This window comes from Nelusetta ayraudi, unplaced genomic scaffold, assembly GCF_046127955.1.
Source record: "Nelusetta ayraudi isolate G7.1 ecotype Tasmania unplaced genomic scaffold, CSIRO-AGI_Nayr_v1 ptg000071l, whole genome shotgun sequence".
Taxonomy (NCBI): domain Eukaryota; kingdom Metazoa; phylum Chordata; class Actinopteri; order Tetraodontiformes; family Monacanthidae; genus Nelusetta; species Nelusetta ayraudi.
In genome coordinates this window covers 2,594,048-2,797,500 of record NW_027466121.1, presented here as the reverse complement: position 1 = coordinate 2,797,500, position 203,453 = coordinate 2,594,048, and the positions used below count along the sequence as shown (strand labels likewise).

General features: G+C 43.3%; 7 protein-coding genes and 1 long non-coding RNA gene across 14 annotated transcripts in view; 5 read left to right on the top strand and 3 right to left on the bottom strand.

Moving 5' to 3' along the window:
• Window positions 1–5,620, top strand: part of zcchc14 (zinc finger, CCHC domain containing 14) — a 22,336-nt gene extending 16,716 nt beyond the window's left edge. For 2 of the 3 annotated variants that reach the window (XM_076042716.1, XM_076042718.1), the window contains 5 exons: window positions 98–195; window positions 1,903–1,976; window positions 2,118–2,270; window positions 2,420–4,024; window positions 4,732–5,620. In XM_076042716.1, coding sequence (XP_075898831.1) covers window positions 98–195; window positions 1,903–1,976; window positions 2,118–2,270; window positions 2,420–4,024; window positions 4,732–4,787 — 1,986 coding nt within the window. In that variant the 3' untranslated portion in view covers window positions 4,788–5,620. The remainder of the gene's footprint in view (window positions 1–97; window positions 196–1,902; window positions 1,977–2,117; window positions 2,271–2,419; window positions 4,025–4,731) is intronic. The other variant, XM_076042717.1, reaches the window with a different exon arrangement.
• A 1,642-nt stretch (window positions 5,621–7,262) lies between these two features.
• On the bottom strand, window positions 7,263–13,498 carry map1lc3b (microtubule-associated protein 1 light chain 3 beta). Its single transcript, XM_076042631.1, has 4 exons — window positions 13,065–13,498; window positions 10,896–10,951; window positions 9,156–9,262; window positions 7,263–8,955 (listed from the first exon to the last, which is right to left on the bottom strand). The coding sequence occupies exons 1-4, from the start codon at window positions 13,102–13,104 to the stop codon at window positions 8,778–8,780; spliced, it is 381 nt and encodes a 126-aa protein (XP_075898746.1). The 5' UTR covers window positions 13,105–13,498; the 3' UTR covers window positions 7,263–8,777.
• Window positions 13,499–24,039: 10,541 nt separating this feature from the next.
• On the bottom strand, window positions 24,040–32,093 carry det1 (DET1 partner of COP1 E3 ubiquitin ligase). Its single transcript, XM_076042707.1, has 9 exons — window positions 31,737–32,093; window positions 30,765–31,070; window positions 30,312–30,578; window positions 29,437–29,649; window positions 28,486–28,709; window positions 27,787–27,916; window positions 26,720–26,910; window positions 25,831–26,022; window positions 24,040–24,998 (listed from the first exon to the last, which is right to left on the bottom strand). Exons 2-9 carry the CDS (start codon window positions 31,011–31,013, stop codon window positions 24,809–24,811), a joined length of 1,656 nt encoding a protein of 551 aa, XP_075898822.1. The 5' UTR covers window positions 31,014–31,070; window positions 31,737–32,093; the 3' UTR covers window positions 24,040–24,808.
• Window positions 32,094–77,190: 45,097 nt separating this feature from the next.
• Window positions 77,191–103,226, bottom strand: ranbp10 (RAN binding protein 10). The gene is made up of 15 exons (XM_076042705.1): window positions 103,028–103,226; window positions 94,969–95,080; window positions 93,676–93,728; window positions 88,002–88,169; window positions 87,843–87,865; window positions 86,326–86,510; window positions 85,410–85,522; window positions 84,474–84,582; window positions 83,715–83,863; window positions 82,770–82,986; window positions 82,215–82,354; window positions 81,962–82,113; window positions 80,996–81,107; window positions 80,304–80,445; window positions 77,191–79,621 (listed from the first exon to the last, which is right to left on the bottom strand). The coding sequence occupies exons 1-14, from the start codon at window positions 103,224–103,226 to the stop codon at window positions 80,315–80,317; spliced, it is 1,863 nt and encodes a 620-aa protein (XP_075898820.1). The 3' UTR covers window positions 77,191–79,621; window positions 80,304–80,314.
• Window positions 103,227–108,778: 5,552 nt separating this feature from the next.
• Window positions 108,779–110,082, top strand: LOC142899216 (uncharacterized). Its single transcript, XR_012928706.1, has 3 exons — window positions 108,779–108,993; window positions 109,660–109,788; window positions 109,873–110,082. It is a non-coding gene; the product is annotated as an uncharacterized LOC142899216 (long non-coding RNA).
• Window positions 110,083–110,793: 711 nt separating this feature from the next.
• nutf2 (nuclear transport factor 2) lies at window positions 110,794–116,369 on the top strand. Of its 3 annotated transcripts, XM_076042702.1 has the most exons (6): window positions 110,794–111,157; window positions 111,701–111,793; window positions 112,398–112,520; window positions 113,989–114,060; window positions 114,251–114,349; window positions 115,319–116,369. In XM_076042702.1, exons 3-6 carry the CDS (start codon window positions 112,419–112,421, stop codon window positions 115,430–115,432), a joined length of 387 nt encoding a protein of 128 aa, XP_075898817.1. In that variant the 5' UTR covers window positions 110,794–111,157; window positions 111,701–111,793; window positions 112,398–112,418; the 3' UTR covers window positions 115,433–116,369. The 3 variants fall into 3 exon arrangements, with proteins under 3 accessions (XP_075898817.1, XP_075898816.1, XP_075898818.1); XM_076042701.1 differs by lacking the exon at window positions 111,701–111,793 and having other exon boundaries at window positions 110,796–111,157; XM_076042703.1 differs by lacking the exons at window positions 110,794–111,157; window positions 111,701–111,793 and adding an exon at window positions 111,212–111,450.
• Window positions 116,370–118,528: 2,159 nt separating this feature from the next.
• edc4 (enhancer of mRNA decapping 4) lies at window positions 118,529–139,655 on the top strand. Of its 3 annotated transcripts, XM_076042699.1 has the most exons (31): window positions 118,529–118,611; window positions 118,732–118,789; window positions 119,804–119,966; window positions 121,190–121,301; window positions 121,633–121,732; window positions 121,962–122,148; window positions 122,420–122,567; window positions 122,783–122,887; window positions 123,069–123,181; window positions 123,368–123,451; window positions 123,542–123,637; window positions 123,818–123,917; window positions 124,123–124,303; window positions 124,423–124,489; window positions 125,116–125,207; window positions 125,377–125,558; window positions 125,794–125,873; window positions 126,253–126,391; window positions 126,483–126,778; window positions 127,357–127,575; window positions 128,020–128,121; window positions 128,203–128,346; window positions 128,665–128,701; window positions 128,832–128,979; window positions 129,247–129,390; window positions 130,229–130,344; window positions 130,442–130,607; window positions 132,396–132,582; window positions 134,502–134,721; window positions 134,902–135,065; window positions 137,826–139,655. In XM_076042699.1, exons 3-31 carry the CDS (start codon window positions 119,830–119,832, stop codon window positions 138,007–138,009), a joined length of 4,050 nt encoding a protein of 1,349 aa, XP_075898814.1. In that variant the 5' UTR covers window positions 118,529–118,611; window positions 118,732–118,789; window positions 119,804–119,829; the 3' UTR covers window positions 138,010–139,655. The 3 variants fall into 3 exon arrangements, with proteins under 3 accessions (XP_075898814.1, XP_075898813.1, XP_075898815.1); XM_076042698.1 differs by having other exon boundaries at window positions 118,578–118,789; XM_076042700.1 differs by lacking the exons at window positions 118,529–118,611; window positions 118,732–118,789 and adding an exon at window positions 118,889–118,910.
• A 2,533-nt stretch (window positions 139,656–142,188) lies between these two features.
• nrn1la (neuritin 1-like a) lies at window positions 142,189–200,059 on the top strand. The gene is made up of 3 exons (XM_076042752.1): window positions 142,189–142,553; window positions 185,739–185,883; window positions 199,170–200,059. The coding sequence occupies exons 1-3, from the start codon at window positions 142,496–142,498 to the stop codon at window positions 199,480–199,482; spliced, it is 516 nt and encodes a 171-aa protein (XP_075898867.1). The 5' UTR covers window positions 142,189–142,495; the 3' UTR covers window positions 199,483–200,059.
• The last annotated feature ends 3,394 nt before the right edge of the window (window positions 200,060–203,453 follow it).

Genomic DNA, 203,453 nt, shown 5'->3' with positions numbered 1-203,453 from the left:
TTGTCGGGCGGTCACCTGGCCAGCCGAGCGCTTGGCGCTCTGCCATTCGACGTTCGCTCAGCCGCTCGTTCTGAACCTGTTCCCTTATCCAATGCAGTTTTTAGCGCTGACGGAGGAGGACCTGAACAAGTACGACTTGACCCAAGGAGCCAAGAAGAAGCTCAAGACTCAGCTGGAGCTGCAGAAGTCAGTGGAGTAAGCCGCAACAGCCCCCTCGCCCCCAGTTCACAGCAAAAGCGTCTGCGGCGCGGAAATCGCTCCATACCCTCTCACACCAAGCGCGTTTCCAAGCCGTGGCGTCGAGCGCGGCCGCGGCTCGATCGGTTCACGTGAGGATTGCAAAATCCAGTGACAGCTCAGGCCCCGAAGGAATAAAATTGTTTTAAAATAAAAGATGAGAAAATTCTACTCTAAAATTGCAAAGCATCATCATCATAAAAAAAAAGAGTATTTAAATGGTCAAATTGTCTGACTCATGCTAAAATGCACAACAAATTAAATTGCAGTGCAACAAGTATTCACCGGTCCTTCAGTTGTGGCTCAATTCCATCCGACAAAACAAAAGTTCCCCCTTTGTTTCTTTTTTTCTTTTGCAGAGGTTTCTGCCTGCTGCTCCACTCTGTCTGAGTCACATCCACAGAATTTGTCCTTCGTAGCCAACAGTGGCTTAGTGTGCGTCCTCCACGTGTTCACAGTCTGCCAGGACATCTGGGGACAGTCATGAGCATAGCATTTGGGCTGATGGCGCACATAATTACCCCCCCCCCCCCACACCCACCCCCCCAACCTCCTCTTCAAGTCAAATATAAGTTACAGCCAACGTCTGGTTTTGATCGTTCTAACAATGTGGAAGCCTAAAATGTCGGGGACCCTGCACTCATTTTGCATTTTGTCAGTGAGACTCAGTGAAAAGTCATTGTTGGATGCGGTGTTGACTTCTCCTCACCGTTGATCTGCTCGCACGCCTCCATTGAAGCGATGCCTCACGCACAGATCGTTGTAGTCGTGGTCGCGCACAAACTGTGTCCCATTAAACAGTGACAAAGCAAACTGATGATGGCGTCAATGGTTAACCGGTCGTAGGTGGCTACACAGATAAGGTGTGCTAATGAGGAGATAACCAACAGCGAGGCGTGCAAGGGCACAAAAACAGGAAAGTGCAAGAAAATGCATCCGCATGTTCTTCCCGTCAAGCTCCTCTTCCTGTCTTTTGATCTTTTAATCTTGATGTTTTTGGAGCGATGTTGAGTAGGTTTCCATTGGGTAGGTGAGAAATACCTCCATCTGTGTCCTGAAGAGGACGTGCTAAAAAAAAAAAAAGAAAAAAAAAAAAAGAAAAAGAGTAAAGTCTCTGCTTTAATTTTCCGGGAGACAGATAAGACTTGCGTGAGAGCAGATTTTACCCATGACCGCTTTCCTTGGGCTGATGCTCCCCCTGGTGGTCAAAGTGGCAAAACGGCTGTCTGTGAATCCTTGCCCGCACCTGGAGCTGTCGACCATAGACGTGATCGGTCTGATCGCGGTTTATAGCGGCGGTTTTCCGGGGGGGGTGGGGTGGGGGTCGCGAGGGGTTCGCTAGGGAGGCCGCAATAAATTAAGAAAGTGAGAACATATGAGGCAGGCATACATTAAGTATGGCTTCACACAGCCATACAGCAAAATAGCCATGATAATGAACATGTCGGTTGATGGTATTCTTATTCAAAACAAACGTAATCATTTTAAAATAGCAAACAAAAGTAACGGGAAAACATAAAGTTGATGTTTGTTTGTTTTTCTTTCTTCACCTTGGGAATCTAGAACATGCACTGAGACCTTTCTGTGTGTGTGTGTGTGTGTGTGTGTGTGTGTGTGTGTGTGTGTGTGTGTGTGTGTGTGTGTGTGTGTGTGTGTGTGTGTCAGCAGGGAGATGAAGTTGGAGAAGCGTCCCTTCACTGGCATTGCCAGGGTGACGCCTTCCAGTCACACCGCTGCAGGTAGTGAGTCGGCTCAGCCGAAGCTCTCAAAAGCCTGATGGGGTTTCACTCACACAAACTGCCGTTTGTCTGTTCAGATGCAGACGCAAACAGAGGGCTGCGAACATTGCCCTGATTTTCTTTTTTTGAAATATGGTGCAGGAGAGCTCCGAGTGGAGGTGGACTCTGTTCAGCACCACCATCCCATCTGCACAGACAGCAGCTCGTCCTCAGGCTACTCCAGCTCTTCATGCTCCCCCCGAACTCCACTGTGCTGCAGTGCCGCGCTGGACCGGACCAGAGACAGTCACAGGCGTGAGTGCACTCACACACGCACACACTTACACGCACACACACTAACCATCCCAGAGTATATATATATATACATATATATATATGGCCATAAATTCTCTGGTTATCCCAAGTTCCTATTTCAGAATCATGACACCTTGTGTGTGTTCAAGGTGTCCCGCAGGATGCGTCCGGAGGCGGCCTGGAGAAGGAGCGCTCCTGCCTCCTGGTGCTGAACTCCGGCTGCCCCCCAGGCTCCGGCCGGCCCACCGCCCAGGTCCTCCCTGTCCAGACGGATCCACTGCCTCCTCCTCCTCCTCCCCCTCCTCCTCCTCCTCCTCCCCTCCCTCCGTCCTGCTCCTTCGGCCTCCCGCAGCCCCCCTACCACCCGCAGGCCGCCTACCACCCGCAGACCCTCCTCTCGCCCGCCTCCAACCCGGCTCGCATCCTGGCCTCCCCGCGTAAGCCCCGCCCCCCGCCACTGAGCGCGGGGGTGGGGCTGGGGCTGGGGGTGGGGGTGGGGGTGCGGCCGGAGACCGTCTACCCCGCGCTTGGCCTGGATGGCCCCTCCCCCCTGCAGGAGGCCGCCGCCCGCCGGGGCCCGGTGGTGGAGACCAGCTCGGCCACCACCTCCACCTCCAACAGCCTGCACCACGTCTCCCAGCCTCCCCTCCACTTCCACCTCTCCTCCTCCTCCTCCTGCTCCTCCCCCCCCTCCTCCTCCTCCTCCAACAGCCTGCACCACGTCTCCCAGCCTCCCCTCCACTTCCACCTCTCCTCCTCCTCCTGTTCCTCTCCCCCCTCCTCCTCCTCCTCCAACAGCCTGCACCACGTCTCCCAGCCTCCCCTCCACTTCCACCTCTCCTCCTCCTCCTGTTCCTCTCCCTCGTCCTCCTCCTCCAACAGCCTGCACCACGTCTCCCAGCCTCCCCTCCACTTCCACCTCTCCTCCTCCTCCTGTTCCTCTCCCTCGTCCTCCTCCTCCAACAGCCTCCACCACGTCTCCCAGCCTCCCCTCCACTTCCACCTCTCCTCCTCCTCCTGTTCCTCCCCCTCCTCCTGCTCCAACAGCCTGCACCACGTCTCCCAGCCGCCCCTCCACTTCCCCCTCTCCTCCTCCTCATCTTCCACTTCCTCCTCACCCCCCTCCCCACCGGGTTACTACTCCTGCCTGCCCGCTCCTTCCTCTACCTTCTCCTCCTCCTCCTCCAAACCTGGCTCCGGCAGCGGCGTCCCCGTGGCCGCCGTGTCGGGCAACACCTACCGCCCTCCCCCTCCCTCCCCCTCGCCCTCCTCCCCCGCCGGGACCCCGCTGGACCAGGGTCCCGGCCCGGCCCCGTCGCCGTGCGTCTGCAGCACCTGCGGCTGCCGGGTGAACTGCGGCACCTACGGGCCGCTTCCTGGTTACGCTGCGGCGGCGGGCTACCTGCAGTCGCTGTCGGCCGGCCCCTCCCTCTTCACCCTCGGCCCCCTGCTCCACCTCAGCCCCCTCCTGGCACCGTCCGGCGCCGCAGCAGCAGCAGCAGCCGCTGCTGCAGGCTCGGCGGCCGCCGCGCCCTTCCCGTACCCGCTGATGGTGCCTCCGCCCCTCTACCGCCACGGCCCCGCCGCGCACGAGCAGCAGAGCTACGCCTTCTACCAGCCCCACGGCATCATGGGAAATGGAGGCCAGAGGCGGGGCGTCACCGCGGGCGGGAACGTGTCCTGCTACAACTGCGGCGCCAACGGACACCGGGCGGAGGAGTGCAAACAGCCGTCCATGGATTCAACGCAGCAAGGTGAGGGGGTGGGGTTTCAAATTTTCTTTGTGTGTGTGTGTGTGTGTGTGTGTGTGGTGTTGTATTGTGTGGAATTTTATTTTGCAAAAAGTAATTTATCTTCGCATCATAAAATATAGAAATATATTGTTTAATGCACTTGTTAGTTTGATCAAATATATACAATTTATTTGTATGATCAAGTAAATTGATCATGCAAATATCAATTGTATGATCAATTATATTGATCATGTTATAGAGAACACATCAAAAATCCATTATTTCATGGTTGATATGTCTAAATATAAATCTAATGTTATTATAATGTATCAAATATGTTACATAATATTGAATCATAAGTATGGAAACATTTAAGTACTCAAACAAAATGGATCCATTCATATTCATATGCATGATGTCTCATCACACATATGAGACATCATGCAAAGGTGATCAATTTGTTCAAACTGGAAAAGAAGAAAGAAAAAGAAAAAAAATCCATGAAAAATAAATGTGTTAATTATTAGGTTTCATAGTTACAACAAGTATTACTTTTCAACACAATTCCCCATTTTTCACTCGTACATCTGGAGTTTTTACTCACGTTGCTTCTTCTAATTTATTCATGAGCCCAAGTCTACAAATCTTCATTACCCAAATGTGAGTGAGAACTTCGAACTTCAACACAGGAACTCTGTCTCCTCCTTGTCCGCCCCCCTCCCCCCCAGGAACATTTCGACTCAAGTACACTCCGCACTCTGACAGCAAGGACTCGGGGGACTGACCCACAAGGGGCGCTGGTTGGACCTGAACACCTGACACAGCCTTACCTCATGATACTACTTCATGCTCGCGGTTAGCAGCAGTGTCGTCCCAACAGCTCTCCGTCCACAAGTCAGAAGGAGATTGTGAGACAACTGAGCTTTTCCTGCCGATGACGACGTGACCGCAGATATTTTACAAACCTGCCACTGAGAATTTGTGATAATTCTTTTTAAAAAAACAAAAAAAAAAACAACAACAACAACCAAAGTATTCTGAGACACCGCCGCTCAGTGCCTTTTGTTTTTTCTTTGTGTTTCTTTTTTTTTCTGCTTGACGATATACTGCCTATCAAGAAAAACTGCATCAGTGGACAAACATTTCATTCAACTCGTGCACGCATCACTGGCGGTTTTTACCTCCAGTCGCAGCTCGTTCTGTTCCTTCAATCGGTACATTATATTCTCTGTTCTATTTTTTACAGTACTTGCAAGAGCACAGTACAATACTGGAGTAACCTGAAAATGTAATTACTGAAAGTTGTCACCACCAGCGCTGTTCTGTGGCTGGCCCAGTGAACGTTAACAGATGGGACAATGTAAATTGTTATGTAACTTTGTTGTAATGTGTAGGATGATAAGGGAACGCATTCAGCTTCTGTGTTTTGTGTGTGTGCATTAATACGTTTGCTCTTACGACAGTTTCTGTGCGTGTAAATGTTCTTGTGGTTTGTTTTTAGCCAGTTTTAGACTGGATCCTGTTTGCTTTTTTGCATTAACAAAATATTTTCTGGACACTTAAAGTGAGAAAAGTGATCTAATCTTTGCCTCTTTCTTAAGTGCATCCATTCATTTTCTCACAGTTGTCATTCTCAAGCCAGAAACCATTATTTTTAATAGTGGAATTATTTAAAAAAAAAATGTTATTAAAGTTTTTTTTGACTCATGACAAACCTTTAAGCGTCTGTATCACTCACATGCACAACAAGTTTCTTTGTTTTACAATGAATCTGATTCTAAATGTAAGTTTCCTTTGAACTGGTTGCAAGCAATTCCAGTTTGCCAAGATGATGGACTAAAGTTCCCCGCTCATTTGCATGACACCCTTTTGGATTCATACTTAAGATTTCTCTGAACAATGACCAGACAGTAGATGTGACCTCTTGGATGTTCCCTTTAAGTTTACATGCAGGCGTCTGTTGCATGGCAGTACATTCAAAGGACGTCTCAATTCATGGCATGATATAAATACAATTTCCAGTGTTTAGATTTAGATGCATTAAGGGTTAGGGTTGGGGTTGGAGGTAGGGTTGAAGTTGGGGTTGGAGTTAGGGTTGGGGTTGGAGGTAGACTCTTGCTTTTTCATCAGGGGCCCTCAAGACACACCCACGTCAAATCTGGGGCTTCTAGCACATGAGGAAGCATCAGTGTCGTTTGAGAAACTCAAATCCAGATTACTCATTTTAACAAAGGAAAAATGTGAGTCTGAAATATTTACATTTTCAGATTAACTAGTGTGAGGTTATAGATGCGAAGTCACCATTATCTTTCAGCCAACAATAAAGCTTCTTTTAAAAAATGATGATTGCTTTATGCTTGTTTTTTTCTTTTCGTTTTTAGTCAACTTCCTGTCAGTTCTTTACAGTTGCTACATCTCTCTCATACGTCGGCGTTGTTGCTCTTTGATTGGCTCAAAGTAGCATTATGACTTTCCATCCATCCCCTAGTTTCACTTCAATACCCGCTACTTCCTGAGCTCAGGGTCCCAGCTGTCATATAGGGCAAAGAGCAGTGCGACACCCAGGACAAGTCGCCACAAAAAGACAAACAACCATTCACACTCACATTCACAACTACGGGCAATTTAGTTTCCAATTCACCTCACATGCATGTTTTTGGACAGCGGAAGGAAGCCGGAGAACCTGGAGAGAACCCACACAGACACAGGGAGAACATGCAAACTCCACTCAGAAAGGTCCCTGACCCAGGATTGAACTCACAACCTTCTTGCCGCGAGGCAGCAGCGCTGACCACTGCGCCACCGCGTCGCCCTGGTTGCCATAGCTCCTAACTAGGGGATGCACCAAACCACATTTTTAAAGTAGAGTACGAGTTCTTGCATTTCAGTACTCAGCGATACCGAGTACTTAATAAAGCCATTACACATTATAGAATTACTTTTATTACTATAATTATTTTGAATAACAGCATGTTTTTTTTTCTAGAACATGGGAAGAGTGCTGGACCCATTAACCCAGTGTGTGCATCTAAATGACTTTGTTTTTAGGTGAGGGGGTCATGACCTCCCCCTCCAAATATATTATTATGGCAACGCTCAGGGTCAAAAGGAGGAGCTTCTGCACTGAAGTACATCAGATTATAAAAATACATTTGTGGCAAATGAGTAAATGACCAATGTGCATGAACACCTCGTCATGACACTGCAAACATGTAGGATGTCGTGGTCCACCAAGCAAGAATAAACTTTACAACCATGGTTATATATCTTTTTTTTTTTAACTCCTTTTATTGTTTACAAAATATCGACAGAAATGCATACAAGGAAGGTGTGTGATATTGCTGTAGGTGGATATGTGTGTCTGCGAAGCAGGAGGGGCAGGTAGAAAACACAGCACTGAAAGAAAAACGCTCCACCTCTCTGTAACACACAGTGGCTTTCACAAGTTAGAAAAAAACAAAACAAAAAAAAAAAAAAAAGATGTCAACGCTGTCCCGTAAAAAAAAAAAATGAACACGGTGAGGACGAGAGACATGTACAACAGAATTTTTTTTAAAAAAAGAAAAGAACAAAACAAAACACACATACACACTCAATAAAAATAAATTGATAAAACACTGCCATATAAAAGCGACTTAACAATCCCTTGAGAAGATACTGAGAAGGTCGAGGACAGGTGTGATGGGACATGAAGAGCGGAGGACCGTCTAAAGCTCCCGCTCCTCATCGACCACTGAAAGAAACACAATTGACCTGCGCTCGTACATGCAATCAGAAAACAAGCCTACTGTTACATAGTGTCCAAATTCAACTTGGTCATACTCTCCCGCCCTCCCAACCCAACCCTTTTTTTTTGTCAATCATCAAAGCTAATAGTAAGTCAACACTATCTGTACACCAGTGCAAAATTCTGCACTCTACAATCATCTGTTCCAATAGCAAAATCTGTTTCCTAACATCTCTTATGTTATAGTTAAGAGGTTCAGGCTACAAGGGAAAGGGGGTTGGAAGGTAAAAAAAAAAACAACAAAAAAAAAAACAACATAAGCGGGACAACTGAAGGAAAACGACAGCAGAGCAGAGGTGCTCTCCTCAACGGGGACCTCGGCTGAACTTTTAAATAGAGAAAGAGATAGAAAAACTCAAAGATTCTGTCGCACAAACATCAGTTTCTTTTGACCTTTCCAGTGGAAGAAAGAATAAAACCACTCGAAAGCGCTTCCCCCTGGTTTCCAAACGCCTTTTCAAAATGAAGGTTGGCTTTGTTCCTCAGCAGACGTACGCGAGCGAACTCGGGGAGCTGCGGAGCAATGCCACCCTTTTTTAACTTCCGCATCCTCGCCTTAAACTCTACACAAAGACGTGAACATCGACAAAGCCGAGAAGATGCAGGAACACCGCGGGGGGGATGGGACAGAAAGGTGTGCTGTCAACCGGGTCGACGGACGATAGCAGCAGACGCACTAAGACACACCTGGCCTCTTTCGCACCGCTCCGCTAGAACTCGAGAAAACTGTAGTGGCGCTAAGAGGAGAGCGTGGTGCCGCTACAGTCGCTCCCCGGTAGCGCGGAGAACGTGGACCAATTCAAGCGAGGGGGAGGATCGTCGTACGCCGTTGAAAACGCACTCAGCAGTTTGTAGTTTTTACCTTCTTACAGTCGGAACTAGAGACGGGGGATGGGTGGGTGTGGGGGAGGGGAGGACGACACAGGAGGAGGGGGGAAAGTAAAAACTCAAAACTACTGATTGTCCCAGATCGGGGGTGGTGGCAGCTCAGTGTTCGGCCAGGGGTGCGCCGAAGGTCTCCTGGGAGGCGTAGACCATGTAGAGGAAACCGTCGTTGTCCTGCTCGCGCTCGTACACCTCCGAGATCACGGCCGACACCGAGACCATGCTGTGGCCGTTGACCAGCAGGAAGAAGGCCTGGTTGGAGTTGAGCTGAAGGCGCCTCCTGGTGGGGGAGAAGGGGAAAAGACATTTTTGATTTTCAATAGATATTACACATCCCACAATGTTTTTTTTTTCCTCCTATGAGGTGGGTCACCAAAAACGCTCCGTCCATCTGCTACTGCTGCTGCTGCTGCTGCTCCGGCCCCCTCGGTCAAATATTAGAACCCACCAGTCAAAAAGCTTGCCCGCCCCTCCCCTCACCTGATGATCTTGATGAGTTCACTCATGTTAACGTGGTCCGGCACCAGGAACTTGGTCTTGTCCAGAATGGGGAGCTGCTTTTCTCCCATGTATCGCTCGATGATAACCTACAGTGGTGGTGGTGGGGTGGGGAGGAGGGGACACACAAAGAGATCAAGCTGACTTGGGTGTAGCAAAATAAAGGGCTGGGCTTCCTGTGAATGAATGGAAATGCAGCGAGATGAATAAAAAGCCAGGGGTGAAAACGAGGCTTTTGTCTGGGGCTTAAATATTCAAATTTGTGAAACAATTGTTCCGCCCGCCTCCCTGTGTGAGACTTTCACCGAAAAGGCTGCTTTCAATGGTCAGCGGTGAGACTGAACGGGCAGCGGTGCCGCATATTAGATTAGAATGAAAGAGGAGCAACACCCGATGCATTTACATGTCTTAGTTCTTTGTTAACTCCGCCAGCTCTGATTCAGGTGCAGAATCACTGAGGTGGACGCAGATGATTCACACCGTTTCTCAAACAAGTCTCAGTATCAACACTTGAGAAACTGAGACGCGTCGACTCTTACACTTGTGTTCCGCCATCTTTGATACTAGGCAGACTGTGGCAACCCGACTGCAAGGCTCTGGGCTGGAGATCCCTGAGGGGACTTTTAATATAAAGTAGAATTATTGGTTTAAAAAAAAAAAAAATTCACTTCCACATTCCCTTTCTTCCCCTCCAGAACACATGTTCTTCTTTAATTTGCGACTCCAGTGACACGCAGAGCCCCGTAAACATCCCAGGAAACTGAGCCCAGCGTGCAGTTTCCTATGTGACTGCACTTATGCAAAATATCAGATCACAAATGTTCAACAGCTTCCGGTAAAAAGGAGCGAGGCTTTTGTGAATACATTTCCCCGCCTGGATCCCACGATGCTTTGCATTACCAGGTTTGCTTTAGCAACGCAGTATTTACAGGCCAAGTTTGAGAACAGTAATGCGCTGCCTGAGGAAATGAGCTTAGGCCAGCTTACTTTCATGCTACTTTTTTTCTTCTTTTATCCGTCCTTGATATTGGAGTGAAAAAGGTGGAGAAAAGTGCATCACTGCATGTAAGAAATGACATCACTTTACAGTGCTGCTTTACAGTGCTGCTTTACAGTGAGTCATGGCCTGTCCTGGTTTCTGCTTCCTCAGGGAGCTCCACTGCGGCTGTCTGCACGGAGTCACATTACAGTGACACAGCACATCAGCCCCCGGTCGCAACACTCGACCACGTTACGACCCCCGGAGAGCACAAGGGAGACACACACACACACACACACACACACACACACACACACACACACACACACACACACACACACTGGAGAGCTTCTTAATAAGGGGGCAGCAGATGGAGGCCTGGGTTGGAGACTCTCTCTGAGTGATAACACCAGCAGGTGACACATGAGGTTTCGCTCCCATTTACTGGTGGTTGCCAGGTGCTACTGGACAATGAACAGATGCCGCCACATCCAAAAACAGCCAAGCGCCGTCTCGGGTGCTTTCGAGGAATTATACATTAACGCATTTGATATAAGGACCAGGAAACAACGACTCTAGACGGTTTTGTTAGCCATTCTGTGGTTTAGAGTAGAAGCAGGAAGCGGTGGCCTCCAACTTCCTACGCACACATGTCTGCACATTACAATAATACATTTCTATCATAGGAGCCCCTTGTTCTTGTCTCAGAGGGGTGTTTGCTGTTTTGAAAGCAGGGAACTCACCGGTATCTTGTTGGGGTGCTGCTGTCTGATCAGTCTCACATCTTCTACTCTCTGTTCTGTAAGGACGGAAAACAGAATGGAGTTAACAGAGATGTTCTGAACAGGTCGGGTACTCATGGAACATACTCATTGTAAGATTCTGGAAGAGTGATATCAAGGCTTCATAGAATTATGATCACAGAACGTTGGAAAACACAACGCACAAGCTTCAGAGTTCAGAAATGGTGGAAAATATAACGGTTTTCAAAGTCTGGCTTATTTATACCTTGAAACCGGTAATTTATGCATTACATACATTTATTTTTTTCTTCCTATTCATTGAAACGTGAATCATAATGGGCTTTACTAATAAGTTAGGACAGACTGGTGCACTGCTCGTTTGCTTCCACCTATGCCTGCTTATACTTTGCCTCCCACTTGCAGTTAGCCGACTGGGTAGAAGTGTCCTCCTTCCCAAGTGTGGCCTGGGTAAAAAAAAATTCACGGCAAGAACGCAACAACACTCAGTGTTTGTCAGTTTAAAAAACAGACAAACGTTTATCGCTCCGAGGAGGCCATTTCCGCTGTAAAAACCAGAGGAGTGGAGAGCCCCCGTCCTATTTTCTCAGGTCAATCACGATGAGCTAAGAGGCCACAAACAGGGAAGCTCTGTCTCTCATGACTAGGCCCAACGACAAACAGCCTCTTAGTCATCCAATTTCAAATCAAATGAAAAAAAAAAAAAAAAAAGCGGAAGCGGCCCTGTCTAGAAAAACATGTGGATTTCTGGTCTGTCATAAAAACAGAATTATCCATTTATTGCCCAACCCAGCAGGGATCTTCCCTTCGCTATGACCAACACACAGAGCGAGTAGCACTTGTGGTCAGCAGTAGCACACTCACTGGGGTCGACAAATTCACACAAGCTGGACAACAGTGACTTGTGTTGATGATGAGGATTCAATCAATACACATAAAAAAAACAAAAAACAACAACAACACGTGGCTTAGAAATACCTAGTCAACAGTGTTAAACACTTGGCAACAGTGTTAAACACTTGGCAACCGCTGCTTGTTCCTCGACCAATGTTTATACACGAGGCAGATTAGCCGACAGATTCTCAAAAATCGTTCTATTTGTGCCCCCCCCCCAAAAAAAATTGGCTGAGGCACGTTCTCAAACACACGTGACAAATGTTTCTGTCTGCAGGCCGACCCTCACGTGCGCCGGTTGGCTCGGTTTCGACCAATCGGCGTGAAGTTGAACCGGAAGTCGGTTACTTTTAGCTTAAGCTCGGGTCGGAGGAGAGAGGGAGAGAGAGAGAGAGAAAAAAAAACACAACAAAGCAACACGGTCCTTCGATCGAAGAAGTGAAATACAATACTGGCATTTATACAAGTACATATATATGAGTGAGTTACAAACTTAACGACTGGAATGTCCGAAGCAGCATTTTGGTTTTGCCGTCAGACAAGTCGTTTTAAAACTAACGTGCCTGATACAAAACAAGCGAAACTGTAATCTAACGAAGCCGCGGCCTAAACGTTCCAACCAAAACCGAAATTAAAAAAAAGAGGCCGACTGTGCACTTTTATTTTTCCAGACGTCACCTGAAGCTGTTCCTTCTTTGTAACGAACCCACTCATCCTGACCAGCGTCCCATCCCCCAATCCTGCAGCTCTTTCTCTCTGCCCTGCATTTCGACACCACTTTGTTGTTTTTTTTTCTCTCACACAAACTGTCCGGCTCAACAAACACACAAATATTCAGCAATTGCACCGATTCTTATCCGTCGTGCATCTAAATATGCGTCTAATTCGTTTCGCGAGTGTTTTGTATGTTTAAGACGAGTAAAGGCAGCATACAATATGCTTAGTTTTTATCTACAGTACCTCGACGATGTTGAGTATAAAACATCTACTGTGAGCCCAGGGCTTTAAAACGTTACATTTAAATCCCAACCCCCAAGTTAAACGGATAAAAGACACGACGCATTTGTCGAACCAGGATCACAACAAACAATTGTGTCGGGCCTGTGTACGTTGCCGTCGTTGAGACGCTGGGTATTAAATAAATAAATAAAAAAAACACGGGCAACTGGTAATTCCGTAATCGTTTAAAGTGCCAAGAGAAAAACATTCGTGTGAGTAAAACGACGATTAAAAAAAAACAAAAAAACAAACACGTACCGTATGTCCTCCTTTGTTTGAAGGATTTTTCCGAAGGCATATTGCGTCAAGTGATAACAGCAGGCGAGGGGGGCAAAAACAGCTGAGCAAAGCCGCGTCGAGGTAAACAAAAATAGAAACCCAAAAGCAAACAAACAACCACCGAGGACGCCTTTGTGGCCTAGATGCTGCTAACTCGTAGCTAAAGTAACCGGCCGAGGAGATGTTCCGTGACGATGCTTTGGTGTCGTCGTTTCCTTTAGCGACGCTGGCTGGCCGTGTTTCTGTTTTTATCCGGGACGAGCAGGAGCAGCGCAAAACAAACTGGTCAGCTGATGCGTGACGTCAGCGCCACTTTGCATTTGCCGCTCTCCCTCCTGTAGTTTTCCCTCAGCACCAACAATTAAATGTCGGATTGTCTTCGGGGAGGGGGAAAAAAAACCGTTGTACCAAGTTGTAACAACACGTTGGTGTTGTTTGCCGGGAGAAATAACCCCCAGGCCGAAGTGGACCGCGGCCACGTCTTTATCAAAGCACTTAAAAGCACATTATAGAATGCCTTTATTGTCTTTTTGTCTGTAACATGAATTGGGAAATTCAAAGAATTCAAAGTGTTGTTCCTTTAAGGTCCAGTTTAAAAGCATGCGTTCATGCCTCAACATGTTTTGGAATGAGCAACAATATGATTTTTTTTTTTCGCCTTAAAAGTGTAGTTGGAATTTTGTAATTTCTTTTAATTGTAAACTTGTGTTGCAGCTTAGGCGTTTCAATGGGAGATAATTGAGCTGCGCACATCTGGCCAGATTTTAAAGTGGTCTGTGGCACCTAATACAGTAACAACAAGGCACAAACCAGTCGAAAAAATGTAATTTTTTCGACTGGTCAATGGGTTCTAAAATTTGACAGAGGAGCAGGAGTGTTTTGGTGACCCACTTCATATTAAAATATTAAAATATAAAATATTAATGGGATATGTAGAAACATGTGCTTTACTGTCACGAGAAAATGAACAAAAGCGTTCCAACAAAATATGTGTTTGAGGCCCTACGGTATTTATGTCTTTATTAAAACAACTCTTAAAACACGGGGAAAATGGATGAAATACAGTTATTTTATGACTTACTCACTATTAATATAATTTCTTCAAGTTTGGTGGGCCAGATTTAAAAGCTTAGCGGGCCACATATGCCCGCTAAGTCTACTGCCTGCAGTAGACTAAGCTGTGATGTATAATGCCAATAGTATTATGTGGAAAGGTGTTGCCTAAAATGAAACAAATAAAAAAGAATAATGAATCTGCTGAAGTTCAGGAAGACCTTAGGAAGAATAGCAGCTTCCTTACAAAAGCTAATGTGAACATTCAGAAACAGGCAAACAAGAAAGTGTTCCATTGTCCCACAATGAGGGCGTGTGGGGGCTGTAATTACTCAAAAGCTTTGAAACTTTTGTAATGGAGGTAAAAACTAAAAGACAATAAGACAGTGATTAAAACAATGAGATAAATGATGACAAATGTGCATGGAAGGGTTTCAAAATCATGCATGGTGCATACAATTCAACAACACAGCAATAAGAAGTCAACATATGCAACACGTGTCAAATGAGCAAAGCTCGGATAAAAAGCACTTCTCGCATCAGACCAGTCACCAGACATTTTCCCCAGAGTTTTCGTTTGAGGAAATCAAAACTGCCTGGGTGAAACATGGGTGCAGTGAACTGTGACCTCACGGCAAGAAGGTTGCAGTTTCAATTCCGAATCTTGGGCCCTTTCCTTGTGGAGTTTGCATGTTCTCGCTTCGCCTGCGGTGGTTCTCTGTTACTCAGACTTCCTTATGCCCTAAAAACATACATGTTAGGTCATTTGGCAACTGCTAACTGTGAATTGGTGCAAATGATTGTTTGTTGTCTTGTGGCTGTGTAATAAACAGCTGAAAGTAACACCGTCTTCGACCCAAGAAGCGGGATGGTCCAGACTGCTGGGACCTTAGCAACCCCTGCAGCCTAGAGTGCGATGGATGGATGGATGTATGGATGGATACTGAAACCAATTGTAATTCAAAGACGAAGTGAGAATGGAAAACTTGTGCAACCTGCTTTGTGAGGGTTTGGTTTTGCATTCCAAAGATTTTGTTGTTGTGGTTGTGTACCAAGCAACTTTCACTCTTTGTTCTGCACTGTTGCACATTTGTTATGATAAAGTTATTGCTGCAATACATTAATCTCATTTTATGGAAAAGTGGAATTGGACAATTGCTTTTAGGGGAATTTTTGCTCTTCCTTCTGGGCTGGAGGGATATGTTTTGGTGGCAACTGTCAACTGACCCTGATCAAGTCCACAAGCCAGAATCTGTGCTCAGAGTTGCTCTCTCCATTTCTATTTTATTTTCAAGGTCTTTTTTTTCTTCTTTTAATTTATTACTATTTCTGGTATCCAGACTGATTATACACCTTCAAGTTTTTGAGGTGAGGAAGCTAAACTTTTTAGCTTCTTGGAAGTCTCATATTGTGCATGTCAATACTATTCCGGCAACAGCACGTGTCTCAAAGTGTGTCAGGGGAATTCCCAGACTTGACAAATCCCGCTGCTGCTGATTGTGCTTGTTGTAAGCATGTGCTAAAATATGAAGTTCTGAAAATGGGCCGTTTGTGATGTTATACTGATACAGTACATATGTAAGGTTAATGACAATACTCAAACCCTGCTGGCCATTGCGTTTTTAGAATCCCCCTTCCTTACATGTGGAGGGTATGAAAAACAACAGTGGTAGAACTAGAAAAAACATTCAAATTTATCCGTAGCCCTGCAATAAACTTGTCCAGGGTGTGAACACCATGTGAGCTGTGAAAGGCTCCAGCCCGTCTATGACCTTGAGGGCAGGATAATCCGTGACAGAAACTGGATGGCTGAATGAGAACGAAGCAAACTCAATATTTAAAATTAAATGAATTATTTAAATTAGGGATAGAAGCATATTACCCTGTCTGACTTCTTGGTGCCATTTGTAATTCACGGGGAGTCAGCAGCAGTTCTCTTTCTGTCCACCAGGTGGAGAACTCTGATCACCTGTTGCTGCTCACCGAGCGAGAGAGAGAAGCGATGTGGAGAGCAGAGATGCGCCGTGCAGGCGCTCCGTGGAACTTCACGCGTGTGCTTCGTACAGAAGAAGCAGAACCTTCAGGTCGCTCTGAGGCACACCTGGATTTGCCCTCTCTTCCTGGTAAAGCGCCTGCTGGAATAGTCAGATAAAAATAAATAAATAATGCCATGCTTGCGGTACAAAGGTCGGGCCTGTTTCCCTCTTTCATGCAGATTGAGAACGCTTGCATCACCGCCTTACACGCTAAACACACAATGACCTCATTTTCCGCGCGCACAGTAAGTGTTACTGTGTGTTTTTTGTGAGCACAAAGGACCTCCCATTGCGTTGTAATTTCTTTCGGGGGGGGGGGGGGGGGGTAAGGGAAGTGCAGCCCTGCTGTAAGCCTCCCTGCACACTTCCACCTTAACCCCCCTTGGCTGCTGCTCAGTCAGGTGTGTGTGTGTGTGTGTGTGTGTGTGTGTGCACTTGTCGGATTTGCGCCACCAACTGTGTGTGGCTGTTTGTGTAAATGGTGTGAAGCCACCAGTCAGAGACAGCCGCCGCGCAGTCCTCTGATAACGCACCGTATTTAAGCGTGTGTGACACTGTTGTGTCTGAGCACACACCTCCGAGTCCAGGGACCACGCTGCTGCACAATCAAATATTTGCTGCCAATATTTAGAGCGTCTCTTTTCCTTCTCATTGTCCCCTCCACCCCCACGTCCCCACCCGGCCTGCTCCCTGCACTCATTAGGTGGAGGCGCCGTGATCTCGCCGCGCTCGCCGGGAGGCTCTAAAGGCCGCAGAGTCGGCCTGAGTCAGTTGTAAAGACGGCGGAGGTGTTAATCCACGGGATATGAAATGTTGACACTGTTACTGCGTTGTTATATTACAGGGGAGCACCAATACCGGGGTGGTCGATAATAATAACAGGCGAGGGATATGAGGGGCAAAGGTGGAGGTCGGCGTGGTTGCCGCGAGCGCGCCTGCCGCGTGTCCGTCAATGCATATGAGGAGAAGTGCACATGGCAAGGACGAGATGATCTTCAAATGAGATGCTTTGCGGCGTCAGAATAACAGCAAAAAGGCACCGGCAATTGCAAGGTGCACCGTTGGTAGCAGCATTTTTTTTTTTTTTAAGGAAGCACTAACCACGAAAGACGCTGCCAGGCGAGCTTCCTTAAAAAAAATTTGAAGCAATGGACCTTTAAATCACACGTCCAACAGGCCAGCATTGTTTTTCTTTGTGGTTGTGATCAGACCCCGCAAGGCCTCGCTTTTGAGTGTCCTGGTTATTTTGAATATCAAGACACAAAAAAAATAGTAATTGTTTTGTGCAGAATCATCGACAGAAAATCAAATTTTGTCACACAACAAGATTTCATCTTTAGATATGAAAGGGACAGTACGTGTGTGTTAAAAAAAAGAAAAGAAAAAAACAAGGTCAAGAAGATAAATGAGAGAAATAAGAGGCACAAGTAAAAGAAGGATGTTGGTTCAGTCGTTCTCACTGAACTAATTCAAAGTGTGTCGTCGAGTAATTTTCAGAGAGGCAGCAAAAGATGAGTAGCTGTAAAGTGTCCGCGATAAAGCCAAAGCAAAGAGCGAGTGCAAACAATGCCAGCAACAGGAGCGGTGAGATCTCGAAACTGTTTGATTATGGTTTATTTCAAATAACAATGAAGTGAGGCTTCTCTGTATTAACAATAAAACGGGCTTTTCTGATATCCACCTGCAGTAGTTTGTGGGTACAAAGCTGTCTCCAGTCTTGTTTAGGTTGTAAGTGGAAATGACCAGGAGCAGACGACTGCAATGTTAATCTGGTTGTGTGTCTATATTATAACTTGCTCTTTGTCCACGAACGGTTTTGTGAGGACATAGGAGGACAAGTCCGTGGTCACCAGAAGGAAAAATATCATATCGCAGAGCCGCGGCGAAGAACAGGAAATCTCCTGCCTCGCCTTCACTGATTGTGCTTGTTGTAAGTAGGTGCTAAAATAAGTACGTTTGGAAAATGAGCCATTTGCGGTGCTGTAATGCAAGGTTAGTGACAACACCCCCCTGCAGGCACCTCTTGCATCTACCATGTTTTCTTTTATTTTGTCATTATTATTCCCCTCGCGGAAGGTACGAAAATCAGCGGTTGAAGCAAGAAGCTGAAATCAAGCAGTTCTGGAGCAGGCTGAGAAATGTGGCCTGCTGGGTTTTTGGTTTTTTTTGTTTTTTCTGAAGAAAAGGCTCTGCGGACATTTTGGAGTCTAAATCAAGCGCAGGGTGAAGTGCAATGATGGCGATGCTGCGATTTCAAAAAACACAGTAAGAACCGCCGTGGTTGAAGAGGAAGACTTTTTTTCTTTTACTTTAAGTCAGTGGTGGAGTCTACGTGATACAAGGGTATACGCCGTGTCACCACTAGAAAAAGTCCCAAATTACCGTACATCCACTAAAAAATTCTCAAAGATGCGTATCAGTCTGTTCATATTCATATTAATAATAATCATATTAATGCTTTAGTGCCGCTTCAGAAAATGTGTTTGTTTGCACTCGATTGCTGAAACTTTACTTTTTTTTTTTTTTTTTTTAAGTAAGTGTTCATTATTCATTCATTTTATCTTTAACAAATGAGTCATGTGATTGCTTTCTGTGTGTTCATTAAAGTCCAGCTGTGAATGACTGTAATGTAACTGTAATTTTGGCTCACGTTCATGTCCTCTCCACCTCCGCTCACGCTCATTTATCCTACACCCGGTCAAATCCAAATGTTTGCTACGACTGGAGCCGCGTTGGACTGCTTTTGTGGAAACGCTTTAAGGAAGTCACCGATGTGCCGTCGACACTGTCACATGTTTTAAAGTCATTTGATATTGAACATTTTTAGAGAGGGAAGGAAGTAATCCTGCCTGAACACTGGTTTATAAGTCAGCCCTCAGCACGAAGAAGAAAGATTTTCTGCTTTGAGTGATCGAGGTTCAAGATACTCAGATACTATGAGGTTGAAAGAGTAAAAAAAAAGAAAGAAAGGCTAAAGACTAAAAACCTGAGTGTAAAGTGGAATTGGGGGCACCATCGGGGAGTTTATAGAAATATTTTAGGCAAATAACGGGTTGTAAAGCAGAGATTCAGTCTGCTTACAGCTGTAGGAAAAGGCGCTGAGCCATTCCTGGGGCACATTTGCGGAAAGATGAACGTAATATTTTGAGGAGCTTCTGAACCTGAGCAAAACGCTGAAGAGGAAGCAGAGTCAGAGGGAAATGTTGCCTTTAGCGCGCCAGTTTTAAAGCTGCCCGGTCTAAAGAAGCGGGCCGCAAACAAGACGGTGAAGATGCTTTCTTCTTTAAAACTCTTTCAAATAATCAATTTAACGTAACTGATGATTTGTTCCGCCATTGAAAGCGTTATTCAAACGTTGAGACCAAAGCAATTGCAGCCGTTTCAGCATTCATACGCTGATAAAATATGCTGGCCCATAGTAAAAGCAGTTCTTTAACCATCTTTCTATTTTTTTCAATTAATAACTTCCTACTCAGTGTTGAGGTGTCCTCTGCGTATACTTACGTATTAAATATACTGTACTCAGTACGTTTATACCGTCACCCAGAGGTTTTTGTGCCGCACATGTCCACTTCCTCTCGCACCAGGGCGCACAGACACAGCGACGGGCACAGGTGTGCAGAGGATTCTATCAAAACCTTGGGAAATTAGACGGCGGCTCCAGTTATTATGCCGTTTCCCTGAGAGCGGGGCGAAGAAATAATCAGGAATTCCAAACTTGAGGCAAATTCTAAATCTCCTCTTCGTTCCAAAAAGGAAAAAAAAAACCAAAAAACGTGCGAGCGGTTTACAGAGCAGATTCATTAGTCCCCCGGGAAAAAAAAACACACACACACACACACACAAAAGCGCGTGCGTGGAGGAAGAAGCTGCAACAGGAAACACTTTGTTGATCGTGGCCTTTTCTGGATTACTTCGGTTGCACTGTTGCCAAGACAACAGCTATTAGAAAAGACTAGGTTACCAAGCAGAGTGCAGTTATGTTTCTGTAGCAACCAAGGTTACAGGGAGGGCTGTGGGTTTACGCGATTCTCGCTGAAACAGTCATTGTCACTGTAGTGTATGGCTCCGAGGAGCCGCTGGGTTCATGTAGTAGCACGTTGGCTGCGTTTCGCGGTGGGGGAGGCGTTCCGACCTCCAGCACGTCTGGAGTTGCTGTCCGCACAGAGCAACTGCGTCAGTGTCAAAGGGAAATTGTGAGGAAAGAAAAAAAGCAGGGCGTGTACGCGTATTTATACACACACACACACACATACTGTATTTATGTATAAGATATATATATATATAGATACTACGGAGAAGTCATATCGTATCGTTTTTAATTTTCAGTATCGGAAAAAATATCGATATATCGATATTTTTGACAACACTAACACACATATCGCCACCCTTTACCTTTTCATGGGTAAAGTAATATGCTATAGTAACAGTAATGTATAGTAATAGTTCCGCATGTAGTGTATTTTTGCCTGCAATGAATTTCAGGTGGGTTGATACTGATTAAAATGTGATATTGGGAAATGCAGTTTTATCTTCTGCATGCTTATGAACACAACATACTGTAACATTATGAACATAACCTCTCCTGGCCCGTCATGTGTACGTGCAGGCTGCAACACGCACATCGATGTTCACGGATGCTCGCTTGACATCTTTCGGTTTGCGCCGACCACAGTTGTGTTGAGAAGGTGCGGCGCTGTCACTGGGTCTGGTGACGCGATCACCTGTTTCAGATGAGGCTGTCAGAGGGACAGTGGACGAGAACTTGAAGAGGGAAACACTGCGTTCACACAAATAAAATCAGAGAAAAGCTATTCCCCAGCTTTCTAAGTGTACACTCTTTTTGAAGCAATATATGGAGATGTGGTTTTTAGAAAGTACGCAGTACATGTCTGCACACGCACACACACACACACACACACACACACACATGCACAGCTCATATCCCTTTGCTTATCAAGAAGGTAAGGGCGGCCATTTTCTGCAAAACGAACATTAGAATTATTCACTGCGGCTGCAAAACACAGTTATAGCAATGACACAAATGCATACAAATCCAACTTGAACTCATACATACAGATTCATACAGGTTGACCTGATACACAAGAGGACGCCACTGACAGCACCGCTAGTGCATCCTCTTTAGAAAAGAGTAAAATATGTATTCTCTCTCTCTCTCTCTCTCTCTCTCTCTCTCTCTCTCTCTCTTAGAAAATAATAAAATATGTATTCTCTCGCTCACTCTCTCTCTCTCTCTGCTTGACGTGGGGAACAACATACGGCCTCTTACGCCTCGGCCCGTCTCCTGCATGCTGCGTGCACTTCCTGTCATTGGTTAATCATCACAGCGTGACGCAGTGGCAACACCGGCGAGCGCAAACACACCATAATGACCGCGGCAACAAACTGTGACTTCCTCACAGCCATCCGACGCAGCGCTTGTTGCGCTTACGTAAAAAAATAAAAATAAAAAAGAGAAAAGAGAAAAGAAAAAAAAAGAAAAGATGCGGCCGCCAGGGGGCTGCGTAACAACAGCGGCCCCGGGGTCTCTGTCCTCCTTTTAACCTGGGATTTTCTTCCACTCTTTCATCCTGCCTTTATCTTTCCATCTGAAAATATGGCCCAACCTTCGCCTAAAAGCCCTGCTCCGCTCGCTCGCTCGCTCCTCTCTGGACACACGGCGAGCAGCTCCGCTGGCTGGCTGCAGTGTGTAACCAGAGGCCAGGAGGACACTTAATCCCTCAGCACCTGCTCTCCCATATTACTATGACCTCGCCCAGCTGCCCGTGTGTGTGTGTGTGTGTGTGTGTGTGTGTGTGTGCATATATATATATATATATATATATATATATATATATATATATATATATATATATATATATATATATATATATATGGACACATACTTCTGATTTAATGGTTTTTTTTTTTCATTTTCATTGTATTATTGACTATTTACATTGTAGATTGTCACTCAAGGCATCAAAACTCTGTAGGAACACATATGGAAAATGTATTCAACAAAAAAGTGTTAAATAACTCAAACAACTTTTCTATTTTAGATGATCTAGCTAGAATAACCACCCTCCATTTATAAAATATATAACATAACCCATTTATTTAGTTTTTTTTTTTTCTTTTGCCACGTTAATCCACAGATTTTGGTCATATATTTAATGTCTTCAGTGTGTGTCTGCTGTGTAGAAAGTAGTAAAGATAAAGAAGAAACAGGTGTGTCTAAATGTTTGACTGGGAGTGTAAAACTTGGACAAAGTCCCCCCCCAAAAATACAAAAAAACACAACCGAAACCTTCTCTGCCAGAGCAGCCTTTGCTCAGCCTCAGACTGTGAAACAGATGGAGCCGCCACAGAACGGAAACATCCCGTGCCTGCGCGCCACCGAGGAGCAGACTGCAAGGATCAGTAGTCACATTAAACACGGTGACACTTGTATCGTGTCGGAATTCCATATGTGGCGCAAACCAGCGTCACCGTCATTACAGGTTCATTAACCGGCTCTGGATACTGAGATATGCCGAGAGCATTTTTATTTTATTTTATTTTATTTTATTTTTGCAAGATTCACCATCTGTGCAGAAGGTTTACATGTTTTATTTGCGAAACGCGAGAGCAAGGTGCTTATTTTTAATGAAGATGAAATGTCGGCGCCGACGCGGCTGCACCAACAGGTTTGCAGGTTTGGCTCAGTAAATACAAAGTGCACCGTCGTTCAAAAGTTTGGGGTCGCCGACTCATTTCTGCATTGAACTCCGTCACGAGCAGCTTCACGAAATCATCTACTGGGGCGCTCTCAGAACACTACGAGAGCACGACGATCAGTGAGGATGTGCTGAACACATATGGGATGGCTTTGATAGTTTTTGCCTTGAAGGTGTAACTGAATGTGATTTTAGAGAATGAAGATCAAGTGTGCAATATGTGGCCATCATTACAGACGCTGAATGCTTCAAAATTGGCCCAAAAGCAATAATGTACATTTTCTATTGCAATGAAACCATAAAATAGTCAACAAAGCGTCATGGTTTATATTTAAGGCTCTTTAAAACTACTTTTAGTGAGTTCGCTCACAATTTTTGCACTTGGAATTCACGCAACCACTTTTAATTAGACATTGGAAACGGTTTTCATTAAACACTAAAACGTTCCCATACTTGCTAAGCACATCTTGACTGATTTCCGTGCGCTCATAATGATCACGGTGCATTCAAGATCATTATTTCATCAAACTGCTTATAATGGAGTCAAATGCAGAAAATGAGCTTGACCCCAAATGGCAGCGTACGTCACTAGCTGCGTTTCCATTACCACTAGAATTGCGCCAAACCCAAATATCGCGATAAAAAAACATGGTCATGGAAAAACCTAAACTTCGGAAAACCTCTCAAATATCGCTGGAAGGTTTTTGCACTCTCATGAGGTGTTTTTCAGACGCATCGATTTAGCGGTACATCGCAAAAGTCTCATGCAAACGTTATTTTCACATTTACACGCCAGTGAACGTGACGTACGGGGGTCACGTGACCATTTCACTTCAAATGAAAATGGCGCGTTACGTTTAGACGGAGGAGGAGACAAAACTTTTTTTTTTTTTTTTTACAAGTAATCAAAGAGAAAAATACAACAACCATTCTTGACAGCAAACAAACGCAAAGGTAATTCTTGTAAAATCTCGTCCCAATTTTACGAGAATTCGCACCATTCAATGGAAACGCCTGCAAATCGCAATTGGACTTTCTTGAAATTTTAGAAATATTGCTTTTATTTTGTGAAAAACTGTCAAGGAAACGCTGCTAGTGAGACTCCCCAGTTCCCTCTGAGACACTTAAAGGAAACACAGAGAATCATAAAAGTTAGACAATTTTATTTGCATAAAATATATACAAGTTGGGATATGCAGAGTTTAAAAAAAAAAAAAAGAGTAAAAACTGCATTTTATATATATATATATAAATATATATAAAAACAACCTCTCGCTGGCGTTCACATGAGGGGAAAAGAAAGTTTGCTTGCCAGCTGGTCGTGGATCAACTGAGCGTGAGCGAGGCTTTCAGTGCCGGGTTGAAGGAAAAAAGAGAGAGAGAGAGGGAGAAGAAGAAAAATGAAAAACACACTTGTGCTTCTTTCTTTACAGTTGGAGCTACCTGCAGCTCCCACCTCTGTGGCACATCAATCACCCTCTCCCCTGTCCCCATTTACACTTCTCCCGGCCTCTCCTCCCCACAGCTTCCTCTTTGTTCCACGAGGGGGAGGAGGGGGGAGAGAGGCGGGGAGGGGGGTGTGTGTGTGTGGTGGAGGGAGTGGGGGACGAGGGGGTGGGGAGGGCGGTGGGCGCAAACCAAAAGGCGGAATTGCTGCCTTCCAGCGGCGGGGGCGGAGCCGCGGCGACCACCGTGTGATGAGGGGAATAAAAGAAAAAGCAACGCTGATTTTTTTTTTTTCCTCCTCTTCTCATTTTCATCACAGGGAGAATGTGAAAACTGGAGGCCTGATATATATATATATATATATATTTTTTCCTTAAAGAAAAGGGCGACGGCCCCCGGCTCAAAGAACAAACACTTCATCAAGCGGCGGTGGCGTCCGACTGCAGCCTCCTGATTGGAGCGTGATCGCTCAGGCGCACACGTGCCTCATGTGGAAGTTGACCACGTACTCGGCGTTGGTCCTCTGCACGGAGATGGCGAAGGGTTCGAACGGGTGGAAGGTGAAGGCCACCAGGCGCCTCACCGCGTGGTTGACGGGCCGCCCCAGCAGGCCCGCCTGGATCTTGAACTTGAGCAGGCCCGAGTCGCGCGCGTAGAACCTGGCGAGGCGCACGGGAAGGTAAGAGTTTAAAACGTTTTCGGGCCGCGGCGGCCGCGCCGCTTTCTAGAAAATGGCAGCGGAGGTTGCGCGAGTCAAAGCGTTGGGAGCATTCAGGAGCGAGCAGGATGAAATGTGTAAAACTAAAGATCTTATTCCCAACACACTGACCGAACAAACGCTTCTCATTTGTTGCTTTGCCTCTCAACCATTTGTAGAGCCGTCACAAGATGAAGAAGATTATTAGTACACTGCACTTGGGGACACTGCACTGTTCTTGCACGTTTTTTTTTTTTTTTTTTAAATCTATTTCAAATATACTTATCTTGATATCTCACTGTATTTGAACATTCTTAAAACACTTGAAGCACCTTGTATTTCGCTGTATGCTCTCGTACAATGACAATAAAAGCTATTGTATGTGTGTGTGTGTGTGTGTGTGGTCCCATGTATGTTTGTATGTATATATATATATATATATATATATATATATGTATATATATATATATATACACACACACACACACACACACACATATATATATATATACACACACACACATACACACATATATATATATATACACACACACACATATATATATATATATATATATATATATATATATATATATATATATATATGTGTGTGTGTATATGTATAAATATACATATATACACATTTATAAATACATACATATATATATATATATATACATACATACAAACAAACATATATGTGCGCGCACACACACACACACACACACACACACACACACACACACACACACACACACACACACACACACACACACACACACACACACACACACCTGATGGGGTGGTCTCCGCAGGTCTTGGGCCTCTCCATCACCGACACCCACTTGTCGTCGTAGCTGAAGAGGGAGAGGTCGAGGTAGGGGCTGCTGCTGTACGACTGGGCGCTGATGGGCAGCTGGCCCAGCAGGCGGCGCACCGCCTCCGTGTGCCCGCCGTACTTGGCGTTCACGATGGTGTCTTTGAACCTGGGGGACAACGAGACCACGTTGCGAGACCACGTCACACCCCGAGTTCTCTCACCCCCCCCACTCCTACCAACACCCCTCCCCCACCCGCCCAGCGATCGCTCCCCGCTGAAACCTGATTGGCCGAGCGGCGTTGGTCAGCCTCTAATTTCTCTCCTCTTTTCCAGACATCAATTTTCACCTTTTCTACAATCCCATTACGAGCTCTCCACCCGACTCTAACCATCTCTGACGCTCTCCTCCGTGCTGAACCCCCCCACCCAACCCCACCCACCACCTCTCTACTTTACTTTTCCTCAGTGGATTTTCTCACCTACGCCGGCGAACAATAATAATAATAATAAAAAAATAAAAACCTGCCAAATTCAATCACAGCTGCTCCAGCCACACTGGCCGTCTTCCTGTCCTCTCTTTTATATCCAGATTAAGTCCTGAAACTCCTTCCTTCCTTCCTCACCTCGGGGCGATTGCTGTTGTTCTGCTTCTACTTCCCCCAACCACAAGCCTTCCAAATCCTCCCCTGACATTTGGCTGTCCGACACACGCCGTACTTCTACATTTCATTATGAAAGGAGACCTCCAGATCTCAGCTCGCCGAGGAAAAAAAAAAAAGTTCAGTTTCTAAAGTCGACAAGCGGTATTTCAGTTCAATAATGGGTCTGTCTTTCTCTCTCCCCCCCGTCCTCCTCGTTCGTACCTCCTCTGGACCTGCCGAGCGTAGTTGTTGGACGAGGCCGAGCAGGGGAACTGGACCGCCTGGCTGTGCAGCGTGGCGTTTCGGAACAGGTCGCAGAAGTTCTCAAAGAGCTCCAGCAGCTGGTCCGAGGTGTTCTCGAAGACGGCCAGCACCTCCGTGGACACCATGTTGTACACGACAAAGAAGGACGGCTGCGGGAGAGGAAGGACGGAGGCGCGTGGTAACCAAGGAGAACTGCTGCTTACTGCTGCTTGCTGTTTTTACACCATGTTTCACTAATGTTGCATTTCAATCTTGTTTTATAATTGCGCATTCTCTGTAATTTTGTGTTTCAACTGTGTTTTACTGCTTTTATTATGTTTTACTTTAACTTATTTGATTGAATACACTTTGTGAGCGTACTAGAGTAGATTTTTCACTATCTGTACTTTACACGAGTATTTCTTTTTCTGACGGCTTTTTACTTTTACTCTTCACATTTGCGCTGTGCTTTCTACTTCTTACATTGGAAAAACACGCTTGTTAACATTTGTGTTTAAAAGACGCAAAGTCCGATTTTATATTTCATTGCAGTTGTTGCTGCTTGAAGTGGAGCTATTTGAACTTTTGTACACCAACGTGTCGTTTATTATAAAAGTGGATCATATTTCAGAGGGAGATTATTCTAAAGTACTCAGTCGCTTTGGCGTCACTGCTTAGTATCAGTACAGAGAAAAAGAAAAATGCAGACAAAACATCAGTAATTGTTGTCAAAAGTGTCAATATCCAACAATGACTGACTGGCTGTAACTATTATCGATTACAGTTTGGTTCTGCTGCAGTTGAAAAATAAAAGAATATACAATAGTGAGAGGAGCAAAGCTGCTACAAATGATCCGGATGTTCATTGAGACCTCCGCTCAGTTCAGTCCAGACTGAGGAGAATCTGAGGGAGACGCACGTCCTTGGAAACCAGCGAGCGGAATGCCTGTCATGCGGCTCAAACAACAAAAGACGCGAGGAGGAGGAGAGGGCAACAAGAGAGAGCGCGCGCGCGCGCGCACACACACGCGCGCAGACACACACACCTGCGAGGGGTCTGTGACTCGTAGCGTGACCACGTCCTCGCTGGTGTATTTAATGAAGAGGTGATGCTCGTCCAGCAGCTGCATCTTCCACATGCGCAGCCTCCTCAGCTGGTCGAAGAACTGGAAGAATCTGCCGAGAGGAGGAACCAAGAGTGGCGTGAACTGGAGGGAATACCAATCAGCCGAGCGAGAAAAGGCGAGGCGAGGCCGGAAGATGCGTCCGGGCGAAGAGGGAGCGACTGTTTTTGAGAAAAATGGCAGGAACAATTTGAATCAACTCGTTTCAAAGTTTTAATTCCCAAAAACAACCACTGTTGGAGCTGTTTGTCATTTTTGTAAAATTTCATTCTTTGGTTTTGTTTGGGTTGATTAATATACCTTTAGTTTGATCATAATATTTTGCATTGTTTGAGTTAAATATGATAAACTGCTGAAATTTTTAAATATCAGCAATCCAAGTCCCTTGGAAAAGAGGTTTTTAATCTCAATGGGATTTTCCCCGTTAAAATACAAAAAAAAATGTAAATACTTCTCACTTCTGGGCTGAAATGACTCCACACTAACCAGTAACCACAGTCAGTTTACAGTCAACGTGATGAAGTGAGTAAAAACATGCAAAACATCTCATTCACATTGGGATTTAAAGGTGTTGCAGTCAACAGGGAAACCAACGAGCGTGTGTCTCTCTGTGCAGCGTACCTCCTCTTGGCGGTGGCGCTGCCATCCTGCTCCGCCCTCCTCCACAGGTAGACCAGCAGCCTGTGCTTGAGGGAGTTGATGGTCTTGTCGGTGTAGAGGCGAGGGAAGCCCGGCTGGCTCTCGGCTTGGGCCTCGGTGTAAACCGCTGAGAGAGTCAGCAGGTCGTCCTCGTAACAGAAGCGGCCGATGGTCCTCACGTCCAGGAAGGTTCCCTCCGGAGTGACCTGCCCAAGGGGGGGGGGGGGGGGGGGGGCGCACGGAAGACGGAGGCAGAATATTGTTTGAAGCGTTAATGTCAAATGTGTTTCGCAGGAATGGAGCAGATTTTTTACAAAGCCAAAACAGGAAAAATTAAAATAAATAAACACTACCAGTCAAAAGTTTAGACATGCAATACAAAAGCTGTTTGAGTTATTTTACACTTTCATTGTTTCCTACATAATTCCATGTGTGTTCATACGCAGTTTTGATGCCTTCAGTGAGAAACTGCAACGTCAATGGTCATGAGAATGAAAGAAAAGACATTGAATTCGTCAGGGTGTGTCCAAACTATTGACTGGTGGTGTGGATCACATAAATGACAATTATGTTGTATGAAATCAACTGGAGGTGAGAGGATCCAATAGAAAGATCTGACTGGAGATACAATAGTTTCAAGTGAGATTTAGTCAAATGAACATTTAATCAAGGACTAAAGTCAGTAAATATACTAAATATACTAACGCGCACAGAAAGACAATTTGGAATTGAATCAGGACATCAAGAATCGGAATGTAATGGAATCGTGAGACTCACAAAGATTCACATCCCTAAGTGAGAAATCAATATTATTCTGTACTGCAACTAAATTACAAATACTTCACAGTTGAAAACCAGAGAACCAAATACCAAAGAACAACAAAAGTGGTGAAACGACTCCCAAGGTTTGTACTTCAGTGCGAACTCGCCCACCTGAAAGACGTGTATGGTTTGCTGCTGGACGGACAGCACTGCCAGGATGTTCCTGTACAGGTAGAGTCCTTGGTTGTGTGACAAGATGATCTTGTCGCATTTAAACGACCTCGTGTCACACAGCCGCCCAGAGTGGAGGTCAATAATGTGGAGAGAGTAGTCCTCCAGAGGAGAGCGCGGGTTGGGGGTCACAGACTCATTGTTTCGATACACCTGGAGAGTCCATGCAAACATAGGCAGGAGGGGGAAAGAACTTCAGAGTATTATTATTCTATACAAAAAAATGAATGTGTTCAGCAAGTTGAAGATTGGACGTACTATATGTACACACCACCGTTCCAAAGTTTGGGGTCCCCGACTCATTTCTGCATTGAACTCCATTATAACCACATTCATGAAATAATCAACTGAAGCGCTCAAAGAACATTACTAGTGCTTGGAAATCAGTGAGGAACACATATGGGATGGCTTTGACAGTCGTTGCCTTGAATGTCTAACTGAATGTGATTTTAGAGAATGAACATCAAGTGTGCAATTTGCTGCCATCACTCCAGAAGTTGAATGCTTTAAAATTGCTGATAAATGTAAACATTTCTAAAACAAAGCTTTGTATTACAATCACACTTAGTTGTGGGTGTTAAACCATAAAAGAGGGGGGAAAAAAAGAGCATCATGGTTTATATTTTAGGCTCCTTAAACCAGACAACCTTTAGTACTAGCACACCTTGACTGATTTCCATGCACTCATAATGATCACAGTGCATTCAAGTTTTTTTTTTTTTTTTTTTATATATATCATAAAACTGGTTATGATAGAGGTCAGTGACCCGAGACGTTTGAACGGTCGCGTACTTCAAACTGCACCGCGTTGTCACCTCAAAGAAGTAAGGCGGCGGCTCCTCTGGGACGTACACAGCCGAGCCCACGATGACATAGCGGCAGTCGTCCGTGAAGAGCGAGCACTCGCGGTTGAGGTGTTCTCCGTTTGAGGCCACGTTGGTGACGTGGAGCAAAGAGAAGAAGCGCTCAAAGAGTCGCCCTCGGATGTTGAGGGAGCGCTGGTCGTTGGCCGTCAGAAGGGTCTCGCCCTCTTGTCCTCTGAGCAGGTCCTGAGCCGCCTGGCAGCCTTGGTATTCATAGATCTGCGGGGTTGGAACATGACGTTCGTCAGCTCTCTTCAGCGTGGTAGAGTTCAGGCAAAAACTCTCCGACGCTTCTTCTACTACTTTTCAATTCACACAGTATAAGCCGTACGCGGTACCGTGACAGGCCATTAACAGAATGGACAATGATCAAAGGAAAATGGACGATGATCTGCTCGGTCTCACCTCAAGGGAAGTCTGGTCAGAAGAGAAAGCGATGAAGCAGCGGCCGTCTGGCGAGAACTTTCTCAGGAAGCAGGGCGGCTTCTCCACGTTGACCACGGTGAAGTTGGGGAAAAGGTTCTGGTGGAAGCAGCGAACTCTGTACCAGTGCGCCCCGGGTCGGCCCGAGCAGATCCGCCGCCTCTCCAGACGGTGAACCACGTTCTGATTCTGGATCCGTCTGGGCTTGAGTGTCGGGGTGTCGTCATCCATCGCCGCGATTACAGACGGTGACGGTGGTTGGCGAACGGCTGCATTCCAGACACAATGCTGTAATCAAGAGAGGAGGGAGGAAAGTGGTGCAAACTGGTGTTAGGGTTTGCAATTCGACTTGAAAGCTTTGAAAACCTCATTCTGCAAAGGCTAGAAATACAAAATACAAAAGTTTACGTCAGATTATGGCAGCACTTTGAATAAATTGCGTACAAATTAGGTCTCAATCATCATTCCTTCAAACAAGACTCGTTCACATTTCAACAGGGCGAGCGTCTTTTATTTTTCTGAATGACAGTTGGCAACACTACTTCAGTGGGGGGAAATGTAGTGAAAGGTGGGAACTTAATAACACAACTAGTTCAATCGTGATGAATTCCGTAAGTAGCGTTTACAGGCAGCTGATTGAAATTTCTCGAAAACTGTTAACAGATTTTAACTTTCGAATCTCTATTTCCCAATACAAATCAAGACAGGGAGACGTTCATTATTGCATTAGTCAAACAAAGCCAGTTATGCATATCCTCCTTTGCAGCGCTGAGTAGATATTCAGGTTAAACAAAAACTACACACGTACATCCAAAGACTGTACATCACAACTGCAATGCGTTGATTTACTGCGCCCATAATTTATCGGGTGTAAAAAAAAAAAACAATTATTATTATTTTTATTTTATTATTTTTTTAAAGGCAAGCGATAGATTCTAGTAAAGTGTTACTCACTCGTTGTTTTTTAAAAGGCAAAGCAGCCCTTTACTGGAACGCTTTCTGGCTCCTTGGAGTTCTGTCAGCCGAAGTGCGTTAGCAAGAGCTCAGAGAAGTTCCACTGTCAACGGCTGGCGGTTAGCTATCGGCTACTAGCTTCGAACCTCCAGTACATTTAAAACGTCAAGCAAACTTTATTTCATAAAAACGTCTGAGTCCGGCCTTGTTTTCTCTTGGTGTCCGACTTCCCCGGGGATGTTTTAAAGCCGAGGAGCTGTTACCTGTCGCTGGAAGCAGTCAATATTTTGTTGTGCGACATGGAGAAAAACGCAGAAGAAGACGACAAACGCGTTGCTAGGAAGTGTCGCTCTGAGCTGGTTTAAAACAGCGCCAGCGTAACGGTGTTGGCGAAAGACGGCATTACAACCATTTATAAGAAGCCACAGTTTTTCGTGCCGATCAGTCATCAAAATGACATTGAGCGATGTTGTACAGATAGATAAGATTAATAGAAAATGTTTCGCATAGTCTAGGTTTTTGTAGCGTCCTTATCTTCTATATAGACGTCTGTCATTTAGTTTTGCTTATTAAAGATAAACAATTATCCAAGAGTAAGTAAGTAAGAAGAAGAAGGAGACGTGGAAGAAGAGGAAGAATATGAACAAGAATAATAACAATAATAAAAAACGAGTACATAGAATTTTAAAATAAATCAGCGTCAAATTTATAATTCTGTCACCACAAAATATTTTGAATTTTATTTACAGACAACAAAGAAAGGAAGTAAATCACACCGTCACAACATTTACTAAGTTACAGAATGAAAGTCCTTACATTATGATATTGGTGAATTATTTTATGTAAAGAAAATAAATAAAAAATCTCACTCTACTGACTGCTACTTGCTTGCCTTGCACTCCATTTTATCTCTACTATGCCAACTCTGATCAAATGTCGTTAGTCGTGTCAACCTGGCAACCAGTAGAACATAATATAATATTGCCACGAGAGTGACCCGGAGGTCCACATGCTGTTCACACCACCTTTAATGAAACACATTTGAAATACACATATTTCTCGGAAACTTCAAATGCAACTTTAAACGAACTGCACTTTGAACTGAGCCTCACTCTGAAGGAGGCCCTGCATTAGCAGAGTATACATCATGCTGATTCGGCCAACTTGCCAATTTGCTGAGCAGTAGGTGGGTTTGCAAGGTTGTACAAGAGCAAAAAAAATAATACTAATCACTTTCTCTGACCTGTCCAAGGTAAAAAACCACAGACTTGTTGCTACTTTACACTGAAACTGTCTGTTTAGTCACCTGCATTTTATTTTAATGACTTGTTTATAACAGCACGCAGCACACGTGAACCCAGAGTGACCTGCTTTTTGTTCCAGATAATGACAGATAATTAAATTATAATTATCCCTTTTCTTATGAGGCACGTTATTACAGATTGAGAATAGCATGAGAAAAAGACGGAGATGAATGCTCATGGTGCATTGGTCTTGGAAGACCGCTAATGGTTCTTTGTGCAATTGTCCCTGACCAAAGAGTCTGGCTTAAATGTTGTAATTTTCCATAAAAGCACATATAGTGGGTATGAAAGCCGTCTCGAAAAGAAAAATGAAAAAAAAAAAAAAAAAAAAAGGCGAACAGATGGAAAGATGTGAAATTATCCACTTTAAAAATCTAATGGCATTTTCCTTTTCAACTATGCCTGATTAAACCTGTGCTTCAAGACGCCAGTGCATGTGTCTGCCTTGACCAAAAGTTGCCGCGACTGCGTTTAAAGCGGTGCCTGCAATTTTGCGTGCGGAGCCTCAACCTGAACTGTGCATTTTTATGGACACATACATGCATTCCGTCTCTTTGTTTCCCACAGTATAATCGTGCAACAGCTTCCTGAGGGAGAACTTCAGAGCAGAAACTTTCCTATCCACTGTTATTTTCTCATAAACTTCGAACCTCGCAGGGCCTTCGCCTCAGCTTTTACCCGATGTTATACTTTTATATTTTTCTTCCAGAAACAGCCAGGCAATAGACACAGGTGCCTATTTAGGATTATTTTTTCATCCGTCTGTGCTTTTTACAGCCCAAAGTGGCCCAGTCTTTTTGAGCTTGCCATCTTTCTCTGGGTGAAACAGGGCAGAAATGCTGCTTTTAACAGCCTGCTCTCTATGGACGCCATCACCCTTCGCCAAATGGACTTTCTAGAAGCGACAGTTGCACTCAATTGTCTGCACAGTCGTCGGGATACACAATAAAGCACCGCCACAGGTGCAAAAGTTGTTGGTTGTTTTTTTTTTCGCCCGGTATGTTTTAAAATTTTCAGGAGGAGAGCAACTCATTTTTAGCCAGTTTAAGGAAAAAAAATAATAATGGGGCTAGTTGAGTTACCAACACCATTATGAATGAGAAAAGTAAGTTCTTTGATGTGACAAAACTATAGAAAAGGCACTTAGAAAAAGGTTACTGAAAGCATGGCGAGAAAATAGCAATCCATTGTCTAAGCATTTCCTCCATCTTTTCCCGCTCAGACAGTTGCGTTTGGCATTTAACGAGAGCTTTTAACTTCCCGGTCCAGCCTAATTTCAGAGCGCAACAGGACATTTTAACACTGTAACTTTTCAATCCGGGTGCAGCAGTGAACTTTTCGTGAACTTTCTTGCTACAGAGGATGCTTTCTGTTTTTTGTGTGTGTGTGTTTTTTCTTTGTTTTTTTTTTTAGCGTTAAATTATAGTGATCGCAAATGCATTATGGCAAACCACTGCTGCACGGTGTTCCTTCAGCACGGCAAGCGCGGAGCAGCACAGCAGACGGACGCAGCCATACGTTGAGATGGGAAGGTAAATTGAAGAGGTTGGTTTTTAATGTCACATGAGGAAATGCATGTGCAGTTTAAAAGCAAATAAGAAAAAAAAAATCAGACAAAGCTATACAAACTAAAGCAAATACTACTCATTGTTGCTACTGATGTGATTAATTTATATTTGATGTGACTGAACAGGATGGTGAATTAGTGATAGAAATGAATGCAAACTGCATTTTATAAGCCGTGATGGGAAATAATCACGATCATATAGTTCTCTCATTTTTTTTTTTGTAAGTTTTTGCAGTGGAAATTTTACAACCGAGGCCTGTTTAAAACCAACAACATTACAGTACGTGTATTTCACATTCAAATTCTTTATTTTTTTTAAAAAAGGGACAAAGTACATTAATCAACATTTCCTTAAGAAAGTAAATGTACCCGAGTTAGCTGTAGGCTAATTTCTATCGGTAGTCCTTTTACGCAGTGTTAATCGACACTTCAATAAATTACACAATAGACATAGACAAGAAGATAGCGTGAAAACGGATAGACAGATTCAGTAAAAGAAGATTTGCCAGTCTGTCCTCTTTTCATTTACAAGTAGAACAAGTACGTATATTATATATTAATGGAAGTTCTCATGCTTTGCGGAAACAGTTCTCGTTTTTCTTCGTCTTTGTTTTTTTGGGGGGGGAATTTTTTTTCTCACAACAGTATAAAAACATTGACTGTGTTTATTAAATAAAGGCACTTGGGCCTCTTCTCCTTTTAAAGCACAAAAGCTGCTCAGGATAAACACAAAACAGAGGAGTGACACATCGACCAACATATTATAATTGTATCTTGTTGAGGAGGATTTAAAAAAAGATGTGAACTTGAGTGAAGAAAATAAAATCTTGTTAAGACAGTGCTGTGAAACACTATGTGACCTTTCCTTTGTTTCAGACATCATCTGCTGTTTCACACGTTAGAACCGTCAAATTTGAAAGACTCTGTGGACGACTGATCTGTTGATGAATGAGAGTCCACTTTTCAATAAGGATACTTGAATATTTTTGTTTTTATCTCCTTCAATCCTTAACACTGGAAAAACGTGTTACTGATTATGTGTCTAACGAGACTTTCTGCTCAGATAATTGGATTTGAAAGCATTCGCATATGTGAAAAGAACTTTTATGTATACTGACAACATGTATTGCAGTTTCCAAAAGGAATACGCATGCATACTGCAGCTTTTTCTATTTCTTTTAAATAAATTCCTCCTGATTTCTCTCTCGTCAGTTTTTAATCAGCGCGTGCAATCAGTGCAATCGATTCCAAATTACATTTACACGACATGGACATATTGTAATGCATAATCTTTAATTATATTGAAATATAACATGAAATACACTATCTACTATCTACTTATGTGTTGCATAATATCTTGCCTACATTATGAGTAGTACTTAATGTTAGTGTTAGAATTAGTGGGAGTAGTAAAGGTAACAATATGAAAATTTGAAAATATGAAAACGTGCTTGAAGCAGAATGACACGACGCCCCCGAACGCTACAGTGGTGTGACTTTAGTTACACAAAAAAGAGAAAAAATACATTCTGTGTGAGTGATAATGTGCAAAATATACCTGAAGAACAGAAACAGGATGTGTGTGTGTGGGGGTGGTGGGGGTGCAACAATAGGACACAGAGGAACAATGTCAAACATACACATACATTTCATATACCATCTGCATTGAATAAGACACTCTCAATTCAATGGAATTATTGTACGCACTAATACATAAAACATCTCACGATCAGCCTGCGGTCGCTCGGCCGAGGGGAGTGTGAGTGAAATGTAAATGCAAAACAATGAAAGACTCTTCGCCTGACCTGCAGCCACAGTTTTGGGGGAAAAAAAACCACACACACACAAAAAAACAGAGGAAGCTACATTTGAAAATGATTTGTTTTCTGCCGAGACCTTTGATACCACTCGGAATATATTTATCCTCAGATGGTGGATGAAGTGGTGGAGGCGCAGGCCAAGTGTGACAACAGTATGAATGAGAGACCAGAGAGGGATGTTACTTGGACATTTTATGGAAATGCGTGTGTGTGTGTATGTGTGTGTTTTTTTTGTTGTTTTTTTTGTAGCCTGTGAGCCTTCCCACACAAATCAAAACTCATTTAGGCCAACAAGGGAAAAGGGACATAGGTTACACACACACACACACACACACACACACACACACACACACACACACACATGCCAGACATTGAATAATATCAAGAGGGAAATGAAACGCTACTGCTAACTAGTTAATAAAGACAGCATATGGATGTGATCTGTGGCGGCCAGGTAAAGCCTGATTAGTTTTTACATTAACGCAACTCTGGCGTTCAGTGCGACCAACTCCAATTATTTCTTTTGGCTGGAAATTTTTTTTTAAACAAAAACAACAGGTCGGCCCTGTGAAGCTTCCTCCTGTTCTTGCTTGGCGCGTAATTGACTACGCAGGAATCCTCCTGTTAAATGTTCCACGTTTTCAATTTTGATTTTTACTTCAAGAGCGCCGTCGTTTTACACCGACGGGGTATTTGTTGGGATTTGAGGAGGGAAGGATGGAAGGATGGTCGGGTGGATGGATGGATGGATGGATGGATGGATGGGAGGGAAATGAAACATGTTGCCCTTATTTGTCACGGTGAGTGAGTGCATTTTTACATCTAACTGTATTTTCACACTCTTATGTAGACAATACGAGTAGTCAGTGATTTTTTTTGTGTGCGCGTTGGTTCTGCTTTCCAATCAGAGGACCTTATAGAATGGAAAATAGGACCATTATGTAAATAAGCGCATTCATGCGTGCACACGCGCGTGTATGTCCAGCGGCTTCAGGGCTATAAACAAGCAGCAAAAAATTTAGGCAAACGGTCATTTGCTCTTTTGTGATCAGGCCTTGGACAGTTGGCTTTTTTCTTTCTCTTTTTCTTTTTCGGTCTTTTGTTTTTTCCCTTCCACGGGGTCAAGCCCTCCCCCTCACTTACGTTAGCCGCAAGAGACGAGAGGCCAGGGACACAATTATTTTGCCATTTTTCCACCAAAGAAAAATAGACCTCCGAGCTGAAAGGAAGAGCTTAGAAAGAGGTCACCTAACTTGCCTCACTAGCCTCTCATGTTCAAATTTTCAGTGGGAAGCGAATGGCCTTGGTGGGGGACTGAGCGGCTGTACACATTACAGCCGAGTCTCAACAGCTAGAGCCGAGGCAGCCCTGTCATTTCTGCCATTTGAAAGTGTGAGCTGAAAAGCAGAGTGATGGGCACTTTTCTGTTATTATTCTGTTGGCAGAGTGCTGGCTGAAGGAAACAGCCCGGCTTTAAGAACACGTCCATCACTCGCTCGGCAGTATTTGGAAATGGTATTTGTAAAGTAACTCTGTCATGTTGTATCGTTGACTTTTGAAAGGCGAGAGCGGCTGCACATGTTGCCGTACGTATAATGCCCCCCTCCTACAGCCTCCCTGCGGGCGGGCTATGGCTTCAGAGGGTGCAAATTGTCAGGTTATGGCGATGATTTCAGTCGAAAACTTTTAAAACCCCACCAGCTCCGGTGCCCTGACAAAAAAATGAATCATATAAATTTGATGTATTTTTTTTTGGCTTTTCATTAAAAATGAACCAAAATCATTGACAGTAGCAGAGATGTGAAGCAAAGATGTTTAAATATTTCATTGCAAGGATTGAAATATGATGCAGTGCTTGGTAAAGCACTCGTTTTATTTTATCAACATCAACAGCATCAAAACTGTGGTTGATTCATCCCAGAGCCCAAGCTGGGAAAATTTTCCCTCTTGGATTCGAACGTGAAATTGGAACAGCACCAATGATAATATCAACAACGGCTTGATTCTGTTCTGCTGGAGTGTATTTTAATTATTAGCTTTGTTGTAATAATAGCAGCACGAGAGTGACCCATTTCTGTTTCTAACCAAGACAATAAAATTGCAGTGAGTGTGCCAATGGTAATCAGGGTAGATGACACCAAGTGTGACGTGGCCCAGGAGCGTCTTTTAATCATATCCCGACAACAGCTGAGCTCTTTAGTAAACAGGAAAGGAGGAGGGAGGAAAAAAGACATTCAAGGATTCGGTGACTATGAAAAAAGTCTATTAATATCTTCACACCGTTTCTATTATCATAATCTGTGCTAATTGTTGAAACATGTTGCATCACTTGGTGTTATATTGACGTCGGCTCGGTGCCTTTTTATCCCTTTGCGCGGAAAAAAAAACAAGGGGTTGGAGTCTCGGGCCCGTGTTGATTAAAAGCAATCAGCGTTCGCTCAATCACTTCATCAGTGCGCTTTGCCATTACACAGGTGCTGCCGGCGACGCCTCCCGACTAAAAACGTCGAGGCATTTCGACGTTTGCGCGGAAACAACAAATGGCCTCCTCGTGTTATTACTGTAATAGCGCGTGCTTTTTAGGGGGGAGGGGCAAAATTATTTACCAACTACGAAAGGAGGGAGGGTGGGGGTATGAGAGAGCAGATGTGACGGCGCGCCACTTTAATCAATACAAATATTTATGACATACACTACCATTCAAAAGTTTGGACTCACCTTCTCATGCAATCATTTTTTTTTTTCATCTTTACAACTTTCCACACTGCAGATAGACACTGAAAACATCAAATATATGAACAAGATATATGTCATTATGCAGCAAAGAAAAACACGTTGAATAACTCTAAATATGCTTTTAACGAAAGGTGGCTATTTTGAAGAATTTAAATATGAAATGTGTTTGTGTTATTTGACACTTTTACTGTTTCCCGCATAATTCCGTGTGTGTTCATGTGTCGTTTTGATGCCTTCGGTGAGAAACTGCAATGTCAATAGTCATGGGAGTGAAAGAAAAGACATGGAATTCATAGGATGTGTCCAAACCTTTGACTGGTAGTGCAGAACCATTACCATACGGGAATATGCATCCTGCTTTATTTTGGCCAGATACCTTAAACAAAAATCTTGCTGCTGTTCCACCACCGTCCGTTGTCTCCCTTCCCTCGGGCCCCTCCCTCTTGTTTTTTCAGCGCCGCCGCACTGTGAGCAGGTAAATGAGTTCTTAGTGGGTATTAACTAAGACCGCTGGTGGTTATCTGATCAGACCAGGTCACATGGAACAAAGACCTTCTTGCCTCCTCTGCCTCCAGCCACCTGCACTGCTCCCCCCCCCCCCCACGCAAATGAGCTTCAACCCCCCCCCCCCACCCCCCCTACACACACACACACACACCACCACCACTCCCTCCCCTCACCGTGAGCGCGTGCACGTGCGTCCGAGCACGTGACCGAATCCTCGTCTGCGTATGTTTGTCTATGCATCTATGCACCTTTGCTCTCCGTGCATGTGTGTGCGTGTGTGTGTGTGGAAAGGGGGGTAAAGGGGGGGGGGGGGCACGGGCAGATGCTCCTTCTCAGTGAACACAATGAATTACTTATAGGTCGTTAAGCCAAACACGGCTCCACTTGCCGCTGGTTTACCCAACACTGATAGGGCCCATCTGCCGAGGCGGCTCTGCCGCCGCCGCCGCCACAGCCGCCGCTCTTTACAGCAGAGACGTAACCACGGGCTTATCTGCGAGGGGCGGGGCCACGCTGCTGATTTAAAAACATCAGCATGTCTGAAATTGTCTCTGCACGCTTTTATTTCCTTTTTTTTTTTTTTATTTGTGTGTGTTGAACCACATTAACGTCCGCGCCGCGCGCAGGTATCTATTGCGACGGTTGTTGAAACAAAAAGGCTTTTTCTTTGGTGTGGGGTGGGGGGGCTGGGGGAGCAGGGAGGGGGTAAATAAATAAAAGGTATTGGCGCGTGGGCTACGGCGCAAATAGTTTTAATTATGGGGTTAAAAGTGTGAGTAAAAAAAGCAAAGCAAATCATTTCGGCTGTTCAATTCGGGGCCTCGGCACAGCAGATTGATTCTCATTTTAGTTTGGCATTGTTTTTTTGTCTCTCCTCCGGATCCCCTTTCTGACACGAACCATTAACATTTATCCACACTAGGAGGAAACAGAGGGAGCGTCCTTTTAGGTTTGACGAAGCTGGGAATCAAACCCAGGACCCCCACCAGCCCCCACAGTCTCTCTAGCTCTGTGCAACTGTCACACCAAAAGTGGAAAGTTGGCTGAAAACGATGATTTAAGACAAGTGTTGGGTAGCTCTGGGTTTGGAGGAACAGCGTCAGCTCACTGTTTTCTTTGTCGCAATTCTACCGTAGGCCACCACATCATTGAGGAGAAGGTAAGGAGTAACGTTGCAAGTACAGTATCCTTTCATGTTTACCGGTCAACATGGGCGTAGCGGACGCAGGGTACGTCCGCTGCGGCCATTCTTCAACCATTCTTCACCATTTTGCAATTATTTTCACTTCAGTTTGAACTCACGATAGCTGTGCACAACCCGAAATGAGCTTGACAAATGTCAGAATCATCAATTGGAAAAGGCTTTAGTGCCAAACGTATACCCAGATAGCAAAATATATGAATTCAACATTGAATTTTGTTCATAAAGGTTGATTTTTGGTGAAGGTTGGGGATGGTTGGGGTTGGTCGATGGTGGATCAACATTGAATTGACGCAAATTTCACTATTGAAATACCAACATTGAATCAATGTTGATTCCAGCAACCTGCACATACATCTGTACATCAGATTAAGCAGTGCAGCACAGCAGAATACTATGTTACTCTATATCATTCTATGTACAAATTATTTCAAACGAAATATCATCTTGCAGCAACACACTGGCTTCCTATCGTGATGTGGTATTAAATGAAAGTGTAAAATGCATACCATAGTGCCAAAATATAACTGAATTAATAACATATAACAATATAGTTACTATTAAAGAGAACAGGCTTAATTTTTTGTGTTTGTCTGGGTGGATGGAGTGATGTGTGTGGGAGGGTTGTTAGCCTAATCCACTTAGTATAATTTCATAGACAACACAGAAAATGGCATGAAATGTGAGGGTGAGAATGACAATTCATTTCCACCCAGCGCTTTCCATACCTTCGCCCTCCGTTCATTAACAGGCTCTGTTGGCGCTGTAGCAGGCGGCTGTCACAGCCAGCTTGTCTGCCTTTCTCAGCCATCTAGTCGCCCATCGTCTACTGTAGCACTCTTGTGTGTGTGTGTGTGTGTGTGTGTGTGTGTGTGTGTGTGTGTGTTTTTTTAAATGTGCTTGATCACAGAAGCACATCCAGGCAAGGAATATTAGACAAGATTTAAGTCTTCTAAAATATGTTTTCCCTCTGACATTCACCTCACCACTGGTGCCTTCTGGTTCAGATGAAGTGCTGCAGACACTGAAGGCCGATGAAGGAGCTCAGGGGAACCTTGAATTGCTATTTTGAAAGCAATTTGCTATGCTATTTTGAAATGCATTTTTTTGATCATTCAAAACCAAATCTAGCTGCCATTCGATGATGATTACACATGCAGACGTTTATGAGCGAGAACAAAAGTCGTGTGACGCCCCTTAGTTTTCTGTAATTGCCTCAGTCTGCTGTCAGCTCTGATTTCAGCAGTGCAGAGAGTCGCGAAACACCGGGCGGGAGGGAGAGGGGAAGCCCGGGGGAACTAATGTTTTCACGTCGGAACTTTTCCCACGGTGGAACAATTAACAAAAAGTGTTCAGTGGGTTGTACCTAAGAAAAACGCTGCTCAGGTACACAGGATGGACAAATATTTGACTGGGACAAAAAGAAGAATTCAGGAGTCCGGCGGTGGCCACTGTTCTTTGTTGTTGGCCACTTTTGGCTGTAGAATCGTTCCGAAAAAAAAACTATTTTGTCACCATTTTGGCTTTTGGGGGGGGGGAGCATGAAAAATTTTCCTTCCTCCAAGGAGGGGCGTTAAAGAGAAAGTTTGAGAACCACTGCCCTAATGCCATGCAAGTCTATGGGGTGAAAAGCCAACTTTGTCCTAGAGACATGGGACCACTTGCAGGTTCATCGGGATCCCTCAAGACACAGCCACGTCAAATTTGGGGCTTCTAGGAGGGCATGAAAAGTTTTCTTCCTCCAAGGTCGGGTGTGACAGAGAAAATTTGGGAACCACTGATCTAATTGAACCTTCTGTGCTGTTACTGTCATCTGTCCTCCTTGCACTGTGTCTCTCCATTTGGTCGAATGGTGTTTGATAAATGATTCCAGCATTTAAAATTCTCTTTTCCTACAGTTGCCAGCCAGTGAGCCATCTTGATGGCCAAAAATATCAAACAACCTTGCTGATATCTTTTCTTCAGAGTTAGTGTATAGCATGATGTACCACCATTCTGCTAATAAAACTCCAACAACAGTCTTGCTGCCCCCAAGTCTTCCCACTGTTTGATACTGTACTTGTCTTCTGTGCGGCCCATTTTAAAGCACAAAAGCTGTCATGATGAAAACGGCGGTAAACTGTGGCTGCTGACATGATGCCAGCTGGTGAAATAAGGCACAGTGAGAAGTCGATCGATTAGAAATTCCTCAGCACTGCAGCACCCCACTGCAAAAGTTCCTTGTGCATCCACCTAACGTTTCGCCCGAGAGCGAAAAGCAAACCTGAAAACCCGAAATGTGAAGTAGGACTTGAAATGAACCTTCTAGTTTACATTTCAGGAAAATGAAAAAAAACAACTGCTGTGCGTGTGGGCGTGGTTGTCTGTTTGTGTGGCCTCAAGCGTAGGAGTCGTGGGCACCTGACGGTAGCGTGCACGTGTGGTTCAGAGCGCGTCGTGCCGTCTACCTTGAATATTTGGAATGGTTGCCATGCTTACAGGACAGCCGGTGTTAACTCTGGAGACAGAATTATAGATTTAGAAGGTCTCTCCCTCGGCAATGGTGTTTGGCTCTACTTCAGTCAAAGTGAGCTGTAAGTGAAATGCCTGTCACATTGGACTCTGAAAGGAGCAGCCTCGGTGAATAATAGGCGTGTTTCCGCAGGAGCTTTCGGTGGTGCGGCGCGCTAAACATTCTTGCGAATGCTACAGCTGGAGTGATATTTCTTGTGTGGGTGTGTCACTTGTAAGTTTGTGGGGATGTAGTTCGACAAACAAGCATTCTGCTTCTATTTATTGTAATGCAATAGATAGAAAAACAAACCGACAGACAAACACGCCAGACATCCAACTAATTTTGGGTGTTAATTTGTCTGGACGGCATCTCGATGTACCATCATGTGATATCAAACACAGTTTATGGAAAAACCATAGTGGTTCATTATTTAGATAACTTGATTACATCATATCGTTTGCATGTTAATATTTATGTATCTATTCATATACTTTAATGCTTTTCTGTAAAAAAATAAATAAATCTTTCCTTCATTTCACGGTGGCTAAATGGAGCTGTTTTCCATCCATCCATCTGTCATCTATCCATCCATCCATCCATCCATCCAAAACCAGTCATGCTGCAGTTACGTTGGGGGATGTTTGCTATTTTTGCAGGCCAGGAATTGAACCTCCAACATTCTTGCTGTTGGGTGACAGGAATAACTATCATGCTGTGCTCAGTTTTGTTTATCGTTTGTTTTTTTTTTTATGTGTATTTTGCCATCCTAGATTTCTACATTGCCACAATAGCAGAAGAAAAGTGTTGAATTTTGAATGAAATTTTCAGATAGCATTTTTTATTTTTAAATAAAACCTATTTTGGTCTTTGTCATTGTGTGAGACTTGCAGCTGCACATGCCAAGGACAGCATGAGAGTTGTCGGCTATTATCTCTCTTTGTGTCGTCTCTGCCCAAAGACATGGAACTGCTGGAGGACCAATTGGATTATGGTAGCATGAGAGCTGCATTGGATCATGACAGAGGAGTCCATTAATCTGTTATTTTCCAAATTATCTTTTCCAAAGGCTTGGGGTAGGTTAACTACACAACTTAACGTGAACACGCAAAAAGATTCAGAGACGAGAGGTTCTGCCACCTCACACTGACACACCTGCTGACCTGATCTGAACATGCTGATATGAACTGATGCCAGAATGGACCCACAAACATCTTTAAGTGATTTCATGCTTCACCTTTATGTCTCACTTTTTCTATCCATTTTATCTTATTGTTTTTACACTGCTCCCACCCATCCGGGGCCAATTATGATATGCAGACTTTGCAATCTTTGGAATCCCAAGACTTCAATTATAACATACAGTCAATGCCTGTGAGCGATGACTTCCTGGAGTTTCTACTGCCCACCTGGCATTTCACTGCGTCCTGCCTAGAAACAGTAGGCTTGCGTCAAAAAAAAAAAAGAGAGATACATTTAATGAGCCTAACAAATGCCGCTTGGTGGATCTTGTTACCTCCAGGCAGTCTGCTTCCAGCGCTCGTTCAAAGCACCACTAGCTGGCTTCCAATATTATGATTAACCATAAACAGACATTACAGTCAAGTACTTTAAATCCACGCAGATTTCCATAAATTCTGCTGCGCGTCTTTGTCTTGAGAGGTACGATTAATTTTGTACATGGATTGCGCCTCAGTCAGCTGAAAAGGATTTTAAACGGAGCATCTCTGCACAAAAGAGGGAGAGATGAACAGAGGATTCATTTGAGTCCGCTGAAAGACTAATAGAAAAAAAAAAGGTGCGTACATCCGTGTTTGTGCTCGCATGCGCGGGTGTGCACGTGCGTGTGAGCGCGCGCGGACCCATTTCAAAGGGCGACACAAAACCCACAGAAAACAACAACAACAGGCATAAAAAAAATAAAAAAAAACGAGCTCTCTACAAGCACAATTGCATTCCTCTCAAAGGTTTCTGAGCGTGGAACATTAGAAAGTACAATAACCCACGGAACACACAATGGCCTTCCAAATTGCTCATTTGTGCCTGAAAATACAAACTCCTCTCCAATGTTTCTGTCATCGCTCTGCCGGCGAGACATGCGATGACGGATTATGCATAGCTGTCATCCGAGGAGCGAGCGCAGTTCAAAATTGAGTGTAACATCCTTGTTGCGTTCTTTTTATTAGCTCCACATTTACTGGCCCGCTCACAGTAGGGAACGCAATGAAATGGCAGTGAGAGACACAGTGCACGCATTTTTAATGTTTACATGTTAGACTCTTAAGGCAAATACTTACTAAGTCCACGTGGTGGCTTATTAATGTGTTTTGCCAAAATGCATAATAATAAAAAAATGTATTAATATTTAGCTGTTTATGTTGGAAAATTCTGGATGTGTTTGAGGACGCAGTGGGCTGCAGAAGCCTCCTTGTAACCCTGCATTATTAAATATGTGAATCTAGCTTTGATTGTGTTGATTGATGACTCCCTGTCATGATGTAAAGTTTAACATTAAGTTCAAGTACTTTATTAATGTCCCAAGAGGGCAATTTGAGTTATAGCAGGCAGTGGTTTGAAGTGTTAAATATACAAACAGTGGAGAGGAAAAAAAGAAAGCAAGAGAATTTGTATCTGTCTGATGTGGTCCAAGGGACACACAAGCGAAGGACAGATGGCAACAGCAACAGCCCAGGTTGAGCCTCAATTTTTCCCCGTTATCTCATTTTACCCATCCCTTACTTCTCGCTTTTATTTTCTTTTTGCAAACTTCTCAGTTCAAAAATATTACCATCTCTGAAAGCTTTGCACTTCCTATGAGGAAGTGATTTGAGGGAATTCGATGTCCCTTAGACACCTGCTGAGGAGACCGAGGTCCTTCAGGGTCAGCAGGGACCTTCTCCGGACCTTCTATGACACAGACAGGGACAGGAAGAAAACAGGACAGGTGGGGGAGAGCCACCTCCATCCTGGATTGTCCACTGGACTCCATCCAGGAGGTGGCTGACAGAAGGATGTTGGCCAAGCTGACATCCGCCATGGATAACACCCACCACCTGCACCAGACTGTGGAGAGCCTGAGCAGCTCCTTCAGCTCAAGACGGCTGCACCCTCAGTGCAAGGCGGAGCTGCTACCGCAGGTCATTGCTGCCTACAGCCATCGGGCTGTATAACTGCACTCAGTAAACTCATCTTCTCACACACTTACATTTTATAAAAATGCAATAAAACATGAACATGTCAATATTATGTACATCATTAGTAAAATAATCCAACTGTCAATATTATGTGAATGTCTTGTGAATATCTTGTTTTTGATCATCATTTGTTCCCTGTTAGCCTATAATTATTTCATTTTATTTCTATTTTACTTATTTCTTTTAATCAATATAATCTTCTTTATTTTCTTTTATATTGTTGCTGTAATTATGCAAATTTCCCCAATGTGGCATGAATAAAGGTTTCTTCTTCTACTACTTTTTCTTCTTCTTCTAAAAAACATGCCTTTTTTTTTTTTCCAAAATATAGCAATTATGGCTCCTGGTTTATTTTGGGAGGGAACCCTTGGATCACTTCCTGTTTTTGTTTTGTTTTGAATGAAGCTATCTTTTCGTACTTCTCTCTATTGGAAGACTGCTGATGCTGATGATGTTTTCTATATTCACTGACAACAAAAACCCATATACATTTTTTTTTCACTTTACGGTAAAAAAAAATAAGGTATTATTTAAATGCATTATCCATAACTACACTCTAAAAGCTTGTATTGGAATTGTTGATATGGCCAGGTACGCATTGCTAAAGGCATTTATTATTACAGGGAAACCCTTTCATTTTAACTCATTACGTGTCAATGTTATGTCAGTGTTAAACAAATTGCTATGATAGAGCTGTACTCTAATATGTCTATTCTCATCTACCGCTGCATCATTCTCTGCTGTCTTCCGTCTGTGAGCTTCCAGGGCCAACAAAAGCTGAAAGCTCACAGTCCCGAAACATGTTGAAGCAGAAAGCAGATGGAAAAACAAACAAACAAACAAAACAAAACACAACAACAGAGAAAACTACAATCCTGCAGTCACGTCAGTAATTAAAATGCAAACCGCGCAGTCTGCTGCGGGCCTCATATCGGGACTAAGCACTCACCTGCAGTCCGGATGTGTTGCTCTGAGACTGAGGTTGAGGGTAAAACATGAGGAAATGTTTTATTCGCCTGTTCACCAAAGCAAAGCACTGATTTTCCTCCTTTTCTCCTCATGCATCATGTTTTGTCTTCAAAGTGAAGAAATTTATGTGGGATCAACCGACTGAGGGACACGCACACATGCACACGCACACACACACGTGTTTCAGGGTTAGTTTCCCCCCCCCCCCCCCCTTTCACCCCCTTTTCTTCCTCTCATGGAGCAATAATGCTGATAGTTTTCGCCTATAGTTCAGATGGAGAGGGGGGTCTGAGTGGCTGTGGGGTGACGTCAGGCCTCATCAAGCTGGCAGACCTCCTATTGGAGCAGTGGAGCCTATTTAAAGGCGCAGGCAACGGCAGACCGGAGGCTCATCCTCCTCCGGCTCATCAACCGCGGTGGCGGCGGCGGCGCATCGACGCATCGGCGGCGGCGGATCCGGAACCGAGCCCGGCCAGGTGGGGCTGGCTTCTCCCCTTAAAGCAAAGACGGCCAGACAACGAGGGAGGGTTCGCGGAGGGGTGCGCATGTCTCTGTCTGTCTGTCTGTCCGTCTGGCGGTGCGTAAAAGGGGGCGCGCTCTTTTAAACAGTGGTTCTGGAAAAATAATAATAATTAAAAAAAAAAAAAAAAAGAAAATCTACTCTAACCTTCTCTGTCTCCTTCCTGATTTAGACGGAACCGTGTTTCGAAAGAAGACGAAGAAAGAGGGGGAAGAGGAAGAGCACGCGGGGCGCCCTGTGCCGGCCGAGCTGCGGAGATCAACAGGTAAGTGAACGCGGCAGCGATCTTTATTTCCATCATCCAACTCCGCAGAGTTTTTCACTCTCGCCAGTATCGACCCCGAGCCGTCGGTGGCCCCAATTAACAGTAATGACCGCGTAATTAGATTGAAAAGCGGGTCCATCACCGGGACACCGCTGTCCCCTGAAGTCAGAGTCGCCCCGTGCTCATTCAGCCCCGACCGTCTCCTTTTCCCTTAATGTTAAACGACAAGGGACGGTCGGATCGGAATTGACTGTAGTTTGGCCGATCAAAGACGACCAGAGAGGGAGGAAGGGAGGGACGGAGCACCTATTTTCTTTATTTTAATTGTTATTATTTTGTTCAGAGTGTAATATAGTTCCAGAATAAAGGACTACCTGTACCGGTACGACTGTGTTTCGACTGTGAAAATACTTTCAATTTGAATTCCCGAATGGTTAGAGGTTTGGCCAAAAATAGAATTACATTTTATAAACAAAAAACAGAAAGAAAAAATGTTTTCGGGGGTAGAAATTGAGTTGGGATACAGCGGACGGAGGCGTTGATTGCGGGTAGGATAGACGATTTCAGCACCAGCTGGAAGGACAGCTCCCCAACATGTGGCAACATCCATCCCTCCCTCCGTCCATCCATCCATCCCTCCATCCTCCCATAGCGGAGGAAACTTAAAGCTGAAACACACGAATAAGGCAACAAAAGCCGAAAAAAACTTGTTAGTGAGATAGATAGATAGATAGATAGATAGATAGATAGATACTTTATTAATCCCGTAGGAAATTCAGTTCATCTGCTGCTTCACAGTCGCACATACTTCATAAGACAGTATAGAGAGAGAGAGAACGTTTGTCTAAGGGAACCGAACCCCTGGGTGTGTAACTTATCTACCAGTTGGGCAAATAAGAGATAGGAAGAGGGGGTGGGGGGTGGGGGGAGAGAGAGAGAGAGAGAGAGAGAGAGAGAGAGAGAGAGAGAGAGAGAGAGAGTCCCCTGGAAGAAAGAAAAAAGGAACCGCAGGAGGCGAGCGGTGACAGCAGGCAACGTGCGAAGGGGGGGGCCAAGATGTATCACGCACATTATTCATCTTTGCGCCCCCCCCCCCCCAGAAAAAAAAAATATTCCGAGCGAAGTTGAAACGCCTCAGGACGTGTCGGTCGGTGACAGGCAGCCTCCCGCCTCCCTGGCACGGTCTGAAGTGTCAAAATAAGAGCTGGAGCGCAGCCAGGATTTCCCATTTACACCCCCCCCCCCCGCCCCCCCCCCAAAAAAAACCCAATCCGTTGCACGTACATGCACGCACACACACGCACACACACACACACGCACACACACACACACACACACCCACACATCCTCACATTAGCATGGCAGGGGTGGTGGTGGTGGTGGTGGTGGGTTAATGAAATCTGTGGCTCACACATGGATACAGAGGCTGCGCACACCCACGTACACGCGAGCACCAAACGAGCACCAAATGGTGTGACACGGCACACGCAATCTGCAGGGGTGGGGGGGCAGAGGAAAAAAATTCAGCGCTAACAGGTGTTCAAACAGGCCGCTCGCTACGTTCTTCCAATTATTGCAATTAGATGCTGCCTGGTTACCGCGCTACATAATGCAGCACAACCCGATGGTGGTGGTGCTGGAGGAGGAGGAGGAGGAGGAGAGCGCGCGCGTGTGTGCGCGTGAGAGATAGAGAGAGATGGGGGGAGGGGAAGAGAGGAGGAGAGGATGGGGGAGACAGACAGAAATAGAGGGAAAACAGCAGGAAGTCGGAATAAGCGGGAGGGGGGGGGGGAGCAGCGAGCTTTCAACGATGTTGTGATTGCTGCCGAGAATTATACACTATTGAATGAACGCGCTGTGAATGCACAACTAATTCCGTTTTTTTTTTGTTTTTTTTTTTTGCCCTGAGTCATTATCAGTCTGAGCAGATTGGGGAGAAACGGCAGGCAGGCGGATTCTGTTTTTTTCCGCCTCGCCGTTTGAGATAAATAAAAAAGAAGAAGAAGAAAGCGCGCGCGCGCACACACACACACACACACACGCACACAAAAGAAAAACGCAGCCTCCCTCGGCGCAGGCGAGTGATCGTCGCGTCGCGGAGAAACCAGCTGTTGTTGCTGCTTGTGTGTGTGTGTGTGTGTGTGTGTGTGTGTGTGTGTGTGTGTGTGTGTGTGTGTGTTTGCAGACGACGTGCGCGGACGCATAAAGATTGGGCACGGGGCCGTGAAAACGAAGGGAAACTTTCGTCCGGCAATAAAAGCATGACATTTACGTGCAGGCACAGCGTGTTTGCTCCTCCTCGACCGAAGGACCCCCAGCCGCACTTCCGCTTCTCGTTTTCAGAACTTTTCTCACATAAACGACTGGGTTTTTGTGTGTGTCTTATTCAGTTGTTTGTTTGTTTTTCGGGTTTTTTGGGTGGGGGGTGTGGCAGTGGTACTTTTTTTTTTGTTCGTTTTTTCTTTTTCGATGGAGCTGTCACACTTTAACAGAGGTCAAAGTTCAGCCGTATCAGCGAGGGGGGAGGGGGGTAGACAGAGAGATAACAGGGTGCCGTAAAGGTAGACGGCAAAGACTGACATCTGAGCGGCGTTATCGCCTCGCCTGTGTGTGCGAGGGTGTGTGTGTGCGCGCGCGCGCTTGAGAGAGAAGGTGAGCACGTGCGCACGTTAAGCGGGAGATGTTTGTGGCAGCTGTCGGCCTTGTTTGAGCAGCGAATCGCAATCAGTGGCAACGCCAGCCGAGCGTGTGGTTGTGACAGTGCAGTCGGCCCCCCCTACCCCTCCCACCACATACACACACACTCTTTTACCATTCCTACAAATTAGAGCAGTGTTTTTCAACCGTTTTTTGAGCCACATTTTTCATGTTGAAAAAAAATCCCATGACACACCAACCAAAAATATCGTAAAACGAGACTTTTCAGTCTAAAAATGACAATATAGTTTCTTCATTTATTTCTACTCACTCAGTGTGAAACCTGTTTAGATGCTCACAAAGCTGATATCCAGGGAGGAAAATATGCTCACGTTCCTTTTCAAACACAGTAACTTGCATGTTATTATTTATTTTCGACCAATTAAGTGAAATTAGATCATTTTTCAAAGCACAATAAAACCCTGAGCATCCAGCTCTCCGCCTCCCCTCTTGCTGCCCCCCCCAAAAAAATAAATAAATAAATACATAAATAAAATAAAATAAAAAACCACCCACCTGGCATTGCATCAGTTCCAGCGAGGCAGGATCTGGATTGATTCTCCATCCTGCCGGCAGAGTTGTCACAGCTTTTGGGTCTCTCTCTCTTTTTCTTTAGTCAAAACTTCAAAAAAAAGTGCCTTTTGTCACGCCGCGAAAACACGGCGTCCCTGTTCTTTCAACGCGGCCCTCCTCCGGTACGTCGAGGAAGAAAACATCCATTTCCTCGGCTCGCTCGGCTACATACCTGCGATAAGAGTGCGAGGCGCCGTGCAGATGAGCGAATCAGCAGGGGCGCATTGCACATTGGATGCAGTAAAACTAAAGAAAAAATACTAAAAACAAATATTTCAAAACCATTTGTAACGGGTTTTAATATACTTACGTGATTTTAAAATGACATCAATGGCGTTTACACATGAACATTTGAAAAAATGTATTTTTAAATCACTGTCTGTTGTTAAAAAATTTTTTTTTGAAATATTGCAATTTTGTGGAAATGTATTCACATTTCTGTTTTTCCAAAAAAATTCCATCCTCCTCAGCACTATTTCCCAAAAGCCAGAGTACATTTAAAAATCCAAACACAATCCACCATGACAAAGTAATGAACAAATACAAAGGGACTAAAGGAATAATTTGCAAGAGGGAAGGGAACACAGGTGAGAACAATCAAGGGCAGGACTGACAACGAGGCACAGGTGTTGAAATCAAGGTGCGACAAAAAAGGCGGGAAATTCAGAAACAGGAAGTAAAGCACAGAAAACACAAGGAGACGAGACGATCAAAATAAAATAGGAACAGGGAAATCAACAGATCATGGCAGGTAGCAGGAGTGGTGGTAGTGGTTTGTACGAGTGGGGGAGGTTGAAAAAATATCAAGGAGGGTGACTGATCATGATGGTAAAAGCAAAGTTAAGCTTTTCACCAGGGAAGATGACTATCAAAGTGAATATCCACAAATAATTTCCTTTCATTCCTTTCTGTGAGATCTAAAACAAATAGCAAACCCTTTGATGTCAATCTTGTGTTGAAGCCCAAATCTGAAGAGAAAAGCCTGGTTTTTATTCCCAGACGAGTTGTTTGATAGACAGACTCTTTTCTTTATTGTAAAACTGAGGTTTTGACAACACTGTATATACATTGACATTTTTCACATTTAGACACTCATGGTGGGGTCAATGGCAGCTATAGGGGAAGTGCCATATTCTTTTGGACCTGAATGTAACAGAACATTTGTTAGTCTCATTGGAAGTCAACCAACCCAACCTTTTTCCCAGCCAAGAATGGCTGAATGGAAAAATAGATGAATGTAGCTGCAAGAAAATTCTACATTGGTATAGGGAGGAATGTGTAAGGCTTCTTGGAAATGTCACGCTGTGCACGTCACAGCGTGACGTGAGTCCTTACACCATATAGGTCATCCATTTTATCATAATCATAGGCTTGAGTAGGGACAAGCTCCCCGTAGCTTGATTACATGACATGCTTAAAATCGAACATGTTGTTTAGGCGAATATCACCGTTTGTTGCTCTTCATTGGATAGATAGATCGATAGATAGATTGATAGATAGACAGATAGATAGATAGATAGATAGATAGATAGATAGATAGATGTTATCCCACCCACTTTCAACCATTTTACCAAAGGATTTGCTTCAAAATAAGATTAGATGCTGCAGTGGAGTGGATCCACAGGTGTCACACCCCACTGAGGACTCTATGTGGACTGTCACTGTGGAACGAAAGCAAACAGCTCCTGGTAGCTGCTGCTGCACTGAGTCTAATTTGAGATTGATTTAGTTTTGTGAATTTGATGGTCAGAGGGTCTTTCTGTGCTTTGTTGCAGTTGCATTTGAAACCTTGGCAACGCTTCCTATGTAAACATTCATTTAAGTGCAGTTCCTGGACCAACAGGTGATCAAACATTCTTGAAAATCATCACCCATGAAAACATTAAGAAAGAAAAAAAAAACGCTTGACGGCTGGCTAATCATGTCCTCTGGTGAGTCTGCACTGCTCTATAACCTGTTACGGCCGCACCGAGTCTCTTACCAAATGACATTTGTCAAAGTCACAATCATGAGTGTCTTTTATTTCTATTTAATCCCCCCGTGCCCCTCCCACCTCTCAGCATGTTTAGAAAAACGCGCTCTTTGAAAAACGGAACAGGACGCTCAGCCTTTGTGACACGCAGGTTGTGAGTCACGATCGGGTTTGCGGAACAGAAGATGAGGCTTTCTGCTTTCTGACAGACAGACTGAGAAAAACATGTGAGCTGTCAGACCCCAGCCACCCCACCTCCCCATCACCACCCCTACCCCTCCACCAAACAATGGCAAGAAAAAAGGATTTGTTTCAATAGCGGCTACAAGCGACTGTCGGAAATAATAGAAAACAACACAGACTCATGCAAATGAGGGATCACAACTTGAAAAGTGGAAGGCCCCCAGACAAAGATCTTGCGTGGCTCGCATGAGTGGCGAGACGCCGCGGTGTGCGCGCATCTTAGCGTTGTGTTGTAGAAAAAGATTAAACAAACAAACAAAAAAAAAACGCGCTAAAGCCCTCTTATTACCTTACTAGCACATAGGCCAGCTAGACATATTTTCATTTTATGGCTGTAGAATTGTCAAAAAATGTGCAATAAGTGAGAAAAGAACATTTTTTTTCTCAAGTTCATGTTATAGGAACTCTGAAATGACAAGAACCAGGAAATTGAAATAAAGAAATTGAACTTTTAACTATTTTTCATATGCACAAAAAATTTGGAAGTCATTGACTTTAAGCTCTGAAGGAGGCGCTCTTCATGGATTTGTTTTGTTCCCCCCCCCCCGCCTTTTCCAATATCTCAAAAAGGGACGCTGGCAATATCTTGCACGCCCATCTAGAAAACACCCTCCTTTCAGTTATAATGGTTTATCCAGCGTGCTTACAAGCGTTTTTTTTTTTTCCTTCTCCTGGATAACAACACGTAGGGAAAATATAATTAAAGATCTGCTGATTAAGCTCCTCGGAGGTTGGGGGGGGTACTAAAAAAAACAACAACAACGATTTTACCGGTGTGATCGGTGCGATTATCGTAATAATAAAAAGAGAACGCTCTGCGAATTGATTTATATGTCTTCATTGTTGTCGGCTGAAAACAGCGTCACACGAAAGGCCGCACAGGTGTGTGTGTGTGCGCGTGTGTGTGGGTGCGCGCCAACAGCAGAGGCTGCGGCTTCATTTACATTTCAATGCGGAACGAAGCCGCACTTATAGTTTCGCACCTCTTTAATTGGCAACTATTTCTGAGCAGGAGGGCGAAGGAAGGGAAGGGAAGGGTCTCGTCGCTGCGCATCGCCTCTCACTCTCGCACACTCTCACACTCTCTGCACACTTTGGCTGTGCAAGAGCTGCGCCGTTTTGTTCTTTTTTTTTTCCGTTTCTTACGTGAAGGACTTACTGCCGTTGACGACAAACGTTGGTTTTCCGCGCTCGCAAGGTCGCCGGGAGAGGCGGAACGCTCCCTCGTCCACCCACCTGCGCACTCTGAGGAGCTGTCAGCTGTCGGCCATCTGCCTCTTCCATTTCCACTCTACGTGTGCGAATGTGTATGTTTATACAGAGTCAACCGAAAATAATGCATTCACACATCAGGAAAAGAAAAACTTGTGTAAATATTTCTACACCACATGTATTCAGACGTGACGAGATTGATACAAGTTACCTTTGTAGGCCTCTACAATCGCAAGAGGCGCTCCAAGTGGTGGCTTCCACACGTGCATGTGTACGGTGAACTACTGCTTGGGTGACGTTCGTTACCGCAACACTTGTTGATGCTACATTCACGAGGGTAACGCCATCTGTTGGGAAAACATCGTACAACAGTACGCAGTGTTATCGTGATTTGATCGAACTTTGATCGAAGAGGTCGCTAAATGAATCAAAGTACTGAAACATGATTGGCCATTCTTCGAGGTGCCGATGAATCTATGATTTGATCGAACTTTGAAAGAGGTATCTATATGTATAGAAGTACTATTATAATAAATACAAATTTACAATATTTATGTCAATTTTTCTTTTCCTGATGTGTGTATACATTATTTTGGCTGGCTCTGTATATATATCTATATACACATAAAGACATATATGTATATATAGATATTCCCCATGTGTGCAGGCCGTTCCAAGCCTGCCTGCTTGGTGTGAGATGCTGCGAGGTGCCGACGTCGCAGCCCCTCGTTACGCCTGCGATGTTGTCGCGTTTGTGCCATTTCGGCTCCTTTTGTGTTGTGTTCCTCCGATTGCACGCTGCGTCTTCCTCTCGTCCATCGTGGGTCCGTACACCGTGCTGACTGTGGAATCCGTGCTTCTTCTTTTTTTCCATGCCCCCCCCCCCCCCCCCCCCCGCCCTCCCTTCCGTGCCCTTGTGTGTTTCTGTATACGTACGTGTATTTATAATCCAAGGCCATTCACTAGCGCCACATGGATCCATCCCATATCCTGGTCGCCATGGTTACCGAGGCCACTTATCACAGAGGGTCCCAGCAGATCAAACAGGTGTGCATCCTGACGACGTCTCTCCCCCACCATGGTTGCTAGGAACCTTTGTTCGACATAACGCACAGGTGCTTGTCGCAGACAGAGAGAAAACCAGCAGGGCTGCAAAAAACATTGTCCTGATGTCCCAGTCTGAACTGGTGTGTGTGTGCGTGCTTGCGTGTGTATGCGCGCGCGTGTGTGTTATTGCACTCATTTTTTGTGGGTCATCACCACATCAAGCTCGGTTTAGAGTTTTTATCGACTGAAACGTAGTTTAAAACCACTAAAGGTTTTTTTTTGGTGACATTTATCTATATCATGAAGAGAAACGCACAGGAATCGATGGCCTTCGTACAAATGAATCCACATATAGTTTGGCTTAAAGGACAAATTGACTGTGCCACATGACTCACCTCCTCGACTCTGTGACACTAAGCGAGAGGCAATCAAGTGAAATTGATTAACTTAAAAAATAAAAGCAATCCAATTATGGATTTGCAAACATTTGGGTATCCAATTTACACAAACAAAATAAATCCAAATAATGGTCAAGTTGTTTTAAATCAAATGGCTTTCTCTGGTTATTTATTAAATAAGAGAAAAAAAAAACATTCCAAGTCTCTACTGGAGAGGCAAACAAGACTGATTCCTCACATTCAGACAATGATCACATACTTTAAATCCTACTGAGTGTCTCAGCTGCATTTTTTCCTGCGTGGACTCGTCCCTCGCTTGGTCACAGCAACAACTTTTTACAAGAACTGTACAATAGAGACAGTGAACTTGATTAACAGGTGTGGATAAAGACGCAGATGGCCTCATTACCTTCATGGGGTGCACTGAAATCACCTTGAAGCCACTGGAACTTTAGCATTTTTTCAAAAATGTTTATTTGATTTATCTTAAATATTTAAACCCATTCAATTAAATACCAGGTGAGACATTTTGGGTTGAGTACTCGTCAGTCTGGCCACATTCCAGCTCACTGCCAGCCCTTCGCTCAGGATGGGTACGATAGCAATATCTCAGATATCTCCCACATATTGTCTCCTGGTGTCCAGCAGCTTCCTATTTCTAATTAAATTCCATGCACTTTGAGCTGGCAAATCACTCACGGACAAGAGTTCACCTCAGGAGATGTAACGTATTTAATTAAAGGGCAAATCTGGAGGTAGTCTGGTTTAGTGAGAGCGGACCGACTGTACTGATGGATTATCCACAGTGAGGTTCTGAGCCTGACCAGAGACGGCCACCCTTCACCATCGGGCTCCAGCCGGCTTCAGCTTTTTGAAAATGCTAAGATATGTTGTCCTTTCGGCCTTTTGGCATTTAAACAAAGCTGGCGTTTTCACTAGCTGCCTTTCCATTACCCCTAGAATTGCGCAAAACCTAAATATCGCAATAAGAAACTGGTCATGGAAACACCTTAGCTTTCAAAAACTTCTCAGATTTCACAAAAAGGTTTTCATGCTCTTATGAGGTGGTTTTTCGATAGAGGTACATCGCAAAAGTGTCATGGAAACACTTTTCTTTCGCATTTACACGTCAGCGGACGTGACGTACGGGGTCACGTGACCAGTTTACTTCAACTAAAAATGTTTGGACGGAGGAGGAGACGGAATATTTTTTACAAGTAATCAAAGAGAAAAATACAACAACCTTTCTTGACAGGAAACAAACGAAAATGAACGATTGCAAACTTAATTCTCGTAAAAAATTTCGTCCCGTGAGATTTTACGAGAATTAAGGCTTATGCGCTTCAAACCATTCAATGGAAACGCCTGCAAATCGCAATCGTACTTTGTCGAAATTTTAGAAATATCGCTTTTATTTTGCGAAAAAGCAGTTACCGAAACCGTACACGCTCTCCGGGGGGGGGGGCCGAAGCGTAACAAGGGAGGAGAATAGAAAGGAACTTTCTCCCGACGACACTCCTCCTTAACTTCCTCCTCCCTCACCTCCAGTCTCGCCTGCAGACTTGGCGCGGCGGCGGCGGCGCTACCGTCGTCACCATTTCAACACCTCCCCACTCCCCCCCCGCCCCCGCGCTTCCACCGTATCCCTCCTAATCAACCTGAAAGGACAAACATAAGCTACCCACAACAAATGTTTTTCTCCCTTAACCGCTCCCCCACCCCCACCCCTGTCCCCACCTGGAGATTAACAGATCCAAACCTGACATTTAAGTGCATCCTCCCCCCCCCCAACTTCTAATATTCAGGAGATAATTAATATTGACAGGCAGCGCCGGGGTCTCGCTCAGTCAGCCGTGTGCCGGAGCGTTCACGTAAATCCATGTTGACAAGTGGGTTTGTTCTCTGTTTTGTTTTGGGTTTTTTTTTACATCAGGAGAAGCCTTTTTCCTTCCCACCTGCTCGCAAGGTTTCACTTACGCACGCACATTTGCTGCCGCGCAGAAGGCCCATGATCGCGCTTTTGTTCGTTAAGGCCGCGTTCCCCCAGGTGCTCACAGGAAGTCATCTGCGACGCCGCCCCCCCCCCCCGCTTTCCCCCACTCCTCCCACCTCCCCTTCCAACCCCTCGTCACCCTGCCCAACTTACACCTTCTCTTCCATACGTCTCTCTGTTCCACCTTTCTCCCGGCGTCGTCGCACCTCTCCGCCTTCCTCTCACTTCACCCGCTCCCTCCGCCCGCCACCTTGCACCCCACCCCTCACCCTTCCTCTATCAATAAGGCACCTCGGAGATTGAGGGGGGTGGGGGGGGGGGGGTACTAAAAAAAACAACAACAGCAATTTTACCAGGGGGGTTTGTTGCGATTATCGTAATAATAAAAGGAGAACGCTCTGCAAATTGATTTATATGTCTTCATTGTTGTCCACCATCCCCCACCTCGCCCCCCCATCACCTCCTCCTCCTCTACCCGCCGGCGCAACCCGACAAACCTCGCCCTCCCCCTGAGAACCGCCCCTCTCCTCCTCCGCCTCCTTCCCCACCATCACCTAACCCAGGGGGTGGGCAAACTTTCTGACTGCTGGGGCTACAATGGGTTCATCACCACATCAAGTGCGGTTTAGAGTTTTGTATCGACTGAAAGATCGATTAAAACCATTAAATTAGAAATTAGAAGTTTCCCCACTGTGGGACTAATAAAGGAAAATCTTATCTTATCTTAAAGGGATTTTTTTTTTTTCATGAGATTTATTCATAACATGAAGAGAAACGCACAGGAATCGATGGCCTTCATATAAATGAATCCACATATAGTTCGGCTTAAAGGATACGTTGTTGTTTGGTGAGCCACCTAATAGGAGAAAAAACATATATCATCAGACATGTAGAAAATATATTATTTAATATCAATTGAAAATGAACTAAAGCATTACAACAAAATATCATTCTCTGAAGCCCGACGGTATTTATCTCTTAATTGAAATGACTCTGAAACTGCTGGGAAAAAAATGGGTAAAATACAGCTATTTTTTCACTTACTTACTATTAATATAATTTCTCCAAGTTCGGCAGGCCGGATTAAAAAGCGCCACAGGCCGCAAACAGCCCTCGGACCGTAGTTTGCCCATGCCTGACCTAACCCCTCCTCGCAGGGTGCTACGACCCCCACGTCGCCGTCTTGCTTCAGCCGCCCCCTCCCTCTACCAACCCCCCCTACCCCCCGTGGCGAACCTGCGGGTCCGCGGCCGTCATGTTCAGGATGCTCCCTCAGTCAGAGGTCAGCGCTCCGGCTGTTTTTCTCCCTTCTCCCCCCTCGGCAATTCTCAGGAACATGACTGGATATCACAGCGTTTCATTTACCCTCCAGTAGGTTGCCCCTACCCCCACCCCTCCCCCGAGGGTTAAAGATTTATTTATGAATGTCTTTTTTTCCTCTTTTTTGGTATGGATACATTTGTATTCCCAGGTAATTTTGAGGTCGGCCTCCCTTTTTCTTGTATTTGCGTTTTTGCCTCCCTCCAAAGGGCCACGGAGCATTTTCAGGCACAAACGCACAAGCTTTTCCCCTCGTAAATAACGCAAATCCTTGCAATTATGCAGGGGGAAAAGAACACTGACAACAAGCAACGACAACACAACCAGCCACCGCTGCCGTTGCTACCCTCGCACAAAGATTTAGACGTTAATTCTGCGTGCGGTGCGGTGCGGTGCAGTGCGGTGCGGTGCGGTGCGGTGACATTAACAATGTGGTGATTATCCTCCCTGCAGCCGTGTCCCTGAAGGGAATAAACATATGTTTCTTGTTGTCGGCGCACTAAGTATATTCAATTAAGAAATTCCACAGCTGAGAGCAAGTTTGTGAATTCTTCACAGGGGGGGAAACATCGCAATTGTGTTCAAATTAGTGCCAGCGCCGGCAGCGGGCCAGAGCTATAAAGTAGACACGACACTCATGTGACTTATCCGCATTTACTTGTATTGCCCAGGATGGTGTCACACAAAATCCCTTGATTTAGACCAGGCGTGGGCAAACTGCGGCCCGGGGGCCGTATACGGCACGTTAAAGCTTTTAAATGCGGGCCGCAAAACAAAAATAAATTCCATTAATAGGAAGTAAGTCATAAAACAGTTGTATTCAATCCATTTTTTCAGTGTTTTAATCATTGTCATTTCAATAAAGAGCTAAATACCATGGGGCTTCAAACACACTGATTTTGTTGTCATGCTTTTGTTCATTTTCAATTGACATTAAACCACATGTTTTCTACTGATCCCATGATATATTTTTTTTCTCCTATGAGGTGGGTCACCAAAATACTCCATCCATCTGCTCCTGCTCCGGCCCCCTCTGTCAGATTTTAGAACCCATTGTGGCCCCACCAGTCAAATAGTTAGCCCACCCGTGGCTTAGATGTAATTGTAATTTTCCCTATTCATGCACAGTTGCCCCCACTGGACGTTTCCTTTTCTCTCACTCATGCTTATAATCAGGGCAATTTTATTTAAATGAATTTGGAATTTGCTCTCTTGTTGTTGTTTTTTTAGACATATGTGGGCACCAACTATTATGTGTTTGTTTTTTTAATTTAAAAAAAAAGATAATTCCAGCTACACAACTTGCTCCTAAAATTCAGCAAGTCTGGCATGGAGGCGCTGCTGTCGTGGGCTGATTGCCAAAGAAGTCTTTGCCACTTCTGTCACTGCCACTTAATTGATTTATTTTAAGTCCAAGTAATAGGTCTGTGTTGTTGTCTTAGTTTTAAAAAAAAAAGAAGAAGGCTCAAACGCTTTCTCAGTCTTTGCATTGCCGTGTCATCCCGTCTATTTTTTTAAATCATACATTTTTTTCCCCCTTTGTTGTGCTTGATTGTAGGCAACAGCAGTCGTCTTGACACGTGCAGAATCCGAGAACCTCAGCACGTTCTACAGGTGCCACGTGCGTGTGCCGGCTTCACACATGAAGGCAAGTGAAGAAAAAAAAGGCATTTCCTGGAACCACATCCATGCGATTCTACCTACTTTCAAAAACACAGATCTGTGCATGAAAAACTGATCACGACAGGCGCGCCGCTCTCACCCTGCGAGCTTCACACAGGGAATTAAGTGAGTAAGAGAAAATGAAGCGTGAAGTGATGATGCTTATGGGGGAGAAAAGGTTTTTCCTTTTCACTTCATTTTACACCGCTAATTAATTTGTGAGCAAATCCAACCACAGTTTGCGGTTGTGAAGAGATGCTATCATTTGTTATTTTTGTCCTGAGAGGCACCTGTGGCGAGTGGGGGAGGGGGGAGGGACGAGCAACCTAATTGCGGAAGCCACTAATTTGACATCCATTTATTAAAGCACACGTTGTTTTTTTTTTTTTCTTAGAAATTAATTGCAATATATATTATCTTCAGAATTGCAAATTCTTAATGTATGCTGGCGGCCGGAGGACAGAGAGATCTGTTCGGTGCCAGAGCGAATAATGAAAATGTGTCATCTTGGATGATGGAGGCAGACACATACTGCTCTTCAGAGAATTCCATTTTCTAATTCTCTGACAGACGCAGAGGGGGAGCAGAACACATGTACCTCCCCCTCACATACACCAATTACCGCAATGAGCAAATGAAAGGTTGTGTCCCATCAGGGCCGCCGTAGGGGGTAGAGAGACAGAGAGAGATAGAGAGAGGGTGGGGAGGGGGTGTGGCGAGGGGAGGGGGAGTTATACATAATTGCCCCTGAGCACGCACACACACACACACACACACACACACACACGTGCACAGACATTAATGTGCAGGCACACACACACACACACACACACACACACACACACACACACACACACACACATTACCCAAAATCATCATCTGCTGCCCGGTTGTTGATAATTGTGAGTTGTCTGTTTAGTGTTGCAGCAGATTGGCTCTCCATGTTATTATTGTTGTTATTATCATTATCATTATTATTATTACTGTTATATTTTTTAACTCCATCTCACGCTCTACATTGTGCCCCCATTTTTGTGTCCCACTCTTCTTCATCAGCTACCACCATCCTCAGAGACAGTTTCACTAGCTCGCTTCACACAGGGGCAGGCAAAAAGCAGCAGCACCAACAGGTCAGACGAGGAACTGCCCGGAGGTACGAAAGAGGATTAGGGCCACAAGAAGAGAAAAAAATACTGCAGGAAGGAGATTTTTATTTGAGTTTTCATTTCGAGTTTAAAGTTGAAATTTTGTGAATGAAGTCCATATTTTCGTCGCAAAATTTTTCATGAAATTTCATCTTTTTTTACGTCAACTTTTTTTCTTGAAATTTCAACTTTAATCTCAAAATTTCAACTTTATTCTCGAACTGGAAACTTAAAAAAAAAAATTCTCTTCATTTTTTTTCTCTTCTTGTGGCCCTAATCCTCTTCCGCACAGAGGAACTCGTTATAAAAGGGAAGAAAAAAAATATTTGCATACTCCGACAGAAAATAGCCTATGTTGGACTAATTCATCTCTTCATGTATTAACTCTCTATAGGTTAACGCAAAAATTAAAGACAAACTGCCCTTTTCTCTTTTTATTTTTTTTTTAGCTGCAATTCCAGTTCTCGACTCCCGCTGGAAACGAAATGCAGTCAGCTCAATTAAACCTCAATTCATTCTGTGCAGCGCGCAGCTGCTCGCCGCGTCTCTCTCTGCTGGCGTCCCTAAAAGCCAGCAGTAAAATCTGCGAGCCCGTGAAGCCCTCCTGACTGCTTGTTCTCACCGCGGCCGGCTGCAGCTCTGCGGCGACTCGGCGGGCTAATTGAAGTCAACCACAGGGCAACGGCTAATGATCGGCCTGTAGCGACCCTTGATGGCCTGTCATCTTCCTGTCTGCAGCCCCGCGTGGTATTTAGAGACATCCTGGAGGGTCGGAGAAAATGAGGGGACGAGAGAGAGAGGAAGAGAGAGAGGGAGAAACAGAGAGAAAAAAAATGTAGAAGAGCAGCAGATGTGGACGTGGCGTGGAGAAAGACCAAAAGACCAAGAGGGGGCGCAGGTGGTGGTGGGGTGAGGGATGGTGGGGGAGCAAGAGGGGCGGGCAGGGCGGTAGGGGTGGGGGTTGAAGAAACGATCCGGATGATGAAGTGACCGCCACGCTGCGCGGAGAAGTAGCCACATCCGGCTCACTGTTCACTTTCCACCCGGTGACCATTACGCCTCCCTGGGAGCTCCCCCCGCTGCTCCAAATTCGCAAAGAAAAAAGTTGATGCGGAGAGGTGGAGCGAGAGGTGGGAGGACAGGAACTGTGGATGAGGTGAGAAAGGCGGGGAGGGTAAGCGACATTTTGTCTCCTCAACGGAAAAGTCTCTTGAAGACAATCGCCCGGAGTTTGTCTATTCCGGGCTTCCAGGTAACATTTGGGTTTATCATACAGGGGTTGTGATTGATTATTGAGATGCCGTACAATTTGCTTGTGCTTTAAAACCTGTGGAGGTTGGAGAATACCGTGTGTACCACCTGGTTGGAGCGCAGATCTCGCAGAAAAACAGACCACTGCTTTCTTTCAAAATTCCATCTGGAGATTCTGGAAATGTGCATCACTTTATCTATTGTCGTCTACCATCTCACAAAAAGAATCACTGAAGGAATCAACTGCAAGTATTAATGAATATATTTATCTATACTTATATACATTAATATACATGCAAATTTCATATCACTTAATATATTGATAAACCGACATTCGTGGCAAATTGAGACACTATGTCCGATCCCACCCATCCCGATATTTTTGAAAATGTCTAACCATGTTAAAGGTCATATCCATAGAAACCAGAAGCACTGATTAAATCATACGTTCCTCTGCGAACACAAAATACCCAAAGAAAATCATTACCACTGGTGCGCCCATCCTCATGTTCATTGTTTGATCTGCTTACAATCCATACGAAGTGTAACGATTTCCATCGGATACAATAGGAAATCAAAACGATTTTCCCTTCCTTTCTTTCTTCCTTCCTTCCTTCCTTCCTCCCTTCCTTCCTTCCTTCCTTCAGTGAAGGAATTACGTCTCGCTTGCCGGCCTTGACAACCTAATTGAACATTAGTCTAATATAGAACATTAGCGGCTGAGAAATGAAAGCCCTGCCGTCCTTGAGCCGTCTGTCAGCTTCATGGCGAACACTCCAGTGTTCACCCAGCGAGTCCTCTCCGGCTCTGAGTGAAAGGACCTCATCCTGAAGTGAAGAGCATAATTTAGCCTGCTCTAATGACACAGACTATTCAACGGACGCAGCATAATTGTTACACCAGAGCCGGGTGGGGAATAATAGTCCCAAACTCTCCCCCTCCAAGCAGGGGGTGCAGGGCTCACTGTACTGCTGTATCGCTCTAAAGTCCTTCAAGAGAGGCTACGATAACTAGGTTCCCCAAGTTATGCGAACTACGAGGAGCCCATTATTTCTTAATATGCTTTTTTTCTTTTTTTCAACCTGACATTTTTTCTTTTTTTTTTTTTTGACGCGGGAAGGGAACGCTCGCTGCTAATTCCTAATGTGTCATTCTGCGCGGGTGGCTCCCAGGGCTGTAAAGGTCCAGTGTGTAATTTTTTTTAAAGGAAGCCAGCCTGACAGCACATTTTGTATTCAGGGCTTCCTTCAAAAAAAAAAAAAGAAAGAAAAAAATGTAAATAGAAATCTTATGGCTCTTTTTTATCTGCAACCCTCTGATTTAAATTTCAACAGCAACCTTTTCCCACAGGCTAATAATACATTTTTAAAAAAATGAATTAACAACAATAAACCCATTAAGTAATAATGAAATCCTTCAACAAACATCCTGTCCTGATTGATGCGCCAAAATACCCGCAGAGCATTCTGGGAGTTGTAGTATTAGCGATAACGGTAGCTTCTATCTTCCTTTAGAAGATCACAGGGTGGTGTTGTGTGACGCGTTTGTATCAGCTGGTATCACAGAGGTGTAACCTTAAAAAATAGTGGTGCAAGATTGCAGCTATTGCAGCTATATCTATATACATATATATATAGATATATAGATATATAGATATATAAATACATATACATATGAGAACCATTCTAGGGGTAGGAAAACCAAATTACTTTCACTGCGAGTATACACTTTCATTAATGTATTTATGGAGAGGTATGCTAAGCTTTTACCGATATAAAAATCACAAACCAAGCCAAACGTTACGCACTGGACCTTTAACCAGGCGGCACCTTCCTCACGCGGCCGTTTCCCAGCGATCCTCATCTAAATGCGCCGAACTCGGCGGCGCTCACACTGGACATTAATGAGCGGCGAGACGTGCGCACACTCCTCTCCGGGCAGGGGGAAGAAAAGGCAGACTGAGTGGAGGGCAGCGCCGGTCTAATGAACTCACGGCTCCGTGTTCCCTGTCACTCCTCTGCTCAGTACTGTGACCCAGGACAATGCGACCGCATTGTTTGGCCCTCACCATTGTGCCCACGGAGAATCAATGGCGCCTGTAACTTAAACTTGGTGGCGGTGCGGCGGGCGACAGCAGCCGTCCGTCGCTAGCGATATTTCTTTTTCTCTCCTCTGACAGCGGCCTTTTGACGGAGACTTTGTGTGGGGGAGACTTGGCTGCGGCGTGAAAAAGGCTGCACGAGTTCACCGCAAGATTGTCCAGGTTTGTATTGAGGCTGTGGGAAGGGCCAGTCAGGGTGGGTGGGTGTGTGTATGTGTGTGTGTCTGTGTCTGTGTGTGTGTGTGTGTGTGTGTGTGTGTGTGTGTGTGTGTGTGTGTGTGTGTTCCAATAAATGTGACAGTCATCAATCCCCTTTGCACAGGTGTCAGGATTTACAGTTAGTTAGACTAACACGACATGTGACGTGAGATGGGAAGTAACTGAGTACAAATACTTCAGTACTGCACTTAAGTAGATTTTTTTTTAAGGTATCTGTACTTTACTGGAGTATTTATTTTTCAGACGACTTTTCTACTCCTTACTGTACATGGAAAAAGCACACTCATTACTTTTCTTTTTAAAAGATACAAATTCAGTTTAAAGTAATTCACTTATTATTCTTTTTTTATATGTTATTGCTTGAAGTGGAGCTGTTTGAACTTCGCTCTTTTGAAACTTGATACTTGTTCAGTCACTGATCAGTAAATTTTCAGTACAGAGAAAACTAAACATGCAGAAAATACCATTGATTATAGCCATTAAAAGTGTAAACTTCCACTAATTGCTCACCGGTCATCACGATGACTGATTACAGTTTGGTTGTGCTGCAGTTAAACAAGAAAAATGAAAAACTTTGAAGAGCAGTGCAGATTTCCACCTGACTTGCAAAGGCCCCCTTAATGCAAAGCAGTCGTCATCAGGCGTCTGGGTGCGGCGAGTGGAAGAGCAGAGACTCAGCTAGTTAGCTCACAGACTGTGAAAATCAATGAAAGGAGGGAAGTCAGTCATCTATACTTGATGTCAATTTGACTTGACGTTTCCCACCTTTTCTTTTTAGTCTCGAGCAATCCAAAAGTGATGCAGTTTTACATTAATGTACGCGGACAGGACGCCTCACATCAATTAATCTACTTTGACGACCTATGAAATAACAAAAACGTACCTTTCTTTCTCTCCTTCCCTCTCTCTGTGTTTGTGTGTATTTCATTTTATTTTTTTCATACATGTAGCTTTTAGACATACTCTGAGTCAGTCTTCCTAATGGGCTTTGGACTGAGACATGATTGCTGCATGTAGTGCTTTAACCCCAAGCAGGACCTAAAAGACTCGAGGGAGCCGAGGACCCCGAATGCACCATTCTGTGTGCAGATGAATAGAAACCTATTAAGGAGGGTATTGAAGAGCGTGTGTGTGTGTGTGTGTGTGTGTGTGTGTGTGTGCGCCCGTTCTTTCAAATTTGTAAGAGCTCTTATACCCCAGCAGTAAAACAGCAGCACTCCGCGACCTGCCGGTCATTTCATCTACTTCCAAATGTCATCGTGTCACAGGATCAGCTGGGTCCCTACCGGGGTTCGTGTGTGTGTGTGTGTGTGTGTGTGCGTGTGTGTGCGTGCGTGCGTGTGCGTGCGTGTGTACGCTCATAATTGACCGGGCAAACATAAAAGGGGAAGAGGAAGAAGAGGAAGAAGAAGAAACAGGGCGACAACAACAACAAAAAGACAAACACAAAAAAATTGTAACTTCAAAGCTCACTTGTGCGGAGTTTTTCCTCTGCGTGACAGCGAAATCCATTGGGCTAATCGGGCAAAGATCGCCGAGAAGAAGCGACTCGTCACTCTGGACCTCAGCAGAAGCGGCGGAGCGGAACGCCGCACATGACGGACAGACGCCCGAGACCCCCCATCTCTGATTGTGTCGCGACGATATTTGTTTTTCTCCTGGAGGACAAGTGACGATTCAGGTGGCGAAGCTGTGTGTGTGTGTGTGTGTGTGTGTGTGTGTGTGTGCGTGCGTGTCGCCGGGGTCATTTATCTGCTATTAAAGATTAATAGAAATAGAAAAACGTCGACGAGGTCAGCGGGGCCGCAGCCCGCCAATATGAACAGGAAATGGGCGGGAGTGGAGGGAGCGGGCGGGGTGGGGGAGGGGAGGGAGCGCCGTAGGTGGCCCCGCGGCTAAACAGGCCATTATCATTCATTTTACAGGATGTTTGTCATTCACAACACAGCCCGAGCCCCGCAAATAGCGCTGTAGAGATGTCTGACGTGAATAACAGGCAATTGCTGAGCGTGGAAAACAGTTATCGCTTCATTCGTGCGCATTTGGACTTCTTTTTTTTCTCTTGTTTTCCTCTGATTTCCTCCACCCCATTTGCTCAAATCTATTTTTCCTTTAATATCTGTCCCTTATTCTCATGTCCTTGAGTTTACTCTCTTAGATTTTCCCTTTCTTATTCATTTTTTTCAAATATTATTTGACCATGCGCCAATCTTTCCTCAGTTTCTCTTGTGTTGTTCATCACCTTCCTTTCCCTCACCTGACAATGAAGTCTGTTGGCAAATGACCCATCCTTTTTCTTTTTACTTTGTGCCCACCTGCTGTTTTCTATCCCTGCATCTTTTCCCCTCTTGCCTTATTTGTCTACATATTTCTTTTTTCCATCATGTTACCAAGTTTATTTTCTTATATTTACCAACTTCTTTTTTCCCCCTCCCTTAAGGGCCCACATCATCACCAGCATGAATTGCTGAATTACTAATTAGTTATTTTTTAAATAATCTAATAATAATAAATACTGCAGAGAATGAGCACTCCGTTTTCATTCTAGCTGATCATTTGATGTATGCTCAACATGTGTGGAATTAGACAAAAGCAAATTGGAGACAACAAACTGGCTGAGGGAAGATGAATCGTTGGCCTCTGTGACATCACAAAGGGTTCATTTGCAGGACTCTATGGTTTAACATACCGATTCTGAGAAGCAACACACCCAAAAGATTGTTCTTTTCTCACTTCGTATCATCATTCGAAAATATATATATGTACATATATATATATATATATATATATATATATATATATATATATATATATATATATATATATATATATATATATATATGTATATATATATATATATATATATATATATATATATATATATATATATATATATTAGTAAAGTGAATTTGCTATCACACAGCCCCTTCAATGACATGTTTTCCTCTCCAGTCTGTCTCTCACCTTCTGTCTCCCCCCCCCCTCTGCTGTCCTCCTCCTTATCCTGCAGAGATCCGCCTTTATTGGCAGAGCTTTCCAGCCCCCAATACCTGGAGATTAAACTTGTCCTTTAACTCATGTGATATTACAGAACATCCCCCGTCACATCTGATCTCCTTTTTTCCGTGCGTGTATACGCACGTCGGGGCCGCTAGCTTCCTGCACTCGTTGCCGCATTATTACCAGCTCCGGGTGGCGTGGATGAATTCATCAAGCTCGCTGTCTCTCCCACAGCGGCACGTTTTACTTGTGCTGGCACGTGTGTGTGTGTGTGTGTGTGTGTGTGTGTGTGTGTGTGTGTGTGTGTGTGTGCGCTTCAAAACGTGGAAATCCAAAGTGCCTAAATGTCCCTTTTCACGTTTTCTTCAAGCTCTGGAATTCAATAAATAGCTCGGACCAAAGTGTTAATTTGATCCAGTGTGTTTTGGTGTTGTTTTGTAATGCATTATGACTTCTTCTTCTTCTTCTTCTTCTTCTCCTTCTTTATAAATGCAGGTTCCCGCTATCCGTCTATGTCCCTGGTGATTTGTGTGTGGCCTCTTCAGACTCAGACGGCCGCTGCTGTCAGACGATCACCAGCGCTGCGTGTGGAGACGACCAGAGCAGCGTGACGCGCTGTGGAAGACTAGTGATTTTGTTGTTGCAAATCTAAATTCCTGACAACAAGTCACAGTCTACCTCAGCGAGTGACGCCTCCAACCTTCCCATCTCTGTCTGTTTCACTTTTTTTTTTTAGGGGGTGTTGTTCAAATGTCTGTATTGTGCTTCCAGATTCGGATTCCATCGCTGACAACGTGAGCGACGCGGCCACAAAGCAAACGTGCGCAAAGAGCGGAATTACTTGCTGACCAGAAACTGACTTTGCTCATTTGTTGTGGCCGGTCGAAACAAACTGTACGCTATCTGGAAAACATGACCGCTGACCTTTGAAGAAGAGCAGTTTACTTCACAATCACACATGTTATTTTTGTGTACGTTATTGAGTTTGAGGAAAAGATTATTTCTCTCTCTAATGGACAGAATGAAACGGCTTTAAAAAGAAGTTCATTTCCAGAACACAGCAGTCATCTTTTGTTCTTCTGCACGCTCAAGCGTTCCTTTTTCCACCATTAAACACTTTTCTTTGGCCACTTTGCCCAGTTAACAATGAAGTCCGTTGGCAAATGACCCATCCTTTTTGTTTTTACTTTGTGACGGTTCAGCGTGCTCCTCTAAAGGTAAGTGCATCTGATAATTCCGCTCTTTCTGCCCCGCTTGTTCAGCTCTCTCTGTTGTGTTTTCCCCTCTGTAATTGTCAGACTTTATATTAAGCCTGCGAAGGCCGCGCGCGTCCAAAAACAAACCAGCGCAGGAAAGCTAATGCTGTCGGTAATTGGTGCATGGCGGCCGGTGAGCCGCGCACGCACGTGAGTGTGGCCTGACTGCCGAACATTAAGCCGAGCCCAGCGGGGCGGCTGGAAACTCATTGTCTCTTCATTTGCTGTCCCCCTCCGCGGCTCGTGTACTCGCATTGTATGTCGTCCCCCCCCCACCCCCCACCCCGCACCACCGGAAATAAAATGAGAAGCCCTGCAGCCTGTTGGTGTGATGCTGATTAATGTTCTGCATTCTGCATATGATACGTCCCGCCGCAACGTCTCAGCCTGACTCCAGCTGTGGCAATCAATTCAATCAGCGGCGCTTATGAACCCATTACAATCTGGCCGAGAGCGGCCAGGTGGGGGAGGGGTGGGTGGAAGGAGGGGACGGGGGGTGTCAGGGAGGGAGGCTGCATCCCCCGACCGGCCTCGGAGTAATTACCGCTCAGACATGGCCAAAAGAATGGAGATAGATAGATAGATAGATAGATAGATAGATAGATAGATGGATGGATGGATGGATGGATGGATGGATGGATGGATGGATGGTTGGATGGATGGATGGATGGATAGATAGATAGATAGATGTGCTTCCAGTAACTTTCAACCATTTTGCCAAAGGATTTGGTCCTAGCTGCTGCACTGTGGCAAATTTGAAACAAACAAAAAAAATGCTAAATTGATGGTCAGAGGGTCTTTTTTTTTTTTTCTTTTTCTGTTGCAGTTGAAGTGCAGTTCCTGGACAAACAGATGATCAAACGTTCTTAAAAGCATCGCTGATAGATAGATCAGATAGATAGATAGATTGATAGATAATAACCAGAGAGTTTGTCTTATCATTTCTTATCCTTTATAAACCCTTATCACCTCACATTTCAGTTAATTCGGGTGGACTCACTAATAAAACATCTCTCTAACGACTCACGATTGGTCTATGAATATGCATAACAGCGACTGGGCAATAACAGTGGTACTGCTTGGCTCCACGCACATCGCCAGCCACCTCCAGCGGTAAACCAGCGACCAGTCTGGAGGCTGGCGTAGCGCGTTGTCATGGTGACTAATGTGTATCATAGGAAGGCCAGAGGTCTCCTGCAGCGCTGCGAGGACATCTGCAGGTCTCCGGGGCGTAATCTGCCATGCAGGAAGCTCATTGGCTGCACCATGTGCACGCACACTCATGCCGGACACACATACACAGACACAGACACACACACACCGCCAGCACCAGCAGCTCTCACCTCGCACATAATTACAGGCTCAGCTCCGCCGAGAGAGGATTTTTAGCAGCGCTCCAGGGTTGAACATCTCAAGCGTGCGTTTGAACCGCTGACCCCTGGATGTGCTGCGGTGTTGTCACTTGACTGGGAGTTATGGTGCCGGCATAATGAGCCGGCACATGAGTCACCCACAGTTTGTGTGGGTCTCCGAGGGTTGCGGGCGCACAGTCAAAGCGGTCAGGTGGCCTTTTTAGTCACTGATGAGGCATTTATTGTTTATCGCTTTTTTTTTTTTTTTTTCAACCCCATTGACACGCAGCAGCTCTCCAGCACATGTGTTTCCATTCAAATGGCAAACATTTGTCCTCCCACCGGCGGGCTTATTTATTCATGCAGGGCTGTGAGTGTCGGAGGTGCAACGTGGCGCATAAATAGCTTCGCCGTAATGTAGCGCCTTCATATGAGGATGACAAATCCCGGAAACCATTTTTCAGTCTTCATTGTACAATGAAGGATAGCAATTCGTTTGGAAAGGATGTTTGACTTACTGGTCAGATAAACTCTTGATCACAGTGACACTAAGAAGCAAATTACCAAGTCTAGTCTAAGAAGACTTGAAAACCAAGCATCCACAGGAAACGCACCTGTATGAAAATGGACATAAATAAGTTGTCCCAAGTTTGAATGGAACCGTACTTAAAATATGATATTGTTGCATCACCATTTTACTTAACAACAAGTATTATTATTATCATTATTATTATTATTATTATTATTATTATTATTATTATTATTATTATTATTATCCATCCATCCGTTTTTATGACTCGCTTCTTCCTGAACTCTGGGTCACGGGTCTACTGGAGCCTCTCCCAGGTGTCACAGGGCGAAGTCAGGGTGACACCCTGGACGAGTCGGCAATTCATCACAGGGCCACATAGAGACATAGAAACAACCATTCGTACACACACATACACACCTACGAACAATTTAGAGTTCCCAATTCACCTCACATGCATGTTTTTGGACTGTGGGAGGAAGCCCGGGAATCCGAAAGGAACTCACCCCCTCATCATCATCAATAAAGTCACTGTACAAATACTTTCAAATGACAAGTGTCAGTCACTGGCTGCAGTTCACTATACTCAACGGTGGTTTAAATGGAGAAATTGCCTCACATTGTGTCCACTTTAAATCAATACAAGTTCCCTTTCTCTTTTCAAGGACAGCAATAAGTCCACTTTGTGGCCCTTCATTTGAAATGGCCTTCAGCGCACAGAGCCAGATCCAGAGAAAACACTGTGTTTTACCTTTACAAATTCTCACAAATACAAAGCCTCTGCGTACAAAAGTGTCTCATCATGCAAAGCCATGCAGGCAATTTTATTTGTGAGGCTCCTTTTTCACACTCAACTCAAAACCATCAAACTCAACAATATTAAATGTTACTGTATTAAATATAATGGACTAAATTGAATGAATGAAAAAATATTGCTACAAAATGGGCAGCTAAAGTAAAAGAGGCTGTCGAGACAGCAAGACATGAAAATGAATTCGGAGAAGTCATTTATTCAATCCAGCGAACAAGAAATATTCGTGGCGCAGTTTTAGCCGCCCTGCGCCATCCAGGGAGTTCGCCCCCATGCAAGGGGATCACTGGAAGCTGCCAGTGACAGAATGATCACTGAATACCAAATACCACTTGTCCTTGTTTGCTTCTAAGTCTTAGGAATGCAGATTCAATTTTGAATTCATCGTGGATGCTTCAAAGCAAATGGTTTGATTAATAACTATACATGCAGTTGATAACGTACCTTGCAGCCCAGCGTGAGGTTTGATCCTATTACAGTCACAATTGCGGTTATACAGTTCTCATTTTGCTGTGTCACTTGGTGAGTTCAGTGGCTTGCGTTTTTGAATAGACAAACTCTACTTGCTATTTGCATATTTGTAGCGTCATTGTGGAATAAAGGTCCACAGGTCTTAACAACACCCCGCCCTCAACACCTGGCCATGCTGTGAGCTTAAGGGAACAGTCTGACATTTAGACACAAGACAGTTTTAGATAGAGATGGTTGGAACAACACCTCAGTCCAGTTGCAGGAGGAAAAATGGCCAATATTCACATGTGTGATGTGCAGGTGCAACAGTGTCTTTGAAGAAACACACGGCCACAACTTGTTATTACAGACAGAATTGTTCAAACCTGGGAGTGTTGTAAAAAAAATAAACAATTCTAACAGCAAAAGAAAGAAAGAAAGACAACTCAAATAGCAGCTGGAAATCCAGAAGGATCAACCAAGAAAAGAAAAAAAAATCCCTGAACCTGAACATCGAATGCATTCTATTAGGTCTTTAGTGTTAGATTTAAAACAATTAAAAAAAAAAAATGCTCTTTTTCTGTCTGCTTCCAACAACACCAGTGGCAAACACTGATTCTTTAGAATACTAAGATTTGATTTTCAGAATCAAGATTAGTTTTAAATCAGTAATTTACTGGTTTTATGTCATTGGATTTGCCACTTGAATATGTTATTCAATGACACATTGTGTCTGACTTCTGGGAGAATACTCTCTTTTTTTTCTTGTTAGCCCTGCAGTGCTGTTGTATTTTTCAACTAACATTGATACATTTGTTCTCTTCTAAATAAAAAGTGATCTATCAAGAAGGTGCAAAGACATTGGAATTTTCAGTCATCGCAGTTGAGTCATGATGATGTGGCCCTGAAAGCAAATCTCAAGATAAATGTCGTGAGCCGAACCGGTCCATCGTGTGGACAGGCTTCCAAACATATACTGCAGGTTCTCTATGTGTATTACTATTCCTCATTGGCCAGTGAATATCCGTGTGCTTCCCACTAAAGAGGCCAGATATTCTGTTGGCGAGCTTAACATATGACTCATGTCTGAGAAGCCATTGAAAAATCTAGAGATGGTTTTCATTGACTGGATTCGAGCATCCTGGGAAGCTACACTTGAGGGACGACACAGAGGAAACATACAAAAGAAGATCTGAAATCTAATTTCTTTTATATATATTTAAAAAAAAAAAAAAAAAAAAACATCTGTTGAAGGCCTGGTGTGTAATATTTAAGCACATCTAATGGTATGACACTGAACAGAAAACACATGTGTATGTTTTTAATTAGATAAAATAGAATAAATTGAGAGCAGATTCACTGAGGAGGCGGCTATATGTCTTTCTGTCTATCGGGTTTGGGGATTTCACTCTGAACCACAGCTTGGATGAATAAAGATGTGGGACCAGAAACCAGGAAGCCCCATTAGCATCGTCAATCTCACGCTTTCTCAACAGAAGAAGCTACAAAATCTTCCAAAAAAAAAAACTATTTGCTACAAACGTAATGAAGTGGATTTATTCCCACCTGAGGGCGTCTCTTGCTGCTTTGATGGCTTTGGTTTGCCTTACTCTGCCCTCTGGTGTCCATTTTGTGCCTTAAAAAAAAAAAAAAAAAAAAAAAGAGTCAATCAATAACAGATGACTTCATTTTGCAAAATATCTACTGCGTCTGCAAAACAAACTGCTGGAAGCACAGCCATAAAACATTATGCCTGTTCTGTGTCACAGTGGAACAGACTATTTGAGCAGAGTCACACTGTGATGTTTTCCCGCTGGATGAAACAACGAGGCCTTTTCAACTACTGCCCCTGAAGAAATAAAGGGAAGCGTGCTGCAGTACCGTATCGGCCACTTTCTGTCATCTAAATGATTTGACTCATCCAGCAGGATTCCAGTTCTTAGAAAGTGGAATAATTTCTGAGTGAGAGCTGGCAAATGACAATTTTGAATGGTTTGGCTTCCAAAAATAAAATCACACAGTATAAAAATTTGGTTTACAAAGTGGTGCTGCAAATGCAGGTTGAAAATTTACGAGATAAATCTTTTTTTTTTTTTTTTTTTTAAAAGGACCTCAGGCAAAACAGTAGCTGTAATTTTAAAAGTTAAACTTGAGAAACTATGTGGTGCAAAACAAAAACAAGCTTAGTTCAAAGAGCATCATTAGTCAAACTGGCTTAAAAACCAACCAAACAAGCAAGCAAACAAACCAAAAAATGCTTTGCGGCCTTTATTAAGAGGTCCCAGCAAAGTCCTGCGGTAGTGACGCCCACTCAGGTCACACCAGGGCTGGCGAGACCAAGTACTGGAGGGTGGACGGGAATCTCACAGGGCAACACGGAGATGGTTATCCTCTGAGCTTTCAGGACATCTGCACCTCCCTGGAAGCTTTGCAATTATCACAGTGGCAAAAAACAATATATAGCGATAAACACACATGGTGTCCTGTTAAAAAAGACTGGGCACAGTGTGAATATGTGCAGTTCAACTACCACTGAAACAAACAAAAAAACACACAGGGAAGCCGTTGTATGCTTATAGATGTATTTTAATAAAAATAGTTCTGTCAAAATTAAACAGAATACAATATTTCTTTTTTAACATATTTCCAGTACATAGTTATTTTTTTGCTCATCATTTTTTTTTTTTTTTTTTACATGTTTTAAATCTCATTTTAAAGGTTTTAAAGATCATGCTAAGTAGGGGGGTAACTCAATGCACAATTTGTTTTTATATTTATTTTCTTTTTTTTTTTTTTTTGCTAAAACTCAAGTCAAAATATGAAAACAAAAAAAGAAAAGAAAAGAAAAGAAAATTATGATCTATGTCCACCGTGAAACAGCAACACCCCAAAATCGGTTACCGAGCCCGGCGCCCTTTCCCCTCCAGAAGGAAGTCCATGTGGCTTCATGAGGATTCGGGGCGGGGGCGGGGTTGTGGTTCGATCCTTCCCCACTCATCTGATCACATCCGCGGCTACGCCTAAGCAGGAAACACGGGGAAGGCGCAGCCCCACGGTCAAACACAAAAGGACAGCGGGAGAGTCGTTTCCCTACAGTTGTTGTGCAACAGAGGTGGTCCTCTCACGTCGACGTACGTGTGTGTGTGTGTGTGTGTGTGTGTGTGTGTGTGTGTGTGTGTGGTAACAGCAGGAGAAGCAGGTGTGCCGAGTGTGTGCTTATCAGAACAGGAAGAAGAGTTATTACAGCAGAAGGTCTTGACAAAAAAAAACAAAAAAAAAAAACAGCCAGGTTTATGTATACATCTTTAAAAAAAAAAAAAAAAAAAAAGTTTCCCCAAGTACACCGACACACATACGCACGTCTAGTGTCGTATCGTTTCCACGCAGGTGGGAAGGAGGGAGGAGCAACACCGCAGGGTCGACGTTTGTTTTTAAAGCAAGGAGCAGCCGCGGAGAGGGGCGGGGCGCTTTAAGAAGCTAATTTCTGTCTGGAGTTGTTACGAGTGATGAAAGAAAAAAAACAAACAAACACAAAACGACTGCATCAGAATAAGCTCCGATGTTGCAGTTTATTTAGTGTGTCGCAAAAAGCAAAACGAACCCTCCCTGAAGCACTGAGGAATCTCTTCGTCTTCCCAAGATGTCGCTGTTGTGTCTTTTTTTTTTTTTTTCCGCGTCTCGTAATTTAAAAATCACACGTCGAGGAACTTTAGCAGATTGTCTTGACATGTTTTAAACACGAGGTTAAGGTTAAAATGTGCATTTACGTCGACGCAACCGGCCTTTGAATACTTGCTACGAGTGTACACTTGGACTGAGTGCATTTCAATCATGTAAAATAACATTTTAGTTTCTTTAATGCAGTTTATTGTAGTTTTCTTTAATGCAGCAATGTGTCTTTCAAAGAAAATTGACCCATTTCAGTGTGTCTGTCAGTCAAAACTGACCCCTCCTACCCCCAAAAAGCACTTGTAGGACCATTATGCTGAAGTTAGCTGCATGCGCTAATTCAGCTCGTGGCTATTAAAGGGCGCACAGCCAAATATAGTCAGTGCTGATGACTTCAAACTTCATCCAATCTCTAGTTTAGCGCCAGCCCAAGAGAATCTGCGAGTCAAAAAGCGACCAGCCGAGATTCACATCAGTGATGTTTTTACTGCAGCTTGACGGTCCGTCGGAAAGCGTTGTGCATTTCTTCTTAACGGTGTTGAAACGTGGTGATGCATTATGGTACACCTCAAATGCCCTTGTATGTATATGTATATATATATATATATATATAAAAAAAGAACAAAACAACCTCCACAGAGTGTCACAGAAGAAATAAAAACTTTGGGTAAAAGCTGACAGCAGAAAAAAAAAAAAACAACCGTTAAAATCCAAATGATACAGATGGGAAGATAAAGGGAGGTCACTTCAAAAAGAAAAGAGCCAATATACTGGGAAATAATTGAAAAAAATTCAAGTCCAATGTGGGCCTGCCGACTGGCAGCCTACTAGACGCTGTTGGCGAAGGCCTAACAGAAAAGCCCTGCACGTGTTCTCTTCACAAGAGTTGTGCGTCTCTATCGGAGGAACTCTTCCAGCACGGCAGCCGTGCGAGGGTAACTCTGAATTCATCAACACTAACACTGGCTGCTGGCGCTAAGCAGTCTGGCTCTGGGCTCTGGCACAGTTGGACCAGCATCACACTAAGTGGGGCTGAAACGCTGGTTGACCATTTTGCTTTTTTTGAACTGAAGCAAAAAATCATTCGGATTCAAGGCCCCGACACAGAGGTGAGGTTTTCTTTTTATCCTTCATCCTAGACTCAATAATTTATTTTTTTTTTAAAGAAGACTGCATGGCTCCCGGGGGAAGAAAGAAAAAAGCTTATTCAGCCCGCTGTTTACATCCTGGTTTTAACATTGTGGCAAGTTGTAAGTAGGTTCGTCAAGACCCCAGAACAAAAAAGACAAATGGGCTGCTGAGTGAAGTTGCTTCCCCAGATCTACTTTTTAAGACAGTACCTGCGGACGGGTTGGGAAGCTCAGGCTGTGTACGATGTAAGGAGCGCAGTTACTGAGTCCTAACAATTCTTTACTTGTGAGCCGTTTCACCGCAAAATCTCTTTGCGCGGGGAAAATCCTCAGCACCTTCGATACCCCAGCTGACTTTTCTCAGTTTTCCGGCAGATCAGCAAGAGTTTAAATACGGAAACTGCGTGTGGCTGTAGCGTTCAGGTCCTAATATCAAGAGCATATAGAGGCCACCCTACTTTTCCTCTTTTAATACGCTTAAAAACTGACCTCGCGTTCAACGCAGCGCCGTTGTGCGTTTTCTGTGAGCGCATTGTTCCTTTTGCTTTGCATGTAACATTGAGGGACTTGCGTGGGGGAAAAAAGGAGAGACGTCAATTTGTCAGAAAGAAAAAAAATCTGCGTCTTGAACTGCGACGGCCTCAGACGGAGCGAACGATCCGCTCCCGGCGACTGGTCACGCGACACGGATGCACTTCCAAGTCGGAACTGAAGGAGATGAAAGTGGGCAGCCCTCTGGCTCCGTCTCAACGTCTCGTTAATACCATGTTAATTAACTGCCAGTCTTTGCTAAATTGACCTCGAGCGGTAGGAGGGGCCGATGGTCACCGTGGTGCTGGTATTATGGGTTTGTGCAGCAGAGAAACAATGCGAGTCAAAAAAATATTTTAAGAAAAGTACTGGAAAAAAAAAATAAGGGAATAAAAACCACCCGGTAAAACGGAAGAAAGAAAAAGTAACAATAAGGGAGTTACCGTTTGTTCCATCCGGAATGTCCACAAGAAACTGACAAAAAAAAAATAAAACACTATTGAAAATGGCTAGATAAACAGAATATAATAATTATTTTTTAAATAGTGTCACACGGTTTTTTTTTATTTGATAATACTAAATGAAAAAAAAGGAAGCTTTCTCTTCTCTTCTCCTCGGCCCGTGCTGCTGGCTGGCTCGGTCTGATGGACAGCCAAACACATCAATCACACGCATGCTCGTTTCCCCCGTCGCCATGACGACCGCCCAACCACTGGACATGCCTCCCCGTCAGTGCTACTCAACGTGAACCTGTGGAGAGACGGATGATTACCTTTGCAGCATAATGAGCCAATTCAGCGCAGTTCAAACGGAGCCTCTTTTGCAGAACGCACTTCCACCGGCTCGATCAATAGACGCCGTTCAATTCCGTTAATTATTTAACAGCGAAATTCTCGCCACTGTTGGCGTTTCTATTTTAACAAGCGGGCCCGGTAGGTCTTTGGCTCGTTAGGCACTGCGAAGTTGCTACAAACTCACCTGCTGCCTCATTAATATGAAGCCAACAAGTTAGCTGTGTATACACGTGTGCATGCGCGAAGCAGTGAAGCCTTGTTTCACTGTTAGGAGGAAAACAAATTTTCGAACAAGATTTTGTATTGAATACAAATATTTATCAACTGATACATTTTGGCTCTTGTTGGTTTTTGTCCTCTTTCTGTCCTGTGTTTTGCATTGTACTTAGAGCTATAAAATGAGTTACCTTGCAACGGGTGAGACACAACTTTTGAAGAAAAATGAAGAGACAATGAAATCATAAAATAAAATAACTGACACGGTAGTGTTATTTTACGCTATGGATGACTAGAAGGATTCCTGCACTTACTTAACTTAAAACTATTAAGTTCTAAGGCAATGGATATTTTCTTTAATCAAAATGTCTCTCATTTTACTGCTGTTTATACAAATATATCATGTTTTTTTAGAGACTCACCTGGACCTGTGCTAGTGCAAAAAGTTGTCTACTCTGGCAAAGGAGCAGGACCCAGAGCGAACCCGGGCCATGAGCTGAATGCACTCTGTAGCCTGGCCCAGCGCCAACATCAGCGGTGGCTGCTTGGGCAGATTTTGGGACTCTGGAGCAGAAACGGACAGAAAAAGTCTCACATCACATTCACATCTGGGACCACTGGCTATTTTAATCATAGCGTGAAGCGTTGGAGACAAAATACAGTAGTAGCAACTCTCCTTCTGTGCCAATGTATACAGGTACTACCCAGAAAATTGGAATATCCTGAAAAGATTGCTGTACTTCTGCAATTCAACTTAAAAGGTGAATTTGACATATTATATAAACCTGAAATAATATATTTCAAGTTTTTATGTCTTTGGATTTTGCTGATCAGGTCTTGCAGCTTAAAAAAAACCCTCAAATTTTATAATCATTTTCTGAGTTTGTGGGTTTGTGGTTTTAATAAGCTGAAAATCTTAATCAGCAAAGTTACAACAAGGAACTGCTTGAGATGTCAATTTGCGTGTAATGGCTCAATAAAATTTGTTGGTTTCATCTTTTATGTTAAATTGCCAAAATAAAACAACTTTTACTTGATATTCTAATTTTTCGGGTAGTACCTGTACAGTTTCTGTATGTGTGTGTGTGTGTGTGTGTGTGTGTGTGCTCCTTACCCAGTATGGCACTGTTGAGTGCTGAGCAGAGGGATTCTCTCTGTGTAGGGTCTAACTGCTGGCCCACGGGGCAGTTCCACGGGTCTGAATATGCTAGCAGGCTGAACGCATCCTGCAAACAAACACACAGACATGACGGCCCACGTGAGTTTCTGCACAATGCATCTGCTCCTCAATTGACAACCTTCAACATCCCAGGTGGATGTAAACTTAAGTCTTTACGCTTCCAGTCAAAGGTTTGGACATTGTCGACGTGTACTGAAGACATCAAATATATGGGCAAGAATGCATTGAATGTTCTACAATTCTGAACATATTTCGTGGAGGGTGGCTAGTTTCAAGAATCTAAAATGAAAGAAATACAACTTTCATAGCAATTCGTAACAATAATTATGTGCTATCTGTCTATCTTAAACTAAGACAGTAGACTTAACATCTGTCAAATGTAACTGACACAAGGTCAATTCTGGCTTGCATCGGGGACAAAGTGTAATCCTTCCTGCTCTAGCTGGCATCCAACAGGATGTGTGAAAATCAGACCACACACACATACACACACACACTATATATACAGTATGTGTATATATATATATATATATATATATAGGGGCACATCTCTTTCAGAGTGTGAGTTTTTTTCTTGTTTTTGTTTTTTTGCTTTGGATCAGTTTACGGAGAGAAACACTTCTCACGTAGGAAGTCGAATTAAAGCCACCGCTTGTACAACAGCTGAGCCTTACTTGCGCACTCGGCATTATTACAGCCAAGTCTTCAAAACCAAACCTCGCCCAAATTCCTGCTGCATGTACAGAAAGCTGCCACCAGGATTTAGAGTGGTGCCAGGAGGAGAAAGCTGCTCAGCGCAGTTTTTGGCATCCCTCTAATCTGTTGTAGCACAGCTGTTTGCTGGAAATGAGGCTGTGCGTGCATGCGTGCGTGCGTGTCTGCGCGGGAGCGGCCGCGTACCTGTAACATCTTCTTATGTGCGGCATTTTTCCCGTACTCGCGACACAACTGTTCATTCAGCGCCTGCAGTTCCCGTCCAAACTGGATCATCCTCTCCGTGGCAGCCTGGTTCCCTCCGCAGAGCTGCCTGCTGTTAGCGCAACCGTCGTCATCTGGGCAACACACACACACACAAAAGAACACACACACACACGCTTAGAGCACGCTCAGAAAGACGACCCGAAAAACCACTTTTTGGAAACCCAGTTCGTACCCGCGACGCCGTTTCCGATGCTGTTGTCGTCGGGTTGGAGAATCTCCTCGTGCTTGTACGTGCCGTTCATGATGCGCGCCGAGGAGCCCTCCACAACGCCGTTGGTATAGTGCTCCGCCTCGATCTCCATCTCACTGTCACTGCACACGCACACAGGCAGACACAGGCACAAGTTGCATTGTGGGATTTCTCTCTTCAAAAGACGAAGGAATAAACTCAGGTATCGTTTGCCTGACGGCAGCAGCGTGAAGGAGACATAATGTGTAAGTGCGACTCTGTATGGATTCCTTGAGCCGTGCTGTCAAATTAATGGTATAATGAGGAGTACTAATTTCAGTAGGACTACGCTTGACGTCACTGAGGGCCTAGGCGTGAAATGCACGGCTCGCCACTGATAAGACTTGGTGATGCTGCTGCCAGCACATCAGCTGTCTGCGAGTAATGTTGTGAAAAAAATGATGGTCAGGGTAATAAATAATAATAATAATAAATGTTTCGCTCATCGTCGAAAGGGAGGTGATTCCACCGAGGGAGGGCTTTGCCGCCACCTCCTACCTGGTTTCTTGGGTGCTGTTGGCGCTGTGAGGTTGGCTCTTGGTGGAGTCGGAGGAGTTGGACTCAGAGTAGTTGACGGAGGAAGGGGAGGAGGAGGTGGAGGAAGAGGCTGAGGATGACGCGCTGGGGTACTTGACGCTGCCGCCGCCGCCACCACTGTGGCCCTTTGACTTGTTGGTTGGAGTGATGCCATTACTGCAGGTCGGGCTGTCCGAGCCTGGACAGAGAGAGGTGGAGGTAGTGTTGTAGTCAAGACCGCACCAACCGAGAACGAGACATTATCAAGACTAGAGAGTATCGAGGCCAAGACAAGACTAAGACTTTATATTTCAAGGAAAAAAATAACAAAACAGAAAGAAATGACCAGTGTCTCTTTTCAGCAAGGTATCTTTAAATAAATTTTATTCAGCATTTTGCTGCTTTGCCAACTATTTTGAACCATTTTCAAAAAAATCAACTTTGCTTCATAAAATTGAAAAATAAATTAATTAGGAATAAGTGGCTGTGCCACGCTGGGTGTCACAAACAGAGCCTAACAAGGCAGCAGCTGGATTCCTTTCCGTTATTATCCGTCATTAGCTGTGCTTCCATTCCCCGTAGAATTGCCCAATACCTAAATATCGCAATAAAAAAAACTGGTCATGGAAACACCTAAACTTCGAAAAAACTCTCAAATATGGCTACAAGGTTTTGGCGATCTCATGAGGTGGTTTTTCAGACGTATCGACACAGTGTTATATCACAAAAGGGCCATGGATCACTTTTTTTTTTCGCATTTACACGTCACCAGATGTGACGTCTGGGGTCACGTGACCAGTTCACTTCAAGTGAAAATCGTGCGTTATGTTTGGACGGAGGACGTCATGTCCGAGACGACAAGTGGTATGGCCTGGTCTTGAGACGGGCGGGACGGCTAAAAAAAAAACAACAACAAAAAAAACATACCACCGGCATGCAAGTGTGCGTTGCTGCCTCCGTGGCGCGGGCTGAGGAGGGGCGAGCCGGGGTAGCTGTCCTGGGACTTGGGCGAGCGGACGGTCAGGCAGCAGACCTCGCTGTCGGTGCCGTTCACCATCTCCACAAACTGACGACACCTTGGGGGAAAAAAGAAAAGAAAAGCCAGGAGCGTGTGAGCGGAATCGTATGACGTTGCCACCGCGTGGAAAAGAGCCCATAGATGGCACTTGGAAACACAAGGCAAAATGTGAAAGACGCCCAAATAATTGGAGATACACTACTGACATTATCAAATATATATGGACGGGACATATGGAACTATGTAGCCAAGGAGAAAATATTAAAGAACTGCATATGTTTTATGTGGAGGGTGGCTTTTACTCTAAAATATAGAGTTGAGTTATTTCACTTTATTCTGTTTACTTGAACAACTACTACTGCTGCTGCTGCTGCCTTCAGCAGTTTATAACGCTTGATAAATAATAATACCGAGCAAAAGACGACATCGGTTCCTGTCCATCAGTCTGTATAAAGATCTGGAAGATGTCTAAAGATATTTACTGGAGGTCAGTAAGATTCACGAGCTACATTTCAGAGTTGAAACCTGAGTAATGTGGCTGGCGTGCAAGGTCAGGTGCAGTGGGTGCTGGGAAAATAACAAGTGTCAGTTTTTACTGGATAATTCTCACCTTTGAGGGGCTTAAAGTAATAAAACAGTTTCACAGTCTTTTATATGTGCTGACTTACTTCAACATGAATAGTAGGTTGGGGTTGTGTTCTAACAGGCCAGGGTAAAGCTGCTGTGTGGCTTCTATGGCTTCACCCACCCGGCCCGCCAGGACCAGCTTCTGTATTCCTGTTGGGTGTGACATTAATAGTGTTTGGATCAAAAGGGGGGGGGGGGGAGGCCTTTACATCAAACAGTGGGTAAAAGACAAACCAGAGCCACTTTGAGGAGACTATCATTTTCATTATTCTGCCGCAACACTTAGTGAAAAATGCAATTTCCAAGTGGATAAGATGACACACCGTTTTGCAAATTCATCCACTGGGTTGATTGCAAAGACGAATACCTAAAAGTATAGATGTGGAAAAAGGTTTCTGGACACCTCATGCATTTGTGCATGTGCTGTGTTGCACCAAGAATCAGTCTTAATCTCCGAGGTGCAGGACGACGGCCCTTGCAACACAACCAGAGTGCAAGAACTGCAAGAATCTAACTTTGTCTTATTTTCTCTTACTAACAATAAACAAAAAAATCATTTACATTTGTTTGTGTGCCTCTGATGTAACCTTTTGAAACGCACGCACTAAAAAAAATAATTGGCAAATATTTAATTGACTGGATTGGATATCATCCACAATATTGTATAAGGAAAACACCATGCCAAATACGCTGTCATATGAAAATCTGCGTCCAAGATAATAAAAAATAAAATAGAAAAAACAGATTTGGAAATTTTTCTCTTTGGAAAATATTGTTTGAGCCCGTTTAGGATCAACTTTTTTTGTCATTTGACATTCTTTCCTATTCAACATCAATTCTTGTGAGTCCATTCCAGTTGCTTTGTTCCAAACATACATTACAATTATTAATACTATCATTATTATTATTACGCTATTATCGCATCGAAGAGTCATCATGATTTCTAAGAAGACTGAGAGACTGCCATGGTGACTCACTCTGTCTGTTCTTTATAGATGTCTGGTCCTCTTGTATTGTGGTCTCTGTGGCTCTGGCAAAGGATGTTGCTGTGGCATAGTACCCGTGATGAACTAGGTAGCTGGACACCATGCTGTGGGAAACAAAACAAGAACAACACAACACTCATTTATAAAACTTGTCAGCGGGCTTGGACCCACTACAGCTGTACTCGTTGAAGTGATACTTTTCCTGGAACAAGTCTTTGCACATGGCTCTCGATTGCTTTTTGATGTACCTTTGGCTTTTGGTAGGGTTTGGTAGCATTCAAAGTTTTTTGACACGATGCCAATCTCGATAGCGGTTCCACGAAGAGACTTTTTTTTTTGATACCAGATGTTTTAAAACCAATTTGAACAACAAGAAAATACATTGCCATGAAAGCACAAAACTTTTCATTTTTACTGGTGATGGAAGTCAGGATTTCCTCCAAATCAAATTTGTTGTATTCCAGTCCTTTGCCGCTACATTCTTGGGACAAATGTTGTATTTGGCTTTATTTTAATCCACCACAGTGAAGTGGAGCCACCTCAGACTTATTTGGCACGAGGCTAAATTTCACTCCAACGTGAACAAAAGTTTGCGATTGTCTTTAGTTCACGCCTCTGCAATGTGAGAGCCAATCCACAGCGACTTTAGATCCTGACAGACACGTGCCAAATGATTGTTGGCTCTCAGACACTAAGGTCTACTTTCTTGGATATCGCAAATTGGCGCCGAAAGATGCAGAATTTTTCGATATTTCACAGGATTGGAGCAGCCCAACCTTTGCATTTGGTAACTTTGGATTTATTTTTATGAACCAACTGTTTCCAGAAAAACACAAACATTGCTGCCTCTGGGGTCTTTGAACCTTTGGTGGAATTCTTATTCGCAGCGCACGTGTGTGTGTCTTACTTTTGCAGGACAGTCTGCCACTCCCCCAACCTCTCTCCTATGGGGAAGCGGGCAATCATGCCGTGGATCTTGGCTCGCCACTCGCTCATGTAGTCCTCAATGTCGAAAACAAACGGCTGCTGGCCAAAGTTCGCGTCCACGATCTCGCCCGGGGTTTGAAGGCCGACGGTGGGGTACAGGTTGGGCTGGAGAGCAGGGCAGGCAGGTCGCGGTTGGAAAAGGAAAACGGCTTCATCACCGATGTGTTTACTCAAGTGATTAAACTTTTATGGCAGAGTGTTTTTTCCACATGCAGCTTGCACAACTGACCTAAATGCGTGAAAGGACATATTTACAATTCATAAAAATGTTGGTTATGGGATAGATAAGCTGTGGCCAATAAAGCACCAACAGATATGTGAGTGGGGAAAAAAAAATGCTTTTTTTTGGTTTGTACAGTTTTTTGGGGGGCTGTGGGGGGGTTAAGTAAACTGTAATGTACTGTACCGATCTTCTCAAGGGTTCTGCTTAGGAATGTGGGGGGGGGTTAGGGTTAGGGTTAGGGTTAGGGTTTAGGGGTTGGGGGGGGGGGGGCAACTCATGTAAAAATCACGATTCTGTATCGATCTACACTACTAGTCAAATGTTTGGACACACCTTCTCATGCATTTCTTTTTGACTGGTAGTGTATAAATTTAAAAAATATATATTTTTCTTAACATTTCCTCCATCTCTCTCTGCATTGCTGCGCACTATATTGTTAAGCTTGTGAAGTTGTTGCCGACAGCTGTGGCTGTCGGCACTATAGGGGGAGCAGGAACCTTGGTTCTCCTCTGCGCCGTCCGTGTTTTTTTGACATCGCTAATTCTTCGCCTCAGTTTCTGTTCTCAGTGGAAAAGAAATGCCTGTATGAGTGTAGTGTAGTGTAGTGTAGTATAATGCACCTGCATAACTGTCATGATACAGTGCTATACAAAATAAAGCTGAACTGAATTTAGAAGCCACAGTTTGGGGAACACTTGAGATACAAGCGAAGGCCATTATGTAAAACTGATATTATGGACATATGGCAACCCTCTCATAGATTGCCTGCCCGAGGAACTAAGTGAAATTCTACAGAGGGGAAATACTGGCTTGGTACTCGCTGGTAAAACCATTTAACAGGGGAATGTTCCAGCTAGCGCAACCTCCAGGGAAAAAAAAAAAGGTTGGTTTCCAACCCAACTGCCAACAAGGGTAAATTTAGGCAAAGTTTGACCACCAGTTATAAACATGCTGTATGTTTGCATAGTTACAGGAATCATATCAGAAGAAAGACCAGGTTATTATCATGTTAGTTTTGAGAATGTGTAGCTGGTTTAGACTCGGACTGACTCCCTCCTCCCACCAAAAATATACGTAAATATTTTTTTAAATAATAAGAGAACAAATTACAGCATCTCTGTGAAGCTGCTTCAGAATCAACAACAGCGATGAGGTGCTTGGAATGAACCACAGCAGTGACAAAAGCTACGAAATAATAAATAGAAAACACTTACAGGAAGGTCCGTGAAGGCAACACCTGAAGGGATAAGAAAAAAAAACAGCTCATGTCAAACGCACTCTTCAACTTCAACCTAATGTTTGCTGTTGCTACTGTCAATGCACTGGGCCGTCAAAGTCAGAATATTCAGTGCACGCGCGGCACGTTGACGCACCTAAACTGATGCCATTCTTGGTGTAAAAGCAAGTGTTGTTGATGAGGTTCACGCAGCAGCCAATCACGTCCCCCGTGGTAAAGGTTGGCCCGTACGGCTGGCCCGTCCCGGAGGAGCAGAAGGAGTGGCCGTCATCGCCATGGTAACCGTACGAGTGCTTGTCCCATCCTAAAATAGAACATGGATTAGGATTAGTTTTGTCATTTTACACTGACCTCTTATGACACAAACGCGTTATTGGGAAAGGTTGATCAGCAGGGGTGCTCCGGAGAGCACGGCGTGTGCCGCCAGAGCCAGTGAATGCAACGCAAGGGCGGCGGCTGTCACTCGCTGCTTTTTCATGAAAAGGGTTTCTCGGTTTTCCGACTACCGATTGCTGTCTGTTGAAAAATTGCACAGACACACAGACACACACACACACACATACACAAAACTCCTGAGAGTGGGTGCAGTGCCATGGATGACCAGCAGGAGGATCGCTCCTGCGGAAAGAAAATGGTGACGAGTCGCTGCCAAAGGGAAGAAGGAGAGGATGGGTGTTCCAACTCCTCTCTATCTCCAGCTGGGACCTACAGTATATATCCTATATATTACTACTCCCATCTGCAGTGCACAAGTCGCAAGTATGTGCCTGTGAATTCTCTACAAAGCTGGTTTGTTGCAGCCAGGGGGAAAAACAACAACAACAAGAACAAACTGAAAAATTAAAAATTCGGTGAAAATATTTTAGAGAGGTTTTCTAAAAAGTCAATTAATCATTCAATCATTTTACAGGTGGAGTTAAAAAAAAAAGGGGGGAGGGGTTGGTGTATTTTGTGTTGACGGTACTTTAGTTTAACTAGAACATGATTAACTTCATCACAGACGAGCTCTTTTGCAATGTGATGAATGAAAGAATGAAAAAATGTCTGCAAGGGGCCCCTTGCAGGCCGAGTGTGTCGCTATTTCCAGGTAAATTGCGAGCGCAACCTGAGGCGGCGGCAGTTTTTCAGCTCGTGATTCCTTGTAAATGGTGGTTAAAGTGTCTTGACCTCAACGCCTGGGGGCGGGTTGCATTAAAGGCTTAAAGCGCATGAGGCCTGGAAGTGTCAAAATTGCGCTGCTGCGACGTCGCTCGCTCAACATTGCCTGAGCAAAAATGCTAAATGGACGACACTTACACGGTGTTATTTTAGTGCTCACACCTCTCAAAGTGTTTCACGTTACGCTTGACTTTCACACATTTGCACATGCACAGAGCGAGGGCTGCAGCTGCAGATCGACCTGACAGCCTTGTCAGGCTAGTGTTTCTCAACAGGTGGGTTGCGACCCAAAAGTGGGTCGCGGCGGCGTTGCTCTGATTGGGTTGTGGTTTCTTGGGCGTGAATAAATTTGAGTGCTGCGGAATAAATTTGGGTTGCGACGTCATGATAAGGGGAAAAAAAAAATGTGGGTCCTCCTGACACTCCATCAGTTGAGAACCACCGGCCAATCAGAAACAACTTGACCAGCATCAGGAATTGAGCCACGAGCTGGGTTTATACAGAGCCAAAAATTCCAATCAGAATTGGTTTGTACGTCAAAACTGGAAGAACAAAAAAATTGCTCCTTATAAAACACCTCACTCGGAATAAGCAGGCCAATTGTGCATGGAATTTCATTCGCTTTCACCGGATATTCCTTTTCTCCAAACCCATCAAAAGTAAAACATTTCATTGTGCACAGGGTGAAACTGTCCGGGTACATATTTCTCTCTGCGCGCGCTCCGTCTCAGAATTGGTCGGTGGCGGAAAAGTTGTTTTTGATACAAACTTTATTAGATTCACTTATAAGATTAGCTCATGCTTAGAACGTAGGAGAACAAGAAACAGTGAACTGTTTACAAAAAAAAATAAAATAAAAAAAGTCAATGACAACCACAAACGTCGAACAAATTAGAAACCGCTGGAAACTCTGAAGACCTGCTGTACGCGTTTTTAAGAGCTTCCCGTAGGAGCGCCTTAGAATGAAGTTTTTCATTTTTTTTTCAAGCGGATGCTCAAATAAAAGTGTCAAAAATAATCGTAACTACTGTGCTTATCGGATGGCAGACCTCAGCCTTCGATCAGTCACACGTTGTTTTCGTCTCCCTGGGCAGTGAAATTGCCTGTTGTGGTTAAATGTAGCAGTGAGCATGTGAACGCCGGAATCAGAATAGATCAAGTCACATGTAAACAGTTGACCTGAGCGACTCCCTCCCTGCTTACCTCTGCATCACGGCCTCGGCTCAGAGATTTCAAAAGAAAGGCACGAGCACAAAAAAAAAAAAAAAAAACATGCTTCCCAAAGTTGCTGTCATCAACATACAACAGTATTGAATTGGATTCTTTATTGGAGCATAGAAAACACAAGTACTAAATCAGTTCAACAAAAAGAGAAAAATACAACCTACTTCTATTACATCACATTAATTGCAGTCTTTATGAAAATGTATTAAAACAAGATATTATATGCAACTTTTAAATATCAACTATTACATTATACAACAATCATATTACTATTTTATTACAGCACTATATTACCCTATTTTACATATTACACCTAGGCACTGCAGCTTATTACTATAATAAAATTACGGAAGACAGTGTCGCCCCTAACCTTCACCATGGCCTTCAAATTTTGCACCGAGCCATTTTGCAGAAAACCCTCTCACTACTACAACAACGAGAAACTCAAACGATGAAAAGGAAACGGCGCTCGTTCAAGTGTCTCGTGTCGATCGCGGCGTCTCTCTCACGCCGACGGGGCAGCGAAAGCGAGGGGCTGGTGAAAGTAGGTTGCGGCTGAGTCGCGACGTTAGAAGCCTTCTTGTATGTGATTATCTGCAGCCAGGCACGCGCTGTAGCATTAAGCCCGGCGCAGTTGTCTTTGGGGCGTTTACGTCACGAGGGGGATGGCAGGAGTAGGGGGGGGGGGGGGATTGGGAGCGTTTCCTCTGGACTTTGAGTGCATCCTGCTCCGTCCATCCGTCCCTCTGCACATACGTGTAGATACTTCTGTGTGTACGTGCGCGCGGCGAGGTATTAGATTAATCTGCTGACAGGGATATTGCCTCTAAAGCTAGGCTCACTGCTCCAACATGCTAATGAAGTGGGCAGGCCTCCACGACAGGATCAGACGCAGAGGTCAGCGCGGGAAAACATTGTGACGTTAAAGAGGCACGCACACACGGAACGAATGAGCACAATGTATGGTGCGTGCATCACTTAGGCGGCACTTTATGCACAGACGGGGCGTTGCACAATTGGAGCGAGCGTTGTATTTTTGCACTTGCGACCAGTCAATCCGGGACACGCGTGGATAAAGCCGCAGAGTTGGGGGCGCGGTGGCGCTCTCGCAAACAGACACCCATTCAGACAGAGTTAAGGCAATCAACAGTAATCTGTCCGCCAGGGCTTGCAAGACCATCTGTAGCGGAGCGCCAGCGACCGAATATGTTTTCATAACCGACGTGTGAGCGTGTGCGGAGGGGGGCGTGGGGGACCACAGCGTCCATTTATGCGGCAGCGTTCCACACCGTTCCACCTTTTGTATGACATTCGACACACGAAAATCAAGAAGAGAGCAGAATGTGTGTGTGTGTGTGTGTGTGTGTGTGTGTGCGTGTGCGTGAGCGCATCTAGAGACCGCTACACAGGCTGCTCTGATGTCCACAGCATTCCACAAAGCTCTGCCAGGCCGCCAGACCGATCTTGACTCGTCAATAACCAGGTCAGATGTTATAACCAGGGCTGGAAGCCCCACAGCACGATTGGCCAAAGAAGAGAAGCCATCCGATTGGTCGGGAAATGCGAGGGGGGCTTTATTCAGGCTCCGAGCTGCTATTTGGCTATGCTTCCCCCTAATGTGATTGAGAGTTACAACCATGGATGTATTATAAGAACTGGATCCCGGATTGGCAATATAATTTTTTTTTTTTTTTACCGGTGGCCACTTGAGGTACTACAGCAACAAACAAAAAAAATCCCATGGGCCCAAAAAGCATTTTTCCCCATAGACCACAATACAAAAATAAACGCCTTTAAAACGGCCGACAGGACGACTGTGTTATGTTTTGGCACTTTAACTGTATGGAACAAACAAATATTTTGGGTTGAAAGGAAACATTACAGGTCATCATTATTACACATGTGAACACTCAAAATAACCTTTTCATGAGCCAGTAAATGTCCTCCTCCTGCACCCTTATTTATGACGAAATAAATAAATCATTTAATTAGTTAACAGTTAAATAACAATTTCTGTTCAAACGCCATTAATTTGGTGCTCGGCTAAGTCCACGGGTTTTGTGTGAACAAAACTGTACAATTGGCAGTAGACTTACAGAATAAGCAGCAATGTTGTTCGCTAAGCCCATTTAGTTTGACATTAAGGGTGCAGCGACTTGACTGTCTCTGATCTAGAAGTGTCCGCCCTGCACATGTTAAGACATGTTCAGACATGTTTTTGACTGCAGCTGTTGGACTGTTCAAATCTGGACTGACAAACCACATCCCAATAACACTGCAGCACCAAAATCTCTTGCGTATAAACTACGTCGGCTCGGACACAAAAACACATTTTGGCAGTTTTGTCATCCAATTTCACAGTTTGTCTCCACATTCAGCCACATTAACGACACCCGCAGACAAGATTTGTGGCCTTTCGAGGGTTAAATTATGGATTTGAACGCGAGTCGTAAATCCTTTCTAGTGTTGAACGCGTTGAGCGAAACTCCCAAAAACAACATGCGTGATAAAGTGCAACTGAATTTCTAAGGAGGGAAAGCGAAATGCAACAGTTTTGGCAGCGTTCCTTAAAAAGAACTTTACCGTCTTTGCAACATTACACTTGGTGAATAGAATTAGTAAAATGCAGTGCTGCTTGAATAATTCCAGCCACACATTTGGCAGATGTGTCTACAGTCCCAGTACCCGTTTACTGTCAAACTGTTTGCCCACTTATTGAAACTGTCCTCTTGAATAACAATGCCAAGTACAATCAGTTGGTTTGTCGAAGCAGCCGGTGAATTAGTGGAGGAAAGCTACACTTGCCCCTCGAGCCCCCTTAAAGAAGTCTCACTTCCACTTCACTGAGAGATTTTGATGTCAATGTTGAAAATTCCATTACGTCTGCAAGCAGAAGGACCCGCTGATGAAGCCATCCAGTGCAAAGTGAAGGAGCACTTGTCTGGGATTGGATTGTGGGATCTCAGAGAAAATTGTACGCTCTCCGCCGCTTCTGGCTTGATTACACTGCCACCTGCTACCAATTAATCGCTTTACCCGCTAAATGCTGCCGTCATGTGTTTTTGAGCAGTCCACTCAAGTAGCCGTATTTTGTTTCCTGCCATGGATTACGTGTTACATGTCGCCAGCATGAATTTAGCACAACATCAAAATAATAGCGTTGGGGAAAACAGAGAAATAGGAAACTAATGCACTCTGTTCAAAGGCTTCCAAACTAGTTTAAAACCAGGAATATTACTTTGATCCGCTGTGTTTGCAAACATTATGTTGAAAAATTCAAGCGTATATAATATCAGACACACTTTCATTTTAAATTCAATAACGCCACACTATGACATCCTTCACTTACAACAGTTCAAGCGTGACACATGTCAACGCCATCCCCTTACTGAACAAGGCTGATTTGAGCTCATTCACTTATTACTCACCAGGCAGTCTGTTCATGTTGACTCCCTGGGCGGACAGGCCGATGCCCATGTACCTGCACACAAGAGAAAGAGATTCACGCTGCTGGAAAAACGTGCAACTGTAAGCGTGGAAACTTACGAGTCTATCAGATTAATATTGCCAAACACACAGATCAAGCGCCTCACTGTGATTCTCCATTCAGAAAGAGGCAGGGGTAATTTGGTACACACTCTCACTGTTAATCCGCCCGTGTGCTAGTAACTGCCCGGTCAGCCAGGGCACTCCAGGAGGAACTTGTAACACATCAACAGCGACTTCTTAAGTCTGCCGTACCTGCGTGAGTGTTTACAGCCTGCAAGCCTTGAGTGTAATCCTGGTTTACAAAAGACCAGTGCAGCCCTACTAGCTAAACAAAGGGGAGTCATCAGCATTCTCAGTTGAATGTCTCTGTTATTGTGTCGGTGAGCTCGGGCCAAGGCTCACGTCATCTTTTGAGCCGCTGCATTGATTCATTTCTTTTCCTGACTGAGGGGATTGTTTGTGCTTGTTTGTATCATGCAAGTTCCCTCAATGACTTTTGGAGGGTACATGATGTGACTTGCTGACAGCCGATTGATAAATCATTGAATCGGTAGAAATTGAGCTGAGACTGAAAGCAGTGGCTTCAGCCAGCATTTCAGTTTGGGGAATAGTCAAGAAATATGCAATACAAATGATAAATTGTTGACGTGAACAACTGTTCAGTCTCTCCACCGTGTAACACAGCTTAACGTCACTGATTGAAGACATCAAACTTGACTGCATGAGTTATGGTTTAAAATGTGTGGCTGCTTAATGCAGAAGTAAACTTTTGTCAAAGCAGGACAGAACAAAATACATCTTTTTCCACTGAGAAAACCCTTGGGAGTTTTTCTTTGATGCCCTGCTGAGTTCTGATAAAACCACCACTGCAGCATCGACCTTGGTCCAACTCGTATCCAGAATGCAGGGCTCGCGGCAGCTCCTTTTTCTTTGTCTTCCGCTCAGTGCAGCAGAGGTTTTGACACAACTAAACTGAAGGGGCCACCTCAGTTGCGTCTCTTCCGATGTGAAGGATGCGGATTGTTAACTATGTTCTAAACCTGCTGAAAATGATCAGGTTTGCGCTTTTAAAGATAGGCGTGCACGACTTTAGAAGGAGAAATCACAGCACTCTAGTAGCCAAATTGGTGCTAATAAGATAAACAACTTAACAAACGTGGAGGAAATAATGGGAAACCAACAACAGGGCATGCGTGCAATCCAATGTAAAGTTCTGAGGTGCGAGTACTTACCCGTCTCGACCTTTGCTGACAATCTTAACTTCGAAATAATAGATTCCACAAGCAGCAGGGATTGGGTGTGTTGCTCTCACAGACGCTGCATCCTTGTGGTTTTTGCCATGGCCTGTGAGGACACAGAAAAACAAAATGTACATGAACCATATGTGCAGATCGTTTTAGGGAAGACAAAAGGCATGCAAAGTTCAAGCACACTCTCGCAAAATAAGCTTGAGGATCATGACTGCCTTGCTTCTTATTTTTTCAGAACAGAGCTCATAGATTCACTCAGCATGTACTGCAAAGAACTGGCGACTTGTCCAGGGTGCAGCCCACCTTCAACTGAACTGCCTTTCTAAGCCCTGCATCTGTTTGTTTGCTTTGTTGCCTCATAGCAATATATGGCGTACACTTACTTGAAGAAGCACTGCACTGTGAGAAGACATTGAGACGCGAGATGATGAGCCTGTCATTATTAGTTTATATGCAAACAATTTTCGGAATGATTATATCGGGATGATTTCACAAGCAAAGTTTTGTGGCCGTGTCGACAAACAGGTTCATCTTAGCGAGACTCACTTTTCCGGAATGTCGCGCTTTCCTCTACATTCACACTGAGCCATCGGACTTACAGTAATTCTGTGCAATTTCAATTTCAAACAAGGGACGGACTTAGCAATTACTTTTGCACAGTTTAAATAATTATATATATGTTCAATAATAATTAATACAAATTAAATGTTCATACAGCAACTGTATGGTGCAAAAAGATGGAGAATTATATTAATTTAAAATAAATAACGAAATACAAAATAAGAATAAAATATTTGTAGGGTATAAACGGAAAAACAAAACCAGACAGTTGGGATTTACAGCTATCTACATACTGACAAATGTAGATATCTTTAAATCCAGGTAATTTCAAGTAATTCACATTTCAAGTGAAGGCGTTTCAAGATTTTGCCTTTCCCCGTATGGGTCAACAGCCTTCATCCGAAGGCCGTGAGGCTTATGTCTTGGGTCAGGACCAATTAGAGTCAAACACAACTGTCATGACTGACTGTCATTCTATATTCAGATGTCTGATTATGCAACCCCTTGGGTCATGAGAGAGGTGTGTTGTATAACTGCTATCCGTGCACTACAGTGCAATCTCCCTGCTGAATGTGATCACACACACCACACACAGACTGTGATCACCTGTCACGATGAAGTCACGGCGGTCGTGGCACGCATGTGTGCGTGCACGCGCGCTATAGTGTGTAGGCATGCCTGTGCATGCCTGAAAATGAGACGGGGCTGTAACCTCAAACGAAGCAGCTGGCTGTCAGAAGACACTCTGCCACCACTGCATTGTCCCTGTGTATTTGTGTGCGTGTGTGGATAGCTCTGGGTAAAAATGTATTTAAGAACCATGTCGGCTGAAAAATAGCCAGGACAGGGCATTTGGACAGCGGTGATTTCACACGCGGGGACCCTATTGTCTGTTTTTCACAACCATGTACCTGTCTGTATTAAAAGTATAGAGACTTACATCAATTAGAACATCCGTAACAGTCTAAAATACAGAATGTGTTCTTTTTCCCCCAGCACCTCCCTTTAATAATCTAATTTCACCTTTCCTCAAAAAGGGAACACTCAAATTTAGCCGCGTTCAGACTGTCAGCCAAAATCGAATTTTTAGCCCATCCAGATTGAAACCGGGCCGCTCCTTTGTAGTCTGAACAGTCACAAATCACATGAAATCCGATTTTTGCAAAACAGATTGAAACCACCTTCGGGAGGTAGTTTCAAATCGCATTTGGACAGATGGGCCTCTGTAACGTAATGGAGCAGACAGAAGAAGTAGAAAACAGCAGTCCCTGGACAGAAGAGGAAACTCAATTCCTCATCAGTCTGTGGGGAAACAGCTCCATTCAAGCAAAGCTCCAGGGCGTGTGTCGCAAACGGTTGTTTAGTTTTTGCCGCTGTCGCAATTACATCACACAATAAACGACACGCGCTGGACGACGCATCCGCTCCGACGTCGTTGCCGTGGCCCCCTCTGAACAGTGCCAGATCCCATTTGGACACTTGCTAAAAAAAAAAAACTGTGTGAACAGTCAGCCCTAAAAATAATCGGATTTCAGAAGGAATCTGATTTGACTCAGATTCGCAGCCTTCGTGTTTACAGAGTGTTGGCTTCTCCCACAGGCTGAAATCAGTATAATTGGCTGAAAGACTTGATGGGTCACTGCATGCAGCAGCAATGCAGTGTGATCTTCTCCCTAACGACCGGTGGCACAGCTAATAACAAATAAATAATAAATCTGTACGCTTCAAAATAATGAACTATAATAAGAACTATGTCCATTGTCGACAAATTGTTAAAATTTAAAAACACAGCAGAGACAGATTTCAGCTGTGTGTCTATGTCATAGATATAAAATGGAAATAAAGTAAGTGCATTGTCTTTTCATTGGGTGTTCCTACATTTACGCAGCTCACAAAATCTTCAGTCTAACTGCTACCGAGGTCTTGAAGCAGATGATGTCATTCGGTCTTTATATTGCCATATTTAATTATGCTTCTTAAACACATTTTCCAGGCATTCATACGGTAGAGTCTTATCCAATCTGTCATTTTCAAAAATATTACATCTAATTTAAAGCCAACCGTGCCAGCTGATGGACGTCCATGATATGACTATCACAGTAAATTCAACTTATTCTACAATTTACCCTCTCTGTTTTCCATCAAGGCATTCTATAGGAGACATTTTTTTTTTCATGTGGTCAGAATGCTGCGCACGAGTGTGTCTCTGTTTCTGTTGCGTGAGACGGTCTGCTCCAGCGGCTGCAGCACCATTTGCAGCCTCTATTTTTAGCTTCTCCTCAAAACGAGTCGTTGGTAGGTCAACAGGTCTCTTTACAACAGCGTAAATAATGAGGAGCAATGGCTATTACTTGCAACAACACTCACTGCACACCGACGCCGATCCTACATTTAAAAGGCAGGCAAAAATTTTTTTTGCATTTTGCTTAAGATCTCACATTGGCGGCAAATTGCCAGAAGTGGCGTAGAAATGACGTACACCCTCAACTTCACGCACTGCTACTCCAGCACTCCACATGTAATGTGTTTATTCAGCTTGATGTTTGGCCTGCAATGTTGGGACAGAATTGTCATGCGAGGACAGTGCTGACACCTTACAGCTGCTGCGCGACCTTATTTCAGGGATAAAGAGTTAGGATCCTTTTCTATTTTTACATGATGATGATGATGGATTAAGACCTTGGTTTGTTTTCTAAAGGATGAGCGATTCCACCATGGATGTATTATAACAACTGGATACCGGACTGGCAATATGGCGCCGCAGTGCCGATTTTTCCCAGTGGCCACTATAGGTACTGCTCTTTTTTTACAAATGCCCATAGAGTCGTTTTGCCAGACCAGTGGACAAGTCCACTGTGTCCTGCATGAACTTCTGAGAGTCCAGTCCCTGGGACTGTGACCATGAGCAATTAGGTCCTTGTATAACTGAACTCAAACCTTTGTTGTCGTTGGCGCTTCATCAAGCACTCATTCAATAGATGACAGACTTCATTGTGCTTTCTGATCCGTGCTGTTTAAGGCTTTTAATTTCCAGATATAAGTCAAAGACTGGGGGATGCTCGGTGTTACGTGATAAAGTCAATGATGCACGTCAGCTGCTGCACGTGACGCTTTGTGAGGCTGTGTATGACAAGGTTGCAAATGAGAGTACGCCGGCTGGGATGAGGGCTCAGTACCTCATGGTCAATTTCAGAAGATGAATAACCCCCACCCAGGGACTCTGGACTGAAGCACTGCCTTACATCAATTCCTGACTGCGTAGAAGCAACATGAATGAACCAGCTAATGGAGCAGAATATATTGTACACTGCCCATCACGCAGATCCTTGCAGTCCATCAAGTAAGTAATAGCATTCAGCTCTTCACTTGTCATTTTGCAGCATTAAATGGAATCCACTTCCTGATGTTCCTGCCCAGTTCAGCTTCAAGGGGTCTATTAGAGCTTTGGCTATTTAAACTGTTTGCCAAGTCATTTGAAGTAGTCAATCTTTTGAATCTTTACAGGAGTAAATGCATACAACCTATAAATTATGAATTTATAATGTATAATATGAAACCTTACAGCACATGAAGCATTCGCAAAACTACTTTGCTGAGTGGATGAAGTGACACAGTAGCTGCGTTTCCATTAGTTTTTCGCAAAAAAAGTGATATTTCTAACATTTCGACAAAGTACAATTGCAATTTGCAGGCATTTCCATTGAATGGTGTGAAGCGCATAAGCCATAATTCTCGTAAAATCTTGTCCTGCGAGATCCCACTTTCAGATAAGATGATGGAGGCACAAAACATTTTGCTGTCAAGAATGGTTGTTATATTTTTCTCTCTGATTACTTTAAACATTCCGTCTTCTCCGCCGTCCAAACATAAGGTGGCATTTTCACTTGAAGTGGACAGGTCACATGACCCCATACATCACATCCGCTGACGTGTAAATGCCAAAAAAGTGTTTTCCATGACACTTTTGCGGTACACCTCTATGTGAACACAAATGAAAAACCACCGCCTGAGAACATAAAAACCCTTTCAGCGATATATTAGAGGATTTTCAAAGTTCAAAAAGTTCAAAGTGAGATATTAAGGTTTTGCGCAATTCTAGGGGTAATGGAGACGCGACGCAGCCAGTGCCACCACATACAGGTTTTTTGCTTACATAAATAAGGTACTGGGTCGTCGTCACTAAAACAAAAATCATCATCGCTAACCACCACAAAGTCCACCAGGGTCAGACGTCTGCTCGTTTTCGCATCGTTTTGATAACAGGAGTAGCTGCACAAAACACACACTTTTGGTAGTCTGGAACATCGTTCTGGTTATGCATTTACCTTGAAAACAACTCTGTCTCGTGATGTTACATTATTATTTCATTGCGTTGTGAATGTGAGGTCACAACTGGTCCACAAGAGCATTTTGGAGTTGTTGGTTTGTGTATTTGATGCATTTTGAGGGAGGGAGACTTGTACTGTTCACCTCCATTTGCAATTAATTCTCTGTTGTTGTCAGAATATTATTGCTTGATCGCATGGCAGAGGAACAAACATAATGTGTTTCACACATTATGCCCTAAATCACCAGATTCAATGAGCTTGTGGCTCACCACAACACCTCAAACATAAGAATCTACAAATTAAAAACACCAACACTTCCCTTTCATGCTCATGCTGGCAACACAGAACCCATTATGCAATCCTCTGAGTGTCCAAGATTTGTTTTAGTGTTTCTTCCCTATTACATTCACTATAACTATTCAATTAAGGTCTACAATGAATGACAGTTTACAATTTGCAGCTTTGAAGAGGATGATATTAAATTTCACAAATAATATCAGCTATTTGCCTATTGTTAAACCCTTGTCTTCAGTATCTGATGCGAGTAATCAGCTTTAACCCAAATTGTGGAGTGCATCATTTAAGAAATTAACAGAAAACAGCAGTAAACCAACCATTTTCTTCAAAAACCATGAGTAGCAGTTCTTTCCAGTAAATATATATGTATGAACTAAATATAGATAAGCCTTGACCTCCTATTATACACTAGCCTTAACAAGAATTGACTGCACTATAGCACATATGGTTTTATTACCTAAAGTTGAACAGTAACTATACTGTGAAAGAACCTCCTGTCAAGGAACTGTATTAGTCACTGCATGTATTGACTATGTGGGCTTGTTAAAAGGACTTTCAAATCATGACTGCATTGGAATGAGGCAGCGAAATCCTTCTTGGATAACAGCGCTGCAGTGTTTTTCAAACAAAATATGACTCATGTCAGTGTATTCGTAGGCACAAAGTCAATATGTTTGTTTATACACATTTTACAGTACTTATTTGTGCATTTTACCAGGTACAGTAAACTATGTCTCTACATGCAAGGACTAGGTAGGCACTCCGTGGCCTTGAACGGAGAGAAAATTGGCACACTGGTCAAAATAGCTTTCAAACCACATGGGTGAGGGAGCAGAGCTATAACAAACCAGGAGGAGCAAAATTATCCTGCACACTCCTGAACAGACCTATTTATACGTCATCCCGGAGCAATTGTGCAGTGTCATTTAATCCATGCACTTTTCATAGGCATGTAGACTCTGTGCCCTATATAACTCTGCTTAGAAATGACATCAGACACAGACCTATTTATCTTCTTTTTTGCACTGTCACAGCTCAAACAGGTGCAATTCCAGAAAAAAACTGGGGATTTTCATCACACTGATTCGAGCTGATGTCAAGATGAAGAAAGCTTTGTCACGTTACGCTGCTTCTTTGGTGACATCAAGAAGAGAGTACATCAAAAATTAATGATGCACCTCACACATTATCTCCATTTACATAAGAACACAGGCCAAATTCTAATTATGATGGAACTGTTTTTATTGAACAGCAGGGACTTGATTAATTATTTATTAAATAATCGGCGGATTATAAATATAGCTTGGTGCCTAGGAGTCTCAACTGGTAAATAACATGACGTTCACTGCTGCTGCATAACGACGGCCACTGCTAAGGCATGTGGCAAACATGCGTTTCGAATGACCAGCATCCACTCATCCTTTGCATATGTCGCCAAAGTAAACATTCGGAACGGTTCCAATGTGACCTAGCAATGCCTCTTTGGAGATTTTTCATTGCATGCAATATGCAGCAGGCCTTACTGGGCTTTAACTCGAGGGGTGGGGGGGATGTGAGGTGGAGGGCTGTTCTGACGTGTCGTCCTGACGAAAAACAACAGGGCAGCCAACAGTCTGAAAACAGGACTTTACGCAGATGTCACCTTGTTTTGGTTTGGTAGAACCGCGTGCAATCGAAACATAAAAGTGACAGCTGCGGCGAGCCGTGCTCGGAACCTTGACCCATCCGTCAAAGTGACTGGCTCCGCCGCCGTACGAGCAGAGTTGCTGTTATTGTGAAAATGCCACAGACAAGCGCTAAAACAGATTTATCACCACCAGCCCCGGGTACATTCGGCCTATAATGTAATGCGCAGAGGCCTGCTCCCTCTCAGCAGCTGTTGGAAATGAGCTAGCTCGCCCTGCTAGACTTTGAGCAGTGCTGTAGGCTTAGAGCTCACACAGGTCTGAATGGAGCTGGACCGGTTGGTCCGAAGCTATCAAAAAATATTTTAGGAACTCTGCAATAACCCCTTGAACGGCCCTTATGTGGTCAGGCGTGAAAAGCCAACCATGTCATTTATGTATTTCTGCTTTGACGCTTTGCTTTTTGACACAAGTCCGACGTCAAACAACTTGCCGTGATTAACCAGGATATTAAATGGACCGCGACTTTGTCGTTTACCAGCTTATTCTACTCATTTAACTGCTATATTAGTCAACGGGAAAGCGCTCGGTGTGGCTAACAGCAGCTAGTTAGCCACAGGGCTAGGTGCTGTGTTTGCTTTAGAAATAGCTCGCTGTTAGCCAGCCCCTTGTTTGTTAAAATACCATCGGTATCGCTTGAAAGCAAACCCTCGACTCTGTGCATACGCTTACTGATGTCAACGCTGCTTTCACATGCTAACTATGGGACACTTTCAGCTGGATGTCAGATAGGCTCCGAAAACAAGCGTACGATTAATTGTGAACAAACAAAAATGACAAATCCGTGTTGTCAGAGGTGAAATTGCAAATTTGGCGTTTCCAACGAGCAACCCTCGGGGTTAGGGAGTTCGCTGTCACCCGTTTGAGAAATTCGGTGCTCGTTTGTGAAACAAAGCAAGGTTACAGGACAGGAGAGGCAGCTCAGACTAGATTTAACAGGAGTACACACACACACACACACACACACACACACACACACACACACACACACACACACACACACACACACACACACCATAATCGCATGCCGTGTTTGCCAGTGTATGTGAACGTGTGTGTGTTAGAGAAAGACCCCCATCCGCAATAACACAGTGACCGATTGCTGCGAAGCATCTCTGACGTTGACGGCCACTTGTTAAAGAACATCGGTGATGACGCAGCCCCTCTAACCTTTGTAATGGACCCGCAGGTTGTTCTGTGAAAGTCCGATGTAGCTGTATTTATCCTTAGGGCTCCAGGACCGGGGTAATGGGGTCTCTTCCTCGTTCACAGCCGGGTAAAGCCGCTTCAGTCGCTCGTTCAACTCGTGCTCCTGGTAATTGAAAGCAGGATCCCCTAAAGGCAGGCTTCCCGCTCCGAGCTCTGCCATTTTTTGACCTCTGTTCTGCGTCTTATTGTTCGCTTTTTCCCAGCCAAAGCTCCGTGTCAGTCCGCTGAAGCTGTAGGCTGAGAGTGAGAGGGACTGAGGGGAGAAAATAGCAGTGGTGTGACATCCCCGGATAAGCAGCAGAATGTACCGTAGGCTCGAGCATTGCCGTTTGGGTATTGTAGTTCAGTCGCTCATTCTCCTCGATAATAATGTCTCTAGAAACGACTACACGTCTCTTGCGCTCCCTGGTGTGGGGCTTCCACTAGGAACACGGTGGCATACCTAGGAAATGTAGTTCTCTGGCTGCTTTCCGCGGTGACTTTTCTTGCACATTGTCGCTATCCGCGTGTTAATCCCTCATGTGTCAGTGGATGATACATTTACCCCTAGTTTGTTCACTTTTAAGAGTTCGGTGTATTTCAAAAAAGTTTAGATAGGTGTGATATTTGGAAAAGATGCCTTCTCCTACAAACAACGTCGCGATCATAGTCAAGACCATAACCTCTAAGTGATGCAACCACTTATTTTTATTTATTAAAAGTGCGTTTGTCTTTGATGTCTTTTTAAAGTCATCTTTAACCCGGTGCTCGTTCATGTTTCCTGAGCTGAAATATTTCTTGTGTTTAATTTGAAAGACTGACCATCGTACTTCGAAAGTTTTCACGCGGCCTGCTGGAAAACTATTTAGGCGCGCCACGGTCTACTATATTTGGGTCCTGGCCCTTCCCCGTAACCATGGAAACCCTTTCAAACCGCCTCTGCTACATACATACGGCTAAATTCAACCACGGGCCAAGAAAACCGAGCTCGACAAACTGTCAGTTACTGCTTTAAATAACAACACGTCATGTCACTACACAAAGACACCAAACCACAAAAATCCAAACAACAAAAGTGAGGGAGACACGCAACAGAACAGTAATACTCGAATAATTTAATTGTTGTTTTTGTTTTGTTTTTTGTTTTTGTTTTTTTAAATAACACCAACATAAGGACACAAATGTAATTGGACTAACACTGTAGATGACTTTTTCTTGCTCCTTTCAGATCTATATACGACCCTGATCTACAAAAACACATTGACCAGCCTTCAAAGGAGGAGCAGAAAGATAAACGTGTTGCGATTGAGCCTTCAGCGAGAAAGGTAGGCCAAGTCTTTTTTTTTTTTATCTTCCTTCTAAACACACTCTCCAGACCGCGAGTGTGACATTGTTTGCGAGACGGAGCTATCCACAATTAAGTACTGTATTGTGCGTTACAATGAAGACTTACTCCATAATTCTTATTCTTTATACAGTTTAAAGCGATTTTAATAGAATTGTAATATACGTATATCGCAGTATAGTTAATTACAAAAAGTTTTTGTGCAGTTTATTCATTGTATTAATCTCTACAAGTGAAATTGGAAGGTTTGGTCCTCCCTGTGTATTTACGTTTTAGTGATAGCTTTTCGCCAGCAGATGGCGACGTTCCTTAGTATGAGGTGACAATTACAGTGAGGTTGTAAAATAATGGAATTTAAATGGTTTCTCAAATAAGGCTTTGTTATTGTTGAAAATGTACTTGCTGTACCAGCAAAAAAAACGTCATCAGGTATATGATGATTTTACGATGTTGCTTTGAAATATAATTTTGTCATGATTTAGTTAAACGGGTTGTTTCTTTTACAAGGGAGGGTGAGAGGTGTGACGCTTACTCAGCACAATCTGTAAAGTCCAACACTTTGAAAGTGAAGGGTCATGGCAAACTTCCCTTATTCATGAGCAATTAGTTGGCACATGGCCATCCTGTTTGTACTCCAGTATGTATAGTTAATATTGTCAAATTTTAACATCTGCACATGCACACAGTGCATCTGACTGACTGACTGACTGTCTGACTGTCTGATTTTTTTCCCTACAGCTGTGCTCTCCCGGCAGCAGTTACTTTTATGCCTACCCAGGGAGAAAGCCACAACTTTTGGCTCACCTGGAGAGCTACTTAAACAAGGAGTTGCAATCGCTTAATGCTCAGGAGCCAAAATTTCAGGAGCTGAAACTTCAGGTGCTTTTCTTTTGGCTTACACTAAAAGAAATAACTCATATTAAAAATAAATCAATTAATTGATAAACTGAAAACTCCTTTTTCAACTCAAACTCCGCTTTCAAAAACTGCTTGATTTCAAACATTATCTGCTTTGACCACAGGTCTACCGGGATGTTTTTGCTCTTTTTATCAAAGAGTTCAAAACCTACCAACCCCTTCTTTCGGATATAAAAAGAGAATATGAAACCACTTTAGGTAAGTGACCGTGAGAGAAAAGGTGAGAGATGCTTTGTTGTATTAATTTATTCATTTTCAAAACATAACATTATTCCTGTTGTCTTTTTTTGGTTTGTCATTAACCATATTAAAATGGACAGAGGAAATGAAAGTAAACGGTCGTCAATAATTTAAACTTTTTTTTCTAGTTTTTCAAGTGGTTATATAGACTGCCCAGAAATAAGCATTTCTGTCAGGCAAAGTGTGTCTTCCTGCATTAACCCTGAATTTTAAAAACACATTCACATTTGAAACTGAAGCTGCATGCAACTTTGTGTTGTCTAAATGAAAATGAATAATACACTATTTTAAAACATACCAATTGCAGCATTTCAGAAATACATTTCTGAATGAAATTGTTAAAATAAATTACATTTTAATTTTGTGATGTTGTTTTTAATGAGCTGCTGCATTACATTTGCCCTAGCTTATCAACAGAATAAAATCCAAGAGCTTGAACCGCTGCAGTCCCATCTGAGGCTGGTGACAGAAGAATGCGACCACAAAATTCATGCTCGCTGGGCACAGGAGCACTCTGAGATGGCAGCCATTAAGATGGATAAGGAGCAGTTGCGCAGGGAGCTGGAGGCCTTGAAGGAGAGGGAAAAGGCCACACAGGCAGTGGTACATTTTTTATAAAGTTCAAATCAATACTTATTTATCTATTCACTGAATAGATGGGTGTTGCTGTCAGAAGGAAAATCAAATTCTCAGATACTTCAGGTAATGTTTATTTTTTCTTCCTTTGCCTACTCAGTCCTCTAACCGGCATATCTCTTTAGGTGGAGCATCTGCAGTCTGAACTTTCTCAGCAGTATCTGTTATATCGAGAGGAGCGCGACGCCCGCAAGCTCCTCATCCGGCAGCTCAATGATCTCACAGGAAGTTCAGCGATGGGAGAGCAGACTGAAGAAGAAAACATGTGCAGATCTGGATCAATTAGTGAGTTAGCTTTATCTCAACAGTTGAATGACAATGGTATTTGTAATGAACCTAGCATTCAAGTTGTTACAGTAAAAAAAAAAAAAAAGAGAGAGAGTTTTAAGGCCTTTCTGCAAAGTGTTCATAGTGTGGAGCCTTTAAAAGGTCAGAGAGGTAATTTCACAGAACAGGAGTAGTGAGCACAAAGCCCAATCCCCAATTGGGTAGATCCGAGTCTTGCAAGTCTTGCAATCTGGCAGGAGTAGGTATATGGGTGGGGCAATTCCATGAATATAGGGAGAAATTTACCCTCAACCCTGCATGGCACAAGGAGCCAGTGGAGAATTTAGATTTGTGGATTTGTTTTCCCGTTAGTTTGTAATGCGGTCAATGGTGTATGTGCGCACACCTCAGGACACCTCAGGATGTTCAACAGGTAATAACAATAAAGAGACCGTTATTCATTCTCACTGGTGGTGGCAAACTGCGCGTGTAGCCACGGCTGCTCTTTTAGCCGTTCTGCCCCTCTAACCACCAGCGAACATTCACTGACAGCCATACGAGGCAATGTGAGTGACGTGTCTTGCCCAAGGACACAACAACTGGGGCTCTGATGGAGCAGGCTTGCCAACCTTCAGTTATTGAATATCCGGCTCATGCAGCCGCATCTTTAAAGGTTCAAAGATGCAAAAGGAAATGGAAACTAATATACTTAACAGTTTTTTTAGACTGACAAGGAAATGCTCATTATCATTAATGCTGATATAACTCATCTCCATCTTTTGCCACAGTTTTGCATTACTTACCTATTTGTTACCACTACTATGACTACTGCTATGACTTAAGAGCTATGAAGGGAACCAATAACAGAATAATCAGTTGTGAAAATAAGAATCAGACTTTTTTTAAATATATCTATTTTAATCTCTGTATTCATTTTTTCAATCCCTTTTGGAAGGACTAATGTATTGCTTAGGCCCTGATATCTACGAGCTAGTCTAATATAAACCTCACTGGGTAAACTGTCAACCATTAGCAGCGTTTCACTCTGATATGCACAGGCATGATGTATTCCGAGTATGCACGCACCAGTTACATATTTCATCATGCTTTTCTTTTTTCCTTGTCGTCAATCGTTAGTGGAACACATGACCAGGATCGCAACAGTAGGTTCTCTTTGTTTAGTTTATCAACATAACACCTACATAGCATCAGTCAAAAAAAAACAAACAATAGATGGTTACTATGAATGGTTACAGCATCTAAAACTGACAGTTCCTTCAACTAAACTAAAGTAACAAGTCCAACAGATAAGAGATCGAGGCCATAAAGTTCAAAGTTCGATCTACGGTCAAAAAATGTTGACCGATACTTTATATCACTATTGTTTTCTATTCTCTTCTCTCTTGTCGTCGTTGTCGTCATCAATATTGGCCTCAAACCTTTATTACCACGACATACCAGAACTTGCACAGAGGATGGACTGGATTGTCTAGTTTCTAATTGTTATGTCTTGTGTTCTATCGGGTTGCGTCCTTGGGTGTTGATCTTTTAATTGTTCAGAAAGATGTCAGGAAGTTTTTCTTGTTTAACTGACTTTGGAGAGATATTGAAAAGGAACACTAAGTTTATTTTGTAAACACATTTTACTTTCATGTCCCTTTTTCCCTTTATTTCAAAAAATGAAAACAAAACAAAGGCTAAGTATTTCTTGAAGGGCAACACCAGATATAGAAATTATATCACTTTGATTATAAGTTTGATTATAAATAGAACTTTTATTTCACTTTCTCAAGTTTTTAACTTAAAATAGCTGAATTTATGGCTATACCTGAAAAGCTTGATATATACTTTGTGAATGTGGATGTTGCTCGAGTGAAAAAACAGCCAGTGAAGTCTTAACTTCCTTAACTGTATCTTAGACATAAAGCCATAATCCTTTTGGCAGTGGTTTTATATTTAATGTAAAAAAGCTAAACCAAACCAAAAACCAAAAACATCCAAGTAACATTCTGAAAGCTTTTTTTAAGCTCCATATTTTTAGGCTAACACACGTCAGAAAAATTGAGTGCTGGGAGGAGAAAATGGATCACTTTGTCAAATATTTTATACATAAATGTTACATGAAAAGCCACATGCAGTTTTCCTGACATTTGTTTCCATTTTAAAAGAAGCATCGGTGACCCGCGTAGAGACGCAGATGCCTCCACATGTACATCAAACAGACCGTACTGAAGACCAGGAAGAGTCCAGTTGGACAGAGCCCGGTGATGTCGTGCCCCAATGCAACCCGGCTACCCTGGAACAAACACTCAAACAAACAGTGTTGCAGGTGTGTCTTTCTTGATCAACCATGTATTTACAGAAGAATTCATGGTGACAAATCCGACAACTATAACTGTGGTCTGTGAGTGTTTTGTTGACTAATCAGTTGGAGACTCAGCAGCGTGAATTCAATCAACTGAAGAGTGAATATGACACTCTACTCCCTCTGCACCAAAACAGAAGTATGAAGAAGGATGGCCATGACGTTAAAGTTATCCAGGTGCTTCATATTCATTTGCTCCAACAAGATGGTTGATTTTTTTTTAAGTGTTGCAAGCTAATTGTTCTGCCTCTGTGTGCAGAGGTATTACGATGCATCACTCTAATTCCATGTGTAGTTGGGGGGTCTGGTCATTAAACTATTTTCAGTCAAATAGTTTAAGGATTTCTTTGGTGTTTTCTGCAATCAGTCATCTGTTCAGCACAATGTCCGTTGGCATCAGTCTTCTCATATCAGAAGGGTCTCAAGGGTGCCTCTGTGACCTGCACAGGGCAAGGATAGTGAGTCGAGCCCAATCCATACTAGCTGACCCAAACCACCCTCTCTCTGAACACTTAAGGCCACTCCCATCTGGGCGCAGATTCGTGGTTCTGCGATGTGGAGCAAGTAGATGTAAGAACTCTCATTCCAGCTGCCATTGTCCCGTTAAACCACTGCAAGCAGGTCTTGTTGATGGTTGTCATGTTTATTTTTATGTTTACTGTTGCCAGCGAGACTGATTGTTATTCAGGTACAAAGAAGTTTCTTTTTATTCTTCAAAAAAAGAATAAATTATAGAAAATGCAGAAAGCCAAGGTCAAAGCAACTCCATTCAGCAGCACACTTACTGTGTCGGCATTAAGATGACGTCTATCTATCTATCTATCTATCTATCTATCTATACAGACAGAGAGTGAATACTCAGTGACAGAGAAGTCAGATCAGGGAAAAGAGGAGCACAGCTCCAAGTCCACCAGACAGCAACAGTGACAGTGACAACAGCACATTCCCCTGTCAGACAGTTCACACAGCCTGGTAAGTTGTCGGATGAAACATGTTTATCGTGAAGATACACAGATAGATGCACATAAAAAAAAGAAGCCGTTTTCCTCCTTACAGGCCTTGGAATCGCAGGAAGGATGACATTTCTTCAGGTTCTCCTCCCTCAAACAGCTAATGTTGTAAATTCCTGTTCTTTTCAACCTTCTTGCAAGGACATGTCAACAAAAATGTATAGAATGATGTTTCACGATTATTGTGTTTATCAAACAGAAACAAATGCATTCACAATGTTATTGTATTACCAATAAAAGACTTCCCTGGTTATCGCATCTGTTTTACTTCAGTAATCAAGTAAATAAGATGAGAACTTCTTAGATATATGCGTAAAAAGGTTAAAGCTGAAATCATGATAATGAGCACAGACAAAAGATTGCTCGTGCTAATTCTAGCTCATTTCATTGTTCGTGTGCTGCGCGTTCATTCAACTCCGACTTGCTTCTACTACCCAACGGGTGCATGTTGTCCACATTCAGCTTTTTCCATTCTAACGTGTGCCACAAAAACTTAACAGGAGCAGACAGCAGACAACAAGTTGAAGGTCAATTCAAAGTGGCTCTCTTGTCTTCAACCAAAACATTTCCAAAATGGCCAAAAACATGACAAAGACAGACACAGTGACATGATGGAAGAGTGAACATATCAATGATCACACAAATAACTATAAGCAATAATCACTGCTACTGACAAGGGACAAGATCAAAGGATATGTTTGCTTTTTCTCCCTTGGTTGGGTTTAGGAATACACTTTTACCTCAAGAAAGAAATTAGCATAAATAGGGTACAAAGGTTGAATGAGAATGGCAGGTAGTTTTCAGGAGCACCAAAGCAAGGGTTTGTCAGGGAAACATTTTGGGTACGAATCACCACCACCTTTGAAGAGTATACCTCTTTGATACACTCTTCAAAGTCAGTTTTTTCTTTAAAGTGTCTGTGAAAAATCCTGCTGGTCGACTAGTTTGTCCCGTATTTTGGTTTGTTTGTTTTACACCTATAATGCGATACTGGTCGACTAGTTTGTCCATTTTTAAACATCTACAATGTTTAAAAATGTTTCCTAATCGACACTGGTCCATTAGTTTGTCTTGTTTTTAACACATACACCTCGCAAACATTCTGTGTAATGAACTTGTCTTTTACGTTAACAGTCTCTGACCTGTTAACTTTGCTAACTTCCGATCTGTTGAGAATTTTCTGGAAAAAGGAAGGAAAGAGAACTACAATTCCCATAACCCATCGCGCTGCTAACGATTTTGAACGCGTGCGTACTACACATGCAGGCGCGCAGACCAGCAGCAGCCGACGCAGCTTGCGATCACTCCTCCGGTAGCAGTGTAGCTAAGAGGTAGGTTTCACCACTCTATAAGGATTCCTGTGTTAATCGAGACCTCCATGGAATTAAGAGCACAACACACACCTCTTATTTGTACGAGAATTAGGTGTGCGAAAGTCCGAATTGTTTGTCATACATGAAGTCAAGTGTCAACGTTGGGCACGCCTATATAGGATGAGTACTGGAGTTAGGTTGCGCAGGCCCGAAGGGGCACGTTCTGGTATTTTTAGTAACCCGTTCAGAGGCCGGTCAATTGGTTAACCCACGATTGGAAACAATGACTTATGCTACGCCTGAAAGTCGACGTAAGAGCCATAAAGTTTAAAACAAGCATTTATTTCAGCAAACATAATAGCTAGCTCGCTATTAGCAGCTAAGTTAGCATATGATTAACTGTCACATCGCCCGGTTCTGCTGCTGCTCCTCCTCATTCGTTTAAAAAAAAAAAAAAAAAAAAAAAATGCGCCCAAGGACTTGCCGCCAACTGTCTTTCTCGTCTTTTACTTGACTCATAAAGTATATCAGACTTCCCTTTGAATGCCCCCCTAATTAAAGTCGAAGCGTCGTGGCGGGGAACATGTGACTTGCCACTGAGACCCCGCTAAGTTCAATCCAGGACTGCGCGGTGCACTACGCGCCATCCCGATGGTGGGTAAATATTGTCTGCTATGCTAAAGTGCCTACAAGAATTGTCTTGGGACGGGTAAGGCGTTACTTGGCGTGACCTGCGTCCTCCCGGCCTCCGTAGCCGCCCTGCGCAGCTGAGCACTAGTTCTTATTATCAATATGTCTCTCATAAAAAGAGGATTTCTCGCTAAATCATAAAAAATTGGGTTGTATTTTCGTGTTTCTTTACAATTCTCACGCGAGACAAAGCTCCTGGGCCAATGAAGGATAACGGCACACTTGAAAATAGTTGTTTTGTTAATGTCGTTTTATTAGTATCAGTTTGATCATTCCAGTACTACCAGAAAAGAAGCATTCTTTAAAAATTTATATTTTTCCTCATGTTTTAGTATGCCTATCTGGTATAGTGGTGCGTTTAAATGTTTTTGCCTATTTTTTTCCCAATTAATCCTTTTTCCCCCTCTTTCTTTTAAAAAAAAATAATTGATCCTATTCATCATTAATATTATTATTAATAATAAGAAGAAGTGAAGTATCCTTGATTGTTTTAAAATGTCCTATGTATATAAATATATATATATTATTCTGATCTCATCTGTCATGTGAACTTTCTCTCCATCATAAGGTTACATAAGGGTGAGACAGGATGCAGCCGGAGACGCCTATGTACCACCTGGTAGGGTGTGGCTTTGTGGACTACTACTACAATTTATTCGACAATGACAGAGTGAAACTCAAAGACTTATACGTGAGTGTTGCAGTGTTGTGGCTTTGTTATTAGTTTCAGCTGATGGTACCAGCGCTACTCTACTTGCCAGGCATTTCCCCACCCATACCCGGTATTTGCCACCTAGTGCCACTTTTTTTTTGAGTACCTGCTACTCTGAGGTTCCAGGCTCTGAGATCCCATACAAGTTGTCAAATTCATTTTCTTGAAAAGCATAAGAAAAATAATTACAGTCAATACAAATAATTGTTTTCAATCTCTTCTCTGCAACATGCATATTATGATCAAGCATCATCATGTCCACGTTTCATTGACTAGAAAAAGCTCCTTTTCTGGTCTTGCAACTAGTGGCCGCTACAAAGTTGGTTCAACAAATTCTGAGTCTGAAACACGGTTTTCACTTTACAGAAAAGAAGGAAATATTTCAGGTATTTGAAATGTGAATAGGATCACAGATGTAAAAAGGCAACATTTTACACAATAGTGCTTCTTATCAGAGTACGATGTCGACGTGCATTTTAAAATTGAGGTTATAATTGGAAGTAAGGCAGTGCTCAGATCATCTCTCTGGGGTGCCTGTAAACGCACCTGTGCACACAATGACATTCGCATTACTATCTTATAACCTGTGAACTCAGTTTGTCATCCATATGCAGACCTATTCTCTGAAATGAGTTATGTATGTGTATGTATATGTTTATCATATATGTTATTGATGAAGCTGCCTTCTCTGGTCTTACAAGCTACCAACACTTAAAGGTACATTGTGGACAATTGTGTCATCTAGAGCTCAGAAGCAATCATTTGCTCACCCTATACCTCTCCTAAGCTGGCCAGCGAACTACAGTGTTTTTGCGCATCATAAAGAGAATGTCTTTGTATTGCAGTGTCCATCTAACTATGAAGCTACCATATTTGAAATTTTTTTAAACAACTTATTGAAGCTGTTAGCGCGGCTCAAATGCATATTGCAGTCCTTTCTGCTTAGCTCTCGCTTACATTTGTGAACTTTGGTCCCAAAAATTGAATATGTTTGCCTTCAAAACATCTTTCAGCAAAGTTTCTGCTGGAATGAAGTGGGAATGGAAGTAAAAGCATACTAGGTATAGCAAAAGTAACCATGGGGAGCAGGACTTGCTGACAGGTGGATTGCAATTATAGGTTTGATAATGTCAGCAAAATAATGCCCAATAAGCACAACAAATTACTGCGTTTCAGTGACAAATAGTACACACTGTACTTGGTGATCAGTGTTTTATTGATTTGGCAGCTCCAAAGGTGTTTGGAGCTGCTTTATTGTAATTTGAAACCAATGGGGTTTTTTTTCTCTCTCTGCATTGTGATAGTTCTATGGACTTCTACTTTGCTTGTATATCATCATTTAGCCAAGTTTGAAATGTCGCCGAAACCGACTAATGACCCTAATGACAGACACCTCTTTGCGCTCGCTCGCTCTCTCTCTCTCGCTCTCTCCCTCCCTCTCTACCAGGACGACTCATCATGTCTCTCATTTGAAGGAGAACAGTTTGTAGGAAAAACAGCAATTTTTAACAAACTCGCCGTAAGTTTATCCGACATTGCAAAAATAAAACAACTCATTCTTGTGTAACCATTAAAGAGCAACCATGCATGAACTTAATGTATGCTCTTTTTTGTTTTACTATGTCTATTATGTATGTTTTTAATTGTTTTCTATTTCTGTTAACTTTTCTTTTTCTCTTTTCTTCCCCTTCTCTGCTCCCATGCTACAGTCACTCCCCTTTAAACAAATAAAGCATGTAATCACAGTGCAGGATCATCAACCAACTTCTGACTCGAGTATCTTATGTATGGTGGTTGGACAACTTCAGGTTGGTGGCTCTTATTCTTCTTTGGGTGAACGCACAAATACTATTTAAAAACCTATTTCTCTCGGCGTGACGAGATCTTGTGCTACAAGATTTTGACCTGTGGGGGGCAGTAATGTGCCTTTCCTAAGTCTGGTTTGCCAGAAATTGACAGGAAGGAGGGAAGGTGGCAATATCTTGCATGATGCGTTGAATAAACTCCTGCATTCTTGTCATAATTCACCGAACTGCTCCTCTTAAAATGCATTTCTGTTCGCTGCCATTAGCTGTATGCGGCTTCCAGTCACTTCCCAACATGAGTGCTCTCATCGGCTTAGAGTCGTTGGAGGCAGGGAGCGGCAGAATATTTGGATCGTAACTATCCAACATGTTTGATAATGATCTAATATCGCCCTGACTCGCTCTGGAGCAGTAAAGTAATCGAATTGACACCTCACACCAGGAACGTGTCGGGATTCTTAGGCCACCAAGATGTGTTTCCATTACCCCGAGAAATAAAGTATCGCTAAAAGGTTTTTACGCTCCGGTGAGGTGGTTTTTCAGACGCACATCAGCGGACGTGACATACGGGGTCACGTGACCAGTTCACTTCAAGTGAAACTGGCGTATTATATATGGACAGAAGAGTAGATGGAATATTTTTTTTTTTTTTTACAAGTTATCAAAGGGAAAAATATAACAACCGTTCTTGACAGCAAACAACATCAAAATGCAGATTTATTGCATAATTTTTTTTGTACCTCCATCGTCCTCAAAGTGGGGTCTCCTCGGACGTGATTTTCTGAGAGTTACGGCTTACGCGCTTCACACCATTCAATGGAAACCTGCAAGTCGCAATTGTATTTTGTCCAAACTGTAATAATATCACTTTTATTTTGCGAAAAGCTAATGGAAGCGCAGGTGGTGTCACATTCATAAATGACTGAACAACCGACTTGGTCCTTAGCGATTGCTCTTTTCTTTTCCTTACAGGCAGATGACGAAAAGATTATTGGGTTCCAACAGTGTTTTCTCCTGAAAAACGTCGGAATGTCCTGGATAATTAAAAACGACATGTTCCGGCTGTCCCTTTACAACCATGTCTAACCCCCTTCAGTGTCGCTGCAGGCAGGGGCAGCCATAGTGAAGCGCACCATCGGATGAAGTAAAACTAAAGGCATCGGAGGAAGTGAGAATGGAGCAAAGCGAGGACCCCTCTTTCCTATTGGCCCATTACTGCACCTGTTTGACAAACATTCTCTGGATTATAGACGTCGAGTCACCGAATCACATCCAGCTAGAGTTTTCAGAGCAGCACAGCCTATAGAATTGTTTTTTGCAATCCTGCCAACCAATCATCAGCCCCTGTCTGCTGACCTGCATGAAGCTGGAAGCCCCGTTATTGGCAACCCCCCCGCCCCCTCCGACCACCAGAAAGAAAAAGAACTCAGTGCTGCCATTGACCCATTACTCTGCCACCAAATCCCACTATAATTTCTAACCCACTCTGATTTCCCCTGCTGACGACTCATTTGTATTGGCAAGGTTGACCAACTGGTTTTGTAGATCCAGGCCCAGGTTCAAAGCTGGGCTTTTTTTCTTCGGCTGAGTTGCTTTTAGGTGCCACCTCTCTGTTTAACTGACTTTTATTCCTATTGACACAATTGTTTAGTTTGCCATGATTCTTTTTCATGCCAGGGTTGGTTCTGCAGTCTGAGGGGTGTGGGGAGGGGTCGTCAAAGACATTAAAACTCTGTTCATGTTTTCTTGTCTCGCACTCACAATTTGGCAGTTACCAGCCACGATACACAATAAAAAAAAGCAGGATTTTTTTTTTCTTAACATTGTGTCTGATGGCTGATTTATTTTCCCTATCTTTGAGTTTTGTGTATTTGTAAAAGAAATCTTTAAGAATAATGCACCCCCCAAAAAAAAAATTATATTTGTATTCTCTTGTTTTAATGAGTTACTGAGACTTGCTGCACTTAAGGTCCACAAATTATTTTGTTCCATCACCCTGAATAAATTCACAAGCATGAGGAAATCTGGAAGGACTCGCTGATTAAGAGCCTTGAATGCAAAGTAACAGTGCTGACTTTCTCTACTTCAGTTTCTGTTGTCCAATAGTTAATGTGCACCTGGATTTTCTTGCTTGGTTGGTCTCAGATGTAAGAAAGGGAAAACAGAGAGAGAAAGGCTGCCCTTTGAAAATCTCCATCAAGGCGAAAAATACTGAGATCCAAGTGTAGGTAAATGGTAACATGCCATTGAGTTCCTACTAAATTTACCTGATTGGCCAGCCGCTCCTGTAAAAGGGGAATTGATTGTAGTAATAACACTAAGTATAACAAGCATTTTTAGTACAAAAGGCAAAAAAAAAAAAAAAAAAGGGCTTGAATGGAAAGTTATTTTTGGAAAACCTGTGTTGTTGAGCTAAAGATAATTTTTCAATCCTGGTGGACAATAAAGATGTATTCTATTCTAAAGTGAAAACATTTGCTACAAACTGTTTGGCCTGTAATATTAAAAGAGATTTTTCTTCTCCGACTTACACCAACCCAGAACATTGACAGGTGCATCTGAAGAAAAATTAAGTAGATGATTGTGAAAATGTTTTTTTCTGCAGTTAATTTAAATGTTTACCTACTCTTAGGGATTCTGGGAACTTTCTGGTCTTACCAGCACACATTTAGTCAAGATGATATAAAATTCACACTATTACAGCCAACATAAATAAAAAGTGAAGTACTGGAGGATAATGGTGGTGGGTGAGCCAAGGGCAGGAAGAGCAAGCCAAATTGAAATAGCTAAATCTGTGTTTGAAAACAAGGTGGTGATGTACAAGTGTGATATTGCAGGTCTGTGGTTGTGGTGGGGCCTTCAAGTCACCGCCAGAGTTCAGCAATCAGCCAGCTACCTGGAAGAAGCTGTTCCTCTTCAGCCTGGTGGTCCTGCTACAGATGCTACCAGAGAGGGGTCAAAGGGTCTCTCTCTGAGATGGGTAAATAGAATAAAAACCTATATTGATCCCACATTGGGGAAATTTGCATAATTACTGTAAAGTGCAAAAGAATGAAAATTATACTAATTTTGATAATCACACTTTAATCTTTAATTAATAAAGAAATAAAATAAAAATATTTATAGCCTTGGAAGAGCCTTCTACTCATGGCAGAATGTTCCAAACCTTTTTTTTTATTATTATTTTTATGAAGCTCAAGAAAAGAGCAAATCCTGCAAGTTAAAACATCAGCGTTTAAAATAGACTAAACAAATATCAGAATTGCAACAGCATTCATAAAAGTGTGTTAATTTTTGCACATAACACTTGTTTTGAGCTCCTTCTGAGATAATTATTGCATGCAATCAGTCCAGATATGTTACTGCTTACACATTATGGAGCCCCTAGGTTGCTTTTATACTGGTCCTCAGCTTTTTATTGTATTGTTGGGTGGTATTTTGTTAACATATAGTGTTTCAGACAAATGTTTGAGGAGCCCTTATCACAATATATGACATGCTGCTTGTGCAACTGTATGGGCATTGGCAGCATCCTTTCTGTCCACTGGTATTGCGCACCCATAAACATTTCCAGTGATCTTGCCTATGGAAGTAGTGTTGTAGTAGTCTAGATTGGTCTTGGTTTCAAGACCACTTTTTAGGGGTCCCAGTCTTGTCTCGGTTTCGGGCTGGGCTGACTGGGGATTTTTTTTATCAAGACCGGTCAAGACTCTGATCAAGACTCTGGTCAAGATGAGATAAGAACAGAAAATAATCCAACAGCTGCTGTTTTACAGCGCTCTGTTTGTGACACCCAGAAAGACACAGCCCCTTATTCCCTTTTTTTTTTTTTTTTATTATTATGAAGCAAAGTTGTTGTTGTTATTGTTTTTTTGAAAATGGTTCAAAATAGTTGGCATAGCAGAAAAATGTTAAAGAAAATTATTAAAAGTCACCTTGCTGAAAGAGATGAGATAATTAAAAAAAGAAAAAAAAAAAAAAAGAAAAAAGATACTGGTCATTCCTTTCTGTTTTGTTGTTATTTTTCTTTGGTATATAAAGTATTGGTCTGGTCTTGGTCTCAAACCTCAAATGTCTTGGTCTCGATACTCTTCAGTCTTGGTTGATGCGGTCTTCACTAAATGGAAGGCTACATTATTATGTACCTGTTTTTCCTTTCAACTTTACGTCTCATAGGAGTTGAGCGAGTAGGAACCAATGACCTGTCACATGAGGAGTCGGAGCCCAAGACGCGGACGTAACGGAAGTTTAGACGGTTGCTCTGGGTGAACGCGAACACTGACAAGCATCACATCTTAGAAAGAAACATTTCTCATCCTATTAATAACAACCCAGTCTCCCCTTTCCCCTCACACATGGCGTCCAACTCCAACATGGATATCCAGGGTGCGACCCAGCATCTCCGTGACATCCTCAAACTGGACCGTGCTGGGAACGGTACCGGTAAGTTGAACCGGGAATTAAAAGCGGCTGCGCTGCGCTAGGCCGCAAAGGCTAATGCTAAGCTAACTAGCTGGCGTGATTCTGTGCGCACCTTGGTGTGAGGAAAAACAAAGTTAGCTCTGTGAGTTTCACCTCCACTAAAGTCAAACAATTGTTCCGGATGTTGAACTATGACATGTATAAGCAGTTTTTCTCCTAACATTTCGCCGCAGTACCAATATGTTGTTGTACGCCATTCAGGTAGATTTTTTCCCCCCTACGAAGTGTTAGCAGCGCCAGCTAACGTATGACTGGTTTCTTTCTTGCCTTACAAAAACTCTGTAATTCACCGTCCAATGGCGACACGAAATATTCAGATATTTCATTGGTTCGGTTATGTGATTCACCCTCCTTTATCTACGTTTACTGGTACTGAAAACAACAAAGAGATTCACTTAAATGGTTTAATGCACTATGTCAAGGAGCTCAAAACATTGTCACTCCACGATAGTATCACGTATTAGCTTGCGCATCCATCACTGCGCAGGCAAGCGTTTTTGTCTGTCAAAGTTTCGTTTTACTGCTTTTCGGCCTGGTAACCAATTTTCGTTTCATAACTCACGTCTTTTAAATGACCGTGGGGTGCAAAGCAGTAACTACGTAGGTCGTGGAAAAGTCATTTGTTTTCAGAAATGTCGATCGTTTTCTAATGGTCTACTGTCATTTACTTGTGCGTCACAGTTTGTTATAAATTCAGCAATAGGCAGCAATGGAAATTGTTTTGTGTAAAATCATTGGACTCCCTTTGTTTTGTTGTTATATTTGCTCATTATTATTATTATTATTATTATTATTATTATTATTATTATTATTTTGCATTTCTTGCTAGTTGTATGTTAAAGTTAATGTTACAACAGATCTTTATTGTAATTTTTCCGTGAAATGTTTATTTTTATATGAATGACAGTGGAACTTGACGCAGCATCACTGTCATCACTTCCGACTGCAACTTTTGCTTTCTCCTCCCTTCCTCAGATGCACAGTCAGGTGATGGCCCGAGAATGCCATCTTTCAATGGAGAACTGAATGGGTTATTGGGGGCAGCAGGTATCCTCGCAAATACTGATAGGTCAACAATGTCAGAATCTACCAGACCAATCTCTGAAGACGTCACTTGTGCGGAGGATGCTCAGATAATGTGAGTACACTTCAGTCTTACACTGCATCCGTAAAGTATTCACATCCCTTCACTGTTTCCAAATTTTCCGTTTGTCGCAGCCGTATTCCAAAATCGATTAAATTCATTTTCATCCTCATAGTTCTACACACAACACCCCATAATGACAACATTAAACTGCTTTTTTCATGTGTATTAAGAGTAGAAATCTGAGAAATCCCATAAGTATTCACAGCCTTTGCCATGAAGTGCAACATTGAGCTCAGGTGCATCCTGTTCCAACTGATCGATTGCCAGCGATCCAGCTGTAGTAAAGTCAGTTGATTGGACAGGATTTGGAAATGACATCTAAACCGAGGCGAGTCAGGGAGGTGACAACGAACCTGATAGTCACTCTGTCAGAGCTCCAGAGTTCTAGTGTTGCTCAATAGAGAGCATCCTGACACACTGCATGCGTGCATCGTTCTCCAGCTGCACGGCTGGAGACAAGAAAGGGCTCCAGAGGGTCGTCAACAATGCCGGGAAGGTCATCGGCTGCACTCTCTCCTCTCTGGAGGGTTTGTACAATTCTCGCTGCCTCAGGAAAGCACAGAGGATCCTTCAGGGTCCATCTCACCCAGGTCACTCACTTCTTGAACTGCTGCCCTCTGGCAGACGTTTCAGGACAATAAAAGCAAGGACAAACCGACTGAAAAACTCTTTTTTTATGCCAGAGCCATAATTGCACTGAATAGTCCAGACCAGAACCAGACATACACAAGGGGCATGGCATGTGCATTAAAGGGGAACAGTGCAGTAACTGCAGAATGTGATTGTGTTGAATGTGGTATGAGTGTTGTGTGGCATGTCGTTTCTTCTGATAGTTTTTAGTATTTATTGCTCTTTTTTGGTCTAAGTTATGTTTATATCCATTTGAACTGAGAAGAACATTACATTTAAACATTAAAGGTGTTTGTAGCATCATATTCACAAGGACTTGAGGCTGCAATGGCTTTGCAAAAATTTTTAACTTTTTTTTCACCCTGTCATGTTTGTGTGTATGTGTGTGTGGGATTTTGAGGTAACATTTTTTCAATCAACTTTGGAATGAGGCTGCAATACATCAGAATGTTCAAAAAGTAAAGCCCTGTGAATACTTTTTGGATGCACTGTAATCGGCTCTTGGTTATTTTTATGTATTTATTTTTTTTCCAAATTGCAGATTTTTTTTTTTTTTTAAATGACTTGTGCTTTAAATTTTGTAGCTGCCTTTCTGGTGATGATGGCTCCACATGTATTCCCATTACTGGCGTCAATGTGGAGATTATGGCAAGTCAAGATTCGGGCATCAACAGCAAAGCTCGTGGCAGTAACAAGGTAAGGCACTGCACACAAGGCGACGTGAGGACAGAAATATGGAACAAGAAGTGCTAACGACATAACTAAGACATAATTAACAACAAATATGCAACATCTAATTTCAAACACACAGGGTGGAATCTGAGAGACTCTCAAGTCTTCAAAAGCTTAATATCAAGCATTGCAGTGTTAAATTTTATACAGACATGAAGCTGTTTTAAAATAGATCTTAACAACAACTTATTTAAACTCAGATTTTTTTTTGGCTCCTGCTATTGAAGTTGCGCCACTGCAAAGTAATGCTACAAAGGTTTTCAATTTGAAGTATTTGAACTTGTTTTCCATTTAGGTGAAAATTCAACCGGTGGCCAAGTACGATTGGGAGCACAAGTATTATTATGGCAGGCTAATAGCGGTGTCCAACTCCTTTTTGGCCTACGCCATTAGAGGTGAGTTCTCTTCTACTTGTGTTGATAGTTCCAACTACTTTTTGCCCCAAAAAATCTAAAGTGTTTCTGCGACGTATCACAGCACGTTGAACCCGTTAAGTGAACTGCTCTTTTCTTAGCGTGCAGAAATTTCTGATTTACTATGTTTTGATGATCAGTGGGGAAAACAGCATCTGCATTATTGCTTATATTAATAAGGTACGTACCACGATTATTAATCTTTTCCCAGGAGCCAACAACCATGCAATGATCCGTGTCCTCAGTGTGGGTTTTGCCGAACGCTCCCTGCTCAAGGGCTTCACTGGGGCGGTCACGGACCTGGCTTTTGCCCACCTCGACTCCTCTCTTTTGGGTTGCGTGGATGAAGCAGGCAACCTCATGGTCTGGCAGATCACGTGCAGCGGAAGCAAAATCCTGTATCCTTGAACTGAGTCGACAGACGTCACTGTACGGTCGGGATAATGTGTGCAACGTTGTTTTGATGTTATTTTTAAGCTCGTATTTCGAGCGCGCGTCTGTTTTAAGCAGAGCTGTGAGAGAAGCCTGAAACCTAACTAAAACGTAACGTCACGGTTACACTTTGAAAATGAAGCAGCAATGCGCTTCCTTAAAAAAAGTATTTTATTCTATTCTATGTCAGGAAATAGTCTGCTGTGCTATTTTTTTTAACTACACCCCCTCCCCCAGTGATCAAGTGGTGATTCACATTCAGAGGCCTGAGGACACTCCACTGAACTCTCACCGGCGCCTCATCTGGTGCCCGTTCATCCAGGATGACAATGAGGACAGTCCGGAGGACGGCAGCCAGACCTTAGCACTTTTACATGAAGACAGGGTACGATTGTTTGTGCACATTGTTCAGGGTTCATAAAAACAAGGATAAAGGTCTCATCATTCGCTATGAGTTGTAATACGAAACATAAACATAACCACAGAATAATGATAAATGACACATGGTCATTTCTACTTGTTTGCAAACCTGTACCAGGTACTTATACCAGGGGAAAGTTTAAACTTGCTCACCTTGTTCTTTACCTGCTTTGCACGTAGACCGAGGTGTGGGACCTGGAAGTCTTAAGAGCCAACAACAGCAGCTGGCCTGTCAAAGATACGGATCTTAAGGATGGCCTTATCACAGTAAAGGGACATACCCAGGTAAGGTACAGCATAAATATTGTTATCAGTACCAGAACTTCCAAGAGACACACCTGTGTCATCTTGGCCGTTGACTCTATTGACATGAAGTCCAAGTTCTGTCTAACCATTTTGATTGCACGTAATGTAATTCTGAAGATTGTAGCACGCTTGATTTGTTTGTTTGCTTGTCCCTCTGCAGCGAATCAGTGAAGGGGCTCTGTCTCCAGATGGAACAGTGTTAGCCACCGCAAGCCATGATGGATACATCAAGTTTTGGCAGATATATGTAGAAGGGACTCAGGATAAGCCGAGGTAAGCGAGGAGTTTTCCTTTTTTTTTTTTTTTTTTTTTTTTAATAATTTAGATGGTATTTCATTTATTATTAGGCTATTTCTTATAATTCAGTGGAATATGCTCCATTTGTGAAAGAGTAACAGGTGCTACATTCTGAGGTCAATCCCCTCTTATCATTATATGGTCTTGTACTCTGAAATATAGGTGTCTCCATGAGTTACGTCCTCACGGCGGACGCCCGCTCTCGTGTCTTCTTTTCTGTGACAACCACAAGAGGCAGGATCCAGAGTCAGTACCTGCAGCTGCACCACATAAAAGACACTAATTCAAGCCTTTCGCTGTTCAAACAATTCTCTGACCTGTTCCTTCTCCCTTCAGGGTTCCGTTTTGGAGATTTTTGATAACGGGCGCTGATCAGAACCAGGAGTTGAAAATGTGGTGCACTGTTTCCTGGACCTGTTTACAGACCATCAGGTAATTACTTTGTCCAATCTTACGTCTGTGGAACACGGCTTGATTTCACGACATTTACTGCAACATCCAAATTTCCTTTTCAAAACTACGGCATATATCTGTTTATTTCCACCTGTTCCAAATTTTTTTTTTTAATTTGAATGGTTTTCATAACAGTGTTTCTTTATCTTTTATTCTTAGGTTTTCACCAGATCTGTTTAACGCGTCAGTTTTACCAAGTCTGAAGGCAAGTCTGGATCTCGCTGCCGAGTATCTCATCCTCACAGATGTACAGCGGAAGGTAAGCACAATGTAAAATGATAATTGTATTTCCATGACAGTACTTTGATGTAAATCCAAACAACAAAAACTAATATCCTTGACTTAATGAACTTGAATATTACTTATTGCGCCCCCTTTTCACACTTTCTTAGAATTATTTTTGTTTGCACACTGCAATCCCACTTGACCTCTAGCCTGACCTGCCTTTGCCGCTCTTTGACCAGGTTCTGTATGTGATGGAGCTGCGGCAGGATCTTGACAAAGGCAAGGCCACATTCACCGCAGTGTCCGAGTTCCTCCTCACGCATCCCGTGCTCAGCTTCGGCGTCCGGGATGTTGCTCACAGCCGTTTGCGACACACAGAGGTTCTCCCCGCAGAGGAGGAGAGTGAGAGCCTGACAACAGGTAAGTGTGTGTGCATGGAAACTTTCTGGGACCAAGAATGGTGTTTTTTTGTTGTATCAGTTTTCCACAGGTTATCACATTTTTTAAATTCTATATTTGGTATGTCTTTGTTTTTTTAGAAGGCTCTCAAGGACCCACAGAGTCCAAGTCTGGAATCCAAATCAAACTCTACTGTGTACACACCAAGTGAGTCTCTGTTCACCATCTTTTTTCCATGGTCTTCATACCAAATGTCATTGCATTCTGACAAGCCTGTTTGCTTGGATGGAGGCCATGAATATTACATGTAGTCCATTTGCTTCAACATATAAACTACCGTGGCTCAGTGTGTACAGTTGGTTGGTCTGGCGCACTTTTGTCAAACTCAAATACACAGTGGGGCTAAAATCTAAAACTTGGACAAAGTTGCGGGCCAACATTGATATTTTTTGAAAAAATCTTCCTCCAGATATAAGCGCTACATACCACAGTCTGTAGTATTAGCGCTACATGTGCTCTATAATAGCAATGAGCCAGCCCTAGCAGTGATTTTTGGCCAAATATCATGACACAGCGGGCCAAATATGGCCCGTAGTGCCAAAGTTTGACACATATCGTCTAGCGGGTCGACCGATGATGGAACAATCAGCAGTTTAAATCGTGGTTTCGGACCGTCCACTAGCCGATGTGCCCTTGAACAAGACACTGAACCCTTCCTTGCTCCAAATAGGCCTGGCAGCTCCTCACATGGCAGCAGCTGCGTATCATCACCCTTTATTATGGGATTTATTTGATAGGTTCCTATAGATCATCTTGCTTGTGTGCATTTTCAGGAGTCTACAAGATGTCCAGATCTGGTTCCAGCCAAACACTACTTCCAGTTCTGATGTTTTTCTACCACATTCCGATTCTCAGGATGGTTTTGGTAAGTCTACCTCTAAAAGAGATGAAAAGACAGAAAGAGTTGAAGCCAATTAGGTTCCTTCCCACCCTTGACTCTATACTTCCTGAATGCGTGCAATACAGGAAGTATTCATCACCATTTGAACTCAACAGATAACGGAATGATCCTTTTGTTGTGTCCAATCCTGCAGCATTTTCAAGTCATCTTACTGACCAGAGTTCTGACAAGGAATCGGGCAGCGGCTCCCAGACTGACCTGAGAAAGATTCCCCCGCTTCCTGCACCCACAGACTATCTGTCAAACTCTGGCAACGGCAGCGGCGTGATGCCTAAATTGATGACCCCCGACGCCTTCATGACCCCAAGCACTTCGGTACGCGCCACTTCCGACACGCGTGCTCACATTATAATGTGTACATGTTTCAGTTGATGTGTAGAGTTAAAGCCAGATGCGTAAACTGTCATTTTCTTATATATTTCATTCTCAAAATGTGTGGCAGTGTTTCTGATCGGCGATGCAAATCAAGCATGATGTACATTTTGAATTCGGTGTTTCTTTCCCCCCCATTTTCCATTCCATCACATTGCCATCTTCTGTCACCCTGCAGGTGCCAGCATCTCCTGGCAGCAGTGTGAGCAGTCTGACCATTGTGACCGCCATTAGCAGCAACTCTGACTCCACCAACAGGTTTGTTTCATATACAGTTTAGACTGGAATCTGGTCTGCTTTTCAACTTAACTGTCTCTTTATTTGTGAAAATGGGATTTATTTCTTTTTTAAAATACACACACCTGTCACCTCACAAAGTGAAATTACACCACTAAAAAGCTACATATCCACCCCCTTCCTCCTGAAATAAAATTTAGTTCATTGAATTAAGTTTTGAGATTTCTTATCAGTGTTTTATATTGTTCCTCCCTGTATTGTGGCTGCTTATGTGCTATTTATTAGTTACAGTTTTGGTGTTGATTCATCAATATGTTGTACACTGTCTGATCTATTCCTGCTCCCTCGGTCATAGCTGTCACCATATGTCCTTGAATAGAATCTGTGTCACTGTGTGCAGAACTGTCGACGACGTCAGTCAGAGTCCAAACAGACAAGACAACAACAACAACAGCAGCAGCAGTAGTAGTCTGGTGCTGTCCAGTAGCAGCCCGAGGGCCGCCTCTGCAGTGTTGCTGCCCGGACTGGACACCCTAAAAGTAGGAATCGTACACCCCTCAACTTGGAAAGGTTTCCAACTTTTTGTCAATTTGAAACACAATTTTATTAAATGTATTCTTTTTTTCTTAGGCTTTGGCGTCCCCCAGTGGACCGCTGCCTCTCGACACCCCTCCCGTCCTGGACTCTCCCCTCCTGCCACCCCTGTCCTCGCCCACCAGGGCGCGCTCCCCTGACGTCATCTCCTCGGCCTCCACGGCCATGTCCCAGGACATGCCGGAGATCGCGTCCCAGACCCTGCAGCACCAGCGGGGGCTCATATCCACCATGGACCCCCTCCCCCTGTCGGCTCTTCAGACCGACAGCATGGCCTCGGCCGCCTCCGCCCTGCATCTGCTCACCTCACCGCGCAATGCCGGCAACAATGGGTATGTCGACCACAGGCAATAGTAAAGTAACATTGTGTTTGGATTTTAATGCACAAGATGGGCTGACGTTAATATCTTGTGAAATTGATTTGCCTTGAATAAGGTGGAGTATTATTCACATTTTTTTGGATTTGGCACTGGTCACAGGATGATACTTTTTCGATGCCAGATGTTAAAATGGTCTCCATGTGGCCCTGTGATAAACTGGTGACTTGTCCAGGTTGTGACCCCATCCATCCCTGTTTCTGAGATAGCAACACTGCAACCCTGAGTTCAAGAGGAGGAATATGTATCTTTGTTTTCGATACTGTTTCCATAACAACACGTTTTTTTTTTTATACCAGATGTTGTAAAACCAATTTGAACAAAATGTATTGCCAAACACAGCAAGACACTTTTAAATTCCATTTTACTGGTGATTCAAATCAGGATTTGCTCTAAATCAAGTTTGTTGTATTCCCGTCCTTTGGGTTTTGTTTTAGTTTGATCCACTTTGATGAAGTGGAGCCACGTTATAAACTTTGTCATTTGGCACCAAAAGATGATGAACTCCTAAACTATTGTATTTTGCGTCCCAGTTTGTTGCCCCTGGAACTTGGAGGTGCAGATGGGCCGGCAGGAGAGTCGGAGCCGAGACTCAGCCACACTCCTTCTCTTCTGGAAAATGCCCTGTCGCAGGAGAACCCTGTCGGGGCAGGGTCCTCAGACGTTGGTGTCAGCCACACACAGTGGCCAGCAGCACCAGACATCACGAGAGAAACCAGGAACAGCTTAAGGGACAATGGCCTTAGTGACTGGTAAGAAACATGCACATGAAAGATTAAAAAGATAAAAAATAGCTAAAAATGTACATTCATTTGTAGTACCCATACCCTGAGTGGGTTAGTATGAGAGTATTGGAAAGTTTCAGTACTAAAAGCAACATTTTCTGTCAATTTTCTTTCAATTATTTTTTCATTTCTTGGTGCAATCAAAGTGACTGATTTTGAATTTCCTCTGTCTATCAAAATAAAGAAAAATGCCAACATCTACCAGTCCCTCTACCGTAAACATACATTATTGTAAAATAAGCTCCTACCACTATTTTGAAGCAGAAGGACAGGACATCCTCTGCTGTTGATTTTAAAAAATTCAACTTGGTAGTAAAGGCAACACATGCACAAGTGGTTGTTGTTGTTTTTTTTACTCTTATATGTTTTAAACATCAAAGATTGTTACTCTATTATTTTGCCTCATTGTAGTTCAAGAGAGGAGTCCAAGGACAGACACTTGAGCTCTCCTTACCATCGACGCTCCTACCACCTCCCTCAAAACGACAGTCAGGACACTGGCCCAGAGCAGAGGTAAAACAAAGTGCACGCACTTTTTGTTCTCTGCTAGTAATGAATAAGTAAATAAGTTGAGTGGTTTTGTGCTTGACCCAGTGACCCCGACGACGAGGTGGCCAGTCTGGCATCTTCCTCCGGGAACTGTGGCACTCGATCGTCTCACAGACTCCCAGTGAAGGACTGGAAGGCCTCACCTCGAGGCTCGCCAAAAGTGAAACGGAAGTCCAAGAAGGACGACGGGTAGGTTGAAGACCGATCAGGAACGAATTTCACCGTAAAGCAGACAAAGCATTGAAAGGTGGTTTGAACCAATTAAGCCATAATAATAGCCTTCAATGAACGCCCTGTACTGATTGAGCAGAGCATTCTGGGATTTGTAGTATTAGCGGCGGGCCAGGAGCTCTAGCAGTGATTTTGTATTGCCAAATGTGGCCCACAGTGCAATTATATTTGGCCCGCGGGCCAGATTTGGACACCTTGTGTTTATTGTAATCATCATGCTTCCACTTTGCGTTTTTTACTTCAGTGCTGTTCTCTTTACAAACTGTTTCTTCTCAGGGATTTGTCTCAGGCAAAGCAGATGGACTCTGGACAGGTACGTTGTTCACAAACCAGGATATGAATATTGAAAAACACAATTATGTTCTTTATGTAGCAGAAAATGCTGGCTGACACTTGCATAAGATGGTAAACTCGATGACTTGATGATTTTACGCTCTTTACAGATGAACGCAGAAATACAGGAAGAGTTGCTGATGCTTCTCCGTGGCCAGCAGAGGGAGCTAACTGAGATCCGTGGCCAGATTGAAGCCATGCAGAGCACCATCATGTCCCAAGTTGAGCACGCCCTGACGAGCCACCATGAACAAGAGCGTATCCTTTACTTGCTTGATACTTTTTAGAATGATGATGATGGTGATTATTGATGTTGTCGTCGTTTGTGTATTTTGTTGTATTTATGGGTCACAAGTGAATTGAAAGCTGTGTGGACCACCCATAATTTCTAATCATCAGACTTATCACAATATCTGGGTTAACGAAACCATAATGACAGCGCTCTCTTTCAGACCCCACAAATAGTTGTTAGAGTTGATTTCATGCCGCATTCTTGACTGCAGCCTTAACATGTTGTGACCTCAGAGCGCAGACTGGAGCGAGTTCTGGCCGAAAGTCAGAGCCGTCAGCAGCAGTTTCAGGAGCATCTGAGTCACGCCCTCAGCTCGGCGCTGACCGCCAGAGTGGACAAAGTGGTGCGAGACGAGATGAAGAAAACGGTTCCACAAAGTACGGAAACAGTAAAACTCAAATCAATGTTAATCTTTTTTTTTTTGCAAGATTCAACTGCATTTGGACCTCGCCGAGGTCCAAATTTTCCTCAACTGTGTTGAGGAAAATAAATCTCGAGGTTTATTCTTTTCAAGCAAACAAGATACGTTTGAAAGCATTGTAAGATTACAGTCTACTCTTCACTCAAACACAATGTTGGAAAAGGGTTTCCATTCACACCTGCCGCCAGATGATGGTGGCATTGCACCATCTTGCTGCGTAAAAACTGCAGTCAACTTTGTACTTTTTCCATTGGGGATAACTGCACGTCCTCAGTTGACACGTTCTCGACTAAAAGGTGACCAAAAAGAGAACATCCCTCAAATTTGAAGGTCATTAAAAGCACACTATGCATGTACATAATATCATACATGCCCACACATATACTTTTAAACGGCCTTCACTTGGTTTCCCCCATTCTGAAATGTCAGCTCTGTGCACACTGCAGTAGGCGACGCCTCTGCATCCTAAATGAATCTGCTCCGGAGAATGTTTGTTCATTTTTCATAATTCCAAACGACATTTTGTGTAGGAGCGTGCAGTGGCAGGCTGCATATAGAGAAGACCCATCATCATTATTATTATTATTTTAATACTTGACGTCACTCAGAAAATGAATAAGATCCAATAAAGTTGAGGAGAGTCGAGGTGTGTTGGAAAGCATCTCTCCCAGCCGTCTGACGTGAGGAGATGTTCTCGTCCTTTCTTTTCCCCTCGGACTTGGATCTTCTGCTCTCATTAGAGAGATGCTGCTCCTGCTAATCTGCCTTTGTCAATTCCTCCCCTCCCTCTCCAGCCATCTCAAAGAGTCTGGAGCCGGTGACAAGTCAGCTGAGTAATTCGGTGGCTGCGAAGATGACCGCCGTGGAGGTCGCGCTGAAGGACAATGTCAGCAAGGTGGTCAAATCCAAGGCAAGTGTCCGTCCTCGTCCGACCACCGTCGCCGCTTCCGCTGCCGCCCTTTCCCTTTTCCCTGCCCTTCTCATCCGAAGCCGCTTCCTGTTAACAGAACACGACGGATGCCATTGGTCGGGCGGCGGCCGAAGCCATGCAGGGGCCCATACAGGCGGCGTACAAGGACACCTTCCAGAGCATCGTGCTGCCCGTGTTCGAGAGAGGCTGCCAGTCCATGTTTCAACAAATCAACGACAGCTTCAAACAAGGCACACATGAATGTGAGTCAAATGTAAAAACTAGGCCTGGCAAAAAAGTTTTAGTTTGCGTATTGAAAAAAAAAAAAATCTGTTACTTTTTTACTTTTTACGTCCACATTTATGGAAAGCAATTCTTACCTGCGTGTCTTAATTGGTAACCAAATGAACAAAAAATATTATTATTTATTTCAGGATAGTACACCTTATTATATATATGCATTTTGTTGAATGAAATTGATTGAAACAAGACAACGACCCCTGTCATGAATCCAAAACAAAGCTGTCAGCAGGATGTGAAGAGCACTTGTTCATATAAACACAAACAACCACAAGGAAAAAAAAAGAAAGCTGTGTTTCCGCACCAAAAACTCAAGTGAATTCAAAAACCTGCTTTTGCTACAGGGTACAGGGTACTCCAAGTATTCTCATTAACATCATCAAAAGCCGACGGTGCAAACAATGTGGCGCAACTCCCGGTTTGTTTGCTGGCTGCTTTGCCGTACAGTTCACACTCTCAGTTGTGTGACTGACGTGATCGCAATATGACAGGGCGGCCATGCCTCCACAGCGCGTTTAAAATATGGATGGATGTGTGTTGTGGCGTGTTAAAAATAAATTCAGTGGTTGCAAAAAAACAACCAAAAAAACGAAACCTTGGGGAACGGTGCTTGCGCACTGACCACTTCTTATGCGTACCTTGTGTCTGTTACCTATTTATTGTGTTATATATATTTATATTTCTTCTTAGTTCCATCTAGATCAATGCCTGGGCGATGTTGCCCGCTTGTTCCTTTCCGGATGTTTATTTCTTATCAGGACAGAAATGCCCCAAGAGAATGTCTGTGAAAAGGCTGAGGGACAGCCTTCATAACAGTTCTAGCTGAGCTCAGCCCCCCGATGTGTTGATTGAGCTGATTGTGCTTTAACGCTCCTTAGGATGCTCACAGTGAGAGTGCATTGACTTCATTTATCAAGGCTGTTGTAATGGCTGTCCGATGAAAGATGCCCGTGGTTCGCCTGCAGTAAATACCGAGGACAGAGTATCCCTCTGAGCATATGAGCCTGCTGAATGTTAAATATAGTCTGTGATCAAATTCAGGGTTTAAGCTTTTGTGTATTGATTGCAACTTTGTTAATGCTGTATAAGGTCTGCATTATTAATGCGCATCAGAGTGAAACCTCTGTTGGAGGGCAATATTGATCCTAACACAAAAGTCCTTGGATTTTTGTATTTTTTTTTTGTGTTAAAGTTCCGTTTGTTTGTACAGTTGTTTTTTTGGAGATGGTACTGGGCCAAAAGATCTGGCGTAACACTCGTATCAAGCGTGCCCAAATTCTGCTGAAAGCACTGACTTTTACAGCGATGCCAACCGAGATTAGCGCTGGTTTTTCTTTTTGTCGAGTAGCTCCTTTTGTCCCGGGTTTATCCCAGTCACCTTTCACTTCAGACAAGAAAGTGTTTTAAATACAACCACCAACCCAAAGGTATTGATCGTAAGACCAGACCAATTTGAACAAGTTTTTGAGCAATTATTTATGCTTCACAATTTGCCATAAACTCTACAAGAGCAAAAATCTTGCAAACATTACTGTGAAAGACGAGATCTTTCATGCAAAGACAGAAATTGTAAATTCTCAAAAAAAAAAAAGTTTAATAATTATTCAAATACACAATGAGTAAATTGGGAGGCACGACACGTCTGGCTTCAAGTTTATTTCAATTTCGGACCTGACATCACTCTATTGATTTGTCTACCCTCCACCGGCATTGATTCCTGTGTTGTTTCTTTTGTTTCTTTCTGATCGCAGACATCCAGCAGCTGGAGACTCACATGAAGAACCGCAAACAGAGGGAGCAGGAGACACGCGACCCCTTGATCGGCCAGCTCCAGCAGATGATGGACGGCTTCCAGAGCTCCACCGATCAGCTGGCCAACAACATCTCCGCCAATGTGCGCTCCGAAGTCCAGCACCAGATCCAGATGATGATGGGAAAGTACGGCAAAGTATTTTTGCCTATGAATCACATACAGTAGTTGGCGGTGGGGATGCAAATTATCCATTAATTCATGAATCATTAGTTGATTGATCTTATCGATCGATTAACGATGAATTGACAAGCAGAAGTTTTTTGAGGGTCCAATGTGACCCATTTTTACATTAGAGAACAGTAAAGACACCCTAAACATTTATCCTCTGACTTAAAGTTAATTTCTAATGGGTCACATTTCAACATTTATTTATTTATTCATTTATTTATTTATTTATTTATTTGTTTTTTAAGTTTTTGTTCTAGGTATATGATGACCACAGTATCACTGGGTGAATTGCTCTTTCCTGCCACTACACTGTTATGATATTAACTACCTGTGTAAAAAAAAAGTTCAATTAATTGCGACTAATTGAATTTAATCGATTAAATTCTTAATCAACAATTAATCGATAATGGATTCATTGGAAACATCCCCAGTTGGCGGCATGCAAAACTGAAAAGTGTACACAGAGTCGTTTCAGCGGACAGTGTTTTCGAATGAAAACTGTGACTAACTCGTAGCAGCGGCAGTGATTGGCATTGAGATTCCAAGTGGGTATTTGAGATATGAGCAACGGATTCCAGCAGATGCTTTGCTCTCGCAGCCTTTCCCCTGCCAATTGAACAGGTGCATAATGGATTTGAGAGTAGAAACAAGCAAAGCGTAATCCTGGGGCTAATGTAAGAACATATTCGATCCAGTCTCTCGTTCCCTCTGCAATTAATTTCATGGCCTCTAGAGTTTATAGATTTGTCAGGTCAAAGCTGGAGGAAAGTAGCCGGCGCTTTAACGGTTTGAAATCTCCAAGAGCAAGTGATGGCGGTGGCGGTGGCACGTGCAGAGCTAGAATTTCAAAATCAAAAGAGAAATGAATAATATTTAACTTCTTCAATCATATTTGATTCCAGAAATCCTCCCCAGCGGTATCCGTTAAAATGTTAAAGTCCCCCTTTTGTGCCGATTCGCCAATGTCATGCCATTTTTTTTTAGTTTCCCAAAAGGCAGAAATTCCACCCAGTGCCAGTTTTGCGATAGCCTTCAGTGGCCATGTACGCAAAAGTAAAACAAAATGTTTCAAAGGTGAAAAAAGGTACTGCCATCTGGCATCGTTCCACTTGTTTTTGTTTTGAAGCAGTGATGTTTATAAATTGGAATGTTGCGTATATTTGGATATTTGGATGACACCACGGAACCAGTATGCAGACAAATTATCTTTTACTTGTGTTGCTTTTTTTTTTTTATGTTTAACTACATAACTACCGTAGATGGCCATGTAGATGAAACTTCAATTTGAGGTGGACTTTTCCTTTAAAGCAGGGAGGGGTGGGCAAACTTTTCGACTGGTGGGTTTGATGAACTTTGACCGAGGGGCCGGAGCAGGAGCAGATGGATGGAGTGTTTTGGTGACCCACCTCATAGGAGAGAAAAATTTATCATGGGATCAGTAGAAAGCATTTGCTTTAATGTCTCTGATCCTGTCAAATATGAATCTTTCGGTGCCAAATTGCGATATTGAAGAAATTAAATCTTGTATATAATCATTTGATCAAGTCCTTGCCAGTTACAGAGGTGTGAACTTACGGAGTGAAAATTAGCATCATGTCTAAGAGGTCTAAAGTGTGGCTACACTTCATTAAGGTGGATCAAAATTATGCAAAATTGTGCCGAGGATGTAGTGGCAAAAGGTTTTTCCAAGTTTAGGAGTTTGCATTACCGATTCTTTATTGTGATATTTAGCTTTTGCGCAATTCTAGGGTTAACGGAAACACAGCTAATGTCTCCCTTGTTTCTCCACAAGAACGTGGCCACTTGATGTCCCCCCGAAAGTGGTAATGAAACCTTGACTCAGTCTGTCTCCCTCTGTCTCCCCGTCCCCCCCCAGTATGCAGGAGTCTATTCTTAGCCACGTGCAGCGGATCGTCAAGGGGGAGGTGAGCTTGGCGATGAAGGAGCAGCAGGCGGTGGTCACCTCCAGCATCATGCAGGCCATGAGGTCCGCGGCCGGCACGCCCGTCCCCTCCACGCACCTCGACTACCAGACGCAGCAGGCCAACATCCTGCAGCTCCTTCAGCAAGGCCAGATCAATCAGGCTTTTCAGCAGGTAAGCACACACCTACCTGTCGTACAAGCATGAGCTGATGTCTGTTTTTTCTCAACTCAAAGAAAAGCATTGACCTCTGACTGTGAGGCAAAAATATGCAGTGGTGGGGGAAAAAGTTTTCCGACGCCACGCAATTTGGACGGACGCTAATTGAAAAGCATCTGGTTCATCTCTTCACAGGCGCTGTCGGCCACAGACCTGAACCTGGTCCTGTATGTGTGCGAGACCATTGACTCTCAGCAGGTGTTTGGTCAGCACCCGTGTCCTCTCAGCCAGCCCGTGCTGCTCTCGCTCATCCAGCAGCTCTCGTCCAACCTCTCAACCCGCTCGGAGCTCAAAATCAGGTGAGCGCCTCAAGGCCCCCCCCCGCAGAGTCGCGTACTTGACCCACAGGTAGGAGATTATGACGAACTCCTTGGCCCGATGAGACGATGCAAAGCTTGAACGTCGAACCGAACATTAAAATTAACGTTCACAACCTGGACAGGCCATCACGTTTATCACAGGGCCACGTAGGGACAAACGAGCGTTCACACTCACGTGCACACTCACTCTGGTGACCCTGTGAACAGTTTCGAAAAAAAAAAAATCTGTCCTTCTGTTACTTCTCTGTCCTTTTCGTGTCCTGTATTTTCTGATAAGTTATTCGCGATATTTTTCTCTTTTGCACTTGACAGCACGCCTGTTACTTTTTCTAGCACAATATGTCGCTCAAAGATGTGCGTCCTCAAAAAGCTTCCACATCACTCAGCTTTCGTCCTTTTCCTTCATGAATTCTTGGATCCCATCTCCTTGCTCTCCTCTCTCTCCCTCTCTCTTACTCTCTCTCTCTCTTACACTCTCTCTCTCTCTCCCTCCCTCACAAACACACACTCGTCATTTTAATAATAAATTTGAGTAAATTTCTCTCTCTTTCTCCACCCCTCCTACCCCATTGAGTCCCCTTACATATCTCAATCTCGCTTCTTTACGTACTTTGACATCACCTGCCTAATGCTCGCACTGAGCTTCAGTCCAAGGCGCAAACGCACTCACAGAGACGCACATTTCACAGCTCCAATTGCGCTCCCCCCCCTCTCTCTGCATAAAGAAAACAATTAAAAGTGAAATAAGTGACAGGATTGTTTTTTTCTGGCTTTTTAACATTGTCATTTAGTTCTTCTTTTCTTTTCTTGCCATTGATGGCATCTTAGTAGAATCCATGAAAGAGAAGTAAGAAGGAGCAGTGGGATAGCAGGGACCAGAGAGGATCATTAACAGGATCGTTATCCACTTCTCACAAACACATAAAGCCCTCTGAAGTACTGCGCGCAGTAAATGAAAAGGGTTGGACGCCGTTTAGTTGTCGTCTTTCTTCGCCCCCACCCCCCACCCCCTCGCTAGACGTTAACTAGCTGCCCGAATGTCATTCTGCGCTACGGCAGCGGTGGAACCGGTTTTAAGGGTTTAACGTTAAAATGGAAATATTTCACTCTGACTGCCAGCTTGAAGCTCAGCCTGTGTTCGAGATATGATATGAAATGATATACACGAGTATATTTGACTGTTCCGCAGTAAATTATATCAAAATCTCACCATGCAGTCAACAACAAGTCCGCAGCAAGATTAATATTGTGATGCAGGAAAAAAAAGACAAATCTGAATTTCCAGATGGGGCACTGTAGTCGCCGCAGTTACTTTTTTAAATTTGTTTTCATTTTATTTATTTATTTTGATTAAAAAAAAAACAAAAAAAACATGCTATACGAAAAACAGAATACAAGCTATAAAAAAAAATATAACAATGTCCGAAAAGGAGCAGGTAGAAGTAAAACTTATGTTACCCTGCTCCTTTCTTGCTTATAATTCATAAAAGTCAAGTCTTCTGTCAAATTACAGCCAAATATAAATATGCAAACAACCATCCAACTTCCCAATTACAGATGTACACATTAAAAATATCTCCAACCCTAATGACAATCCATTGACTTTCATATAGAATAATTTAACAAAAAATAAAAATCATCCCTGAACACAAGTCCTCCTCAACCATGTAACTCCCCACAATTTATTTTTTGTATTGTGCTTTATTTGTACTTTGCTTCAACCCCTCACACAACCATTTCCACAGCTCCACCGCACAAACTGAAATACACACCCTTTTCAGAGATTTCCTCTTAGTTAGGTCACAGAAGCACGACATTGACAAATACCCTTGCGTATTGAGTACGCGCTTTGTTCAAACGTGTACCGTCTCTGTTCAGGTTTACGCAGGAAAACTCTCAAGTCTCAAGCTTTACTTCAGAGAGCACAGGGAGGGGAGGACTGTCAAAGCTGGGAAGAGACAGTAACTTCATATTTAAGCAGCATGTAAAGCTACTGGTGGTGTCGTTCAGCACAGGGACAGCAAAAAAAAGAGAGAGAGATAGATGCACAGTTCTTTCCGTTTGTTGCTGCTGTAATGTTTTAGTGGGGGCATAAAGTTGACTGGCAGTCACAGAAGTAATGAAGGGCAGTGTCTGACATTCAGAGCGCCAGAAGTGTTGAGTTGATCGTCGAAGCTTTGCCTTTCCATCTGTACGTTTGACCCCGTGGTGCAGCTGCAGCCTCTGCACAAGGTGCCTTTGTGCTGCTCTTACATCTGATTACCATCACGGTAACACTGTCCATGAAGTTCTGTTCTATTATGCATGATGAGTGCCTTGAAATGCATTATAATGCCTTGCTCAGGCATTATAAAGCATGTCATAAATGTCCATAATCATGTATGACAACTTATGACGGTGTTAATACGTGATTATTAGTGGTGGATATAACGTGATATAAGCTCATCATTCAGAGTGTCACTTTACCATGGAGGTATAAAACATTGTAAATGATGAGCTTATAAGACATTATAGCCACTACGTATAATTATTTATAAGCGTTGACACAAGTTGTCATACATGATTATAAACATTTATGACATGCATTATAACGCCTTTATGAAGGCATTATAATGCCAATCATAATCCATGCAATACAATTGACCTTCATAGCAAGTGTTACCTAAATCGTTTTTTAAAGTTTGCCCCTGCGTCTTTTCTGCCTTTTTTTTTCTCACCCTGAGTGTCTCCTCTGTCCAGCTACTTGGAGGACGCGGTGATGAACCTGGATCACAGCGACCCTCTGACCAGAGACCACATGTCCGCCGTGCTGTCCCAGGTCAGGCCCAAGCTGTTCACTTTCCTGCAGCAGGACCCCCACACCCCCCTGTGCAAGAGGGCGCGGCGCCTCATGATGATGCTCCAGGGCCTCGTCAGCCACTAGGTCTTCTCGTGCGGGCCGCAGAAGATCAGCCAATCCAGAGCTCTTCTTCTTCTTTCCATTTTTTTTTGTTGTTGTTAGAAATGTTTTACAGGACAGAGAAACGAGGACGACTTCAGCCCACTTTTGCATTGTTCGGGGCTCGCGGACTAGATGTGCTTGCACGAAAGCGGAAGACAAGAGCTTCTGGATCAACTGCATCCAGCTTTACCTCCTTGTGTCATTCGTTCCCTTGCCCTCGTTCTCGGCCTGCCCCGGTGCATTAGCAAAATAGAAGCTGGGTTTTTTTTTTGTCACCGTTCTTCTTTTCCTTGGTAGACTTTCAGAACAACACGACGAGAAAGGAAGTTCCCTTTATGTTCTTGGAGATGTTTTCAGAGCTGTTTATCAGCCTGCAATTTACTTTAAAAAGAAACAAAATCAAGGCATCACGGTGGATACGACTGTGATGTCGCTTCTTCTAAATGCTCATAAGACTGAGAATGTTTAGCTGATAGGTCGGCGAGACCAAAACTCCCCGTTTAGTGTGCTCAACTTGTTTATGTCCTTTCTGTCCTTTGGGTCAAACGAGTTAATGGTAATGCAACTCGTTCAACGAAAGAAGAAACGGTTCACAAAAAAGGACTTGTGTTGATTCGAAAAAACGTCCCGTCATGTCTCAGCCTTGAAGTAAAACGTACATTTGGACGTTTTTGTTTGTTTTTCTTTTTTTCTCCTTTTCTTTTGAGATCACACACCAGCATCTTCGGGGTCTGCGGGACGACACTGTGCTCACTTTGAAGGGTGTATTTCCTTGCTGTTGTTGTTTCTTCTTCCTTTAGAAAACAAGTTATCCTAGCAACTAAAAATATGTAACATTCAAAGCCATTTTATTTGTTTGTTTGAATATTTTTGCTCAGTTATTTCTTAATGGGTTGAAGGCAACACAACCTCCTTCGGCCCAGTGTGCCCCAGTGCGCACACGCATGGTGTTCTGCTCTCATGGCCAAAGTCTCAGAATGACACGCATGCCTGGTTTCTCTTTAATGACTCCTCCTTTTTTCACAAATCGTGTAATTGGCTATTTGAAAAAGTCACAGAATTATCAAGGTTTGTAAACAACATAAAAACAAATATATTTTGCTGTGGTTACTGAGACTAAGGTCCTTGTTTAAATGTGGTCGTCTGCACCCCAGCAGCTGTTTTTCTTTTTTTTGCAGCCGTCCACACTGCTCTCTTGTTGTCCACTGCTCAGACTGCGCCCCACATGTCCTCTGTTTTTGTTTTTTTGTTTTTTAAATAATAAACATTTGGCATTTGTAAGATCTGTACACTCGCTTCAAGACTTGTCAAACTAGGTGACGCAATTAATCTCGTCCTAAACATAGTTGGTACTAAGGACTTTTTAATCCAGATATTCCCAGTGTTTGTAAAAAAAATGGATGTGCAGTGACTTGGAATGGGCTGTAGGAGGCAGCACTTAGTGAGACTGCAGATGTTCACCCTGCTTGTCAAGTAGATAGATAATGACATCAACAATCACTCCCATTTAAAATACTGCTTTAGGTTACAGTTGCACTATTTGTTTCTCTCTAAAGCGCAGGTCCGGGGTGCGACTCATTCTTAGCCCTGGATTTGGCCCACTTTAGATAACAACCTATCATATTTTTTTTATAAAATTATAACCTTGACTGGACAAATGCACATAGTTTTTAATTTAACCAAGTCACAAAACAATGCAGGTGCTGTTTGGACTATTTTATAACTTTGCTGGACGATCTACACATAAGCTGATTAACCTCTTTCCACAAATTGAAACTAAAATGTATTTATCAATTTATTATATTTTTGATAATTGATTAAATAATAATCGCTCAGACGCCCAATTTGCTCCCAACACCGTCAAGGGGTGGCAAGTCGATGGATGGTCGGATCGTAACCATCTAGTACGTTTCATGGTTATTGTTATCCACATTTTCCCTTGCTCCCTGCCTCCCAACGGATCACAGCCAATTAAAAACGAGCAAGTCGGAAGTGTTTGGAATCCTCGTACAGCTCAAAACACAATACACGAAGATGTTCCCACAACGGCGCGAAGAAAGACGTACAATGGAAAATAGAAAGAGTAGCATCTTGTAGAATTATGGCAACAACCAACGGCAAAGTTGCATTTCTGCCCCCCACTGGTCAGAAATGGAAGGTTGGCTTGCTCACAGCCTAATGCTCAGTCATATTGGAAGATGCAAAATTACTAATCTTAATGCAGGGAATCTCGATTGACCCAGTTTCCTGAATGATCAGAGCCGGTGATCTTTCATTAGAATCAAATTAATACATAAATACGTGACCTGGCTCACCGGTAAATGCACCAGTCCTCCCGATTAGCCATTCTGGGCCTGCTAAAGTATATGGAAAGTGTATGATAATATTGTGTACAATAGAGCCTGGTTTCACACATTTGATTGCAAGGTGAACAGCCTGTTTTGCTGATTGTAAAAATAATATTAATAATAAAGGGTTCTGTTTATTGGAATTGTGTTTAGAAATTGGATTTGTGTAGGAAGTGCCTTAACGCATTCAACATGTTTCCCTTGAAAATGTGAGCCTGTAGATAATTTGTGTCCAATCTATTTAAGCATTTATGTTTCTGAATGGTCCGATGTGGGTGAGTCCAAAGCTTATGAGGACAAACATTCGGCTACCAGGGACGATTGAGTTGAAAAAACAGACGGATCAGAGATTGATATCTTTCTATCACTTTTGTCTTTTATTTGCAGACCCTCATTGGGTGACCTCAAAGTAGGAAAACGGGGGAGTGTGATTCGTTCAGTCCAGTCTGCTTGGATGGTTGCGTTACCGTGTTATTTTACCCCCAAACATTTTGAAATAAAATGACCTGTTCAATTATCTGTTGTCTTTTTTTTCTCGTGTTTTTTTTTTTTTTTTTGTAACAGTCTTTTTGTGTGATTGTTCCCATATTACTTGATTATTTATTAATGAGTCATAAATATGGTGGTTGTTTCACTCTGCTTGACTTGGAGCTCTTGAGCAATTTGAGGGAATACCCAGTAGAACGTTCTCGTGTACTTGTTAACTCTGGTATTGACATCGTAACTCTTCGCGAGTGCATTATTAAAAAATCACATTGGCAGGTGGTAATAATAATAATAAAGAAACAAAAAAATAAATGATCAATTAATTTACACATGTATGCATTTTTGTGCAAAGCACATACTATACTAAGCGTCGCCAGACAAAAATGAACACTAGAATCCTAGCTGTTTCTATCTTCTTCTATCACAGCGTGAGTGCAATGCACAATGGGATATGCAGCCAGGTTAGTGACCATCGCTTGTACACTGCTTTTAGTGATGCACTGTGGGATATATTGAGTGGACTATAGAGTGAATACTGATGTTCACTCAGGATTTGGACACCACTACAAAATGGCGTATTTCTGCTATATCAGGAGCCATATGAAGGACAACCAGTTTGCAACACTTCTGAAAACAAAAACAAATTTTCTCAGTTATTTGATTCATGATACTGATATATGTGAAGACACGGGTCACATTAATGAGCTGTCAATAATTGTCAACAATGACTTGACAAGATTGGATAAAATTGAATTTTGAATGCAGCTCAACGACTTGTGCTACTTTTACAACAGGCTAGCTAGCTGCTCATGTGATCCTTGGGGGGCTAACTGGTACCCCTTGCCCTATATAGTGCACTATATAGTGAGTAGGGGGCGCTTTCGGACACAGCCAGTGACTATTTATACAAGAGAGCAGGGGGACACAGCTGAGAACAATCAAGGGCAGGGCCGGTAGCGAGACGCAGGTGAAACCCATGGGACGAAAAAGGCGGGAAAAGAAAAACAGGAAGTAAATTAACGAGAAGACAAAGTGGGACGACGCTAGCGAAATACAAATAGACAACAGACCATGACAGAAATTGAACGAATGAATTTGTGTGCAGTCGCGCAAGGTACCAGTATTTTACGTATATTTTAAACTCAACCACCCTCCCTTATTAAAGGTGAACACACTCACGTCCTAGGCGCACACACTTACACACATGCACTCTACGCTGCACTTGCATCTCTGGTGACAGTAACCGAGTGGACTGGAAGGCAGCAGGACTTTCCCGGTGTTCACACTAAGAGAGAAAGAGAGCGCGAGCGAGCAGGCACTGCGTCTCTCCCAGCATCCACTCGGTCCAATTACACAGGGGGACTTCCCTCCACCACCACCTCCTCTTTTCCTCCTCCTCCTCCGGAGCTCCTGAACGCACCTTGCATGCTCTGAGAGCGGAGTGCGGAGGGAGCTGCCGAGCGGACAGGAAACCCCGGAGCAGGACGGCGTGGGTTTACGTGCTCTTTCCACCTCCTCCACCCACCACACCCCACACCCCACCACCCCGCAACTCTGCACTCCTACTTCTGCTACTTGCTTTTGGGATTTCCTGCGCGCACGTCAAACCTGCGCGGGAAAAGGAAGGACGCGCCATGGCATCGCTGGTCAACTCCGTGTGCCGCCTCTTTGTGCCTGTTGCTCTGCTGTTGAGTGAGTACCTTTTTGACCTTTTCAAAGAGTCCTATCCTTCTGTTCAAAATGCTCCCGTGGGAGCAGCTGTTCGTCTGTTTGCGTTAAAAAAAAATATATAAAAAATGATGGCCGGAACGGACTTCCCGCACCTAAACTTTAGGAGGCTCTCCTGAAATTTTGAGCGCGCCGCTGGTTGATGGACACCCGGACGAGACTCGTGTCAGTAACTTTGAGGATGCCACATTCGTTTTGCAGAATTCCCACATCACCCTCAAGGTTGTGTACGCAAGCAGAACCGAGTGTTACTCCACTCCGCCGGGACAGCGCGCACGGTCCCAAAGTTGGATACGAGCATCATTACGCAATGCGTGTTTACCAGGCTGCGTCTGCGAACTGGGTTCCACTCGACCGACTGCGGTTGATGGAAACTCCTCGTCAAACAGGTTCATGTTCGTTAAATACACCTGCTGTTCTGTTACTGATTATTGATGGAGTGATATTATGTTAAATAGAGGATATACATTATATAAAATATATTTAATGACCCTCATCTTTTCTTTGCTCTAACGTTGGGATGAGGATGGGTTTCCAAAAAGAGTCAACTCAGTGCTGCAGAGACTATTTGACCTTTATTCCCCAAAATGCTCCAGGACAGTGAGTATCACCCCCCACCCCCCAACTCTGTCATCTTGCACTGTGAGGTTCGACAGGGAAGCGTTTCGACTCCTCTGGTCTGAATTTCAACCAGAACATATGACATATATACTTTTCAAATTGTGAAATTTCAGGGTGCACGTTTTAAGTTCATCTAAGGTGCAAATTTGATAACACAGGGACCCGTGCCTGTCAGCTATGAACTCGTACTCCCTGTTGCCCTGCCTGTACGGTTTGCAGTGGGTGCAAGTAGCAAGACAGTAGTGGCTCGTAAACATGTTTCATTTTGGATTATTGTCAGCGTGGTGTTTTAGTGTCAGAGGCGGCCCCGTATAGACGAGCAGTCGAAGCCACGCCCTTCAGCACAAACTCAAAAAAAAAAAAAAAATCACCTAGAGCACGTCTCTCACACTCCCTGCTGTACTTCTAACTTTGCCTTTGAAACTGAGGTCATAAATCTTTAATCAAATGTTTACCTTTAAAAAAAAATGTTAATTTCCCCTCTAACTGGCATCAAATCTTTCACTGGAGACCAGTTGGAGCGGACCCCCTGCTGACATTAATGCCCCGCTGCGTTATCATCATCACTTTATCATCTCAGTGGCTGTGTGCACTCACTGTAATGGAGTGAATGCAATATCCCCAAACTACTGATCGTAGATTTTAACTAATGTTTCCATTAAAATTCTGCGCTGACCTCACGCTGAGGAAACTTTAATATAGAGAGAAGGTGATCTCTTGGGGGTATTTTTGTTCACTATAAAAAGAATCCAGCGGGGTCACCAAAGTTGTACTTGATCTGTTTTAACTTTGCCAGTTTTGCCCGGCCACGTCGCTACTGGCAAATATTTCGTCTTTGGTTCCAAGCAGTCAGAGTCTGAGCCTTGCGTCGACTCCCACCGGCTCTCCAGTTCCGTGTGTGTGCGACTTCGCTGTGTCACTGCAAAGGGAAGTGCACAGTACACACTCGTTTCCCTATGCACCCTCTGCCGAACCTTGTCGGCAAAAAAATTTGGGCGTCACCTTCAAATCGGCACTTGGGCTGCATTTTGAGTCGTTAATCCTCCCAGCAATTGATTGCAATTCTTTTGCCGCTGCTGATGTCTGAGTGGCGAAGATGAGAGCGCCAGGATGGGCTCTCATGGGAGTGTGACGGGGGGGGGTAAAGTCCCGCAGAGGAAGATAAATGATGAATGAATCCCACCACCCCTCCTCCAACCGGGCTTCACTCTGTTCCATTCTCTGGAGATTCCGTTCAGCCCTGCATCTGAACCTGAGCAGGAATCACTGTCTCTCATCTCGCTCATTCACACTCTCTCCCCCTCTGTCTCTCTACCCATCAACTCGGGCGTGTTACAGATACGCCGGGTTCATTATGTATTAATGCAGCCTGGTCGTGTTTGCATGAAACTCCATCCCTGGCCCTGTCACGCTGAGTGGTTTGATGCGTGTGTTTATTGGATGTTGATGCGTGAGTTGGTTTAGTGGCCCGACCGAGTCATCGTTCTTTCGACTTGAACTTGCGGATCCGACATCAATGGAAAATTTGCCAAGGAGACTTTATTTGAAGGCTGGGAATTAATGATATGAAGGCAGAAAGTCACCCAGCAGTGCTTCAAATGCAATAAACGGACAGCTCTAAAATTGGATGTAATTAATTAGCTTCTAATTATATTTTATCTCTATATATCCGAGTGTATTTATAGCTGCCTCGATATATTTCTTGCCGTGCAGAGCACATCATCCTACTGTGCTTGTCATACTATCTTTCTTTTTTTTTTTTGTACTGTAGTCAAATAGCATCGCACCAATGTCACAAAATCATTATTCTGAAAAAAATATTCACATCTCATCAAAAGATGGAAAAATATGTAATCGAGTATCTAAATCCAGTTTGCCGAAATATTGTGCAATTCAGACAGTTGAAACCACCAAATTAGTTAACGTTCCAGTGTGGAAAATTACGGGAAAATTGTGAAAAACCTAGAAACAGTGACTCCTAGTGGTCAGATTGTAGATGGCATTCAACCTTTTACCACTGATAGTATTTTGTTGCTAATGTTCATTTAACTGTATTTTTACCATCGTATAAGCTTTGATTGAATTTAGGAAGTTGTCAAAAACAAGTTTGTTTGATGCGTTTCGACAGAGAGCGCTGACATCTCAACTCAGGCTAGTCTGCCACTGAAGTCAATCAATAAATCAGTCAACATTTTGATTATAAACCGTTTGGTTTCCTGTAAACTGAATTAGGTATGATGCTCAATTGCCTTTTCACACTAAAGGCCCATCAGCCAATCACATTACAGCAGCTCAACTTACATTCAGGCATGTAGGCGAATCGGATTATCGCGACATCACAGCTCCTCTAGCGAAAACAGTTCCAAAAAGAGTAAATATCCAGCGAGCAAAGGAAAAGTAACTTGCTGAGGGGGTCCGAGGTCAGAATAGGCAGACTGATTAGTGACCATTGAAAGGCAACGGCACCTGAATGTAGAATAGCATCCCTCAACAAACACCTGAACACGTTCAACCTTGGAGCTGTGTGTGTGTGTGTGTGTGTGTGTGTGTGTGTGTGTGTGTGTGTGTGTGTGTGTGTGTGTGTGTGTGTGTGTGTGTGTGTGTGTGTGTGTACACGTACTGTACCTTTTGTCATGCCTCAGGAGTCAAGTCATGACAACACACACACACACACACACACGTGTTAGGCTGTACTGTATGTGGTTTCTGGTTTATCTAACCCCGGCACCACGCAAAACGCCTTTCTTTTTGTATAGTATTGAATGTCGATTATTTCTGATGGCAGAATGCAGTTTTAGAATACATGCATTCATGCTAATGTCTCGGGTATAAGACACGTTTTAATCTGCATTGCTCGGCGGGTTGACGGCGCTGAAAGGAGACCCAAAATCCAACAGCAACCGCAGCGCGAGTGGTGAGAAAAAAAAAGCAAATGAGAACATAGAAATTAAAAAGTAACAACTCCTCCAAACTAAGACATGTGAAAGCACATGCACATGCATGTCCCGAGCAGCTGGATTTGTCGAAATCTCAGTTCTGAAATCTCACTCATCGATCTTGCCAGCCTCCAATCGCAAGCATTTTTTTCAGACTCTCAGTACCTCTTGCCAACCAGTTTGGTTGCATCAAACGGCTGCAGTCATGGCATTTTTTTTTATCAGGACCGGATGGTTATTTTCACATTAAGAGACGAACAAAGCACCGCACCGGAGGCTTTTCTCTGTGGAAAAGATGTTTTTTGCTTTATTCTCGACTGGCTTTAACAAGGGATTAGAAAAACAGCAGTGCCTCATTTCTCATCGGAGAGCGGTGACATACATCTATGCCACCCCTTCCACCTGCAGGAAGCCTCAAGCTGTAGCTACTTGATCCAATTGACAGGAAAACATCTGCTTACTCTCTTTGGAAAGTAACAAACACAAGGAGTCTCCTTATGTTCCCCCCCCCCGTCTCCCCTCTTTACAAACGCTTTGGACTGGCTCTGCACCAGAAAGATCTATGAAATAAATCGTGTCTTGAAAACTTTTCATCTCACGTGCCAAGTTCACGCATACGTACAAAGACAATCAATACTGTGGTTTAAATGAATGGATAAAAGCAAGTTTAACTTACAAGCACATTCAAACCTTTCAACATTGGCACGGGCAAACGGCAGCTCAGCTTGACTGTCCGTTTGGATAGACTTGAACAACACTTCAAATGGAAGCCACTTATCAAAAACTGACTTCAGCTCTTCATCATGTCTCTTTGAGGTTACTTTCATGCCGACTAATACACCAAAACTTGCTGCATTTCTAGGGGGACTGACGTTTTTTTGCTCGACTTTGTATGTCACAATCTGAGCTATCATGGTAACGCCTCCTTTAGAAATGTGGGTGAGCCGTCACTGCATAAGAGCTAGTAACCAATCACAGGGAGTGAGCTGCTCCAAGGCTAAACAAGTCTTGTTTTTTGTTGGAAGTAGACCATCAAAATAAATCAGTTACATCTGGAAATGGACATAACGTGGATCCATGGAACGGGACAAAGAATAAAATTCCTTTTTCTCACTCGCTCTCATCCTCCTCCGTCGATGTTCAATGACGATGGGAGATTTCAGACTCCCAGCGACCCCATCTGTCTTGCAAGGTGAAGAACGTGGCTCCAAGAGCACAGGCCAGACAAGGAGGGCAATCCCCCAACGCGGGTACAGCTTGTTTGTGAGATGTTCCTTTCGGAATGCCGTCCAGCAAAGGTCAACTGCCGAACCACAACCCCCCCCCCCCCCTGTTGTTGTTGCTCTGCCAAGTGGTTGTTATGTTCACGCAGACCCAGTCTTAAATGGTGTTCGAATGGTGTAGATCAGGGGTCACCAACCTTTTTGAACCTGAGAGCTCCTTCATGGGATTAGGGTTACATAAAGGTCAACCAGTTTGCTACACTCTTCTGAAATAACACATTTTTTTTTATATATTACTATTACTATTATTAATGATACTCATCTATGTAAAGACAATAGAAGACAGATCATGTACATGAGTTCTGTCAATAATTATTAACAGTGACTCAACAAGGTTGGACAAAAATTACATTTTAAACGCAGTTCACCGAGTTGTGCTATTTTTAGAACAGGCCCGCGGGCGACTCGTGCGGTCTTCGGTGGGCGACTGCGAGCACCGCGTTGGTGACCCCCGTTTCGGACTAACCGATCTAATGAGTGGGTTGGCAAATGAAAAGCAATTTAACTGCGTTTATTCTCCCTAACGCGGCTTCATCCCTCCGACACATTGGAGCCTCATTGTAAAATGCCCCCCATTCGAGCGCACGAGCCGACGAAGCTTGGAAGTGCCGGGCCGCAGCATCTCCCCGCAGTCCCCCGCTCCCCCCCCACCCCCCCCCCAGTAGCCACCTCGACGAAAGCGATCCAGAGGCTGCAGGGTCATTATATTTGGCTTTTAATTGTTCTCCGCAGGAAACGCTCGCCGGCCTCTCTCGCTCGCGTTACGTCTCAGCGGGTCGATCGCAGCGTTTTGGAGGTGTTGTTTTTAAAACTGCAGCGCAGAGACGCACACATACACGCTCGCGCGCGCACACATAGTGGAGAGTGCTCATTAAAAAAGGTTTAGAAGTCTCGCGGAAACCGCCTGTGCATCCCTTCCTCCTCGTCCTCCTCCTCTCGACTCTCCCCGTTTCCCACGGGCACACAGATACACGCGCGCACACGCACGGGCAAGACACGCGCACACACTCACACACACACACAGCGGTGTCCACCAGACCGCACTGATCTTCTTCCTACTTTCCCTCACAGTCCCTTTTCTTTCCTCGCAAACCACATTTTCCCCGCAGTATGTCTCCGTGCCTTCACTTTCCCCCCTGTGTAAATCCCTTTTCTTTCAAACTTTCCAATCAATGCACTGTCTTTTATTTGTCTGTTCTCTGAATTTTTGCCCCCCCCCCCTCCAAAAAAAAGCAGGATATCCAAAACTTTCACTAAGTTGCAGGATCTAAATGGGAACTACATGTTGTGCTCTCAAAGTGCTGAAAAGTTCATTTCTTCTTGTCCTGACTTAAGATTTCAGCCGCCTCCCTTTAAAATCATGTTCTCCCAGCTTTTCCCTGTGTTTTGTGCACATGACTAACATCCGGTTTGCAGATATTATTCATATATGCACTGTTTTTGTCCCCCCTTCTCCAAGCCAGTGACTTAAAGTGTCGGACTGTCTGCAGTATGAACACGTGTAATGTGGTAGTTCTAAGAACTAAGAATGAGTCGGACGGTACAGAAGTGCCAGTTTCCTCCTCACAAAAACTCACAGTGGACAACGAGTGCCATGTAGAATGTCAATTACATGTTTGGAAGTTGGCGCAGAAGTATGGCTGCTGGTGAATGTCATTTTTCTTTTTTTTTCCCTCGAATAAAATGTGCCTGATTATTGAGAATTTGATTGCAGAGGATTAGCTGAACTATCCCCATGTAATGTTTTTGGAACAAGACATTGTTTAAGATTATGTATTAATCATTAGAATTTCGAAGAAGCTTCTGTGAAAACACCTCAGGTGCTCCAGAGAACAGAACAAACACAAAGAAATCAGGGACCTCGTTTTGAAAGGTCACGAGACCTGTTATGATTGGTTTATATATTAATTCATTTTGCATCTTTTTATAAACCGGACTATTCTTTGTCGAGATTTTCGCTCATGCGAATTGAAGGTTTCTGCTGATAAGAGTGTGAATAGTGTGAAGGACAATGCTGTATTTTTGCCTTGAAGCTGGGAGAAATACTTTTCGACGACTAACCATCACCTGCACGGCGTTCACAACATGAGGCAGAGGGATTCTTTGAACCCACATCGGTTCCCATCCTTTGCTGCTCGTGCTATCCAGCCAGTCGTCCAAAGGCATTGGCTACTGGTGAAAATGTCCCTGTTAATATTAAGTCAAATGATTAACACAATTGAATTAAACAAATCTGCAGGAGCTTTCATCATCAATGTGTATGTGATGGTGAAGGTGTCCCGAGAATTCAGGAAACTGAAAGTTGATAGAGCAAGTACAAAAATGTAGGTTTTTCTTTCTGAACACAAAAGTGTGTGCGTGCGTACGTGCATGTAGGTGCATGTACGTGCATGCGCGCCTAAGTGCATATATTTGTGTGTGTGGTCAGGCTTTCTTTGACAAAAGCCAAGTCATGAAACACCAGCAGAGGATAAATATCTTATCAGCCAATCTACAGTGAGCATGAATATTTACACACACACACACACACACACACACACACACACACACACACACAGTCCACACATGTACTGTAGGAGTCACTGCCCTCTGCTATAATCAGCCTAATTATATTCATCTCCTAGTCTCTCTGTATGGCTTGTGTGTGTGTGTGTGTGTGTGTGTGTGTGTGTGTGTGTGTGTGTGTGTGTGTGTGTGTGTGTGTGTGTGTGTGTGTGTGTGTGTGTGTGTGTGTAGGAGAGTCCAGTATGTCCAAGGTCAAAGGAGCTCCTGTCTCTTAGTTTGCCTTCCACACATACATACATACATACATACACACACACACACACACACACACACACACACACACACACACACACACATACACATACAAAAAAAGAAAAAAAAAATCCCCATGGACATAATACTGAAATAGCTTTTTCATTGTTAAAGAAGTGAGCGAAATATATAACAGAAAGAGAATAAGCGTTTTCCAGGAGCGCAGTGGCAGAGGGGCTTTAGAGATATTTGTGGAGGTAATTGATGGAGGCAGAGGACGGGCTGAGCGGCAGGACAAGAGGCAGGAAACACGCTGGCGAGAGGGACTGAAGAAACAGAGACCCGGAGAAAAATCCCATCCTGCATTTTATCAAGCCTGTCAGAAACGGAGCGGGCATCAGGGATGAGTGGACACGGCTTTCAGACAATTCCATTTAACAAGGTCGGCAGGAAACACGAGGCGGGATCTTGACAATCTGGGGGAAGTTCATGATACAAAGAGGAGAAACAGAGAGACAGGCGGAGCAGGGGAGAGGCGGCGAGTCGGAGAGCCGACAGAAAAAAAAGAAGAAAATCCTGCAGTTTGGAACGGCTGAATGAAGTGGAAATGTGTCCCCCACAGGGGTTTCCAGGGAACTACATCTGCAGTGCAAATAGAGGCGGGGGTGGGGGGGCGGGGTGGGGCGGGGATGAGAGTATGTACAAGGAGCCAAGGGGTCGTTAGTCAAAATGCAATCAGGGATTCCGCTAAATGGACCCAAAATGTGATAAAGCCTGTTAGCAAAATAAATGGGGCTGATTATGGAGCATCTGGAGACAGATAATGTTCTCCTCTTCTCTCCCCGACGGCAAGTAATACGCAGCGGCGCTCTGCCGCCGATGGGACGCCGCAGCGCTGATCCCGCCAAGAATTTGTCGCAATTTATAGGTGCGGTGTTGGGATGCTGCAGCGGCACAGGGCGACAAACGGTACCTGCCGAGGGACTAATTCCCAGCGAGCCGCTGCACTGGCAAGACTCGGTGTCTCCCGCTGCAGCATTCCTTTACTTGTTTTTAGTGGAGATTTGATACTCCAATGATGACAACATCCAAGTCAATTGAGATAAAATCTTTATTAAGTTTTCAGCGTCCTCTGCTGTGTTCGCATTCACATGTTCTTACCCTATTTAAAATGTATTACTGCTGCGCATGTTTAGTTGAATGCTGAATGACCAATTTTCCTTTAATGTAGCTGCTGCTAAACAGGCAATTTTTGCTAATTCTGTATACATGTTGAATCTATCCTTTTTTTTAAAAAAAATATATTTCTCATGGTTTAGTTCCTGCTGGTTCTGGAATACAGGACATATTGTAATATTTTTTTTCACCTATTAAATTAGTTAATTTAGTTAGTCAAATCAAAATGAGGAAATGAATTGGAAAAAGTGATAACACAATAATCTAAACAGCAGCCCTAGAAACTAAACAAAAGCTATGCATGGATTCCTTCCACCTGAGTAATTGTGACACATGATGTGATCATGGCACTTGCTCAAAAGTGATTATTTATTAAATAAACACATTAAAATACACAGATTTTTTTTTTTTTTTTTTACAAACAAACAAGAGGTTTGTATCTGGAATCAAACGATTCCAACTTGATGGGCAACTTGAGGCAAAAGACCGATCATGACATATTGGGTTTTGAAAAAATTCATTTCAAACTACTTGGCTAATGCTTTAATACATTTTGTGGTAATCCAGAGAGTCTGGAGTGTTTTGGTTGTCCAGGTTCCTGATGATGTCAGAAGGTGCTGCTGCAGGCAGTGAGCTGTGATGGTGAAACAGATTACACAAGGAAATGTAAATCACAACACTAGTTAGAATTCACAATACTGCTACCTTGTCAGTGACTGCATTAGTCAGCCGCTATGTAGGCACATTTCAATAGTGCTGGTGGTTCCATGTAATGAAGGGATTTTATTTATTTATTTATTTATTTATTTGTTTTCTTTAGGTCGATTGAAACTCAGACAGCGAGAAGATCCGTTCCAGCCGAGACGTTAGATCACCAGTCGGTCTAATCAAGTGGCCAAGGCCAGACGAGCTGTTGTGAAGTTTTGTTTTTCCACTCTGGCTCCGGCATGTCGGTTCCTCCCAAGCAGCTGCTGAACATTAAAGAGATTTCATGATGGAAGCAGGGATAGTGAGCAGGCCTGCTTAAGATTCTGACAGCCTCCTTTATGTTTACTGTCCTTCCTCAGATGCATTTTTTCCCGTTTTCGTACTATCAGCGCGTATGTGACGGGATAATCACGTGTGTGCGAAGAAGGAAGTCTGGAAGCAGTGATTCACTTCAACATTATTTGCAATGTGCTTTCTCACCAATCAACGCTACTGAACGTTACACACTGACAATTTCAACCCTTTATTGGGAGAGGAACTTTCGTGTGTGTGTTTGAGTTCTGGCTCATGGTTACAACAGGAGTTTGAAAAAAAAACACATTATTTGTTGGCTTGCCCTTGGACACAATAGTGTGAAGTGTCTTAATGTCGGAATGTGCATCAGAAAATAACTGCTGTAACTTTACAACTACATTTACTTCTATATTTTTCCACACGACATACACGCTGAACTTCTTAACACAGGTTGTGTAAAAGGAATAGTTTGGAAATGACAATAAAAATGTGCTGTTGATGTCATATTCTGTTAGCTTTTACCAGAGGTGACGCAAGCATTCACATTCTGTATTTAAGTCAAACTATAGATAAGAGTAAAAGTATTAAGTCATCTACTTTACTCAAGCAAAAGTAAGAAAGTACAGATTGTGAAATGTACTTTCAGTTCAAAACAAAGTTGTTGTTGTTGTTTTTGTTTTTTTGCCATTAATGAAACAAAATGACAGATTAATCTGGACTGATCTGACCAGAGGTCGGAGTTCTTGATGAGCGTCTGCATGATTTTTAAGAGTTTTGCTACTTTTTTTTTTTTTTTCAACCACAGCACAACCAAAACAGTAACAGTTATGACAAGTGAGACATTTTTGGATACTTACACTTCCTATAACAACAACCACCAATGGTATTTTCTACATTTTTATTTCCCCCTGTGCTACTTGAGTACAGCAACCAAAGCATTGGTACTTGGTTACTTCTCTCCTCTGGCAGCGCTTCACCGAGAACAGGCCGGGACGTTGACTCGACCGGGCTTTTAGCTGATTTGCATTCAGCGGCGGTGCCCTCGCATCTTCCCAGGCGCTGGTGACGGTTTAAAGCGCCTTCCCCGGCGTGTTTGTTTGTCAGCATCCTGCCGCAGACAAGGAAGGAAGCTGTTTGCGCCAGCGTTCACAGCCTGCGTAGGATGTGAAGTGACAGAGGCATTAAAAAAAGATGCGCGCGGCCCCTGGTGGATGAGCACATGTGCATCCCCTCCCTCCCAATCCTACCCCGTCTACCTGTGAGCGTCTGGCTTTGTGAACACCCCCCCGCCTCTCTCCCCGGACCTATAGGTGCAGGAGGTAAAAAAAAAAAAGGGTGACGTGGCCGCAGCCGGGGGTTCACTGCGGCCACGCCGAGAAAAGCGAACAAACGCTCACGAGTCGGCGAGCTCAATCAGAGAGCAGACGGCTGGGATAAAACCCAGACGGCGTCAAAAGGACAGAAGCGACGCAAGTCGACGGGAAAATCAAACCAAAGTCATCAAAGAAGTGGAGGATGAGAGAGAGAGGCAGATTTGTCTGGCTGCCTGAGTGGAGTCAACCTACTCAAAGACACTCAGACAACATGTTTTGGGATGAAGGCGGCTCAGTGGCCGACCTCTCCATAACCTGAACTTATAGAACTCGTCGGGCGTTCGCTTCTCGCCTCTTTTCTTTTATAACCCCGGCACTAAACAGCCCGAGACGGCTCCATTTAGTGCCGATAAATAAAAAAGACTGAGACTGAGTCTAGACCTTGACAAAGTTTCAGCGTCTGCTTTGCTGCATCTTTTGAAGATCACAAATTAAATTGCCTTTTAATTTCCCACGTCTGATTCCAGCCTCCATACCTCCTCGTACAAATGCAGATGTGGCAAAGGAAGAAAATAAACAGTTTCCATCTCTCGGCTTGCTGATTGGTGCTCGTTGCGGAAGTCAAATGACGAGAGAAGCTGCCATTTCACCATAATTGGCCAGCAATTTTGTTGATAATCCTGAAGAAATTGCACAACATTTATGACAGAATAATTTGGACTGAACTGACCAGAGGTCTTGATAAGCATCTTACTAATTTTAATAATAATTAAATGACTTTAAACAGAATTGTCTCTTTTAAATATAAAAGTAACAAGCATGTTTTCACAATGTAAAAGAATTCGGAAATGCAAGTCTTGCTTTCCCCTCTAAGGGCTCGCAGGCTGTCTCAAGCGGGAGAGGCCTTTCTTGTGAATAGCAACAACTCCTGCTGCAGTTTTTCAGCAGGGTGAGCACAGACGCGTCGGTTTTAGGGAAAGGAACCTGAAATAAATGCTGCTGGCGTGACCCTCACAGCGGCATCTAATCGAAGACAAGAGTTCAAATGGTCCGGCAGAGTGGGATGGGAAAATATAATGACCTGCAATCACAGTGCGACACTGTCTGTCGCAAGCACCCTTGGACGCCCTCCGTAGCGCATCTGCTTAAAGTGCCTGCATTGCTTCACTCCTGATGCGAAGCGCAATGTGTTTTTCTGAATATTGTGGAAACAATTTGGAGAGGCGCTTTAATGATCATTTCACAGGGAATGACTGCTTTACAGCAGCTCTGCAGTTTAGAGAAATAAAGAAGGGATAAAAAACATTAGGGTAAAGAAAACACATCTTTAATCATCCCCCAGAGGACGGTTGAAAGGATTGCAGGTTCTTTTAAAAAAAAAAAATAAATGGAGACGGGCAGCTTTTTGCTCTCAAGCAGCACCTCCGTGGCTCAAGGCTTCCTGCTTGAGTGAAAAGTGACATTTGATACATGTTGCTTCCCCCTTGGCGGGTCACAGTGTGCTGTGCCATCTAATCTCACTCTTGCCAATCAGGAGCAGAGAAGAGCCTTCAGTGGTGGTCTTTGCTCTCCTTCTAATGAGGAAATGTTCCGATAAAGCCGCTGTGCTCGCAGCATCCACGCTGCAGTCGTCTTTGTTTCCAAGCTCGCAGGAGCTTCCTGTGTTTTGTTCCAGCTCAGGTTGAATACCGACCTCAGTTCCTGCCTCTTTTCCCCAGAAATGGCTGCCGACGGGTTCCGCAATGCTCAAAACCGGCAGAAATGATTGCGGTGCGAGCCTTTCTACCTGAAGGAATTCAGAATTGTCTGATCCTAGTGTGTGGTGAGGATACAGTCATCACTTAGTGCAGATGCTTAAGTGAACTGTGATGAGAAAAACGCTGACCGTGGTGCCGTGGCAATTTTTTTGAAGTGGATACTTGAGGTACTGCAAAAAAAAAAAAAAAAAACATACTTCCCAAAAATCGAGTTTCAAAATAAAACAGCAACCTTGATTAGTTTAGCTAACTAGCTAGATACTATCATGTGCCCTGATATTGCTGGGTGTTGGATCATGTGCATGAGTCACAAACAGTCACAGCGCATAGTGTTAGTGCTGCAGGACTGATCTGGACATTCCATTTTGGACATTTAAAATGTGGACTGCAGGCACTGAGGCTACTTCAAAAGTCGAACACACCCTCCTCACAGTTGTGTTTGTGGGAGTCTTGCAAACCATGTAGGCACTACCATCGTCTTCGCTAATGCTAGGCCGGTATCTACATTGTGTAGGGTCCATGTTCGTGTGCAAACTGGGACAAGGAGCAATCTTTCAAACGTCCTCGTGTGAGGTGAGAGGTTAGTCTTTTGTCATCACAGCCATTGAGAGGGATCTTTTGATACACATAGACCAAACAGGACTCGCACGTGTACAATAATTTACAACACAGCCGTCCAAAGCACGTGATACAAACAAAGCAAAGAAGTAGAACAATTTTTCCGACAATTTTTTCAAATAAAAGTACAACTTATCTTGCTTGCCGTGTACTTCTTGGAAAAGAATTGAAGAGGTTACAGGCTACTTTTGCTACATTTTTCAGAAGTGGCAGCATTGAGCCAAAGGAACAATTCTTTAAATTTGGATGTGGATCCAGGGCAGCAAAAATTTTCTTGCTTGGCTTCATTCCATCAGTGCAAGACCCAAATCAAAATCATCCAGGTTGATAAAAGTGGGCGGCAGAAAACACACATTGGAAAGAACATTGATAAGATGTTGCAGTCACATAAACAACTACACACTAGTCACAACATGCTTGACAAACAGATGCACTTTGTAAATTGAGCGTGGTCAGCGGTGTGTGAGGAAGTCTGTCGAGCAGCCAGAGCAGATCACAGACACAGATGAGCACAGGCGTGCGAGCACAAATGCTCACGTGTACCCACTCTTACCTCACTCTTAAATTCAGTGCGCTGAAATGGAAATGTCAATGAGGGTGAACCCATTCATCAGCCCCACCACTTGGTAATCACACTACAGGACTGCGCACAGCCCCCCGTGTGCAATTGTTTACCCTGAGTTCAATCCTAGAATTCAAAAGAGACAAACTTTGCAAAGGGCGGTGAAGAGAATGCCAAACGATGGGGGCGACTGGAGCTCGGAAGGTAATAATAATAATAATAAAAATAACAATAAACTTTATTTATATAGCACTGTTCATACAAAAAAGATGCAACCCACAGTGCTTAACAACAACAACAAAAAAAAAAAACACAAAAAAATGATAATAATAATAACAACAACAATGATAATAGTAACAATAAGAATAAATAAAAGCTCCACTGCCCCTCCCCCCACCCCATATGGACCCACCCTTCCACACCAACCCACACAGACAAACGCCCACCCTCGTACTCACACAGACATTGGTGAAATAGCTTGGCACTGAAGAAACGGGTGAGGAAAGGCCACTATGGGTGGCCGTCCACACAGGGAGGCACCATGGTCTGCAGCGCCCCTATGGGCAGACCAGGCATAACTCCCAGCGTGGAGGGCCCTCATGAGGCAGATTGGTCCGTCCAATAAATGAAGGGTTGACTTCGAATTTTGCTCCTCTGTCGTGTCGTCCATGGGCAACACACTTTAACCACGTTGTCTCGTATGAAGCGATTGTTAAGAGCTATTTCAGGGCAAAATCGGAAGAAAAGAATCTTTTCTCTGACTGAGACCTGTGGTCTGTGGGAGCGGAATTCTCCAGGACAGCACAGCTCACCGTCCAGCCCTTCCGATGGTGGTTCCCAAGGTCCGTTTCGGCACCGTTTTGCACGGTACGATGATATTTGGTACACTTCTTTTTTTATTTCCTTTGCCATGGATCTGTACCTCATAGAATTATTCCCATATTGGTAACACTTTTGTTGGCAGGACCTAGTATACTGCGATTACCATTTATTTTAACACATATATTGGCAGACATCTAGCAACTCAGTTAACTCAAGTCCACCCTTGTCTCAAAGTTTATGGTTTGTTATGTCTCCATTTAAGGTGCTAAGTTTGTCAGCACTCTTCCTACTATTGTAGAGGTAGGCCCTATATAGTTTGTATTGTCACTGCCTGGACCTGTGAGAGGTGAGGTGGAATCATTTTGTGACGTAGGAATATTGTTGGAAAATGAACATATATTCATTTGTTTAATTCATGAAGTCTTTGCAGAAGGTGATGGCACAGTGTTTTCTTTGATTTGAAATGGGGTTCCATGCACACATTTTAAGAGGGGGAATAGTCTGTGTTTATGAGACTCGTGTTATTTGCAATGTACATTCCTAGTTAAATATTTAGTCCTCAAATTTGGTGGAAACTGTGGAGCATCTCAAATCTGTGTCACTGGATGGCCAGACCGCCTGGTGATCATACAGCAGTGTGAAGACAAAGGCATCGCATGGCAGCCTTGTTTCGTTTATAACTTGAGTTTTGCTGTTAAATGTACCTGCTAAATCTTAAATACAGATCTAAATTCCTTGGAAGCTTGATTTGGTAAAATATAATGACATTTCCACTGAGTATTTTAATCTGTAGTTCATTTATTAGGACCTGGAGCTTACTGCCAGAGAACTGCATTTTCTGTGTGTGTGTGTGTGTGTGTGTGTGTGTGTGTGTGTGTGTGTGTGTGTGTGCGTGCGCAGAGGGCCATGTTTAATTGCATAACCAGGACAATTGCAATCTGGCACAGCAGGGGTGCAAATTGCTCACATCTGCTAAACATTATGTCGGTGTTTATGTTGTCATATCATTAGCGTGATGTTCCTAATGCACTTCCTATGCTGAGACAGAGCAGTTTTAGATTTTTCAAATTTCGCTAAGTTTGATCGTGTTAGTGGTTAACATTAGCACACAGTTATCACACAGATTGTGTAGTCGTAGCTACTATACAAATGCCATGCAACACTTGCACTCAGTCCTCTGGTCGTGCCGTCTCATATCTGCCTTCAAAATGTCGCAGGTGATTCGATCAATGAATGTTCTTCATCACTCCAGTGCCAGAACTTACCAGGTCCCTTAATTATTGCCCCCCAGCGAGGGTGAAAAGGTTCCTAGTTGCCGAGGTGCGAAAGTGCCCTCACAATTTCCATACTGCTTAAAGTTGAGGTGGTTTGATATTTCTCTGTTTGTATCCTAAAGTGAATAGAGGTGAATTTTCAAAACAAATAACACAGCAACAAAAGAAACATCTCTCATTTTTTTGGGGCTATAAAAACATTTGAATATGAGACGGTGTCATAAAACTGTGATGCTCTCACATCCATCAGGAAACCAATGAACAAACAGGCAGCTAGAAGAGATTTCTCTCAGTGTGTCCTCAGAGGTTGTGCCAAACAGGATTTCTTTTTCCTTTGTTTGAAAAATATGAATGTTATATTTACTATTTTTATCCCCATGATTTCAAAGACACGATGCACCCATCAACACAATTTCACATTGACATATCAGTCACATATTACAAATGAATTTGATTAAAAAAACAGGCACTAAAACATGACAATGACCTCATTTAAGTCTAACCTCCCTGTGAATATGTCTGTCTCAAAATAAATGACCACTATATTGGAATAACTGCAGAGTCATAGCAAATACAACGCACAATGTGCTGTGCAAACCAGTGCTGTATACATTTCTTTTGTTTTTCCTCACAGTACGACTGGATGCTGCTTCCATGAGGCGCGATTTCCTGAAGGGAAAAATATGCAGAAGTTATTTCAGCTTTTCGTGATGTTTACTCAGTCTGTATTAGAATGCTTCCAGTTGATGTATCAGGCAGGTTTGCCGTGGCCTTGGGTTGGATGTTTTAAAGAAGTTAGACATAACTAAACAAAGAATTTTTGTATAAGAATAGAACCCTTTCAGTGGGATCTAATGCATGTTGCAAACGTGGCAAATGCCTTCGCAAGCATAACTCTAACAACTTTTATTGACTTTTCTCTAAGGGTTATTTGGGTTGACACAAAGATATCAAAGCAGTTAGTTTAGAAGAATTCAATATTTAATTAACTTTCAGTCTGACTGACTTGGTGGTGGTTCAGCGATGGTCTGGGGAGGCATATCTCTGGAAGGATTAGGTCAGGTCAAAGCACCCTGATAGCTATTAGGGTTCGGGATGAAATCCTTGGACCTACTGTCTGACCTGGAGAATGAATGAATTGATACCATTGACTGGCCACTACATTCTCTTGACCAAAAACCAATAGAACACCTCTTGGACCAACTACTGAGGATCATTTTGAGTTGCTACAACATTTTTTGGCAAAATGGACCAGTCCGCTCCATCTTTTTTAATTTTTTTTTATTTAATGATTTTGGGAGCGTCTCTAGATTTCACCGCCTAGGAGGGTGATCATTTTCATTTCCATCAAATTATGCCGCATCCTTTTGTTGCAAATACATCACCTACTCCTTATCAGGAAAGATATCCTAGATTAACCTCCCCTCCCCCCATTTAGATCTGATGTGTTTTCAAAGAGTTCCTCTCATTTTTCGAGCAGTCCATGTTCTTTATCAGTAATGATTTTGACATAATTACACACTATTTTGTAGAGCGTTGAATTTGAGGTCACAACTTGTCCGGGAGAGCGTTTTGAAGTTGTTGGATTGTGTATCTGATTAGCTTTGATGGAGGGAGACATTTGCTGTTTACCTCGACTCTATTCAATGACCGGTTTGTGTCCCTGCCGCCCAGATCTCAAAACAATGGCACTGATAAGTAGTAATAGGGATTATGACAATAATTTGTCCAAATGTTGAATTATCCCCCCCCCCCAAAAAAAAAATAACACGGTAACTTGGTGGTAGAAATTCACCTTCAGACTGGAGATGCCAGATTCAATTCCCAGCCAGGTCACACCAAAAATGCAACCTCAAGGGGGCGTCCTACCTGTGATAGGCCCTAAGATTCTTTTGGGAAGAGCGGCAACGTGTTGGATTAGGATTTGCATGATTGCGGTTGGAGATGAAGAATACAAACAAAAATTGATCAACTACTGCACACTGAAGAAAATCTCCATGATTCTTTCTTTGTTGGAGTTTGAGCCAGACGCTCCTTTGTCCCCGTTGTTGCTTGGTAATTAAACACGTGGCAGATGGGCCAATTAAGCAGTATAATGCAGGGCAATGAAAAACTAAATGAAGAGAGAAAGTTGTAAATGACTTGTCTCTGGCTGTAAAAGCCTAATGTTTGCCCCTTCAACAGGCTGCTTGTCAGTTGTGGCATGTATCAAATAAAATGGCTCGAGCCATCCAGCACTGCATTATCCATCCATCCATTTTCAGTACCCGCTTCTTCCATAACTCAGGGTTTGCGGGGGTCTGCTGGAGCCTATCCCAGCTGTCATAGGGCAGAGGCAGGGTGACACCCTGGACAAGTCGCAAGTTCATGGCAGGCACTGCATCATGTATTTTTCAAAATAATTTTCTTTATTCGGCACTGATGGGCATTGTATTTTGTTCTTTTTTTATTTCTCAATGAAACATGCATAGACTGTCAACTTTCCCTCATGGAAATATTCTAATACAAAATATTTTTTGCATGGTGCAGTGGTTGGCACTGTCACCTTTTTCTGCATTTCTGTGTATCCCTGGAGCTGTTGCTTGTCTTAAGGTATGTGTGTGTTAGTTTGGCTGTGATAAACACACAAATGTGTGTGAGTGTGTCTGTTTATGTGTGTGTGTGTGTTCCCCTGTGTATTGCCCATGTGGGAGCTGGGTGCTAACAGTGATAAGTTACAGAAGCAGCTTCAGGTGCTGAAGTCAATAAAAGCTCATTAACTCAACAAGAGGGTCAGTGGCTCCGTCCACCACAATATATCTCCCACTTTGTCTTCTGCACAGGAGGGGGCATGTTAAGCGTGTGTGTGTGTGTGTGTGTGAGTGTGAGAGAGAGAGAGAGAGAGAGAGAGAGAGAGAGAGGGGCTGTGTCCGCATGCACGTAAGCTGCTGGATCAATGAGGCTGCACGCCTCATTTCTTGTGTTTGTAGAGAGAGTGAGGAAAGAGATGAGGAACGGAGGGAAGACACCAGCAAGAGCATGATTGATAATGACAATGATTATCACACAATTTGTCAAAACTATTGACTTGATAAATATCACACGGGGACACCGGTGTCGAATAATGTCACAACCTTATGTTTCTTCTTTTTCCTTCTGTTCAGGTGCAGCTGATTTAATTTGAAAACACGAGAGGGAAAAAAAGAAATAGAAATAGATTGATTGGCAATTAATATTAATATATTAAAATGTCGCAAATACATTATTTAGCGTGCGCAATGTGATTTACCAAAAATAACATTGTTTTTTGTAATAGAAAAAAGTAAAAAGAAAAAAGAAAACTGGTTATTTTTTGTGTCTTTATTTAGCAGAATTGAAAGACAGGTACATGTTGTCCAAGAACCTGGTAAATCAGGCACAGCAAGCTCACCTCAATGTTCTGTTTTTAACAGGCAAAGGAGCATTGCTGCACTTTTGAATAGAAACCTCTGCATATTCTGGTTGACGCCTGTAGACCCAAACAGCTGAACAGTGAACCGCAGGTAGAACAACAGGAGACTATGTGCTGCACAGCAGCAAAGTAGCGGCAAAGAGAGAAACTCTCCAAGGGAAAGCGCTGAGAGTGCTGCAGATTTTCTTTATTGAGAAGGTTACACTTTCTTTTCTCTCTGTCTCTCTCTCTCTCTCTCGCAAAATTTGCCAAAATGATGTGGGAGCTTCAGCCACAAAAATGCTTCTAAATATTTTTATCCGTCGCAATGATTACCACCATTATCTCACTGAAAAAAGATTGCGGTTTTGAGTTCCCATGTTCCTCTCTAATCTGGACCAGTCCAGAATGCACATTAGGCTCATGGACAACTTTAAATTGTTCCTATGTACGAGTGAATAGTTTCCTTGTCTTGGCAATAGGAGACCCAGGGTCCAAGAGAACATACAATAATTGCATACCGCATTGTGCGACATGGACCTTCATAAACTTTGGTGAGAAACCAAGTTTGATGTTGGTAGGCTGTTCGATGACAGTTTGCTGAATCGCAGGTTAGGATATATGTCAGTATGCAATGGCATCAGCACGCAATCTACACTGCAATTTCTTTCTGGTAACTCCGGGACTAAACATTCGTATAGTTGCTCTAATGTTTGCAGAACATGGGTTAGCATTTACGCTACTAACGTTAAACAATAGCGTAGCTGTTTTTGATATTTATCAACACCAACAGTCGCTACATGAATGAAAATGTGCACTTGAGATGACTGTGCAATGTCCATCTATTTGATGAATCTGTTTCATAGTAGTCATTACGTCATTTGCTGCTGCTTGTCTATTGGTCACATTGTGAGATGATCGACGAGTCATCGTAGAATTTCCGACATTGTCAAAATATTATCGCAGGCTGTCGTGGGTCTAAAGACCCTGATGACAGCCATACGGTGCGACGTAGGATGCTTTTGAGGCACGACCAAATATTTCGCCACGATGGTCCCACAATGGGTGTCTTTCACCTAACACGGCCAAAAATCACACAATGTGTAGCGACCTTTAACCAATTAAAAGTTGCCTCCTGCCTTCTCCCTTTTCCTGGGTGACAATACTGGAAACACTGCACAACCAATTATTGTCCACGACCCTACCCAGGTTCATTGGTCAAAATAGAGGCAGGCCGCAGTGCGATTAGATCCCCAGCTGCCTTTGGGCAAAGGCAGGTTACACCCTGGACAAGTCGTCAGTTAGACAGACAGATAGAAAGACAAACAATGGTTCACATTTACATTTATGGCCAATTTAGAGCTGCCAATTCACCTCGTGTGCATGTTTTGAGGGAGCACTGTGTGAGGTCCGTGCAGAAACGGGAAGACCATTCAAACGCCACACAGATAGGCCTCGAAGCCCCAACCTTCTTGCAGTGAGAGCGCTAGGTTGATGATCTCCACAACAGAGCAGCAGCTGAAAATGGAATGCGTCACTGTGTTTGGTGCGGAAGACGTGTCTCAAATTGGAGACGTTAATTTGCACCTCGGGGAGAAAAACCCCTCAATCCACCTGAGACCCGGGTCTACCGGTCTTGTTGCCTGCTGCTCTCTCCTCCTCGCTCTCCATGATGTTCTTCGATTCTCTGTCTCTTCCCACTCACTTCCACGACTCTGCTCATTTTCTCATTCCCTCCTGTTGTTCCCGTATCCTGTCTCTCTGTGCCTGTGCTGTGAATCCCTCACAGCTTTTGTCTCTCCTTCACTGCCTTCCCTGGCCTATCCCTTAACTGCAGCTTTATTGCTTTACATAACACTGGCTAAGTAAACAGTTTTTTACACATAAATCTTTCATTACAATCCCATGGTGAGCTCTGCTTAACAAGCTTTTAAGATGAATAATGTACCGACTTGTGGCCAGTGGCCCACAGTGACTGTAGGACTGTGGAAATCTGTGTGTGCACAGCAGCAGTGTGAGGGGGGTATTATCGGATTCACATTCTTAGTAGGTTAAATATATTTCCGCAACAGAGCAGTCATCACTTCATTGCCCCATCTGGCGCTGGCTCTGCTCTAGATGGATCTGCGCCCCCCAGTTGGAAGTTGCAGGTAAAGTGCCTTGCCAAAGGGCAAAACCAGAGGGACCCATTGGCACTTTGACAATCGACAGCTTAAACTCTTAGAACTCCCATCTCACACACTTGGGGATCAATGACTTAAACTGATCAAGCGAAGGGGTGAAGGTTACTGAGACACTCTTAATCTATTGAGAGAAACAACATGTGTATTTTCTACAAACATGTTAATGTAAAGTTAATCAATCCTCCTCAGTGACACAGGGGATGAGCTGGTTCGGTGGCTGTTAACAACTATGAAGCTGTGTTGGCAACTTGGCGACTGTCGCTATATTTAGCAAGTATTCAGACCCCTCTGAAGACTTTTTTTTTCAATCTTCAATTTTGCGATGTTTTCTGGTGTACTTGGAGACTTTTGGCAACTTGGATGTGAAACCACAAACCCTCTCAGCCTCTCTGCTTTTATCTCCAAATCATCTATTTTTCTCTGGTTCTTCTGATGTCATTATTCCAGATCCTGTCCATCCTGTCACTCTCAAAGAGAATCTCAACATCTTCCCTATCTCCAGCTCTGCCTCCTGTCTGTTTCTGATTATCACTGTCACAAATCACATCCCTGCTCTCATTGAAGTCCTGGACGGCTTTCATCTCATTATTGGTAATAGTGTTTCATTGCACATCAAACCTGCATCTTTTCCAGTTACTCAGATTAGTATGTGATGTTGTTATTCATTAGATGAACTGGATTATTGTATTTAAAACAGAGAAAAGTGCTTAAAATCCATCATCAAGCGAAAATCTCGGTAACAATAGCATGTAATACCGGAGATCATTTTATATCAGCTCAAAAATATTAAAATTCCAAATGTAAGTTTATTTTCCCCAGATGTAGATCTTTGTCATTGCTTTTCTTACTTTCAAAACAAAACGGTCCTGTCGCAGAATTACTTTTTTTCTGAATCGACACAACACAAAAATATTTATTGATTCAATACTACCCAGTTCTGGCTCAAAGAAAGAACACTTTTGCCTCTTTTGAATGGGCTAGTGACGCTCTGTAGTAGAAATGCATGTTTAAGTGATGCATTTTTGTCACACTACCTTACTTAGTGTGACATTAACTCTTTTCAAGATGAACTCGCAAAAAGAGGTCCTTATATCGTCTGCTCACATAAAGTATAACTTGGAGATTATTTCAGTGTTTAATTATGCAATATGAATGTTTTAGTATAAAAACAGGGCGGTTTGGCTACACCCTTTGATTAATTATGAATGAGAGTTATGTTCAGTTAGTATAGCTCCTTATTCTTGCCTTGTCATCAGGCGCCTTAAAAATCTTAATTACCTTGCATATGTGAATAAATTGTTAGAGGGCAAATAAGCAGCAAAGGCTGTAAGATTATTGACTCCAGTGTGCTGTGAGAGAGTGCTACTCCTTGACACAGAGTTTCCATCAGTATGTCGCTACTCATTAGAAGCCAATCGCTTCATGATGTTGAACAAACTTTTTAGGTAAATTTGCTCAAATATAAAAAAAAAATCAACAATAAAGAAGTCATGATTTTGCTCACAAATCATAATACTGTTATTTTTTTCTTCAAATCTACCTTTTACTGATTTGCTTTCCCATCCACTTCCATTACAACAGAGAGAAATAAAGGTAAATATCCACAATAGCTATAAACCCCATAGAGGTATAAACAACAAAGACTGCAAGTTAAAAGCGAAAGCTCAGATTCTTCAATTACAATTACAATCAACAGTCAATCAATTAATAACAGATCTAACACAGTGACATAAAGTGGGTAGGGTATATTGCACATTACTGATGATTATGGTTGCAGAATTGGTTGTTTAGTAGCCACTTTTTTAGATTTTGAAGGTGCCATATGTTTTACAATTTGTTATTATGACAGGTAAACTGTTCCAAATGCGAGTGCCTGTGACTGACAGCACTGTCTGCCCACACGCGATTCTTAGTTTTGGGTGAGCCGGCTCTTTTAACTTGCGCTACACACAAAACCAGTTAAGGAAGAAATGACACGGCCAACCGCCCAAACCTCACAACAGCATCAGTGCTGGATGTTCCCTTGAATTATGCATTTCAACGGCACATCCACCAGTCAGGGACTTGGGTTTAAATATTTTGTTTAGACAATAGTACAGTGACAGAGGAGATCACTGCGCTTTCTCCGGATATTGAAAGCCATTTTGTGTCGCTGTCACATAAACTTAATCCACTGTGTGTCGCAGCAGATGAGTTTTTCTCTGCGAGTTGTAGCACGAAGGCCTGCCATTTCGCCGCTCTGAAAAAAAAAAAAAAGCTGTTACGCAATGCTGTGTACCCTTGCATACAACACCTCACAATGCTGTATGGGCACTTATGATTAAAGCACACATTGTGAATGTGCATAATTTTGACAGAAAGTGTGATGATTATTTTTAGAGCCGAGTCTCATTTGCATAAGATTTGAGTAGAAGTAGAAATCGCTGGTAAACAAGGTTATTATCCCAAGGTTTGGCATTAGGGAGTGAAAACAAAACAACCCTGGTTTAAAAAGTGAAACTGCTCCGCTCACGGGGCATAACTGTGTCGTGATCCTGCCAAATTGACTTTCAAGAGGCAGAGAGGCAGACTGGAGGCCAGTATTTTTCAGTTTTCATTTTTCAACCGACGTTTTTACGTTCCCACCAGGAATAAGGCTCACTGTTCAGCAGGTTGCATTTACACACCCACGATGTGAGCCCTCGTCAGGCAGGCAAGGGCAAGAGAGCAATTGTTTTTTTTGTTTTTTTTTTTAAAAAAAGACTGAAACGAGTTGGACTCGCAGGTTCACACTGATTCCTTTTTAATTACCTGGCAGCTGGGTGCGAGTTGACCCGGGAGGCGGGGTCGAGCAGATGCTGCCTCGCGCAGGCTCCAGTAGCAAAAAGCACAACTGGGACGTGATCGCTTTCAATCCAGTAGTCTGTAGTAGCTGCCCGCGTCACATCTCCTCTGGACAGCTGTGCACATTTTATGGTCGAGTCCCCGTTGTGGCGCGGGGTGGGAAGTCTCCCCGAACGCGACGCAGATGCTGATGTTAAAAGCTTCCTGCCAAAATGATTAGGCCCTCTGCCTCCCGCATGTGTGTGTGCACACCGGGGACGCTATCAGCTCTTATACTGCTGGAGGACCTCCACCCACCACTTCAAACACACGCACGGACGCGCACACGCGCAAACTTCACAAAGGTGAACAGGTTTCCTCAAAGGACGTTGTTTGTTGGAGGGCCTTTTTAATCACCCCAGTGTTTTTCAGAGCTGGATGTCCCCACTTTTTGTCCCGGCGAGTTCGTGTGTGTGTGTGTGTGCGCGTGTGCGCGTGTGCGTGCGTGCGTGTGTGTGTGTGTGCCTGCAGCGAGAGATCAGCTGGGAAATCACCGAGAACAATCGCGGCCACCAACCGGTGGCGCCTTTGTTTTAAGCTGAATCTGACTGATATTCACCACAGAGAGCAGCTCTCGTGTAAAAGTCTCCTAATTCTTCTTGCCTCTCCTCCGTCCGTCTCCATCTACGGCATCTTGTCCTCTACGTTGCCCTTCCGTTCAACTTTTCGTTGGACAATTTTACACAAGTCAAAGTCTCAGCTCTGGGTAGACTCCGACGTCCGCAGCTTTCTTTTCCTCTGCTCTCTCTGTGATTCACATCACATCACCTCTCCTTCTCGGGCCACCATCCTCTTCTTCCTCCTCCTCCTCCTCCTCCTCCTGCTGTTCCGACTTCCTCTTCTCCGCCACCACAAGCCACTCCGTCTCCTCTCCCTGCGCCAACCTTTCTCTATCATCCCAACTTTCCCCAGAGCCCTCTCTAAACTTTCCTCCTATTTTTTATGGGGTCCTCTCTTAAAATTCACTCCCAGCTTCATCTCTTTCTCCTTCTGTTTCTCAGATAAGTGCATCAGTCACTCCCACTCAGAGGACTGTGGCCGTTAGATCGTCTTGTGTGAGAGTGAGGTTGTACCCATCAGAGTCGGTCTCTGGAGAAATTCACTTTACACATGTGCTGCCGCGGTTCGAACTGAGCTTATCCATATTCATTGGCGTAGGCCCAACGCTTTTCTGAAAATTCAGGAAATGTGATATATTTTTTCTGTCTGACTTTACACTATTGTCACGTACCAGTCAGTGCGATAAGGATGCAGAGGAGATGTGGTGAAGGGCAAACACAGATTCTCCCAAGCGTTTCCTTTTTTAGGGAATACTAATTGGTACCAATTTGTTGTTTTTTTTTCCAGTGAACTAAATATTCACAGTAATAAGTGAAAATTACCAGTCGTTTTTCTTTTCTTTTCTTTTTTTCACTTTTCCACCTTCTGAATGCCCTGCATGTGGGAAGCATATCAACGCGGCCCTGCCTTAAAGTGAAGCAGCAATAGTTCTGCAGTGTTGCGGAACGTTTACTCTCTCCCATTAGGTGGCATTAAATGAATTGCATTTTCCTTTTCTTTCTAGAAAGAAAAGGAAAATGCAATTCAGATCTGCTGTGCTCATGAGCTTGTAGAAAAATCTCAGAAAACCATCACTTGAACACATTGTAACATGGGCTTTGGCAAATTGAGCACATGTATGTGTCAACAATATGCCAACTAGAATAATGTTAAAATTTGTTAATGATCTAACTGAGGATACAGGAAAGTAACCTTGTGGCTGAGGAAGCTTAAACAGCAGGTTCACGGTGTAGCACAAGTTTGAAGATTACCAATAGATGCATGTAAAGGAATCTGTTGAGCTCTCTCTGGGTTGTTTCAGGTTACAGATAGGCTGTTAACTAACAACTCTTGGAGTCGTACTGGAGCAGGAGGCGAAGCTAGAACACAAGACATGATGATGCACCGGAACAGATGGATTAAAGTGGCTCAAGGGATATAGTCACACTCTTCTTGTGTTGATGCTGCCATGAAGCTCAACATGCTCATTCGCAAGCACCAAAGAGACAAGAAGTATTTAGTTCCCCTTCTTGTGATAAATTGACCTTCACTCAAACTGACATTTGATCCAGACACTGGTCTCCACTTTATCCAATAAACAGAGACCGATTTTTATAGTCTTCTTTAAATGAAAAAAAGGGCCAATAAACAGGGACTTAAAGCTTCCAGTCAAATGTTTGGACACCCGTTTTTGGACACACCTTCCTATTTAATGCTTTTCTTTTTTTTTTTTTACTTATACGCTTTTACAATATGTACATATTTTATTGATTTTCATTATTTACACATTTTTTTCAAATAAGAAATTCTTTGAAGAATGCAGTTATGACATTTTTAAAACCTCTCATCTCTGAGACAGTACCTGCATACTTTTAAAGCCCGTGGGAAAAGAGAAAACCTCTTTAAACTGGGGTCCTGCCGTAATAATCTGCTGACTCGGCAACCTGTGCAAGATTGTGCGTACGTCTACAGCCAGATATTTATAAAGCGCATTGCCATCTGTGCCATAGCTTCTTACTTGATCAGATAAGTTCATCAGTCTTCAATCTTCAATCTTTTTTGGTAAACAGATATCGGGGATTAATCTTGTCCACTTGTCCCATTGGCGGTTGATTATCTGCCACTGTGGCTGATTGAGATGTCGCTACATGCCAGAAATCCAGGGGGCCAGTGGCAGGATTTCATTTCTGTCTGATATGGACACCTTTGATGGATTTGCTGTTTTGGCCCATTTGGGCTCCAACCCACCTTAATCACGGCCCCTCTGTGCTTGTTTGGAGGGAAGTGTAGGTTGGCAGTCAGTCAGTGTAATTGGCTATGCACCAGCAAACTTAAGGCCAAGACAAAGCCTTATTACCCAGCTTTTACTCTGCAAATCCCTCAACAAATTGGGGATTGATAAAAGAGGGCGCGTTCCTGGGACTGAGTGAATACATTAAAGTGTGCGTGTAACGTAACAAAATTAAAACTTTGGGCGAATTAACAAAAGCGAGGACAGCAATCTCCCACCTTTTGCATCAGCTTATCGACCCGAACGTCACAGACGTGGACCTCGGCCCCTGGTGGAGAAACACTGTATAATCAGCAACGGCACTGAGCTGCAGTAATTTCCACTCAAGCCTCTTGACGGCGGCACTAACAGCGTCTTGTTCCTGAGAACGGAGGGGATGAACGCAGTCTCAGCGCGGCGAGCTTCGCCTGGCGAAGTGAGAGAAGCGCAGCATTAGAGTTTGGAAAACATTGCAGCTCTAATGCGGCACGGCACAGTGCTAATGTCTCACAGACCAGAGACGCTGCTTTTGAAAAGCGATTTCACGTCTTTGTGCAAGGATAGTCTGTCATGTCACGAGAGACACTTTGCGGAGCTGCTTCCTTGAAAATGCATAACCTGTGAGCACCTCAGCGAAAACGACTCGAATAAACAAGAGCGGGTGAAGCGAAAAGACTTTGTAATATTATTTTGTTCATAATAAATACACGTAAGTAACTGGAATTAAATAATGCTGCAGTGAAACATTTTCGTCTGATAAGAGTGAAGTCTTTTGTACACGGCTCAAGGTTTCTTTTTACCGCCTTGTTAATGATATGATAATAATATGGTAATCCAAGTTATCTAACAAACCTCACTCAGAGTCGTGACCCTCCACAAGATCATCATGGGAGCCGATGCTGATCTTTCCATCTTTTGTCTTCAGCAGGATCCTGTGGTGGTCCAGGATACGGTCAATGCAACAATTAGAAGAATGGACTAATCTCTTCTTGTGCACCCTGTGGGCCCCGTGATTTCTCAAGCGTGTTCCTCTCTGTCGTGGCACGGGCAGACGTGCACTGATTAGAAAGTGACGAGGCTGCAACGGTTACCCCGTTAAACTGTTTTGAAACGCAGGCCTCGGACGGTTTTTCCGGTCGTGCAGAGAAAGAGGGAGCACTCGCGCAGAGTGCAGGAAACAGTCGGAGCGGGTTAGGGTGACGGCTGGTCTTCCAGGGGCTCTTAGGACACATTACACCGGCAGAGTGCTGCTTGAGTCAGGCTGAGTGATTTAAAGGGCCTTTTGCCACTATTGTTCATCTGCTCTTATACAAGTTTAACTGCAACAACTTGCTCTGAGATGTACATGCACGCATGCATACATACAAACATGCATACATACAAACATACATACATACAAACATACATACATACCTACATACATTTCTTCCTCTGTACAAAGCGCTTTGAGACACCTTTGGTTGTGATATAGCACTGTCCAAATAAAAGTTGATTGATTGATACATACATACATACGTACATCCACACATACATCCATACTTGGACACACACTTACACACATACATACACGCAGCTACAGATAGGCTTATTTTGATATATTGCCATGAGGTGTTGTCAGATGAAACTCTTTCCTTTTGTGCGGATCCTGTGATTCAGCCTTGACGACCGTGTTTATGCTCGGACTTAGAACATTCAGAAGAGTCCATTGTGCCTTGGAAAACTCTCGCAAACATTTTCTTTTTCCATCTCTTGGTCTGCTGGAAATTCAATCACACTTTTTGTTGCCTTCCACAATACGGTTTAGACTGAGAGCAGAAAAGGTCAGCGTGTCGCAGGAGTATAAAGTGTTAAGCTGAAGAAGGTAGCAGCGGGTTAACGGTCCCCTCCCGCGCCCCCCGTGCCCTTGTTTTGACAGAATAACCCTCTCCTGTCTTTGCAATCACCCTTGGAAAGAAAAAAGTCTTTCCTATCGCAGGCAGCCGTTTCACAGTGATAAACCAAATGGTGCTGTAAAAAGTATGTTTTTGGCAGTGCCATTAACTTTACCGGTGTTACTGCGGGTACACCATTAAAAGGCGAGGAGCTAATTCTCAGGGACGATCAGCACATGCCACTGATGGAGCCATTCAGTCGGATGGCTGGCCAACTGCTCCGACTGCCAAGTTCCCCAGAGGAGTATCGTCTGACCCTTTTCTGAACCATATTACATTTGTTACCTTACTTTAAAAAAAAAAAAAGAAAAGCTAAGATCTCAATAGCTTGTCGAAATTAGCGTGAGCCCAGCGCTGTTTTCACACTGAAGATAAATTCTATGTGACAAATATGGTGATAACCATTTGCTGCATGTATGTTCTTGTTTTTTTGTACCGTTTTTTGGGGGGCGTCTTTTAAATAGCAACATGTTGCATTTATTAGATGACACCTTCATCTTCCTGGGAGTTTTGCAATCAGTGTATCCAGTTTTCAAAGTCGTGTTTTATGTTTACAATCTGCAACAGTGTCATCCACGGTATTCAGTTCTTTTTGTTTGTTTGTTTTATTTAACTCTTGTGCCACAGCATACTCACCTTTGCTCCACCCACTGAAACCCACTCATCATGGCTTTGGCGTTTTACCCCCCCCCCATCCCCTTTAGAGTGTTTCTTTTTATGGATAACTAATCTTGTGAAGCTGCTTCACTGAGATCTAACATAAAGACCTGAAAATGGGATTCGAGTGATGAGTCATATTCTTTTCAGATTTCTTAGTGGGAACTGCAACATGCTAAATTTAATCCATTGAATTGAATCCACTTGTTTGCCCTTTGGTCACACTGAAGAGGCAGAGTTCCTGCCCAGCGGTCAAACTCAACAGATTTTCTGCAAAAATGTTGTTGCCCACCACAAAGGGACCAGAAGCAGATGCTCTACCGACAGAGTCTATTGAGGTTAAACTTAGCACATTGTAACCATAGCAACGTTTATTTCATGCATTTGATGGTTTCTTTTCTTCCTTTTTTCCACTTTAAACTACATCCTGACATTGTGTGATGTCTCTCCCAACCCATCTCCCACCAAGGAGGGTGGCTCTTACCTCCGTGCTCGTGTCGGACGACATTATCACATTATGATGTTGCGCCCCGAGTCCAGAACTCCTCTGGTGCAGAAATTATGTGAGTCAGCACTTTGTGTTTGCCCTGATATAATAGCACAGGATGTCACCATGGCTCATTAGAATGTGTAAAGGATTTAACCGTCCCATGAGGAGAATGAGAAGAAACGGCCATATTGCACTGCGGGGAAGCTGAACTGGCGTAAACTCCAGCTGCGACCTCAGTCGAGGGGCGTTTTAATGAATATTCATCCTCAGACAGTCACCTGCCAGCAGGGGCCAAAAAAACATTTTCAGTACAATCCTGATGTGTCCTTTACCTTGAAAGATAGCTCAGCATCTGCTTCCCCGAGTGACTGGTGGGATAAAAGACGATTGTTTCTTTTGCACATTTGTTCATGTGCACCTGCCCTGCGAGGAGGCAGAAGCCCAAACATTTTCCTCAGACCACCAATTTCACCAATTTGTATCAAACCCGGCAATGTACCCACACATGCTCAGACCTCCCCGACTATTTAAGGCAATTTAATCACTGATCACAGGCAGAATGGGACTTAAAAGTGCTTTGCAAATTCAGACACTGATTTCATTTCATCTCCCCTTGAAAGAGAATGTTGCTCCGGCCCTCCTACTTGGTATTAAACCTCTCATTCCAGCTAGCTACTGCTCCAGTGAGGCACAAGGAACGTTTAAGTTCAGAGTAAAATTGGTGTGCATGTCCTGAACTCCTCCAGAGCCACACAAACCAAACTCTTAATGCAGTTTTCCGGTTTAAGGAAATGTGGGCTCTAGCTTTTAGCCTCCTGTTGTTACTCATGCTATCACATTGTGTGTTACCTGAAGCTGCCATGACGAACCACAATCAGACTGAGAGTTAAGTTAAGATGATAAAGAGCCTCATGTGCTTCAGGGAGAATTAGAAGAATTCTATTTTGCAAAGACAAATTGATCAATTCCCAGATTAGTTTATCACAATAAACTCTGGTTAGCGCTGCCGCCTCACAGCAAGAAGGTCGTGTCAAAGAACAATCAAAGAGAAAACAGACTGGTCCCCCCCAGGGGTTAGCATGAAGCGAGAGTAGCCAGGAAAAAAAAATTCCTCAGTGGGAAGAAACCTCGAGCAGACCCACATTTCAAGAAGAGAAACTAAACTCTTAAGCAATGTTGTGTTTTATGTTTGGTCTTGAAAGACCCTTTACTGTATAATCTTTATGGACTGTGCTGAAAGAAGGCGGGTTTGCTGAGGCAGGGAACGAGATGTCACAAAAAACAACCCAATAACATACAGTAATGTGGCAACTGCCGACATGGCATTTGCATATGGATGACAGTGACAAAGTGAGTGTGTGCATTGAGTTTACGTGGGCTTTGGCAAACAGCCCGACTGTTCTGAACAACAACGCACAGAGCTGTCAGCCGACATCAGCGATCTGCAGGCTGCACATGCTAGCAGAGACGCCTCAGCTAAAAACACAAACTGGCTGAGGAACCATCGGACAAAGACAATTCAGTCGGGACGCTGGCCACCATCTGTGTGCAGAGCAACGACTCTCAATGTGAAGTTCAGAAAAAAAAGACATGAATCAACCAACAATCGGTCTAAACAAGAGCAGCTCCAAGATGAACCCTGTCACACAAAAACAAGCTAAATACATATTACAGCATCAGTTACTCAAATATACTGACTGCTGGTTAGGGCAGTGTTTCTCAAAGTGGGTGGCGCCCACCATGGGGTCAAAAGTCAACTTTGTCCTAGAGACATGGGACCACTTGCAGGTTCATCGGGATCCCTCAAGACACAGCCACGTCAAATTTGGGGCTTCTAGCCCATGAGGAACCCCGAAACCCTAACCCTAATTCCAGCCTTATCGCTAACCCTAGCCATGCAAGTCTATGGGGTCAAAAGTCAACTTTGTCCTAGAGACATGGGACCACTTGCAGGTTCATCGGGATCCCTCAAGACACAGCCACCCTAACCCTGAGTAAAGATGTAAGGTTGTCCACCACCGTATAAGCGCTGACTTTTGATTCATCACTACAGCTGCCCAGAAGTATGTTGCGTTTCGGATACTGTCTGGTGTATGTGTTCTTGGAATTCTTGGTGTTTCCGATCTTATACTGAGCCTTTAAGTCTTGCGCGGGTCCCGCTGCAACTTAGCGTTTACGTTTACTTTGACTCGCCCCAGACAACTGCAGTCTGCATCGCTGCTCTTTAAAGCACCCCGGGGTGGTCCTGTCACGTCACTGATATCTTTGAATTGCTTTGGAAACGAGTCAGGCTGCACTCGACGCGCACTGGCAATGTAAAGAGCACAGTGGGAAGATTGAATCAAATATTGCGATAGCTGTATTGATCACCAATTGTAATGCTTACGGGCAGTTGTCGGTCATGTCACGGACACATGTCGGCATGTAGACGTGGCCAAGGGGCGACTTGCCGGAGTTCAAAGTCGCCATCGGAATGAGGACGACAGAGTGAATGACTTTGAACGTGGTCGTTGGTGCCGGACTGGCCGGTCCGAAACAAACTGCTGACCTACTGGGATTTTCACACAGGGTGCAACAACCTCTTGGGTTTGCAGAAACCGCTCCCCAAAAGAGGAGACATCCAGTTAGCGGCAGTCCTCTGCGAACGCACAACCCGGACAAAACAACAACGCTTGAAGCGGCGTATATTTTATCCACATATATTTATAGACTCGCCAGCTTTTTGGGTGCTCAGCATTTATTTCTAGGCCTATATATTCCTCTGTTGGCCACGTTTCAATCGTTGTCTGTCGCCGCTTCTCCTCCATCCCATCCCATCCAATCCATCCCAGCAGTCTTGGGCTGAGAGCAGGATTACACCGAGCCACGACCTTCTTGCTGCGAGGCGACGGCGCTAACCACTTTCAACACTTTTTAAGTCATGAGTTATGAGAACTTTTTTTTTTTTTTTTTCTAAAAGCAAACTTGTAGGCAGATGAGAAAAGTTTAATTTTTTTTTCACTGAAGGTGTTACGCATCAGTGACACGCAGCCCTAAACCGGGGGTTGGGAGAGTTCGTATAAATAAGGCATTAACTTTAACTCTGAAGCGTTTCTGTGTGGATAAAACATGAGCCCTAATTTAAACACTTGTCATCTGAGGTGCGGGGGAGGGCTGGTGGTGGTGGGGCTCTGTGTGTGTGGGAGGAACTCCAGCGCTTCGGAATGAGGCTTCAAACGAAGTGTAAAATTAAGTTTATGAAGAACACACCCCTCCCTCGATCACTTTCATGCCATCGTTTCATGTTAACAAGCATTGAACTCGAGTCCGCAGAGGCTCTCTGTGCGGCTCTCCGCCTTTTCTCCACGGGTCACGCGCTCCTCCAAATCGCTTACCTCAAAGCTTTCATCAGCCAAAGGACCTGTTGATTGGACACCTTCCCCCTCCCCCATGAACACACACACACACAGAGGAAAGGTGTTGATGTGAGTGTGAGCCAGGAGTCACCTGACCTGGACTGGTCCAATTATGGGGTCTTGTTCGTTTTTGGTCACACACAATCACAGACACTCTACCTGTCTTCTTCTTCTGTTCTCCCTCTTGCTCTCTCTCTCTCTCCCTCTCTCACTCTTTGACACAAACAAACACACACACACACACACACACACACACACGTGTGGTCTCAAAGGGACCGAGGACACCTTCATTAGCACAACAACAACAGCAGATACGTAAAAGTTTCCATAGTAAGAGTAACCATAGCATAAGCATGGTTGAAGCCGGATTTTGCTCCGGTGAGAGTCAATGGAATGTCCTAACAAGGATAGCCGCACCGACTCGTGTGTCAGAAGGCCAGGGGGTCGATAGAGCCGTGTGCATCGGGGATGGATTGACATCTGAAGAAAAATAGCTGCAGGTCTAATCAATTTGAGTGGGCTCCCTTGAGATGCCCGCGCATGTGGCTACATGCATGTGTGTGTGTGTGTGTGTGTGTGTGTGTGTGTGTGTGTGTGTGTGTGTGTGTGTGTGTGTGTGTGTGTGTGTGTGTGTGTGTGTGTGTGTGTGTGAGTGTTTTGTCAGGTGAGGGCAGCAGCAGGCATCAGCACCATTTCAGTCCAGTCAGCACTGAACTTGCCAACCTCTGCACAACTAAACTCATGAATAGATCAGTACATTGTGTGTGTGTGTGTGTGTGTGTGTGTGTGTGTGTGTGTGTGTGTGTGTGTGTGTGTGTGTGTGTGTGTGTGTGTGTCTGTGTGTCTGTGTGTGTGTCTCTGCTCCTGTGTCTGGAGGCCATCTGCATTCTGTTTTCCGAGACACTGGGAGCCTGTGCTAAGCGTCGGATGTGTGAGAGTGCAACATGGCAGCGGACCTCTGTCAGCTTTGTAAACTTTAGCTGCCAGCGGGGCGTCGCTGTGTTCCCGAAGCTCAACGCAGCACGACACTTTTGAGCCAAAAGTGAGGGAGGCTGTGGGGGAAGTAGACGCGGTGGTCATGGTGGGCTTTGAGGGTTCTTTTTTTAAACTACTTGTGTGAATGGAAACAACTCCTGTTCTGTGGGCTACTACACAAAACAGGTATATATATAGTATATATGTGTGTATACATACATATGTACATACTGTGTATAAATATAAATGTATGTATATATGTAAGCATATATACATACATATTCTTAGTAATTGCTCCTCTCAATCGTCAACTATTTTTTTAAAAAGAAAATCAGATGTATTATGAAATCAAGATTGAGGTCTGATAAATTTAGAAACAAATATAATCTACTGCAAATCAAGTATGTCCTTGGTTTTCAAAAATGACATTAAAATACAGTTACTAGCTAAGCACCCACTTTTTTCTTCTTTTTTTTAATCACATTGTCCTTCATCAGGTGTTACTCTCAGAGGATTCTTTGATCCCATTAGATTTAATTACCTTTACACTTCATTGAAAAAAAAAAACCATTAGAATTAATTTTTGGATAATTTTTGGATAACCTTTTTGGAGATCGAAAAAACATAGCAATGCGTATGCATGCCCTTTACATTCTATTTATAGAGTGTAATAACTGCATACACATGTATGCAAACAATCTAAAACTACTAACAGTTCCATCTTCAGCATCAAAATGCTGCTTTCTTGTCGTGCAGCCAGCATCTCCAAGAGGCTGTTGATTAAGATTTGTCGTTTCCTCGACATTTCCTGTCATTTTGCTTCGTTGGGCTGCATTGGGCTGCATCATGTCTTTCAGTGTGTCAAACATAAGCTTGGGAGAAGAATCGCCTATCATACATTTTAGGAGTTGATTTACGAGTTTAGTTGCTGATTGCTCTATGCTCAGTGCGACGTAAAAGCAATGGTTCTGCGGCGGAGGGAGGCGTGATTTGTATGCATGAATGTTGCTGTCATTTAAAATGATGAAGATTCGAGATTTTCCTTTCCCCCCAAAATCACTTCCGTAACTTTAGATGTTTTGATTGTTATTGCTACACAAGTGCAGGTGCTGGTCCAGTGTAAGAGTGCCGCAAGTGCTTTAGAAAAGCATATTGGAAGTGATACTGAACCATCTCTAAGAGAGGGCTGAGAGGATGTTTTTAATTTTTAATTTCTGGACGAGAAAAGATGAAGTCGGCCAACGGAGAGCACTTTTTAGTCAAAACATTTTATTTCTAAGGTTTTCCATCACTCTCAAGGTTTTTTTTTTTTTTTTTTAGCAGCAGAAATTCAAAGTGGTCATGTGGAGCACGACTCACTACTTCTTCTCTCCAAAACGTCTGCTGTTGTTCAGGGTCGATTCAGACGTCAGCGATGATGCTGCCTTTAGTTTGATTCCAACGTGACTAATGATTAAAGGCTTACAGTGATGATATGATTGACTTTGTCATAAGTCAATACAAAACACAAAACACCCTCCACCACCAAGTTAGTATGACACTCGCTAAATCATAAAGATGGACTTGGGAAAAGTACAGATCCATTTTAAATAGGCTCATAATACATTTAACTACATTGAAAATACAATAATGGGAAAAAGAAAATGGTGTTTTAATGTACAATGAGAGTTGGAGAACTCCATGGGGTGCAGTATTTGCCTGGTTCTTCATTTTAACCATTTAACTACCAACCTGCAAAGCCTTGCATGTAGCAGTGAAGCTGTGATTAATCTAATGACTAATTAGATGACCAACATTAGCATATCACTCCAGCACTAGTATCAGCTATCAGCAATGATTTTACTTCTAGACAAAGGGCCCTAATGAGAAATTTCTATTAGTGCGATATCTTCCTGGCCATGTGACATACAGCTTATCGGCAACTTAAATAGCCAGTATGAGCTATGAACATAGGAGTCCAAAACTGAACATCCCTTAGAGAATCATGGTTACTATTATTCATTCACACAAAACATGACAACATTTAACCTAATGTTCACTCATTGTGGCACTCTGGAATGTAAAAAAGGACAAAAACAGAAGTAGTCTCTTAGGCTGTTCAAGGTTGAAGCTTAATCTACAGATATTAATGTCTTTACATAGATTTTTGCTGTCAATAGATAAATTGATAGATAAATTGCTGTAATATTTAATTCCGTATGGAAAAAAAATTTGACCCAAAAATTCAAGTTAGATGAAAACCAAAATAAAAATGTTGAAACTATTTTCAGCAACCATCTAGTGAAGTTTAGTGTAAACAGCCTTTGGCAAGGTTCTCCTGACCCTGTGGAATGAACCTTCCATTGGTGATCTGAGATGCCACCTGCCTTGAATCTCCTAAATTACTCATGGAAATCCTCATGTTTACTAAAGGTACTTAACCTTCAGCAAGATGACCCCTCCCCTGCTGTGTAAAGTGGCAATGGTTAACCTTGAGTGGAGCAAAAGTATTTGTTCAACCCCTCCGTTTCCCCTTTTTCTTTGGGGACCTTCACAGCAAGAAGGTTGCAGGTTTGATGGGCGGCCTTTCACCTGAGGTATTTCTCTGCGTGTGTGTGGAGTTTGCATGTTCACCGTATGTCTAAGTGGATTCCCTTTTGGGTACTTTGGCATCCTCCCACAGTCCAATAATGTGCAAGTGAGGCAAATTGGGAACTCTGAAATTGTCTGTATGATTGAGTCTGAGTGTGAATAGTTTTTTACTTTTTTTGTGGTTCTGTGATAAACTGTTGACGTGTCCTGGGTCGAACTTCCCCTTTGCCTGAAGACAGCTGGGATAGGCTCCAAAACTCCTTACAGTCCTGAGTGCAGGAGAATCGGTAATAAAAAAAATAGATGGACCTTGAGCCAATATGATTTTTCTCACTGATTATTAATTAAATCTGTTTCCTGTTTACCAGTCAGGCGACATGCCATTTTTTTGGTGTGTTTGCTATATCAGTTCAACTGTACAGTATGTATGAGTTCTATATCATTCTGTGTAGGTGTAGTAAGAATCTGACTGTATAGATGGGTCTTCTGTAATTTTGTATTAAATAAAAATGCTCTGATTATATTATTTCATTTGAAACGCTCAACAACAGAAAAGTCAAATTGCACATTTTAGATTAGCAGACATACATAATAGTCAGAGCAGGTTCTTGTAAGACTTGTCAGAATAAATCAGAAAGCCAAAGAGCAGGAGCTGCAGCACATATTTGATGTGAGATTAGAAAACATTCCAAGTTTCTTGTGATAGCTCTGGTTTAAGTGTTTTTAAAACACGTGAACAGGAAAGAGAAGGGACGAGAGGTGTCTGCTATGGAGTCAAATAAAAGAGAGTTAAACATTCTTAATAAGCGCTGGAAACCTACAAAGGTCAACAAATGTGTCTTGGCCAAAACAACATCAAAAACCAGAGTGCACTCTGACATTGCGTATTGATTACTGCAATCGGACAGTTACAGGATTTTATACAAGGACTTTACACAGTACACGGTAAATGCCAGCATCGCATTGCCCATACGGATGATTCATCTCATTTCAAGCAACAGTAAACTAGAGCCGTTAAATATGTCCTCACCTTTGGCTGGTTTCAGCCTCTCTCTGCCACCACCATTTGAAAAAAAGGAAATAGTCAGGAAGCAGCAGCAGACTGACTGGTGGGAAATATACGGTGACAGATATGTTGGGGTTTAACGGCATGTTTGTTTTGCTGATGCATCACTTGTTTGAGGCTCCGCCTGAGCAAGTAATCAGCAGTTGTCAGTGACCGGGAGAAGGAGTATTTATGCTACTGTAAAGCATTTTCATCGGGGAGCTTTCTTGAACAAGCAACAGGGAGACGCTTTAAAACAAACAGAATCCAAAAAAAAAAAAATCCTAATCTGAATTTGTTAAATCCGTTTAAAAGCCAGTCATATACAAATATGTCACTGTGAAAAGAACACAGCATTTTTTACAGCAGCTTGTCAGACACAGGCAAAGACACAGAACTGGTTTATGAAGTTGAAATAATTCACTTGAAGACAATGGACCAGAAAAGAGGAGACTGCAAAAGCCAAATATTGCAGAGCACTTCTTGCCCTTGTAATATTGATATTATCTCAGCCCATGCTATTTGCAGAGGGAGCAACATTTCCTGAAATCAATTGTTGCAAACAATTCAACCAATTAATGATTCCAAGGCAGTTTATTAACTCCCCTCAGAATAAAAAATGCTTGTCCACAGTTTTTATCCCTTGATGTAAAATCATAAGCACATAGCCGGAAGATTTTCTTCTGTCCGCTTCTATCAGGCAAACCCTCATCCCACTTCCATTGACCCGCTCCACCGTGAGCTCAGTCTCAGTTCAGATATTAAATATTCATCAGGGCAGGTTGAGAACTAGTTGATCAGCTGTCCTTTCATTGATCCACCTGCGTTCCTCAGCTCTGATCTTTTCTGTCCACCACAGACTTTGAGGGGCTTCAAATACCAAGTAGAAATCTAGGATGAAGAGCGCGCGCACACACAAACACATATTAGTGTTTCATGTATGTTTATTAATTCATTTCTTTGATGTCCACGTGGCATCACCATCGCCATTCCTCTTGTCTGGATGAATGAATGAATGAATGCAACTATGTGACGATTTACCCTGGACAACCTTGTGAGATTCTTACCACTGGCTACAAAGAAATTCAATGTGGAGCCAGATTATTTAAATTCTGAGTTGCCAATGTCAGTTATTCATTCACTGCCCATGAACAAGACCCCAAGATACTTGGACTTCTCCGATTAAAATAGGACTTCCCTTTTGACCCGGAATGGGACAACCCTTGCTTTTCCAGCTGAGGACCAGGGCTTCAGATTTGGAGGTGCTGATCTTCACCCAAGCCCCGCTTCACACTCTGTTCATATAAACTCTGAACGGAACCAGTGACAAGGACAGTGACAGTGGGCAGCCCTAGCAGATGCCAACTCACAACAGAAACAATTCCGACTTACTGCCAGCCATGCATACCAGATTCACACTCTGCCGCTTTAGTGACTGAACAAGGACATGATACCTTGGTGCACAAGGTATCATAAGCCTTCTTCTAGATCCACAAAACACGTGGACTGGTTTGGGAAACTCCCATACACCCCCCAGCACCCTGAAAAGTGTAAAGAGCTGGTCCTCTGTTCCATGCCAAGGACCAAAACCACATTGTTCAACAATCGACCGGACTGTACTCCTAGCACCCTGGCATAGACTTTACCAGGGAGGCAGAAGACCGTGATCCAGTGGTAGATGGAACACACTCTGGTCCCCCTTTTTGAAGATGAGGACCACCACTCCCAATCTGCAACTCCAGTAGTACCACCGCCGATGTCCATGAGACTTGCCAATCAGGACAGTCCTTAAACTTCCACAGCCTTGTGGTATATTTTATCCACCCCCTGGGGTTCTTCTAACGTGGAGTTGTTTAACAGCGACCACAGATGTTACTTTTATTTTTTTTTAACAAGGAAAACTGTATTCCCTAGCTATAGCTAATACTGCCTCTTCATTCAAGATGGTGGGGCAGTCTCCCTGCTCAGCATCACTCCCACCAGGTGGCACTAGATGGTCGGGTTGCTACTACATGGTTTCTTGTTTTCTTCAGCAAGTTTGTTTGTTTTTTAACAATGTTCTTGGCTATTCTAGCCATGAAGCCGATGGTAGTGTAAGGTTGAGAGTCTTGAAAGGGCCAGCCAACTTCCACCAGATAGATTCATGCTCTCTAGGCTCTCACCTGCAAATTTCCCCACCGTGGGATAAATAAAGGTCCTCTTCTGGCACTCTGCCATGAAGTCATTGTCCCACAGGCGTTCCCTCTTGTGCGCCTCCTCGATGCCCTGCTTCCGTGTCTTGGCAATTGACTCCTGCTCTTTCAGAATCAAGGCGGCCACAACTCTTCGCCACTCACCTACGGACGCACTGTTGTTTCCAGATTACCCTCATCAGTTTCCTGACTGCCATCTAAGATTTCTTTTGCAATGTTCTATTTTTGTGGTGGCATACTGTATCTTGTTAATCATCTTGAAACTATATGGTCATTTTAAAATTCTTGTTCAACCTTCCCTTACTTCATTGCTCTCGTAACATCATTTTTTTTTTTTTTCCTTTTTGCAACCAATTTACCTCCTCTGGTCTTCATTAAAACTTGATGATTAGATGAGATGAGTGAAGCCAATAGTCTTCAGGCCCCGAGAACACTCCAGCCTGAAATCAATAGGTTTGCAGAAAAAAAAGTACAGAGTGAATAGGATGTGGGAGAAGGTCTGGTTTATTAAATATTAAGCAGTGGGTCTCCGGGGAGGGGGGGTAGCTGTGGTGATGCAGTGTCTGACCCAATTAGCATCTCCTGCTCACCTGCCAGGCTCCAGCTGAGGCTCCAATCTGACTTTTACTCAACATGACGCGCCACTCCTGGGACAGTCACACTCTTCAGGAGCGCTCTCGCCACCATCTTGTACACTAATCATGACATGATGCATCTGTGCCTTTCACACCATAAGGGGGCATTGTAGCTTGGTGAAATATCAATCACTTTCCAGCCATGATGAAGCTCTTCAGAGGTTTTGCTAACTCTTTTGTTATCTTATACCACTTTTTTTTTTTTCTGCTTTGACACCAGTCACACTGTCCTTTTGGGACCATGTCACTCTTCGTCATCCTGAGCAGTTTAAATTCAGGTTAGTAACATGGGATGTATTTTAACATTTCATGATTAAAAACAGTTTTAGAAAAAAAATGCATCTTTAATTTTATTGTTGATGCAAGTAACTTTCAAGACAATTAAACTCCTATGTAATAATCACATAACTTTCACACTTTTTATGTGTATTTAAATGACATGTATACTTACCATTACTTTCATCAAACAGAATAGTTTAATGCTGTACTGTGAGCAATTGGTAGGAGTTTATTACCACGCAAGATCACCCTAATTCTTGTTTAACCCACATTTATGATTAAAAAGGTGTCAGTAGGCAGGTAATCATCAGTGTGCATTACCTGTTTGATGGTGAGGGCTGTGAGATGAATTAGTAAAGAGATGAAATCAGAAAGTAGAAAGACAGCAGATGGCAAAAGAAAGAAGCTGCCAAAGCAATTCATTTCACCTTCTTTTGTTTTCTTGTCTCTCCCAAGACGGAACAAAGTAAGGATGGATGCAGAAGGCATGGATGCGGAATCCTCTGCTGAATTATTAGACAAATATTTGTGTCAATCAGTTATTGAAAATTTGGATTTGCATGCAAGGCAGGGAAGTCTTCAATCATTGTGTTTCTTCTAAACATATGCTCAGTATTCTGGTGATTTTCTCTTTCCTTGACTAATTCTTCTGACTTGCAATAAATTAGCAGTGTGAACATTATCATCATAATAATCGCATAATCGTCTTGGATGCATACATCCTGTCAGACAGTTTTTCGCAGCAACAAAGTTGGTTGAGCGATTGGCTTTCTGTTTTGCATTTATATCAGAAAGTGTTTGTTATGTTGAGATGTACAGCAACAGTTTGCATTTAAAAAAAATATATTTTACAGTAACCAATGAAATTTTAAATTGCCTATATTGCTTTTCAAAATTCCTCTTTAGACACAGTTGAAGTGCGGCATTCAAACCTTCTGTCTCACCTGCGATTATTTAGTTGATTTCAATTTAGATCGCAGCAAATCTGGGTGACGCAACGATTCAGCAGTGTCACCTCAGAGCAAGAAGGGTTTGATGCCCCGTGCCTGGGAACATTCAATGGAGTATTTGCACGTTCTCCCTGTGTCTGCGTGGGATCTCTTTGGGGACTCCGTCTTCCTCCCACAGTCCAAAAACACGCAAGTGAGGCGAATTGGGAACTCGACACCATCTGTAGGCGTGACTGTGAATGATGGTTTGTCTTCTTGTGTGACCCTGCAATGAACTGCCGACGTGTCCATGATGTAACCCCGCCTTCGCCCTATAGCAGCTTGGATAGGCTCCAGCAAAACCCCCACGATCCTGCGGTAGGTGGGAGCGGGTATAGAATTTCAACAAATGAATCAAGCGAACCCATCTTGTGGTAAATGGTGGATGGACCGCACTTATGTAGCACCAAGTGTCTTGCCCAAGGACACAATGACAGACTGGGATGGAGCAGGATTGAAACCGTCAATATTTCTTCCGTTGGACAACCCAACACAAAAGTCGCTTCATTACGAACAGTGATAATTGTCTAACTATCTGTCAATCGCAGAATCTTTTCAAATTGAACTTTTCTGTTTGTGTGTGTGTGTGTGTTTTTTTTTCTCCAGTGCTGAGTCCATGTCCTGTAGCTGCGACAAAAAGGTGCCACTCCATCTACAAGGGCTTTGCTCAGTGTCTGATGGCTCTAGGTGACAGCCTGACAGACAGCGCCCGCAAAGAAGAGGACGTACACGAGATCCACTCCATCTGCAGGTCAGTGAGAGCGACGCTACTGCACCTGAAGTGTGGCTGTAGCCATACACGCAAACACCGTTGAAAATTTTCTCAAGCTCTTAGCCACACAGAGCTGGTCTTTCGACGGAAAAAACAAATGCATTTCTAAACCCCGCTGGGAATGATTGTGATTATTCAGGAGAGATGGTTTACAAAAAGAAAGACGGGTGCTCTCTGGGGGAAGCAGCACAAGTCTGTCGGTATTCATTGTGCGCTGTTCAGAGAGCGTAAACAAACAGACAGACGCTTTCTAACGTCTGATAGCAACAGGGCAGGTTTGGGCCAGACAGTGTGATATCATCAATTAAACTCATCACTCTTTAATCCTTTTATGCACTTCCTCATGACCCGACATGAAAGTAGTAATGATGAAAGCAAGTTAAGTCTTGCTGTAGATATCATTTGTTGGAATGATACTGTATCAGAATAGCATTTATTCTGATACAAGCTTGTATTGACACTTGATGGAGGTATTTCACAGACAGATATTGATGGTGCATGGCAAATCCCAGCCTTATTTCTTTTTTTTCAGATTTCAATTCCAGTCATATTCAACCATCTTGTTCTTCACTTTACTCCCAGCACGCTAAGCCAGCAGGCTGATTATCCAATGCAAACTGCAAAGAAGTACTACTACCTAAAGGTTTTCAGCAAGTGAAGCGAACGGGCAATGCAAAAGTTTTCTCGAGGCTTTTCCGTTATTAATGGTGTTTTGACGTATCCTGGGATCCCGTAAAACCAGTAAAGACAGCAGGAAGCAGCTTACGTCAAACGCACGTAGAAATCAACAAAACTATTATTAGATGCGCTTACACTAGGCCTGTGGGCCTGATCCAGGGTGCCGCGTCATTTTATGCAACCCGCGAGAGCTTATGTACGCGTTGCTTCTTCACTCTGACGCGGCGGTGCGAACAATAGGTTTCTAAATTTATACATTTAGCGACAAACGTGAGATTGCAGATCATCAGAACTGGGATCGGCAAACACTTTGACTTGAACAGGTTTAATTATAAAGAATTTATCTTCATACAGAACATTATGTTTTTACAGCTATTCAAATGCACAATATTTGTAACTCAAATACATAATAATCAAATATGTACACAGACAAAGCGTTTCAAATGAATTGCGTGGTTCTAAGAAGTACGGGGAACAGATGGCACAGGTTCCTTTCGTCCGGTCCGGCCATGAATGACAGCTTGTTCAAGGTCCCAGTACGCTGCGCAAGTCCCAGGTTGTTAAGTTTTTAAGAGTGGCGTTACTGCAAAACAGCCTACTTAAAACACTGCCACCCAAGGAGGTTTGTTAAGAACATTGCGCCGGGGGGAGCAATGCTAGGATAGCACTACTCCTTCTGCAATCTCCCAACGTCAGCTCGGAGAAAGGTGAAGTACATAAATAAAACAAACTGGCATTAGGGAAGGACACAGGCAGGAGGAAGTAGGAGTCTCGGGGAGGAAAACATTTGGCGTGACGCTGTCAACACTGGTTGTTTATTTCAGTATTCGTATCTGTTCAGCAGCAACCTGAGGTTTCTTAATGTCACCGGAGGCAACGCAAAAATCCTGCAGGCAGTCAACTCGACTTTAGTTTAGCCTAACTGGCCTTCAGTGATGTGTTGAGGCGGCAGAATGTGCTTGAGTCGAGTCCCACGGTCAGCAGAGAATCCTCCCATGCTCGAGGTCAACAGTCTGCTTAATGTCCTCATACAGCTTTAAGATAGCTACAGTACACGTACTTGTACTCAGCTATTGATGCTGCTGATACCACACGTGTATCGATTCGCACCATGAAGTATTGATACTACGGTACTTCGATAATTCAAGGGAGACTGTTTCAGACGCTTGTCATTTAACACGTTGCTCCTGCATGTGGACGTGTGCTTGCATTTTATACCGAATATATCACCTGCTCTGATGATGCAACGCTGTGCACACACTGTGTGAGTCTTTTGACAGTCGGGCTGTATTTTTTCAATAATAAGAATAAGAATGTGTACTTTAGTGCCACAGTGGAGCCATAATTTGAAGTTTTAAAATTCCCTTCTTAAACATAATAAGCTTTTGTAAAAGGCTTCGGAATCTGCAATACTGTGTGTTGTGTCATTCAAAATGGAAATGAGTGGTATTGGATAACCCTTAATTAGTGCTCTGTAACTGACTGTTGTCTGTTTGGATAGATGAAGTTGGTAAAATTCAGCCTATATATATAATTAAATATGTATATATATATATATATATATATATATATATATATATATATATATATGTATATATATATATATATATATTTTTTTTTTTTTTTTTTTTTTTTCTTTAAGGAAGATTGAAGGATATTTGAATAATCAATTTTATTTTTTAAATGTATGTTTTTCAAATGTCAAAGTCTTTGCTGTGTGGTTATTAACTGATAGGATAGTGGTGTCCAAACATCATTTCTTACTTTCTTCATTTCATAATTTCTTTGTCTGGAGATCTGGTGAGTTTTGGATGAGTAATAATGTAATTCGCACAATTAAAGATTGGGTATAAATAAATGGAAGTGGGTAAAATATCTATTGTTTTATTAAATTAATTAAATATTATTAATTTTTTTTAATCCTGCCCTGCTGTTGGACTTTTTCATGTGGTGCAAAGCTGTTGTAGACAATTCTAATGTAAAACACAAAGCTGGGTTCAATAAACAGAACAAGATGTTGAAAGCTCATCAAAAGCCGAGAGACTCTGATCATCTTTTGCTTATTGCGCTGCGTCTTTACATGGTGTACATATGTTAAATGAGACATAAATGAAATATTTTTCCATTCATTGACATTTAACCTTATGTTGATTAACCATTATTTGGCCAGTCCATCTTACATGTTAAGCACCTTGCCAAATTATGACTGTAACAGTTACCAGCGCTGTGTTTTTCCTCTTTGGTTTTAATCTTTCAACGTGACGGCGCTAATTAAAGAGGCAGAGCCCCCATCACCTCCTTCTTCCTTTCTTCACCTTTGAAATTTTTTTTCTACCTCATTGTTTCATATCCTGTATCACTCCATCACATCCATCCATCTCTCTGTCATCAGCTCAACCTCTATTTATATGTACCTCCGTCATCCATCTTCCAGAGGGGTCGCTTCCTCTGTGCCGAGTGAAAATGGAGACGTGACGTGTGAAGGATCTTGGAACAGGATCAGCGAGCCGTCGGGGTGAAATTTGTACGGCAACAAAATAAAGTTGCGCTCCTGAGAAAGACGGAATGCTCACAGCGGCCGCTCACGGAAATGATCAGCGCTGTAGCAAAAGGTCAAGGTAGAAATCCCACTTAGAATGAGTCGCAGAGCTGACAGATTCGGTTGACTTCTGCTTGAACCCAATGGAACGTTAAAGTAGCGCTCTTTTCTCCGTTGACATGAGAAACACATACGTGTAATAACACAGCTATTACATTACTATCACATTACTATAACTGCAGGCCGTGAAGGTTCACATTCTTAAAGGTCCAGTGTGTGAAATTCTTAAGAAAGCCTTGAATTACAGGAAGCCTGCTTAACAGCGTGTTTTGTATTCAGGGCAGTGTTAGGTGGGCTTCCATAAATACCAGGCTTTCTTGCAAAAAGAAAGCTAACTAGGAGCAAGACCCTTGTTCTATATGCATTCTTACATATCTATGAGCAGTATTCTATATATAAGAGTAGGAAAACTATGGTTAAACACTTTTATTAACGTATTTATGGGCAGAATGTTAAGCTTTTCTATCAATATAAAAATCAGAAATCAAGACAATTTTTACACACCCGACCTTTAATAGGAAGGATTTTCACACTAATCAATTTAAGCATTTTTTTAAAAATTTTTTACACCAAATGCCTTTTTTGTTCAGAATTAGAATGCTTTTATTTATCCCACATTGAGGAATTTGACATAATTACAGCAACATGTTGCACAATAGAGAAGGGGAAAAAAAAAGAATGAAAAATTACAATTATTTTGGTGGTGAAAAAACTGTTTCATAGTTTTGAGGCAAGACAGTACATTCCTCTTTTTTGTTTCTTTTTGCCAAATGGATGGCAGCATGTCTTACCCTGCTGCCATCTGAGGCACCTGACATCTGGTCCCTGAGCCCATCCCTCACTTCACTGATGTCGAGGAGACGCGGGTGAAAATATGCTCTCTGTGATTTTAATCAGCCAGCGCGCTGCCACCAAACATGCCACTTTCAAGGCTTTTTCCGTCAACATGCTCTTTTAGAGAGAAATAAGTAGAAACAACTCTATTCATTTCTAAAAACAACCCGGACATTTTGGAGAGCATTCAAAGTGTTTCGCTCGGTTATTAACATTTTCAAAGGAGTCGAGCGCAGACTTGATAAAGGGAATCCTGGGGGAAGGTCAAAACACAGAAATCTGCGTGTGCTTCACTGAGGTAGAGAGTCTGCCTTTGAAAGTTCTCAACGAGTTTGGTAAAGGTTTTGCCTGTACGGCAGATGTCAATGTTGCCAGAAACCTGCCATGCCTCACGTGTGATGTATCTAATATGCGTTTTTGGTCACGTGACTGGGCATCACATGACAAATTAACTTCAAGTGAAAATGGCGCCTTATGTTTGGACTTATAACAACCATTCTTGACAGCAAATGACATCAGAATGCAGATTTATCGCAAAATATTTTGTACCTCCATCCTCCTCAAAGTTGGGTCTCACTGGACGAGATTTTGCGAGAATAATGACTTATGCACTTCACACCATGTGATGGAATCGCCTGCAAATCGCGATTGTGCTTTGTCAAAATTTTTTAGAAAGATTGGTTTTATTTTGCCAGGAACTGTAAGGGAAACACAGCGAGTGAAACATTTGTGACTTGTCTATATATTCTTCTCTATATTCACAACTGTGACATCAGCACAAAGGAAATCCTGATTGGCCCAGACTAATTAGGGATAGAATGGAATGATGGATGGATGGATGGATGGATGGTAGAAAATTGTTCATTGGATAATATCGAAGATGCTGCTGTGGCCGCCATTAACTGTTCTGTTGGAACAACACGACTTGAGCTGCGGTTCCAATTCCTTTTTTTCCTCGATCCTTTCCTGTTCAGTCATGACGAGAAACTATCTTGAACTTTCAAATCCGTGCGAGTTCGTCTCATCTCTGCATCCATGGAGGACCAGCGAAGCCGTAAATATGAAAAAAGACCGACTTTTAGCCTCTGACTTGATTCTGGCAGGGGGATCAAAACATCTTTTCCCCTGCCATGAAAATACCTGTTTAATTGGAAAGGACTAAACCCTGAGCAGGAACTTTTAGGTTGCTGAAATATTCCTCTTGGAACTGAATATAGATCCTGATTCTTGTCGGCAAAATAAAAGTGAAACACCAACGAAAATCCCGGTAGAGCAACACAATCAAATATCTTTACAGCAGCGTGAGTATATTTCTCGGAATGAATTCGTAACTCTGTAGTTCTTATTAGTAATTCTGTTACCTATCTGGGACAATTATGATTGCATTAGTGTGCTTTTATGTGAAGTGTTTTTATTGTCATCAAATTTACAAAGAGAGCACTTACTGAAGCGGGATGGGAGAGCGGTCAAAGAGAATTACTCCGCAGGTAATTTAACAAGTGTGTGTGTGTGTGTTCGTGCGTGCGTGTGTGTCACCATGGCCTCACAGCTTACCCATGGCACCACTTCATTGTTGTTAAGTCTCTTCAACTCCTTGAGGTACCAATTAAACTGCTAATCCTGCAACCCAGCCACCTCACTTTGAGTGCTGCCTAATGCTGGGACACAAGTGCACACACTCACACACACACTTTGTGTCCTCACCTTACTTCTTCTTCTTCCCTGCCGCTCTCTCTCCGTCCCTCCTCTCTTCTTCTCTTCTTCCTCCCTTCATCCCCTCGCCCTGTTCTGCCTGCCTTTCAACGCGTCCCCACCCCCACTCAGAAACGTGATTTTAGCATTTATATCAAAGCCGACTAATGAGTGGTTAGCTTTGACGATACACAAGCATGTGCAGCATGCAACAATCGCACGCACCCTAGTCTGAATAAAAAGGCTTGGATTTGCATCTAGGCCAAGGCTGCTCCATTGTCGGAGCGCTCTCGGGGGTGCGGCGCTGCTTTTATTCCTCATATTCACAATAGGTCTTATGCGGCTGCAATCACTCGCTCTGGATCCAGAGTGGGTAAGGTGAAGAGGAAATATTTGTGGCCAACAGATACATATAAAGTAGACACAAAAGGATTTTTCTGCAGCTCAATATGAAAAAAAGTGGTAAGAAATAGAGGTATTCTGACAGGTCATAAAGTGCAATACCTGCAGGTAGGCCGCTAAGTTATCCCTGAATTTGAATCCCTGTCACAGTCTGACTTTATGCCCAAAGTGTTGAGTTTGGCTACAGTGAGGAGAATGGCAACTGACAGTACAGCAATAAATGCACTTGATTTGCCAGTACCCGGGTATCAGGACTGGAGGGCCCAGGAGCTGAACCTGATATTTGTCTTGCAAAACCAAAAATCGCTATTTCGAGGAGTTATACAGAAATACTTGGAGGAGACGAGAAACGTTCTAAACACAAAAGAGTAGAAGACGTGATCAAAAGTTCTAAACATAAAATCATTCTGAAGAGGAAAAACCAATGGCAAATGTTCTACATCCCAAACCACTCCAAACAAGAAATGATACAAAAATGCAAAAATATGAAAATTCGAGACTGATCAACTAGAGGCAAAAAATACAAGACACTCGAGGGAACACCATTTCAAAATAAAACATGTAAGTGTAAATACAGTATTCAGTAAGTGCCGTGCTAAATTAAAACCTTTGGTCACCAAAACAATACCTGTAATGGTCAATACAACATATATAGAAGCCCTTTACCTGAAATCATATTTTTTTTCTAACTTATGTTACTTATTGCTTTACTATCCATTCATTCTTCTCAAACCCCCCCCGAAAGAAGGGATGCAAATTTCACATTACACCTCCCGGAATTAACTTTTAGTGGGAAAAGTGATATAAATGGCTATTTATAAAAGTTTACCCACAGTGGCACAGAAGCTTTTCAATTCTAGGGGGCCAAGGCCACCTGACCTGCAGCAACAGAGACTTTGTTGAAAGCACAAAGGCAAAACGTTGGGATGTTATGTTTGATTGTCAGCCTGTCGCTTCGTGGTTTTAGCTTGTACTCAAAGATTTCCTTCAGTTTGTGCATCTTCCAACACATCTACACACTGCATTATTACCTTGCAACTTTTAGTCTCAGTCGGTTCAGATTTTAATGGTTGCTCTGCTTTTCTGTGTCCTTTTGCCTGCTCTGAAAGCGTCCTCCCTCAGCAGATGATTATATAACCAAAAAAACACGAGTCTAGCTTATTGAATGACAGGAGCTCATTCAAGTAACACACCATTTTCACGTCCGGTGACGTGTAAATGCAGAAAAATATGTCCGAAAAACCACCTCATGAGTGCGTTTAGCCGTGTTTCAGCGTTTCTTTGGAGTTTGGGTGTTTCCATTACCCGTTTTTTTAATTGCGATATTTCGGTTTTGCGCAATTCTAGGCGTAGTGGAAAAGCAGCTACTGACTAACTGGTTGCATGTAGAAGCTGTACAAATGCCACAGTTGCATGTGCGACTCCTTATTAGTCCCGCAGTCCGGTCGGCAGACCTCTGATGGGGAAAAACAGTAGGGCTTCAAATAAAGACGCTTGATCAACGCAGAGAGATTAAAGGCTTAACGTGGTGTTTTTTTCTTTCAGAGAATTGAAGCCCAAAAGATTGACCCCGAAAAGTTCACGATACCGATCATTTCGAAAATACTGTAACCTTTCTAAATCTGATGAGCGCTATCAGAGATACCGCGCAGAATTACTTGTTGCACTCTTGACAAAAGGTAAAACATGTCACGATCCTTCAGCGAGTGAGCCGCCATGACTAACACGACTTCTATTTATAGCCTTGCCTGCGTCGTCACTGATTTTGCAGCTTCTTCAAGAAACTCATAGTTCTTTAATGTGGACTCGGAGTGAAGATGTGGCAAAACGCGGAGCGATAGGAACATTTTGAGAAACATTAGGGATAATATCTGTTGTGACTGATAATTAATGCCTTTTTTACTGTCTGTGAAAACCGGAGACGCTTTTCCCCGGTGCCCCCTCCAGCCCCATTCTTCTTTCACTGCATTCATTCTTTGTGCTTTTATATTTTTTATCCTCCAAAGATTTAGATAAGAGCTTTCATGCTTTTGGGCGCATCTCATTGCAGCGTCTCCATTCGTATCCCCGCCTCGGTTTGATGTCACTCTAGTTCAATGGAGCTCATTTAGGATGCAGCCGTCTGGATTCTTGCCTGCTGCAAAAAGAAATAGTCGTCACGATATTCCCAAGATCGCATGAAAAATGACTGTTTTAAGTAGCAAATATTTTCACCCAACCACTTTTTTTTGACAAAATAAAATGGTTGCACATAAAAAAAAAAAAATGAAAAAATGCAAACAACCTGTAAACCAAAACCAAAATAGTAATTTATTTATTGCTAAAAAGTTACAGGGACTGCAAAGTGTGGTTCGCTCGATTATAGAAGCTGGCGAGGGGCCTCCGGACCTGCTGTGAGTTTCTAGACTGTGAAGAGAGTAACTGGGTTCCTGTCAGTTCTCGGCTTCTTGGAGCAAATTCATTGAAACACAGTAGCCTTGCTAGATATATAACCTTTGACAGAATAGCAAACATGTTGTTTTGAGTTTTTTCTTTAACCAGGATACACAATACACAGGATGTACGCACACAAGCGCACAGATTGCACTTACCAAGCTCTGATAAAGCGAATGTGAACCACAAAGGGAAAATCTCGTCCTCTGACATTCTTTTGTTACGTGAATGAATATTATAATTGACTTATAACTTCCTTTTGCCGATTTCTTAAAGACTCAATTCCCCTCAACACTGGAGCTGCTCACCTTCTTCTTTTGTTTATTATAACATCAGTACTTGACATTTGTCCATCCATCTTGCCTTTGATTCCAGCTTCACTCGCAGCGCCTTTCTTCTCTTTGCCTGAACGTCGTTTTGCACTTTCCTTGGAAGTGTGCATTCATTTTTAAGTGTGGGGATCACTGAGTGATAACATGAGCCCAGAACTGGGGCTTTGAGGTTTCGGGTAGATGTCAGCATGCGGCTGCTGCTGCAAAAACTGAAAACTGACACACTCTCCAGAGCTTTTATTATTGGTGCTGGGCATCTGGTTGGCTGTCAGTGTCCTCAGTGTACTTCTGCTGTCTCTGCGCCACCTGTAACTTGAGCACACACACACACACACACACACACACACACACACACACACACACACACACGCACACACACACATCCGCCAACACTCTGCACAAGGCCTTCCCTAAGCTTTTGTGTCGCTACCTCGCAGTCTTGCACACCCAAATGTACAACAACTCACTCACACATATGCTAACCAGATGCTGCGTCGCTACCCCTCCCCCGCCCGTCATCGTCCCCTCCCACGGCAGCAGGTGCGCGTGCGGCCCTCCTCCATCGGCGTCCTGCCAGAGGTGCACCGCTGGGCGTTTAAACCCTGGACTCAGACCAAGCAACTAAACAAACACAGGCTCTGCACACGCTGAGCCATCAAGTCTGCAGAGGCAGCAGAACAGTGACAGAGTTTGTGTCCTTATGAAGCCTAAATCGGCACCCTAAGGAGGCTTTTTTTAGTATATTTTTTTCTACCGTGAACGGTGCAGATTTGCAACAAGGGAAGGTGTTTTAGAGTTGAGCTCGGCGAAAGGAAATTTGCATCCCCACTGGCTATTATTTATGATCAGCGAGAGGGAAAAAAAAAGACCCTCGAGGAAAAAGTTTTTCTGCTCAATGGAGAGTTCAAGCCCCACCCGGCTGGATTAGGAGTGGTGCAGGACTGCAGCCTCGCGTGTTGCTATTTATCATTTGCCTGAGTTAGACTCCGGTAATCCATCCCTTGCCAACTACAGTGATTCATCAAAGCTGTGAAACTGCTCCATTCAGAGAACGCGCAAGTAAACATTGGAGCTTTGCCTCGTGTCTGCCATCCCCTAAGTTGCATTTGCTAAATGAAGCGCTGCTCTTATTCCGTCTATATTTCTTTTAAAACACATTAAACGCAACATTGTTCAAAACGACTTTCAGGGGGAAGAAAATGTTTCGCATTGAAAACTTTTCCCAAAAACGTACTAAATATCCAGGATTTTGAGTTTATTCATAAAGCACATTTAAAAACAACCACAGTAATATACATGTTTTGATGCATACGTACAAATAACCATGCAAAGTTATTACAGAAGGGCCTCCGCTGAGGAAGCAGCATAAACATTCCTTCGTTGTTGAAGAAAAAACTCTGCACACACAACATTGACAAAGGTCAACGCAACAGTCTGTTGTCAGTCTGACATGTTTTGGTGTAAAAGCTAAACTAAAAGTTCTGAAACGCGCCCTCTTGGTGTAAAAAAATAATAAATCTTTCAGACGAAGCTGCTTTCCAATGAAACAACCGAGTTGTGGAAATCTGTGTCAACTTCATCAAGGCTGGACGACGCAGCCCCCAATATCAGGGACAAACCACATTCAGCTCTTTGTCTTAAAGGTTAAGTGTGTAATAACCTCCTTCTCCTGAGCTTGCCAGTAAACTACAGTGGCCTATATTCTCATATGTAAATCTGTAACACTTGGAGCTTTTGTGAAGAAATGGTGATGTCAAGTGGTTACATTTCAGATTGCAGCCCTCACTCTCTCACCCTCCCTCTCCTGAGCTTGCCAGTAAACTACGGTGGCCTAAATTCTCATATGTAAATGTGTAACACTTGGAGATTTTAAGAAGAAACGCCAACATCAAGTGGTTACATTTTAGATTGCAGCTTTCACCCGCTCAATCTCCTTATCCTGAGTTTGCCAGTAAACTACGGTGGCCCTATATTCTCATATATAAATGTGTAACACTTGGAGCTTTTGAGAAGAAATAACAACATCAAGTGGTTACATTTCAGATTGCAGCGCTCACCCTCTCGCCCTCCCTCTCCTGAGCTTGCCAATTAGCTACGGGAGCCTATATTCTTATTATAAAAAATAAGAACCCTTTTATGGGTAGGAAAATCAAATGACTTTTATTGTACTGCGAGTATCCACTTTTACCAGTGTATTTATGAACATTTATGAGTATATTAAGCTTTCACCATTATAAAAATCATAAATAAGGCCAAATATTACACAGTGGACCTTTAACGTCCAAAACGAAGGGTTGCTTTACCCAAATTGAACTCACTTGTTTAGTCACTGGTCAGCTTGTTCAGTCATCCACATGCAGTGTCACAGGAAGTCGTCCCCAAAAATGCCTTTTTGTGGGGTTAAAGTGATATATTATATATAGAATGCCATATGTGTGCAGAGCTCCTCTGCTATAAAAAGTACCCCTTGCTGTTCAGCGTAGTTCTGGGGAGTATGGATTTTAGGGTGTGTGTGTGTGTGTGTGTGTGTGTGTGTGAGAGAGAGCACACTGAAGCGCTTTAAGTGTTGTGTGCCTGGTAAATTTCGAGCAGAGCCATCTGCTTTTGCTCCCTCCAGCAGCACGGCCTCCCTCCCTCTCTCCCTCCCTCCCTCCCTCTCTCTCTCTCCTGGTTAACACTCAGCCAGTATTTCCTCTGAGACAACTTAGACAACACACTCATGATGAGAGAGGAAATTAGCAGCCAATTACCGTCAGAACAGGCGTTCGCTTGCGGATATGGGGCTTGAAGGTTGTTGGAACGAAGTCCGATGCCGCGCTTTGCTTAAGAAAACATGTTTATACCCAAAAGTGCTCTGTTTTCGCTTTTGGTGTCACTTTTCTTCTCCCTTCCGCTCATCCCCTTGTTATTAATCCTGTCAGATCTGCCTGTGACTCTCAAGCACTTGTCATTTTTTTCTCTACATAACGCAGCAGGGACTTTACCCAACGCGGACCACTGCAGATTCTTCATTCCCAGGCTGTTTTTTTTTCCCTCCCTATTTCAATCACACAAACAGGGCGACCTTTGCTCCCGCAGTGTAAGGATTAGCAGATGGTCTCTTGGCAACTGCACACAAGTCAAAGGAGCGCGCAAAAAGATTGAATTAGTTCCCTCCGAGTGGAAGGGAAAAAGGCGTTTCGCTGACCGTCCATCTCCACCAGATATTTCCAGCGCGTGTGTGTTCACGTGTGCGCAGATTAGGTGTGATATCAAAGGATTCGCATCTATTAAATATTGAAGGGACGTGCTTGAAAAGTACAATCCCCTGAGCAAAGGGGCTTTCGTTGGGGGTGCAGAAAATTCCAAATGAAAAGCGTTACCTCGTGTTTTCATTAAAACATTATCCTGAAATCGTGATTAATGGCATGTAGTTTATCTTGCAGTGGTTTTAATCTTGTGGCAATTCCGTATAATCAGCGCATGATGTGGCGGTACGAGGAAATAAATTATGTAACGTCCACATGCTAATAGACTGAACTTGCCGTCGCTGTCAGACAAAAAAAAAAAAAGTTAAATCCATCATATAAAAGTACTGGAGACATTTACGATTCATTTATTTTTTTTTAATGCATTTGTAATAGTGTGTTGAATTAATCGCGGCAACGTTTTTAGTTGTGAAACAAAAGTTGACTGTTACCAGGAAGAAATCCACTGAGGCTGGTGCGTCATTGGTAAGGAAGCGGCTTAAGAAAGCGACAACTACGTAATATCTAATTGTGCAATTATTGAATAATATAATGCTGAGATCGCAAGTGCCATGCTGCGAACGTGAGTGCAACAGTTGTCGGGACATTTGAGGACAGTAGCGTACATTCATAAATTATGCTGCCTGCATTTTATTGCTGCATGGTGGATTTTAAGGCAACACATAAGCAACACTTGAATGTCATCTTTTGCTGGTTTACAGGCAAGAATAGCAGGATTTTGTATCAAAATTTGAAAAATCAAATTTTTGAGTTTTTATTGTTGCTTCTTTTTATTCATTCATTTTATTTGTATAGGGGTATTGTTTTCCAAAGATGGCAACAGGTTGAAATGAAACACACAATGAAAAAAACAGCTTTTCTTACTCCACCACTCGTCATTCTGGAGGGATCAGTTGATTTTATCATTGAAACTGAAGTTGAATGAATGATTGATATGCAGACAAAGAGCTAAAAAACACCCCAGCTTTGACTCGTTCATTGATTTGAGTCAGTCGATAGCTAACCTTGGCATCTCTGCTGTCATTTTTCCTGTTTGCTTTCTTCCAGGTCTTGGGATGAATTCCACGACTGCGCCAATGTGGCAATGGCAGGCTGTCCGGAGGAGGCGGCGCTAGTTTGGGAATCTCTCCGCCAGGAGTCCAAGAAGATGCAGTTCTCTGGGAACCTGTACGACATGTGCTCCAACCGCAACAACCACCCGGCGGCCTCGGCTTCCCCACGTGGCTCGGCCCACCAGAATGACATCAACCAGGAGTCTTTAAGGGGGGACGCGCACCACCTCTTCGGCAGCCCGCTGCTTCGCCTGCTTCTGTCCCCTCTGCTGCCGCTGCTGCTGCTGCTGCTCCAGTTTTGGATATAAACCACCGCGAGGAAGCAGGACGTGTGTGAATAGATGTAAACTGTGTATTTATTTCCTTCACAATTTCACAGACTTTTCACTCTTGAAGCTCTTCTGACTCCGCCATGCGCTTTTTCTAAACTGCATGTTCAGAGGCCCGACAGTCCTTTTGATAATGTATGTTTAGCGGCCATTTCATGCATACTTGCTGCCTTTAATTAGCGTGTCTCTATAAAACGCACATAGAATCCATACTGAGACGCTCAGCCGCAGCGAAAACAGGCCCTCATTCACATACATAGTTAAAGGGATGTATCTAGCTGCCTCGTTTCATCTATTTTTATCCCCTATACATCTGCATATAATTCAAGTCTGTACATATGACGAAGAAGGGAGAGTTTAACACAATTGCTCATCTAACAGAGCCACAGTGGGCATTATATTTATCGATTTATTTATGTACTTGTTCATTTTCTTATCGCTGTGATGACGTGATAGTGCACAAACATGACAAACCAAATCTTGATTTATTTCGGAAGACGTCGACGTTTTATTTGCAAAGCACATCTCAGACACAAAGGGCAATTCAAGGTGCTTTACGACATCAAGATGAAAGGCAAATGCAAAGCAAGGCAGTTTATGTGAGAAATGTGAGAGCTCAACGAGTCAAACACTCAGTCTATTAGTTTAACAAAGACAATCTTGACTATAAGCCTCAAGGAAATGGTTGCGTGTCAAGCTGTTTGTTCATCAAGCAGACGACTAAGGGAAATATTTTTCACTCTGCCTCCAAGGAAAGTACAGAAAAACAACGTCAAACATACACTGTAAGACACACTGAAATTGAAATTAGGTGAACTGTCCATAATAAAAATTGTGTTATCTCCTCCCACATGTAAATGTCGAAAAGATAGCGGATGAAAATCAAAACTTGACTTGAAGCTACAGAAGATTTCTTTGGACTTTAATTCTCCTTTTATCATTAACGCAGTAAAGCCCAACATGAAATAGTTCATTAAGAGGTTTTGATATCTTCCTTCAGCTTAATTTGCAACATTATACTGTGCCGACCCTGGGCTAACATCATTTTGAAAATTATTGGTAAAAGCTTAAGGCTCTAGATCTAGTGCATTTTATCGAACACTCAAATTTTCCCTCAAATGTCCCTCAGATGACGTCCCTAGTTAAGGTCCAGCCCTGGGATCTGAAGAGAAGTTCCGCCTGTGTCATCAGAATGTCGCACGACACAATAAAATATAATGATGACGCACATTTTAGCAATTCTGAAAGAAAGGTGTTTAAAATCTATCTTTATGCATAATGTTTATGCATGGAAATAACATTTAAATCAGAATACTATTCGAACAGAGATGTATTTTTTAAAAAAAAATCTAAATTAGAACAATGGAACATTGCTTAAGATGTAATGGATTTGCTCGGTGCATCTGCCGCACTGAGTGAAGTTGAAGAAAGTGAAGTTTACTGCAGTTGTTTTTTAATCTGGGACTCGCCCAGGTATAGAAGCCTCCCATGCTTCTCCTGGCACCCTGCACTGTAGCCCTACAGAGTGGGACCAATGTGCTTTCCAGCCAGAATCACAATGTAGAGCGAGCCAAGTGTGTTTCAGTCGGAAGAAAACGGTAGTTCGGCCCCGCAGGCCTGCAGAAGCTGCTTATTATTCTAAGTGGCTGTGGGTAACAGTTGTTTCTGTCTGGCTCGGGATCAGAAATACTGACGGATTAAAGATAGACACGGGGGGTGGATGAGTACACCTGGAAAACAAACACAGTTCTGCCGAGTTCAAGCCCGACTCCTCTGGCGAGTGGGTTTTACGCAGAGGGCTTCGAGTTGCAGGTTTATTTATAATTTCTCCAAAGAAAATGAATCAAAGCGAGGCTGAATTTGAAGAGGCAGAATGTGAACTGGCTCAAAAGCAAAATCCTTAAAGGCAACAAAAATATGCTGCCCTTAACGGATGACATAGCAAATAGTTCCCGCAATAGATAAAAAGAAAAAAAAAAGTTGGTACAATTAAGGAATGACGATTTTAGAAAAAAGGGGAAAAAAGGGAAGTGGAAGACTTCTGCTTTTATCTTATTTATTCTATACAGCTCCACTGTAGTGAACACTAATCCAGGGTTCTACAGTAATACGCACATTGAGTGCTAAGGAAATTGAAACCATGAACATCTTCTACAGCCCTGGCTGAACCAGAGTTTAATAAACTGAACTGTGTGCTTAATCTCCGCTAACATTTGTTCCCTTTTCCTCCCCCTGCTGGCAGTCGCTGGCCATGCATTCCTCTGACTCTGTAGCTAACGTGCTTGACAGGCTAATAGGTGAGACCCATCAATAGGCATCTACATATGCCGTCCACAATTTCACCCACGTTCTTAAACGTCCGGTGTATATCGATGCGTCTGCAAAACCATTTCGTCCGTTTCCACGACCAGTTTTTTATTGCGATATTTGGATTTTGCGCAATTCTCGGGGTAATGGAGACGCAGCTAGTGACAGACCTGCCCCCAACACGGAAATCTGCTACTTTTCACCTTTTAGCTTTGTTTGTCCAAAGTCATTTGTATGTTAGCATTCAACTGGCGCACATTCCATGCAATTTTTGCATGTGTTTTGTGAAGTCGCATCGCGTTTGCCCGCTGTTGAGGGGCCGTGTGGCCAGTGTGGCTTTGTAAACGAGGATAGAAAGGTCCTGGCATCAAATCAACAGACACAGAAGACTGCTGATGTGATCCCTTACCCCCATCTCTCATTGCTCCTTTTAACTCTTGATTTTAAGAGAAAATAGTTCTTTTTTTAAGCAATCATCCCAAGAGCTTTTTTTTTGAAAATAGCGGCTTTTGCTGAAGATGCGCTTGATGGCTCAAATATATATATATATATATTTAGCTTAATTAAGGTGACAGAATTAGCAATTACAGACTAAAGTGGTTGAATCAACGAGGCGCAGCAATTTAAAAGTGTTTCAGAAGCCAGTGCAGTGTCAACAGAGTCTAGATCAGAGTAAAAGATTCTGAGACTGTAGAGGAAAATCAGACTGGGTGTGTTTGTGAGGGAGCACGCTGACATTGACTTCAGTCACTGTGACTTCTCTGGTCCTTGATGGGACAAACGCTGGCTTTGTATTGTATTTTAAAACTGTGTTTTGAGCAAGGAGATGTTCTCTCAAACAGAAAAGCGACCTCACAGAAGGTCTTCCGACAAGATGCCTCCCCATGTAATGCACAGTGACAAATTTGATTTTTGAAGTGTTTTTCAATAACGCTGCAGAAAAATGCAATGTTATTGGCCAGAGCAGGGCAGGGAATCACAGCGGCGGAGGACAGAATCTTTTTGCCTTTGGCAGAAGCTTCATGCTCCCCACAAATTGGATTGAACTGACCACAAGAGGGAACAGAAACATTTTTAAACGCTGATGTATCAAAGTCTGATTATCTCACCCATTCAATGTGATTGACTTCTGTAGGAATCATTTCGCAACTATTCCTTTATTGAAAGACGTTTGACATCCAACAAGTCACAAAAGCATAATTCAACCAGATGGGGATTCTGGTTTGCTTTTGAGTTGGAATTTTTTTTGCTGAGATTCAAGGCCAATTCTTTTTTTGTTTTGTTTTGTTTTACTGCATTTACAAATCTTTAAAGGTTTTTAAAGATATCTGTGTGACACAGCCAGTTAAAATCTTCAGCTGAGCTGCAAAAACATGATTGACTCACAAATGTGGTACCAGTTTGTTGGTACGGTTGCCAAGACGTCGAATAAAAATGAAATCATTAGCAACGGCTGAGACAATTTCAAGGTTAGAATAATGACAGTTATCATTTCCTCAAGGAAGAGAGTAGTCAGTGTTTACACATGGGGCTCTCTCAAGGCTTTCTTATTCATGTTTAAATAGTAATTAACAATGACCATTTATGATAATGACGATTATTATTATTATTATTATTACCCTAGCAACCCCTTGACTTATGTT

Excerpts from the sequence above, each read along its gene's own strand:
- map1lc3b (XM_076042631.1), bottom strand. The coding sequence starts at position 13,104 with ATGCCTTCGGAAAAATCCTTCAAACAAAGGAGGACATACG. Across the intron at positions 10,952-13,064 it reads CAAACAAAGGAGGACATACG|AACAGAGAGTAGAAGATGTG; the intron begins GTACGTGTTTGT and ends CCGTCCTTACAG. Across the intron at positions 8,956-9,155 it reads GAACTCATCAAGATCATCAG|GAGGCGCCTTCAGCTCAACT; the intron begins GTGAGGGGAGGG and ends CTCCCCCACCAG.
- det1 (XM_076042707.1), bottom strand. The coding sequence starts at position 31,013 with ATGGATGACGACACCCCGACACTCAAGCCCAGACGGATCCAGAATCAG. Across the intron at positions 28,710-29,436 it reads AAACCATACACGTCTTTCAG|GTCACTCCGGAGGGAACCTT; the intron begins GTGGGCGAGTTC and ends CCCCTTGGGCAG. Across the intron at positions 27,917-28,485 it reads AGCGCCACCGCCAAGAGGAG|ATTCTTCCAGTTCTTCGACC; the intron begins GTACGCTGCACA and ends TCCTCTCGGCAG.
- ranbp10 (XM_076042705.1), bottom strand. The coding sequence starts at position 103,226 with ATGGCAGAGCTCGGAGCGGGAAGCCTGCCTTTAGGGGATCCTGCTTTC. Across the intron at positions 95,081-103,027 it reads CCTGCGGGTCCATTACAAAG|GCCATGGCAAAAACCACAAG; the intron begins GTTAGAGGGGCT and ends GTGTCCTCACAG. Across the intron at positions 87,866-88,001 it reads CAAGAATGGCATCAGTTTAG|GTGTTGCCTTCACGGACCTT; the intron begins GTGCGTCAACGT and ends TTATCCCTTCAG.
- nutf2 (XM_076042702.1), top strand. The coding sequence starts at position 112,419 with ATGCAGCCGGAGACGCCTATGTACCACCTGGTAGGGTGTGGCTTTGTG. Across the intron at positions 114,061-114,250 it reads CAATTTTTAACAAACTCGCC|TCACTCCCCTTTAAACAAAT; the intron begins GTAAGTTTATCC and ends CCCATGCTACAG. Across the intron at positions 114,350-115,318 it reads TGGTGGTTGGACAACTTCAG|GCAGATGACGAAAAGATTAT; the intron begins GTTGGTGGCTCT and ends TTTTCCTTACAG.
- edc4 (XM_076042698.1), top strand. The coding sequence starts at position 118,702 with ATGGCGTCCAACTCCAACATGGATATCCAGGGTGCGACCCAGCATCTC. Across the intron at positions 127,576-128,019 it reads GACAATGGCCTTAGTGACTG|TTCAAGAGAGGAGTCCAAGG; the intron begins GTAAGAAACATG and ends GCCTCATTGTAG. Across the intron at positions 128,347-128,664 it reads AAGTCCAAGAAGGACGACGG|GGATTTGTCTCAGGCAAAGC; the intron begins GTAGGTTGAAGA and ends GTTTCTTCTCAG.
- nrn1la (XM_076042752.1), top strand. The coding sequence starts at position 142,496 with ATGGCATCGCTGGTCAACTCCGTGTGCCGCCTCTTTGTGCCTGTTGCT. Across the intron at positions 142,554-185,738 it reads GCCTGTTGCTCTGCTGTTGA|TGCTGAGTCCATGTCCTGTA; the intron begins GTGAGTACCTTT and ends TTTTTTCTCCAG. Across the intron at positions 185,884-199,169 it reads GAGATCCACTCCATCTGCAG|GTCTTGGGATGAATTCCACG; the intron begins GTCAGTGAGAGC and ends GCTTTCTTCCAG.